General features: G+C 41.9%; 3 protein-coding genes, 1 long non-coding RNA gene and 4 pseudogenes across 16 annotated transcripts; 5 read left to right on the top strand and 3 right to left on the bottom strand.

Annotated features, from left to right (window-relative positions):
- Positions 1-24,123: 24,123 nt before the first annotated feature.
- On the top strand, positions 24,124-26,137 carry LOC127483464 (signal recognition particle subunit SRP72 pseudogene; annotated as a pseudogene).
- A 41,879-nt stretch (positions 26,138-68,016) lies between these two features.
- EDARADD (EDAR associated via death domain) lies at positions 68,017-155,005 on the top strand. Of its 5 annotated transcripts, none has more exons than XM_089311647.1 (6): positions 68,017-68,187; positions 81,276-81,334; positions 86,177-86,216; positions 91,032-91,090; positions 138,943-138,988; positions 143,793-143,964. In XM_089311647.1, exons 1-6 carry the CDS (start codon positions 68,124-68,126, stop codon positions 143,858-143,860), a joined length of 336 nt encoding a protein of 111 aa, XP_089167773.1. In that variant the 5' UTR covers positions 68,017-68,123; the 3' UTR covers positions 143,861-143,964. The 5 variants fall into 5 exon arrangements, with proteins under 5 accessions (XP_089167773.1, XP_017203201.1, XP_051676734.1 ...); XM_017347712.4 differs by lacking the exon at positions 143,793-143,964 and adding an exon at positions 154,304-155,005 and having other exon boundaries at positions 68,021-68,187; XM_051820774.3 differs by lacking the exons at positions 68,017-68,187; positions 143,793-143,964 and adding exons at positions 68,648-68,785; positions 154,304-155,005.
- LOC103350914 (uncharacterized) lies at positions 115,093-186,718 on the bottom strand. Of its 3 annotated transcripts, XR_518760.5 has the most exons (4): positions 186,513-186,643; positions 165,000-165,103; positions 116,094-116,285; positions 115,093-115,228 (listed from the first exon to the last, which is right to left on the bottom strand). It is a non-coding gene; the product is annotated as an uncharacterized LOC103350914 (long non-coding RNA). The 3 variants fall into 3 exon arrangements; XR_518762.5 differs by lacking the exon at positions 165,000-165,103 and having other exon boundaries at positions 186,513-186,718; XR_011381539.2 differs by lacking the exons at positions 165,000-165,103; positions 186,513-186,643 and adding an exon at positions 138,015-138,744.
- On the top strand, positions 169,800-171,041 carry LOC100348008 (prostaglandin E synthase 3 pseudogene; annotated as a pseudogene). Its single transcript, XR_016219034.1, has one exon. The product of XR_016219034.1 is annotated as a prostaglandin E synthase 3 pseudogene (transcript).
- Positions 182,139-182,271, bottom strand: LOC127483657 (U4 spliceosomal RNA; annotated as a pseudogene).
- A 9-nt stretch (positions 186,719-186,727) lies between the features above and the next one.
- On the top strand, positions 186,728-216,505 carry LGALS8 (galectin 8). Of its 4 annotated transcripts, XM_017347710.4 has the most exons (11): positions 186,728-186,866; positions 188,353-188,504; positions 199,341-199,429; positions 200,461-200,671; positions 202,156-202,275; positions 203,187-203,243; positions 204,341-204,367; positions 204,493-204,618; positions 205,131-205,219; positions 205,971-206,136; positions 211,724-216,505. In XM_017347710.4, the coding sequence occupies exons 2-11, from the start codon at positions 188,463-188,465 to the stop codon at positions 211,871-211,873; spliced, it is 1,077 nt and encodes a 358-aa protein (XP_017203199.3). In that variant the 5' UTR covers positions 186,728-186,866; positions 188,353-188,462; the 3' UTR covers positions 211,874-216,505. The 4 variants fall into 4 exon arrangements, with proteins under 4 accessions (XP_017203199.3, XP_017203200.3, XP_069911677.2 ...); XM_017347711.4 differs by lacking the exon at positions 204,493-204,618; XM_070055576.2 differs by lacking the exons at positions 203,187-203,243; positions 204,493-204,618.
- HEATR1 (HEAT repeat containing 1) lies at positions 215,003-272,056 on the bottom strand. 3 transcript variants are annotated; one of them, XM_002717318.6, is made up of 45 exons: positions 271,851-272,056; positions 271,461-271,634; positions 270,778-270,994; positions 267,370-267,511; positions 265,494-265,595; positions 264,966-265,106; positions 264,178-264,389; positions 263,885-264,018; positions 261,554-261,656; positions 259,909-260,019; positions 259,347-259,464; positions 258,244-258,351; positions 254,390-254,485; positions 253,879-253,967; positions 252,515-252,726; positions 252,089-252,210; positions 251,344-251,535; positions 250,409-250,592; positions 250,124-250,260; positions 248,638-248,830; positions 245,937-246,106; positions 244,709-244,867; positions 242,184-242,426; positions 241,789-241,920; positions 235,711-235,814; positions 235,411-235,554; positions 234,707-234,825; positions 234,489-234,610; positions 232,643-232,771; positions 230,508-230,738; positions 229,659-229,785; positions 228,457-228,617; positions 225,930-225,976; positions 223,914-224,037; positions 222,839-222,979; positions 222,060-222,349; positions 221,257-221,407; positions 220,193-220,351; positions 219,899-220,033; positions 219,683-219,787; positions 219,423-219,591; positions 218,712-218,866; positions 217,728-217,886; positions 216,079-216,187; positions 215,003-215,315 (listed from the first exon to the last, which is right to left on the bottom strand). In XM_002717318.6, exons 2-45 carry the CDS (start codon positions 271,600-271,602, stop codon positions 215,227-215,229), a joined length of 6,429 nt encoding a protein of 2,142 aa, XP_002717364.3. In that variant the 5' UTR covers positions 271,603-271,634; positions 271,851-272,056; the 3' UTR covers positions 215,003-215,226. The 3 variants fall into 3 exon arrangements, 1 of the variants encoding a protein (XP_002717364.3); XR_016219033.1 differs by lacking the exons at positions 225,930-225,976; positions 228,457-228,617; XR_016219032.1 differs by lacking the exons at positions 215,003-215,315; positions 216,079-216,187; positions 217,728-217,886; ... (5 more) ...; positions 221,257-221,407; positions 225,930-225,976 and having other exon boundaries at positions 222,150-222,349; positions 223,914-224,987; positions 228,505-228,617.
- A 6,386-nt stretch (positions 272,057-278,442) lies between these two features.
- On the top strand, positions 278,443-278,997 carry LOC100344173 (PRELI domain containing protein 3B pseudogene; annotated as a pseudogene).
- Positions 278,998-288,358: the final 9,361 nt, after the last annotated feature.

Genomic DNA, 288,358 nt, shown 5'->3' with positions numbered 1-288,358 from the left:
GCCTGAAGTGCCGGCATCCCATATGGGCACCACCGGTTCTAGTCCCGGCTGCCCCACTTCTGATCCGGCTCTCTGCTGTGGCCTGGGATAGCAGTAGAGGATGGCCCAAGTCCTTGGGCCCCTGCACCCATGTGGAAGACCTGGAGGAGGCTCCTAGCTCCTGGCTCCTGGCTTTGGATCGGCACAATTCCGGTCATTGCAGCCAATTGGGGAGTGAACCAATGGATGGAAGACCTTTCTCCCTGTCTCTCTGCCTCTCCTCTCTCTGTGTAACTCTAGCTCTCAAGTAAAAAAATAAATAAATCTTAAAAAAAAAAAAAAACTAGGGTAGGTGTTATGGCACAGCAGGCTAACCTACCACTTGGGACACCCACATTTCACATCCAAGTGCTTGGTTCAAGTCCTGGCTACTCCAATCCAGCTTCCCGATAATGCGCCTGTAAGACTGAGGATGAAACCAAGTACTTGTGTTCTTACCATTCATATCGGTGAGCTAGATGGAATTCCTGGCTCCTGTCTTTGGCCTGGCCTGGCCTGGGCTATTGCAGGCATTTGGGGAGTGAAACAGCAAATGGAAAATTTCTTTATCTGTGTGTGTGTGTGTGTGTGTGTGTGTGGTCTTTTTTTCTCTGTCATTCTGCTTTTCAGATAAATAAATCTTAAGAAAAAAAACTGAGACTTAAAAAAAGTCCCTCCCTTCCTCAAAAGATTTTGGTGGGGGTTCTATCTCCACATGCAATGTCATCTCAAACTACTTCCATGTCTAAATGCAAAGCCATTAAATGTCTCTCTCTTCCCATCCTATAATCCACAAAGTAAAGATTTTTATGAAGCTGTCATTCTTTAGTTAAGGGTTCAAGTAGAGAGAAATGATCATTGATTATCCTTGCTTTAAATTAGTCCTACATTCTTAAGGTGAAAAAATTAGTATAGTTATTTAGAGCAATATTATTTATATACTTTTTTAAGATTTATTTTTTTATTTATTGGAACAGAAGAGTTGGAGACAGAAAGAGAGAGACAGACAGGAAGAGAGAGACAGAGAGAGGAAATCTTCCATCCTCTGGTTCACTCCCCAAATGTCCACAATGGCTGGGGCTGGGCCAGGCTAAAGCCAGGAGCCAAGAGCTTCATCTGGGTCTCCCATGTGGGTGCAGAGACCCAAAGACTTGGGCCATCTTCTACTGCTTTCCCAGGCCATAGCAGAGAGCTGGATTGGAAGTGAAGCAGCTGGGTCTCAAACCAGTGCCCATAAGGGATGCCAGCATCACAGGTGGAAGCTTATCCTACTATGCCACAATGCCAGCCCCTTTTACATACTTTTTTTAAGAAAATATCTTATTTATTTTATTTGAGAGTTAGAGTTACAGACAGTGAGAGGGAGAGACAGAAAGAAAGGTCTCCATCTGCTGGTTCACTCCCCAACTGGCCGCAATGGCTGGAGCTGTGCCAATGCAAAGCCAGGAGCCAGGTGCTTCTCCTGGTCTCCCATGTGGGTACAGGGCCCAAACACTTGGGCCATCCTCCACTGCCCTCCCGGGCCACAGCAGAGAGCTGGACTGAAAGAGGAGCAGCCGGGACTAGAACTGGCAGCCCATATGGGATGCTGGCGCTGCAGGCGGAGAATTAACCTACTGCACCATGGCGCTGGTCCATTACATGCTTTTTTAAAATAAAAGTTGAACCATGATTAAAAACTACAGGTGGTATTTGTTTACACTTGGATAAGATTTGTACAGAAAATATAGACAAATGAAATCAGTTTGATATGTTTGCAAGAATGTAGGTATGTTTAAAATTTTACTTACATGTAAAGATAGCTACCTTACCTTTAAAATAAACTTCAATAGTGGCACTAAAGATCTAGCTAGGGAGAAAGATAGGATGGAGGCGAGTATCTACGAGTGTATGACCAAATGATTTCAAACTGAGGTAAACTTTTAAGTATCCGTGTTTTCTTTTCCTATTCTTAAAAGTTTATGATCAACAGTAAGAAAGAGCCTAAGTTCAGACATTCAAAACTTGGGGAGTCTCTCCAAAAGATTTATTGAAGTGGCAATTTGATAAGACAACAGACAAAGGGGGCCTTAAGGAACAGTAATCTTGATGCTTATGTACAATGGGGAAGTGCTAGAGTTTTTCTTTTCAAGCAAAGATGGGTTCTTTGGAGGAAGTGAAAAGAAGACTTTGCTCAATGTGAGAAAATAATGATGATGATGATCACTGGTTACCTGGCTGGCAGGAAATCAAAATTCTTGCCAATTTTCTACTACCAACCAGCTTTTAGTGACCTTGATCACATTTAACTTCTCTTTATAAGTCCTTATTTCTAAAGTGAGAACAATTCTGTATTCCTTGAGTCTTAAAAGGCTGTGCAAAAGTGAAATGAAATAACGGTGGTACTGACTCCTTGCTCTTTCTAAGAACTTTTCCTTTAATTTCAATGGTTATCCAAGTTTCATCAGAGGATCCAACTGCATTGTTAAGATAAGAGCTATAATTGGAACCATACTTTGGGCTATGAATTGCAAAATCAATCAACAAAACCTTAACCTCCATGAAGGCAGACAGAGTGCCTGTATTGATCACAACAAATTGCTTAGCTCCAGGCCAGGAAGCTAATACATAATAGTCAATAGGTATTTGTCAAATAGAAATGAAGCCTTACCTTCTTGATTATCTCTAGAGAAATTAACTCTGAGAAAGTAGCCCATAGGGGCCAGCGTCGTGGCTCACTTGGTTAATCCTCCGCCTGCGGTGCCAGCATCCCATATGGGTGCCGGGTTCTAGTCCTGGTTGCTCCTCTTCCAGTCCAGCTCTCTGCTGTGGCCTGGGAGTGCAGTGGAGGATGGCCCAAGTGCTTGGGCCCCTGCACCAGCATGGGAGACCAGGAAGAAGCACCTGGCTCCTGGCTTCAGATCAGTGCAGTGCCAGTCGTAGCGGCCATTTTGGGGGTGAACCAATGGAAGGAAGACCTTTCTCTCTGTCTCTCTCTCTCTCACTATCTATATCTCTACTTGTCAAATAAATAAATTAAAAAAAAAAAAAAGAAAGTAGCCCATACTTGGGCTTTGAATGCAGCACTCAACATTTCAACTTGATTTGGATGGTAGCCACACAGGAAGGGATTTGGAAAATATATACTAATGCCTCTCTACTTGCTTGTTTAAGTAGTATTGTTTGTTGACTGTGAAGCCTAAATATTGCATACGTGTGGATATGAACAATGTGGATAGAGATTATATGAAATAGAAATATATTACTTGAAGTATTCTAGAGAGTTAAAGAAATCATTGGTCCTTCAAACCTGATAGGTAGCTAGTAGTTTCATGCTGGATGGATTATTGTTCATGGTTTATTCAGTTCTGGTTACACATTCTCATGTCTGGTCTTTCACTGTAATAGGTAATATAGTTCTACAATAAAGGATGGGCTGAATGAATCTCCTTATATTGACTTAGAATTTTTTCATTTCTGGATCATTCTGTAAGATGTCCTCTCTATCTTTCAGGAGCCAGACAAAAATACTTAATTATCAATGAAGTAAACAATTTCTCTACTTGAAAAGAAACAGGGAAAGAGCAAAGAGAAAGATAGTACTTTATAATTTGAACTTGACAATGGTTGTGCTGAGCTGAGCATGGCCAGAAACCCTGAGAACTGTAGTACCTGCCACTGTCTTAAATATTAGCTTGTAGACAACCAGACTTTATTATGATCTGTAACAATTTACCAAAAATTATGGTAATTTAAATAGGAATACTATTTAAAAAGAGAAACCTGTTCATTTGAAACTTTATCTTCATTCACTTTTTTTTTTATTATTTTATTTATTTGAGAGGTAGAGTTACAGACACAGGGAGAAACAGAGAAAGGTCTTCCTTCCACTGGTGCACTCCCCAAATGGCTACAATGACCAGAGAGAGCTGCGCAGATCAAAGCCAGGAGCTGGATGCTTCTTCCCGGTCTCCCACGTTGGTGCAGGGGCCCAAGGACTTGGGCCATCTCCCACTGCTTTCCCAGGCCATAGCAGAGAGCTGGATTGGAAGTGGAGCAGCCAGTACTAGAACCGGCGCCTGTACAGAATGCCAGCACCGCAAGCGGAGGATTGGGCACCAGCCCTTAACTTTTATTTTTAATAAGATGATTTTTGAGGTTTAGAAATTTCATATCTGTCTTTTCTACCTAACCACTACTTGCTAAGAATAAATATTTGACCACAAAGAAGTTCTATGTTAAAAACATTGGTTCAGTTTTTAAGTTATAATTGTTGCCCCTTATCAGAAGCAATATAGTAATTATATTGGACCAGTGTCCTCCATTTGTTTAAGTTGCTGGTGTTAACTTATTTTTACAGCTTTAGAAGATGCATGAATGGGTCATAATTTTACTGTTAAAAGTTGCAATATGAACCTTCAGTCCCTGATACTATAGAACCATTTTATTGCCTTATTTTCTAAATAAATACATCCAAATAATGTCACATCGAAAATGTAATTTAAAATTTTTTTAATTTAAAAATGTTTTTATATAACATTACTAAAAAATCACCCCCTATACATACACACACAAACACACACACACACACACACAGAGAGAGAGAGAGAGAGAGAGAGAGAGAGAGAGAGAGGAATCATAGATACAATGTAGTTTGTTTTTTAAACTTTTAATGACTTGAGAGGCACAGAAAGGCACAGAGCTCCCATCTCTGGTTCATTCCCCAAATGCTGCAATGGTTGGGGTTAGGGTGGAGGAAGACAATTACTGGAGTCATTATCAATGCCTCACAGGTTCTTCATTATGAATAAGCTGGAGTTAGGAGTCAGAACTCAGGATCGAAACCAGGCGCTCTGATTTGGGATGTGGGCATTTTATTCCCTATTTTAACCGCTAGGCTAAATGTGTGCCTATGGAGTCTACTTTTAATTCTGCTACCAGCTTAACTAGGTGAGCTTGTACAAGTCCTTCATTTGTCCAGGCCCTAATTTGCTTATCTGTAAATGATCATTAAGCTGCTTTTAAGCTGAGGTTTTATAAGTACTATTTAAACACCTACTCTTTGGAAGACCTTTGCTGATGGAGAAATGTTGAACTGATTAAAATGTTTGTGAGTGAACTTTTTGCTGTTCATTAATTTTGCCAGACCATTTAGTTCAAGAGAACTCTTGATCTCTAGGCTTTCCTGCCTGATTTACAACTCAACACTGAACTGACTGTACCACATCCCCCCAGTAGCACCAATCTATCAGCTTTTAGTTTTCTCTTCTAAAAGTACAAATTTACAAATTTGGAATCCACTGTCTCTGGAGAGCATTTTTTCCTCCTGTGCCCTCTGGGTTCTAAAACCTATACCTGCTTTGCCTCATTAATCTGTTAGTGTCTTGAACCTGTTTTCCACTGAATGTTAATGCATAGAAGGCTGTTCAGCTAGAATTACCTCTATTGATTCCTGTAATATATTGAAACACAACCAGGATCTGCAGCAAAAACATGGTTATGTACAAGTCACTGAGAAATCAGACAATCCCAATATCATTATGAGAAAACTTGGGGGTTGGATAAGGAAGATACCACCTATAATACCATATTTGGAATTAGACATTCCAGAGATCAGACACTTTGTTTTTTGTGTGTGTGTGTGTCTTTTTGTTTTTAGAAGTGTGGCTTGTGACAAATCGATAAGCTATTTGGGCACTAGTCCTATGGTGTGAATACAGTTTTGTTTCCTCCAACATTCATGCTAAGTTTAATCTCATATTAAGGGGGTGGAAACAACCTGTCTGCAGTGTTCAGAGGTAGGGTCATTGAAAGATGATTAGGATCACATCCTTTCACCATGACAGAGCCCCCATGATTGAATCCTGGCAGTTTTATAAGAAAAGAGCACATACGCACACATGCTCCTCTTTTGCCACATGATGCCCTGAGCCACCTCAGGACGCTGCCAACAAGAAGGCCATTACCAGGTATGGACTCTTGACCTTTTACCTCCAGAACCACTAGCCAGAATAAACCCATGTTTTTTAAGTCAGTCTGTGATATTGTGTTACTATCAATAGAAAATGAAATGACACATGCAGTTCATTTCCAGGACAATATTTTCCCCATAATAGCAAATACATATGGTAGTACACTGTTCTAAGTATTAATTTTACTTAATCAGCACAACAGCTTCCTATGTAGTTATTTTATTATCTCCATTTTACAGATGGGATATGCAACTTGCCTAAGCTTGAATACCTACCAGTAAGTAGTAGAGTCAGAAGAAGGGAGGGAGGGCGGATAGGGTAGGAAGAATTATTATGTTCCTAAATTTGTATTTATGAAATGCATGAAGTTTGTATACCTTATAAAAGGTTAAAAAGGTAAAATGAAAAAAAAGAATTTGAACCACGATGTCTGCTCCAGAGCTCATGGTCTTAACCATAGCAGAACCTTTATTGGCTTAGTAATGTATACAATACCAACTCCTGAGTCCTTGTCCTGACTTTGATGCCCTAAGCTCCCAGTGAGTTGTCATTGAAGAAGCTAAGGGCTGATCAATACATGGGAGGAAAGTGGAGCACAGTATCTGTATTACAACTTTCATGCTCTTAAAGCCCTACAAGAAGCAGCAACCATATCCCCCAAGGTTTTATTCAACTCAAAAGACTGACTTGTGCCTTACAGAACAGAACAGGGCCTCTGCTTGTTCTAAAAATGTTGCAAGTTAAATATTGGTTATGAACTCTGTCTTCAAGTAGGGAGCTGGCATAGCTCATGGAAATATTCCTGTGCAAAGTTTAAATCCTGAGTAGTGCACGAAAATCAGAGGCAAGAACTCCTTGTGCCATTAGCTGTGGGTTCAGCTGAGGAGAAGGTGACTTTTGCCCTCAACATTTTTGAACTCCCTTTCGGAAATACACTATCTTTAGGGTTTCAAATTGGTGGTCTGTGGCCATAGAACTATCCTGTTTGACTTGCAAAGTGGTAACCTACAGATGTTTTTAAAAATTAAATTATTGGCCAGCACCATGGCTCACTAAGCTAATCCTCCGCTTATGGTGCCGGCACCCCGGATTCTAGTCCCGGTTGGGGCACCAGATTCTGTCCTGGCTGCTCCTCTTCCAGTCCAGCTCTCTGCTGTGGCCCAGGAGGGCAGTGGAGGATGGTCCAGGCCCTTGGGCCCTGCACCCACATGGGAGACCAGGAAGAAGCACCTGGCTCCTGGCTTCAGATCAGCACAGCGCACCGGCCACAACGTGCCAGCCGTGGTGGCCACTTTGGGGGTGAACCAACAGAAATAGGAAGACCTTTCTCTCTGTCTCTGTCTCTCTCTCACTGTCTAACTCTTCCTGTCAAAAAATAAAATAAAATAATAAAATAAAAATTAAACTAGTTATCAACATTCAGCAGGATGCACAGTTCACATTTATATACCAGCCACCGCTAAATTATCGGAGATCTCACAACAGTCCCACATGTCAACCATCAGCTGGAGCTTAGCAGATGCTGCTGCCACTGGAATGGCACGTGTGCCGCCTCTGCACAGCCCCTCCCAGCCCACCCCCCAGAAGCCTTTTTCACTAATGTCTGTACCTCCTGCTCCTGATTACAGCCTCTCAGGTCTTTCCCTGATCTCAGCCCTTTTCACGAGACGCCTAGCACTTTTCTGGTTAAAGGCTGTTCACTTCATTTACTTGATTAGGGACTATTGCCAGACCAAAAACAAGCAGAATGCAAAGGGCAAACCTCTCCTTAGAGGCCATTAAGGGAATGGTATGAACAGTGAGGATTTCAGGTAACCAGAAGACCCATTTTATCAAACGGCCTTTTGGCAGGGCTTGCTTCATACTAAATCATCTTCAAAACCTAAGATTTTTAAAGCCATAGTGTTCTTATTTCACAAATGATCCTTTTGAGAATAAGTCACGATACCAGAATTATATAGATAATTATACAGATAATAGATAATATACTCCAAATTTCATGCCTACACTAAGCTAAAAAGATGACCAATTTATTTCTAACTTATTAAGGGATTATTCCTTGAAAACTCCTAAAATTTTAATGTACATAGTGAATGAGAGAGAATCCTTCATAGAAAGAATTTTTTCATGGTAATTCTTCAATAAAAACATTTTCAACCTCCAAACCGAAATATATAGTCGGAGATTTTTTATTTTTCTGTTTTGACACTTTCTAAAGCAATGAATTACTTCTAGATATTCTTCATAACTCATTAAGTCATATTTAACCAAAATCCCTGGAAAATCTAGAGCTAGTCCTCAGATACAGCAGAAGTACATTCAGATTTAAGTGGATATGAACCAAAATAGCAGTGTCATCAAAACCATAATTGAGCATATTGGTTCTTCCATTAAGTAATCAGTAATTACAAACTTATATTTAGCTTCTTTTAGAACATGTACAGTTAGGAAAAGCATCACAATTTCTCAACTAGGAATGAGGAAACATTGCTGACTAACATGTATACCATCCAGAAAGAACAAGAAGTGTATCTCCTGTTTGCACTCCTAGTCCTTGTTGGACTATGTTTATGGCACAACTAAAATTACTTCCCATCTTTAAAATCTTTACATGATACATATTTGTTTAACGAATATGTTGTTTAACAAAATATTTAACAAAAGGAAATCAGTTATCTATTTTACAGGACACCAAGAGCTCTCTGCCACTCAGCATCACTAGGCTTTGACAATCTCTGAACTCACAGCTATTGGTGACACACAGAGCTGCTAACAAAACCTGTATCCTTTATTACTTTAGTGTCATTTCAGTTAATAATACCACATGTTTGCAAGTCTACCTGGATTGCAGTCTCAGTCACATCTAATTTTACATTTTTGTCACCCCATCTTCAAAAATCTCTGGCCTCTTTATTTCTATTTCTCCACCTGCTATATTATTACTATTGCTAGTATTTCCTACCTTAGTTAGGCCAGTAGTTTCCACACTTTTTTTTTTTTTTTTGGTAACAGCTTCATACATATAATACAATTAATCTATTTAAAATGTGCAGCTAAATGACTTCTGGTATACCGTTACCACAGTCAATTTTAGAACATTTCCATCTGTCCAAAAAGAAACTCTATGCCCACTGGCATCCCCTATTTCCCTCTAATTCCCTCAGCCCCTTGCAATCATTAATTTAATTTTGTCTCTGTAGTTTTACCTTTTCTGGATATTTTATGTAAATGGAATCATAACATGCAATCTTTTGAGATGCATTTTTCACACAGCTAATGTTTTCTTTTTTATAAAATAAATTTATTTTTAAATTTCATTTTCCATGAACTTTTTAAAAAAGATTTATTTATTATTTATTTATTTGAAAGACAAATTTACAGAGAGGGAGAGACAGAGAAACAGAGATCTTCTATCCACACATTCACTCTCAAGATGGCTGCAACAGCCAAGGCTGAGCCAGGCCAAAACCAGGATCCAGGAGAATCATCCAGACCTCCCAAGTGGGTGGCAGGGGCCCAAGCACTTGGGCCATCTTCCGCTGCTTTCCCAGGCATATTAGCGGGGAACTGGATTGAAAATGGAGCTTCTGGGACTCATATGGGATCATCAGCTGGTACCCACATGGTAATGCTCTCACTGCAGGCTTTACCTGCTAAGCCACAGCCCAGCCCCTTTATATGGCGTAAAAGTATAAAGTAATGTATAAGAAAGGTAGCCCCTAAATTTAGAGTAACTGTGTGTGGGGAAAAAAGAGTCTGAAATGAGGTTAGGTCCATTGTAATTTTTCTTCTCTTTTAATTTTTGTTTACTTATTTGAGAAGCAGAGTAAGTGGGATCCCATCTGCATAAACATTTGCAGTGGCTAAGGCTGGGCCAGGACCAAAGCCAGGAGCCCGAAACTCAATCCTTCCATATGGGTGGCAGGGGCATAATTACTTGAGTCATCATTACCATCTCCCAAAGTCCATGTAGCTGGAAGCTGGAATCAGGAGCTGGAGCTGGGGATTAAACTCGGGCACTCCATCGTGGAACACATGTCTTAACTGGCATCTTCATTGCAAGGCTAAAAGCTGCCCCAGCAAGTTCTTATTAAGTTGGCTTGCAGTATAAGAAGTCTTCAGCATATTGCTCCTTATACTTTTAATGTGTAAAATATTTTGTAAAACCTTAAAATCTTTATACTTGCTATAAAAGGAAATATAAGAAAAATAATCTAATGTAGCAGTGATAATCACTTATCATCTCACCTCCCTAAGTAACATCTGTTAGCATTTTAGCCTGTTTTTCCAAGGTAAAGTTCAAGTAATTTGTTATAAACAAGTATTCAGAGTAACAATTTGCACACGCTTCAATTTAGTTGCCTTAGTTCTATAAAGTTGTAAAATTGCTCAAGGAGTACAATCTACTGTTATTTATCTCTAAAAGCATTTGTTTTTAAAAATTAACCTTCTCTGCTGACTTCCACTAAGGTTCTTGGAAGTTCAGGAGAAACAGGAAATGACTAAAATTCACAAGCAATAGAAAATATCTAAGGTTTTTTGAAACAAAGGGGTGTATTGATATTGGAATTATACCAAACAATCCATGTATTCACAGAAAGTGCTGAACCCTAAAATCTTGAAATGGAATCAAGAAAGCACTGAGGTACACAGTTGCAAAAACTCCCCTGTAGACTTTACAAGTGTGGCTCTGCCTTTGATATCTCAAATCTCCTGTATGTTTTCCCCTTGGAATTTCAAATGCCAGTGGTATGTTATTGGTCCAATCTACTCTGTTTTCCCTTGTGGTGAGATGGATGGTCCAGCACCCTCCTGCTACTGATTGTGGAGCCAATGGGAATGTGTCTCTCAAATCCCCAACTGCAGGGGGTCTAAATGACTGAGAGCCCTGAGGTTGTGCTCAGAAATCCATCACAGCTCCTTCACAGGCTGTTCCCAGCCAACAACTGAGCTCAGCAGGACATAGGCAAGTCTATTCCTGAGGGAGGCAGACTCCTGAAGGCAGAATAGACTTTTAGAGCTATGCTCCAGTCTAAGATTTTTGCACTCCATCTCCAGTGTCCTCTCTCTTCTTTAATCGATTTATATACAAGTCTGATGCTCTCCTGGTTTCTCCCCACTCCTTCTCCATTTTCTCTATAAGCATTTCCCCACCAGCCAAACTTTCTTGAGTATTTAATCCCATTTTGTGATCTGTCTCTCAAAGTTCTTAGGCTAACACACCAAAAATCATATGAATGTCCAAGGACTGTTTTTCAAATGATGAGCAGGAAAAACTCACCTATAATCCAATACTATCATATTCTAGCACTTTATTTCCCAGCATACACACACATACACAACACAAATCCTTCTCTTTGAGCTTTCCAAAAATATTCCTGTCAAAATTCATACAAAACTGTAAACACTCACATGCCCTTGCCAATGACAGACAACTCAAAGCCATTACAAGGCATGCATCTGTAAGTAAAAACTTGAGGTATGCTTGTGGCACAAGTCACTGCTTGGCCTCATGTCCCATATTGGAGTGCCTTGTTAAGTCCTGGCAACTTCACTTCTGATCCAGCTCCCTGCTGATATGCCCCCTGGAGACAACAGATGATAGTTCAAGTACTTGAGTCCCGGCAACCCACTGAATTCTGAGCTCCCGGATCCTGGCTTTGGCTTGGCCCACTCCTGGCTTATACTGGCATTTGAGGAGAAAACCATCCCCTTAAAAAACCCTGGCCTCAACCAGACTGCGCACTCACCCTCTGCCTCTATGCTGAGCCGCCCGCCTGGCCTGGCCAGGTGTACTCTCTCCACTCAACCATGTAACCCCACTCTCCCCCAGTCTCAGCGACTGGGCACTCTCTCTCAGGTTCTGTCTGGAGAGGCGCCCATCCGTTATTATGGATGTCCCTACCCTAATAAACCTTGCTACTTGCTTTCCACTTACTCTCTGTCTCACTCTTGAATTCTTTCTTGTGCGAAGACAAGGATCCTGCCATTCACTGGTAACACAACCAGAGAAACAGACATTAAGGGAGTTAGGGTTAGAGTATTGACATATTTGCTTGACCCTGAATCTCTATAAGGGAAAGAGTATCGCCCTTCTTGTGGATACTCTTTCATCAGCACCTGTCCCTCCCTGTTCAGCATTGGAACCTTCACTTTCATCAGTTATGTGTTTGTTCCCACAACAGATCATGTGATCTGAGAGGTAATTCCATTCCCAGTCACAGAAGTGAGTCCTCATTCACCTTAGCCAAATATGATGATTCCATTGGCCTTAGAATTATAGAGTTACAAACCCATGACAACCGCTGGAACCTATTATTGGTTCAGGAGAGGGATAAGTGATGGAAGTTGGTCCAGAGGGACTTACGGGATGGGCTTTCATTCTCTGAGTGGAATAGGAGTAAGTGAAGAAGTGTCTCTTGTCCTTTAAGCAGCTGGCAGCCATCTGGTGATCTTGAAAGAAAGTAATCTGTGGGTTTCTCTGCAACATGCTTCAGTATTTAATCAAAGTTATTAGATCCTTATTCCTGTGTCTAACGATTTATTTCTAATTTATTTTAAAATCACATTGCTCAAAGTAGAACTATATTTCTCCAAATTACTAAGAAAAGATATAAATTTATTACATAACATTTTAACTCTTTATCAAACATCTATATAAGAAAGGTAACAGATGTTTTGCAATTTCATATAACTTTACAGGAGTACTTCCAAAAAGTTCATGGAGGGCTTGCATTGTGGTGCAGAGTGTCAAGCATCCCATGTGGCTGCCAGTTCGAGTCCCAGCTGCTTCACTTCAAATCCAGCTCCCTGCAAATGTGCCTGTGAGAGCAGTGAAAAATGACCCAAGTACTTAGGCTCCTGCAGCTACGTGGGAGACATGGATGGAGTTTCAGGTTCCAGACTTCAGCCTGGCCCAGCCCCATCCATTGCAGCAGGGAGTGAATCAGGATATGGAAGATATCTCTGTTTCCGTCTCTAACTCTGCCTTTAAAATAAATAAATAAACCTTTAAAAACAAAAGTTCATAGAAATGCAATAAAAGATAAGTTTATTTTGGTAAAACCCATTTGAAATCCATGCACAGGTTTTTCATAGTACACTTTTTCCAAGAACTTTTAGACATTTCCTCATGGGTTCCTGTATATAATAACCACATTTCAGCTGTTATAAGACAGTTTTTTAAAAAATCAGATTTAACATCCTTTATAATATTTTCATTATTTTTAAAATATTTCACACATGGGGGCTAGGGCCGTGGCATAGTGGGTAAAGTCACCGCCTGCAGTGCTGGTATCCCATATTGGCACCGGTTTGAGACCTGGCTGCTTGTCGCTCCCCGTCTTCGTGGAGGAACGACACAGGACCCTGCGCTGTTCTTTTGTCTGCTCGGCCCTCCCCGGGTTTGCTGCTGGTTCTTCCCGGGTTGGCTACCGACCCTTCCACCTCCGTGGAAGGGCAGTTCCCCCTAGCCACTTTCCCCACTTCCGCAGGAGAGTGGCACACCGCCGGCCAGCTCTCTTGGGGGCTGCACAGGTGTTCCTCTTAGATGTTCCCTTAGATGTTCCTGGTGCATGATGTCTCTCTCCTCCTTTATAGTCCTCTTCCGCCAATCCCAACTCTGCTGCCCACACGCCGAGTACGCTGCTCTCCTCCAATCAGGAGCAAGATCAGCTCCTGCAGCTCAATCAAATTGGCGAGAGGCAGCTGCGTAGAAGCTGCTACTCCCTTCTCAGCGCCATATTGTGGGAGAGCAGATGCATAGAATAAGTCTTAATTCCAGTAACTTAGTCTAGTCTGAATTGCTCCCCACAGCTGCTATGTTTCCAATCCAGCTCTCTGCTATGGCCTGGGAAAGCAGTAGAAGGTGGCCCAGGTCCTTGGGCCCCTGCACCCATGTGGGAGACCCCAAAGAAGCTCCTGGCTCCTGGTTTCAGATCAGCCCAGCTCCAGCTATTGCAGCCATTTGGGGAGTGAACAGTGGATGGAAGACCTCTCTCTCTGTCTCTACCTCTCTCTGTAACTCTGCCTTTCAAATAAATAAATAAATCTTTTTAAAAATATTTCACACATGATTAATTTTTAAAGTTTCAGAATTATTTGGGTCTTACTGTCTCATTGTTGACTATTTGCTGTTAAAAAAGAGAATCCACAGGTAATGATGCTGGCTGGCACAGGCAGGACACAGAAAGAAATCCAAATACAGAATGATCTGTCATGAGGAAAAAGAAATGGCTGTCCTTTCCATAAAGGAAAAAAGACCACAGTCATTGGCATACCTCCAAGTATCTGGCTGGTCACCTAAAAATAGGGTACCAGCTTGGGAGTTCAGTGTGAATTATGGTGGCCAGCAAATTAGGAAAATTAAATACACACACACTGCAATGGATGCTTTGGCAATGGGAAGTCTACATTTCTGTGCTTTCATGTGATGGAAATCCCTGTCACTGTGAATGATGTACTCGTGAGCATACTGAGTTGACAAGGGGAAGGGAGATTAGTGTTTAGATCCCAGGTTGTCTTGCTTCCTGAATTAAAAGACTCACTTTGCAATGGGATATAAATAATCTTCTTGACTTCGTTGGGAATATAATAAAGTTAAGGATGAGAGTAATATGTGAGGGTACTTTAAAAAGGCTGAGAAAAAATAGAATTAAGTGATGAATTTATTTTGGTGCAACAAATTTTCAAGTCCATGCAGTTTATATATATATATATATATATATATATATATATATAATGTGCTTCTGAATGACCTTTTTGAAGACTCTAGAATATATGGCTCAAAGCCAGTATTTCCATCATTCCAAGTCTTGGCATACCTTCTTCTACCTCAGGTCCCTTAAGTTTGGCACTATGACGATTACGGGCTGGATAGTTCTTTGAAGTGGGGAGGAGGTATTCTGCTTATTGAAGGATGTTTAACGGCATCCCTGGCTCCTACCCAGTAGAAACCTCTAGCACCTTTCCAGTTGTGACAGTGAAAAATGTAGACACTGCCCAATTGTTTGAGAACCATTTACTACACCTTTCCAAGGAGTTTCTAATATATTTACATAACATAACATGGGCACATTAGGTTCAAGCTTACAATAGCTAACCTATAAAAATATAACCAAACATTAGGGTTAGCCTACTAAATGTAGACTATGGTTATTATACTGAAAGTAAAATATTTAATTGGATTAAAAATTATGATCCTCTTGGTCATCTTCAAACTTACATTCCCCAAATTTTCCCTAATTTTTTGAGAAATAAAGTAGAGAGTTCTTGCATTTTTCCTTTCCCTACTCTTACCTTGAAATTTTGCACACTCACCGTGATGACTGAGATAGAAACTGGATTACAGGGCAAGTAACTAATACTACTGTTGCTGCTACTTCTGCTGCCAGCACTGCCATATGGTAGGCAGTGTTCTTTTCACATACAAGTATTAATTTATTTAATTCTCTCAGTAATCCCACAGAGTTAGTACTGAAATACCAACAAGTTAAACAAGTTGCCTCCAATTTGGACAGCAAATTAGTGGCAATGCAGGAAGAAGGAGATCATTTCCTTTCTCTAGTAAAGAAGGCAGAGATTTGTTAACTCTCTGGATAATCAAGAAGGGTGAACTATCCTAATCCACACTGAAGAAAAGTCCTGGGCATGAGAGAGGAGGTCATCCTGAAATTTTATCATATAAAATGACTCAGGGTAGGGAAAGTCCTTTTGTATTATGATTTCACTATGGCCATGGCAATTGCTCTATGGCTCTGTATGGGGCTGAGAGAGTCAACACTACTTGTCTCACTCTTTCAAAGGAACATTGTGAAAATATGAACAGATCAATACATTTTTGAAATATATTTCGGACTGGTGCAGTGACATAGCAGGTAAAGCCACTGCCTGCAGTGCTGGCATCCCACATGGGCACTGGTTCAAATCCTGGCGGTTTGACTTCCAATCCAAATCCCTGATAATGCAGCTGGGAAAACAGCAGAGGATGGCCCAAGTGCTTGGGCCTGCACTCATGTGGGAGACCCAGAGGAAGCTCCTGGCTCCTGGCTTTGGATTGGCCCAGTTCTAGCCATTGCTGCCATTTGGGGAGTGAACCAGCAGATGGAAGATTTCTGTCTCTCCCTCTCTGTTACTCTGCCTTTCAAATAAATAATCTTTTAAAATAATGAAATACATTCAAGTCTAATCCAACCTACTAATGCAAACTTCCTTCATTACAGATTCTTTCATTTTGTCCTGAGAATATTTCCCCCATCCTCCTTCAATATGGCTGCCCCCCTCTCCATCCTAGCCCAATCCTTTAACTCCTCCAGTCCCTCAAAGCCCAGCTCAAACGCCACCTTTTCTCTGAGATTCAGCCAACCTCACTACCATAGGCCAAAGCAATCTGCCTTGTTTGAAATCCCATGGCAAATGTAGTCCATCACATTCATTTACCCTTGCCATTAGTTGCCTGTATTATTGTCCTTTATGTGCATATTTGTACCATAGCCCATCCAGACTGTAACATCCTTAAAGAGAGAATCCCTTACTCATATAAGAGCTCCCTATCACAGCACCTATACACAGTTGCCAATAAACCTTTGTTGATTGAACCCTGTATATTTAAATTTTCCATCTGATCTCAAGGGATATCTCAGATGACTTCTAGGACTGGTGCTTTTTATGGAAAGAGGACATTATAAGCCCTAGGTATTTTGCCTTATCTCTTATTAAATTTGAAGACTGCTATGGTTTGAATATGATTTCTCCTTGTAAAAACTCATATTGGAGTTAATTCCCATTATGAAATATTAAGGTGGGGGGACTTAATCCAACTATGGTATTTGGAGGTTGGGCCTTTGGAATGTGATTACAATTAGATTCAGTCATCAGAGTAGAGCACTCGTGATTGAATACTGGTAGCTTTACAAGAAGAGAGAGAAACCAGGGGATACACACGCACACATGCAGGCACTCCCTATCGCCATGTAATATCCTCATGCCTCTGTGGGACTGCCAGCAAGAAAGTAACCATCAGATAAAGCCTGTCATCTGTCAACCTTCAGAACTGAGCTAAAATAAGTCTCTTTCCTTTAGCTAATCATTCTGTGGTATTGCATTAGTAGCAACAGAAAACAAACAAACAAACAAACAAAAGACTAAGACAAAGCCTAAGGCAAAAAAAAAAAAAGAAAACACACAAACACAAACAAGCAAACAAAAAACAGGATAGTATTTCCTTAAGAGAAAATAAAGACCAATGATACAAATACTTTTGAGAAGACCACACAGTACTTTTCATTACTCCTAGACAGAGAAAATGGAGAAGCCTGAGAAATATTTACTTATCTATCAGGGTAATCACACGAAGAAAAGAGAACGTTAGCCAAGTGGTATAGAGGTCTGAACATACTCTGATTCTAGCATCATGAAGCTGAGTTTATGGCTTTATTTTTTTAAATGAAGAGTAAAACATTCTATACTAACCTACTTTTTTTTTTTTTTTTTTTTTTTTTTTTTTACAGGCAGAGTGGATAGTGAGAGAGAGAGACAGAGAGAAAGGTCTTCCTTTTTGCCGTTGGTTCACCCTCCAATGGCCGCTGCGGCCAGCGTGCTGCAGCCAGCACATCCCGCTGATCCGAAGCCAGGAGCCAGGTGCTTCTCCTGGTCTCCCATGCAGGTGCAGGGCCCAAGGACATGGGCCATCCTCCACTGCACTCCCGGGCCATAGCAGAGAGCTGGCCTGGAAGAGGGGCAACCAGGACAGAATCTGGCGCCCCGACCGGGACTAGAACCCGGTGTGCCGGCGCTGCAAGGTGGAGGATTAGCCTATTGAGCCGTGGCGCCGGCCATAACCTACTTTTAAATGTAAAAAATTTTTGCCTATTCCTTACACTGTGGGCCTAAGGATACAAGTTTTTTTGTAGGGGTACTGTATGTGTTACATGTTTATTACAGGGTAATTCAATTTTAAGTTCGCTTACTGTAGAAATCTAACCTACCCTAAGTTTAATGTGTACATCATTATGATGATGGTTCACCATCTGCTCCTACCATTTCACCAGCACATGTGAGGTATAAATTCATTTCTAAGTGGTAAGCACTAAGGTATTTTTCCTTTATTGTCTTTTTCATACTTGTTTCAGAAAAAAGACATTTTTTACCTTAATACTTATTTCTAGGTAAAATATGACTCTTGTTTCTCCAATATCCTGGATATTTCTTTTGGATGGATTAAATATGGCATTTCTGGAAAAGATACCAATATAGAGAGCAGTCTTTCATTAACAAGCAGATTATAACATCTTAGAAAAATGTCATCAGAATAACGCTGAATGCACACGGGATGCAGCAATCTTTACAAGGTGGTCATTTCATTTCCTGGTGTGTGTCCAGATTCCTGGTATGGAAAAATCTAAGTATCCACTGACAGATGAATAAAGAAACCATGGTGCATATATGCAATGAATACTGTCTAGCAATAACAAACTACTAAGATCTTTCCATTTGCCACAACATAGATGAGTTTGGGGGAATTTATTTCACTTAGTGAAATAAGCCTGATACAGAAAGAAAAATACTGCATTATTTCACCTATATGTGGAAATTTTTAAAAAGAAAAAATGTAAAATACAGAGACAGATAATAAAATAGTGATTACCAGGGGCAGGATGGGAGGAGAAAATGGGGAGATGCAGGCCAGAGGATATAAAGTGGCAGATATGCAGGACGAACAGGTCCAGAGATCTAATGGACAACATGAGAATTACAGATAATAAAACTGTATTGTAAGAGGGCATTTAAAAATGTTTATGAAAATGAAGTAAAGGATAAATTTATTTTGGTGCTAAAAACTTTGAAATCCATGCATAGAAGGTGTCTTCAAGAAGTTCATAAAAATGCATATTATAGAAAATTCTGTGCACAGATTTCAAAATATTTTTGTACCAAAACAGCCTTAGTATTGATTTACCTGAGAGGCAGAGAAAGAGAGGGAGCTCCTCCCATCCTATGGTTAACCTCCCAAATACCCACAACAAGCAAAGGGGCTGAAGTCAGGAGCCAGAAATTCATTCAGGTCTCCCATTTGGGTAGCAGAAACCCAACTACTTGAGGTATCACCTCTGCCTCCTGGAGTCTGCGTTAGTAAGAAGCTGGAATCAAGTGCTTAGCCAGAAATCAGCCAGCCACATCAACGTAGGATACAGGTGTTTTAGCCAGTGTCTTAACTGCAAAACCAAATACCCACTCCTAAAGTGAATTATATTTTTCCATAAACTCTTTAAAAGTACCTTCGTATTTCCATAAACTCTTTAAAAGTACCTTCATATTTAGCATTAATAGCAAGTAAATTTTAGCTATTCTTGCCAATATGAGTTGATGGACATGTTCATTTGTTTCACTATAGAGACTTTTTTACTATCTATATGTACCCCAAAACATTATTTTGTATATCTTATTCATACACAATAAAATTTATTTTTAGAGACAGGCACTTGGTGCAGCAGTTAAGACTGATTGAGATCCCTGCATTCACATCAGAGTACCTGGATATGAGTCCTGTTTTGACTTCTGATCCAGCTTCTTGCCTTTACACACCCTCTGAGGCAGAAGTCATTGTTCAAGTACAGGAGTCCCTACCAACCACAAGGGAAACCTGAATTAAGTTCCAAGCTGCTGGCTTTGGCCTAGCCTATCCCCAAATGTTACAGGCATTTGGGAAGTAAACCAGCAGCTGAAAGATATCTCTCTTTCTCTCTCTCTCTGCTTTTCAAGTAAAAAAAAAAATTAAAAATCCTTAAAAATTGGTTTTTAACATTGGTTATCAGACAGTCTCAATGTTTATCGGGCAAATTGGTGCCAATGTATAAGATCCTGTCAGCTTTTCTCTATTACACTATTTTAAATGGCTAATAATACTTGTTATAACAGAAGTTTCGGAGTTGCTTGCTGGATTATTATAGCACTTAAACAGAGTGTGAATTAAATTGCACTGAGTATTTGCATTTCCATGACACTAACAAATGCATTATCATTCTACCATGACAGTGTTTTGGTTGACTTCTTATTTTAATGAATGAGGAAACAGTTGATGAACAGTTCTATTTTAACATTAAACATGCTAGAGTGAAAGTATGATAACACAATTTGCATTTTCAATAGCAAGATGAATTGTATTAATGAATCAGATAGATATTGGTGGCTTCAAATACTGGATTATAAAGGAGAGGCTAGTGATTTATTTCTTTTGGATTTATATCTGTGACTTATATGAGTGAATTTTTACTTAATAACAAGTTTTCTGACATTTCTTGAAGATATTTCTCTTTCTTTTGAAAAATAATAGAGGGTCGGCGCTATAGTGCAGTAGATTAATCCTCCACCTGCGGCAACGGCATCCCATATGGGCGCCAGTTCTAGTCCTGGCTGCTCCTCTTCCAGCTTTTTAGTATATTTACAGTACAGGTTTTTAAAATTTCCAGTTATTTTATAAAAATTGCATAGAAAACAAAACATTATCATAAAATACAGATTATACCCATTAAATATGAATACAATGCTTGGTGACAAACATAGCTTCCTGGAAACTGAGTATAGGATCACAGAGAAGAGAAATTGTCTTCAAGGTATTTCTAACATTGCTGGTTCTGATTAAAATAGTGCTGACCTGGAGTTCTGAGTAATGAATGGAAAGTTCTTACATGTGGATCATCTCTTGTGGGAAGAGAAACAGATATAAATGGCCCCTCATACTCCACTGACTGCAAGTCTGCTAGGAAACCTGCTTATAATATAATCAAACACCCCTTGTACATGACAGGTCACTGTGTAACTGTAATAAAGGCATCTTACCTCCCTTTCTTTTCATATTTTAACTAACAAAAATCAACTACTAATCTCATGAGTTACCTGTGACTATGCTTTCCAATAATAACGTTTGCATAAGAATTTCAGGAGCCTAGTAAAGATGCTTGGAATGAAAGACCTCACACCCAGCTAAGGAGGAAATGCAACCAATCAACTACAGTGAAGTCCCATAATACTGACATCCCAAGGATCATCAGAACAAAGCCTGAAAAATCTGCCCATATCAACTGACTAGACTCATTTTTTGTTTCTAATCTCCCCTTGCGGCTAACCCTTTCCATTTAAAAGTCATTTCTGTTGTTTTGTTGGGTGGAAAGAGCACATTTTGGATCCAGAGATCACTCTGGACTGCTGGCTTCTTGAAATAAACCCTTTCCTCTTATTAACCCTCAGCAGTGGTGAATCGGCTGTTCAAGTGATATTTGTCTAGAACAACTTTACTTTTGGTGCTTTCATTATTCTTTTTTTGTCTTTGCCCTTTTTTTTTTTTTTAAGAGTTATTTAGGAGCTGGTGCTGTGGCTCTGTGGCTCAGCGGGTTAAAGTCCTGGTCTGAAGTGGCAGCATCCCATATGCGCACCGGTTGTAGTCCCGGCTGCTCCACTTCTGATCAAGCTCTCTGCTATAGCCTGAGAAAGCAGTAAAAGATGGCCCAAGCCCTTGGGCCCCTGCACCCACATGGGAGACCCAGAAGAAGCTCCTGGTTCCTGGCTTTGGATGGGCTCAGCTCTGGCTGTTGCAATCAGTTGGGGAGTGAACTAGCAGAAGGAAGACCTCTCTCTCTCTGTCTCTACTTCTCTCTGTAACTCTGCCTTTCAAATAAATAAAAATAAATCTTTAAAAAAATAGAGTTATAATGAAAATCAGAGTTACAGAGAAAGAAGTATAGACAAAGAGAGAGATCTTCCATCTGCTGCTTCACTCCCCAGCTGGTGGCAACCGCCTGGCTGGGCTAAGCCAAAAACATGAGGGAGGAGCTTCTTTCAGGTCTCCCACATGGGTAGCTGGGGCCCAAGCACTTGGGCCATCTTCTCCAGCTTTTCCCAGGCCATTAATAGGGAGCTGGCTCCGAAGTAGAACAACCAGGACATGAACTGGCACCCATATGGGATGCCAGCATCTCAGGCAGCAGCTTTACCTGCTATACCACAACGCCGGCCCCTTGTCTTAGCTTTTTACAGTTTGATTATACTACGTTGCTTTCTTTGCCTTATTACACACTGGTCTTTCTGAGGAAAGCCTTGACTAATTAGCAGGGAAAATCCTGAGCCTTGAAATGAAACTGGGACTACAGATTATACATGGAAATACTCTAAAATCCAAATAAATGCAAATTCGAAGACAATTCTGGTCCCAAGCATTTCAGATAATGGATACTCAGACTGTAGAATTCAGTAACAGGGGTGAGCACTGTAGGGTAGCAGGTAAAGCCAGCATCCTGTATGGACACCCATTCAAGTCCCAGCTGCTCCATTTCCAATCCAGCTACCTGCTAATGTGCCTGGGAAAGCAGCAGAGGGTGGCCCAAGTATTTGGTCCCCTACAACCACCTGGGAAACCTGGATGAAGCTCCTGGCTCCTGGCTTCAGCCTGGCCCTGCACCTTTCCCTGTAGCTCTGCCTTTATTTAAAAAAAAAAAATTATGTTATTTGAAAAGCAGAGATACAGAGAAAGAAAAGGAGAGACAGAGAGATCCATCTGCGGGTTTTCTCTGCAAATGGCTGCAACAGCCAGGACTGAGCCAAGCCAAAGCTAGGAGCCAGGAGCTTTCTCTGGGTCACATCCTCCATTGCCTTCCGAGGCACATTAGCAGGCAGCTGATTGGAAGTGGAACAGCCAGGACTCCAACTGGAGCTGAAATGGGATGCAGGTGCTGTAGGTCAGGGCTTTAACCCACTGAGCCAGAGCACTGGCCCCCAAATAAAATAAATCTCAAAAAAAGAGTGTCTTTAAAAAGATGACAATTCAGATAGATCAAAGTCACACAAAAAGAATGAGAAAGTACCCTTTAATTTATATCACAACATAGAACTTCTCAGGGTACAGTTAGCTCCAAGGGTCTCTTAAGCCCAACATTCTGTAGCATATTTTTACACTTGGCCTTCTGGTAGCCATTTCTTGAATATAGATTAATACACTCTCCTATTCATGTCTAGTCTTACATGTCTTAATTTTTTCAGCTTCTTTTAGGACCTTAGATGTTCTATTGTACTTCTCTAACTATAAACTTTTACCCAGGTATCACAGCCCCTTTGTAGCTTTCACATGTCATGGTGCCCATGAGATCTGATCTATACCACCTTTCCTTATTCAAAAACTGGTATGTCTATTTTTCTGTCAATTTTTGAATATTTTAATTTTAGACAAGGATAGTTCGAAAGTCTGTGAACAGGACAGGAACGTTTGGAAATCCTATGCTATGGGTTAATATTATTAAAATGTTTAAGAAGGGGCAGCATTGTAGCATAAACAGGTTAAGCCACCGCCTGCAATGCTGGCATCCCATATGGGCACCAGTTCGAGTCCTGGCTGCTCCACTTCCAATCCAGCTCCCTACTAATGAGCCTGGGAAAGCAGTGGAAAATGGTCCATGTCTTTGGATCCCTGCACCCACATGGGAAATCTGGATGAAGCCTCTGGCTCCTAGCTTCAGCCTGGCCCAGCCCTGGCCATTGTGGCCATTTGGAGAGTGAAACAGTGGATGGAAGAGCTTTTGCTCTCTCTTCCCCCCCTCCAACTCTACCTTTCAAATAAATAAAATAAATCTTTAAAAAATGTTGAAAGAAAAAAAAACCTTTTTCAATTAAAAATTCTAAACCCAGCAAAACTGTCTTTTAAAAAAGTAAGGGAGTTCATTAGTACTAGACTTGCCCTACAATAAACGCTAAGGTCAATCATTAGAAAAAGAATGGTAAGTAGTAATTTGAAGATATAAATATCTCTGTTAAAGGTAAATAGACAGCCAAATATAAAAACAGTATTACTGTAATACTGGTTTATGATTCTACTTTTTCTTTTCTAAAGTAATTCAAAGCCAAATACATAAAAATAATCATAAATCTATGCAAATGAGTACATAACATGTAAAGACACAGTTTGTAACATCAATATCCGAAAGTGGAGGGAGGACAGAGTTGTAATGGAGTAAAGTTTTGGTATGTGATTGCACTTAAATTGGTATTGAGTCAAAATAGCTTGTTACAATTTAAGGATGTCATCAGTAATGACCATGGTAACCACAAAGGACATATTTAAAACACACAAAAAGGAACGGGAAAAGGAATAAAAACCTTCATCTCCTCCAAGATGGCGAACAGTGGCAGCGGGGGAGTTTCGGTTCCCGCGCTGTGGAGCAAAGTCAACATTTATGGCCAGAACAGCGGCTTCAGGCGCACTCTCAAGACCATCAACCAGATCCTGCAGATCAACAAGGATGATGTAACTGCTCTGCACTGTAAAGTGGTAGGCCTTATCCAGAACGGAAGTTTCAAGGAAGCCTTGAATGTTATCAATACCCACACCAAAGTGTTAGCCAATAACTCACTCTCCTTGGAGAAGGCATACTGTGAGTACAGACTAAACAGAATGGAGAATGCCTTGAAGACAACAGAGAGTGCCAACCAGCAAACAAACTGAAGGAGCTTTAAAGACAAGTGTTAATATCACTTGGAATGCTATGATGAATGCTTTACTGTGTAGAGATCTTGTTTGAAATTCCCAAGATGATTATGATGAGGAGAGGAAAACAAACCTTTCAGCAGTTGTTGCAGCTCAAAGCAATTGGGAAAAAGTGGCTCCAGAGAACGTAGGCCTCCAGGAAGGCACACATGAACTGTGCTACAATGCTGCATGTACATTGATAGGACAGGGCCACCTGAACCAGGCAATGAAAATCTTACAAAAAGCTGAAGATCTGTGCTGCCATTCATTTTCAGAAGACTGTGATGGGACTGAGGAAGACCCACAGGCAGAACTGGCCATCATTCAAGGTCAGATGGCCTATATTCTACAGCTTCAGGGTCGTACAGAGGAGGCATTGCAACTTTACAGTCAGATAATAAAACTAAAGCCAACAGATGTGGGATTACTCACTGTAACTGCAAATAACATCATTACCATTAACAAGAACCAAAATGTCTCTGACTCCAAGAAGGTGAAATTAACCAATGCAGAAGGTGTAGAGTTTAAGCTTTTCAAGAAACAACTGCAAGCTATAATATTTAACAACGCCTTACTTGCTATGTACACAAACCATGCAGAACAGTGCTACAAAATATCTGCCAATTTACAGTCACAAAGCCCTGAGCATCTCCTGCCAGTGTTAATCCAAGCTGCCCCGCTCTGCCATGAAAAGCAGCACGTAAAAGCAACAGGGCTGCTTCAGGAATTCTCAGATCAGCATCCAGAAAATGCAGTTGAAATTAAGTTGATCATGGCACAGTCAAAAATTTCCCAATATTTCCAAAGCATGTCTAATATTGAGAAGCATGGTGAGAAGCATAGAGAAGTTAAAGCATAAACCAGGCAAGGTGTCTGTGTTAGTGACCATGTACAGCCATGAGGAAGATATTAATAGTGCCCTTGAGGTCTTCATCCAAGCTATCCAGTGGTATCAAAACCATCAGCCCAAACAAATCTCCTGTTCATTTGTCCTTTATAAACTGCAAACTTCAACCTCAAATACGGGCAGCAGAAGGAGGCAATCAGGGACCTAGAACAGTTTTGCAAGCAAAGTCCCAAAGATATTCACACCCTGGCACAGCTTATGTCTGCTTACTCGCTTGTAGATCCAGAGAAAGCAAATGTTCTTAGTAAAAACCTGCCATCCTCAGATAGTTATGTCTCTAAAGGTGGATGTGGAGGCTCTTGAAAAATTCTCCTGGTGCTACATACATTCAGAAGAAGGGTGGAAAAGTTACTGGAGACAGCTAGCCAAAGGAGCAAGGACAGAGAGATTTGAAAAAGAAGAAGAAAAAAAAAGAAGGGAAAGCTGCCTAAGAATTATGACCCAGAAGTTACCCCAGATCCAGAAAGGTGGCTGCCAATGTGAGGACGTTTCTACTACCAAGGAAGAAAAAAGGGGAAAAAGAAGGATCAAATTGGAAAGGGGACACAGGGAGCAACCGTGGCAGCTTCGTCTGAACTGGATGCCAGTAAAACCGTGAACAGCCCGCCCACCTCTCCAAGACTTGGCATTGCAGCAGCTGTGTCTGCCTCCACGAGTAACATCATCCTCCCGAGACACCAGAAACCTGCAGGAACTCCAGCAACAAAAAAGAAACATCTACAGAAAAAGAAGAAAGGTAGAAAAGGTGGCTGATGATTAGAACATTGCTGTTGCGGGCTGTTTTTAACTTGTCTCAGTGGCACTAGGAACATAATAAAGGCAGCACAGCAAGAAGCACAGAGCTGCTGCCTCTTCTATCCCCATATTTCCATACAATCATTTTCTTGTGCATCAAATAGCACATCTTCCCCAGACCACCCAGTCAGAACTGGCCCACTGTGCCACCCAGCTTTGCACAAGTGATGACTGAGAATGCCTGGGCATTTCTCCATCTCAATGTATATTGCATCCTTTATCTTTGTATGCTGATTGGCTTTTTTCAGTTTCACAAAAAGGCATGTTATATACAGTTTCCCAGAATTTAGAGAGAAACTGTTTCTGCTGTTTCAGCTCGAGTCAGAAGACAATTGTTCTCACTTTAAATTATGTCTTAGGAGGCCCTAGGAGACTGAAAGTAGAATCTTCTGAGCATTCCAAATGCCTGCTTAGAAATATCATGTGTTCCAAAGGGACCTTATTAAAACACTGATATTCTTTACTTGAGTGGCCACAAGAAATAATTTTAGCCATAAGTTCTGTCGTATGATCTTAGAATACGGGATCCTCTCCATTTATGTATTTGTATACATGCATGACTCCTTTGTGCCCGCTGGGTTTTCAGATGATGTTAACATGCTGATGTAACATCACTGAAGACTTCAAGCAAAATATCTCAATGTGGCAAGAATTTGACTCTTAGACCCAGTGTTCTGAGATGAGATGGCTTTGAACTATCTCTATCAGAAAGGTTAATGACTCCTGTCAAAAACATAAACATTGGCTTCATTACTTAGAGAGAGAGAATCAGTACCAGACAGTATTAAAGTCTAACAGGACTATTTGGCCCAATTAATAGGCTCCCTTTTTTAGTTACGGGTTATGACCGTTCATGACCTTTTTGAAAGCAATGAAGTATTTTATACTGGACTTGTCTAAGTGTTGCCTTGTCTTTCCTTGCTTACAAGCCAGCTTCACATTGAACAGCTGTGAGACAGACACATTGGGATGCCTGCCCTTGTTAGCATTCATTTTATGCTACCCCAAATCATTTATTCTAGACTTATAAGTATTTCCTGTGATCAGATTACCGTGTCCTTGTTAATAAAGTGCTGCTGTGTTTGAAATCTTAAACAAAACAAAACAAAACATGTCACTGCAAAAAAAAAAATCACCTGAAAACGAAGAAAGGCAATAATGGAGGAAATGAGTGACACAAAAGATATACAAAGTACAAAAAAACAAATAACAAAATGTCAAAAGCAATTGCATTAAATATAATGTCAGTGATTGTATTAAATATGTTTGATTGCATTAAAAGTAAATATAAATGAAAAAACCTCCTCAATCAATAGGCACAGAATGGCAGAATGGGTTTGAAACAAACAAGCCAGGATCCAGCTATACACTGTCTACAGGGGACTCACTTTAGATCTAAGGATAAACACAGATTGAAAGTGTGGGGAGCAGGGTCCGTCTCCCGCAACATGGCGGGGCCCCCGGGAGACAAATAAGTACTGAGACTGTGGACTGAAACTAACTCTATGCGTCTGATCTCCCACCATATGGCACTGAGAGGGAGTAAACAAATCTTACACAGCTGCCTCGTTAATTAGCTGACTCCCGATCCAACCTTTGATTGGAAGAAAGCGGCGTGCTCAGCACGCGGGCAGTGGAGCACGGATTGGTGGGAGAGGACTATAAAAGGGGGAGAGAGCCAACATGCGGGGCCCCCTGAGAGAGTGGGTCGGAGAGCTCTTTGGTGCCGCTCCTCCGCGAAAGCAGGGGAGTGGCGGGGGTGCCGCTCCTCGCGGAGGCCCGGGGAAAGAAAACAGCGGTGTCGTTCCTCCGCGAGTGGGGGAGTGACAGAAAGTGAAAGGATAAAAAGATTCCATGCTAATAATAACCAAAAGAGAGCAGAGGTGGTTATGCTGATAAACAAATAAGCTTTAAGTAAAGAACTGTCACCAGAGACATTTAGTACCTTGTGTAATGAAAAAAAGGTCAATTCACTGAGAAGATGTAACAATTATAAATATGCATATGTCAAACATCAGAGCACCTAAGGAGTAAACACTGATAGAATTAAAAGGAGAAATTAACTGCAATACCTCATTTTCAATAATGGATAAAACACCCAGACAGAAGGTCAATAAGGAAACTGAAGATTTGACCATCTTTATAGACCAATTAGACCCAAAGTCAGAATAGACTTTTTTTTTCAAGTACACAAATAATGTTCCCCTGGATAGGCCATATATTAGGTCACAAAAAGTCTTAATATACTTGAAAAAGTTTGAAATAATACAGCTACATAGAAAGCCATGACATGGTGGCAAAAACAACCTAAATGAAAGATCCTGGTGAACAAGACCCCAGCAGAAGGAACAGGCCATCAAGAAGGAAGGCACCTTTCTCTGAAGGGAGGAAGGAGCCTCCACTGTGATACGGCCTTGACTAAACAAGTTCAGAGTTGGTAAACTCAGGGGGCTTCCATAGCCTAGACAGCTCATAGCAAGAGCTTTGGGTGATTGCAGACGTCATAAATAAGAGTGCCAATTGTTAAATCAACAACAGGAGTCACTGGGTACGTGCTCCCCATGTTGGATCTCTGTCCTTAATGTGTTTTACTATGAAACTTAAAGATAACACTACTAGTCGAACAATATCCTATACCTTGTGCAGTTGTGTGAGGGCAGCCTGTTGAAATCCTTGCTTAGTGTATACTAAGTCGATCTTCTTAAGAGTCGGAGAACTCAAAAGGCTTCCATAGCCTTGGAAACTCATGACTGGAGCATAGGGAGATTACTGATGCCATAAACAGGAGTGTCAATTTGTAAAGTCACCAACAGGAGTCACTGTGCACTTACTCCTCATGTAGGATCTCTGTCCTTAATGTGCTGTACATTGAGATTTAATGCTATAACGAGTACTCAAATAGTATATTTCACTTTGTGTTTCTATGTGGGTGCAAACTGTTGAAATTTTTACTTAATGTATACTAAACTGATCTTCTGTATATATATAAAATTGAAAATGAATCTTGATATGAATGGAAGGGGAGAAAGAGCAGGAAAGGGGAGGGTTGCAGGTGGGAGGGAAGTCATGGGGGGGAGGGGGATGCCAATGTAGTCCATAAGCTGTACTTTGGAAATCCATATTCATTAATAAAAGTTAAAAAAAAAGTTGATCTTCTGTATATGAAGGTAATTGAAAGTGAAACTCAATGAAGGGCGGGATGGGAGAGGGAGTGGGAGAGGGGAGGGCTACAGGAGGGAGGAAGGTTGGGGAGGAGGCCAAAACAGTACAAAAGTTGCACTTTGTAAATTCACATTTATTAACTAAAAAAAAAAAAAAAGTACAGCCAGCCACAACATAATTAAATTAGAAATTGATAGAAGAAAAATTGAAAAATTCATACATTTATGAAAATCAAATAACACAATCTTTTTTTTTTTTTTTGACAGGCAGAGTGGACAGTGAGAGAGAGAGACAGAGAGAAAGGTCTTCCTTTGCCGTTGGTTCACCCTCCAATGGCCGCCGCAGCCGGCGCGCTGCGGCCAGCACACCGCGCTGATTTGATGGCAGGAGCCAGGTACTTATCCCGGTCTCCTGTGCGGGTGCAGGGCCCAAGTACTTAGGCCATCCTCCACTGCACTCCCTGGCCACAGCAGAGAGCTGGCCTGGAAGAGGGGCAACCAGGACAGAATCTGGCGCCCCAACTGGAACTAGAACCCGGTGTGCCAGCACCTCAAGGAGGAGGATTAGCCTAGTGAGCCGCAGCACCGACAATCAAATAACACAGTCTTAAACAACCAATGGGTCAAAGAAGAAATCACAAAGAAAATTTTAAAATATTATGAGACAAAAGAAAATGTAAGCATAAAATACCTAAACCTAATGGGATATAGAAAAAGCAATGTTAATACCAGGGGATTCCAATTCAATTCCATAAAGGAGGCATGTACCAATACCATCTCACTAGTCCCAGTGATCAATTTCTTCTCACAATTGATCATAATGATAGGACTAAGAGCCAAAGGGAGCACATAAACAAGACTAGTGTCTGCAAATACTAGCCGATAGAATAAAAAAGGGAGAGAACAATCCAACATGGGAAGCGAGATACACAGCAGACTCATAGAATGGCGGATGTCCTAAACAGCACTCTGGCCTCAGAATCAGCCCTTAAGGCATGCGGATCCGGCTGAAAAGCCCATGACAGTATTTCAGGCATGGAAAGCCAAGACACTCTGGCAAAAAAAAAAAAAAAAAAAAAAAACACCTAAATGAAAGATCTCCGCAAGTGAGATCCCAGTGGAAAGAACAGGTCATCAAAGAAGGAGGTACCTTTCTCTGAAGGGAGGAGAGAACTTCCACTCTGACTACGACCTTGTCTAAATATGATCAGAGTTGGTGAACTCAAAAGGCTTCCATAGCCTTGGCAACTCATGACAAGAGCCTAGGGTGATTACTGATGCCATAAACAAGAGTGTCAATTTGTTAAGTCAACAACAGGAGTCACTGTGCACTTACTCCTCATGTAGGATCTCTGTCCTTAATGTGCTGTACATTGAGATTTAATGCTATAACTAGTACTCAAACAGTATATTTCACTTTGTGTTTCTGTGTGGGTGCAAACTGTTGAAATCTCTACTTAATATATGCTAAACTGATCTTCTATATATAAAGAGAATTGAAAATGAATTTTGATGTGAATGGAAGGGAAGAGGGAGTGGGAAAGGGGAGGGTTGCGAGTGGGAGGGAAGTCATGGGGGGGAGGGGGATGCCAATGTAATCCATAAGCTGTACTTTGGAAATTTACATTCATTAAATAAAAGTTAAAAAAATAAAAAAAGAAGTTGAAAAGAGGAGATACTTTTTTCTTCTCTTTTCTTAAAGATTTATTTATTTGAAAGGCAGAGTTACAGAGAGGCAGAGGCTGAGAGAGATAGAGAAAATCTTCCATCCACTGGTTCACTCCCCAAATGGCTGCAATGGCCAGAGCTGGGTGGATCTGAAGCCAGGAGCCAGGAGCTTCTTCCGAATATTCCACATGGGAGCAGGGGCCTAAGCACTTGACCTATCTTCTGCTGCTTTCCCAGCCCATAAGCAAAGAGATGGATTGGAAGAGGAGCAGCAGGGACAGGAACCAGCACCCATGTGTGATGCCGGCACCACCCAAGGGGGCTTAGCCTAGTACATCACAGCACCAACCCCAGGAAACATTTTTTGAGTAACGAGCATTCTTGTGTGCATGTGTGTGTGTGTGTGCGCACACACCATGTACAATGACATTTACCTGACAAAATTTAGAAAAGTAAAACTCAGAGCACTTTCAAGCAAGTACTATTATTACCATTTCATAAATTATGAAGCAGAGCTGCAGAACAAGAAGAAGCAAAGAGAAGAGCAAGATTTGAATCTAGGCAGTCTGACTTCACAGCCAGGCTTAACCAATAAGACAGCAGGTTGCAGTTTCAGGTCTGCCATAACCTTGTCATATCCTGCAGTAAGCTGCTTATGTCTAAAGTTCAGACTCTCCACCTACACATTAGGAATGTTCTAGGACATAAAATTCCCATACCACTCCAGAGAACTCCATTCTTGTAAATTTAACTGCCTACCTGACTTATCAAGAACTGTGAAGGGGCTGAAATTTCACCCTCCCTGAAGGTAAGAAGTTGGTCTGCTCTGGTTTCATGGATGCTGACAGAAAACACAAAGTACTGAGTTCAGAAACAAAGGACTTTACTCATTACATAGAAGGTCATCAGCTTCAAGTTCACATTTGTTCCCCTCCTTCTCCAAGTAACAGAAGAGCAGTTTAAGTGGAGGCTGCATGTGTAGTAAATTTGCATCATAGCTGAGGAATTCTGAGCACAGAGAGTCCAAATCTTTTACAATGGACAGCAAGCCTGCCTGTCCTTTCCCTAGATGGACACATAACCTTTAATGTACTGGACAGCAAACATACCTGCCCTCTGCCCTGGAAAGGAACATTCCCTATATATATTCCAAGGATGTTCACTATAATAACATCATTGGAAAGATAGCTTTTTCTAGCCTCTGCCCGAAGGATGTACAAAAAATAAATATATAGAGAATTGTTAAATAGCAACTACTCTTTATTTTTATCTTGGAGTCTGGTGAATTTTTTCATAAGTGTATTACCCTGTAAGTCACTCTGTTGACTTTGACTAATAAGTCAAGGGCCAAATCAATTCATTCTTCCTGACACGGTATTTGAAGCTACCATCCACAAGACCCAAGCAGGAGAATGCAGCTCACCTGTAGCATTTACCTTTACCATGCCCCTCAAGGTACTTGACCTAATTAGCTGAGCAAATCCCATAAACCATCATTGTCACTAGGGTTTTGTACTGACCTTTCCATGTGCAGAAGTAACACAGGTGCAGAAAGATGAATTCATGATAGTACAGTCCCTGATTTGGCCCACAAGTAGGAAGTGCTGGGCAATTCTGCCATTCCTAATAACCCTGACCAATGAGTTGAGGTTGGCCTCACTGCCTCTCAATCCAAAATGGTGATCACTTTATCAAAGTAAGGGACAAATTTTACGTCACTTTTTCTCCTGTTGTCTGTAATCTGTATACAAATAATGCATCAGTTTTCCCTCTAGAGAGTTCCCTTGCATCACCAAGAATAGTCTCATTTGGGGGGGGAGATTTCTGCAGTTACCTTAGTGCTACATGACCTTATGGTGGTGTTTCCATAAATACTTTAAGGACTTTTAGTCCCATCCCTAAAGTACAAATCCATGTGTTTTGGGAATGGAAATAAACTTAAGGCCTGGCTTTCACGTAAGAAACAAGTCAACTGGGTGCCTATGGAAAGAAAGTGACAACTGTTGGGATCTCCCAAGTAAGACTCAAATCAGTCAAAAGGCCTGGGTTGAGTGCTTCCAATGAGCGTTCCTGGTAGGCTGGTAAGCTCTAGAGTGCTCAGTTTGCTTTCAGTATTGATTCTAGTCCTTGTTTTGCTGCAAATCCAGCTTGTCCAGTTTTTCCATACTACCATCCAGATGGTATTTGCCCACACCAAAGGATAAGCAACATCTACAGGAATGGGGTGGGAAGATAATCATAGGTGTTGACAGATACTCTCATGGGAAGTGGAGGAGCTGGGGCCCTGCTGTTTCTACTGGTCTTTTAATCAGGCTAGGAAGAATAGCAATCAAATCATGGTCAGAGTTCTCTGGCAGGGGATGGCAACTCAGCAGTCAGCTAAATGAAGGGGCTTGCCAGAGTGCAGGAGCCTGCAACAGGGCATGTTGCTTTATGAGGAAGGTTGGAGCATTTCTGAAAAGCAAGAGTCTGTCACTTCCCCGTATTTCCTGGGGTCAAGGTTTTTGTTTCCCCTAATGCCAAGTGCTCTCCCTCCACACCACATGATAAGCATGCCTAGTCTAGAAGCTGTAACTTCACCTTTTCCAAATTACCCCTATTCACACCCAGATTTTTCATCATGAATGGTAATGTACAAAAGGGCAAAAGGATCTTTTTAAAATTTACAGAAATCGGCCGGCGCCGTGGCTCACTAGGCTAATCCTCCGCCTAGCGGCGCCGGCACACCGGGTTCTAGTCCCGGTCGGGGCGCCGGATTCTGTCCTGGTTGCCCCTCTTCCAGGCCAGCTCTCTGCTGTGGCCCGGGAGTGCAGTGGAGGATGGCCCAAGTCCTTGGGCCCTGCACCCCATGGGAGACCAGGAGAAGCACCTGGCTCCTGGCTCCTGCCATCGGATCAGCGCGGTGTGCCGGCCGCAGCGCGCCGGCCACGGCGGCCATTGGAGGGTGAACCAACGGCAAAGGAAGACCTTTCTCTCTGTCTCTCTCTCTCACTGTCCACTCTGCCTGTCAAAAAATAAAAAAATAAATAAATAAAAAAAAATAAAAAATAATAAAAAAAATAAAAATTTACAGAAATCTATTATGCTTCTCATATTGGTCCACAAAGGCCACTGTAAGAAGACTCTGTCAACAATGTACCCAGCATATCGATGCAGTCATTATCTTCAGAAAGACAGGAACCATGGTAGACCTGGAAATCATATGCTTTCAGAAGACATGCTTTCAGAAGAACCATGCCATCAGAATAACAGAACACCAACCCGTTTTCATCCTTGGTTTAAATGCTCAAGTTTAAATCTCCCAAGAGAATATTAATTTGGTCTTAGTTCAACTCATCTGCTTACTTTGGGCCAGAAAAAAATTAGCTGAGAGTTCTACTAAGGCCACATGCAATTGTAGATATAGTACAACAGAGGAAGAAGAAAAGGATACTGGTCTGGCAAACCCAACAAATGTCCATTACAAGTAGTCATCTTTTATTGTATTTCTCCATTAGCACTCTCTTGACTATTAAAGAAAACTTATTCATGACATCTGTTGAAGATGGTAGGAAAGACTTTATTAAAGAGGAGTTACAGTGGGTTGTGTAGTTTGGGAGAAAGATTGTGCTCAACCCTAAATACAACAAGAATAAATGGAAATGTATAGGCAAGGAGTAGGGTGGGAATCAGTGAGTGGAAATTACCAAGATAAAACACCAGGGATATTAGGGGGATTGTTGCTAAATTGTCTTGACAGGATTATTGTTGAAGACAGGCCAGCGTGGCAAGATATTGAGGGTAAGGGAAAAGGAATTTGATCAGATATCAAAAATAGTCAACAGATTTTCTCTAAAACAGACCCAACAGGGTTCTTGCTAAAACTGGTCTGAGTAAGTACACAGAACCACTGGAGTAGACAGAGCCCAAAGTGCAGTACTAGTCAAAAAGAAACCTCAGAGGAGCCTAATTTTGGTGAAAAGAGGGAGTCTTTGTCATGATGTAGCCTATTTTGCAGCCACATTCTCATTGATTCATTTGCCAAATGTTAAGTGAGGAGCATTGAAAAGAATGACAGCAAAAACAACAACAAATGTAATAATTTGCCTTGTTAGCTTCAGAATATTTTATGATCCTATGATTGAGTTACTACCACCATTTGACTCAATTAATTAAAATTAATTTGTAGCATAACTCAGAACATCTTTTTGAGGGGAAAAATACATGCATTTTCTAGACCTGTGCCATCCAGTACTCTGGCCAGTAGGCATGTGTGGTTGTTGAGTAAATAAGCTGTAGTTAGTCCAAACTGAGATTATGCTCTAAGTGTTAAATACACAATGGCTTTCAAAGACTTAGTGTGATAAAAAGTCACTGTAACTTCAAGATAACTAACATTGCAAGTAATTTTCAACTTATGAGAATGGGATTGAATATGGCAGGGATCAACCTGAAAGTTTATGACATCAGAAAGATTAAGGTTGGGGGGAATAATTACAGTCCTAGAAGAAGGGAGCTGAGCCAGTTAAGACCTCTTTTATGAGTCTATACATGGCCAAAGAGAGTACACTGTGAGCAAGTTCTATGTGCCTCACATTTCCAAAGAAAAATTATCAAAATGTATACAGACCACAGTCACAGATTAATTATGTTTAAAATTAATTCAAATCTACCCCAATTCAGAAAAAATATAGTCTTTTATGGCTTAACCTCTCAATTTTGTTATTTGACTCCTTCCATTCTTGAACTTGCAAAACAAATTTCACCCCTTGCTGAGGATCATGAACTAACTATCCTACCATCAAAGGCCAAAGTGATTCCATTCAAAACTATGGATTTGACTTTGAGTGGCTCCCATGTGCTGTGCAAAGAACAGCAAACAAAATACATGAAGTGCTTGGTCTCATGGAGCTCATGGGCTTGTCTTAGTGTGCTTATTCCTCTAAATTTTTATGTTTTGGTCTTTCTTCCATCTATTGGGTTGTTCTATTTTTGAGTTTTCTTTCCATATGAATGTATATATTAATAATGATATTAAGGAGAAAAATCCTTATCTTATAAATATTAATAGACTTATTCAGATTTTTTTTTAAAATTTAAAAGATGCATTTATTTGAGAGGCAGAGTTACAGAAAGGAGAGTCAGAGAAATAGGTCTTCCATCTGCTGGTTCACTCCCCAACTGGCCACAACAGCTGAAGCTGAGCTGATTGGAAACCAGGAGCCAGGAGCTTCTTCCAGGTCTCCCCCATGGGTATCGGAGCCCAAGCACTTGGGCCATCTTCTAGTGCTTTCCCAGGCCATAGCAGAGAGCTTGATCAGAAGAGATGCAGCCGGGACCCAAACCAGCACGCATATGGGAGGCATGGCAGGCAGAGACTTAACCTATTATGCCACAGTGCTGACTCCCCGAATTTCAGTCTTTTCCTTAGAGGCTGTCTCAGGTGATCACCCTGGAGGAGTTCCCCTGAAAATTCCTTTGGGGACTGGTTCCTTCTTTCTGAGTCAGGGACTTTCCTTGAAGAGGACAGTCATATGAAAGGTGATAACACTGGCATTCTTGAATTAAGAAAAAAGATTGCAATGCCTTAAACAAAAGTATGCTGTTGAGCTGCTAAAAATCCCATGATGGTTCCAGCTAATGCAACCTATCAGCGCATAGGTTATCAGTCAAAAGAGCAATGGGAAATTTCTCCAGTTAATGACTCTCCTTGACAGAGGCTCAACAAGAGCCTTGATTTATTTACTATCATTGTTAAGCAACGATATAAATTAAGAATATTGCACTGGGCACATACATTTCCATGAGACAATACAAAATATTGCTCTTATTAAAATTTTGTGGGCTCTTGATTTAGGAATCAGCTAATGAATCAACTAATTCTATATTAGTGTCAAAGTAATGGAATACAAATGTAACCGACAACTTATTTGTATTTCCAGGATTAAGCTGAATCGTGATTAATGAACCAACTGAGGTCTGGCAACCACTTTTATTTATAAGGCATAATAGAGATATTACAAGGTATGTAAAAGGCTTCTGTGGAGCCTGCTGATTTATGGTCCGAATTACATCTTGACTTAGGCATAAATTGCAATTTGTGGTTCGTGATAAGATTTCTGATATTTACTTTCTCCTTTCTTTGGCAAGTACACAGGATAAAAAGTAACTCGTGTGACTCCATTGTTTCTTCTTAAATATTTATAGAGTTATAAAACTCTCAAGTTTTCTTTATAAGACAGGATGAGATAAATTTAGGATAAAGTTAAGCTGATTTGCATATTTAAAAGAGGATATAAAATGAGAATAGTTAGTTTGAAGGAAGCTCATTTTTATAACCAACATATTGACTAATGTAGAGATTAATGAGTGCTGTGCTCAGGATGAAAAATGTAATTCAATGGTTGGCAAAACTCGTTCCATCATTCTGTTCCTTTGTTCTACAGATTGTCTTCTTTAACACAAGGGCCTTCACAGAATTGCAAAAGCAACAAAAAGTCAGTGAACTGAACTGAGTGCTAGCTTTGCCACTCCACACCTGCCATCCTTCAGTAACTTGACACATTCTTGGAATCTACCTGTCTCCCTAGAGTGAGAGGAACCACTAAGGACTTACTCTTTCCCCACAATCCTCCTTTCTTCTCTCACAGATAACACCTTGGCCTTTGCAGATAATTATACCAGCGTTCAGCAGTCAGAAACACCATCAGTTACAAAAGAGTCAGCAAACAGAAAAAAGGGAAATGCCTTGCCTCTTCTTTCATCATTCAAGCCAGGGCCACCCGTAGGAGGCATTTTACAGAAGTTGACATTTATAAGCCTGTATGCACAGAGCCTCGAGAAGATAAAATGGGAATGGGGATCTGGCATTGTGACATAGTGGGTAAAATAGCTGCCTGAAATGCTGGCATCCCATGTGGCCACCAGTTCGTGTCTGGGCTCCTCTGTTTCTGATCCAGCTTCTTGCTTAATGTGCATCACGGGAGGTAGCAGGTGATAACTCAAATACTTGGGTGACGGGTGACTGCCACTGACATTGGAGAACTATATAGACTTTTGGGTTCCTGGCTTTGGCTTGGCCCAGCCCAGGAAATTTGTGGGCATTTGAGAGTGAACCAGTGGATGAAAGATAGCTCTACATCTTTCTCTCTCTCTCTGTCTCTCACCTCTCTCTCTCTCACACACACACACATACACACACACACACAGACACACATACACACTAAATAAAAAAACAACAAAGCATTTCTCCTAATTGCTCCACAAAGTCATTCTCTATGCCTGTTGTGCTCCATTTCCACATGGCTTCCTATCACACCTGTGACCACCTTCAATGAAGTAGAATGCATGGAGGCACCTTCTTCAGGTCCTTATCAGCACACTCCAGTCCTAAGGGCTCACCACATTTCCCTTACTTCTCTGCCTTCTCTTAGAGCTTATTCACCATGCTCAAGGGGAAATGGAAAGTACATCTACTTCTCACCAATGGTTGTCTGATACCTTACATATTGTGATGGTCAGTTCTCAACAGACTGAGAGCCAAAGGACCTGGTTCTAATCATGGGTAAAACAAACTATGAGACATGCCACCATCATATAGTAGTAGAATTCAGATGATTCAGAAATTGCCAGTGGTCTTACATTTCTGATTGGCCACAGATCAACAAAGAGACTCAAGAGACACAAGTGCTCCCACGACAGCACTTTTGAGTTTATAGTACAGCATCACACTTCTCAGAATCTGGAAGCAGCACTTCTCCTACCCCCAAATTTGTGATTGATTCTATGCAGGGCTTAAGGTTCTGAAGGCTCTGATAGATTCACTTCAGAATCACCATTGGCTGGAAGTAGTGGTTTGGGAAAAACTACAGCAGAAGATTCCTAAACATTTCCCTTTTAGGGTAGTCCCAGTCTCAAACTCAAGACCATGGAAGACAGTAGACTCTCGCTAACCTCTTGAACTCACGTCCTACTTGGACTTCAGAGGTAACTTTTTTATACTACTCATCTTACACTCCTAAAATCACAGCATGACCACTCCAGACAGAATCCACTCCATGGATTTTTCCCCCATAATGGTTGTTATAGATTGAATTATGTCCCCTTCAAACTCATATGTTGAAGAATTATACCCCAATGTGACTGTATTCAGAGATGGGGGTCTATCAGGAGGTAATAAATGTTAAAGGAAATCATAAGAGTTGGGCCCTTATCTAATACAACTGGTATCCTTATAAGAATAGAAACCAGAGGAGAAGCACACAAGTGCTCCCCTTTCCTCGGTGCCCCTCTCTCCAAGCAAGCACAAAGAAGAGGCCACGTAAGGACACAGTAAGAAGGCAGCTGACTACATACCAGGAGGAGAGGCCCCACTGACAATCAACCCTGCCAGCACCTTGATTTTCAACATGTGACCTCTAGAACTGTGAGACAATAAATGTTCTTTGTTTAAGCCACCTAGCCTGTGTTTCTTTGTTCTGGGAGTGTGAGAAGACTAATATACTGATTAATTCTTCTTTCAGGCTTATGAGTATCTTGTAATGTTTGCTACACACTGTGCTCCCTTTTAAGGAGCCTTCTTTCTACAATGGTCCCTTATAGTTTAGTCAGAGAAGTCACAGACATTAGGAATGCCGCAGTAGGATGGATATCAATATATATCATTCATATATATATATATATATATATAGCTGATAGCCTCGCTATTTAGGATGAATAAGAAACTAGGTTCAGAGAGAACACACACACACAAACACAACCACACATGTGATTATTCACTTGGATTATTGATGGTTTGTTGATATCCTCACCCAAATACCAGCTCCCTTTTGATGTAGTCACTTCACCACTTTACTGCAGCCTACCCACTTCAGGGCAGTCTCTGGACACCTTATACCTCAACTCTTGTCCAGGCAGTAACAAAAATTCATGACTCCATTCCTACCTGCCATGCTTTATTCATCACCTCCGAAATCTGGTAATCTCATCCTCATCTTCTTTATAAAAAAAAAAAAATCCACCACTTCTTAGGAATCTTTTAGATATTTCCAACTCCTACAATCTATTGATGCCAATTTGTCGCCTTATCCATGCTGCATTAATACCCTATTCTAGGTGTCTAATAATCAAGACTTTGACTTGTTGCAAAGGCCTCTGGAGGTCCACCTGTAATGGTCTGTAAGTGGCTGGAGGTGGGTTTTAATTAGAGTCTACTGTGCAGATGCACAAAGTCACATGATCAGTGAATGGGCATACATATTTCCAGATGCTTTGACTGCCTAAAGATACATGTTTACTCTGAACAGTCACTCCCTGCTTTCCTGAGGATACAGACGACTCCCTAGTCAGAACGAACAGTAGAAAGTTGTTGCTGGATTGTGCAGGCAGCTTTAAGGTGCCAGGATTCTTGCCCTGACCCAGTGTTAAAAATCCTCCAGTTCTAGGGGCTGGTGCTGTGGCGCAGTGGGTTAACGTCCTGGCCTGAAGTGCCGGCATCCCTCATGGGCTCCGGTTCAAAACCGGCTGGTCCACTTCCAATCCAGCTCTCTGCTGTGGTCTGGGAAAGCAGTAGAAGATGGCTCAAGTCCTTGGGCCCCTGTACCCGCATGGGAGACCCAGAAGAAGCTCCTGGCTCCTGGCTTCGGATCAGCATAGCTCTGGCCGTTGCAACCAACTGGGGAGTAAACCAGCGGATGGAAGACCTCTCTCTCTTTCTGCCTCTCCTCTCTCTGTGTAACTCTTTCAAATAAATAAATAAATGTTTAAAAAAAATCCTCCTGTTCTATACACTAGCTTCCTCTCAAAAGTCTAAATAATATAGGCAATAAGTAATTTTCTACATAACGACAAAATTTTAATGAGGGGGATATATTTTGAAACAAATAGTTTTGAACTCTATTTGCTTTGCTATTTCACTAGGAATATTTTATGAGAGGCATTTAGAAAACACTTCTATCAATTTAAGTTTCAATTTGTCCTACATCAGTTAATTATTCCCCTCCTTCCCACTACTGAATTTTTATTCATATCCCACTTTCACATGATAATGACTAACCTCAAAAGGAATTCCTTGTCCGAATGGGAAATTGGATAGCATCTTCATTTTCCTCTGATGAACAAATTCCTTATAGTCAGTTGAAACAGTATAAATAATTTCAAGGGAATGTTCAAGGGTGAAGCAATGTATTTTGATTTTATTCTGCTCCTAGAATACCAACAAAGCATTTGAAGTAATTAAAAAAAAAGCTGAAGTTATTTTGCAGTTTTCAATTCAAACTACACAATTCAAATACAGACATCCACAGACACATGGAGGCTGGAGAGGAAATAGCAATTACCTCCAAATAAGAATTTAATTTGTCTGCAGTGTGTTACTGGAATTTTACCTTTTTATGAGCTCTGTTAATGTAGACATGAGTATCATCTGTATAATAAAAATGTAATAAAATCTAACAACATTGTCTCTTCTTGGTATTTTTTGAGTTTTGGAGAAGTAGAAGTTCGAGGATGCAAGGAATGTACAGTAGAAAACATGATTTCCCCGTGTTAACATGCCCTGCACTTCAGGCAGAACATAGACCCTTGAAATCAGACCGTCAGTGTCAATTTTATTCAGAACACAGGATATTGGATCACTTCCATGTCCATCATGCAACTGACAAACATTTGTTGAACACTTTCTAAATGCCAGGAATTGGATTAAGTACTCAGGATACATCAGTGATAAAGACCAAGCTCATCCCTACTTTCAGGAAATTACAGGATTGTTTGGGTGGTTTTTTTCATGTTGTGTACTTTCTCTAGTTCTTACATCTCTAAGTGTGGCATTTTTTTTCAGCAAGTGCTATGTGTTGCAAAAACTCTTTGGAAAAACTGTTATCTTTAAAGGAGATGTGAGCAAAAGAGCCTATAGGTCAGTATCACTTATCAGTAATAGTGCTAATAGTTTGTACGTGTGTGTTCTGTATTATTTTACTCTTAAAACAGCCTTACATAGTTTAAAGAGGACTAGTGTTGTTACTCTTGATTATGAGGGAAAGAGAAATTAGGAGATGTATTTGAAGTTACCACAACCTAGATATTATAAATCAGGTCCTGAATTCAGGTTTCTCAACTCAGAATCATCCAGAGAGGATGAGCTGAGTAACATCCCCTCTCCTGGCCTTGTTGATCTGCTGTAGGTCCTCCACCTATTCCTCTCCCAAGGCCCATCCTTGCCTGGGGAGAACTTCCAGCAGGGCATAAAGATCAAGTAATTTTAACCCCTGTGTTCCTTAGGGTCCCACCTAGCCTATGATCTATACTGTTCATTTTATGAAACAGCTTATGAAGGCCTGCATTTAGGACTTCATGCTAGCAATTTGTTAATCCTTTCTCTAGCATGGGAAGAAAGCACAAAATGGTGAGAGATGCCTCATTTTCTACTGTACAAAGCTCAGGGAGTCTTACCTACTGTACATTCCCTGCATCCTAGAACTTCTACTTCAAAAACCTTTATAGTGCTAGAATCATTTAACTACTTTTTTTAACCTAAGACTAAACATAATCCTTACTATTCTTGTGTCCTCTGCTATCTGCCCAAAGAATTCTGAAAATCACACCTCTATCCATGAAGTGCTTATGTACTGAAAACAATAGACCTCCAATCTCTTGACTTAAAAAGTAAGCATCCACATTTTAAATTATGCCCATTATAGCAGGAATTCAGGGTCTAGACAGGAGTTAATCTTACTTTTTTTTTTTAATGCATGGTGGTACCTTAATAGAACTATGAAAGAGTTCTTATACAGAATATGGATGATCAACATGAATTTATAGTGTCTTTTAAATAATTACCTCCAGCTAATTTTTATGTGCATACAATGTTAAAATAAACTTGCCTTTTTACACAAAGAAGGATGTTTTGTCACTTCTGTAACAAAGTTAACTCTAGCAATGATTTTCATCCACCTTTGAGAGTCTTTATAAAGATGTTTGACTCCCTTTTGAGAACTAAAAATAAATAAATAAAAATACTAAAAACATTTTAGGAATGCTCCTTGGTCACTCTTTCCAATCATCCCCTTTATGCACAAGGAAAGAAAATCAAGTATACTTTCATCCCCAAGGATGTTAAAAACCTTAGAAAGATCCCAGGGGAATTTCAGGATAACTGGTGAGATCACCAAAATAAAACCTTACAGGAAGCAGGAAATGGGGGTCTCTTGCCAGCTGTGTGCAGTGAGTATGGGAGCATATGCTGATGAGGAGATCCAGATAGTCACTAGGTTGCAAATCCTCCTCTTTTATTCTCATTTAAAATAAAACAACCTCTGCAGCACCTTCCTCCTTTTACCTCCTCATCTCTGGCTCCTGAGTCTGTGCAAAAAGATTGAAAAATAAATGGGGGAATCTCAGAAATGAGTGAGACATAACCAGCAGCAAACATCCAAGGAAAAACTAAATTATGAAAAGCATAATAGGATCGATGCTCTGGCATAGTGGGTAAAGCCGCCATCTGCAGTGCCGACATCCCATATGGGCGCCAGTTTGAGTCCCAGCTGCTCCACTTCCTATCCAGCTCTCTGCTATGGCCTGGGAAAGCAGTAGAAGATGGCCCAAGTCCTTGGGCCCCTGTATATGCATGGGAAACCCAGGAGAAGCTCCTGGCTCCTGGCTTCGGATTGGCACAGCTTCAGCCTTTGTGGCCAATTAGGGAGTGAACCAGTAGATGGAAAACTTCTTTCTCTGCCTCTTCTTCTCTCTGTGTGTAACTGACTTTCAAGTAAATGAATAAATCTTTTTTTAAAAAAAAGCATAATGTTAATACATATATTCTTCTGTTTCTTTTTTTAAAAGAACTTGAACCTGAAGAAACGGTTAATTTTTTTAACAGAACATGGGGGCAGGCATTTGAATTAGTGGTTAAGGCATGTGGGATGCCTGCACCCCATATTGAAGTGTCTGGGTTTGAGTCCTGGCTCCGCTACCTTCCTGCTATTGGGCATCTTGAGAGGCACCTACTTGGGAGACCCACATTGAGTTCCTGGCTTATGGCTTTGGCCTGGCCCAGTCCCAGTATTTGGGGGGTGGGGAGGAATCAGCAGATGGAAGATCTCTCAATCTCTCTCTCTCTCTCCCCTTTCAAAAAAAAAAAAAAAGTCAGGACATTAAAATCAATACAGTTAAAATTATCTTAGGAATAGGCAAGAACAACACATCATGCAATAAGATCAGGCAATTATGAAAAGAATTAACCAGAGAGCTTGGAAATACAAACAGCTACTGAAATAATAACAAAAAGAAACTTCAAGATGGACTGAAGAGCAGACGTGGCCCTGCTGGACCATCAAGCTGACTTCTCCTAGAAGACAATGCAAGAGATAAGCACATAAAAGCCAGGAAAGGCGGATAAAGAATTACAGAGAACAGATCAAAATGTTTCAGCATAAGTTCAGACATCCCCCTGATTTCACTCTCATCATCTCTTCTCTCTACCGCCAAAATTAAGGCCCCTTAAGTGTCGGGCCTATTTCCAGAGTCACAGCTGGTTTAGAGCACGGCTTCAGTGCTGCTGGCACGGGACCCTAAAACATCGCCTGGGGGCCCCGCCACCTGCACGAAGCCCCAGAAGCAGCTTCAATGCCACCCAGTCCCCAGCCAACACTTCAGCACCCGCTAACCCGGAGCACGGGTCTGAAGAGAGATTCCCCCAACGGAGAGCATTGACTCCTGTGGTCAGTGGTCAGATGAGCCCACATGCACGTCAGGCAGAGAAGGCAGCTCCACAGCTCCCGGAAGCTGAGTACCTGCGCCAGAGTTTTGGGCGTTAAGACTATTTGCATCGTGGCCCCGCCCATTACAGGTCCCGCGTCTTGACCTCGGCCACGCCCCACAAGCGCAGGGTCTTGTGGGAGTCGTGGTACCTAGGAGGTCAAACAACGTGAAGAGGCTGTTCCATCTGTTCCCAGCTTTTTGGGGCCACTTGTGGCCAATGAGAGGGGACCACCGGGGCCTCCAACACACCGCGTGATGTGGACTGGAAAGTGGGGCACCCTGTTCTGTGGCTGTGCCGCACTGCCTTTGGCCCACTTCTCACAGCCTCTAGTACAAGCTCCAAACGCAACATTCCTTCCCTCAGCCTGCAAAGCCCTAACGTTTGGAAAAGAGGCCCTCCTTCGAGTCTTCTTCCTGTAGCCTCATACTTACGGCGCTTTAGAAGTCACCCTGTCGACTCACGGTATCCAGACGTAAACAAGCCCGGCACCCTTCATGTTCCACAGTTGCAAACGCGAGGTTGACGCCTCTTACCAAGTTGCCAACCCACGTGTGCCCAACGAGGCTTATGGAAACCGCACTTGGGCCCAGTCCTGCTAATGAAAGAGCTCCTCAGGGAGAGAGCATTTTGAAAGGTTTTGGGCAAATATTCCAGTCCTCAATGCTGATGGCCCACGATTTGATGCTGAGGTTGGCTGTGAAAGAACGGACCCAGAAGTTTCTTCTGTGTCAGCCTCATGAATCGTGGATTTTCATCAGATATTAAAAAAAGCTGGCAGGCTCCTGTGGGAAAAGGGCACTGAGTAGGTGGTCTGTAAAAATGGTATGAGGAGTGGTGAGTTTCATAGAGGCCGGCCCACCAGTGTGTCATTTGGATTGTCACAGGACTCTTCACAGAAACCTGTGTGGCAGGTTACTAAATGTAACAGCTGAACGTGGACCTGAGGCAGTCTCACTTCACAGCCAGTCTTACTCCCCATCTTTTCTCATCTACCACTTCAGATTGAAGGCGCCTCCACAGACCTGGGATCTGTTTTGGCTTTGCAGACCACGGGCAAGGGTATTATCTCTTGGCATCCCTTAGCTCATCACCATCTGCACACAGCTATGCTAAGTGGTTGTGAGGGCTGTTCCAGAGCTTGTAGGATTACTGAGGACCCACTGTGGGTAAGTTATCTAGTGTTGGACTAAGGTTGCTATTTAAAATGAACCCAATTTTTGGTAAAGTTACTTAATATATTTTAAGTGCATGTTAAATTAAGTGGCATCTTTTCATCACTTGATTTTTTTTCTGTCTTTTCCCAGAGCAGGCACCAGATAATCAGCTTTTGCTGTTGCTTAGTAAAATGACAGGCTCATTAGTTCTCTTGTGGTTGCAGACATTTTTTCACTTCTGCTCTTTGTATTGCAAGGCTTAGAGATCTTAGCACATTAAGTTTTGCCCTTGTAATCCTGTTTTACTAGGCTGTTATTTTCCCCTTTGAAGACTAACACTATCATTTCAATGCTTAAAATCCCGGACACAGCACTATTTATTTTATAATGTGTTGAGCTCAAATACTAAGTAGGCATTGCAGCACCTACCCAGGAAACACACTCTGGATTGTGCACAAATAATTCACAAACTTTAAAGTGTCAGAATAAACCCAGAACTAAAACAAAAACAAAAACAAAAACAAAAACAAAAACAAAAAAAGCATTAGATGGAAGAAAAAGGCCAGACCGTAGGAGGTCAGATACCCTTAGATTCAAATCCCAAGATCCTTATGTTTTGCACAAATTAATTAGTCTCTCTGAACCTCTGTTTCCCTATTCATAAAATGTTAATATCTCACAAAACTATTGGAGGACTGAGAATTGATACAATATGATGTACATTTAGTGTTTCTGAAATGTATGAAGTAGATGGCCCATAATGACTGCTAAGCAGCTGTTATTGTTACTACTGCTGCTATCCCCAACTTGTATATTTTTCAAAGCACTTTCGTTCATTTTGCCAATTTTCTTTTCTTTCTACCACTTTTTTTTTTTTTTTTGACAAGCAGAGTTAGACAGTGAGAGAGAGAGAGAGACAGAGAGAAAGGTCTTCCTTTTTCCATTGGTTCACCCCACAATGGCCGCTGCGGCCAGTGCACTGCGCTGATCTGAAGCCAGGAGCCAGGTGTTCTCCTGGTCTCCCATGCGGGTGCAGGGCACAAGCACTTGGGCCATCCTCCACTGCACTCCCGGGCCACAGCAGAGAGCTGGACTGGAAGAGGAGCAACCAGGACAGAATCCAGTGCCCCAACCAGGACTAGAACCCGGTGTGCCAGCACCTCAGGAGGAGGATTAGCCTAGTGAGCCGCAGTGCCAGCCTCTACCACTTCTTTAGTTGAAATTAAGACATGCTCAAATCATGGCTAACTTCAAAAATGTGTATATTAGACCATTAGCCCTGTCCAATCTCTTAGATATTTTGCCTAGTGTACACCTTACTTTTCCAATTTCCCATTCACTCATCCTTTTTGACCTAATACTCTATTGCTCTTACATTTATCACAGCAAATCTAGTGAAAAGTTCTAAGGTTCCTCTTCTATGGACTTTTGTTAAGCTGAATTCTTACAAACAATGGAGATTGTTGTATGCTGGTCCGACTTCTCGGTGCCTGTAATACCTCATCAGATTCCTGACTTTGGCTTTCAGATCTTCCAACTTTTGAGAAGATCACTTGATAGACCTGCTTAGAAATGATGTGAGGGATGAAAGGATTTAGTAGTTTTTATGGCTTTTGTGGACTCCCCTACCTAATCTCAGAACACCAGGATACCAAAAGTAGCCTCTACCTTGATTCAGAGCCCTGACATGTGAATTCAGGCTTAAGTTGGAGTGTAGGGTGATTGGAGGGGATGAGGTGAGTATTTTTGGAAGCAGTAGAGGTTCTGCAATCACCATGGCCCCCTATTCCTGACCCCAAGAGTTAACTGGTAAGAGCAAGACAGGCTTTATTGCCATTGCCTGGAAAAATTAAGTTTACTAGGCACTCTGATGTAGCCCTGCAAACATTCATGGGGGTTCTCAAACTGTTTTCTCTGGACCACAAGCCGTTCTTCAAGGGACCTCTGAGGTCAAAACTATCTTCACAGTATACCAAGCTATTATTTATAAATTCTCTTTTGAATTGTATTGAAGGTTGCATGGAATGGTTCATAATTTTACTTTATTACCCTTTATATGTCCATAGGATAAATTGCCATATCCCCTCTTTGATTTCTGATACAGGTATTAGTAATTTGTGTCTTTTTTTTTTTTTTCTTGGTTAACCTGGCTAGAACCTAATCAAATATCAAGTTACTGGTCTTTTCAAGGAATCAGCTTTTGGGCCAGCGCCGTGGCTCACTAGAATAATCCTCCGCCTGCGGCGCCAGCACCCCAGGTTCTAGTCCCGGTCAGGGCGCTGGATTCTGTCCCGGTTGCTCCTCTTCCAGTCCAGCTCTCTGCTGTGGCCCAGGAGGACAGTGGAGGATGGCCCAAGTGCCTGGGCCCTGTACCCGCATGGGAGACCAGGAGAAGCACCTGGCTCCTGGCTTCAGATCGGTGAAGCGCGCTGGCCGTAGCGGCCACTTGGGGGGTGAACCAACGGAAAAGGAAGACCTTTCTCTCTGTCTGTCTCTCTACTGTCCACTCTGCCTGTCAAAAAAATTTAAAAAAAAAAAAAAAAGAACCAGCTTTTGAGTTTGTTGATTTTCTTTATTGATTTTATGTTTTAAAATGCATTGTTTCATTTTGGGTTCTAATTTTATTAATTATTTTGTTTTCTTTAGATTTAGCTGGCTCTTCTAGTTTTTTAAGGTGAAAGCTTAGATTATTGATTTTAAATGTTTCTTTTCTAATATACACATTCAATGCTGTAAATTTTTCTTCTGCTACTGTTTTCACACAATCAGAAATTTTGGCAAGTTGTATTTTTATTTTTATTTAGTGAAAAATATCTTTGAAATTTCCCTTGAGATTTCTTTTTTGAACCATATATTCTCCAAGTAATTTTTCCAGGTATCTTTTGTTGATTATTTTTAATTTAATTTCACAGTGACCCAGGAGAAGACTATATGGTTTCTATTCTTTTAAATTTGTTACAGTGTACTTTATTTTATTTTTTAAGATTTATTCTATTTATTTGAAACACAGAGTTTCAGAGAGAGGTGAGACTGAGAGAGCTCTTCCATCTGCTGGTTCACTCCCCAAATGACTGCAACGGCCAGAGCTGAGCTGGAGCCAGGAGCTTCAACTGGGTCTCCAGATGAAGGACTTGGGCCATCTTCTACTGCTTTCCCAGCCCACAGCAGAGAGCTGGATCAGAAGTGGAGCAGAGGAGACTCGAAGGATGTCGCCCACACAGGATGCCAGTGCTGCAGGCTGCGGCCCTAACCAGGTGCCACAGCACCAGCCCCACAGTGTACTTTATGACCCAGAACGTTACCTGTTTTGGTGAATGTTCCATATGAGCTCAAGAAAAAGATATATTCTGCTATTGTTGGATGAAGCAGTCAATAGATGTCGATTGTTCCGATTCGATTGATGCTCTTATTGAGTTCAGTTATGTTCTTAGTCATCTTCTGCCTGCTGGTCTTCCATTTCTGATAGGGGAGTGTTTAAAGTCTTCACTATAACTGTAGATGCATCTGTTTCCCCTTATAGTTCTATCAATTTTTCCTCACCCATTCTTATTCTCTTGATGTTAGAAGCATATATACTGTGAATTGTTATATCTTCTTGGAAAATTGACTCCTTTGTTATTATGTAATGACCCTCTTTGACAACTTTTTTTGAAGTCTGTTCTTTCATGTACAAATATAGTCATTCCCACTTTCTTTTTGATTAGGGTTAGCATAGATATATCTTACCATTTCTTTACATATTAATATAAGTGTTTCTTTGTATTTAAAATGAGTTTCTGATAACAACATATAATAGGATCTTATGTTTTTTTGATCCATTCTGACCAATCTCTGTTTTTCATTGATGTATTTAGACCATTGAGGTTTAAACTGTTTATTGATAATTTCATTTATATATGCCTTATTTGTTACTGTTTATTCATTTTTGTTTATTCTTGTTTTTGTCTTCCAGTATTTTTCTTTTTGTGATTTTAACTGAGTATTTTATGAGTCCATTTTTTCCCCTTTCTAAGTATATGCTTATACTACTTTTTCCTTTACTTTAAAATTTTTTTTTAATTTGAGAAACAGAGACAGAGAGATACATAGACACAACAAGAGAGAGAGCTATTATCTGCTCCCAAATGCAGATATTTCACTCCCAATATGCATACAATGATTGGGGCTGGGCTAGGGCTAAATGTAAGGGCCAGAAATGCAATCCAGGGCTCCCACATGTGTGGCAGGAATCGATTATTTGAATGATCCCGGCTGCTTGTCAGGACCTTCATTATTAGGAATAACATAATCCTAATTCTTCCCTCTTTTTCTATATCATTGTTGTCATTCTTTTGACTGATATTTAAGCATACCTAAATATATGTTTATTTGTATGTCTGAGTATATTGTTGCTATTGTTATTTTGAACAATTGTTATCTGTTACACTAATTAAGGATAAAAAGGGTAGTTTTCCCTTCATTTACTCTTCCAAATGCTTTTATATATATATTATATATATATATAAAGTATACATAGAGAGAAAGAGAGAGTTTATGACCTATGTAATTTTCCATCTCTCTGAAGAACTTGTTTTAATATTTGTTTGAAAAAACACATCTACTGGCAAAAAATTCCCTCAATTTTTGTCTGAGAAAAATCTTTGTTTCTGTATTATTTTTGAAAGGTAATTTCACAAGGTATATAATTGTAGGTTTTGTTTTTCCTTTGAATGCTTAATTTTTTTTAAACTCTTTTATTGCTTACATGGTTCTGAAAGAAGTTGGATATAATTCTTATCTTCATTCCACTCTAGGTAAGATATTTTCCCACACTGTCTTCTTTCAAGATTTTTTCCTACAGAATATGAGATGCTTAAGTAGAATTTTTGGGTGCTTATCATATTTGGGTTTCTCTGAGCTTCTTGGATCTGTGGTTTGGTATGAGATTAATTTGAAGAAATTCTCAGTCCTTATTGCTTCGAGGATTTCTTTCGTTCCTTTTTCTTCTGATATTTTCATTACCCATATCATATAAGTTCATTTTCTACTACTATAACAAAATACCTGCAGGTGGGTACTTAGCAAGAAAAGAGATGTATTCAGCACACAGTTTTGGAGGCTGAAAGTCCAAGACCAGACCATCCTAATGGTTTAGCCTCTGGTGAGGGCCTAATGGTGGATGGCATGGCAGGAACAAGTAAGAGAGGGAGGGTATGACAGGAAACCAGAGACTTGTTCTTTTCTAACAGCCCTCATGTCAGAACTAACCAGGGTCCCACAAAAACTACGTTAATCCCTTCCATGGGCAGCACTCCAGTGGTCTGCTGATCTCTCACTGGGCCCCATTTTTTAAGGATTTCACCACCTCTTTGTATCACCAACACTGGAGATAAAGCCTGATACACATGAATCTTTAGGGGCCACACGTAAGCCATGGTACATAGTTAATCCTTTTGTGGTTGTTGCACAGTTCTTGAATATTTATTTTTATTTTACTTTTCAGCCTTTTTTCACTTTGCTTTTCCATTTTGGAGGTTTCTATTCACATAAACCTCAAGCTCAGAGAATTTTTTTCCTCAGTCATGTCCTGTATTCTAGTGAACCCACAGAAGGCATTCTTTGTTTCTGTTGCTGCATTTTTTAAAATCTCTATCTTTTCTGTTCTTTCATAGAGTTCCCATCCATCCTTTTATATTGCCTATCTGTTCTTTCATGTGGCCTATTTTATCTGTTAGAGGTCTTAGTCTCTGAATAGATTAAGCTTGGGGGCTGGCACTGTGGCATAGTAGACTAAGCCTCCACCTGCGGTGCCAGCATCCCATCAGTTCCTGTCACGCTTGCTTTTCTTCCTATCCAGCTCTCTGCTATGGCCTGAGAAAGCAGTGGCAGATGGCCTCAGTGCTTGGGCCCCTGCACCCATGTTGCGTACCCAAGCTCAGCCTGGCTCATGGCCACTGTGGCCATTTTGGGAGTGAACCAGCAGATGGAGGACCTTTCTCTCTGTCTCTTCCTCTCTCTGTCTATAATTCTATCTTTCGAATAAATACATTTAAAAAAAGATTAAGCTTGGATAAAACTCTAAGAGTTTAGGCTTTGGTAGTTGTTTCGAGGGCTTGTTAAGAATATAAAGCACTGGCATATTTTACAATAGTTCCCTTCCCTCAGTTAGGAGCACAAAATTGATTTTTCTCCAGTATTCACTGTGTGAATCTTGTCAAGCTCCTAGAGGTAAACCTCAGAAAACTGTAGGGTGGCTCCCCTGGAGTTTTTAATCTCTCATACTGGTCCTTAGAGCTTCTGGAAATTCAGCATTCTTCAATTAAAGTTCAGATCTTCTTTTCCCTTAACAAGTTCTCATGGAAGTTTCTGCTGCTGTAAGTTGTAATTCTCTGTGTTCACCTGTCTGTGTTTCCAATTTGAGGGACAGCAGTTTGCCCTGTGACCCCACTCTAACAAATCTAAGAGTTTTTGATTTTTTGATTTGTTGAGCTTTTTACTTGTTATGTCAGAGTGATGACATCCAAGCTTCGTACATACTGCCATTATAAAATGTTAAGTACGTGAGAGCAAAATAACTACTTTATTGTTGTATTTATTGTGTTGATATGGTTTGAGATGCTCATTAATATACCATAATTCGGGGCCAACACTGTGGCTTAGTGGGTAAGGCCACTGCCTGAGGTGCCGGCATCCCATGTGGGCACTGGTTTGGGTCCCAGCTGCTCCACTTCTGATCCAGCTCTTTACTGTGGCCTGGGAAAGCAGTGGAAGATGGCCCAGGTCCTTCAGCCTGGAGGGGGCTCCTGGCTCCTGCCTTCGGATTGGCCCAGCTCCAGTTGTTCCAGCAGTTTGGGGAGAGAAACAACAGAGGACTTCTGTGTGTCTTTCTCTGCCTCTCTGTAACTCTGCCTTTCAAATAAATAACTAAATCCTTAAAAAATACCATAATTCATCCATTCTCCTTCCATTGGACATTTAGGAACTACCACTTTTTTCTTCTTTATTTTTTATTTATACTTCAGTGGACATGATTGTCCTTGTGCACTTAAAATTGTTCTTCTTTAGAATTATTTTTTTCTTATATTCAAATCAGATCCATAATTTTAAATCCCAAATTCTATCCAAAACAAGACTATAATGTTCATAATTGGTTGTATTCCTAAGTAGAGAGTCAAGGGGCAGGAGTTCTTTACAAGGCTACTGGAGATCTTTGCACGGACGGAAATGGAAAATTTCTGAGAAAAATTCAGTATTATTGGTAAAGCCTTAAACAACCAAAATCACAATCCTCTTTGTCTGCAAAATAAATAACCCTGAAACTGAGAGGGCCCCAATTGAAATACTGTTCATGGGCGGTGTGCCGGCTGCAGCGGCCATTGGAGTGCGAACCAACGGCAAAGGAAGACCTTTCTCTCTGTCTCTCTCTCACTGTCCACTCTGCCTGTCAAAAAAGAAAAGAAAGGAAAAGAAAAGAAGAGAAGAGAAGAGAGAAGAGAAGAGAAGAGAAGAGAAGAGAAGAGAAGAGAAGAGAAGAGAAGAGAAGAGAAGAGAAAAGAAAAGAAAAGAAAAGAAAAGAAAAGAAAAGAAAAGAAAAGAAAAGAAAAGAAAAGAAAAGAAAAGAAATACTGCTCATGGGCATTTCTGAAAGAAAAGTCAACTCATTTCTCTTAACCTGTGAGAAATTGTGTTTCACGTTGTGCGACCTAAATTTCTTCTGTTTCGACTGAACTATTTACATGAAAGATGTGCCACATGTCACTTGCTGATTAAAAAATTAAAACATGTCAGTCTCCTTCACTAAAACTCCAGTGTTAGTACAAGTTTGCACCTCGACAGCAGTGTATGTTAGTTTCAGATTATTTATGCGCAAGTCCTCAGAACTATTGGTTGCCTTTGGCGCCCCCTGCCTTTCCTCTTGATGCACTTCGCCCTCCTTGTTCCCCTTGGTAACACTCCCATGTTGCCTAGAGAAAACCTGATTGGATAAAAGTTAATAATAGCTTGAGAAGATTTAAATTTTAAGAGGGATCAAAATAGTGTGACACAAAGGAATGGAATGCTAAGTTTGCAAGAGCCAGTAGAAAAAGTTATATCACTCTAGATATACTAACCACAACTTACTCTGTAAAAGGCAATAGTCTGGAAAATGAGAATAAAGAAAAAAATATTCAGATGATTTAATCTTTACAAACAGATAACTGCATGAAATGTGTGTAGGACTGACAGGACAGTAAAGATTGATTTGGTTAATCAAGCACCTTTGTGAAAATCTTTTCCAAATTTGTTAAAGTTTTAAAATTAAATTAATATTTATTAATTTCTGTAATTAAATTACAGAAAAAGCTGAAGTCCCCTGTAAGCATTATCCTCCCCCATTCTGGTCTTTCCTCCACTGCCTAGAGTTGGCCACTGTTAGTGATCCCTAGGAGTCTATCATGTTTCTATTTGTTTTTTAAAAAACAGTTTTCTTGAAGTATAATTGCCATACAATCACCTGCACATATTTGATACCTAGAAAACTATCACCACAAGCAAGAAAGTGAACAGATCCATTACCCACAAAAATTGACTTATTTCCCATTGTAATCCGTCACTCCCTTCCCACCCCCAGCCCTGGTCATTATTGATTGTGTGCCACTATGGATTAGTTTGTGTTTCAACAGATTTATATAAAAAGTTATAGAGTATACATTCTTTTGGTTTGCTTGCTTATTTGCAACCTTTCTCACCCAGCATAACTATTTTGAGATTTGCTTGTGTTGTCAGTGTGTATACAACAGTAGTTCATTCCTTTTATTGCTGAGTAGTATTCCACTGTAAAGATATACCACTTTTTCTCTTTATTCACCTGTTGGACATTTCAGGCTACCATGAATATGCATATCTGTGTACAAGTATTTGTATATATGCTTTTTAAAACCTTGGGCAAGTATAATAGAAATAGAATAGCAAGATCATATTAGGTGTATATTTAAAATTTTATGAAATTGTCAAATGATTTTTCAAAGTGGTTATATCCTTTAATGTACTAACCATTTGAACATTAGAATTACCATATCTTCCTATGCTTGCCAACACTTGTATGATCAGTCTTTTGAATTTTAGCCAACAAGTGAAATAGTATCTCATTGGTTTGAATTAATTAGAATTTCCCAAAAGTCTAGTGCTATGATCTTATTTGCTATATTCTTTGGTAAAATATCTGTTTCGAGTATTTTGTCTATTTTATATTAAATTAATTGCTTCTTTATAATTAAGTGTCAAAGATTATTTTTCTGTTCTAGATAAAAGTTCCTTGTCAAATATATGCTTTGCAAATATTTTTTCCCACAGCAGCTGGCCTTTCCATTCTGCTGCAGTTTATCTACAAAAGCAAAAGTTTAAAATTTTAAAGAAGTCTAATTTTTCATTTTTTTTCTTTTGGTATCATGGTTTTGTTGTTATATCTAACAACTCTTTGTCTAAACAAAAGCCACAGAATTTTTGCCTATGTTTTCTTCTAGAAGTTTTATAGTTTTAGGTTTTAAATTCATGTACAAAGTTGGGTACAGACATATGCATTAAATGGAATGGTTGAGTCATATGGTAAGTATATATTTCATATTTTAGAAACTGCTAAGCTATATTATTTCTGTTTTCATTTTCTCTCCTTAATTGACTTACTAGCTGTAATTCTTGTTTGTGTTATTTGGTGGTTGTTTTAGAATTTATTATATATATCTTTAACATGTTGCAGTAAATCTATAAGTGCTATTATAACAATTCATGCATAAAAACCTTTGCAAAATACTCCATTTTTCCCCTCCAAGGTTTTTGAGCAATGTTGTCATTAATTTATCTTTCTACTATATTATGAGTGCCAGAGGCATTGTTACTATTTTGCTTTTAAAAATTATTTTTAAAAAAGACTTAAAAAACAAAGTCATTTTCTACTTACTCACATAGTTTTATAATCTCTGGTGCTCCTCATTCCTTTGTGTAGACTCAGATTTTCATCTAGTTTATATTCCATCTCCCTGAGGACTCCTTTAACATCTCCTGCAGTGCAGATCTACTAAAGATGAATACTGTCAACTTTGTGTGTCTAAAAACAGTCATGTGTTTGTTTTTCAAAGATTTTTCTACGAGATGTACGATTCTAGGTTGACAGATTTTTTTTTTCAATTCTTGAAAGATGTTGCTCCACTGTCCACTTCAAAGATGCTCTACTAACTCCTGCCTTGCCTAGTTGCTGATGAGAAATCTGGTATCTTTACTTTTGTCTCCTTTTTTTCTTGTGGTTGACTTATATTTTTATCTTAAAATATTTTTATTTGACAGAGATATTTTTTAATGCAGGTCTGGAAAATAGTTGTTTTAAAAAATATTTATTTATTTGAAAGGCAGAGCAGCAGAGAGAGAGGAGACAGAGACAGAAACAGAGACAGCATGAGTGTTCCATCCCCTGGTTCACTCCCCAAATGGCTGTAGCAGCTGGGACTGGGCCAGGTCGAAGCCAGGAGCCTGAAACTCCATTCCGGTCTTACCTATGGATGACAAGGGTACCAAGTACTTGGGCCATCATCCACTGCCTTCCCAGACACTGTTCCCTCTAACATCATGTGGTTCTTTCCCCAGCCCTGTGCAATTTCTAACATATATGCACCAATCATTAAGTGTTCTTCTGAGTCCTCAAGAAGGATGTTCCATAGATGTCTGGGATGCCCTCTGGGAAGTCTTTACACAACTCTGTCCTGAGACTTCTAGCTGCCTTGGTCTTCTCACACTCTCAGGCTTTTGTACTCAAACCAAGTAGTCTACCAGCCTCTACCCAAGTTCCCTTTCTTTGAACTGTAGCTTAGACATCACTCAAGAAAGTAAGCTGGGGCAATTAGAGGGATCACTTTGTATCCCAGCTCCTCCTGGAGATTACAGTCCTTCTTTACCCAGTATGCTGTGCCTTAAAAGCTATTGTTTCATATATTTTGCCTGTGTCTTTTGTTGTTATTCTTTCAGGCAGAAGGATAGATCTGTTCCTTTTACTCTGTCTTGGTTGCAAGGCAAAGTTGATGCATATCTGTTTTGCAAGATTTTACATGTAGTTATAGAAAACATATTGATTTGTATCTACCTTGTATCATCCTACAACTTATCTTTTCATTTAAATTTTTTGAGCTTATTCCTTATAACTTCTATGAAATATTCTCTTCCATGAATGTATGTCATATCTATCTGTTTTCCTACTGTTGGTTATTTCTAATCTTTACTATAACAAACCATGTTGTGACCAACATTCTTATGTTTGTCTCCTTTACCCATGTGTAAGAATTTGTTTAGGGGATATGCATAGATTTAATTTCTCTATGATGTGACCCATATCAATTTACTTTCTTATAGTGTATTAAGACCTGTCTCTCCACATTCTTACTAATATTTTATTTGAACAAGCTTTAAAATTTTTACCAATTTGCTCAGTCATTATCATTTTAATTTGAATTGCTCTTATTTTTTGTTGAGTTTAAGTGCCTTTTAATATTTATATTGTTCAGTTTTATTCTGGGATTTAAAAAAGATTTATTTTATTTATTTGAAAGGCAGAATGACAGAGAGAGTGGGAGAAATAGAGAAAAAGATCTTCTGTCTGCTGGTTCACTCTCAAAATGCTTACAATGGCTGGGGCTGGGTCAGGTTGAAGCCAGGAGCCCAGAACTCCATCCAGATCTACCATATGGGTGGCAGGGATCCAAGCACTTGGGCTCCTCAGCTGCTTTTCCATATGCATTAGCAGAGAGCTGGATCTGAAGCAGAGCAGCCAGGACACAAACCTGTGCTGCAATATGGAATTCCAGCCTTAACAAGTGACAGCTTAACTCACTGTACCACAGTGCCTGTCCCATTTTCTAGGAATTTTTATATTTAGTGTTTGTCTATCCTTATCATGAATTCTTATTTATTCTATTTTAATTTATTTGAAGAAATATTTAAAATTGTTTCTAAACCTTTGTGGTTTTTTTTTAAAGATTTATTCATTTTTATTTGAAAGGCAGAGTTACAGAGAGGCAGAGGCAGAGATACACAGAGAGGTCTTCTATCCACTGCTTGACTCCCCACATGACCACAATAGCCAGAGATGCACCGATCCAAAGCCAGGAGCCTTCTTCTTGGTCTCCCATGTGGGTATAGGGGCCCAAGGACTTGAGTCATCTTCTACTGCTTTCCCAGTCCATAGAAGAGAGCTGGATTGGAAGCAGAGCAGCCGGTACTTGAACCATTGCCCATATGGGATGCTGGCACTGCAGGCAGTGGCTTTACCTGCTATGACACAACGCTGGCCCCTAAACCTTTGTTTTATACATGTTAGAATTAATTTATCCAAGTTTGTCCTCTGTGTTATAACTTTCTGTTATCTTGTGACACAGAATTTAAATTTTTACCTGATTAGGTTATTAGTTTTCTTTTATGATTTTAAGAAAGCTTTTTTTTTAAGATTTATTTATTTGAAAGCCAGAGTTACACAAAGAGAGGAGAGGCGGAGAGAGAGGGAGAGTCTTCCATCCGCTAGTTCACTCCCCAATTGGCCGCAATGGCTGGAGCAGCACCAATCTGAAGCCAGGAGCCAAGAGCTTCTTCCAGGTCTCCCACATGGGTGCAGAGATCCAAGGACTTGGGCCATCTTCTACTACTTTCCCAGGCCATAGCAGAGAGCTGGATTGGAAGTGGAGCATTCCGGTACTCAAACCAGTGGACATATGGGATGTTGGCACTGCAGGCAGAGGCTTTACCTGCTATGCCACAGCGCTGACCCCAGAAAGCTTTTCCTTTTACTGAAGTTATTGTTATTTTATTTATTTGAAAGTCATCAAACAGAGAGAGGAAGAGACAGAGACAGAGAGATTTTCCATTTACTGATTCACTCCCCAGATGGCTTCACTGGGCAGCACTGGGCCAGGCTCCAGAAACCAGAAGCTTCTTCCAGGTCTCCCACATGGATGGCAGGGGCCCAAACACTTGGGACATCTTCTGCTGCTTTTCCTAGGCCATTATCAGGGAGCTGGATTGGAAGTGGAGCAACCAGGACACAAACCAATGCCCATATGGGATGCTGGCATCGCAGGCAGTGGCTTTACCTGCTACACCAAAATATCTGCCCCTTTCCCAAAGTTATTAAGACATTCTCTAATGTTCTCTTAATAATTTAAAAGTAAGTGCTTTACAGTTAGATTTTTAGTCTCTCCAAAGCTTGCTTTTGTGTAGAAGGTAAGGGAAAGAATTAAACTGCATTGTTCATATAAATCATAAAATATCCCATTGCCACTGGTCAAGCCACTATGGAAGTCAGTCTGGAGATTCCTCAGAAACCTGAATATAGCCCTACCGTTCGACCCAGCCATCCCACTCCTTGGGATTTACCCAAAGAAAATGAAATTGGCAAACAAAAAAGCGGTCTGCACCCTAATGTTTATTGCAGCACAATTCACAATAGCCAAGACCTGGAACCAACCTAAATGCCCATTGTGGGGAGCAGCCCGGACTGGACTGAGTTACTGGAATTAAGACTTATTCTATGCATCTGCTCTCCCACAATATGGCGCTGGGAGAGAAGTAAACAGCTTCCGCACAGCTGCCTCCAGTTCAACCAATAAACTGTAGGACTTGCTCCTGATTGGAGAGCAGCGTACTCGGCGTGTGGGCAGCCGAGTTGGGATTGGCAGAGGAGGACTATAAAGGAGGAGAGAGACGGCATGCACGAGGAACATCTAAGGGGAACATCTATCTGAAGGAACACCTGTGCAGCCCCCGAGAGAGCTGGCCGGCGGTGTGCCGCTCCCCCGCGGAAGTGGGGAATGTGGCAGGGGGAACTGCCCTTCCACGGAGGTGGAAGGGACGGTAGCCAACCAGGGAAGAACCAGCAGCAAACCCGGGGAGGGCCGAGCAGACGAAAGAACAGCGCAGGGTCCTGTGTCGTTCCTCAACGAAGACGGGGAGCGACACCCATCAACGGTAGACTGGATAAAGAAATTATGGGATATGTACTCTTTAGAATACTGTACCACAGTAAGAAACAATGAAATCCAGTCATTTGCAACAAAATGGAGGAATCTGGAACACATCATGCTGAGTGAAATAAGCCAGTCCCAAAGGGACAAATACCATATGTTCTCCCTGATCTGTGACAACTGACTGAACACCAAAAAGGAAACCTGTTGAAGTGAAATGGACACTATGAGAAACGGTGACTTGATCAGCATAGCCCTGACTGTTAATGAACAACTTAATACATTATCCCTCTTAGTAGTTTTTTTTATCTGTTCTACTTAATATGACTGGTTTAATTCTGTAATTAATACACAGTTATTCTTAAGGGTTGAAATTTAACTGAAATGTGATCCCTGTTAAACATAAGAGTGGGAATAAGAGAGGGAAGAGATGTACAATTTGGGACATGCTCAGGCTGACTTGCCCCAAATGGTAGAGTTAGAAACATACCAGGGGACTCCAATTTAATCCCATCAAGGTGGCATGTACCAATGCCATCTCACTAGTCCAGGTGATCAATTTCAGTTCACAATTGATCATAATGAAAGGACTAAGAGTCAAAGGGAGCACATAAACAAGTCTAGTACCTGCTAATAATAACCGATAGAATAAATAAAGGGGAGAGTGATCCAACATGGGAAGCGAGATACTCAGCAGACTCATAGAATGGCGGATGTCCTAAACAGCACTCTGGCCTCAGAATCAGCCCTAAAGGCATTCGGATCTGGCTGAAAAGCCCATGAGAGTATTTCAGGCATGGAAAGCCAACACACTCTGGCAAAAAAAAAAAAAAAAAAAAAAAAAAAAAAAAAAAAAAAACCTAAATGAAAGATCTCTGTGAGTGAGATCCCAGTGGAAAGAACAGGTCTTCAAAGAAGGAGGTACCTTTCTCTGAAGGGAGGAGAGAACCTCCACTTTGACTATGACCTTGTCTAAACAAGATAAGAGTCGGAGAACTCAAGGGGCTTCCATAGCCTTGGAAACTCATGACTGGTGCCTAGGGTGATTACTGATGCTATAAACAGGAGTGTCAATTTGTAAAGTCAACAACAGGAGTCACTGTGCACTTACTCCTCATGTAGGATCTCTGTCCTTAATGTGCTGTACATTGAGACTTAATGCTATAACGAGTACTCACACAGTATATTTCACTTTGTGTTTCTGTGTGGGTGCAAACTGTTGAAATCTTTACTTAATGTATACTAAACTGATCTTCTGTTAAAAAAAAAAAAAAAGAAGAAGAAGAAATTATCAATTCCCAACTTGACTCTCACTGGGATTAAACATGACAATAGGTCTGATCTGATTTCATCATCATTTAAAAAATCATCTATTATTTTTCACTTTATGTTTCTGTGTGGGAGCAAACTGTTGAAATATTTACTTAATGTATGCTAAACTGATCTTCTGTATATAAAGAGAATCGAAAATGGGTCCTCATGTGGGTGGAAGGGGAGAGGGAGTGGGAAAGGGGAGGGTTGCGGGTGGGAGGGACGTTGTGGGGGGGAAGCCATTGTGGTCCATAAGCCGTACTTTGGAAATTTATATTCATTAAATAAAAGTTAAAAAAAAATCCCATTGCCAATTTCTGAACTTTCTGTCTTTTTATCAGTTAAGTATCACTATTGTATATTAAAATTGATGGGCTGGCGCTGTGGCTCAGTTGGTTAATCCTCCGCCTGCGGTGCCAGCATCCCATATGGGTGCTGGGTTCTAGTCCCAGTTGTTCCTCTTCCAGTCCAGCTCTCTGCTGTGGTCTGGGAGGGCAGTGGAGGACGGCGCAAGTGCTTGGGCCCCTGCACCCACATGGGAGACCAGGAAGAAGCACCTGGCTCCTGGTTTCAGATCGGCGCAGTGCTGGCTGTAGCGGCCATTTGGGAAGTGAACCAACAGAAGGAAGCTCTCTGTCTCTCTCTTTCACTGTCTATAGCTCTACCTGTCAAATAAATTTAAAAAAATAAAATTATAATCCTTGCTGTCTTGGTACCAGGTCCATCTGAATATGGATACTGAGCTGACCTTTCACACGGAACTGGTGGTTCCAGGTACTGAAATTAAAAAAAAAAAATTGAAAAATACACGTGGGTCTGTGCCTTGAACTTTTGTTCTGTTCCATTAACCTTTTTTGTTTTTGCTTTTCTTTCACCAATGCTCACCGTTTTGATTACTGTGGTTTTATAATATCTTGCTATCTAATGGGGCAAATCCATTTTCCTATTCTTTTTCAAAAACATCTTGGATTTCCTAATTTCCTCTTCTATACATATTTTTCAGTCAGATTTATGTTCCAAGAAAATGTTGTTAGTCTGGGTTTGCATTGACTCTAGATGTTAATTAGAGAATCAAGACTATCTTTATAATATTAAGGTTTTTTTATCTTTTTAAAAATATTAACCTATTTATTTTTATGTATTTAAGAATCAGAGAGAGACAGACAGACATAAAGAAATCCAGACAGTCTCTTTGGGACCAAAGCTGGGAGCTGGGAACGCAATCCAGTTCTCCCACATGGGTGGCAAGGACCCAGTCAACTGAGCTCTCACCTACCGGCCACATTGGAGGGAGGATCTGTGTCGGAGGGAAGCTAGAAATCGTAGCTGACGTTGAGAATTGCACCCAGGCACTCTGATGTGAGGTTTTAGTGTCCTAACTGGTGTCTCAACTACTGGACCAAAAGCCCACTTCTAGGCTTATCTTTTAAACCCATATATGTTCTCTGTGTAGTCAATTTTTCTTTATGTCTTTCAGAAAAGTTTTGTAGTGTTTACAGTGATGCCATTACATAGTTTTACTGAATTTATTCCTATTTACCCTGTAGTTTCATTTGTTGCTGTGCAATGCACCTTTCCCCCAGCTGGGTATTGTTAGTATATGATAAAGCTGTGGGTGTTTGGTATCTCCTCCACAAACCTTATTCATGTCTTTGTTCTAACAGTGTATCAGCTGATTCACTTAGGTCCACCTTCTTGTCTTAACTCAGAATAGGTTCTAAGTGACAACACATTAAGTGAATTTTCAAAGTGATCCATGATTTCTTAGATTCTTGAGTCAGCAGCCTGAGGCTCTGTCCTACCTTGTGGGGATCGAAAGCAGAGAAGATGGCGCGCTCACTGATTATGCCCACTGATGGCACTGGGTTTTATTTCTACTTATCCTTTTCTGCTAACAGCAGTAACAAAAACAAACACAAAACAAAATCTCCAGCTGGCTTTAGTTAGTTGGATTTTAGGCTTCACTGTATAAAATTCATCTCTTTGAACAAATTTTCACTCTAAATCAAGAAATATGAGGGTATTTCAAAGAGTTCATGGAAAAAATGAATTAAAAGATAAATCCATTTTGGTGCAAAAAATTGAAATCCTTGCAGAGTGTTTTCATAATATGCATCTTCTATTTATTTTTGGAAAACCCTTGTATATTGCTTTGTGTGAAGGCATTCACTTGGGAACTATAAATGTTGCTGAGCCAGAAACACCCAAATTCAAAGCACCAGGAACTCCTTCAAGATGGGGAATGAGGCTCCTGAGACTGCAGGAGGATACTTAATATAAAAGTGCTCCCTCCACAGCCATCAGCCACACCTTTTTTTGCCTCATCTCTTCTCCTTTCTCTCTGTTTCCCACTCCCCACCATTCTAAGTGTGTTTAGCTATATGATTCTGAAAATTACCCATATTTGTCATTCTCTTTGTGGGTAACGAAAGAGGTCATGCTTCTCCTGGGTAAACAATTCAAAGTAAACCATGAGTAGGCAAGAGAGATTACATCTCTCTTGCATTGCTTAAGCAAGGAGAGGAAACTTGAAGAACTATTCATGCTTAAATATATGCAGCAGGATATTGTTCCTTTGACAAACAGTAACCACATCAGCAAAAGTAATATTTTACCTATTTATGTCGTTAATCCCTCTATTAACGTTTTGGAAGCACCTTTCCAGATCATTTTATCTCTGTGTGCAAATCTGCAAGGCGATTGATTTGCCTGTAACATTGAATGAGTAAGAAGGCAACAAAGGAAGGTTTAGAACTTTCTGATACCAGTTTCCTCCACATTTGGGTGATGAAATACATTCACTCTAATAAATTACAGTGTATTGCGAAGATTAAACAATCTCTCGGCCTGCATTCTCTCCTTGCTCTGTTCCATCCTACACACAGCTGCCAGACTAATCCTCCAAAAACACCAATTTTCTCTTGCTACTTTTCAAAAACTAGCTTCCTTGGCTTCCTGCTGTCTAAAAACCAGTTTTAAATGCTTTTTCTTGACATTCAAGGCTCTCTATAATATTGATCTTCCTAAATGTTTCACTCCTCCTAGCTATTTTACCACATCCCATCTGTGTGCTCTTGGGCAAGTTATTCAAAGACCCATCCCCAAAGTCCCAGCAAGATCCTGTGCATCTCTTCCTTGGCTCATTGGCTTACTCTAGCAGTGCTTTGCAAGGCTATTACTGAGTCCTACACCAGCCTCCGGAGCTGCAAATCAGAGGTAATGTTGCTTCTACTTGGTTGCATGGACTGACAGCAGGCAAGGTGATTCTCCAGAAGAAAACTGGGCCCCTCTATAAGAAGTTAGATGGCACCGGCACCGCGGCTCACTAGGCTAATCCTCTGCCTGTGGTGCCGGCACTCAGGATTCTAGTCCTGGTTGGGGCGCTGGTTCTGTCCCGGTTGCTTCTCTTCCAGTCCAGCTCTCTGCTGTGGCCCGGGAAGGCAGTGGAGGATGGCCCAAGTGCTTGGGCCCTGCACCTGCATGGGAGACTAGGGGGAAGCACCTGGCTTCGGATCGCACAGCACACCGGCTGTAGCGGCCATTTTGGGGGTGAACCAATGGAAGGAAGACCTTTCTCTCTCTCTCTCTCTCACTGTGTAATTCTGCCTGTCAAAAGAAGAAGAAGAAGAAGAAGAGGAGGAGGAGGAGGAGGAGGAGGAGGAGGAGGAGGAGGAGGAAGAGGAAGAAGAAGTTAAATGGCAAAACAGAGACCTAGTACAACTACTTTAAAGCACTCTGAACACAATTTAATAAGCATCTGGAAGCCAGTGCTGAGGCATAGTGGGTTAAGCATCTTCCTGTGGCATGCTCTCTCTCTCTCTTACTCTACCTCTCAGATAAATACATGAATCTTTAAAAATAAATATCTATTCCAAAAATGAGGATATCTACAAATTTAGTACCTCATTGGGTCCTTTTCATCACACACAATCCCATAAGAGCATATAAAGCAAATGTATTATGTGTGTAAATATGTATTTTTTTTTTTTGACAGGCAGAGTGGACAGTGAGAGAGAGAGACAGAGAGAAAGGTCTTCCTTTGCCATTGGTTTACCCTCCAATGGCTGGCGCGGCCGGCGTGTTGCAGCCGGCGCACCGCGCTGATCCGATGGCAGGAGCCAGGTACTTATCCTGGTCTCCCACGGGGTGCAGGGCCCAAGCACTTGGGCCATCCTCCACTGCACTCCCTGGCCACAGCAGAGAGCTGGCCTGGAAGAGGGGCAACCAGGACAGAATCCAGCGCCCCGACCGGGACAAGAACCCTGTGTGCCAGCGCAGCAAGGCGGAGGATTAGGCTAGTGAGCCGTGGCGCCGGCCGTAAATATGTATTAATTTAATACATAGAATGCATATCTGAAAGGCAGAGAGATAGAGAAAGCAGACAAAAATCTCCCACTCACTGTTTCACTCCCTGAATGACAATAGCTGGGACCAGGCCAGGCCAAAGCCTGGAGCCTGGAACCCAATCCTGATGCCCCACTTGAGCCTGCTACCTACCAGTGTGCCCATTCACAGAAAGCTGGAAAACTCAGCTGTAGATATTGTCTGTGGGGATAGTGTTAAAAAATTGCATTAAGAATTGCTACCAATCAATCCACTGATCATGCTATGTATAAACACTGTAATTAATATTAGCTCATGGGGCAAGTGCTGTTACATAGCAGGTTAAGCCACTCCCTGTGAGCTGGCATCCCATATGGGCACTGGTTTGAGTCTTGGCTGCTCCACTTCCAATCTAGCTCCCTGTTGATGCACCTGGGAAAGCAACAGAGAATGGCCCAAGTGCTTGGGCCCCTACACTCACATGGGAGATCCAGAATAAGGTCCTAGCTCCTGGCTTTGGTCTGGCCTAGCTCCCGCCATTGTGGCCATCTCAGGGAGTGAACCAGCAGATGGAAGATTCTCTGTCTGTCTCTGTATCTCTCTGTCTCTGTCTCTAACTCTGCCTCTCAAGTAAAATAATTTTTTTAAAAAAATTAGTTCATTTCTTGTAACAAGGGCAATAAAAGCTTCTCTGAATAGATTAACTTCCAAAGAAAGAATGAAGGCAAAAATGTAGCTGCTGTATTTATACCTACTGTGTGACAGGCACTGGTTTAAGTATTTTTAAGTATATATTGTTTCAGCGATTTTCACAATTCTGCAAACCCTTACAGACTCAGAGCTTTTGTTTTTTGCTTAAGGTAGCATAACCTCATGGTGATAGGCTCAGGAGTCAAATCCAGCATGGTTGACACTATGATTACTAAATCTGCTAATATCCATTGATCAGAAAAGGAAGATTGGAGGTCACTAAAAGAGCAGCAAAGCTTGAGTGGGTGTTGTGTTGCATTGAATTAAACTGTTGCTTGGGACTCTCACATCCCATATTGGAGTGCTTGGTTGAGTTGCTGCTATTCTAAAACTTCTGATCCAGCTGCTTATTAATGTGCCTGGGAGGCAATGTGTGATGACCCATGTACTTGGGCTCCTGCCACCCCCATGGGAGATCTGGATGGTGTTCCTGGCTCCTGGCTTCAGCCTGGCTAAACCCCAGCTGTTATGGGTATTTGGGGGGGGGGGGGGGTGAACCAGTAGATGTAAGCTCTTTCTATCTCTCTCTTACTCTCCCTTTCATATCAATAAATAAATAAAAATCTTTTAAAAATCAGGAAGTAGTAGAAATATGAAATTGAACATATCTCTCTGAGATTCTTGAGTACCTGGGTGCTATTAGGAAATATTGAAAATGTCTATTTTCAAAAGTGTGGGGAGCAACTCGGACTAGACTAAGTTACTGGAATTAAGACTTATTCTATGCATCTGCTCTCCCACAATATGGCGCTGAGAAGGGAGAAACAGCTTCTACACAGCTGCCTCCAGTTCAACCAATAAACTGTAGGACCTGCTCCTGATTGGAGGAGAACAGCGTACTCAGCGTGTGGGTAGCAGAGTTGGGATTGGTGGAAGAGGACTATAAAGGAGGAGAGAGACAACATGCACCAGGAACATCTAAGGGGAACATCTGAAGGAACACCTGTGCAGCCCCCGAGAGGGCCGGCCGGCCGTGTGCCGCTCCCCCGCGGAAGTGGGGAATGTGGCAGGGGGAACCGCCCTTCCACGGAGGTGGAAGGGACGGTAGCCAACCCGGGAAGAACCAGCAGCAAACCCGGGGAGGGCCGAGCAGACGAAAGAACAGCGCAGGGTCCTGTGTCGTTCCTCCACGAAGACGGGGAGCGACAAAAAGTGTTTTAAAACATTCTTTGGGCTGCACTAGAAGAAAGTGCTGACAATTTGCTAACAGCAAATTGTGTGAGGACCCTTTGGGAACTCAGTGTCTGAGAATTATTTATGAATTAATTTTTTATAAATTTCAAAATATCATAGCTTCCATTTGCATTATACTTTATATATCACAAAGCACACAGGAAAAAAAGATAATGATGAAGAGATTTTGATTCATAGGGAAGGAGGCACAAAAAATGGAATGAAAGGGAAAAACATGTACCTCATCAGTCTTCTTTCTGAAAAAATTAACCTTAAAATGCATTTCTACCACCCAGCTTCTATTTGATATAGTGAAAGATAGGCATGATAAGAGGATGAATTACAGTTCAGAGTTTTGTAAAGCAAACCCTCATTAGAGTGACACTTGAGGTTGTGCTGCTGAGAAAGAGAGAGCCTAACTTGACTTGTGGTTCCTGACAGCCAACCTCACAAACAATTCCATCTGCATGTAAAGTACAGAAAGAACCACAAACCAAACCTCAAAATGGATTCTATGAGAAAATACCCTTAAAAAAATTCCCTTCCTATCAGAAGGTAGACCAAGAGGAAGTTTATCCTCCCACCCACAAATTTGCAAAAGCTTTTGTCTTCAAGTTTTTGCTGTGGTTCAGCATACAGTGAGCACCCTCTTCTCTTGAACGTATTTCTTCCATGGAAAATTCCAGAGAATAAGACGGCAGTCTTCAATGTGCCATGGGCCTCAGGACGACTAAACAGATGGGGAGAGGCACAAAGCAACCTGCTGGTCACCAAGAGGGTATGTAGACACTTGCCACTCTCCTGAATCTTTCAGGGCTCAGTGTTCAGCTAGAGGTTACTTCCGTACGGTAACTGACTGATAATATTGTACACTAACTACTATTCTTAACTCTTTCAAACCAATTTTTGTGACTGAGTTCTTAGGTATGAAGGTATCAATGATTTAAAACTCTTTAGAGATTCCTAGTAAATTTAAATTGCCTGTAACATTCCAATAATAAATTAAGTTTTAATTAAGTGTTTAGTTAAAATGTAGCAATATTAAATATATTCTTAATAAATTATTGCAATCAATGCTCACTTAAGGAAGTAGTATAAAATCCCATTTGAATTAAACAACTTAAATTTTTAGAGGACCAGTTGAGTATTTCCCAGAGAACCTGAAGCAGTGTTTTCTAGAGAGGCTATGAGTGTGCGCCTCAAGTCTGCTTTGTGTAGCATTCACCCTGGAGGTCATGTAATAACTAATGCCAAAGAACAATCCAAATAGAAAGTATTAGCGTGTGCCATCATGCAGCGGCACAGTCTGTCTAAAGATGAGGAAATTGTTTAAATATCAGATCGCCGGCAGGCATCTCGGCCCAGGCCTGTGTGAGGTGAGTCCCAGCTGGGGAGCGATTAGGGAGCCGGGAAGGCGACCTGCGGCGGCCGTTTCGTCTGTCCCCTGGCTGCAATAGTCTTAGCCCCGCGGTGGGACCCGCACAGGGGAACGTGGGCGCGGGACAGGAAGTGCACCAGGGGCACAGGGGATGCCCTGGACCCCAGCGGGGGCGGGGGGCGGGAGCTCTCTCTGCGCCCCAGCCTGCTGCCTTGGAGCCTCGGCCCCCGCCGCACGCCTCTGGAGGGAGGGACGCGCAGAGAAGGGGCTTTGCTAATTGGCAAAGCAGGAAGTGAGCACGAGGAAGAAGCGGTGGAAACGGAGACGGGGAGAAGGAGGAGGAGGTAGAGGAGGAGGAGGAGGTGGAGGTGGAGCAGGGGCGCGCAGAGCTGCCTAGCTTTGCTGGGAGCGCGTTGGAAGAGCAGGATTTTACTGTGGTCCCGCTCTCCTCCCCAGTCCCGGAGGCCGCCCAGCCCGACTCGGGCGCTCGTCTGCCCCCATCCTGCCCCCATGGCTTCTCCGGACGACCCTCTGCGCGCAGGTAAAGTGACACCGCGCTGCGCACCCACCTGGAGCGGGGACCACTGGCCGGGAGCTCGCGAGGCACCCACGGATGCGGCGGGGTGTCGGGGCAGAGCCTCGGTGACCCCAAGGGGTATCCCGAGGGCCACCTGGGCCCCGAGTGGCTGGGCTGGGTGCAGCGGTGGCACCCCCTACTCTGGCCCCCTGGGCGGCTTTTGGTTGGAGCCGTTGCCCCCAGCACTCTCCATGGCCCCTGCTTCTGATTTCCCTACGCGTGCCTGACGCTGTCCTCTGGCTGTGTGGCGACCCCAGCAGCTTCTGTTCCGGGCCCAGGGTGCCAGGTTGAAACAAGCCCCCAGAAAACTCTAACTGAAAGGAGTGTAACAGTGCTGTCTGTGAATCCTCACTCACATTCCTTCTCATTATCTGCTCTTTCTCCTCGATTCTTTTTTCTTTAAACACTTTTGTAAATAGTGGTCCTTGGAGCTATTTTATAAACTAATATTCACAGAACCTAGGGGCTGGTCCCACAGAAGAATTCTGCTGCTCGTGTGGAGGCCTTGGATTTAGAAAATAGGCTCTAGTTTTACCCTTATTTTAAAATACTGAGTGTTTTGTACCTGAGGCCGGACTTTAGATTTTTCTTTAATCTCTCACTTGAATTGAAATCTTCATACTTCACCTTGCAGGAATTCTCTGTCCCCGGTGGCACATAACCTAGGCCGTGAACTCCACAATTTTATTGAACATAAAAGTGAATGAATTATGTATTCCCCAGATTACACTGGTGCTTTGTCTGCTTTTGCTGAGGTTGGAAATGCTAGAGAGAGCCAGATAAAACTGCTGAGATGAATGTGTTCCCTATTGTGTTTCTTGAGCTTAGGCAGGGGGCAGAGCTTGACCCTTCCTTGGTGCTTTGTGGCTTGAGCAGTTAGGAGAAGATAGAACGTGTCGGAGGTGCTCAGTAGATTAAACCAACAGCCAAACTGGCGCTGTGAACGGTGAACGGCCAGGGGGGTTTCCAGGAGCCATCAAAGAAAAATTGAAATTCATCTTCAAGTGGGAATGATAAACATTTATCAACTGGAGATGGACCATACCTAGACTGGACGTCCTTTCCCTCTCCATACCCCCATCTCCCATTGTTTGGAGAAACACAAGGGCACGGAAAGGAGGAAACCCTCTCCCACTCCCCTATCCTCACTTCCATCCCTGGATCTACCTCCTCTTCTAAGAAAGGAATTGACAAGGAGCCAAGAGGTGTTTTAGGCTAGATTTCACTAATAGTGCTCTCAGATTTCATTAAGTGATGATGAGGGGTGGGATTCACAATGATCTTGAGAGAGAGTCATTGAATGGGGATAAATGTGAAATATGCTTGGGCCCCTGATGGGCTGCGGCAAGCAGGGGGAGGTGGGAGGGAGCTAGGAAACACAGCTAGGCAGTGGCATCGGTATATGAAAAGCCCCAGTGAGTTGATCGTTTGATATGGCCACCAGGTGGGCAAACGTAATCTCAGATGTCAGTAACAGCACTCCAGGGTCTGTGATTCCAGTGATGGTGCTTGTAGTCTGCTTGGCCTGGTCAGCTTGGAACCAGTGCATAACCTGGAATAAAGGGACTTTGAAATCCCAGCAGCATCTGTGGAATGATGAGAGAACAGAAGATTTGATGGTAGGAGAGCGTCCTATATAAAGAATCTAGCTCTTTAAAAGGCAGAATGGAAATCTGTGGGTGAACTCTTTATTTATTTATTTTTTTTTTGACAGAGTTAGAGAGAGAGACAGAGAGAAAGGTCTTCCTTCTGTTGGTTCATCCCCCAAATGGCCGCCATGGCCGGAGCTACACCGATCCGAAGCCAGGAGCCAGGTGCTTCTCCTGGTCTCCCATGCGGGTGCAGGGGCCCAAGCACCTGGGCCATCCTCCATTGCCTTCCCGGGCCACAGCAGAGAGCTGGACTGGAAGAAGAGCAACCAGGACTAGAACCCGGCGCCCATATGGGATGCCGGTGCCGCTGGTGGAGGATTAACCAAGTGAACCACGGCGCCAGCTCTGGGTGAACTCTTTAGACAGAGGTAGATTTGAGTGTCCCACAAAGATGAGGGAGACCTCCCCATCACTTGGCAGATGACGTTGAAGAACATATTCAGGCATCTGAAAGATGATCCTAATGTCCATCCCTGCCCTGGGAGTCTATCAATAAAGTGAGAGTTCCTCCCTTTAAACACACACACATACTCAAACACCTCAATTTCTCCTTTCTGACGTTTTACACAGTGTTTGCAATCCTCTGACATCCACGCTTATCTCTTCCATTTCTGCAATAAAACCACAGATGGTGCAGATATGTGAAACCTGTATGGTGGAATTTCTGTGTCTGTGCCCCAGACCATGTTACCAATACTCTCTCACGTCCCAAACACTCACTCTTCTCCCAACGCATTCTCCAGAAAGTAGCCAGAATGATCTTTTGAACACAAGCCTGATGCTGTTACTTCTCTGCTTAGAACCCTGCCCTGACTTTCCAACCCTTCCTGACAAATCCTCAGTCCTTAAATGATTTCTTGCTTATCCCTTCTACCTCCCCACCTCCTGCCCTGTTTAGCACCCCGCTCTCTACAAAGTAGCCACACTGCCTCCTTTTGTTTCCGTGAAAACCCTTGCACCCAACTGCCTCCTGGCCTTTGCACATGTTGTTCATGATACCTGGAATGCCCTCCTCCCTCATTACCCACTACTTACCCCCCAGATTTAAGCTGAAAGGTGACCCAGATCCAGCCCCATGTTGTATACTCTCAGCACATCTTGTACCGTTCCTTGTTGGCATTTGGCACAGTTTCTAGCTATGATTATTTGGCCAATGTCACTCTCCCCCACTAAACTATACACTCCTTGACAGAGTCTGTGTCTGTTTTGCTTGGCATTTATCTCCATAATGCCTGGCACAGGACCTAGCACATGGTAAGCCCTGGATAAAGACTTAACGCTTGAGTGAGTGAATGAGAGATATAAAATTTAACCACATGTGCTCCAAACTATGAGAAAAAAGAAAAGTTCTTCCCACATTGGCACCTTAGAAACTTAACTCATCAAGTTAGGTGTGTAACTGAGTTTATAGTAGTATTCCCTATGCATGAGGAACTCGTTCTGAGATTCACAGTGAATATCTGAAGTCTAGTATAGTAGTGGACCATGTGTGTGTGTGTAAATCCCATGTGTTTTTCTAGACATACATACCTGTAGTAAAGTTAAATTTATAGGGGCTGACATTGTGGCACAACAAGTTAAGCCACCACTTGTAATGTTGGCATCTCATATAAAAGTGCCAGGTTCAAGTCCCATTTGATCTGCTTCATATCCAGCGCCCTGTTAATGCACATAGGGTAGCAGCCGAAAATGATGGGGTTTCTTGAGCCCTTGGCACCCATGTAGGAGACCCCAGTGGAGTTCCTGGCTCCTTGGCTTAGCCTGGCCCAGCCCTGGTTGTTGCAGACATTTGGGGAGTGAATCAGCAGGCTGACAAACTGTGTATGTGTGTCTTTTTCCCTCTGAAACTGCCTTTCAAATAAATAAATATTTTTAAAAAAAGTTTGTAAACTAGGCATAGAAACAATAATAGCTAATAGCAAAATAGAACAATTACAATAGACTGTAATGAAAGTTATTTGAAACTTATGAATTGTTTATTTCTAGAATTTTCCATTCAGTGTTTTTAGACTACTATTGACTGTGGGTAACAGAAATTACAGAAAGCAAAACTGTGGATAAGGCGGGGACTGCTGTACCTTGAAAAATTTAAAACAAAGATGTATGGATATCCATACACATGCAGTAAAGGTGTCTCACCACTCCCTTATGACAGTTAATTTAAGAAAGAAACTTTTTACACTAAGAAAATTCACAAGATTGTTGTGGTCACATGGACCGAAAACAGTCATGCTGGTTGCAGTGGAGCTATCATTTTCTATCTCTCCCACTGAATGAATAAACAACCTGACACCGAATGAGCCAGAGTGGTTCATTCGTGTTCATACAGATATTAAAGACAGACACAAATAACAAGGCTTTGAAGGTCTGAGTTGAGGAGGTGGTACAATTACTTGTTTTGCTGCAATGAGCTAAGGGCCCATGGCCACAGAGTGCAGCAATGCACGCCTGTCCTTTGTTCTGGAGTCTCGGTTGTACTGCACTGAAGGATTGCTCCCTGGAAGCCCTGGTCCTGGCCAGCAGTTTGGGAGAGCCCCTTTAGTGGCAGAGGTGGCAATCTGCCCTCCTCAGCGGCACTGATAGGTTTGGGGGTAGGGTTCTGAGAACTAAAGGCTGAGCCGCTTCCAAGAGCACCCATGTTTGCAAAGCTCAGCCATCCAGTTCTTTTTCCAAACCCATCTCCCTTGCTTTCTCTGTCCTCCCTCTCCCTGTAGGTTTTTCTTTTTACTTTCTTATAATGCTTCTGCCTTCCCTGTTTCTTTTTATTTTTTAAAATATTTATTTTATTTATTTTAAAGGAAAAGTTAAAGAGAGAGAGAGGGAGAGACAGAAAGAAGGAGAGAAATCTCAATCTGTTGGTTTACACCCCAAATGGCCCCAGTGGCCAGGGCTGGGCCAGACCAAAGCCAGAAACAAGAAGATTGTTCCAGGTCTCCCATGTTGGTGCAGGGACCCAAGCACTTGGGCCATCTTTCGCTGCTTTCCCAGGCACATTAGTTGGGCACTGGACAGGAAATGGAGCAGCTGGGATTGGAACAGGCTCCCATATTGGATGCCAGTGTCGGAGGCAGCCCAGTGCTGGCTCCCTCTATGTTTTTTTTTCTCTAATCTGAATCTCATTTTGTGTCCTTCTGTTTCATCTCTCCCTCATCCCCCACTTCCTCTCCTCAGTTTGATCCCGGTCAGTGGACACACTGAGGCTGTCCTCTAGAGAAGTCACTGTAGGAATGCATTTTCTTGATCCCTGGGCCTATTTCAGCCCCGTGACAGAATGGGGTGCTTCCAAAGACAGAGAGGAAGGTCAGTGAAACTGTGTGTCAACCCCCACCACACAGCATTGCTGCCACTCTAGAGCTTTCCTAATCCTGAACGTGGCTCAGAACCGCAGCGCTGCTTTATAGCCAGTAGTAGAAATAGCTGGGGGACCAAACAAAAACAAAAAAAGAATAAAGAAAAAATAAGAGAAATTAACTCTGAAACCACAGATTCGAAGAACTGCCTTTAATTCTTCATTAGAAAGCACAAAGGACCCCAGTCTTTGGCTCCCTGTGCTTGGGAAAGCCGGAAGCTCTGACATGCTTCCCTCTTTGTTTTCTCTGAAAGGACATTTTAAAAGATGTTTGAATTTCTTTTAAGAAACTGACTCTAGGAACTATTGGGCCCTACCTAATGTGACTAATAAAAGGAGCTGTCAGAATGTGACAGCACAGGCCTTGGGCATCCTGCCAGTGTCTGTTGCAGGCAGGATGCTGGTGATGCCTGGTGCATGGTGTCCTGGTGCTCCTGGCCAGGTTCTGGTTCAGCAGATGATGTGATTGGGTCTTTGAGTTGAGGCAGAGGAGTAGATGAGATTTTGTATCTACAGTTGACTCTGGAATGATTAAGGCTTTGGGGAAGATTGGGATGGGGCAAATATATTCTTTGTGTAGGAAGTACGTGAATTTGGAGGGGAAGAAGCGGACTATTACTGTGGGTTTAATTGTCTCCCTAAACATCCTCCCAAAATGATATGCTGAAATTCTTACTGAACATGACTTACTTGGAAATAGAATCTTTACCAAGCTAATCAGTTTAAAATGAGGTTATTAGAGTGGGCTTGTATGCTTGGATCTTAGGGCCCAGGACAAGCAGGTCCAGATTCTGACAGGTCAGAGAACAACTTGGAGCTGTTTATGATTTTCTGTCTCATTTACCCACAGTGACAGTGAGAAATGCACAAGAAAGAGCCACTTGCCCCAATAGCAATGAGGCCACAGGAGATATCTGCCTTTGTGTCTGTGGCAGCAGTCACACACACACACACAAAGATACCTACAGACATCCATACATTGCCACACACAGCCACACAGCCACACATCCACAAGCAGCCAGATATGTGTTCACATCCATACATAGGCAACTGCACCTAGCTAGGCCCCCCATTCCTTTATATGGGTTTACAGACAAAAGTGGCCCAGAGCCAAACTGTTACATAACACACTTGTGGGCACCTAGCCAAGCACGTGGGCCTGTTGGTTACCATGATAAGTTACCATACCTAAATAGAAATATAGGAGCACAGAGACAAGTGGGCAAGGGCAAAAAGGTATGGGAGCTCAAATCTTCATCTTCCCAAATTTACCTTCTCAACATGGCTCTAACCCAATATGTGTCCTTCTGAAAAAAAAAAAAAAAAAAAAGAGAGAGAGAGAGAGAGAAAATTGGCCGAGTGGGCATTTGACATAGCAGTTAGAACACCAGTTGGGATGCCCACATATCAGAGTGCCTGGATTTGAGTCCCGATTCCATTCCTGATTCTAGCTTCCTGCTAACATGTACCCTGAGAGGCAGCAACTGATAATTCAAGTACTTGGGTCCTTGCCACCTGCTGGATTGAATTCCCCAGCCTGTTGCAGACATTTGGGAATTGAGTCATTAGATGGGAGCTCAGTGCAGACACTAGGGGAAGTGAGAGTTCTGATTGCTATTTAAGGCCGCACTGCTGTGAACATTCAGCCTGAAGATGCTCTTTACCTGTGTGGCTTCCGCTATCACGACTCATGGACTTCTAGAGCTGGGAGGGGATGTAGAGGCTCTCCTTCCATCTCCAATGTTTTAGGTTAGGGAATTGAGGCCCATAGAAACAAGATGAATGCACAGCCTACCCAGCCTGCTCCCACCTGGGGAGCTTAGAGCCAGCCAAGCGCCCTGCCCAGGGTCCCTGCTTCTTTAGCTCACTGGGTTTCTCTCATACCTTTTGAGGAACTCCTCAGAAGATGCTAATAAGTATGAAACACCATTCTTATTGCTATCAGAGAGCTCTGTATCAATCATTTGCCAGCTAATTTGGGGCAATTTGAGCCTTGTTTAGAATAAGTGATCTAGCGGAGTCCAGGTGGCTTCAGGAGAGAAACTGGGCCTGAGACAAAGGAATGACAGCCAGGAGCAGGGGCGTGGTTCCACATGGGGCTCCGGTAGAGCTTTTGGTCTTGCTTCTTTGGGGCCCATATGGTCCCCTTTTCTGTTTCAGGCCCCTCTGTGCACCATGTCTTATGTGTTATCAGAGCTGCTACCTGGGGCTTGTGAAAACAAACATTCCCAACCTTCTATATAAACTATTTGGTGTTGTGTTTAATAGTATTGTAAACATGCAGCCCCAAGGGCTCTTAAGAAAGACTTTAGGACAACTGTGTTTCCCAATCAGTCACAAGTAACCAGGAGCAGCTCTCCTGCAAATAATTTCCTTGGCACAGAACAATCTGGGCCTGTGAGAACAAAAGTCCTTTTGCTTTGACGAAACAGCTTAAAACAGCTGCCAGGAAGAGGGCACAGACTCAGATACAGCACATAGGGCACCCCTGTGGGCTGAGACTGTGAGCACATTTGGCAATACCACCATCCATAAGAATTTAATTCTCAGTCTGATATACAAGAAAGACTGATACAGTTAGAACCACTAGAATAAAATAATAGAGGATCTGAAAATGCCTCCAATACTATTTATAAATGTGATGCTTTCCCCAAGTCTCCTCTCACCTCATTGTCACACTTAAGAAAACTAAAACCCTAAATTTTACCTGTTCTGCCCCTACCACCCTGCCTTTTCTTAAAGAGCTATTTATTTGAAAGGCAGAGTTACAGAGAAAGGAGAGACAGAGAGAGATCTTTCATCTGCTGGTTCATTCCTCAAGGGCTGGGATTGGACCAGACTGAAGCCCAGAGCCTGAACTTCATCCAGGACTGAGTCTCCCATGTTGGTGGTAGGAGCCCAAGCACTTGGGCCATCCTCTGCTGCTTTCCCAGGCATGTAGCACGGAGCTGGATCAGAAGTGGAGCAGCTGGGACTTGAACCTGTGTCCATATGGGATGCCAGCATTACAAACAGCAGCTTAACCTGCTTTGCCACAACACTGATTCCTCTTCCCTTCTTAAATTCCATTTATTCTGAGAGATGTCAGACCAAAGTGAAAGACTTTGTGCTTCCAATCCCTTGCTGTCTTCTGCCTGCATCTTCTTGTTTGCCTTATAACCTTCTGAGACATGGTCAGTTATATCACAGTACTTGGTCAGATTCTAGTGGGAGTAGAAGCTCAGCCACTCTGGTGGTTCCCAAACCTGGCCTGACCAGAATAATGGTTATCAGCTAAGTGCGAGAACCAGATGCTATGGCCTCTCTTGTTGCAGAGGAAAATCCTGAAGCTTAGAAAGCTTCCAAGACTCATCCAAGGTCACAGTGCTAGACCCATGTGAAGGTCATACTGTTGGACTCCTCCAGGGATACATTATGCTGGCCCAGGGTCACAGCACTAGTCTTGTTCAAGGTCAGCCCCTAGCTCTCAGTGTTATGCAAGTGAGGCCCCTGGCCTCTGGACCTGTGACCATTGTTCCTTCCTTTGACCTGTCCTGTTTGCCTACTCACTGCTGCTTTTGGTGTGATTCTCAGCAGTCTCATCTAGTTTCCTCAACCTTTATGTGTTTTTTCATTTTTCTTCCTGTCATGCCAATTTTCTGTAGGAAACAAGACTAATTTGTGGATCCAGTGGCTGCTTATGATCTGCCAGGGTCATCTCCCCACTCCCCATGCCCAATCCTTCACAGACCATTGACCTGAAATTCTATTGTGTTGACACCTGATAAAATTCTACATCCCCCTTAGGATAACATTTTTCATTAATTAGAAAGGCAGAGAGAAGAAAATATATGTTTGATTGCTAATTCATTCCCGAAAGCCCACCACAGCTGGGGCTGGACCAGGTAGAAGCCATAAGCCAAGAACTCCATCTGGGTCTCCCACATGGGTAGCAGGGATCCAACTACTTGGGCCATCACCTGCTGCCTCCCAAGGTGCATGTTAGCAGAAAGTTGGCATTGGAAGTGGAGCCAGGACTTGAACCCAGACAAGATGTAGTACAGGGTTGTAGTACAGGTTGTGATAAGAGGAGGAAAAAAGGGACTTGAGACTACTTGGTTGGTGGCTTCTGCCACTCCCACCCCAGCCAGAAACCATAATCTGCGAAGGACCGATTGTCATGCTCCATTTGATGCTCACCAATGTGTCTAGATCTTTGCCTAGCAAACTTCTCCTTATGTCCAGAATGCTTTCCCTCCCTGGCTCCTCCTCCTGGCTGAGACTTCAGTTGCTCTGCAGGCTGTTCTCTTCCCCTCCTGTTTTTTCCTGAGTGCACACCTGGCTGGTTCTGCACTTCCACTCTAATCACACCATGCTCTTTGTATCAAATTGCAACTTTAGGGAGCAGGAGTTGTGCAAACTCAGGTTGGAGTTAGCCCCTCAAATTGTTTTTCATTTTCTTGACATCACTTTAATTCCTGATCTGAGTCTGTGTTTAACTGGCCTAGCAAGAAATTCGATTTCATCAGATTTGGAGTCCTGCTCCCTCCAAAGTCATAGAGAAACCCAAGATGTCAATGTGGTTCTTGGAAAAACCTTGAATTTTTAGTACATGAGGTAGGCATTGCTGTCCTCATCATTCAAGCCTGAGAAATTCCTTGAGACCATTGGCACTTAGTTTTGTGTGTATCCAGAAGTTAAACAGGCTCAATGTTTTCTCTGATGTGGTCTTGCTATCTTTGTTCTCTGCCAGAGACCAGGACACAGGCTTTTCTCCCAGGAGCTGCAGAAGTCTCTTGCTCCATGGGAGGAGTTGCAGCTTATTCTTCAGGCAGTATTAACACATGTCAAGAAAAAATAAAAAAGGAAGCCCGTATATGGTCTCAGTCAGGAAATATCTAGAGAGAACAAATGCAAATTATTATCTCAGTAAAATTTGGATTCCCCAAAGGCATTCCTAGGACCTTGTGGCTACCCCACCGGATGTGCTTAATGAGGACTTTGGATAAAAGGTGTATGTTTAGTCTTAGCTGGTTCACATTTACCAATTAGGGTTTTTCAGATTGTGCACTGTACAAATCTAAAAGATGCCACTCAAATTGTTTTGATTATTTTATTAAGACAGTTTTCTGGCTGATGCCTTGTGAAGTATCTTGGAGAGGGGGAGCTGTTTTCTAGTTTGTATAAATTCCTGTGATCTAGTAGTGGTCCTGACTGAGATCTGCACATTTTTCTATATTTCCTCATTCAGCTTCTTACATGCAACAATTGGGAAAGCATAAGAAGAATTAAGAATTGAATATAAATTTTTATTTGATAAAAATACTGTGAGGTATTTTTGACTTTGTTAGTTCACGTGAACCATATTGAGAAACTTAATATTTTAAAGTGATAAAAACAGAAAAGTAGGAAAGAAACTAAATTTAGAATGAAATCTTTCCTGCCCCAAATAATATCAAGTCCAGTATGTAATGAGCCATTAATATCATATCTCATAATTTATGGCTGCTTGTAACTAAATATTTGTATTATTTATAAGTAACCTGGTCAAAAATATGGTGGTTTTTGTTTTTTAAAAAGATTTATTTATTCTAAAAGCACAGCTACAGAAATAGAGAGGAAGAGAGACAGAGATCTTCAGTCCTCTGGTTTATTTCCTGAAATGGCCACAACAGTCAGGGCTGGTGGGCTGGGCTGGGCTGAAGCCAGGGGACTGCAACTGCATTTGGGTCTCCCACTAGGGTACAGGAGCCCAAGCACTTGGGCCATCCTCTGCTTTCCCATGTGCATCAGCAGGGAGCTGGATTGGAAGTGGAGCACCAGAGACTTGAACCAGTACTAATATGGGATGCTGGCATTGCAGGCAGTGGCTTAACTTACTGTACCACAATGTCAGCTCCCAGTGTTTTTGTTTTGTTTTCTTTTGTGGTTTTTGCAGACCTTGCTAGAGTTTTAATAATATTGGTATTTAAAAATTTTTTTAATTAATATAAAGAGAACAGACTTCATGTATGAAAATTCTAAGAAGATAATCATACTTCCCTCTCCAGTGTTTTTTTTTTTTTTTAAGATTTATTTTTTATTTCTTTGAGAGATGTCTTCCATCCACCTACTAGCTCACTCCCCAAATGCCACAATGGCTAGGGCTGGGCCAGGCTGAAGCTAGGAGCCTGGAGCTTCTTCCAGATCTCCCATGTGGGTGTAGGAGCCCAAGCACTTGGGCTGAATGCCACTGCTTTCCCAATCAATTAACAGGGAGCGGGAATCTGGAAGTGGAGCAGCTGCGACTTAAACCCATATGGGATGCTGGCTTCACAAGTTTGACCTGCTATGCCGCAGTAACAACCCCCCCCCCCACACACACAACACCTGTGGTTTTTTTTGTTTGTTTGTTTGTTTGTTTGTTTTGACAGGCAGAGTGGACAGTGAGAGAGAGACAGAGAGAAAGGTCTTCCTTTGCCGTTGGTTCACCCTCCAATGGCCGCCGAGGCCGGCGCGCTGCGCTGATCCGGTGGCAGGAGCCAGGAGCCAGGTGCTTCTCCTGGTCTCCCATGGGGTGCAGGGCCCAAGCACTTGGGCCATCCTCCACTGCACTTCCGGGCCACAGCAGAGAGCTGGCCTGGAAGAGGGGCAACTGGGACAGAATCCGGCGCCCCAACCGGGACTAGAACCCCGTGTGCCGGCGCCGCTAGGCGGAGGATTAGCCTAGTGAGCCGCGGTGCCGGCCACCTGTGGTTTTTTTTAAAGTTTATTTTTCTTCATTTCTTTCTCAGTGTGATCTGAACCCACTCTTCCTTCTTTTTCTGTACTATTTATTGGAAGTAACCTTTTCTCTGACCTGATTAAGCTTGTTGTATCTTTATGAAAGTTATCAGAGGACTCATTTGTGTTTTCAAATTAAAGGAAATCCTTTTTTTTTTTTTTTTAACAGATCACATGGCAAAGGAGCCAGTGGAAGATACAGACCCTAGCACTTTATCCTTTAACATGGTAGGTGGTAAATTCTATGCTAATGGCTCTTGGTTTGCTTTTTTTTTTTTGCCTTTGTGATTTCTTTACGTTTCTTATTCTTTAGTATTTACATGAGGTCCAACAAACACACTATAAGATTTTACTAAGGTACACTTCCTTATCATGATATTCTGTGATATAATAAACTGAGGTTTCACCGGGCTCAAAACAGTGTCAGATTCTGTTCTTGTTTTGACCAAACCAGAAATGATCCTTCTGTGATTTTTATGAGGTCTTCGTCTACTTCCCTGTTTTTAATACTATCGGTCCAATTTTCATTACCCCTTCTTCAGAATTGAGAATATCTAATGTGAGGTGGAAGGAAGAAAGTAGGACCAGTTTGTGGAAACTGAGCGCTGCCTGTGTGTTGATAGGAACACATTATCTGGTTTACCTCTGTTATCTGGTTTAATCCCAGCAGCTGGCTTCTGAGCCCCCACCCTACCCCACCTGTCCCCTAGCCACTCTAAGGCATGTTTACTGTTTTAAGGTCTACTAAAGGTTTCACATAAATTGTTTTCTTCCTTAAAATATCTTATAAGATAGTGGAGCAGGCATTTTTATTCCATCTGTAGTGATAAGGAAATATTTCACTGGTTTGTATACAGTCATATAGCTGAAGGCCTGGTTTCCTACACAGTAGTGTCCGGCTGTTGCTTAGGACCACGTCTGTGACCTCTGACAGCATTGCCAGTGTTCCTAAGCATACTGTGTCAGACATATGACTTTCATTCCAGGTGTTTGGAGGACAGGATCTGCTGAGTTGTAAGAAGTTCTTGAGTAGCTAATTTAGTTATAGTGATATAAAATACAGTTAATTAATGAAATGTCTTTCAATCTTGTGCATCTAGAGGACCTAAGATGTTTGTTTTCCTGTCCTTTAGTGATTGCTGCACAGTTCTGTAGATGTGTATGGTGCAGGGGGTCAAGCTTTGACAGATGGTACAAATTAATAAGGAAAAGTTTTCTTTCTCTTATGTAGGACAACCCTGTAGTCAGGTGTCATCTGTTAGTAGAGCCTTTGGTTTCTTTTAAGTGACACGCAGTCTCCCCTCTTTTTTCCCTTCCCACCGCCTACACCTGTGATTATCTGTAACTCCCAGTTTTCCCCGTTACTTCCTGACATGAGGTTCTCTGTCCCTCGGAGCCATTATCCTTATCACTCACTTTGGGTTGTGATGACCTCTGGGCACTCCATGTTGGGAGCAGAGTGATCTTCTCAAAGCTTCCCTGGTATTGATTTCTTAGGGCTATCATAACACAATGTCACAGACTTGGAGCTGAAAGCATCAGAGGTGTATTCTCTTTACAGTTCTGGGAGCCTGAAGTCCAAATCAAGGTTGGCAAGACTGTTCCCTTGAAACCTGTAAGGAAGAATTCTTCCATGCTTCTGCTGGTGGCTTCATGTCATCCTGTGTTAGGTAGGAAGTCAGAAATGAGCTTATGTGTGTGTGACAAAGGCCTAAGGAGTTGACATCTGGGTCCAGCATCCTCATCTCAAAGTCATCCTGATAACCTTCCAGGTGCAGCCCAGTATCTGCACTTCAGACGCCCTGCCCCTTCTACCCAATAACCATCCTTCCTCTAAGGCTCCTCTAAGGTGGGGTGACACCAGCCAGGCTTCCCCCTGTCTGATAACTTCAGGGGAAAACTCAGAAAGGAATTTTTCATATTTACATCCAAAAAGTCCTTTGTTCCAGGAGGAGAAGAGATGGGAAGGCAAGGCCCATCCCCTTAATACCCCCACTTAACCAGACTGTGTGCTTAGCCCTCTGCCTCTCTTCTGAGCCGCCTGCCTGGCCTGGCCAGGTATACTTTCTCCACTCAACCATGTAACCTCGCTCTTCCCCAGTCTGAGTGACTGGGCACTCTCTCAGGTTCTGTCTGGAGAGGTGCCCATCTGTTCTTATGGGATGTCCCTACCCTAATAAACCTTGCTATTTTGCTTTGCACTACTCCATTCACTCAGTTTGTTGACAAGTGACTATTTTCTTCCTGTGGGTCTGTATCCCTCCTCTTGGGTCACCAGTAAGGTGAGCTTATGGGCTCACCCTACTCCAGCATGACCTTATCTTAACTAATTACTTCTGTCAAAACTAAGTTTCCAAATAAAGTCACGTTCTGAGATACTGAGGGGTGGGCCTGCCACATATCTTTTTGGGAGGATAGAATTCAACCCAAAACATTCCCATATGTTTCAGGATTAAGTATATATTCCTTGACATGGCAGAAGACATGGTCTTCCATGAGCGTCTCTCACCACTCACCTCATGAGCCGATCATGTGTAGCTATTTGCCATTCTTTAAATGCTCCACACCCTCTCACTTTCCTAGGATACAGATAGTGCTGTTCCCTTCTGCAAGGAAAATGCTTCATACTTCCTCATCTAATGAACTCCTTCACACTCTCTCATCTCAGTTCCTGTGTTCTCTGATCTGAGAAGCCTTCTTTGCCTTGGGCCTTCAGGTGCTCCCTTCTTTGTAGCCTAATCACTTCTTGTTATCACACTGCATTGTAATTGTTTGCTTGCTTGTTGGACTTCCTGCAAGCCTGTTTTGACTATCCTGCCATAAGCAGAGTTGGCCACAAGGCAGGTAGCAATAGATGAGTGATGAACCAAGCTCCCTGAGAACCTAGGATGGTTCCCCACCTAAATCCCTTTGGCTTAGCTTTCATGGTTCTTCTTGGAAATTGATTCCATCATTTCATATCCAACCCTGTCTTCCTCTGTCCACCTCCAACAGACATCTCTGTTTAGGCTGATAGGTCTTCTGTCCCCACCACTCTTCCACATGCTCTTGCTGTGTCCACCATCTGCAGTGATCTTGCTCCTTGCTCTGGGTTCACCCAAGTCCTGTGCATCCTCTGGGCCTCATTCAAGTGACAGTTTCTCTTGGAGACCTGCTCTTGCTCCAGCATATGTGTTCAACTATGCAGACTTTCAGTAAATGTTTACTTAACACCACTGAAAATATGCAGATGCAAAGACCATACTCCATTCTCTGGAGGAACTCACAATCTGTTTGAGGAAATAGACAAGTACTTTAAAAAACAATGATAGGTGCTGTTGTACCAGTGTATGTGTGTTCCATGCTCTAGGAAGTCTTGAGAATTCAATCTGGAGTAAAACTGTTTGTCTTGTAAGTTTTATGTGATGTATTTATTTTTAAAAGACTTATTTATTTGAAGGGGAGAGTGACAGAAAGAGAGAGGGAGGGGGACAGAGAGAGATCTCCCTTTGCTGGTTCATTCCTGAAATGACTGCAACTGTCAGGGCTGGTCCAGGCTGAAGCCAAGGACCAGGAACTCCATTTGGGTTTCCCACATGGATGCAAGTATTTTGGCCATCCTCTGCTACTTTCACAGGCACATTAGCAGGGAGTTGGATTGGAAGTGGAAGTTGGATTGGAAGTGGAGCAAGCCTGCACCTCGGCTCACTAGGCTAATCTTCTGCCTGCAGCACCAGCACCCTGGGTTCTAGTCCTGGTCGGGGCACTGGATTCTGTCCCGGTTGCTCCTCTTCCAGTCCAGCTCTCTGCTGTGGCCCGGGAAGGCAGTGAAGGATGGCCCAAGTGCTTGGGCCCTGCACCCGCATGGGAGACCAGGAGGAAGCACCTGGCTCCTGGCTTTGGATCGGCGCAGCGTGCTGGCCGTAGCGGCCATCCGTTGGGTGAACCAACGGAAGGAAGACCTTTCTCTCTATCTGTCTCTCTCTCTCTCACTGTCTAACTCTGCCTGTCAAAAAAAAGGAAGTGGAGCAGGTGGGACACAAACTGGCACTCCGACATGGGATGCCAGCATTGCAGAAGCTAGCTTAGCTCACAGCACCACAGCAATGGCCCTTGTAATTGATTGATTAATTAATTCTTATTTAGGCACTTATTTTGCAGGATAGAGAAGTTCTCAACCTTAACTGCCCACCTCCAAAGAATCACCAAGGAAAGGCATTTGAAACAGATGCCTTGTTTCCACTTTTGTTTATTTTCCTTATTTGTCAAAGAAAGACATGGATGAGACCTATAGGAAATTTGGAAGGTGTAACTTTGTTGAGGCTGGAGGGCAGGGTGGAATAGAGAGTGGGAGCTGAGTAGGGCTTGGGGTACAAGAGAGGGCAATTGGGCACATTCTCACTCCTGAAATGGAAGCCTTCAGGGAGTGTCTGCAGTGTTTACTCTGAAATATGTTTTCAGAACATTGGATACCTACATATAAATATGAACAAATTAGCAAATATAGGATTGTAAAAGCTTTTGTTATTTTTAATTTCCTATAATAGTACCATGCTCAACTAACACATTAAGGAATTGTACATTATTACCACCTGATTTTTAGGTCTTTGTGAGTCAGTAGTACACTTATCTTTTGAATCTTGTCCTATACAACCCATGACAGAACTCTGTAGTAGTTGGGTATTGCCCAGAATACACACTCATTGGCCCCAGTGACTTTCCAGAAATAATGAGAAGAAATGTGTCTACCCCCAAAATTCATGAAAAGAAGTGATCCTCAGCTTTAAACCATAGGAGAATAGCATTGCAGCCAAGAGAGGAAGTGTGGTTTAGTGGTCAGAGCTAAGGAAGTCAGGGAGGCTTATTTTTGTTCAGGCTCAACATTAGCTTCTTGTCCACCTTGATTCACTCTTATCAATTGAGAATAGAAACAATCAGTGGGCTAGGCCAGTTGATATGCCCCAGGTTACATATTTCCAACGTTTTAAATTGAATTCATGAACTTTCCTAAGGCAAAGCTTTCTTTTCACTTTGATCTTGTAATTGGCTTTGGCATTAAAATTAACTCTCCTTTTTTGTTGGTTTCCACAGTCAGACAAATATCCTATTCAAGATACGGGACTCCCTAAAGGTATGTAGAGTTAATATAACTACTTGAACTTGTGATTATTTTAATTTTTCAAAGCACTACTCAAAGTAATTTTTCATATGTAAAATTGTGAAAGAAACATACTGATCGTTTAGCTCATGACTTGTCATGGGATTATCTCAGAAATGAATGTTCATATTAAATCTGTAAATTTTTTGTTGTTTCATAGCAAATTATATGTTCTATTCCTATGGTATTTTTAACAGGCATAAAATAAAGGTAGGCAGGGCTCTGGGTTGCAAATGAGAAAAACCTGACACAAATCTGCTTAAAAAGATGGGCATTTAAGGTTTGGAGATCTTGTTTAAAATTCAGATCTGGGCCCCACTGCCCCCAGAATTATGATTTGGTGGATCTGGGACAGAGCCCAGAAATGAGCATTTTAACTCATATCTTTGTGGTTGGCATGCAACCTCAATGTGAGATCCTGCTTCAGAAGCTTCGAGGAGGGACTGGTGCTATGGCGTTGAAGGTTAAGCCACTGCCTGCCATGCCAGCATTCCATATCAGTGCCAGTTTGAGTCCCAGATGCTCCACTTCTGATCTAGCTCCCTGCTAATGCACCTGGGAAAGCAGCAGAGGTTTGCCCAAGTACTTGGGCTCCTGCACCCATGTGGGAGGACCAGAAAGAAACTCCTGGCTCCTGGCTTTGGCCTGGCCCAGCCCCAGCCATTGCGGCCATTTGGGGAGTGAACGAGCAGTTGGAAGATCTCTCTCTCTCTCTTTTTGTCTCTCTCTCTATCTCCATCTCTCTCTATCTCTGCCTTTCAAATAAATAAGTGAATCATTAAAAACAAAGAAGCTTCAAGGAATATAGAAGAGAAAACTAAACTGTAGCCCAACAGCCAAGTGGCCTCAGCAGGTGACTGTAGATCTCAGGTTCTCCATTTCCCATCTGGGCAGTGGGGAGGGCAAAGTTAGCATCCGCCTTTCAGGTGCTAGTGAGAATTCAGCAAAATGAACCTAGGACAATGCCTGGCACACGTGAGCAACCACACAGGTGGACAGAGACTTGGCCAAAGATTGTAAAAAATCAGGGTTAGGGGGGTGTCAAAAGCTTTCAAGTAGAGTGGCAGAAGTTGCAAGGGTCTTAGGAAAGACCACACTGCAATGACCCTGGCAAGTGCAGTCATGGTGCAGTCTCTCAAGGTCTTCCTTTTATCACCCTTAAATGTGATTTCCTGTTTTGAAAGAAAAAAGATTGTTGCTTAGCAACCTGATACTACAGTAACCGTACAATGGGTTTCTCCTAGAATTTGTTCTTTATGAAACTTTAAATGTGCAATGAGTTTATAAACAGCATGACTGTGAAAACCATACCCTAGGTCCCTCCTTTGTCCTTATTCATGGTAGACAGTATTACTAAGTACATAATTTCTTAACTGAAGATTAATACATCATTTTGCTTGTAAATAATCCATGACCAGGAGTTTAAAGACTACTCCAATATTTGCATTCAGTAAATAACAATTTAATGACTGCTAATATTTTTCTTTAGCATCACTAATAGAGCAAATCAAATCATTAGATGTTTATACTCATTTTACCACTTATTAAAGTTGTTTTTAGGGGAAGAAAATCCATATAGATTAATAAGGAAATAATTTGTAGACTCAAAAGTAAATGCAATCTACTTACATTAAATACAAACCAGGAGTCTCTCATTCATATGAGTTTCAGAGGAACCTACTTTATTTTAGAGGAATCACTTGTGGGGTCGGCGCTGTGGCTCACTTGGTTAATCCTCCACCTGCAGTGCTGGCATCCCATATGGGCGCCGGATTCTAGTCCCAGTTGCTCCTCTTCCAGTCCAGCTCTCCGCTGTGGCCTGGGAGGGCAGTGAAGGATGGCCCGAGTGCTTGGGCCCCTGCACCCGCAGGGGAGACCAGGAGGAAGCACCTGGCTCCTGGCTTCGGATTGGCGCAGCGCCGGGCCGTAGCAGCCATCTAGGGGATGAACCAACAGAAGGAAGACCTTTCTATCTGTCTCTCTCACTGTCTGTAACTCTACCTGTCAAATTGGAAAAAAAAAAAAAAAAAGAGGAATCACTTGTGATTGGCTTTAATGATTTCCTTCTGTAAATAGTCTTCAAAATTTATTTTCTTGTAGCTGACTGGTTAAGCTGCTGCCTGCGACACCAGCATCCCACATCAGAATAGCAGTTCAAGTCCCGGCTCATTCACTTCTGATCCAGTGTCTTGCTAATACACTTCCTTGGACCCCTGCTGCCTACAAAGGAGGCCAAGATGGAGTTCCAGGCTTTTGGCTTTCGCTTGGCCCAGCCCTGGCCATTGTGGCCATTTCGGGGGTAAACCAGGGAATGGAATACCTCTGTTTCTCTCTCTTTCTCTGTAAATCTGCCTTGCAAATTAAATAAATATTTTGAAAAATAAATAAATTTTTAACAAATACATTTTTAACAGATTTCTATAATTAATTTGGAAAGGCAGAGTTACAGAGAGAGAGAGGGGAAGATATGCAGGGAGAGATCCTCCATTCACTGATTCACTCTTCAAATGGCTACAATGGCTAGGACTGGGCCAGGCCAAAGCCAGGAATCAGGAGCTTCTTCCAGGTCTCCCACATGTATGAAAGGGGCCCAAACCCTTGGGCTATCTTCTGCTGCTTCTCTCAGATCATTAGCAGGGAGCTGGATTGGAAGGAGAGCAGCTGAGACTTGAACTGACACCCATATGGGATGTCAGCATTTGCAGGCAGCGGCTTTACCTGTTACTCCAGAAAGCCAGCCCCAAAATTTATTTTCTTAATCTTGTTTCACAAAATCTTCATTATATTGCTAGTATATTTCTACTTTACTCATGTACTATATAAAGCTATTCTGTAACTCAGGCCAAACTTCAGTGGGTTTTGAATAATGCAGTTTTTCCATAAATCAGCTGCAGAAATCTAGTGTAATTTTAGTGATCAACATTTGTTTTATTTTTACACCTGCTTTCTTCTTGGATGCAAATGCAAAGCTTCCATCTCTGCCAGCTCCTCCGTGGTTTTAGGGATTCCAGGGGGCTAATTCTGTTGTTGAGCCTCCTTCCTTCCTTCCTTCCTTCCTTCCTTCCTTCCTTCCTTCCTTCCTTCCTCCCTCCCTCTCTCTCTCTCTCTCTCTCTCTCTCTCTCTTTCTTAGGCAGAGATGGAGAGAGTGTCTGGGCTGGTTGGTTAGCCAAAAACAGTGAATTTAATCTGACTAAATGTCCTTGATTGTGGTTAGGCAATCCTCTTCGTTAAGCCAGTTTAAAAAAATCATTTATGGGGCCAGTGCTGTGGCATAATGGGTAAAGCTGCCTCCTGCAGTGCTGGCATCCTATATGGGTGCCGGTTCGAGACCCGGTTGCTCCACTTCCGATCCAGCTCTCTGCTATGGCTTCGGAAAGCAGTGGAAGATGATCTAAGTCCTTGGGCCTCTGTACCCATGTGGGAGACTCGGAAGAAGATCCTGGCTCCTGGCTTCAGATCGGCGCAGCTCTGCCTGTTGTAGCCAATTGAGGAGTGAACCACTGGATGGAAGACTCTCTCTCTCTCTCTCTCTCTCTCTCTCTTTCTCTCTCCTTCTCTCCCTCTCTGTCCCCTCCCTCTCTCCCTCTCTCTGCCTCTCCTTCTAACTGTGTAACTCTGACTTTCAAGTAAATAAATAAATCTTTAAAAAAAATCATTTATGTTATTTATTTGAAAGGCAGAGAGAGAGAGAGAGAGAGAGAGAGATCCTCCTTCTCCTGGTTCATTTCTCAAAATGCCTGCAACAGCTGGGACAGGGCCAGGCTGAATCCAGGAGTCAGGAGCTCAATCTGGGTCTCCCACATGGGTGGCAGGGAGCAAAGTACTGTAGCCATCCTTTGCTGTCTCCCAGGGTACGCATTAACAGGAAGCTGGAATCAGAAGCAGAGCTGGGGCTCAAACCCAGGCACTCCAATATTAAATGTGAGTTTCCCAAGTGATGTCTTAATCCCTATGCCAAACATCTGCTCCTATTATGCTATTTTTAAAAGAATATTTATTTATTTGAGAGGCAGAGAGAGAGAGACAGATAAGTAGAAACAAAGAGAGCTTCCGTATTCTGGTTCACTCCCTAAATACCTGCGGTGGCCAGAAGATTGAATCCATGTGCTGGGAACTCAATCCAGGTCTCCCACAAGTGTCAGGAACCCAACTATTTGAGCTACCTCTCAGCGTCTGCATTATCAGGAAGCTGAATCAGGAGCCAGAGATGAAGATTGAATTCCGGCATTCCAATGTGGTACGCAGGCATCCTAACCTGCATCTTAACCACTAGTCTAAATGCCTCCCCTGACAATTGTTTTTGATATCCTTCTCTTTGCCTGTTGTTGAGGGAGGAATCCCGCCCTAAGGTTATGGTAATGACTGGGCAGATGACATCAATAGCAGCTTGTGCAGCACATACATTCACATCCTAGCGTAGGACAGTGCATGTGATGCAAGCCATAGGTGGTTACATTTGGGAACACAATGAGTAGCTGGGGGCTGTAGGCGGGGTGCCCCTTGATTCCCCAAACAAGTACTGGATATGATTGGTTTGTTTGAATAATTCTACAGAAACTGAAACCTGACACTCAAAAATAAGCAGGACTTGTGCCAATCCATTAACAAGGAGCATTGCTGAGCTAGGACCTTATCTTCCCAGAAGAGTAGTTCAGCAATTCAGGGCCCTCCGGATTTTACTGGATGTCCAGGCAGCACTTGGTAGTGAGCCTTAATTTTAGGTCTGACACCAGAGTGTGCTTTCTTGATCAAACTTTGCATCTTTTTTTTTTTTTTCCATTTTCTAGCTGAGGAGTGTGATACAGTTACTTTGAACTGCCCACCAAATTCTGATGAGCAACATCAGGTAAGGATAATTTCAACTATTTTTTAGCCCTTAGATCCATGATAATCCACCAAAATTTTTTTATGAATAATCTTATACGGTTTAAAGAATAAAGAATTTAGGATTTCTAGATCACAAAATAAATTTGAAAATGATTTGTAAGTATCCCAGTATCCTTCTAATAAGTGTAGTAGCTTTAGTTCATTGTTTGAAGGAAATGTTTCTCTGTAGGCTCGGAATGGAAAATCAGTGCTAGTGAGTTAAAAAGGAGAGTTGCATTCTTTCACGTGTGGTTGATGTGGTATTAGCAGGAATTCGTTTTTTGATGCTAAAACATGGGAGAGGAGACTTTCTGTTTGACATAGCGAAACTTGACAGTCTTACATGCTTCTGTAGTGTTTTGTAAAATCTTGCTTTTTTCAGATACCAGAAATTGAACTTTAACATGTTTTTATTGTGTTATTCCAAAAAGCAAATGCAATTATTGTGTGCTGTTTATAAAAGCTTTATTATTTTAAAGATCAGGTTGTACAAAAAAAAGTACTCCCAGAACCTGTAATTACCCTGTTCATCTTTTGATGTCCAGCCTTCCAGATGCTTCTCTGGATCACTGTATGCTTCACTGACTTCTTGTGTCATCCAATCTACCTCTGTTCACTCACTAAAAGCCCATTAGAAAAACTGCATACTATATTATATCTGTTCAACTGCTTTTTGAGCATTAAATGTCTCAGAAAAGCAAGTATTACCTCAAGTTAGGCTGGTTTGTACCTATTTATTGTACCACACTGAGTTAGTTTTTAACAGGTTTTGTTTAGTCTTATTTTAAAAACATCAGTCTGTACTAAATCTGTAATAGTGGTATTTTTGGAGAGCCAAGTCACCTCTGTAATAAAGCAGAATTACACAGTATTGATGAAATAGCAAGTTAATCATAAAGCACACCTCTCTTGAAAAATGTCAGTGGTGACTACATTTGGGCAGGCGTGGGCACATATTCAGTCATTGACTTGAATATCAGATTCTCTCTCTGTGGCTCTGATGATACTCACCATTATCCTTGAAATTGCAATCTGATGGTTGACTTCTGCAGTGACTAAATTGAAGCTATTTTAATAAACTGAAAACACGTGTTTTTCCTTTCTTGTCATCCTTAATTTTTTTTAACAAAGTTTCCTCTCACATTTTTTGTGACATGAAACAGACTGCCACGAAGATAAACGAATGTTAATTTTTTTGTTTGATTTGGTGTTATGGATTGTCCAGAGCCATTTAAATTGGGCTTAGAATATATGTTAGGGCACTGCTTAGCATTTTTCCCAATTTTGGTGATACAGTGCTGGCTGTTATAAGTAAAAACTGTCCTAAAAGATGGAAGTAGAAATATCAACTACAAAAGGGGGAAAAGCTTACCTGAGATTTTTTTTAAGGGATAAGGTTTATTGGTGGGGAAACTGGACAGACTGGAGGGAAAGGGCAAAGAGGGAGGAGAGCGTAAGAGAGAGATCAAGAGAGAGAGTGAGAACGAGAGAACGAGCAAGGCAGAGCGAGAGATCAAGAAACAGAGAGGGAGAGAGATCAAGAGAGCCACATGTTCAGGAACAGGTCCTCTTAAAGCTTTGCCAGGGGGTGGGCAGGGAAGCAGGAGCATTGAATTCCATTAGGGAGCTGACACTGGTAGTAGGGCCATGAGGTCACCTGGCTTCCAGCCATGGCGGTGGGGGCTAGAGCCTAAAATAGTGACCAGGGCATAGATCATGACTTAGATAAGACTGTGCCATTTTAATAACATTCCCCCTTTTGTTTTTTTTGTAAAGCAAGAGTTGTATGGGATTACATTAGCCCCAAAAGTCCAGGAGGTGTAGAGGGACAATGATCTGTCTTTAGAGCTACTTCCTGCTGACATGGGGCAATGAGGTGCTCTCTGCTGGCATGGGGTGATGTCTGAAGCCACTGTCTCCTGGGTGGGGAGCCAAGTATATTTCTGTAGCAACATTTGATTGACCATCTGATTGGTGAAGGCCTTGGTTCATTCCATTATCAACTCCGGTAAATATTTAAACAGACGCGGTAGTACAGAAGACAGGGTGAGAATAGCAGCCAATGATTCTAAGTGGTATTAACCAAGTAATGAGAGAATTTCATAGAGGAGAGGAAATTGGGGGGGAGGGGCGGGAACGGGGTCTCTGGACCCTTGTGAAGACTGTTTGATGGACGTGATTTAAAGCTGATCCCAACTAAGACCGGGAGAAAAGCCACTCTTAATCTTTTGCAGGTAGAGGGGTTTGTCTAGAAAAATTCTGAACAATCATACTAGATTAAGTGGGAGAGAGGGCCATCAATACACACAGGTTGGGAGTAGAGCCATTGATGTTAGAGTAGATGCTATGATTACAAAGGAATGAGGCCCTAAGTGAGCTAGATAAGGTATAGAACAAAGGGCAGAGTCATTATTGGAGAACCTAAAAAAGCTGCTGTCTAAACATGAATAAGTTTTCCAATTGAGAGGCAAATTGAACCTGACAGAAGGGGCCTGATAATAATCAGGTGGCTTTAAGGCCTTGCCAGTTATGAGGCATCTGTTCACACTGGGTGTGAACCTCCTTAGGGAAGGCACCCTGCTGACTTCCATTACTTAGCTGGCCTGGGAGGAGAGCTGGCCAGGTAAAGGCAGGTGACACTGCGCTGAACTGATGGCAAGAGCCAGGTACTTATCCTGGTCTCCCATGGGGTGCAGGGCCCAAGGACTTGGGCCATCCTCCACTGTACTCTCTGGCCACAGCAGAGAGCTGGCCTGGAAGAGGGGCAACCGGGACAGAATCCGGCGCCCCAACCAGGACTAGAACCCCGTGTGCCGGCGCCGCAAGGTGGAGGATTAGCCTAGTGAGCCGAGGCGCTGGCCCTGAGATTTTTAAAGCTCTATTTTAGAACAAAATGTCTTCTATTTCTAGAAAACATAGGACTGTAAGCTAGCAATTTCAGTTGGCTATTTCTTTGTATAATCTATAGGATTTGTTCTAACTGTAGATACCCAGAATGATTCTTTGAGACTAACTTGGCATTTAGAACAAAGAAAACTCAGTAAGGAAGATCCGTTTAAAAGAGCGAGAAAAAGGGCGTGGGACACTTTATCCATTTTTTACAGTTCAAACATTAAAAGCGAACTGTAAATATATTCTTTGGAATATTATTTGTCTTTTTAGTTATTTTTGTAATTTCTTTTTTTTCCCCCCGACAGGCAGAGTTAGAGAGACAGAGAGAAAGGTCTTCTTTCTGTTGGTTCAATCGCCTAAGTGGCCGCCACAGCCAGCGCTGCGCTGATCCGAAGCCAGGAGCCAGGTGTTTCCTCCTGGTTTCCGATGCGGGTGCAGGGCCGGAGCACCTGGGCCATCCACCACTGCACTCCCGGGCCACAGCAGAGAGCTGGCCTGGAAGAGGGGCAACCGGGACAGAATCCTGCGCCCCAACCAGGACTAGAACCCGGTGTGCTGACGCCTCAGGTGGAGGATTAGCTAGTGAGCCGCGGCGCCTGCCGATTTTTGTAATTTCAAAACTAAATTCCTCTTACACAGCTTAATTTCAGCTGCTGTTCTTTGATGCAGAGGAAAAGTGTTGTATCCTAACATCAAAAATGAAAATGTGACTCAGACAAAATTTTATAAAGAATCCTTTACTAGGCCGGCGCCGCGGCTCACTAGGCTAATCCTCCGCCTAGCGGCGCCGGCACACCGGGTTCTAGTCCCGGTCGGGGCGCCGGATTCTGTCCCGGTTGCCCCTCTTCCAGGCCAGCCCTCTGCTGTGGCCAGGGAGTGCAGTGGAGGATGGCCCAGGTGCTTGGGCCCTGCACCCCATGGGAGACCAGGAAAAGCACCTGGCTCCTGGCTCCTGCCATCGGATCAGCGCGGTGCGCAGGCCGCAGCGCGCCGGCCGCGGCAGCCATTGGAGGGTGAACCAACGGCAAAGGAAGACCTTTCTCTCTGTCTCTCTCTCACTGTCCACTCTGCCTTTCAAAAAAAAAAAAAAAAAAAAAAGGAAAGAAAGAATCCTTTACTTTTAGTCATTTAAAATTAGTACTCGGCCGGCATCACGGCTCATTAGGCTAATCCTCCGCCTGCGGCTCCGGCACACCAGGTTCTAGTCCTGGTTGGGGCGCAGGATTCTGTCCTGGTTGCTCCTCTTCCAGGCCAGCTCTCTGCTGTGGCCAGGGAGTGCAGTGGAGGACGGCCCAGGTGCTCCGGCCCTGCACCTGCATGGGAGACCAGGAGAAGCACCTGGCTCCTGGCTTCGGATCAGCGCGGTGCGCAGGCCTCAGTGTGCAAGCCGCCGCGGCCATTGGGGGGTGAACCAATGGCAAAGGAAGACCTTTCTCTCTGTCTCTCTCTCTCTCACTGTCCACTCTGCCTGTCCAAAAATAAAATAAAGTAAAATAAAATAAAATCAGTACTCCATCTTCTAGAGCTATCTTAGTCTTACAGTTTATTGTAGGTGGTATTTAATGAGCATATGCTATGAAACCAGATCTAGACTGGATATTAGAAATAAAAAAGTTGAGAGGGGATAGGAAGATGAGGCCCCAGGAAGGAGGAAGACTCGTTGGAGAGGCAGTGTACACAAAATTAGATTCTGGCATGTGGGCATGGTTCTTGTGTTTAAACAGTTCCCATGATTCTTGCTTATGTTAAAAAAAAAAAAAGATATTTCCTGTGGCTGTTATCAAACAGTACAGCATTAACTACTTTAATTACATACATAAGCATATGGCAAGTGATGGAAAAACAAAATTTGTTCCATTTCATAGCCAAGAATCTATGCCAAGAAGAGTCTAAAGTAATAATAAAAATAAGGGAAATAGTAAATATTAGGATGCTAATTAGAGTTAGAAATTACAGAAGGGATGAGATTTCCTTCTATGTTGTTTATTTTGTTTTATAAAACTAAGGTTGTTTTTGTTTGTTTCTTTTAACAGTCACATTAATTGATGGCTCATTTAATTGTGACAAAAGCGTCATCCTAATGTAAGATGTTAATAATAAGAGAAACTAAGTGCAGGGTATGCAAGAACTCTTTAAACTCATAAATCTAAAACTATTCTGAAATAAGACATTTATTTAAAACCATACTATATAAAATTTAGAATCTAGACAAACAGAAAAACTCATCCAAATTCCACCACCTTAAAACAATTATTTTTTCACTTTGATGTATTCTCTTAGATCCTTCCTATGCATAATTATAAAAAAACTTTGCAATTAATTTTATATTTTAAATACTATATTTGTAATTTAATATTTCATAAGCTTGTTAGCCATTTTGCTCCTGAATGTAGCCATCATATTTGTTCCTGGTCATGCTACCATCATGGTCAATGGCAGCATAATGCCTCTGGGATGTATGTTTGAGGGCCTCTGCTCTGAGGAAGGGAGTGCGTGACAGTGACAGTGGTCAGAGCTGAAGCTATGAAGGAGATTTTTAGTAGTAAAGCTGAAGGTAAATTGGTGCCAAGACCCCAGGGCTTTGAATGTCAGACAGGGATAGGAAGAAGGTATTGGAGGTTATAGTGGCATTAGTACTCTAGGGCTGCCATGACAAATTACCTCAAATTAGGTGCTTAAGCAACAGGCAAACTGTCTTACAGTTCTGAGGGCTACAAGTCTAAAATGAAAGTGTCAGCATAGTTGGCTTCTTTTAAAAGCCACTTGTCTTTCTATTTAAGGGGGAGGGTGGATGGGACTGAGGAGAGAGAGAGAGAGAATGTACACTAGCACTCCTATCTACTGGCTCACTCCCCAAATGCTTGCAATATCTGGAGCTGGGTCAGGTGGGAGCCAGCAGCTGGAAACTCAGTCCACGTCTGCCATGTAGGTCCATGTTGGTGACAGGAACCCAGTTACTTAGTTGTCACCACTGCATCCTCTCAGGGTCTCCTTTAGTAAAAAGCTGAACTCAGGAGATGGAGCTAGGGGTTGAACCCAGCTACTCCGATGTGGGATATAGGCATCATAACTAGTGTCTTAATCACTAGGCTAAATGCTCACCTAGGGATTGGTTCCTTCTCCTATGAAGGAAGTATGTGTTCCATACCTTTCTTTTTGGCTTGTAGATGGCTGTCTTTTCCCTGAGTTTGTTTACAAAGTCTGTCTCTGTGTCTAGATTTCCCCTTTTCATGAAGACCCCAGTCATGTTGGATTAGTGCCCACCCTAGCAACCCCTTTAGTAGCTTGATTACCTCTGCAAAGACCCTGTTTCCAAAGAGTCACATTCTGAGGTCCTGGGAGTTAGGAATCAGTGTATATCTTAGGGACACTATTCAATCCATAAGAACATTGGAAAACAAAACAAGAACCACACAATAGCAACACATTTTGAGGGAGAGAGGAAAAGGATCTGGTCTAACAGGTCCTGGAAGAGAAGGGGAGGGAAGGACCAACAATCCCAGCTGGTGATGAGACCCATGACAGGGCCATCAAAAATAGGAAAGCAGCTTATCTGGACAGAGAAGCAAACGCATCATCTAGATCAACAGAAACTCAAGCCTCCATGTCTTCCTCCATTCTGAGGATTATCTAGTTGGTATATTATCTTCATGCCAACATTTTTTGATTCCCTGCAGATGACTCATAATCAATTCTCTCTCTCTTAGAATTTAATACACTTCTTTAAAAAAAAGATTTATTTATTTGAAAGGCAAAGTTATAGAGGAGAGACAGAGATCTTCCATCCTCTGGTTCACTCCCCAGATGGCTGCAATGGCCAGGACTAGTCCAGGAGCTTCATCGGGGTCTTCTGCATAGGTGCAGGGGCCCAAGCACTTGGGCTGCCCTCCACTGCTTTCCCAGGAGCATTAGCAGAGAAGTGAAGCAGCCAGGACTCAAATCAGTGCCCATATGGGATGCTGGCTTTGCGGGCAGCGACTTAACCTGCTATGCCACAATGCTCGTCCCTACACTTTATTTTTTTAAAACAATTTTAGGTTCATAGCAAAATTGAGCAGAAACTATAGAAATTTCCCATTTACCTCCTGCCCCCAAACACATCCTTCCCCACCCTCGACATTCCCCATCACAGTGGTACATTTGTTAACAATGAATCCACATTGAACATCACTGTCATAGGAGGTCCATCATATATACATCAGGATTCACTCTTGGTGTTGTGCATTCTGTAGGTTTGGACAAATGTGTAATGCACTGTATGTACTATTTCAGTACTATACAGAGTATTTCACTACCCTAAAAATCCTCTGTGCTCTGCTTATCCATTTCTGCCCACTAACCCCTGGAAACCACTGATCTTTTTACTGTTTCCATAGTTTTGCCTCTTCCAGAATGTCATATAGTTGGACTCATACAATATGCTGCCTTTTCAGATTGGCTTCTTTCACTTAATAATGCACATTTGAGATTCCTCTGTGTCTTTTTATGGCTTGATAGCTCATTTCTTTTTTAGCATAGAATAAGATTCCATGATTTATTTTCCAATTCATCTTATGAAGGACATCTTGGTTGCCCCAAGTTCTGACAATTATGAAGAAATCTGCTATAAACATCTTGGACAGTTTCTTATGTGGATGTAGGTATTCAGCTCCTTTGGGTAAATACTGAAGAGTATAATTGCTGGATCATAGGGTAAGAGTGTGTTTAATTTTGTAAAAAAACAAAAACTGTCTTCCAAAGTAGCTGTACCATTTTGCATTCCCAGCTACAATGAATGAGAGTACCTCTTGTTCCATGCCCTCACCAGAATTTGTTGTTGACAGCATTATATATTTTGGCCATTCTGATAGGTGTGTAGTAGCATTTCATTGTTTTAATTTCTGTTTCCATGATGAAGTATGATGTAGAACAGCTTCTCTTGTGCATATTTGCCATCTGTTTATCTTCTTTAACGGGATGTTTGTTCATATCTTTTACGCATTTTTAACTCAGGTAATTTTTGCTTGTACTGTTGAGTTTTAAAAGTTCTGTGTGTGTTTTGAAATACAAAGTAGTATTTTGTCCTCTCTGTGTAACTCTTTCAAATAAATAAATGAATCTTAAAAAAAAGGTAGTATTTTGGTGATAGCCATTATTGAATATGTCTTTTGCAGGTATTTTCTTCAAGTCTATGGTTTGTCTTCTCATTCTGTTGACTGTATCTTTTGCAGAGTAGAGATTATAAATTCTAGTGAAATATGGTTTATCAATTCTTTCTCTAATGTATTATATCTTTGGTGTTTCATCTAATAAGTCATTACCGTACCTAATGTCTTGTAGATTTTTCCTGTATTACCTTCTAAGAATTTTGTAGTTTTGCATTTCATATTTAGGTCTGTTATCCATTCTAAGTTATTTTTGTGAAGGGTGTATGATCTATATCTAGATTCATTTTTGTGCATTTGGATGTCCAGGGGTTCCAAAAAAAGAAATCTTTGCTCAATTATAGTGCCCTTGCTGAATTTTTTAAAGATCAGTTGACTGTATTTGTGTGTGTCTATTTCTAGGCTTTCTATTTTGTTCCATCGATCTGTTTGTGTATTCTTTGCAAGTACCTCACTGTCTTAATCACAATAGCTTTATACTATGTATTGAAGTTGGACGGTATCAGCCCTCCAATTTTCTTCTCTTTTAATTGACCATTCTAACTCTTTAGCCTCTCCATGGAATCTTTAGAATCAGTTTGTTAATGTACACAAAATAACTTGCTGGGATTTTGATTGAGATTGCACTGAATCTATAGATTAATTTGGGGAACTGAAATCTTGACATATTGAGTTTTCCTTTCCAGGAACATATAATATTTCTTCATTTATTGTCGCTCCCCCTCTTCGTGGAGGAACGACACAGGACCCTGCGCTGTTCTTTCGTCCGCTCGGCCCTCCCCGGGTTTGCTGCTGGTTCTTCCCGGGTTGGCTACTATCCCTTCCACCTCCGTGGAAGGGCAGTTCCCCCTGGCCGCATTCCCCACTTCCGCAGGGGAGCGGCACACCGCCGGCCGGCTCTTCTCGGGGGCTGCACAGGTGTTCCTTCAGCTAGATGTTCCCCATAGATGTTCCTGGTGCATGCCGTCTCTCTCCTCCTTTATAGTCCTCCTCCGCCAATTCCAACTCGGCTGCCCACACGCCGAGTACGCTGCTCTCCAATCAGGAGCAAGTCCTACAGTTAATTGGTTGAACTGGAGGCAGCTGTGCGGAAGCTGTTTACTTCTCTCCCAGCGCCATATTGTGGGAGAGCAGATGCATAGAATAAGTCTTAATTCCAGTAACTTAGTCCAGTCCGGTTGCTCCCCACAGATCCCCCTTTCTTTTTATTTTTTGGCGTTGATACGCGCCTGTCTTTGGTGTCCCGCGGCACACACTCTGCCCTACTTGCTAGAGTTGCCACAGGCTCTTACAAGTCCTATCAATCAGGAAAACCGAATCCGGGTCCTCTCTTCGCCATTGTGAGGAGGTTTTTAGGCGCTGATGCGTGCCTGTGTTCGGTGCCCTGCAGCGCATGCTCTGCTCTGCCCGCAGGGGCTTACAAAACCTATCAGGCAAACCGAATCCAAGCCTTCTCATTGCCTTTTTGTGGGGGAGACTTATTAGTGTTGGTTCGTGCCTATCTTCGGTGACCTGCAGCTCATACTCTGGTCGAGCTGCTTGCTGGCGCTTACCGCCTTAAATCAGGCAGACCGAATCCAAGCTTAATATTGTTGTATTGTGGGGAAGCCTTACTGATGTTAATTCGTGCCTGTCTTCGGTGACCTGCGGCGCATAAGCTGCTAGCTGCCGCAGGTGCTCATCGTGCTCATCGCCTCACTTAATCAGGCAGACCGAATCCAAGCTCTCACAGTGCAGTGTTGTAGGGAGGCCTTTCTATTTCTCTATTTCTCTATCTCCGGGCATTCCTATTTCTCCCATTTTACTTCTATCTTCCAGCATTCCTATTTCTCTCATCTTACTTCTAAACTTCTATTTCTCTTATCCCTGCGGCTTTCCGGCACCTCGCCCCGCCGGCGGGTTCCCGGCTCTGCGCCGCTTCAGCCCGCGCGCCTCTCTCATCTGCGCAGCTTCCCGGCTTTGCGCGGCTCGGCTTCGCGCGCTCCGCGGTCTCCACGCTTAACCCTTTCGCGTCTGAACCACGGCCTACGCCAGCCCCGTTCCCTATCTATTCACGCCCCGTGCTCTCTCTGCACGCGGCGGCTTCCGCGAATGTTTCCACCACCACTGGCATTCAGTCCAAGTTCCCCGGACTAACCTGGCGAATCCTGGCGGCCCACGTCTCTGCCTCTGGTTCCAGATCTTCGCCTCTTGCTCCCCGGGGTGACTTGAAGAATTCCAAGGTGGCTTGGCCTGCACTCGCGGCTTCATCCTCCCTAACATTTTTCTCTACCCGGTATGTTTCCTTAAGTTTTCTTCCAACAATATTCCTCTCATTTCTCCTGGCTTCTCCCCACAGTCCGTATCCGAGTCCAAGCCTCCTCCAGGTTTCACTTTCGCTTTCAGTCTCCTAGCTTCCCCGCCATAGTCCGCATCCGAGTCTATGAAAGCTTTCACTTTCGCTGTCAATCCTAACTTCTTTCCCACAGTCCATATCCGAGTCTATGCCTAGGCTTTCAATAGCTTCTTCCGGCACCTAGGCTCTTTGCTAGTCTCTCTCTCCGGTATTTTCCCATTTCTTCCTGTTTCTTCCCTCCTAAGTTTGCTATCCGTCCTAAGTTTCCTATCCGAGTCACGGCACCATTATGTCGCTCCCCCTCTTCGTGGAGGAACGACACAGGACCCTGCGCTGTTCTTTCGTCCGCTCGGCCCTCCCCGGGTTTGCTGCTGGTTCTTCCCGGGTTGGCTACTATCCCTTCCACCTCCGTGGAAGGGCAGTTCCCCCTGGCCGCATTCCCCACTTCCGCAGGGGAGCGGCACACCGCCGGCCGGCTCTTCTCGGGGGCTGCACAGGTGTTCCTTCAGCTAGATGTTCCCCATAGATGTTCCTGGTGCATGCCGTCTCTCTCCTCCTTTATAGTCCTCCTCCGCCAATTCCAACTCGGCTGCCCACACGCCGAGTACGCTGCTCTCCAATCAGGAGCAAGTCCTACAGTTAATTGGTTGAACTGGAGGCAGCTGTGCGGAAGCTGTTTACTTCTCTCCCAGCGCCATATTGTGGGAGAGCAGATGCATAGAATAAGTCTTAATTCCAGTAACTTAGTCCAGTCCGGTTGCTCCCCACAATTTATTTAGTTCTTTGATTTTTTTTTCAAAGTTTTATAGTTTACTGCATACAGATCTTGTGCATATTTTGTTAGATTTATACCTAAGTATTTCATATTCTGGGTTGTTAATGAAAATGGCATTGTGTTTTAAGTTTTGAATTCCACCTATTCATTGCAGATATAGAGGAAATTATGATTTGTTAAAAAAAATCTTAATCATATCAAAATTCTGCTAAAATTACTTATTAGTTCTAAGAGGCTTTTATGGCCAGTTCTTTGAGATTTTCTATATAGATGATCATATCATGTGAACAAAGATACTTTTATTTCTTACTTCCCAATCAGTATTCTTTTAATTTTTTTTCTTATATAGTTGCACTGTGGTGCTCACTGGGGACTATTTTATTTTTAAAGGTTTATTTATTTATTTGAAAGGCAGATTAACAGAGAGAGAGGGAGAGACAGAAAGTGAGATCTTCAATGTGCTGGTTGATTACCCAAATGGCTGCCAACAGCTGGGCTGGGCCAGGCCGAAGCCAAGAACCTGGAACTCCATCCAGGCCTTGCAGGGAATGTCAGGGGCTCAAGAATTTAGTCCATCTTCCCCTGTTTTCCCAGGCACATTAGCAGAGAGTTGAATCGAAAGTGAAGCAGCCAGGGCTTAAACCAGTGCTTCTATGGGATGCTGGCATTGCAAGCAGTGGCTTAACCTGCTGTACCACAGTGCCTTTTCTTGATTTATATTTATTTCCTTTTCTTGATTTATAACATTAGTTAGGAACATGCATTAGTCAGCTTTGCATTAGCATAACAAAATATGTGGTGCAAGCTAACTTTGTAAATGGTTCTATTTATCTCATAGTTTTGAAGATTCAGAGTCTAAGATTGGGTGATCTCATTGGTTGGGCTTCTGGTGGGGTGGATGGATGATGTCACATCATGACTGGAGTGCCTGTGTAGGAGTAAGCAGTCATATCTCAAACAGAGAAGAAGGAGCCAGACTTGTTCCATTTATTTATTTGAAAGGCAGAGTGACAAAGTGAGGCAGAGACAAAGATATGTTCTGTCTAGTGGTTCACTCCCAAATGGCTACAACAGCTGGGGCTGGGCCAAGCTGAAACCAGGATCCAGGAACTCCTTCCAGGTCTCCTATATAGGTGGCAAGGGCCCAAGTACCTAAGCTACTTTCCACTGCTTTCCCAGGTTCATTGGCAGAGAACTGGATCAGAAACAGAGCAGCTAGGAATTGAACTGGTGCTGTGATATGGGGTGCTGGTAATGCCAGCATCGCAAGTGGTAGCTTTATCTACTGCACTACAGTGCTTGCCCCCAGACTTGCTCCTTTTATGACAACCCTCTCTTGAGAATTACCAAGAGCTCACATGAGAACTGCCTTCGTCCCTTTTGAGGGTATGTCCGCAGTGACCCAAGGGCCGCCCAATAAACCTCACCTCTGAAAGGTTTCACAACATCTCTTCATACCTACATCGTGGAGACCAAGCCTTCAATTATATGGATGCTTGGGAAGTGCCCAAGCTATATCCAAACCATAGCAGACTTCAGTCAATTCTGTGTTGACTTTCTTCTGTCTCTGAGGATGAGATAGGCAGCAAGGCAGGAAAAAAACGTAGAAGTGATCATTTGACATTGGTAGAAGGAAGAGGAGGTAGAGGAAGAAGAAATTTAAACTCGTGATTAATTAGCTTTTTTACTATATTCAGAATTTTCATTGCAGCCTTCATAGCTGTATAGGCTCATATTTGATGCCTCCAGTAATCTTGTGAGGTAAAGTGTTTTCTCCATGTTATAGATGAAGAAATGCAAAAGAGTCAAACTATCTGTGCGTGTTCCAGAACTTGGATGGGAGCCCAAGTTCTTAGTCTCAGGCTGCCTGATCTGCAACCTCCGTGCTTTTCCCTCTTCTCAGCAGTTCCACCCCATGTTAGAATGGATCATTGGGAGCCCCAAGTTACCACAATATGAGGAATATCTGAAGAGCGCTTTCAGGATTGGCAAGTCTAAGTACTGGAATGTGAACTGCCAGAGAGAGAGAAATCAAAATGTTTGCAGGGTGTAACACTTAACATTTTGAAAGAAATCTAAAAGCTTCATATGAAAGTTGAATTTTTAAAAAGGATATTTATTTGAGAAGCAGAGTTAGAGAGATGGAAAGACAAAGATCTTGCTTCACTCCCCAAATGGTTGCAATAGCCAGGGAAGGAATGGGGAGTGCCTTTTTTATTTTTTATTTTTATTTATTTTTTTGACAGGCAGAGTGGACAGTGAGAGAGAGAGACAGAGAGGAAGGTCTTCCTTTGCCGTTGGTTCACCCTCCAATGGCCGCCGCGGCCGGTGCGCATGGCAGGAGCCAGGTACTTCTCCTGGTCTCCTATGTGGGTGCAGGGCCCAAGGACTTGGGCCATCCTCCACTGCACTTCCGGGCCACAGCAGAGAGCTGGCCTGGAAGAGGGGCAACCGGGACAGAATCCAGCGCCCCGACTGGGACTAGAACCTGGTGTGCCGGCGCCGCAAGGCGGAGGATTAGCCTAGTGAGCCGCAGCGCCGGCTAGGGAGTGCCTTTTTTAGACAGAATTAGAAGCAAACTGTGCAGGGTTCCAGATAACAGGGCACATGATTTGTTTTTATAAAGTATTAAAGAAAGTGGTAAAAGCTGATGTGGATCATCTCCAGAAATCACAAAGCTGTGCTAACTCAAGTTCAAACAGCCTTGCCTTTCTCACTGCACTTGTGGTGGTGTGAGCACAGTGGTTTGCAGAAGATGCCCAAGGCCAGCTTCCTCCCTCCAGAAACCCACAGGGGAGCTCAGCTGGCCAGATACACACATTGAGAACAAAGGGCTCAAACCATTGACTCTGGGGGCTTATACCATGCATGCACCCCCAAGCTGATACACTGAGGTTTTCCAGGACTCTCTTCCTCAGTGGGTTAGTCCTGTTAGTGGGGAAGATGGGAAAAGGATAGGCATTAGCTGGACCTGCCAGCTGTCATGGAGAATTGGTGGCAGTTGAAGTGAAAGGAAGGAAGTAGGGCCAGGTGGCAGGAACTCTGTGGCTGCAGGACGTAGCAAGCGCAGGTCAGCTCAGCCTACTCCTCTCTTCCCCCTCCTCTGCTGTCCCAGCCCCAGCTAATGCTCTGACGGACAGACTAGTCTATAAAGGCCTCATAGTTGATTCTGATATACCTCACCCCCTTCCCAAAAGTAGGATCACTGAATGTGAGAGGTGAATGTCTGGCCGTGGATTAAATTCACCCATTCCCCAGCAAGTTGGATATGTGACTAATTTCACTTTATGGTAACATAAACTTTCAGTCAATGTGATTGCAAATGAGTCACAAATGTGCCTTTTACCCATCATTTTCTCTATTTTCTTGCCACCCTCCTTTTTGGGGCCATTTATAGGAAATCCATGAGCTTGGCCCATCATTTTGCACATTGCAAGTGCTTCAAACATTGGCCCAGTTGGTGGGAGGCCTAGCCTGCTCCATGTGAGTACCATATACTATAGATCAATTGACAGTAATGACAATCCTTCAGGACAGAATTCAAAAAACATGTGAAGCAACTGTCAGTGGCTGAGAGAAAACAGATATAAGTTTTATTACTAAAGGTATCAATATCCATTTATGCTCTGCTTAGACCAGTGGTTCTGGACCCTGATTGTTAGAATCGCCAGGAGAATTTTTAATAAAATTCCAGTGCCTGAGCCTCATGCCTCAGAGGTTCTAGTTTAATGATCAGACAATGGCTTAAAGTGTTGATGTTTCTTAAATGTCCCAGAGCTTTTATGGTGCTGTCAGAGTGAGGGAGGCTGGGTTAGACCAAGTGTCTACAAGATAGAGGAATGCAGACATGTTCACAGCATTAACTCTTTGTTCAACATGTACGGGTATGTGAGCTGCCCCTACCTGCCATCAGGTGTGGCCCACGGAATTGAAGGAAAAGCAGGCAGCCTGGGTGGGCTAATCTTGGAGCCAGCCCCACCTCTGCAGTCAGAGCAGGCACTGCAGCACAGCTCCAGCTGCTGGGGGAGAGGGAATGGAGGAGATTCCTTTCTCTCTCTCTCTCTCTCCCTCTCCCTCTCTCTCTCTCTCTCTCTCTCTCTCACACACACACACACACACACACACACACACACGATGCCAAACCCTTTTCTACCTCTCTTAGGCATAATCAAGGAACACAAAATGGGAAATGCAGGTATGATATATTTCCTGTATAAAGGTTTGGGTTATTTTAGATTTGTTCTTTGCCTGTCTGTCGGGTGCTTCTGATACAGAGATTGTATAGACTTACAGGACATTAGAGGCAGAAGGAGCTGTGTCACTTGGTCTGATTTGCTCACTTTGGAGATCCAAAAACAGAGGCTCAGAGAGGTATTTTCTCTTTCAGAAGCAATTAGCGTTATTACATGTGTCTTAGTAGGCTTAGGTGATCATAACTGGGGGGTTCAAACAGGCAGTTACCCTCTCACAGGACCAGAGGCTGGAAGTCTGAGATCAAGGTATGGACAAGGTTGGTTCCTACTGTGGGCTGTGAGGGAGAAGCTGTCCCATGTTCCTCCCCTAGCTGCTGGCAGTTTGCTGACTGTCATTGGCGTTCCTTGGCTTGTAGAAGTATCACCTCGGTCTCTGTCTCTGTCTTTACATGACGTTTTCTGTGTGTGCACAAGTGTCTCCATATCTCCCCTTTTTATACCTTATAATGGTCATAATGGTTAAGATTCCTTACCTCATTTTAACTTGATTACCTTTATAAAGACTTTATTTCCTGGGGCAGGCATTTGGTGCAATAGTTAAGTTCCCTCTTGGGATGCCCATATTCCATATCAGAGTGCCTGGTTCAAGTCATGGCAACTCCACTCTCTATCCAACTTCCTGCTAAGGCACACTGTGAGAGGCAGCAGATGGTGGTTCCAGAAATGGGGGTCCCTGCCCACCCATGTGGGAGATCAGAATGGAGTTCCAGGCTCCTGGCTTCATCTTGGTGCAACCATTGCTGTTGCAGGAATTTAGGGAGTGAACTATTAATTTGTCATTGTCTGTTTGTCTCTCTGCCTTTAAAAAAATGAAAATTAACACATAACTTGTTTTTTAAATGGTTTGTTTATTTCCAGATAAGCCCACCTTCTGACCTTCTGAGGTACTGGGACTTAGGACTCTAACATAGGGATTTAGGGGAACACAATTCAAGCTACAACAGCTGCAGTACCTTGGAGTTGATGGTGTTGCAGCAGTGATTTTACAATCTGGTCTCTTGTAGGTATTTCATCCATGGAATGATGGATGAATCATAGCTCCTACCTTCCAGGGTATTGTGTGTGCTGGCAGTTAATATGAATCTGAAAACAACACACTTTACTTGTTTACATTCTTCTTTGAATGGAGTACTGGAGTTTTCCCAAGTAACTTATCCCTCATGAATCACTTTGCTTTCTTTGTCATTCATTCTGACCGTGAGGTCATGCTTGTGTCTTTTCCTTTGCCTTCTCTTTGGTTCTACTCCCCATCTGGATGAGATTGCCTGTGTTTACCCATCCTTTGCCAAATCACAGTGCTCTTGACATGAAAGACCCTCATTATTTGTTTAAAAATGTTGAATATAACAGAAAGCTAGGGATATAAAATTCTTTCTGTGAAATGATGACTTTTCCATAATTAAAGTGATATGCTTATTAAAAGAGGAGGAGGCAACACAGGCTGTTGGCAGCCATTGGGAACTAAACCAGCAGATGGAAGATCTCTCTTTCAGTCACTCTGCCTTTCAGATAAATAAATGATGTAAATAAATAGATAAGAGTGGAGAAATATTTCTTCTTTTTTTCTTTTACATGGATAAAACTTTTTTGTATAGCTATAATCCCACTGTACAATGTAACATTTTCTTTTTTTTTTCTTAGAAACCTTTTATTTAAGGTATACAAACTTCATGCATTTCATAAATACAACTTTAGAAACATAGTGATAGTGATTCTTCCCATTGTATCCATCCTCCCACTTCCTCTCCCTCCCTTCTTCCTCCTCCCTCTCCTATTCTCATTTTTATTTTTACCAAGATCTTTTTTCAATTAACTTTATACACAGAAGATTAACTCTATACCAAGAATTCAACAAATGATATAAAAAAACCTGTTCCCCAACAGTTTTGATTTCTCTTTTAATTTCTTCTATGACCCACTGTTCATTCAGGAGCATGTTGTTCAGTCTTCATGTGTTTGCATATGTTGTAGAGATTCTTGAGTTGTTGATTTACAGCCTCATTCCTATGTTGTCAGAGAAGATGCACGGCAATTTTGATTTTTGTTTTAATTTGATGAGACTTGCTTTGTGGCCTGGCTTGTTGTCTATCCTAGAGAAAGTTCCATGCACTGGTGAGAAGAATGTATATTCTGCAACTGTAGGATGGACATTTCTGTAGATACCCATTAGGTCCATTTGGTCTACTGTGTCGACAGCTGTTGTTTCCTTGCTGATTTTCTGTTTGGTTGATCTGTCCATATCTTTATTGGTGAGATGTATTTCTTGTAGGCAGCAAATAGTTGTTTTTTTTTTTTTTATTTTTTTTTTATTCAGGCAGTCTGTGTATTTTAACTCTAGAGTTGAGGCCATTTACAGTCAACATCACTATTGATAAGAAACAATGTGGCCCTGCCATTGTTCCATAAATATTCCTATTATTTACTTTGGATTTCCTTTGTACCTTTATTAGAAGATCTTCTGCCTTCACCTTTTTTCATAGTGAAGCACATCCTTAAGTGTCTTTCATAAGGCTGGACAGATGGTGACAGACTCTTTCAATTTCTGTTTGTTATGGAAGATCTTTTTTGAATTTTCATTCATAAATGAGAGCTTTACAGGGTGCGGTATTCTGGGTTAACAGTTTTTTTCTCTTAAAACTTGGAGTATATCTTGCCATTCTCTCCTAGTCTGTAGGGTTTCTGATGAGAAGTCAGCTATGAGTCTAATTGGAGATCCTCTGAATGTAATCTGGCATTTCTCTCATGCACATTTAGAATCTTTTCTTTAGGTTTTTCTGTGGAGTTTGACTACAATGCGTCGTGGTGAAGAGCTCTTCTGGTTAAGTCTACTAGGAGTTCTGTGTGCAAATTAGGGACATTTTCTGTTATTATTTTACTAAAAAGGCCTTCTAATCTTTTTCTCTTTCCATGTCTTCAGAAACTCCTAAGACCTGTATTTTGGGTCATATGATAGTATCTCATAGATCTCCAACAGTGTTTTTTAGTTGTCTAATTTCTTCTTCTTATTTGGGGGGGAGGGGAGGTCTGATTGTAAAACTTCTAGAGATTCATCTTCTAACTTGGATATTCTTTCTTTTGCTTCATCAGTTCTGTTGTTAAAGCTTTCCACCACATTTTTTACTTTTCTATTGAATACTTCATTTCCAATGTTTCCTTTTAATTTCTTTCTAAAAATCTCAATTTCATGAGAAGAATTTTCTTTCATGTCATGAAAGGGCCAGAGCCTTGTCTGTTGGCCTTATCTCCTAAACTCAGTCATAACCAGTTCTAACCAGAGTGATAGGTTGGCTTGGCTTGTCCTGGGCATTTGGAAAGGGGCCTAGGACCCAGATTTTTGCTTAACAACATGGCATATTTAGACCTTGCTGTGGTTTGAATATGTCCTCCAGAATTCATCAGTTGGAAAATTTGTCCCCATTGTGGTAGTACTGAGAAGTAGAGGGACCTTAAAAGGAGAGTAACGGGTGGGTGTTGTGGTACAGTGAGTGCTGCCTCTTAGAACACTCACATCCAGTTTCAGAGTGCTGGGTCAAGTCCTGGCTGTTCCACTTCCCATATAGGTTCCTGCTAACATACCTAGGAAGACAATGGATGGTGGCCCAAGGCAGTGGATGGTGGGTCCTTGTCACCCACAGGGAGACCCAGATAAAGCTCCTGACTCCCAGCTTCAGCCCTGGCTGTTGCAGACATTTGGGGAGTGAACCAGTGAATGGAAGCATGGTGCACTCTCTCTCTCCCTGTCACTCTTTTAAATAAATAAATTCATTTAAAAAAAGAGGTGATTAAGTCATGGTGCTTTGTCTTCATGAGTGGGGTAATGCTGTTCTCACTGGAATGGGTTAGTTATGGGGAGAGCAGGGTGTTACAAAGCGAATCTGCCCTGTGCTTTCTCTGGCACACACTTGCTTCCTCTTCTGCTCTTCCACCATGTTATGGCACAGCAGGAGGCCCTCACTGGTTGTGGCCCCTCTGTCTTTGCCCTCCTAGTGTCTAGAATCATGAGCTAAATGCACTTCTTTTCTTTATAAATTACCCAGCTTATGGCGTTGTTATAGCAGCAGAAGATAGACTAAGCAGAAGGGGACCTCAGAAGTCACGCTCTTGAACCCTGTGCTTTATTGATAAGGCAGCCTGAGACAGCTCATGAGTGGCAGGGCTGGGACCTGGGACCTGGGACCTGGGACCTGGCCCAGCCCACACACTGTCCCACTCCCAGATGCCCAGTATTTCTGAGTTTGCAGCAGTTGCTGTCACTAGTTGCTCTTGGGCCTTTTACCTCATTAAATATAAGGATATTTTGGCTTTTCCATAGTTCTTAGTGGTATCAGTCTGACAGAACAGCCTAGGGTAAATGCTACAGGGATCCAGTTGATAAATAGAAGGAGGTGTTTCTTTCTTTCCAGAGACAATGGGCAGAATCCCATCCAGTAGTCTCATTGCTTTGGCAAAGCAACTGGCTCAGCAGACTATCTGCAAATCCAAAGCAATTAAGTGCATTATAATAACAGGGAATGGACCTGACCAGCACTCTCTGTAGATGATATCTGACGTGAGTCAGCCCGGCAGGCCCCTGCCTGCTCCTCTTGATATGCAACAATCCTTTCAAGCTCCAACAAGAGCTATTTAATGGATCTGTGAATCCTTTAGTTTTTTTTTTTTTTTCTCTCTCTCTAAGGAAAATTCAGTTGTGCTTTACTTGGTAGTTCCTTACTACACCCTGATACAAAATTTATAGAATGAGGAACCAGTGCTACCAGGTAAAGCTATAAAATTTTCCCTGAAGATTATACTCGGTATCTTTAACTCTGATGGGAGGGCCTCACTTCAGACTTTCAGTTCTTGGCTACCTAGCCACACATAACTATGCTTTCTTGAACCAGGCTATGAAAGGGTCCTTGACAGCTGTCTGGAGAGCAGGAGAGGGTCAGTCTGACTGGAATGGAAATCACCTGTTCTATTCTGTGACTTAGGCACACTAGCCTCTCCTGCACACTCTGTTCTTGTTGACATACTTCCACAAGAGTCCATAGAGCTGGCCAGGTCACCTCTGGGAAGGAATCAAGGGTACCACACTAGAATAGCTATACTAAGCACTAGAGTAAAACCAGATGAACTTGTGTAGTGGCCTTAAAAGCCATAGTAATTCTCTTTCCATTTTTTTTATAACCCTGGACATTTTTGCCCCAAACAGATTATGATCTGGCCCTACCTCCCATTGGTCATCTTACTTTTTCTAGACTACATGTATCCCCAGTCCAGGGGATACATACAGTCTTCTTCCTCCTTTGTGCTTATGTAATCAATGGGAGTGAGCAGTCTGGGATCACATGATCATTGAAACAAGCCCTGGGCCTAGAACTCTGAAGATCCCCACTCTGACCCACCCTTGCCTCTTTTCCTTCTTCCCCTTCACTCTCCCTCTGCAGGCATGTTTAGCTTTCAACACTGCCCACTCATCCCTCTATTTATTCTTGCAGCCTGTGAAGGGATACTAATGTAGTTGTTGACCTTCAGTTCCAAGCCTCTGGCTTCTCTCTGGGCTCCTGCTGACCCAGTCTGATTCCCTGGTCAAGCATGTTGTTGATGCTCTTACTGGCTTTCTGTGAAACCTGCTTTGCCAAGCCCTTGGCTTGGATAAACCAGGGCCACCTGTATTCTCTGTTTTATATTGCTAGAGGAAACAATGAAATGTAATCTGTTGTTCCCATTTCAAATTCATGCTACCCAACCTCAGTCAACAGTGTATGAATGTACAAGCTAATATAACTCTTTAGCAAATTATTTGGCAGTATCTGTTACTCATTGTTCTAGTAATCTCACCTTAAGGACTCAGTCCTGTAGAAACAGAGTGCAAGATACACTTTGTAGCATTTCAGGTAGAGAAGAGTTGGCAGATAACACTCATGCCCATTGGTAGAAACAGGTTATATAAACTGATACATGGACACTATACAATATTTTTTTACAGATTTATTTATGTATTTGAATGGCTGAGTGAAGGGGAGGGAGAGAAAAAGAGAAATCTTCTGTCCACTAATTGACTCCAAATGCCCACAACAGTCAGGGCTGGGCTGAAGCTAGGAGCTCTACCCAGGTCTCCCACATGGGTGGCAGGAACCCAAGCACTTGGATGGTCATCTGCTGCCTTCCCAGGTGCATTAACAGGAAGCTGGATTAGAAGCAGAACGGCTGGAAGTCAAACCAGCACTCTGATATGGGATGCAGATATTACAAGCTGCACCACAATGCCCACCCCAACACTGTGTAATATTAAACAAAAAAGAAGAGACCACTGGCCTTAAAAAATGTCCATGATATATTGTTAAACATAAAGCGAGTTGTAGGCCAGTACAGTTTGGGTCGAAAAATCTCTCTTTCATGGTTGTCAGTATGGCTGTGATTAAGAAATCAGGAAGGATGTGCCTAGAGCAAACCCAGGGACCTCTGGGAAATGAGAGGATTGGGAGATGGGGTGAGAGATAGAGAGCAAAGATTTTCACACCCTTTCTGCTTTTTTATAAAACAGCATGATTTTGAGTAATTTCTGACTTTTTGTATGTTTTGGGTGTTTCTTCAAATAAATTAAAAGTATTGGAATCAGTCATTCAAAAATTTAAAGGGTATTTTGACTCAGTACACTTGTGATATTTGAATACTTGAAACCAAGTGAAGCCAACTGTTCTCTCTGCAGTTAGTACATAGTTATGTACTGCAGGAAAATTCTAGACTGAACTGAGGAGTTTGTTCATGCACTTCCTCCTCATGCAGAATTCAGTTAGTCTGTGCTCTGCATCACTTGTATAGTGCAGCCTGGGTTTGTGAATGAAGTAAATACAAGCAAAATCTCCCTTTCATTAACATCCATATCTACACGGCCTACTTGTATTTGCATGTACAGACCATAATCTCCTGTAAAATACTTTGTGTTAGTTCTGAACAATAATCAACTATACCTTATACACAAAGGGAAAACCCGTTTATCTTTCATCTTTGAAACCATAGCAGAGGTATGAAATTACACTCGAACATGCCCGGCGTCAAAGTTGCAGGAAAGTCTTTGACCCCCATTTCAACTCCAGAAGTCATAGGTCTTCCTTGTAATTGGAGAGAAAATTCACTGAAGAGCTAAATGTATACCACACACCCACAGATTTGCTCTGATTCTCGCAAAGCACCAAAGCGTTTACTCCAAATTGTCATTGTTCTGTAGTTAGCTCTTTCATTCTCAATGAAACGCACCCTATTCCCTGAGGTCTCACTTGAATTCTTGCCTTCCTTTGTGCCACCTTCCTTCCATCTATGCCTTTGTAACACAGTATTCCTTGTGATATCAATATTATGTTTATGTCTTTGTTACACTACTAGATTAGAATCTTGAGGCAGCAGATTTTTTTATGTCCATATCCCAGGGCCTAGAATGGTTTCTTACACCACTAAATGTTCAATAAATGTATCCTGAATTAGATACATCCCAGAAAGCCAGTTGCTGGATATACTTTCAAATCAGTGGATATATGTGTGTTATATGTATACTTCAAGAAAAAGTAAAATTCAATGCTGTAATAAAATAGCCACTGATTTGCTGAAGAACTGAATATAAACTGACTTTTTAGAGAAACTCAACAGGAGATTTACAGTCTAGTACTAATGTTCAGAGGTGGATAATCAATAAATACATTCAGAGCAGTTACCCAGATCCTGGGTCTGTCTTGGGAATTCTTACCACTGAAAGAGTTTCATTGGCCATCTGATGTAAGAAAGTTTTTGAACAACCTAAATCCATGCTAAACATGAAGCACTGTTACAAGGGCATCCTCAGGCATTTTTTTTTTTTTAATTTGAAATTTACTTGAATGGCAGGGAAACAGAGAAACAGAGAACGTCCTTGATTCACTGGTTCATTCCCCAAATGGTCAGTCTGCAACAGCTAGGGCTGGGCCAAGACAACACCAGGAGCCCTCAATTCAATCTGGGTCTCCCATGTGTGTGGCAGGGACCCAAGTACTTGAGCTGTCACCTGCTGCCCCAGGGTACACGTTAGCGGGAGGCCGGAGTCGGCAGCAGAGCTGGAACTTGAACTGAGGCACTCCAGTATGGAATGTGGGCATCCAAGTAGCATCTTAACTGTCTTCCAAATACTTGCCTCACCCACAGGCATTTTAAAATCATAGTTTCAAGGCCATTTACTAGAATATTTTTCTTAAATCTGAAAGCAAACTTTAACATTGGTTATTCTCCCAAAGAAGCTAATTAAGTAATTTAACTGGTACTGCAAGTGTATAAGACATCAACACGTGGGGCATTTCTTCTCAGGGTCTTGACCTGCAATTTAGATTACTACCATCAGATGCACAGTGACAGTTACTTTTGGTCTTCATGGTAGTTTCCAACCAGAGTTAGGTTATATTAGGTTAATCATGCAGTCATCTTCCCCTTAGTTTGCAAAATAATGAATATAAGCTGTTTATTACTTAGTGAAGCATAAATACTTAAAGTTCAAACCAAATAGTGTCTGTTTCACAGACAATTGGTCCCTGGGTACTAGAGGGGACTGTCAAAGAACAAAATTTCAAACAGATTGCATTTTAAAGTTCGAATTGGCTTTTATTAGCAGCTCACAAACCAGGCAGTATCTAGTCTACAAAATGGGAGAAGCTCCTCTGGTCAGGGCAGAACAGTCAGTCTTTGTAAGGCTTAGCTGGAAGAAGGAAACAGCATCCTGTAAAAAAAAGAAAAAGTTCATTGATTAGCAACGGATTACTGCACGATACTTTCTTTGCATGGGTTAAAGCAGAAGGTACTTCTTTATCACACCAGCCCAGACTGGCCCCTTTAGATTGATGTCGTAAATCTCCTAGTTTTAAACTCCTCCAGAAAACTGGCACATTTGGAGATGAGATTATCTTCTTCCTCTTGAGTTTCTCAGATGTTCAGATTGCACCAGTAGACACCTTAGGTTCCAGTTCGGTGCCATGGAACCTTAGCTTGAATGACTGCATTTTGGGTTGGTCTTTTGGGACCTAGTCCAGGAGTTCAATCTACACCAGTGGCCCTGCCTGGATTATATCTAACAGGACCTTCCCATCAGTCTGTCAGTGTCTGTAGTCATGTTAATCCATCCCCACATGAACTACACGTCCAGCTGCGGGTTGAGAGTAGGTCCCTGTTGTGAGCTCTCAGGTGTAAATCTTTAACTGTTCTTGGGCATCCAGAGCTTTCAGCTCCCTAAGCAGAAATGAGACCTGGCACTCACTTTATAAACCAACGAAAGTGCAAAATTCTGTCACTTAGCCAGCTGTCTCTTTGCTCAAAAAATTCTTGGCAGCACTTAACACATTTTGCCTAAACATAAGGTAATTCCCTCCTGTTCACAATGAGGTTTTACAAATGGAGTTTTTCTTTAGCCTACTTGAAGACAGAAAATATTCAACCCTGCAATGCCTGAAAATTTCTGAAGGTGATTTTGCAAAGCAACCCATGTCCAGACCTCACACCACATCAATTAAATGAGAATCCCTCTAGCCAGCATTGATGAAAATTAACATTGAGCTTTAGGGAGGGAGACAATTTATCTAAGTGCATACCTGTATGATTTATGAATTTCCTCCCATAGTTAATGCCATAGCTTGTTTTACTTTGGAGGTGCAACCTTCCCCACATCTTTCCCATCGGAAAATGTTGTTCACACAGTGTTTCTGCTTGGTTCCATGTCTGTGTCCTCTCACCCAGGCTACACTGCTTTGTAGAGTTCATCATCTTCCTGATGCCCATGTCATCTGTAAGAAAGCATGTGTTTGGTCTTATTACTATTATGACAAAATAAACACACCACAAAGTTTACCATCTTAACAGTTTTGAAGTACACAGTCCAGGGGCATTCAATACATTCGTATCGTTGTGCAACTATCATCACTGTCCATTCATGGAGCTTTCTCGTCTTCCCAAACTGAAACTCTGTCCCCATTGAACAACTCCCCATATCCCCTCCACCAGTCTCCTTTCTGTCTCTATGAATTTGGCTCCTCTGGATACCTCATTTGAGTGATCATACAGTATTTGTCCTTCTGTGACTGGTTTATTTCACTTAACCTAATGTCCTCAGGGTTCATCCAGGTGGTAGCATGTGTCAGAATTTCTTCTTCTTAAGGCTGAATAATACTCCATTGTATACCACCATATACAACATTTTTAAACCCATACGACCATTGATGGGCACTTGTGTTGCTTCTGCCTTGCCATTTTTGTGAATCATGTTGCTGTGAAACATGGGTGTACAAATATGTTTTCAAGACCTGGCTTGTAATTCTCTTGGGTGTATACACAAAAGTGGAATTGATGTGTTGTGTGGCAATTCTATTTTTAATTTTTTGGGTAACCTGTATCTGTTTTCCCAGCAACTGCACCACTTAACATTCCCACCAGCAGTGTACACAGATTCTGATATCTCTACTTTGTCACCAAGACTGTTGGGTTTTTTTGTTTTATTTTTGTGTTTTGCTTTTTGATAGCTGGTATTGTAATGCATAGGAGGTAGCCAAAGCACTTTTTTTTTTTTGGCCAGGAAGACTTAGACAGTGAGAGGGAGAGACAGAGAGAGAGTTATAGACAGTGAGAGAGAGAGACAGAGAGAAAGGTCTTCCTTCCGTTGGTTCACCCCCAAAATGGCTGCTACGGCCAGTACTGCGCCAATCCGAAGCCAGGAGCCAGGTGCATCCTCGTGGTCTCCCATGCTGGTGCAGGGCCCAAGCACTTGGGCCATCCTCCACTGCCTTTCCGGGCCACAGCAGAAAGCTGGACTGGAAGAGGGGCAACCGGGACTAGAACCCAAGGTGCCGGTGCTGCAGGCAGAGGATTAGGCTAGTGAGCCGCGGCGCCGGCCATGAGAGCACTTTTGAGCTGTCTGCAAACATGGTTTCCCATCTATTTACATAGCATTAGGGCAGGGTTTTACTTTGTTTTTGTTTTAAAAGATTATCCTGTGATGGTGTCTTTGCAGTTTCCACAGTGTATTACTATTTTGAAATCATACTCCCAGGAAAAATCACTATATCTGGGTTAAATTGTCTTGCCTCCTCTTTCTCTCCAGGTTAGTGAAGCCACACATGTGTTTTCCATAAACACTAATTTCACTGTTCAAAGTAATGTCTCACAGAGTACCCTATAAAGCCAGAGTACTTATGGAAACTTGGATTTAAGGAAATTCCTGCTGTCTTTAAGGATAATTTAAACACTTTGTTAACGTTACATTCAAGTATATGTGGTAATTGGAGTAGATGTTTAAAAAGAAGGGAAAGGATGGCCAAATAGCAACTGGATGCTACCATTTGGCTTAAAAATGCCATAACTCCCTGCTGCACCACAACACTCACCCCAAAACTGAAATTTTCATTTCTTTAGCAGTCACTGTTTTTATAAACTGAGTCCTTTCATACACCATTGTCTTTCATATACACAGTCAGCCTCACTCAGAAACCATTCTCTTCTATAAAACCAGCACTTTATATAGTTGAACTTCGCTCAGAATGAAGGCAATGTGTTTAGATAGAAATTTTCAGTGTTTGTTACTTGTGCAGTGGTGGCTCTGTGCTCCTAGGTGTTTGGATGTCAGGAACTGACCCAATAAAGGGTTACTTGCGTGGCACATGGGGTGCACCCCAGCTGTGATCAGGTAAGATGAGTGGATCTGGTTTGCAGCTGCTTTACCCCAGAAACACACAGCAACTTATGGTCAATCAGGTAGAGTCAAATTCATGTAAAGTTAGGGATTGGCAAGCACTCAGGTGCTTGGAGGTGACTAAGTGAACAGAAAGACAGGTGAGACCTGAAGGGGACTTTGGAGGATGAGGACAAGAACTGGTGACCAAGAGGACAAGGCTAAAGAGCATGATGAGGGGATGAGGGAAGGGTAAGGAGAGCATCACAGAGAACTGCAGCCCATGCCCTGCTCTAGAAAACATGGGCTCCCTTCAGTATTCCTGTCCTCTTTCCTCTTCCCTCTCACCATCCTTCCTGCCACAGTCTTGGCATTACCCCCGTATCAGAGACAAGCCTATCGCCACAGTGCAGATTGGACAAGTCCCTGTTGCCTCATGATCTGTAGTGCAGTGCAGGAGACTCCAAACCCAGCAGAACAATCTGCTCATGGGTGACAACGTACAGGATGCTGTGGCACACACAGGGCACAGAACCCACACTAGGGGTTTGGAGAAGGTGCCCTAGAGGAAGTGATGTCTGAGCTGGGGCCTTGCAGATATGGGGAGGTTCAGCAGATTGAAGGGCTGGGCAACCCTGGGCAGTGGTTCCAGGCAGACAGAACTGCATATGTGTCATCTGGCCACCTCCATGTCCTCACCACCCACCAGGGACAAGCTGGTGCTCACTTCTACCACCCCGCTAGAACCATTGTCAGAATCTCTACTCGACTCCTCCTCACCAAGTCTTAGGTCACTCAGTCCTCAGAACCATGACCTTCCTGTGCCTCATGCTTTGCTTCTCTTCTCTCTGGCATTCTCTTTCCTTTCTAATTGCTTCCCCTGCCACCAAAATGCAGGCACTGCCAGTCTCTTCTTCTGTAGTCCCTTCAAGGTCCATATTTTCATCTCCTTCCTTGGACTCTCTCTCTGGGCCCAGGACCATGTTTTCAGCCCCCATAGGAATCACAAACTTGTCATGTGAGCCTGACCTGATCATCTTCTCCATCATCTCTTCAGAACTTGCTCTCCATTTCAGCTCCTTTGACTGTGTGTCTGCAGTAGCTCTTGCTTCGTCCCCTCCTCTTCAGATGGGTGCTTTGGGGTCTCATTAATCCTTGCCTGTGAATCAGCCTCCCCTACCACCTGGCCTCCAAACTGTCCCCAACCCCCACATGTCCTGCAATCTGCAGCCAGGCAGGTATTCCCTGCACTGATCCTGGATAGCTCTGAGGATGCCCTACTTCCAGGGAGAGCCCTTGAGTGATGCCCATTGTCTGTGAGAGGAAGTCCAGCTCTTTGGACAGACTCCCTCTCATCTCCCTCTTGCCCCACACATTGCCTTTGCTAAAGACAAAATGCCTCACAGGGGCCCTGTTCTTTTCCATGTCCTTGTCAACTCCTGAGTGCTGCTGGCTAAATGCCCCTCCCTCCTAAGGACTTCAGCAGGCCCCTCAAATCTTGCAGTCTGGAAGAAACTGCCTCTGATTTTTTTTTTTTTTTTCATCAACAGAAAGCTCTCCTCTCTGACTTTATCTGTACCTTCCTGTTGAGATGCACCATCCTCTGGCTCACACTTTATTTATTTGTGTGGTCTCTATTCCCCTGGCAGACCTGGGAGCAGGCCTTGAGGGCAAGGGTTCAGGTTCCAACACGGGGTCTTGTGCATATTAACTGCTCAATAAATAGGTGTTAAGTATAGGCAGAAGTGTGGTTTCAGTTAGACCATAAAAACCACAAAAATAAGTCTTTTCTAGTTTCACTCTTCAAAAAAAAAAAAAAACTAAGCTAAAAAGTATTATAATCTAGTAATCAGAGCCAGGAACAAAAAAAAACATAGATAGTAATCTAAATTCTGTCTTCATCAACCTTTACAAGTAAATCTGAGTCATGTTCCCTGTCTACATCATGGAGATGATTTTTGCCAGACATTGACTTTGGTAACATTTTCTCCAGCTTATAAGGAATCAAGTCAAATGTGCCATGTAGCATCGTTTTTATTTATAGAAAAGTTCATGTTTGAACAGAGACCTCAAATACCACAAAAATCTGTCAAGTTCGAACATTTGTGTCTCTCATCATGACCTGAAGTTCCTGTTTCCAGTTCAGTGAGCAGAACCGTGACTGTGTTGATAAAAGGGCATACACACCTGCCCAATCCTGCTGGAGCTCTGCAGATGTGCAAAGGCAGGTCCTCACACGACCTGTGGAGCAGTGAGCAGTGGCCCAACACTGTGGCTCTGAGCTTACCCTTGGAAAGTTGCACAGAGGGCAATTGCTCTTCCTTCAGACTTCCTGTAACTCTTATATACACACTGTCTTCCTTTCCTTCTATATCTCCCTCTCTGTGTGTCTCTCACACATACAAACATACACACAACACACCTATAACTGAGTAAGGGGAATGTGGGAAGAAAAACATGATTTATGGTAAGCAGGTTGATTTTTTTTTTCACTGAAGATAGTGATAAGGAAAGGAACTCAAACATAAGCAAGAAAATCTAGCAGATAAGATATAGAATGCTGTTGTGTGGGAAAAAAATGGACTTGTGATTGGACAGCAGTTGTCTCCACACTGCTAAGGCGTGAAGGGAAATGTTTCTTAGAGGATCCAGAGAGAAAGACTGGCTGAAATTCTTAAAACACGCTGACCCCGGGAGTTAACCCATCTTTAAGAGTGGAACTCTCTCAGACCTGAGGATGCAGAGAGACCTGAGCTGCACCTGAGCTGAGTGAATCCAACAGCCACCTGAGGACGCAGGTGGGGAATCTGAGAGCAGCATTAGTAGTGATGGGCCTGTCTCAACCTAGTGCTTCCTCTGTGGTGCCATGGATGGAGGGGGGACATTAGCTAGTTGAGAGACGTTAGTTACATAAAGGCAGATATTAACACCAACAAAGGTATGCTGGATCTAGACTCCTCTCCTGGCTTCATGGAAAATATACACACATGCACGCGCACTCACATGCACACACACAACACACACACACACACTCACTCACCTCCAAAGAAGATCAGAGTGTATCCCTTATGCTGTGTATGCTGTAGTATGGCCTCAGTTGTGAAAATAGAACTTCAGTTGGATGGGTAGAGATATGATTACCCCTCAAAAGATTTGGACACTGCTTTTTCACAGTTTGAATTGCTTTGCAATTTTACACAAATAAGTGAATTTAATAATAAGGGAGGAGGGATTAAGATGGCAGAGTATGGAGGGAACTTGCTGCTCTAGACTAGGAGAAGATAGTTTTAAAAAAGTGGAAAGAGTGCAGTCTCAAGGAAGACCTAGGGAGAAAACAGCAGAGGAAACTCTACGCCAATTAGAGGGACACAATGAACCTACATGGAGGGCAAAGACACGCACAATTCAGGACCCCAGCAGCCAAGAGCTCCTGCACTGTTGTTGGAGAGTGAGGTGAGACCAGACTGAAGCAGCCCAAGCCAATGGCAAAAAAGGTGCAGGAACACCCTAGAGGGAATCCAGCTTGCAGCCCTGTGAGGGATAGTGTACCTGCCAGACTAGCAGAGAAACAAAGCAGGGGCCATGTTTTCTCTCTCCCCAATCACCCTGCAACTGCATCCTGTAACAAGCTGATAGAGAGCAGGTGCCATTTTGGACATATGTAATAGCTACGCCAGCTCATGTTTGCACACAGCAACCAGCCAAGCAGAGACTCCTGAGTCTAGTAGAGAGAACAGACAGGGGGCTGGGTGCTTGTGACTATGGGAGGATTATATGCTAGGACTGTGAAAACACTGAGGCTGTGTGAGAGGACTCAGGGTGTGACTGGGACTTTGGGCAGTCACTGTGGGAGGCTCTACACGATCAGGGCTTCCTATTTACCTAGCAGGGAACATTGCTGGGGAATCTGAGCTCACTTACATTGTGGACTGCACAGATCCTTTTTTGTGGTCCTTGTGGAAGAGTGGACGAATAATATACCCACTGGGGCTAGTGCCCAGGCATTGGTCTGCTTTGAGGAGAGGAGCTTGGCTGAGTCTACACCAACAGGCAAGAACAAACCTCCCCTCTGGTAAAAAAAAAAAATAGGAAATTTACCTTGCCAAACCTGGGTGTGTCACTTCAGACATGCCCTTCACCCTGGAGCACTGAACAGAGATACTTGGCCACACCTACCACATGCCTCTAGGAAGTCCCTGAAGGCAGACACTCCGCTTATCCACAGAGGCATAGTACAAAGATAAAATCCACCACAGTGAAAAAAAAAAAAAAAAAAGAAGAAACCAACAAGTATCTCCACAAATGCTGAATAACAAACACACCAATTCAAGAAGCAAGAATAAGAAAAAAAAAAAAAAAAAAAACATGATGCCCCCAGAGGAACCCAACATTTCAATACTAGATTGTAAAGATGATGAGATTGAAGAAATGCCAGAAATGGAATTCAGAAAATTGATCATAGGATTACTCAGAAGTAATTAGAAGCAAATGAACAAACTACTGAAATCCATACATGACATGAAAGACAATTTCTCCCATGAAACTGAGATCTTAAAGAGAAATCAAAATGAAATCTTGGAAATGAAGAATTCAGTAGAACAAATAAAAAAACACAGTGGGAAGCCTTTACAACAGAATCAGTGAAACAGAAGAAAGAATATCTGACACAGAAGACAAAGCACAGAAATTATACAGTCAGACCAAACACAAGAAGAAGAATTTAGAAAACTAGAAATACTGTTGTAATCTACAGGACACTATCAAATGACCCAACATATGGGTTCTAAGAGTTCCTGAAGGCATGGAAAGAGAGAAAGGACTAGAAGGCCTTTTTAGTGAAATAAAACAGAAAATGTCCCTAATTTGGAAAAAGAAAGGGATGTCCAAGTATGGGAAGCACATAGAACTCCTAATAGATTTAACCAGAAAAGATCTTCACCACGACACATTATAGTCAAACTCTCCACAGGAAAACCTAAAGAAAAGATTCTAAAATGTGCACAAGAGAAACACCAGATTACTTTCAGAGGATCTCCAATTACACTCACAGTTGACTTCTCATTAGAAGGCCTACAGGGTAGGAGAGAATGGTGAGATATATTCCAAGTCTTAAGAGAAAAGAACTGTTAACCCAGAATACTGTGCCCTGCAAAGCTCTCATTTATGAATGAAGGTGGAATAAAGACCTTCCAAAACAAACAGAAATTAAAAGAATTTATCACCACCCGTTCTAGCCCTGCAGAAAATGCTTAAGGATGTGCTACACACAGAAACACAGAAACATGGTCATCACTATGAAAGAAGGTAAAGGAAGGAAATATCCCAGTAAAAGTACAAAGGAAATCCAAAGTAAACAATAGGAATATTTATGGAATAATGGCAGAGCAATAATGTTACTTATCAGTAGTCACCTTGAATGTAAATGCCCTCAACTCTCCAGTTAAAAGACACAGACTGGATGAATGGATTAAAAAAGAAAACCCACCTATTTGCTGCCTACAAAAAAAAAATCTCACCAACAAAGATGGATGCAGACAGAAAGTGAAAGGATGGAAAAAGATATTCCATGCTAACAGAAACTTAAAAAGAGCCGGTGTGGGCATCCTAATTTCAGACAAAATAGACTTAACACAAAAACTGATGAGATAAAGAAGGGCACTATGCAATAACTAAAGGATTGATTCAACAGGAAGATATAACTATTATAAATGCATATGCAACTAATTACAAGGCACTTGGATATTTAAAAGAAATGTTAAGGGATCTAAAGGGAGACATAGACTCAAAACAATAGTAATGGGGGACTTCAACACCCCATTTTCAGCAATGGATAGATCAACCAGACAGAAAATCAGCAAGGAAATAGCAGTTAATTGACCAAATGGACCTAACAGATATCTACAGAAATTTGCATCCTACAGTTGAAGAATACACATTCTTCTCAGTGGTACATGGAATTTTGTTTAGGATTGACCACATGCTAAGCCATAAAGCAAGTCTCAACAAATTCAAAAAATCAAAATTATACCATACATCTTCTCAGACCACAATGGAATAAAACTAGAAATCAGCAACTCAGGAATCTCTAGAACATTTGCAAACAGTTGGAGACTGAATAATATGCTCCTGAATGATCAGTGGGTTGGGGCCGGCACTGTGGCACAGCAAGTTAAAACCCCAGCCTGTAGTGCCAGCATCCCATATGGGTGCCGGTTTGAGTCCCAGCTGCTCCACTTCCTATCCAGCTCTCTGCTGTGGCCTAAGAAGTCAGTAGAAGATGGCCCAAGTCCTTGGGTCCCTGCAGCTGTGTGGCAGACCAGGACGAAGCTCCTGGATCCTGGCTTTGGATCAGCTCAGCTCTGGCCCTGTGGTCATTTGGGAAGTGTACCAGCAGAATGGAAGACCTCTCTCTCTGGCTCTTGTTCTCTCTGTAACTTTGTCTTTCAAATAAATAAAATAATTCTTAAAAAAAAAAAAACACAGTGGGTCATGAAAGAAATAAAAACATTTCTAGAAACAAATGAAGATGACAATACAACATATAAAAACTTATGGAGGGGGTGCTGGTGCTGTGGTGTAGTGTGGGTAAATCTGCTGCCTGCAGTGCCAGCATCCCATGTGGGTGCCAGTTAGTGTCCCAGCTGCTACATGTCCAATCCAGATATCTACTTTGGCCAGGGAAGGCAGTAGAAGATGGCCCATATCCTTGGTTCCCTGAACCCACATAGGGGACCCAGCTCTACCCATTGCGGCCATCTGGGGAGTGAAACAGTGGGTGGAAGACCTCTCTCTCTTTTCTGCCTCTGCCTCTCTGTAACTCCATCTTTCAAATAAATAAAACAAATCTTAAAAAAAATTATATGGGAGGGGCCAGCGCTGTGGTATAGCAGCGCTGCCTGCAGTGCTGGCATTCCATGTGGGGACCGGTTCAAGTCTCAGCTGCTCCAATTCTGATCCAGATCTCTGCTATGGCCTGGGAAAGCAGTAGAAGATGGCCCAAGTGCTTGGGCCCTTGTACTACATGGGAGACCCAAAAAAAGCTTGGGTCCCTGGCTTTGGATCGACACAATTAGTTGCAGCCACCTAGGGAGTGAACTGCTGGATGGAAGACCCCCCCCCACCTCTGCCTCTCTGTAACTCTTTCAAATAAATAAATAAATCTTAAAAAAAAAACTTATGGGGTACAGCAAAAACAGTGTTAAGAGTAAAGTTTATAGCAATTGGTGCCTACATCAAGAAATTGGAAAGGCATCAAATAAAAGACCTATCATTGCATCTCAGGGATCTAGAAAAATAACAGAAAACCAAACCCAAAACTAGTAGGAGAAAAAGAAATAATTAAAATTAGAGAAGAAATCAACAAAGTTGAAACCAAAAGAACAATACAAAACATCAGCAAAATGAAGATCTGTTTTTTGAAAAAATAAATGGAATTGACTCACTAATTCGCCCAACTAACCAAAAAAAGGAGGAAGATGACCCAAATCAGTGAAAGTAGAGATGAAAAAGGAAATTAAACAACAGATACCAGTCATCAGAAAGTACTACAAAGAGCTGTATGCCAACAAACTGGGAAACAGAAGAGATGGGTAGATTCCTGGACACATAAAACCTACCTAAATCGAGTCATGAAGACATAGAAAACCTAAACACACCCATTACTGAGATGGAAATTGAATCAGTAATAAAGACCCTCCCAGAGTTAGTGGAGCAAGATGGCGGAATAGGAAGGGAGCACACTGATAGTCTGGGGAGAGACAGTTTAATAACAGTGGAGATACTGCAGGTTCAAGGAAGAGTAGGGGAGGAAACAGCAGAAGAAACTCTTCTGGAACACGTGATTCACAGTGGACCTGCGTGGAGAGCGTGGGAGCCCACAGTTCGGGACACCAACGGCAGACTCAACACACCAGCGCTGGAATGCGAGGTGAGCCGAACCTCAATAGCCCGAGACACCGGCAGGCAAGCGGAGAGAGGAGACTAGAGGGAACGACCCCCGGGGGGGGGGGGGAGTTCACCAGGCTAACTAGAAGAGAGAGAGAGAGAAAAAAAAAAAGGTGACTGGTACGGACACGGGTTTCTCTCTCTCCGCTCACCTCTCAAGGGTGAGCAAGACAAAGAGCAGGCGCCATCTTGGACATACGTCATAAGCAGAGCGACCTCAGGTCTGCACCGGCCCTGAGCCTAGCAGAAAAACCTGACTCCGGGTGGGGCGAATTAACAGGAGATTAGGACCTAGTAAATTTGTGGTGCTACTGAACTGAGACTGTGAAAAAAGAGACGGTGGGGGAGAGAACTCAAGAATTCAAATGAGTACTCTCCAGAGACACTACAATTCCGTAACTTTGGCAACCCAGTGGGAGACTGAAGGAGAATTTGAGCCCACTCCTAGGGCAGAACAGATTCCCTGTGTGGTCCTTGGGAAAGAGCTTCCGATCTCTGGCTCCTGTGGGTATATCATTTGCCTGCTAACTACCTCCAACTTCGTTCAGCTGTGCGGAATTACTTCCCTTTTGGATCAAAAAAAGAAAGAAAGAGAGAGAGAGAAATCTATCACGCCTAACCTGGGAGTGTCACCTTTGGCACACCAAACAGAGCTCTCAGGCCACACCCATCTCAGGCCTCTAAGGCTCCATCAAAAACAGACAGTCCACTTAATCTAGAATCATAGTATAACAAGAAAAAGCTCCACAGTGAAGAAACCAACTATCTCCAATATGCCAAATAACAAACGCAAAAACCGAGATAATAGAAACAAGGAAGTCACCATGACGTCCCCAAATGAAAAAGACACCCCAATTCAAGATTATGAAGATGAGGAGATAGAATAAATGCAAGAAGCAGATCTCAAAAAATTGATAAGAACATTAAGAAGTTCTCAAAAACAAATTCTTGAACTACAGAAATCCTTAATGGACAAGATAGAAAATCTCTCTCGTGAAAATGAAATATTAAGGAGGAATCAAAATGAAACAAAACAACTAGTACAACAGGAAACTGTGATAGTGACGAGAAATCATAATGAAGTGAAGAATTCAATAGATCAAATGAAAAACACAATAGAGAGCCTTACAAACAGAATGGGTGAAGCAGAAGAGAGAATATCGGACTTAGAAGACAGAGAACAGGAAAGGATACAGTCAGACCAAAGAAAAGAAGAGGAAATTAGAAATCTAAAACATATTGTCAGGAATCTTCAGGATACTATTAAAAACCCCAACATTCGGGTTCTAGGAGTTCCTGAAGGCATGGAGAGGGAGAAGGGATTAGAAGGCCTTTTTAGTGAGATATTAGCAGAAAATTTCCCAGGTTTGGAGAAGGACAGAGAAATCCTAGTACAGGAAGCACACAGAACCCCTAATAAACACGACCAAAAGAGATCCTCACCACGACACGTTGTAATTAAACTCTCCACAGTGAAACATAAAGAAAAGATCCTAAAATGTGCAAGAGAGAAACGTCAGATTACTCTCAGAGGATCTCCAATCAGACTCACAGCTGACTTCTCATGAGAAACCCTACAAGCTAGGAGGGAATGGCGAGATATAGCCCAGGTACTAAGAGAGAACAACTGCCAGCCCAGAATATTATATCCTGCAAAGCTATCATTTGTGAATGAAGGTGAAATAAAGACTTTTCATAGCAAACAGAAATTGAAAGACTTTGCCGCCACTCGTCCGGCCCTGCAAAAGATGCTTAAAGATGTGTTACACACAGAAACACAGGAACACGGTCATCAATATGAAAGAAGGTAAAGGAAGGAAACCTCACAGCAAAAGATCACAGAAAGTTCAAAACATATATTAGAAGATATCTTTGGGAAATGGCAGGGCAAAGTTACCACTTATCATTAGTCACATTGAATGTTAATGGCCTGAACTGTCCAGTTAAAAGACACCGATTGGCTGATTGGATTAAGGAACAAAACCCATCTATTTGCTGATTAGAAGAAATGCATCTTTCCAACAAAGATCCATACAGACTGAAAGTGAAAGGCTGGAAAAAGATATACCATGCCAACAGAAATGAAAAAAGAGCGGGCGTAGCCATCTTAATATCAGACAACATAAACTTTACCACAAAAACTGTGAAGAGTGACAAAGAGGGACACTATATAATGATTAAGGGATCAATACAACAAGAAGATATAACAATTATCAATGTATATGCACCTAACTACAGGGCACCGGTTTATCTAAAAGATTTGTTAACGGACTTAAAGGGAGACTTAGACCCCAATACAATAGTACTGGGGGACTTCAATACTCCACTCTCAGAAATAGACAGATCAACAGGACAGAAGATCAACAAGGATACAGTAGATTTAAACGACACTATAGCCCAAATGGATCTAACAGATATATACAGAACTTTCAATCCTACAGCTAAAGATTTTACATTCTTCTCAGCAGTACATGGAACCTTCTCTAGGATTGACCACATACTAGGCCATAAAGCAAGTCTCAGCAAATTCAAAAGAATTAGAATCATACCATGCAGCTTCTCAGACCATAAAGGAATGAAGTTGGAAATTAGCAACTCAGGAATCCCTAGAGCATACACAAACACATGGAGATTGAACAACATGCTCCTGAATGAACAATGGGTCATAGAAGAAATTAAAAGAGAAATCAAAAATTTTCTGGAAGTAAATGAGGATAACAGCACAACATACCAAAACTTATGGGACGCAGCAAAAGCAGTGTTAAGAGGAAAGTTTATATCAATAGGGGCCTACATCAAGAAATTGGAAAGGCACCAAATAGATGAGCTTTCAATTCACCTCAAGGATCTAGAAAACCTACAGCAAACCAGACCCAAATCTAGTAGGAGAAGAGAAATAATTAAAATCAGAGAAGAAATCAACAGGATTGAATCCAAAAAAAAACATTACAAAAAATCAGCCAAACGAGGAGCTGGTTTTTTGAAAAAAAATAAACAAAATTGACACCCTATTGACCCAACTAACTAAAAAAAGAAGAGAAAAGACCCAAATCAATAAAATCAGAGATGAAAAAGGAAACATAACAACAGACACCACAGAAATAAAATGAATCATCAGAAATTACTACAAGGACTTGTATGCCAGCAAACAGGGAAACCTATCAGAAATGGATAGATTCCTGGACACATGCAACCTACCTAAATTGAACCAGGAAGACATCGAAAACCTAAACAGACCCATAACTGAGACAGAAATTGAAACAGTAATAAAGGCCCTCCCAACAAAGAAAAGCCCAGGACCAGATGGATTCACTGCTGAATTCTACCAGACATTTAAAGAAGAACTGACTCCAATTCTTCTCAAACTATTCAGAACAATCGAAAAAGAGGGAGTCCTCCCAAATTCTTTCTATGAAGCCAGCATCACCTTAATTCCTAAGCCAGAAAAAGATGCAGCATTGAAAGAGAATTACAGACCAATATCCCTGATGAACATAGATGCAAAAATCCTCAATAAAATTCTCACCAATAGAATGCAACAACACATCAGAAAGATCATCCACCCAGACCAAGTGGGATTTATCCCTGGTATGCAGGGATGGTTCAATGTGCGCAAAACAATCAATGTGATACACCACATTAACAGACTGCAGAAGAAAAACCATATGATTATCTCAATAGATGCAGAGAAAGCATTTGATAAAATATAACACCCTTTCATGATGAAAACTCTAAGCAAACTGGGAATGGAAGGAACATTCCTCAATACAATCAAAGCAATCTATGAAAAACCCACAGCCAACCTCCTATTGAATGGGGAAAAGTTGGAAGCATTTCCACTGAGATCTGGTACCAGACAGGGACGCCCACTCTCACCACTGCTATTCAATATAGTTCTGGAGGTTCTAGCCAGAGCTATTAGGCAAGAAAAAGAAATTAAAGGGATACAAATTGGGAAGGAAGAACTCAAACTATCTCTCTTTGCAGATGATATGATTCTTTATTTAGGGGACCCAAAGAACTCTACTAAGAGACTATTGGAACTCATAGAAGAGTTTGGCAAAGTAGCAGGGTATAAAATCAATGCACAAAAATCAACAGCCTTTGTATACACAGACAATGCCATGGCTGAGGAAGAAATTCTAAGATCAATCCCATTCACCATAGCTACAAAAACGATCAAATACCTTGGAATAAACATAACCAAGGACGTTAAAGATCTCTACGATGAAAATTACAAAACCTTAAAGAAAGAAATAGAAGAGGATACCAAGAAATGGAAAAATCTTCCATGCTCATGGATTGGAAGAATCAATATCATCAAAATGTCCATTCTCCCAAAAGCCATTTATAGATTCAATGCAATACCAATCAAGATACCGAAGACCTTCTTCTCAGATCTGGAAAAAATGGTGCTGAAATTTATATGGAGGCAAAAGAGACCTCGAATAGCTAAAGCAATCTTGTACAACAAACACAAAGCCGGAGGCATCACAATACCAGATTTCAGGACATACTACAGGGCAGTTGTAATCAAAACAGCATGGTACTGGTACAGAAACAGATGGATAGACCAATGGAACAGAATTGAAACACCAGAAATCAACCCAAACATCTACAGCCAACTTATATTTTATCAAGGATCTAAAACCAATTCCTGGAGCAAGGACAGTCTATTCAATAAATGGTGCTGGGAAAACTGGATTTCCACGTGCAGAAGCATGAAGCAAGACCTCTACCTTTCACCTTACACAAAAATCCACTCAACATAGGTTAAAGACCTAAATCTACGACCTGACACCATCAAGTTATTAGAGAACATTGGAGAAACCCTTCAAGATATTGGCACAGGCAAAGAATTTCTGGAAAAGACCCGGGAGGCACAGGCAGTCAAAGCCAAAATCAACTATTGGGATTGCATCAAATTGAGAAGTTTCTGTACTGCAAAAGAAACAGTCAGGAGAGTGAAGAGACAACCGACAGAATGGGAAAAAATATTTGCAAACCATGCAACAGATAAAGGGTTAATAACCAGAATCTACAAAGAAATCAAGAAACTCCACAAAAACAAAACCAACAAGAGCAAAGTTCAAGGTTTAACACTTTCTGACTTCAAATTATGTTACAAAGCAAGTAATTAAAATAGTATGCAACTGGCACACAGAAGCAGGCACATAAACCCAAGGATAGGAACAGAGTATAGAATTAAGTGCCTCATCAACCAACAGAATGGGAGACGTTATTCGCAAACTACACAACAGACAAAGGATTAACAACTAGAATCTATAAAATGATCAAAAAACACCACAAAATCAAAACAAACAACCCACTTAAGAGATGGGCCAAGGACCTCAATAGACATTTTTCAAAAGAGGAAATCCAAATGGCCAACAGGCACATGAAAAAATGTTCAAGGTAACTAGCAATCAGGGAAATGCAAATCAAAACCACAATGAGGTTTCACCTCACCCCAGTTAGAATGGCTCACATGCAGAAATCCACCAACAACAGATGCTGGCGAGGATGTGGGGGAAAAGGGACACTAACCCACTGTTGGTGGGAATGCAAACTGGTCAAGCCACTATGGAAGTCAGTCTGGAGATTCCTCAGAAACCTGAATATAACCCTACCGTTCGACCCAGCCATCCCACTCCTTGGAATTTACCCAAAGGAAATGAAATTGGCAAACAAAAAAGCGGTCTGCACCCTAATGTTTATTGCAGCACAATTCACAATAGCCAAGACCTGGAACCAACCTAAATGCCCATCAACGGTAGACTGGATAAAGAAATTATGGGATATGTACTCTTTAGAATACTATACCGCAGTAAGAAACAACGAAATCTAGTCATTTGCAACAAAATGGAGGAATCTGGAACACATCATGCTGAGTGAAATAAGCCAGTACCAAAGGGACAAATACCATATGTTCACCCTGATCGGTGACAACTGACTGAACACCAAAAAGGAAACCTGTTGAAGTGAAATGGACACTATGAGAAACGGTGACTTGATCAGCATAGCCCTGACTGTTAATGAACAACTTAATACATTATCCCTCTTAGTAGTTTTTTTTGTCTGTTCTACTTAATATGACTGGTTTAATTCTGTAATTAATACACAGTTATTCTTAAGTGTTGAAATTTAACTGAAATGTGATCCCTGTTAAACATAAGAGTGGGGATAAGAGAGGGAAGAGATGTACAATTTGGGACATGCTCAAGCTGACTTGCCCCAAATGGTAGAGTTAGAAACATACCAGGGGACTCCAATTTAATCCCATCAAGGTGGCATGTACCAGTGCCATCTCACTAGTCCAAGTGATCAATTTCAGTTCACAATTGATCATAATGAAAGGACTAAGAGTCAAAGGGAGCACATAAACAAGTCTGGTACCTGCTAATACTAATCGATAGAATAAATATAGGGGAGAGTGATCCAACATGGGAAGCGAGATACTCAGCAGACTCATAGAATGGCGGATGTCCTAAACAGCACTCTGGCCTCAGAATCAGCCCTAAAGGCATTCGGATCTGGCTGAAAAGCCCATGAGAGTATTTCAGGCATGGAAAGCCAAGACACTCTGGCAAAAGATCTCTGTGAGTGAGATCCCAGTGGAAAGAACAGGTCTTCAAAGAAGGAGGTACCTTTCTCTGAAGGGAGGAGAGAACCTCCACTTTGACTATGACCTTGTCTAAACAAGATAAGAGTCAGAGAACTCAAGGGGCTTCCATAGCCTTGGAAACTCATGAGTGGTGCATAGGGAGATTACTGATGCCATAAACAGGAGTGTCAATTTGTAAAGTCACCAACAGGAGTCATTGTGCACTTACTCCTCATGTAGGATCTCTGTCCTTAATGTGCTGTACATTGAGGCTTAATGCTATAACGAGTACTCAAACAGTATATTTCACTTTGTGTTTCTATGGGGGTGCAAACTGTTGAAATCTTTACTTAATGTATACTAAACTGACCTTCTGTTAAAAAAAAATAAAGAAGAAATTAGCAATTCCCAACTTGACTCTCGCTGGGATTAAACATGACAATAGGTCTGATCTGATTTCATCATCATTTAAAAAATCATCTATTATTTTTCACTTTATGTTTCTGTGTGGGAGCAAACTGTTGAAATCTTTACTTAATGTATGCTAAACTGATCTTCTGTATATAGAGAGAATTGAAAATGAATCCTCATGTGAATGGAAGGGGAGAGGGAATGGGAAAGGGGAGGGTTGCGGGTGGGAGAGACGTTATGGGGGGGAAGCCATTGTAATCCATAAGCCGTACTTTGGAAATTTATATTCATTAAATAAAAGTTAAAAAAAAAACCTCCCAAGAAAGAAAAGCCCAAGACAAGATGGCTTCACTGCTTAATTCTACCAGACATTTAAAGAAGAATTAACTCTAATACTTCTCAAGTTATTCAAAACAATTGAAAGGGAGGGAATCCTTCCAAATTCTTTCTATTAAGCCAGCATCATTTGAATTCCTAAAGCCGAAAAAGATACAACAGAGAAAGAAAACTAGAGACAAATTTTCCTGATGAACATAGACACAAAAATCCTTAACAAAATTCTAACCAATTGAATCCAACAACACATCAGAAAAATCATTCACCCAGACCAAGTGGGATTTATCCCTAGTATGCAGGGATGGTTCAACATTTGCAAATAAATTAATTTGATTTATCACCTTAACAAACTGAAGAACAAAAACCATGTGATTATCTCAGTAGATGCAGAGAAAGCATTTGATAAAATACAACACCGTTTCATGATGAAAGCTCTAAACAAATTGAGTATAGAAGGAACATTCCTCAACACAATCAAGGCAGTTTGTGACAAACCCACTGCCAGCATCCTATTGAATAGGGAAAAGTTGGAAGCATTTCCACTGAGATCTGGAACCAGATAAGGATGCCCCCTCTCACCACTTCTATTCAATGTAGTCCTGGAAGTTTTAACCAGAGCCATAGGCAAGAAAAGGAAATAAAGGGATGCAAATTGGGAAAGAAGAAGTCAAACTATTTCTCTTTGCAGATGACATGATTCTCTATGTAAAGGACCCAAAAGACTCCACCAAGAGTGTATTGGAATTCATAGAAGAGTTTGGTAAAGTAGCAGGATGTGGAATCAGTACACAGAAATCAACAGCCTTTGTATGGACAGAAAATTCCATGGCTGAGAAAGAGCTTCTAAGATCAATCCCTCACAATATTTAGAAAAAAATCAAGTATCTTGGAATAAATTTAACCAAGGATGTCAAAGGAGAATTACAAAACATTAAAGAAAGAAATAGAAAAAAGATACAAAAAAATGGAAAAATCCTCCATGTTCATGGATTGGAAGAATCAATATCATCAAAATGTCCATTCTTCCAAAAGCAATTTACAGATTCAATGCAATACCAACCAAAATACCAAAGGCAGTTCCCATATCTAGAAAATATGATGTTCAAATTCATATAGAAATATAGAAGACCTTGAATAGCTAAAGCAATCTTATACAACAAAAACAAAGCTGGAGGCATAACATTACCAGATTTCAAGACATACTATAAGGCAGTCATAATCAAAACAGCCTGGTACTGGTACAAAAACTGATGGATAGTCAAATGGAACAGAATAAAAACTCCAGAAATCAATTCAAGCACCTACAACCAACTTACATTTGATCAAAGAGCTAAAACCATTCCCTGGAACAAGGATAGTCCCTTCAACAAATGGTGCTGAGAAAACTGGATTTCCATATTTAGAAGTATGAAGCAGGACCCTGACCTTACACCTTACACAAAAATCCATTCAAAATGGATCAAAGACCTAAATCTATGACCTGATACCATCAAATTATTACAGAACATTGTTGAAACCTTGCAAGATATTGGCATAGGCAGAGAGTTCTTAGAAAAGACCCCAAAGGAACAGACAATCAATAGCCAAAATTAACAGATGTCATTACTTCAAATTGAGAACCTTCTGTACTGCAAAAGAAACAGGAAAGTGAAGAGGCAACTGACAGAATGGAAGAAATTATTTGCAAACTATACAACTGATAAAAGATTAATAACCAGAATATATAAAGAGGTCAAGAAACTCTACAACAAGACAAACAATGCAGGGAAGAAATGGGCAAAGGATTTAAACAGACATTTTTCAAAAGAGGAAATCCAAATGGCCAACAGACACATGAAAAAATGTTCAGGATCACTAGCTGTCAGGGAAATGCAAATCAAAACCACAATGAGGTTCCACCTCACCCCAGTAAGGATGGCTTTCATACAGAAATCAAGAAACAACAATTGCTAGTGAGGATGTGGAGAAAAAGGTACCATAATCCACTGTTGATGGGAACATAAACTGGTAAAACCACTATGGAAGACAGTTTGGAGATACCTCAGAATATAGACCTACCATATGACCCAGGCATCGTATTCCTGGGAATTTACCTAAAGGAAATGAAATCAGCAAATAAAGGAGTTATCTATACCCCCAATTCACATTAGCTAAGACATTGAATCAACCTAAATGCCTGTCAACTGAAGACTGGATAAAAAAAGTATTGGATGTGTACTCTTTGGAATACTACATGGTGGTTAAAAAATTAAACCTGGTCTTTTGCAACAAAATGGTTGAATATGGAAAACATCATACTTAGTGAAATACACCAGTTCCAAAGGGACAAATACCATTTGTTCTCCCTGATCTGTGATAACTAATGGGTCACCTAAAAGGAAATTTGTAGAAGTGAAATTGACATTTTGAGAAGCAATGACTTAAACAGCCCTTGTCTGGACTGTCAAGGAACATTTTTTTTCCTTTCTCTTCATACTATTTGTTGAACTCTACTTAACATAGAGTTAATCATAAGTAAATAAAATCAATTGAAAATAGATCTCAGTAAAACATAAAAGTGGAATAAGAGAGGGAGGAAGAAGTTTGTAACTGTAAAGCTGTATAGTTCTGCATACGGACTTCTAAGGGCACAGTTTAAAAACTTGCATGGGGGTGCTGGCACTATGGTGCAGCAGGTTAACATCCTGGCTTGAAGCGCTAGCATCCCATATGGGCGTCGGTTTAAGACCCGGCTGCTCCACTTCCCATCCAGCTCTCTGCTGTGGTCTGGGAAAATAGTAGAAGATGGCCCAAGTCCTTGGGCCCCTGCACCCATGTGGGAGACCTGGAAGAAGCTCCTGGCTCCTGGCTTTGGGTCAGCACAGCTCCGGCCATTGCGACCAGTTGGGGAGTGAACCATCAGATGGAAGACCTCTCTCTCCCTCTGCCTCTGCCTCTGCCTCTGCCTCTGCCTCTGCCTCTGCCTCTGTCTCTCCCTCTCCCTCTCCCTCTCCCTCTTCCTCCCTCTCCTCTCTCTGTGTAACTCTGACTTTCAAATAAATAAATAAATCTTTTAAAAAAAAGCTTTCATGGGTGGTAAAAATGCCATCTTAAGAGTTAAAGTAGCCATATTAAGTGTCAAAGTGATCTAATACATAGGATTAAGTGTCAAAGTGGTCATATAAGTAGGATTAAGTGTTTGGTAATAATAACAGATAGAATTAAAAAGGAGTGAATGCTACAACACGGGAAGCAGTCCATACAACAGACTCATAGAATGAAAATCATTTTAAGTAGCACTTTGATCTCAGAATCAGCCCTTAAGGCATTCTGGTCTGGCTGCAAAGCCCATAAGAACGTTTCAGGCATGGGAAGCCAAGACACTGTGGCAAAAAAAAAAAAAAAAAATCCTACATGAAGGGTCTCTGTGAGAGAGACCCCAGTGGAAAGAAGTGGCTGTCAAAAAAGGATGTACTTTTCTCTGAAGGAAGGAGAGAACTTCCACTCTGCTTATGGCCTTGTCTAAATACTGATGGAAAGCCGGCGCCGTGGCTCAATAGGCTAATCCTCCACCTTGCGGCGCCGGCACACCGGGTTCTAGTCCCGGTTGGGGCGCCGGATTCTGTCCCGGTTGCCCCTCTTCCAGGCCAGCTCTCTGCTATGGCCAGGGAGTGCAGTGGAGGATGGCCCAGGTGCTTGGGCCCTGCACCCCATGGGAGACCAGGAAAAGCACCTGGCTCCTGGCTCCTGCCAGGATCAGCGCGGTGCGCCGGCTGCAGCGGCGGCCATTGGAGGGTGAACCAGCGGCAAAAGGAAGACCTTTCTCTCTCTGTCTCTCTCTCTCACTGTCCACTCTGCCTGTCAAAAAAAAAAAAAATAAATACTGATGGAGACTGGATTCAGAAGGCTTCTGAGCCTTGGTAGCTCATGTCAAGAGCCTCGGGTGATCACTGACATTATACATGTATTAATTGTTAAATTAACAACAGGAGTTATCACACACTTACTCCCCATGTAGGACCTCTGTCCTCTATGAGAATTAACTGTAAAACTGATTCTCAGGTGTTTTTTTTTTTTGTGCATGTGTGTGCAAATTTTTGAAATCTTTACTTAGTATAGAGTTGTTCTTCTGTGTATAAAGTTAATTGAAAATGAATCTGAATGGAGAATGGGAATGGGAGAGGGAGGCAGGGTTGGGAGTGTGGTTGGGAGGGCAGGTATGATGAGAAGAATCACTGTATTCCTAAAGTTGTACATATGAAATTTGTACTCATTAAATAAAAGATTTCTTTGGGAAAAAATAGGTAAAGGAAATAACATTTAATAGGTAAGGGAAACAACAAGCCTAACAAAAAGTAGATTGGAAATAAAATGACCCATAATCTCAAATAAAACAGAACTTTATCACATGCATTGACACTCTTTAAAAAATAGGGACACTATTAGATTTAATGACACATACTGAGTGTCTGCTGTGTCACAGGCACTGTACTGTGTCTTGGGGCACAGTATAGGGAGAACATAAACAAAAGCCCCTGCTCTCATGTAGCTTACATTCAGAGGGAGACTTTGGCTTACCCCCATTAAAAGGTCGTTCTTGGTGTGGGGCCGGCACTGTGGAGTAGTAAGCTAAGCCTCTGCCTGTGGTGCTGATACCCCATATAGGCACCAGTTCAAGTTCCAGCTGGTCCACTTCAATCCAGCTTTCTGCTAATGCACCTGTGAAAGCAGCAAAAGATGGCACCTGTACCCATGTGGGAGACCCAGAAAAAGTTCCAGACTCCTGACTTTGGCCTAGTCCAAGCCCTGGCCATTGCAGCCATTTGGAGAGTGAATCAGCGATGAAAGACCTCTCTCTTTCTCTCTCTCTCTCTCTCTTCCTCTCCCTGTGTAACTTTGATTTTCAAATAAATGAATAAATCTTGTTAAAAAATAAAACAGGGCATTCTTAAGATCCAACCCAGGCCAGCGCCGTGGCTCACTAGGCTAATCCTCCACCTAGCGGCACCGGCACACCGGGTTCTAGTCCTGGTCGGGGAGCCAGATTCTTTCCCGGTTGCCCCTCTTCCAGGCCAGCTCTCTGCTGTGGCCAGGGAGTGCAGTGGAGGATGGCCCAAGTGCTTGGGCCCTGCACCCCATGGGAGACCAGGAGAAGCACCTGGCTCCTGCCATCGGATCAGCGCGATGCGCCGCCACTGCGCGCCAGCCGCGGCGGCCATTGGAGGGTGAACCAACGGCAAAAGGAGGACCTTTCTCTCTGTCTCTCTCTCTCACTATCCACTCTGCCTGTCAAAAAAAAAAAAAAAAATCCAACCCAAAGGTTTTGATGGAAATTTAATTGGATTGGATAATTGATACTGTGTGTCCATTCATATGAAAATGACTTTTTAATGCTTTTAAACGTTTAATTAGTTTTTAACAGATTCAATATAGTCTCTAGATACAATTCTAAGAATATAATGAAATATATATATGATTTTAATGAAAGCTGCTTTTTGGTTTTTAGGGAGAAGAAAATGGCTTTCCAGACAGTACTGGAGATCCCCTTTCAGGTAAGTGATTGGCTCTAAAGATATCTGGGCTGCAGCAGTAGCTGACATGGCAAATTAAAGACAACCTGTTTAGCATTAACTTTTAAAGTCTGTGTGACAGGATAGAGCCACTTTCTGCACTGTGTGATGCCACAGCAAAGTGTAAGGAAAGCTGTCTCACAAAATTTCACAAACACCTTCAGACAGTATTTCCTCTGGGCGTCTTTGCCTGTGAGGGGCACAGCATGGTGCTGAGTTGGACAGATCTAGGACTGGGCCATGGTCAGAACCTAGCAGACCCTCTCTTGGTTCTGAGAGCCCCAGTGTTGACAGAGTGTGTTGCTGTTGGCAGTGGAGAAGAGTGGCTGCCCTGCACCCTAGGCAGATGGGGTCAGTGTGGGAAAGGCCAGGAAGTTCACGGCTGCCTCTACTCCCTGTCTGTCCTCAGCACTTAAGAAGCCTAGGGGGCCCTCCTGATGTTAAAACATATGATTCCCCACTCTTTTTCTGCTGTTGATGTGTTTAACCAAAGAATCATTAAAGTTTACTACCCCCCTCCTTTTTTAATCATAAGACAAAAACTTTAGATTTCTTATTAATTGATCACAAGGAAGATACAGAATGAAGAGTAAAATAAGCTACCAAAGTGAATTTTTAAATCATTGTTACTTACTTAGAAAGACAATGAGAAAGATAGAGAGATAGACAGAGACCTTCCATTGGCTGATACATTCCCCAAATGCCTAAAACAGCCAGGGCTGGGCCAGACCAAAGCCAGAAGTCTACAGCTTAATCTGGGCCTCCCATGTGGGTGGCAGAGACCCAACTACTTGAGCCATCCTCTGCTGCCTCCCATGGTGTGCATTAGCAGGAAGATGAAATCAGAAGCAGAACTAGAACTCAAACTCCACAGGCACTCTGATGTGAGATACAGACATCCCAAGCAGTGTCTTAAACCTTGGTGGCAAATGTCCACCCCTAATAATTTTTTGAAAACCCAAAAAGCCCAGCAAAATTTATTTTATTTTTTTTAAGATTTACTTAATTATTTATTTGAAAGGCAGAGTTAGAGGAGAGACAGAGATCTTCCATCTGCTGGTTTACTAATGGCCACAACGGCCAGAACTGGTCCAGGCCAAAGCCAGGAGCCAGGAGCTTTAACTGGTGTCCCACGTGGGTGGCAGGGACCCAAATACTAGGGCTGTCTTCCGCCGCTTTTCCCAGGCCATTAGCAGGGAGCTGGATCCGAAGTGGACCAACTGGGACATGAACCAGCACCCATATAGGACACCAGTGTTGCAGATGGCAACGTAACCCACAGTGCCACAATGCTGGATCCACTTTTTACACCTTTTAAAACACCCAGGGCAGGCATTTGGCACAATGGTTAAGTCACCCACATCCCACATTGAAGTCCTGGTTCAAGTCCTGACTGCTCCATTTCCAGTCCACTTTCCTATTGGTGTTCACCCTAGGAGGCAGCAAATGACAGCTTAAGTAGATGAGGTTCCTGCTATGCATATGGGAGACCTGGAAGGAGTTTCAGGCTTTTGGCTTCCACTTGGTTCAGCCTTGCTGTTGTTAGCATTTGGGGAATGAACCAGTGGGTGGAAGATCTTTATCTCCCTCTCATTCTCTCTCCATCTTTCTCTCTGTCTCTTCCAAATAAAATGAGAACAAATACGTTAAATTTTTTTAAATGATAAAGCACCAGCATTTATTATATCTTTGGCCTGACTAGTCAGAATTCTGTTTCTTTATTAAGAGCATTGAAAGACCTATAAAACCCTCAGTTGTAATCATCTCAAGTGACCAACCTGAAAAATTAGAAAATACAGTATGTAGACCAAAATAATACATGTTTGAAGCAGCAGTTATCTCTTGGTGGTGAGCTTCTAGGTGAATTTTTTTTAATTAAACAGATTTTCATCAAAGGCCCACTGTGTGCCAGATCATCTAATGAGGCCATGTGCAAAATCATAGCTGTGGGAGAACGAAGTTGGGGGTCTGGTTCCAGTGTGACCACTGTATCATTGGGATAAGAAAAAATTAAGGAGGAAATTAGGCCAGATGACCTTCAGGTAGAGCCTTCCCACTGAGTTTTACAAGACAAACCCAATAACCAAGGTCCCATCCAATACCTCTTACAAACTTGCCTTCCTTGGACCAGAAGCCTGGTCACTGGCTAACATGAATCCCTCTTCTTCAAACATTGGACAGGCTCAAATCAGAAGCACCTTGCTGGATGTGGTGGGCGAGTAGAATACATCTTTGCATTCAGGCAGAGGAAGCATCTAACATGAGGCAATATCTGAACCCCCACTCTCCAATCTGTGTATACAAATGCATATATAACAAACGATTGGGTACAGGCAAATACACACAATGTATGGTAAAATAACCCAGGAAATCTCTGAAAGGTTAACTCTCATTGGCCTGGGTTGTAGCAGCATGAAGTTTTTTTTCCATATGTTAATCTGAATTTGTAGATTTTTTATGACAAACACATATTTTTTCTAATTAAAAAAAATCAGCATTTGAATTAAGGGCTCATTCCTGTCACACTAATGTGACATGTTAGCAAAATAAAAACAAATAAAGAATTTTTGTAGGAATATATGTAAATCATCTTAGGAGTCCCTAAATCTATTCATCACTAATGAATAGAATAACTTTAATCAAACTTTTAGTTGTCTTCAAAAATTTTTACCTGTGTCAAAATGAAATGGCAGATTTTCAAAGAAAAGAAACTCCACTACAGTAGCAGGTCATATGATGGGACATTGTGGAGTCTCGCTTAAGGTAGTTCTTGAGAAAAGAAATTGTGTGGTTGGAGTCAATATCTTAGCACCTCTCATGGTGCTTGGCACCCAGGAACATTCAGATGTTTTGATTTGCTTTCCATAAACAAATGAAGGAGAGACATTTACTTAATGGCTTCACTCTCAGATAAACAACTGGCAAAAACAAATCAAATTATTTCGCCATTAAATGAGAGTAGTGACTTAAGTATGATTTATTTTATTCTGTTGTGCCTACAAACACCAACTTGGCACATGCCATGTGCCAGCACTCTGCTACAGACTTTACAAACAATAATGCTTTCTCATGACAGTCCTGTTCTTTTACTTCACCACACAGATGAGGTGACTGAGGCATCCCTTGGGCACACAGCAGTAGTAGGCTTCAAGGCCTGGACCTGGCCTGCAGCCACTCCCAACACCACACCAGCTGCCTTTCCCACCTGCTGTAAACATATCCCTGTGTAACACAAGCATTTAATGTTAAGTATACTATAGGATGGCCAAGTTCAGACCTCCCAATCAGATAGGGTCTTAAGTTGGGTCAGAGTCAAAGTCCATTCCCACTGCCTCAGAAATTCATCTCTGAGCCACTGAAACCCCTTCCACAAAAGCCTACTCTTTTCCATGGGTGAAATCCTGGGGCCTTAACTCATAACTTGGATTTTATTTAACTTTTGTGCTTTGAAACCCTTAGCTTTCTGCAATCCAATTCACAGGATTGATTAAAATAAGCCACGTGGGGAAAGTGGAGGGCACTGGGATGGAGTAGAATCTGTACAGGAGCAGGGAGGAAAGAGAAAGTACCTTTTGGAATCAGCTACTGCTGGACAAACAAGCATGCTTTGCAGAACTTTGGCATCCAGAAGCAAACCCTCCACATCTCTGGGGTGGAGCCCACAACATTCGTCCTGATGCCCTGGGTTCATACAGCAACAAGATTAGGTTCAGCTGAACCCAGTAAAGGAGCCATTGAAGTTTTACAATGTCTTTATACAAATTTTCAACAGGAAAACATTTGAGCATTAAAGGAAGAAGGCTCAGTCATATATTTATTTCAAAATTCTCCAAGTTGGAAGAACTCAGCACAGTGTGCCCAGTTTTTTTTGAAGCATCGCCCCTATATTTAAAAATTGAATGGCGGCTGGCATTGTGGCACAGCTGAGTAAGTCACTACCAATGATGCTGCAACCCATGTGAGCGCTGGATCAAGTCCTGGCAGTTCTGCTTCCAGTTCCCTACTACTGAAACTGGAAAAGCAGTAGAAGATGGCCCAAGAACTTGGACCTTTGCCACCCACTTGGGAGACCCAGATGGAGTTCTGGTCTCCTGGCTTCTGTGTGACCCAGACCTGGCTGTTGTAGCTATTTGGGGGATGAAGCAGCAGATAGAAGATTTCTCTCTGTGTGTGTAATTCTGCCTTTCAAATAAATAAATCTTGGGGCTGGCACTGTGGTGTAGTAAGTTAAGCATCTGCTTGTGGCACCAGCATCCCATAAGGGCATGAGTTCAAGTCCCAGCTGCTCCACTTCAGATCCGGCTGCCTGTGGTGGCCTGGGAAAGCAGTAAAAGATGGTCCAAGTGCTTGGGCCCCTGCACGTATGTGGGAGACCCAGAAGAAGCACCTGGCTCCTGGCTCCTGGCTCCTGGCTTGGGATTGGCCCAGCTCTGGATGTTCCAGTCATTTGGGGAGCAAACCAGCAGATGGAAGACCTCTCTCTCTCTGTCTCTCCCTCTCCCTGTCTGTAACTCTGCCTGTCAAGTAAATAAATAAATCTTTACAAATAAATAAATTAAAAAAAATTTTAAATAAAAATTGGGCAAATAATTGAAGAAAAGCCTGGCTCTGGCACTGCCTTCTCATGGTAGTGATACTACATGACTGCTCGCACTTGTCAGTTTTTCAAGGATGACCTGACAACACAGCTTTTGCATGATCTAAAACTAACTTCCCTATGGAAATGAATGTAAATAGGATTTTTGTATCTGCCAATTTGGTACATAAAGTGATACTCGGTTAACAGGTCTGTGTCGTCATTTTGAGCCACATGATTCAAATTCATGTCAAATAACTATGCTGGTTCGTTCATAGGTAAGAATTTCTTTTTCTTTTTTCATGTAAGTTTTGTTTGAGGGTAAAATTGAGGCCCAGCATAACTTACTTGCCTGGATTCACCCAATTTGTCAGTTAGACTCCCCAGTGAGGCCGCCAATGTGGTGTGTCCTTAAAAGGTGTTTGAGAGAGAGAAAATGAAATCATGTTGTTTTTCTCTGGTTAGAAGATCAAACACCCACCAAAAGCCCTTGGGTCAGTTTCGTAGGAGATAAAAGTAATTCTTCATTACTTTCTAGCTCATGGCATATAACTAACTGTGATAAATAATGTGGGTTGGGTGTATCATAACACTCCATGATTTATCAAAGTCAGAACCTAGCATTTTAAATATTTATTTCCAGCCACGTGGGAAACCACACAAAGAAAATAGCATGAATTTACACTCTTAATAAACATGACTGTATGTGACTCTGCTTTGACACATGTTGGTATTTTGCTGGCTCCAAATCTAAAAATTTATAGACACCTGGGTTAGGGTTTCTTTATTTCAGAACCACAATATGTTCCTATTTAAAGCTGCCAATATAAAATATTTACTGTTTGGCTGGCACCGTGGCTCACTAGGCTAATCCTCCACCTGCGGCGCCAGCACCCCAGGTTCTAGTCCTGGTTGGAGCGCCGGGTTCTGTCCCAGTTGCTCCTCTTCCAGCCCAGCTCTCTGCTGTGCCCCAGGAGTGCAGTGGAGGATGGCCCAAGTACTTGGGCCCTACACCTGCATGGGAGACCAGGAGGAAGCACCTGGCTCCTGGCTTCAGATCGGTAGATCCTGGCCCCATTGCTTGGCCAGCAAGTGAATTACATGATCTATATTTAAATATATATATATATATATTTACTGCTTAATTGACTTTGAATGAAGTCAAGGGCTAGTTATCCTGGGGAGTATCATTACAAAGGAGCTGGGAGCTAGAGTGGTCCTGGAGCTCATGGGAGGGAAACACCCACGTGGTAATGTGCAAGATAAAAGGGCACCTCCCCTGCAGGGAGAGACATTAATTCAATCTGTGATCCACTGCCAACATCCTGACTGGAGCCTTTTCTAGGCTCAACTAATCATGACCTTTGTGAATTCTGGATCTTGTTCCAATTCACAATTAACTGTTAATTGACGAGTATTTTATAACCTGCCAGCCCGAAGCATAAGAGTTGGAAATGGCACCATTGGATGTTAGCTGTCTCTTAACAGCGAATGTGCTTGCTTCCTGAACCCATCTCCAAAGTATAATGTAAGATGTGCAAGAAAGGATGAAGGGGAGGAGCTGCATAGGAAAGTTCATTCATCTGCTTTTGAGTCTGGGGAAACATCGTGTGTCTGAGGCTTCCTAATCACCCAACAGACATGGCATCTCTCAAAGAGAAGTGGCTCTGATTCCAAATCTGATTTTGGCAGGCCCTCCTAAGTACTTGCTCTCCTGGAGATGTCTTGAAGGCAGTGGTTTTCAACCCTGGCTGCACATTAGAAATTCCAGAGGGGCTTAAAAAAGTCCTGTGTTCCGCTTGCACCCCAGACTAAATTAAGGATCTTGATGGGTGGGACCCGACTTCTAGATTTTGTAAATTTCCCTTGCGGAGAGGGTGTTCCTTCCTGTGGTCCAAGTGAGAACCAACTGTGTTTCAAAGGGCTGTGGGCTATTATCCATCACCCACGGCTATTCATTGCCACGTGCTCCCCATATGCTAAGACAGGGCTTTAGCGGATTATCTCCTGTAATCCTCACAACCACCAAGTGAGATGGGTGTCATTATCCCTGTTCAGCGCTCCAGCAAGACGCGGGCTTAGCAGGCTCAGTAACCAGTTCTAGTCGCACATCTGCATGGCATTAACCATCTTAAGGGTCATTCTGTTTCTCCCTAGCAACTAGTAATCTTTCTTCTGCTATGGATATGCTCAGCAGTAAAAAAAAAAAAAAAAAAAAAAAAAAAAAAAGTGGCAATTGGCTTGAAAATTTCTAGATAGCTTTTCATGGCAGCTCAGTTTTCTGAATTGACTAATTTTTTTTTACTATATTTGACTTTTTGACAATTTTGACTATGCCACACTCTTTGTTCATTTGATTTATTCCCTAGATATCTACTGAGCACTTGCTTTGTGCTTGGCACGTGGTCATGACATTAAGCATCAAAATACTTTTCTTCCTGGACCTCCTATTCTAGTTGAGAGACAGCTTACACAAAATGTATCGATAATTTCTTGGGGGTGGGGGGGACGGAGTCCTTGAGGAAAGTAAACAAGAGTGCTGGAATTATGTCTGGCAAAGGGAGGGCACTAACTTAGCTTAGAAGAGGCATCAGCCCTGAACAGTGCAAAAGAGCCAGGTACTTGGAGATCTGAGGGAGGAGGCTCCCGAAAGAGGAACTCGGGAAGTCAGGCTCTGAGGCAGGACCACGCCTAGTGTTCTGGGGACAGGTATAGGCACTTGGAGCCGTAGAGGAGGTAAGCTGGAAGACTAGGATAGCCTCTTTTCTCCCAGGTCCTCAAAAAAAATTTATTGTTTCAAATAATATTTGCATAAAACTTGACTAAAAATGCTTTCTCATCATTTATCTCATTTAATCACAAGACACGGGAATTATGACCGTCACTGTTTTACAGATAAGGAATCCCAAGGGTATAGATGTTAAAGGCCCTGAGAAATCAAGTCTCGAGGAAGTTGGAGCACTGATGTTGGTGAATCCAATACAGATCCAGCCTCAGGATGATACAGGATTATGCCTGTCAAGGACTCTGCAGGGCTGTCAAAATAAATTAGGCAGTGCATAAACCACAGTGACTATGAGATGAGAAGCCCAGCCCTTCCTCTCTTGACAAATGCTTCCTTAGTTTGAGCCAATCCTCAGGCAAGACTTAGAGAAAACACATCTTTCAGAGTTTTGGCCTCTAAAATTAGAAGTCTCCCTAAATTAACAATGTGTTTCATCCTTGCTTTCTATCAGTGAACAGCATGGGACAAAAACCAAATTTGACTAATGATCACCCTAATTAATGGATAATCTATGTGACTTAAAAAAAATTTTTTTTAATTTATTTATTTGAAAGACAGAGTTAACAGAGTGAGGAGAGACAAGAGAGTTCTTCCATTTTCTGGTTCACTCCCCAAATGGCTGCAATGGCTGGAGCTGGGCCTATCCAAAGTCAGGAGCCAGGAGCTTCTTCCAAGTCTCCCACATGGGTACAGGGGCCCAAGGACTTGGCCCATCTTTTACTCCTTTCCCAGGTGCATTATCAGGGAGCTGGATCAGGTGTGGAGCAGCCGGGACTTGAAATGGTGCTCATATGGAATTCTGGCACTGCAAGATTGCAGCTTAACTCACTGCACCACAGTGCTGGCCCCTCTATATGACTTTTTATAGAGCATTAACCTTTTCTTAGTAACCCTCTCGTTTCCTCCCCCAACCTACTATTGACCCCTGTTTTGTATTTTAAGATCAGTTCTGTACAGTTTTCTACCAATACTTATTTACTGCCACTTGATACAAGCTATATTCTTTTACTTTTACTATAAATTCTTTCTATAGTTTCTGAAATTTATTAAATAACCAACAATAGCAAATCTATCTCGTAGATACAGGAGAAAGAACTGTTCTTATTCATTTGTTCATTTAGAAAATAATTTTAAGGATTTTTACTACACAGCATTTGAGAGACATCAAATAAGAGTTTTATTTCCCCTGTTTCTGATGAAGACTTCTTTGGTCCTAAGTCTGTCTCTTCCTTCCCCAAGGCATCATCCAGTCTATCCTTTCATGTACACTATTACATGATAGGTGTTTAAAGTGTGGTGGGGCAAAATGTATTTGACGGGGGGTGGGGAGGGACTTATTTCCCCTGTTCAGGCCCTACAGGGAGCTAATTATAGTTTATGATTTTAAAAGGCAGTTTCAGATTCACTGCGTTGGCAGTTCATGTAGATTCCAATTCAGTAAATGCTTTGTCATTGGTGTAATTGAAAACACCAAAAAGAAAACATCAGTACATAGGTTAGCACCTCATTTATTTTAAAATAAGCTGATAATGGTCAGTGTAAGTGTTCAAAGAAGTAAGAGCTTCTCACATTCTAGGTTTAAAGGAACTTTATTAATGTTTTTATTATTCTTTTTGAGATTAAATGAAAATGGATTTTCAAAGGTCAAACTAGAAAGAGACCTTCAAGACACCATTACATATAATTCTCGACTTAGAGGTTTAAATCCTACTTTGTTTTTCTATGGCATTTAATGTATATATTTAACATTATTATTATTATTATTTAGAGAGAGAGCTCCCATTTGTTGATTCACTCCTCGAGTGCCCACAACAGCCGGGCCAAGCCAGGCTGAAACCAGGAGCTAGGAACACAATCCAGGCCTCCCAAAGACAGACGGTCATCTGCTGCCTCTCAGGGTGTGCATTTGCAGGAATCTGGGTCAGAACTGGAGGCAGGACTTGAACCCAGGCACTTGATATAGGATGCAGGTGATTGTCGCTCCCCCTCTTCGTGGAGGAGCAACACTGAACCCTGCGCTGTTCTTTTCGTCTGCTCGGCCCTCCCCGGGTTTGCTGCTGGTTCTTCCCGGGTTGGCTACTATCCCTTCCACCTCCGTGGAAGGGCAGTTCCCCCTGGCCGCATTCCCCACTTCCGCAGGGGAGCGGCACACCGCCGGCCGGCTTTCTCGGGGGCTGCACGGGTTCCCTTAGATGTTCCCCATAGATGTTCCTGGTGCATGCCGTCTCTCTCCTCCTTTATAGTCCTCCTCCGCCAATCCCAACTCGGCTGCCCACACGCCGAGTACGCTGCTCTCCTCCAATCAGGAGCAAGTCCTACAGTTTATCAGTTGAACTGGAGGCAGCTGTGCGGAAGCTGTTTACTTCTCTCCCAACGCCACATTGTGGGAGAGCAGATGCATAAAATAAGTCTTAATTCGAGTAACTTAGTCTAGTCCGGATTGCTCCCCACAGTGATGACATTGGTGATGTGAACTGGCCCAGCCTCTATTTCTGAAAAGTGATCATCAGTAGCCTCAGACTTTTGGCCTAATCATCCTATAGCAAGTGAGATGATGAAAGATACAGTCAAAAATCCCATTGCAAGGCCTGCATTGCATCATCACCCTGATAGTTTATCCAAAATCCATAATTATATATATTTGCCAGATTTGCTATCCTGAGATTAGTTAGTGTTTCCTAAATTTAATTCCTCTTTTTTGAAAAGAAAATTTGGGGAATTGAGAGGTTCAGTTTGGCTGGAGCTCAGGTTATATTCAAGGAAGTAATGGGAAATAAGACAGAAGAAGAGCAAAGAGAACTTAGAGTAGAATGTGAGGTGTGAACTGGACAGATCCAGTGAAAAAGCCTTTAAGGACTCCAGGGAACTATATTTGTAAATAGGGGAGTCCAGGTATTTTTGGTGCATAGGGGAAGACATTTTAAATACTGTATTGATTAATTGAGTTGGATATATCATTGGGACATAAAGAGGAGCTTCCAGGGTAGCTGTTTGGCCTCGCCAGTTAAGAGGTCAGTGTCCCATATCAGAGTGCCTGCGTTCAGTCCCCACCTCTGGCTCCTAATTACAGTTTCCTACTGATGCAGAGCCAGAGAGGAAGCAGTAATGGTTCAGGTAATTGTGTTCCTGCCTCCCACAGGGAAGCTCTTGATTGAGTTTCTGGCTCCCATTGATCCAGCCCAGCAGCAACTATTGTGGGCATTTAGAGAGTGAACAGTGATTGGGAACTATATCTGTATGTCTAATTCTTTCTCCCTCTATCTCTCTGCATATATGTCTCTCTGCCTCAACTGGATTAATTAAATCTTTTAAAAAGAGGGGCTCCCAATAGTTATGGAGCCCAGAAGAGCTGATGGGCTAATGATTTATTTATTCACTCATGCATTCATTTATTCATTCAGTAAACATTGATAAAGCATTTACTGTGTGACAAGGGCTGTGCCAAGTCCTGCACAGGCAAAAAGAAAGGCCCCTGCATTCTAAGTGGAAGAACCATATAGAGAGTTGTTGGAGTGAAGGAGATCACCAAATGGAGAAAATGTGGAAGGGGAAACCTGAAGGCCAAGAACAGAACTACAGCACTCCCTTTCATTCCCAAGGACGTGGCTATGAGACAGGGCTGGGATCTCAGCACACCAAGCAGACAAGGGCATGGACGTGGCCAAGACCTGAAAGTGCTTGGCTATTAGAAGAAACCCTCAGGGAGGACGTAGCTTGCAGTGTAGTATTCAGTATCCAAAGGGGCAGAGAAGTCTTGGACTGGCTCCAGAGGCAGCCAGATCCTGGGGTAATATTAGCAGCAACAGGAGTCCAGGTGGTCTGCTAAGGCAGGTGGGGATCTGCTTCCCTGTTGTGGATTTTTCTGCTCAGTCATAACTGGACTCAGGCAAGTATTTGGGGTATAGGGAACCAGGTCCAGTCTCCATGAGGTTTGGTGGGAACTAGGCAGGGTCAGATGTTGCTCAAAGGCAAAGAAGATGCTGAAGAAGAATGTGCTGGAGCATTGGAGGCAGCAGGTTTTGAATTCTCATTCTAGAAGTTTAATAGTGAATAAAAGAGGCCGGCGCCACGGCTCACTAGGCTAATCCTCCGCCTGCGGCACCGGCACACCGGGTTCTAGTCCCGGTTGGGGTACTGGATTCTGTCCCGGACACTCCTCTTCCTGTCCAGCTCTCTGCTGTGGCCCGGGAGTGCAGTGGAGGATGGCCCAAGTCCTTGGGTCCTACAGGAGAAGCACCTGGCTCCTGGCTTTGAATCAGCGCGGTGCGCCGGCCACAGCAGCCATTGGGGGGTGAACCAACAGAAAAGGAAGACCTTTCTCTCTGTCTCTCTCTCTCACTGTCCACTCTGCCTGTCAAAAAAATAAAATAAAAATTTTAAAAATGAAAAAAAATTTAAAAAATAGTGAATAAAAGAAGAAAAAGATAAAATGGCTTCTGAATGTTATTAAACTACAAGAAGGTAGTTTACAGTTGTTCTTATGTTTTAGGATAGAGGACAGGTGTACATATTGGCAGACAAAGGGGAGAGAATCAGTAAAGATGGGTAGCTGAGATGAGAAGAAAGAAAGAAGATTATTTAGTGATGCAAATCATAGGGGGAGGCAGGGAGACTCTCAAAGGTGTGACCATAGCTTGGCACAGAGATTGACTGCTCCACTGAAAAGTCTTCTCTATGCTAAGCTAAACAAGACATTTGTAATGTAATCTGTTTTAATTGTCACAGAAACGTAACACTAGAAGAGAAAGTTTGGAAAATAGAAACATAATCATACTATATTAACACAAAAGTTATTATTTTTGCACATTTCATTCCATGGTAAAATCAACCTGAGTTTTCACATAGTTCTAACCACAGAATACATATAATCTTTATATCTTATATTTTTCACATATAGCCATTTTCTAGGCTGCTCTGTAGTCTAATATTTCATGAACTAATATACTAATTTATTTTACTAGTCTCCTTATTCTAGACATCTAATTTTTTAAAGATTTATTTATTTATTTGAAAGGCAGAGTTAGAGGCAGAGGTAGAGAGAGAGAGGTCTTCCATCCACTGGTTCACTCCCCAAGTGGCCTCAAAGGCCCATGCTGGCCCGATCTGAAGCCAGGATCCAAGAGCTTCTTCTGAGTCTCCTGTGCAGGTGCAGGGGCCCAGTGACTTGGGCCATCCTCTACTGCTTTCCCAGGCCATAGCAGAGAGCTGAATCAGAAGTGGAGCAGCTGGGACTCAAACCGGTGCCCATATAGGATGCCAGCACTGTAGGCAGTGGTGGCTTTACCCGCTATGCCACAGCGCCAGCCCCAACATCTGATTTTTAAAATGATAATATAAATAATGCTGCACTAAAAGTGGTCACATAGATATATATTCTGGGTTACCTCTTTAGGTTAGACTCCCATAAGTCACATTTATAAGTCAAAGAGGATGAACACAATTTTTACAGCTCTTACTTTGTTACCATTTCATTTATCCAAGCCTCAGAATTGCTGGTTCGCAAATTTAGCATAACCAAAGTGACTCCCTCTGGTCAAATTCTTGTTTTTTAAGATTTATGTATTTATTTATTTGAAATGCAAAGTTAACAGAGAGAGAGCGAGAGACAGAGAAAGAGAGATCTTCCATCTGCTGGTTCAAACCCCCAAATAGCTGCAGTGGCCAGGCCTGGGCCAGGCCAAAGCAAAGAGCCTGGAACTCTATCTGGGTCTCTCATGTAGGTGGCAAGGTTCCAGGTACTTGGGGCATCCTCTGCTGCTATCCCAAGTACATTATCCAGGAGCTGGATTGGAAATGGAGCAGCCTGGACTCTAACCAGTGCTCATACTGGATGCTGGCATCACAAGCAGCAGCTTAACCCATTGTGCTGGCCTCTGGCCAAATTCTTTATTTTCCTTAACTGAAAAGGCCATGACTCAATGTAATGTCATCTATAATGAAGGTCATCATAACTTTCCCTGGAATTTTCCAAGCCAGTGATCTCTTTGGCTGTTAAAATCCAAAATCAAGGGGAGGCATTTGGCCTAGTGATTAAGCTACTGGTTGGAAAGTTCACATCCCATATCAGAGTGCCTTGGCTCAAGGCCCCATTCCATTCCTGATTCCAGCTTCCTACAAATGCACACCCTGGGAGGCATCAGGTGATGGATAATTTACTTGGTCCTCTCCCTCATGTGGGAAACCTGGACTGAGTTCTCTGCTCCTTGATTTGGCCTGGCTCAGCCCTAACTGTAGTGGGCATTTGGAAAGTGAACTAGTATATGGGAGATCTCTCCCTCCCCCACCTTCTCTCTTTCTCTCTCTCTTTCTCTTTCCCCCTTCTTCTCTCCTCCCCTCCTTCTTTCCCTCTCTTCCTCTCTGCTTTTCAAATAAATAATATTTTTTAAAATCCAAATTTAGAAGATACATGAGATTCAGCATGGTTGCAGAATTTGAACTGCTTAATTTACCATGTTGTATAGATGCTGCATAATACTGTATTTTAAATGACTTGCCAGCACCTCTTACCTACTAACTTCATCCTTCTACTAACATACCTCCAAGTAGTAAAATGAGGCTAAAGATGACTGGGTGTCAGAGACTGCCCTCCCTCCCGGGAAGGAGTGTGCTCACCCTGGTGAGGCACAGCTCAGAAGCCTGCTGCTGTCCTCTAACTGTTTCATCTCACTGCACATACCCCAGGCTGTTGGCTCCACTTCAAAGGGAGCCCAAGGGTGAAGAAAACACAGATAAAGGCATAGGGATGATAACATGGCCATAAATTTTAAAAGTAAGTCTTCTGGCACTATCAATTATCACTCCTTTTCAAATATGCATATGGCATGGATATTCCAGTTTTGGGTTTTTTTTTTTTAAGGACCTTTTAAAGAATTGTACAATCCTTTACACCCTAACACATTGTGTCTGGTATTAAAAAGCTGTCAGGAGGTAAGTGTTGTGATGCAGTAAGTTAAGCCCCTGCTTGGGATGCCTGTGTCACATAGCAGAGTGCCGTTTTGAGTCCTGGCTTCGCTGCTTCCTGCTAATGTGCCAGGAAAGCAGAAGATGATGGCCCAAGTTCTTAGGTTCTTGCCTTTCATATGGAAGACCCAGGTGGAGTTCCTGGCTCCTGGGTTTGGCCTGGCCCAGCTCTGGCTGTTGCAAGCATTCGGGGAGTGAGCCAGTGCATGGAAGATAACTGTCTGTTTCTATGTGTGTGTGTATTTGTGAATGTTGCTCTGCCTTTCTAGTAAAAATAAATAAACAACATAAAAGCTATCAGAGCTGACTGGTAACTTGGAAGGGGCAAGGGTTGAGGATGCCTTTGTGAGCTATTTGTGGGCTCTACAGAGTCTGGCCCCATCTAGAGCACATCTGGTGATCTGCTCACAGAGACGGCTCCCTTCCTTGGAGGCCCTGTTAGAGCTCTATTGCTCAAAGCCCTCATTCTAGCCATTGCATGCTGTAAGACACAGTTGGCCAGCGCCACCGCTCACTAGGCTAATCCTCCACCTGCGGCGCCGGCACACCAGGTTCTAGTCTGGGTCAGGGCGCTGGATTCTGTCCCGGTTGCTCCTCTTCCAGGCCAGCTCTCTGCTGTGGCCCGGGAGTGCAGTGGAGGATGGCCCAGGTGCTCCGGCCCTGCACCCGCATGGGAGACCAGGAGAAGCACCTGGCTCCTGCCTTCGGATCAGCGCGGTGCGCCGGCCGCAGCGGCCACTGAAGGGTGAACCAACAGAAAAAAGAAGAACTGGCCTTAAAAAATCCTATTACAAAGCAACTCATTTTGAGCTATGAAGAATAACACATTATATGTCTGTTCTGAGTGATTCCTCTACAAGGTTATGCTGTTAGACTCATATTACTGACAATTTGGCTGGAAAATCAAGGGCATCAGAAATGAATGCATTTATTAGGCCTCTTGTTGACATGTGGGCTGTATTGTTTCTTCCTGCAGATGTCAGCAAGGACAAGCCCTGTCATGAAAACTGTACTTGTTCCTCCTGCTCACTTCGGGCTCCCACCATAAGTGACTTGCTCAATGATCAGGACTTACTAGATGTGATCAGGATAAAGCTGGATCCATGTCACCCAACAGTAAAAAACTGGAGGAATTTTGCAAGCAAATGGGGCATGCCCTATGATGAATTGTGTTTCCTGGAACAGAGGCCACAGAGCCCCACCTTGGAGTTCTTGCTCCGGAATAGTCAGAGGACGGTGGGCCAGCTGATGGAGCTCTGCAGGCTCTACCACAGGGCCGACGTGGAGAAGGTTCTGCGCAGGTGGGTAGAAGAGGAATGGCCCAAGCGGGAGCGTGGAGACTACTCCAGGCACTTCTAGATCCCTCTTCTTCCTTCATTGGCCTCTCTGGACTTTGAAACAACCACAGGTCAAAGAGGAATGTGAATCTGTCCTTTTTGGAGTGTAGAATAATGATATGAAACTGTGGACATTAGTTTTCCCCAAAGCTGGTGATTTTGTGGAGGGGTAGATTTTGTTTTGGTGGTGGATATTTGTTTCTTGGTTTTTGCACATCTGTTTTAATTTAATATTTGAATCTGGAGTTGGGAAAGAAGTTTTTAAGTTCCTGTAGCAGCCAAAGCCTACAGTCAAAATGGATTCATATGATGATGAAAATAAAAGTATTATCTCCCTTAAATACTGCTGAAGATTTCATCAGGAACTGAGATTGTTGATGGCTCCAAACATATATTCATCATCACACATAAGGTCCATAGTGATCAATGGCTTTCCCACTGAAGAAAACAAAGAAAAGTTACCTATTTTGTTGGCCTGTTACTTTTTTGTTGTAAAGTATTTAGGTAAATTCAACAGGATGCTGGCGTTATGTGGCATTACCATACAGAATGGTATGTACCACTTTTTTTATCCCAAAAAAACTCTTATAATCTATGAAGCAGCAACAATATCATTTGCTCAAATACCTTTAAAAGAAATACAAAAGGCAATGGTTTCTTAGAGGACAGATTCAGGAGTTAGTAGGTCAGTAAGGGCCATGGGAATGGTATTTGACAGAGTACCTGAAATGCCCTTTTGTTACTCATCCTTTTTATATTTAATTGTTAACTTTAAGTATTTCAACCCTGAAACCCAGTTAACCAATAAATAAAAATCACCTGGCCCACTGCTTCTAGCACATACTATCCCAGATACTACAGGACTCTATAGCAACACCCAGCAGCCTTGCCAAGATTGGGATAGGGGTGTCTTAATGTTGATACTGGGAGGGAAGGTATTCATTGAAATACAAATTTTAAAGGATTTTAAACCAAAAGAAAAATTTGTTCAGAGAATATCTAATATTCTTATCTGATAGTTTTCTGGGGAGAGAGAATGTGGGGATAGGAGAGTTTGTTATTATGTTGTGCCTGAGCGAGTGCTGACAGAGGAGTGCCACACACTGATAAACTTTGGAGTCCTTCATTGCGGCAATGGAGAGCATGCTCACGCCGTAAAGAACTCTCGACCCCAAAACTCAAAGCAACAGGGTTTATAAAGGCAAAAACACAAGGGGAAGGGGAATACATGGTTACTAGGGTCAAGCTGACCTAAGGCCTATGCGAACTAATATCAATTACATTCTTGACAATAAACAAATTACAATCTTAACATTAATGCAGGTGCAGCCTATCCGTTTTAAGTTTCAGCAATCATGCTAGGGAGTTTCTATGTTCTGCCAGGTGGGATGCAATGTACTGTTACTGTCTCAAGTTTTAGACCATAGTCTCATGGTGGGGGACGCTTTCTCAAGATGGAGTTTCGGTGCTCTAAAATAGAGTCCCTACTGTCAAGGTGTTACTTCAATTAGAGAGACAAAATTTTCTAGGTTCTTTTAGGAAAAGGGAAGAGAGAAGCAAAGCCTTGATTTGGCTGATAATTCCATAAAATACTATTTGACTTTAGCTGTTAGAAAATTAAGGCAGTTGGAGATTCTGTATAAGGCCTTGATTAAAATAAGGAGAAATGATGACTCACACTGATTGCAACAGAACAATGAGAATTAGCTCAAAAGAAAGTTATTTTCTAAACTATAATTGTTTGCTAATACATGAAGCCAACTTTACCACCAAATGTAAACTCTAAACTACCAAAATCTACTATAGAGGTTTACACATCACTTCTGGTTCGGCATTAATCACACCCAGTTCAACTTCCTTGGGTGATGTGTCAATAAAGGTGCAGTTTATTGCCAGATGTATTGAAAGCAACAGCCAAATTAAAATGTAGATTTTAAAGAGTAGATTCTTAAGCAAATTGATGTTCATGGTGGCAACTGTTAAACATGCACCGTCAGTCAGGTTCCAGGCACTGTGCAGAACTTGTCAGGGGGAGTTCTCGTCTTCTAGGAACTTAATTGGACAGATCACACTCTCACTAAGCTACAACCTGCCCTCACTTGTCCTTGAATTTATTGTAGGAAAATGTTAGAAGGCGTTTGACGTTTGAGGGAAATGTAGCAATGCAAATTGTGACTATTTGGCCAGTTGTGTGATGCCAGACCCCTGCAGGCCAGTGGCCAGCATCCTTTTTCCCCTGCCACCCCTGGGATGTAAGGAGTGGGAACCAGACTGACAGAAGTCTTACTGACTGCTGTCTGGCCAGGTGCCTTCAGAAGTTCCCTTCCTTCCCCCATCTCCACCCAGGCAGACTTGTGACCTCAGCACAACACAGGGCAGCACCATCTGTGACCACCATGGAGGCGATGACGAAGAGAGGGAGGAAGGAGGGAGGGAAAACCCCGTTTTGTTCCCTTTCCTCCACCTGCTCCTTCTTCCTCCTACCTCTGGGTCTCTGACCTCCCCAAACTGAAAAGAAGGAAGAGCAGGTGGGGGGACCACCCTCTTTCCCTGCAGCCATCATTCCCGTGGAGGGAGGAGGGCAAGGTTGGCCACATTCCTAGACTCTCCCCACCTCAGGCTGACAAATGGAAAAGGAGCTGCAGGAAGAAAGGGCGTCCTGAGGAAGGGTGGACTGAGGCAGCACCCATCCCCTCCCCCACCAGCTGCCCACAGCCACTTCTGCTCTTCGCCCAGGTCCCAGCTCTGCAGAAGCCTTGCTCTGTTCAAAACCGCAAGGCCACACTGAGTGGTTTTGAACAGCAGCCAAGGAGGTGGCCTTCAAGATCCCTTGTATGGGACTACAGCAGCAACATTTAAATTTTTGAAATATTCCTGATTATTGCTAAGTATTCCCAAATATTCAAAGTCTGGAACATGAGATGAAAAATTCCTTGGGGAAGCACTATAATGTGTGGTGGTTGGGTTTGGTGAACCTAAGTTCAATTTCACACATTTCTGAAGTAAAAGCCTTTGGTGATCTGGCTCTGGTGGAATGTGGTTCCTCTTTGGACTGCTTCTGTGGGGGCCTATTTCGAAAATTCCAACCTCAAACTTCCAGACTCAAAATAGACTTTAAACTGAATATACCATCATACACATCTTGAACATAGCTATTATTCCTAAGTGTTGGTGGAACTTACCTCTCAAGTTTGACCAAAAATGTCAAGCAAAGAAGCACTTACTCTATTTTAAAGAATGAAGCGTTGCCCAATGCTAGAATAAAAAATAAAACCAATTGTGCTGGGATTGTGGCATAGTGGGTAAAGCCACTGCCCGCAACACCCACATCCCATATAGGCACGGGTTCGTGTCCCACCTGCTCCACTTCTGATCCAGCTCCCCACTAATGGCCTGGGAAAAGCAGTGAAGAATAGCCCAAGTGCTTGAGCTCCTGCCAACTTGAATGAAGCTCCTGGCCCCTCACTTCTGCTTGGTCCAACTCTGGTCGTTGCAGCTAGCTGGAGAGTAAGCCAGTGGATGGAAGATTCTCTTTGTGGGTCACCTTCTCCTTAACTCTCTGACTTTCAAATAAATAAATAAATATATTCTTTAAAAGAACCAATTAAGGGAGTTGGCGAACTCAAGAGGCTTCCATAGCCTTGGCAGCTCATGACAAGAGCCTCAGGTGATTACTGACGTCATAAATAAGAGTGTCAATTGTTAAATCAACAACAGGAGTCACTGTGCACTTACTGCCCATGTAGGATCTCTATACTTTATACTATACTTTATACTTTGTGTTTCTGTGTGGGTGCAAACTGTTGAAATCTTTACTTAGTATATACTAAATTGATCTTCTGTATATAAAGATAATTGAATATCTTGATGAAGAATGGGATGGGAGAGGGAGTGGGAGGTGGGATGGTTGCAGGTGGGAGGGTGGTTATGGGGGGGAAGCCACTGTAATACAAAAGTTGTACTTTAAAAATTTATATTTATTAAATAAAAGTTAAAAAAAAAAAGAACCGGGCTGGCGCCATGGCTCACTTGGCTAATCCTCCGCCTGTGGCGCTGGCATCCCATATGGGCACCGGGTTCTGCTCCTCTTCCAGTCCAGCTCTCTGCTGTGGCCCGGGAGACCAGGAGGAAGCACCTGGCTCCTGGCTTTGGATTGGCGTAGCTCTGGCCATGGCGGCCATTTAGGGGGTGAACCAACGGAGGGAAGACCTTTCTCTCTGTCTCTCTTTCTCAGTATCTAACTCTGTCAAAAAAAAAAAAAAATTGATGCTGGCAGCACTCAGCCTGCGCTCTGTGGATGGATCTGGCTGGGCTCTGATAGCTGCAAAGAGAAAAAAAAAAAAAATAAAGAAAAAAAAGAACCAATTAAGAGCTTTAAAGTTAAAGTGTCAAATAAGACACCACTTTCAAACAAATCAGAATGGCAGAGTTTAATGGGCTCCTTGGTCTTTTAACTCAGGAATAGCAGTAAAACCATGAGACTGACCATGGTAACCAACCACTCCTCTCCATGGGCAGCATTCGCAGAGTTCTGATTGCTAATCACCTGCACCACCTTATTTAACACCACTATCACTTTTTCTTTCTTCTTTTTCTTTTTTTAAAGATTTTACTTATTTATTTGACAGGTAGAGTTACAGAGAGAGAGGGAGAGAGAGAGAGGGAGAGAGAGAGGGAGAGAGAAAGGTCTTCCTTCCATTGGTTCACTCCCTAAATGGCCGCAACAGCCAGAGCTGTGCCAATCTGAAGCCAGGAGAACCTGGTCTCCCATGCGGGTGCAGGGCCCAAGCACTTGGGCCATCCTCCACTGCACTCCCGGGCCACAGCAGAGAGCTGGACTGGAAGAGGAGCAACTGGGACTAGAACTGGTGCCCATATGGGATGCTCACGCCACAGGCAGAGGATTAACCTAGTGCACCACAGCGCCAGCACTTGCTATCACTTTTTCTTTCCTGTTATATTTGCATGGGGAAGTACCAGGACAGAAAAGGATTTTTTATTTTTTAAATAGGAGAGTTGATATAAACTTGCCATATTAATCTGACTACACAGTTATTTACATATATGGACATCTGTATTGATTGGCATTTACCTTATGAGAATTTTTCATTCTTTTGAGTATATAAACAGAGAGAAATTTAACCAAATGATCTTTAAAATTAAAGTTCAGTCAGACTCTAGACTTTGACTAAATGTCAGATGACTTTTATCTGTGTCACATACAGAAATATCAAACAGTAATTCTCAACTGAAATACAGATACGTCAGTTCTATCATAAACCAAAATAATTTTACTTAAATTATAGTAAATAAGTACTGTAATAGTTTAAACATGTTGATACTTTACCAAAGTGAAAGTGGGATAGAAGGAAATTATTTAAAATTAATCGATCAAAGAGTTGTTAAAAGTTAAGTTAGGTAACACCAAGGAGCTTTCCTCATAATTCTGTATGAAAGGGTCCATGCTAAGTTGGTCATACTGTAAAACTAAACTGCTTATGATAAAGTCTCTTTGCTATTAGGAAATAAAACCTCATTAGTTAAGTTTCCGGATATACTCTCTTAAACAAAACTCCCGTCTATAACGTTTCCTGATGAAGCTGTATGTGATGTGCATTCTGTGTGGTTCTAGTAGCAGAGTGTCACACAAAAGGGAAGGAGAAACAGAGCTGCATTCACACACACACAGGTACAGGAAGATGGAAATAAAGCACACCATATTTAAAAGTATACATTTCTGGGGCCAGCGCCATGACTCACTTGGTTAATCCTCCACTCGCGGTGCCGGCATCCCATATGGGCACCGGGTTCTAGTTCTGGCTGATCCTCTTCCAGTCCAGCTCTCTGCTGTGGCCCGGGAGGGCAGTGGAGGATGGCCCAAGTGCTTGGAGCCCAGCACTCACATGGGAGACCAGGAAGAAGCACCTGGCTCCTGGCTTCGGATCAGCGCAGTGCTGGCCGTAGCGGCCATTTGGGGGGTGAACCAATGGAAGGAAGACCCTTCTCTCTCCCTCTCTCTCTCTCTCTCTCACTAACTTTATCTGAAAAAAAAGGAAAAAAAAAAAAAAAAGGAAGGAAGGAAGAGGAAGGAAGATTAAAAGTATACGTTTCAGGCCGGCGCCGCGGCTCAATAGGCTAATCCTCCACCTAGCGGCGCTGGCACACCGGGTTCTAGTCCCGGTCGGGGCGCTGGATTCTGTCCCGGTTGCCCCTCTTCCAGGCCAGCTCTCTGCTGTGGCCAGGGAGTGCAGTGGAGGATGTCCCAAGTGCTTGGGCCCTGCACCCCATGGGAGACCAGGAGAAGCACCTGGCTTCTGCCTTCGGGTCAGCGCGGTGCACCGGCCGCAGCATGCCAGCTGTGGTGGCCATTGGAGGGTGAACCAACGGCAAAAAGGAAGACCTTTCTCTCTGTCTGTCTCTCTCTCACTATCCACTCTGCCTGTCAAAAAAAAGTATACATTTCTAAATTGTTAAGTCTTAAATTGCACTAACAATTCCCACCAATACTCAAAAGATAAGCGATATGAACACCTGTTTTGTGCACTAAATATCAATAACAAAAAATATGTGGCAATAGACAACAGACATTGCTTACCTTTTTCTCCCTTTTTTAGTAATTTATATGTGGCACTGCCCTCTGCTGGAGAATAAGGTCTGTCCACATCCTTTCTGGTTTGGTTGCTGGCTAAACCAACAAGTGGTTGCATGCTGTAGACCTCACATGTAGCCTGCTAAGACACAGGAAGAGTGCAGCTGTTCTACCAACTGGTGAGTAAGAGCAGAATGAGGCTGGCATAATTGAGAATAGGGTTCTGATCCCCTGGGTTTTCCCATCTCTACATTGCCCTGTCATTCAGACCAAGTGTGTGAACCGTCAGGTCACATAACAGTTCCATAACTTGGAAATTATTTTTAAACATTCAGATTTTGCCACCATAGAGTGTTAGGGCTAATGGTTTGTGGATACTTGGTCTCCTGATTTAGCATCTGATCTCCCTTAGTCATGGCAAACACTGAGCTGAAGCACTGGCCTTACACCTTCCTCGGTAATATCTAATACACACATCTGGTCTTTTTTTTTTTTTTTTTTTTTTTTTTTTTGACAGGCAGAGTGGACAGTGAGAGAGAGAGACAGAGAGAAAGGTCTTCCTTTGCCATTGGTTCACCCTCCAATGGCTGCCGCGGCCGGCGCGCTGCGGCCGGCGCACCGTGCTGATCCAATGGTAGGAGCCAGGAGCCAGGTGCTTTTGCTGGTCTCCCATGGGGTGCAGGGCCCAAGCACCTGGGCCATCGTCCACTGCACTCCCTGGCCACAGCAGAGGGCTGGCCTGGAAGAGGGGCAACTGGGACAGAATCTGGCGCCCCGACCGGGACTAGAACCCGGTGTGCCGGCGCCGCAAGGCGGAGGATTAGCCTAGTGAGCCGCAGCGCCGGCCCACATCTGGTCTTTTAAGTACAATATCAACAAGTAAAATCTAGCATATTTCCTCTTTCTATTCCATTTTAGATGTTTCATTTAGTTTTGAGCCAAGACAACCCTCCTTATGATATTTTTTCTACTTCTGTCCTGCTTGTTTTATCATTCCCCTGTCCTTTGGGTCCATGTGTTGCTTTGTGTTGCTTGTTTTAGAGTCACTTGTTTCTCAAACCAGATTTCCTGTCTGTGCTCACAGCCTTCCCCTCCACACCACAGGCTCTCATCTGCTTCCTTTTTTTTTTTTTTTCTTTTTTCCTTACACACGCAGAAGCAGTTTTGTGAAATGTCTTTCATCTTTAATGACACATTGGGCCTAATAATGTGAAAACTATTCTCTCCTTGTAACTGAAACACATCTATCTAAACTCGTGCCAAAGCAGTGGCTGAGAAAGGTCTGTCTCATTTGGCCTCTGATTTCCTATTTGGGAATTCAGACCCCAAGTGAACCCTGTGCACTTGGGTGTAAGCAGATGGGAGCAAGTGAGTCTTGTTTCCCCTGAGTTTAAAGGTGATCATGGACAAGATGGCTTGGCCTACTGGAGCCTCAGAGCTGGAAGACGCAGCACCTAAGGGTGCTCACCACCTCAACTGGAAGAAGAGCCTGTTCTTTTCCTTCTCATGGCTACAGGGGCGCCAGATCTGGGGACAGTGCTTAGCTCCGGATGCCTCCTGGAAATCAGCTCTGCAGTTGAAGCGATCAAAGCAGTTGAGTGTGCAAAGCGAAATGATTGAGTTGATCAAACTTTTGAGAAATAGAAGTGGTAGCTTTTCATGATTCTTGAGCTGAACCATGCTCTCCAGCTTCACGTGACAGCCCAGTGACTGTTTTCCTCTAAGGCGTGTCTTCAGAAGCTTCCTGGAAGCTTTAGCCAGTGAGGGCAGTGCTTCTGAACCACTGAGTCTCTGTGACACTCTACGAGTCTTTATCTTTGTGCTATACTTTGTAAGTTGTGTTTGCTTTGATTTCCTATAAAATTGTATGTTTTTCTTATAAATAAGGAAAGATTTTTAACTTTAATAATGGGTTCTACAAAATTAAAGATTGATGTCAACTGCTATTTCTAGCTGGTGCAGTTAGGTAGATTCCAACACAGTTCTTAACTTCCATGTTCTATTCATCAGTCACCAGTTACCGGAGGACCTAGGTTTCGTTTCTTTTCTTTTTCTTTTTTTTTTTTTTTTTTTTTTTTGACAGGCAGAGTTAGTGATAGAGAGACAGAGAGAAAGGTCTTCCTTCCATTGGTTCACCCCCCAAATGGCTGCTATGGCCAGCACTGCACTGATCCAAAGCCAGGAGCCAGGTGCTTCTTCCTCGTCTCCCATGTGGGTGCAGGGCCAAAGCACTTGGGCCATCCTCCACTGGCCCCCCGGGCCACAGCAGAGAGCTGGACTGGAAGAAGAGAAACTGGGACTAGAACCCGGTACCCATATGGGATGCCAGCACCACAGGCAGAGGATTAACCAAGTGACCCATGGTGCCCCCCCCCCCCCCCCCGCCTAGTGGGTTTCTAAAATGTGTCCTGGACCTGAGGACACAAAACAAGACATCCTGCCCTCAAGGAGCCTATAGACCTGGGGGAGTTGATGTAGACAAGGAGAGACAGGACTGCAGAGAGTGAGGTACACAAGTCCTGGAAGGACAAAGTTGAGAATCATTGAGCCAGGGGGAATGACAGGCAATCAACAGTCTGGTCAAGCATATCAATTGCTGTGATATCTCTGTGTGCAGGTCAATTTCATGGTTACTCTCCATCTCTCCTACCTTTATATATCTGACCCAGGCTTATCCTCTGAGCTGTCAGACATCCTTATGTAACTGTTGACCTGATGTACCAACTTGGATGTTTCACAGGTACCTCCAACCCAACTTGTTCCAAGCTGAACCTATGATCTTTTGTTCCAAACTTGTTTCTCCCCAGAGTATCCTATCTCAACTACCCATCTGGTTGCTCATGCCATCCTTAGGATGTCCCTCTCCCTCCCTGTCTATTCCACCTCCAAAATGTCATAAATTCCTTTCCTCTCCAAACTCAAAACCACCATCCAAACCCAAGTAGCCACCCTTTTTCACCTTGTAATGGCCTGCAAACTGGTCTCTGCACAGTTGGTGGATCCTGTCATCCTCAGCATTAACCCTTTCAGTGGATTTCTATTGTGAAGACAAAGTCCCAAATATTGGAACTTGTGTTTACTCTATGGCTAAGATACCCCTGTCCCAAACAGGATTACCTGGGTTTGATTCCTGGATCCAGCTCTTGACTCCAGCTTCATGCTAATGCATACCCTTCGAGATAATGGTTCAAATAAATGGCTTCTGGCACCCACATAGGAGATTCAGATTGAGTTCCCAGCTGTTGGCTTTGACCTAGCTTAGTCCAAAACACTGCAAGCTTCTGGGAAATGAACCAGCAGATGGGAACACATACAGATACACACACACACACACACACCACTCTTTATTTCTATCTATCTATCTAGCTATCTATCTACTTCTCCTTCTCTCTGCCTCTTAAAGTTTTTTTTTAAGTCTCAAATCACCAGCACTGCCTACAAAGCTCTGTGTAACTTGTCTCCTGCCTCCTCCACCTGCTGCTGTGTTACTCCACTCTTCCACAGCTCCTGAGGCTTCAGCCACTCTGGACTGTGGATCCCCACAGCCATCATTGTCTTTCCACTGAAGTCTTTACCACGTGCTGCTCTCTCTACCCTCTGGACACTCATGTGGCCCTCTCACCCTAGCTTTATTCACACATAGCTACACTTCCCTAGCTAATCCCTCTCAGCCCCCAAACTCACTTTCAATACTATTTTCTCAGAGAAATTGCACTTGACCCACGACTTCATTGTATTTCTCTTACCTCTGCAATAGTAACTAATTAGTAGTTGTTGCTGCAGATCCCCATGGATAGTGCTTTGCTCGCTTATTCATCACTGTAGCATCAGCAGTAATTGAGGACCTGGCCTAAAAGAGATGGTGAACATGCTGAATGAATGAAGTTGAATTAATAAATAAATAAATGAAACTCTCCATGAAGCAAAACTTGTCTTTTATAGCCTTGTTGCCCTTAGGAGGAAAAAAATGTTGTAAATAGGAAGTACAAAGTGAGGATACTGCTTACCAGAGTGTGTGGTATAGTGGGAGTTTTCACTTACTTTGATGAGGTCCCTCCCCTTCCATTCATCTTCAGGGCTTATGAGATTAAATAGTGGCAGTGGCTGCACACTTGTGAATACGGTAAAAGCTAATGGACTGTGCAGACTTAAAATGATTAAAATGGGGACAAGCACTGGGGTGTAGCAAGTTAAGCCATCACTTGGGATGCCCACATTCCATTTTGGAGTGTCTGGTTAGAGCTTTGGCTACTCTGCTTTTGATCCAGCTTCTGGCTAATGAGCTTGGGAGGCAGCAAGTGATGGCTCAACTACTTGAGTCCCTGCCACCCCCATGGGAGACCTGAACTGAGTTCCAGATGGCTAGCTTCAGCCTAATCTAGGCCTGACTATTATGGGCATCTGGGGAGTGAATCAGCACATGGAAGATCTCACTCTCTACAGGGCCACACAGACATAATGGAATATGAATTTAAACAAATTTAAATTGTGATAATTGTTGCCTTCTACTCCATTTCCTCCTGTCTTTAAAAATGAAAGGCTCAAAGGCATTTAGCCTAGTGGTAAAGACATTGGTTAACACCTGCATCCCATTATCAGAGTGACTAGGTTTGAGTTCTCGCTCCACTTCTGCTTCCTGCTTCCTGCTAATGCACACCCTGAAAGGCAGCAGGTACTGGCTCAAGCATTTGGACTCCTGCCACCATAGTGGAAGACCTGGGTTGAGTTTCCAGCTCCCAGCATTGGCCTGGCCCAGCCTCAGCTTACATAGGCATTTGGGGAATGAGCCAGTGGATGGGAGTTTTCTCTCCCTCTCTCTCTCTAAAAAAATAATAATAATAAATTTTTAACAATAAAAACAAAAACAACGCATCACTCCCTGGACATCTGAGATTCTGTTCTCTCCTGGTTCTTCACTGCCTCTCTGATTTCTCTTTCTGGACTCCTTTGTAGGCCTGTCTTCCTCACCTGTCTCATTAAATTGTGATGGTCCTCATCTTGCATATTTCCTTGCCTGCCCTTCTCATGTTACTCAGTTCCTCTGGCCACTGTTACTTTATTTTGCACCCTTGACCCTCTTTTATGTTGCCTATGTACATATGCAAGTATCCATTGAACAGAAGACCCAAGCACTTCAGCCATCTCAAAGAGTGGCATCATTTCTTCCCTGATACTTGCTTTCCCCCTAAATTACCTATTCAGTGAAGAGCACGCATTTCAGTAAGAAACTGGGAACTTGGGCTTGCTTTTGCCCTCCTCTTTGTGACCATATCCATGGACTGACAATCTTGTGGACCCCCCTCAGCCCCTGCCACTCTCACCAGCCCCAGGGCCTCATATTCTCTTGCCTGCACTATTGCCACTAAGGTAATTGGTCTCTGTCCCCAGTTCTGCGTACTCCCCACCATAGTTCATCTTTCATGCATCTGCCAGCATGATCCAAAATTAAAATCACATCATTTCTACCACACTTTAATACCTTGATTTGCTTCCCCTGAACTCTCCTACCCCCATCCAAATGAAACAACTGTCCTTGTGAGTGAAGGAGATCTTTCCAACCCTTTCCAGAGACATATAAATGCTTGCCCTGAAACATACGTGTATCATAGCTTTCCTCAAGCCATAGTGTCACTAGACCCTAATTACTATTTAAAATTCAATTTGAAACAATTTAAAAATTCAGTCCCAGTTAAACACACTCTGGGTAACCAGGAGCAAAATTATGTGCAGGTTCTTGATTTATGAAAAGAAAACGTCCTTTTCCACACCACTCAACGGAAAAATACCTCGTGGACGTTGTTTCACCTGTTCTTGGTAAAGATAACTTAGCTCTTAACCAGAGGCTAACTATGGAGAGGATGTTTCACTACGGGTTAGCACTTAAATAATCTGTTAAAAAGGTTTCAGTTGGGGGAGAATGCCCAGATTCGCTGGAGAGTTTTCCAAAACTTCATTCATTCAACAAATAGTGCTAGGGAGCAAGCATGGTGCCAGCCTCGGGGGGGAACTAGTCCAATGTGACCCTATCTTCCAATCAGCGTACCCAACTTCAGAGAACAGTATGGCCTCCTTCCAGGGTAGCCCAACCCAGTGTTGTGAGTCTTTTTAGTCCCATCTCCCCATGTAAGAGCTGGATCAAGCAGCTAACAAAGAGGCAAGGTTCAAGATGCATGTCAACTTATTTGAACCCAGAATACTTTTAGGAAATACTAAACTTATAATACATTTTTTAAAAATTATTAAGGCCTTTGATCAAAGAGTCACTGAAGGAATCCTCAAAGCTAATCCTACAAATGCAGTGAAGATGCTTTGATCAGAAAGGAAGGACTTCAGGTGGAATGAAGGCAGGACTACTTTTCTGAGCTCTGCACAAGTCAGGAAATCTGAAAGACAGCCATGTGTCAATAACGCCATAGAGAGTGCATTAATGATAAAATGGTCAGATAATAAACTAATTCCAAAACACACTCATGAAGTGTGTGTTTGCATTCTCTGTATTACAAAATAGAGCAACTGGCACAGGGATGAAGAAACACTTTTGCAGAATATCTAGAATGGTTCAATGTCAGGAGTACCTAAGACTTCTTTTTACTTGGGGAGTCTCTTATCTGTTGCTAGAGCTGTCTTAACCCCCATTTTGAGTTTGAGTCAAAAGCCATGTTCTTGCTTCCTCCACCCCAGAAGGTATTGCTCTCTTATTTTATTTCGCAAGGAAAGACTTAGATAATGTTAATTGAGAGTGTAATTAATTTGACTTTCTGTTATCATAGTAGATACTCGGGAGTACTTCTAAGACCTAAGCACTTAAATATTTCCTATCTATTATTCCATATGATTCTTCAGGACTAAGTCATGTCCAAACCAAAAGGGCTGTAGAATTCTGGAATTTAAAAAGTAATAAAAGCTAGTGTTCTTTGACAGCATTTACTGTATGTGTTTACATAAGTTCCATGTGTTAACTCATTTAGTCCTCACGGCCTTATGAAGTAAATGTGGTTCACTCCACAAATGCCCACAATGGCCTGGATTGGGCTGGGCTGAGCAAGGATCGGAGAACTCAATCCAGGTCTTGCAGATAGGTGGCAGGAACCCAATTACTTGAGCCATCACCACTGCCTCCCAGGGCCTGCATTAGAGGAAGCTAGAGTCAGGAGCTCAGGTACCCAGGTACTCCAATATAGGATGTAGGTGTCAACCACAAGGCTAAACAGCTAAACACGTGCCCTGTTGACTTGGCATTTTTTGGACTAGTTAATTAGCTGTGCACACACACACATTCACTGATGGTCATGTCAGTGTGTCTATGTAACCAGAAAGAAGTGACGAATGTGAGCACAGCAGGAACACACAATGCACTAGCTTGGGATGAAACCCATTTATGGAGAGAGGATGAATTCCTCGACTCGTTTTATGAGCTGTTCAGCTTTCTTTTCTGGCAGAAACAGACATTAGGAAATCTTTACAAATCCCAAGTTATACTTTTCACCTAAATACCTTTAAACACGAATCATTTCCATAGGGGTAAGACCTCAAACGTATGTGTCTTACCTTTAAAGCTGTGTGTTCCCAAATGAAATTGGGATGACATTTCTTGTATTTGAGCATTGAAAGTAGATACTAGGGGGTGAGCATTTGATCCAGTGGTTAAGATGCTAGTTCAGACACCCACATCCTATATCCCTGGCTCTGCTCCTGGCTCTGCTCCTGGCTCTGCTTCCTGCCAATGTAAACCCTGGGAGGGGTAGTGATGGCTCAAGTGGTTGAGTTCCTGCCACCCATGTGGGAGGCCGGGATGGCATTCCTGGATTCTGGTTGCAGCCGGGATGTTGTGAGCATCTGGGGAGTGAACCAGTGGATGGGAGCTCACTTTCTCTCTCTCCCTGTCTCTCTGCCACTCAAGGAAAAAAAAAAAAAAACAAAAAAAAAACTGCCAATGAGAATACTAACACATTATCTAATACATTATCTGCCTAAATTTAAATTCAACTTACAACTTCACCCCAAATCCTCCACAAATAAATGGCTCTGTTACCAGAAACAGCTTGGCTTCCTGATTCCCTATGGCCAGGGCCTCTTCTCCATGAAGGTCTTGTGTTGGGGCAGAGTCGGGAATTTTTTAACCAGGTAGGGCAGCTCTCAGGACCAAACCACGGCAGGCCGAGTTTTGACAATATCCGCAAGTTGAATAGCTCCAGTTTGGGGTGATGATTACATTTCTCAGTGTACTTCTGACTAAAAAATGGCTGCATTAATAAATGTTGTGACCACCCCTCGCTCGCACGCACGCACGCACGTTCCTCCTCCGTCCTCGCGCCCCTTTTCCTACACTTTCCTCTTCTCCCCGACCGGAGGAGCCGCTCGCGCCGCGCGGTGCATTCTGGGGACCCAGGTCGAGCCCGCCGCCGCCGCCGTCGCCGCCGCCGCCTGAGAGCAGCAAGGAGAGGCCGCGACCGGGCAGAAAACGCCGGAGTCGCCGCCGGAGGAAAGTCGACTCCCCAGCCACCGCCGCCGCCAGCGAGGCCCGCCCACCCCCTGCCCCGTTCACAATGCAGCCTGCTTCTGCAAAGTGGTATGATCGAAGGGACTATGTCTTCATTGAATTCTGTGTTGAAGACAGTAAAGATGTGAATGTAAATTTTGAAAAATCCAAACTTACATTCAGTTGTCTTGGAGGACGTGATCATTTTAAGCATTTAAATGAAATTGACCTTTTTCATTGTATTGATCCAAATGATTCCAAGCACAAAAGAACGGACAGATCAATTTTATGTTGTTTACGAAAAGGAGAATCTGGCCAGTCATGGCCAAGGTTAACAAAACAAAGGGCAAAGCTCAATTGGCTTAGTGTGGACTTCAGTAATTGGAAAGACTGGGAAGATGATTCAGATGAAGACATGTCTAATTTTGATCGTTTCTCTGAGATGATGAACAACATGGGTGGTGATGAGGATGTAGATTTGCCAGAAGTAGATGGAGCAGATGATGATTCACAAGACAGTGATGATGAAAAAATGCCATATCTGGAATAAGGAGTATTGTCATCACCTGGATTTTGAGAAAGTGATTTCTCTGCAAAATTTCATAATTGAGAGAATTCCTGAGTTGATAGCTCTAAAGGTGGATGCTGTATTTGCCACCTTTAACCCATTTTTCAACCTATTTGTTTTTTTAAAAGGCTTCACTAAGGGTTGATATGTATCATTGTAAGGGGCAGTTTTAAGTCAGCTAAGGCAATAACCTTATGCGTGAACATTTCCCAGACTTCATGAAGCTGTTGAGGTCCTAGATAACTGATACAGCAGTTGTGATAAATAAAAACATTTCACTTAAGTCTCCTTTACTTCTTCATAACATAGATACTGACATGATAGGAAGTGCTCAGCTTAGGGAAAGATAAGTAAATTTTAGAGTTTAGAACATGGACTCAAACATGGCTGAAACAAATTGGCTGACACCTTAAACTGATAACCGGCTATTCCTCTGGTGTATCCTTCAGGAGTGTTCCACTAAAGTTTATTTTTCAAAAAATTCACTTCACATTATTCTATGTAAGTGATCACTTGTCAGTGTTCCAGATGTATGTTAGCTAAAACTAGTGAATGCCCTAACTTAGATGGTTTTTGAAGCCTATACATTTGGTATTGTTTGGCCCTTAAGCTTTTACATCTCAGCATAGAGGATGAAGAAAGCTATACATTGTTGCTTGAGAGTCTATACATTTAGACCAGATTTGTATTTGCACTGTCAGTATGGCAAATGAGTGAAATAAATAAATAAATAAATAAATATTGTGTCTTCTATGATAGATAAGGCAGAATAAGAAGTGGGGAGAACTGGTGGTCTCAATTCCAAGCCCCTATACTAAATTACCTGATTTTTTAAAAATGTTTTTAAAATTTATTTGACAGAGTTATAGACAGTGAGAGAGAGAGAGACAGAGAGAAAGGTCTTCCTTCCGTTGGTTCACTCCCCAAATGGCCGCCAAGGCCGTTGCTGCGCCAATCCGAAGCCAGGAGCCAGGTGCTTCTCCTGGTCTCCCATGCGGGTGCAGGGACCGAAGCACTTGGGCCATCCTCCACTGTCTGGCGCCCATATGGGATGCCAGCACTGCAGGCGGAGGATTAACCAAGTGAGCCACAGCGCTGGCCCCTAAGTTACCTGATTGATTTCCCCATGCAATTCATTCTCCTTAAAGCCCCATCCTCAAGGGTCCCACAAAACTTTTCCCAACAGATAGATCACCATCTGCCTTGGGCCACACCTAACTTTCTGTAACTTTATTTACAGTTTTTTTTTTTTTAATTTTTTGACAAATTTGTTCCATAGATTAAAAGGTGATGATCTACAGATCACATGTGGGTCACAAGGTCCCTGAGTGTTTATGGTTGTCTTCTTGCCTAATCATGTAGATTTACAAGTTCATTTCTGCTACCAGGAAGTTCTTGCCCAACTCAGAGAACAGTGTCCTTTCAGTCTTTCTCTGTCATGCATACAGTTCTTCAGGATCTGTCACGTTAGTTAAAGTGCCTGTGAAATGGAGGCTAAAGTGAAACCTCCTCTCTCAGACTTTTTTGTGTTTACAAGTAGGAAACAGTGAGGAAAAAATTAGAAAAAGATCGAAAATAAATTAGGCTGAATGTAACAGAAACAAACTGTAATGAGGTAGGCATTTTAACCAACTGAAAAGCGGCTAAAATTATAGCTAAATTATAGAGGGGGAGATGGGTATAATTGTTAAAATGGAAGAAGAGTTTGATGATTCCTGCACAGCTATGGTTAGGCCAAATGTACCTGCGTGCAAATTAGGAAAAGATGGTTCTCACCCCACCCCATGTTGTAGCATGTGTCAGCACTTCCTTCCTTTGTAAGGCTGAATGATATTCTATTGTGTGGCTATATTACATTTTACTTCTCCATTCATCTAATAGGCATTTAGGTTGCCTCCTCCACTGGGCTTTTGTGAATACTACTTCTATGGATGTGAATGTGTAATTGTCTTTGAGACCTTGCTTTCAGGTCCTTTCGGTATATATTCCTAGAAGTGGGATTGTTGGATCACATGATGGCTCTATTTTTAATTGCTTTGAGGAACTGCTATACTGCTTTCTATAGTGGTTGTACTATTTTGCATTCCTTTCGATAGTGCACAAGGGTTTCAGTTTCTCAACATCTTCACCAACACTGGCTATTTTCTTAATTTTATTTTTTTTTATTTAAGTCATCCTTGTGTGTGGTGTGTGAGGTGGCAGCTCACCGTGACTTTGAATTGCATTTCTCTTATGATTAGTGATATTGAGCATTTTTCATATACTTCTTGGTCCTTTGTACATCATCTTCCAAGAAACATCTATTCAACTCCTTTGCTCATTTGAAAAAAATCTGGTTATTGGTGTTTTTGTTGTGTTGAGTTATACAAGTTCTTTATATATTCTGGTTATTTATGCTTTGTCAGAAACTTGATTTATAAATGTTTCTTCCCATTTCATGGTTTGTGTATTCAATCTGTTATGTGATTGTGTACTTTGGCGTATAGAATTTTAAAGTTTGAAGCAATCCCATGTGTCTGTGTTCACGTTTGTTATTTGTTTTGAATGCCATACCCAATAAATCATTAATGGGCGCTGGTGTTGTGGCACAGTGGGTTAACCCGCTACCTGTGACACTGGCATCTATATGAGTGCTGGTTCGAGTCCCAGCTGCTCCACTCCTAATCCAGCTCCCTGCTAATGGTCTGAGAAAGCAACGGAGGATGGCCCAAGTGCTTGGGTCCCCTTCACGCATGAAGGAGACCTGGAAAATGCTCCTGCTTTGGCCTGATCCAGGCCTGACTCGTTGAGGCCATTTGGGGAGTGAATCAGTGGATGGACGATCTCTCTCTCTCTGTTCCTCTCTCTCTCTCTCTCTCTAAAACTCTGCCTTTCAAATAAATAAGCACATTTTTTAAAAAGAAATCATTACTGAAATCCAATGTCTTTAATCTTTTCCTCTATATTTTATCCTAGGAGTTTTATAATTTTAGGCTTTACATTTGGGTCTTTGATCCATTCTGAGTTCATTTTCCCGTTCATTCTTTTGCGTGTAGATATCCAATTTTTCTGACACCATTTGTTGAACAGACTATTGTTTTCCCATTGAGTGGTCTTGGCACCCTTTTCAAAGATCATTTTGACCAAATACACGAGGCACTTAATTCTTTTTATTTTATTTTATTTTATTTTATTTTATGAATATAAATTTCCAAAGTACAGCTTATGGATTACAATAGCTTCCCCCCCCATAACTTCCCTCCCACCCACAACACTCCCCTCTCCCACTCCCTCTCCCCTTCCATTCACATCAAGATTAATTTTCAATTATCTTTATATACAGAAGATCAATTCAGCATATATTAAGTAAAGATTTCAACAGTTTGCACCCACACAGAAACACAAAGTGTAAAATACTATTTGAGTACTGGTTATAGCATTAATTAAACACCTAAGAGTAATTGTGTATTAATTACAGAGTTCAACCAATAGTTTTAAGTAGAACATAAAAAATACTAAAAGGGTAAAGTATTAAGTTCTTTTTTCTTTCTTTTTTTGTTTGTTATATAGTTATTTTTTTATTTAATAAATGTGAATTTACAAAGTGCAACTTTTATATTGTTGTGGCTTCCCCCCCTCCAACCTCCCTCCCTCCCGTAGCCCTCCCCTCTCCCACTCCCTGTCCCATCCCACCCTTCATCAAGTTTCATTTTCAATTACCTTCATATACAGAAGATCAACTTAGTATACACTAAGCAAGGATTTCAACAGGCTGTACTCACACAACTGCACAAGGTATAGGGTATTGTTAGACTAGTAGTATTGTTTTTAAGTTTCATAGTAAAACACATTAAGGACAGAGATCCTACGTGGGGAGCATGTACCCAGTGACTCCCATTGTTGATTTAACAATTGGCACTCTTGTTTATGATGTGAGCAATCGCCTGAGACTCTTGCTATGAGCTGTCTAGGCTATGGAAGCCCCTTGAGTTCGACTCTGAACTTGTTTAGTCAAGGCCGTATCACAGTGGAGGTTCCTTCCTCCCTTCAGAGAAAGGCGCCTCTCTCCTTGATGGCCTGTTCCTTCTGCTGGGGTCTTGTTCACCAGGATCTTTCATTTAGATTGTTTTTTTGCCACCGTGTCATGGCTTTCCATGCCTGTGAGACTCTCTTGGACCTTTTAGCCAGATCTGAATGTCCCAAGGGTTAATTCTGAGGCAGGAGTGCTGCCATTCTATGAGTCTGCTGCGTGTCCTGTTTCCCCCGCAGGATCATTCTCTTCCTTTTAATTCTATCCTTCATTATTTGCTTACACTGGTCTTATTTGTGAAATCTCATCGACACATACCCTATCTTTTTGATCGGTTGTGTATTTATACTTATCACTTTACCAAGTGCGCTGGCATCGGTACCTGCCTCCTTGGTAAGATTGAGTTGAAATCCCCTGGCACATTTCTAGTTCCACCATTGGAGGTAAGTCCGAGTGAGTATGTGCCGTCCTATATATCTCTTCCCTCTCTTATTCCCACTCCTATGTTTCACAGAGATCACTTTTCTGTTAATTTTAAACGCGTAAGAATGATTGTGCATTGATTACAGAGTTCAACCAGTGGTCTTATGTAGAACAAACAGAGCAACAACAACAACAAAAATACTAAAAGGAATAAAATAGCAAGTTGTTCCTCAACAGTCTAGACAAGGGCTGCTCACGTCATTGTCTCTCACAGTGTCCATTTCAGTTCAATGGGTATCATTTTAGGTGCTCATTTAGTTGCCATCGATCAGGGAGAACATATGATATTTGTCCCTTTTGGACTGGCTTATTTCACTCAGCATGATGTTTTCCAGCTTCCTCTATTTTGTTGTAAATGCCCGGATTTCATTGTTTTTTACTGCTGTATAGTGTTCCATAGAGTACATATCCCATAGTTTCTTTATCCAGTCATCCGTTGATGGACATTTAGGTTGATTCCATGTCTTAGCTATTGTGAATTGAGCTGCAACAAATATTGAGGTGCAAATGGCTCTTTTTTTCTCCCCTTTAATTCCATTTGGGTAAATTCCAAGGAGTGGGATGGCTGGGTCCTGTGGTAGTGCTATATTCAGGTTTCTGAGGACTCTCCAAACTGTCTTCCATAGTGGCTTTACCAGTTTGCATTCCCACCAACAGTGGCTTAGTGTCCCTTTTTCCCCACATCCTCGCCAGCATCTGTTGTTGGTTGATTTCTGTATGTAAGCCAATCTAACTGGAGTGAGGTGAAACCTCATTGTGGTTTTGATCTGCATTTCCCTGATGGCTAGGGATCCTGAGCATTTTTTCATGTGTCTGTTGGCCATTTGGATTTCCTCTTTTGAAAAATGTCGATTGAGGTCCTTGGCCCATCTCTTAAGTGGGTTGTTTGTTTTGATTTTGTGGTGTTTTTTGATCATTTTATAGATTCTAGTTGTTAATCCTTTGTCTGTTGTGTAGTTTGCGAATAACGTCTCCCATTCTGTTGGTTGACGAGGCACTTAATTCTATACTCTGTTCCTATCCTTGGGTTTATGTGCCTGCTTCTGTGTGCCAGTTGCATACTATTTTAATTACTTGCTTTGTAACATAATTTGAAGTCAGAAAGTGTTAAACCTCGAACTTTGCTCTTTTTTTTTTTTTAAATATTTATTTATTTGAAAGAATTACACAGAAGGAGGAGAGGCAGAGAGAGAGAGAGAGAGAGGTCTTCCATCCGATGGTTCACTCCCCAGATGGCCACAATGGCCGGAGATGCGCCAATCCGAAGCCAGGAGCCAGGAGCTTCCTCCAGGTTTCCCATGCGGGTGCAGGGACCCAAGCACTTGGGCCTTCTTCTACTGCTATCCCAGGCCATAGCAGAGAGCTGGATGGGAAGAGGAGCAGCCGGGGCTAGAACCGGCGCCCATATAGGATTCTGGCACTTCAGGTCAGGGCTTTAACCCGCTGCGCCACAGTGCCGGCCCCTCTTTTTTTTTTTTCAAGATCTTTTTGGCTATATTGAAATAACTATAGGGACTGGCGCTGTGGTGCAGCGGGTTAACGCCCTGGCCTGAAGCGCCAGCATCCCATGTGGGCACTGGTTCAAGACGTGCCTGCTCCACTTTCTATCCAGCTCTCTGCTATGGCCTGGGAAAGCAGTGGAAGAAGGCCGAAGTCCTTGGGCCCTTGCACCCACGTGGAAGACCCAGAAGAGGCTCCTAGCTCCTGGCTCCGGAGCGGCGCAGCTCTGCCATTGCAGCCAATTGGGGAATGAACCAGCAGATGGAAGACCTCTCTCTCTCTCTCTCTCCCTCTCTCTGCCTCTTCTCTCTCTGTGTAACTCTGACTTTTAAATAAATAAATAAATAAATATTTTTAAAAATTATATGGATTCAAGGATTTTTTTCTATTTTTGCAAAAAAAAAAAAAAAACCATTGGTGTTTTGTGTTTTGAGAGAGATTGCATTGAATCTATAGGTTGCTTTGGGTAGTCAAGTCACTTTAAAACTGTCAAATTACTTTACAGTATACAAATTTGATTATGTATCTGTCATAAGATATAGACCAAGGACAGGAAATACTACAAATAGTTTATTGTGTCATATTGTTATGATAATATTTAAATTGTTGAGGATGGCGATGTGGAGTAGCAGGTAAAGCCGCTGCCTGCAGTGCCTGCATAACATATGGGCACTGGTTCAAGACCCGGCTGTTCCACTTCTGATCCAGCTCTCTGCTATGGCCTGGGAAAGCAGTAGAAGATGGCCCAAGTCCTTGGGTCTCTGCACCCCTGTGGGAGATCTGGAAGAAGTTCCTGACTCCTGGATTCAGATCGACCCAGCTCTGGCCATTGTGGCCATTTGGTGAGTAAACCAGCAGATGAAAGATCTCTCTGCCTCTGGCTCTGTCTCTCTTTAGCTTTGCCTTTCAAATAAATAAATAAAAATGCTTAAATTGTTATCTTAAACTGTTATATATAATAGAATAAAGAAAATAAATTATTAATGATAGAAACCAAGATTTTCATGAGAAAAATGATGCATAAAACAAAAAAGCAAAATGAAAACACTGCAATCCTACATCACATGAAATCATCATAAACTCAGATATAGTCACTTAAAAAACATTTGTCCTTGTTCCAACCACAGAGAAACTGTAGAAATCAATCTGGGTGTCATGTGTAGCCTTACACAAAATCACAGTCTCTAAATACCACTTCCCACCCAAATTTCCTGGGACAGATTGTTAAGTCCAGATTTGGTAAGAAATGAAAATAGCATCTTGTAGACTAGTCAACTTATTATTCCTACAACAAAGTACCTAAGACAAGCCACCACAAAGTAAAGAGAGGCTTGTTTCACTCAGAGTTTTTGAAGTTCAAATCCAAATGGCATGAAATAGTCTGGTTCTGGGGAAAGGCCCATTGTGGGTGGTGGAGCAGACACAGAAGAAGGCTCACGTGGGGAGCGGGGAAGCAGAGACAGGGAGGGGTCCCAGCCAGCCTTCTCCAACTGCCTTCCCATGAGAACTACTTTCTGAGTGCATGCCGCAAAGGACCTAAGGACCTCCCACTAAGTCCCATACCCTAAAGTTCCACCACCTCCCAACAGTGCCACTATGGGGACTAAACCTTTAACCCATGGGCTTTCAGAGGTATCTTATGCTATGTGAGAAGTAAAGACATTTGGTTCATTTTCAAAGTAAGGCGTTCAGCAGAAAATTACCAATGGCTAGTTAGCCTAACAGCTTGCAGAAGTGTGAAAATTTGGGGCCAGCGCCATGGCTCACTTGGTTAATCCTCTGCCTGCAGCGCTGGCATCCCATATGGGCGCCGAGTTCTGTCCTGGTTGCCCCTCTTCCAGTCCAGCTCTCTGCTTTGGCCCGGGAAGGCAGTGGAGGATGGCCCAGGTACCTGGGCCCCTGCACCCATATGGGAGACCAGGAGGAAGCACCTGGCTCCTGGCTTCAGATCAGCGCAGTGCCGGCCGTAGTGGCCACTTGGGGGGCGGGAGTGAACCAACGGAAGACCTTTCTCTCTGTCTCTCTCTCTCTCTCACTGTCTAACTCTGCCTGTAAAAAAAAAAAAAAAAAAAAAAAAAAAAAAAAAAAAAAGGAAGAAGTGTGAAAATTCACTTGTAGCTTGCTGGTATAACAGCTAGGTACAACTTGCAAAGTACATGCACCTGCAAAGTCCCAACACAAACAGGGTGTTGGTCAAACAGAACATCAGGGGTGATTAACTCAGAGAAACTAAAATAGATGGAGATAATAGGCAACATCTGGGAAGATTTTAATTCTGTGATACTCAGCCAATGAGGAACTGGGGGAGGGGCCTGCATGTTAGGGAATAAATAGCTTTCTGTAAACAGCCCTGGGTGTCTTAGATGCCTGATCTTGCATGGCCGTTAATAAAGTCTTGCTTTTGCTGTACTTCCCAGGTCCACCCTTTCACTGGACAAATAAGAATACTTCCCACATCCTACTAGAAAGCAAGGATGCTAAGATTACGGGGTTATGTCAAAAAGAATTCAGAAGCTAAATTGAAGAGAACCCTTCTGGTTAAAAGTGGGAGAAGTTAAGTATCAGAAAAAAATATAGAGGGGGCTGGCGCTGTGGCACAGTGGGTTAAAGCTTTGGCCTGAAGCGCCAGCATCCCATATGGGCGCCAGTTCTAGTCCCAGCTGCTCCTCTTCCAATCCAGCTTTCTATTGTGGCCTGGGAAAGCAGTGGAAGATGGCCCAAGTCCTTGGGCCCCTGCACCCATGTGGGAGACCCGGAAGAGGCTCCTGGCTTTGGATCGGCGCAGCTCCGACTGCTGCGGCTATCTGGGGAATGAACCAGCGGATGAAAGACCTCTCTCTCTCTCTCTCTCTCTCTGTCTTTCGGATAAATAAAATAAATCTTTAAAAAAAATAGAAACACTTCAAATATATTAATTTATGAATTTATAATTACATTAGAAAATAATTCATTGGTTTCCTTTGAAGGCTGGAGGAACCAAGTTATTTTGCTGAAAACCTGTAAGTAAAGGTAAATAGGATCAAGTGCTCACTCTGTTTTTCTTTTATAAACTTGAGGATGAGGTCACCAAATAGGTGACGAAGGCAACAATATTTCCTTACAAGGTTCCTACTGTTAAACACAACTGAAACATTACTGTTTTTTTTTTATTTTTTTTTTAAGATTTATTTATTTGAAAGGCAGAGTTACAGAGAGGGAGAGAGAGATATCTCTCATGGCTGGAGCTGTGCTGATCCAAAGCCAGGAGCTTCTTCCGGGTCTCCCATGTGGGTTCAGGGGCCCAAAGACTTCTGCTGCTCTCCCAGGTCGCATTATCAGGGAGCTGGATCGGAAGTGGAGCAGGCAGGACTCCAGCTGGCACCCATTTGGAATGCGGGCACTGCAGGTGGCAACTTTACCCCTACGCCCCATTTTTCAACTGTTAATGACATAATGGTTCCAGGCAATGTCCCTGAATAGCTAGATGCTAAATTCAGCTTATCAGAAACTGATGGGAATTTTGTCATAGATGGATGAGGTTAACAGTGTCTGCTAAAACTCATTTTGATATCATAAAAAGAAAAGCAACTACTTTGTATCTTCTGATGAGTTGCAACTGGAATAATATATCACCTGGGTAGTCTCCTAAACCAAAAACTGAAACTAGCTGGGTCTTATTAAACCTTCAAGTGTAACAACCAGTTTTGAAGTTTTTACAATGAAACCTGAGATTTGCTTCAAAATGAACCAGTGGTGGGGAGGAAGTGGGTGAGGTATAAATGAAATAAGACTAGCCATGTTGATCGTTGCTGGAGCTGGACCAGGAGAGTCTGCAAGGCGGCTGATGCTATGGCTTAGCTGGTTAAGCTGCCACCTACAGCACCAGCATTCCATGTAAGCATCAGTTTGGTCTCTGGTTGCTCCACTTCTGATCCAGCTCCCTGCTAATGTGCCTGGGAAAGCAGTGGAAGATAGCCCATGTACTTGGGTCCCTGAACCTATGTGGGAGACCTGGAAAAAGATCCTAACTCCTGGCTTCAGGTTCACCCAGCTCCTGCCATTATGGCCATTTGAGGAGTGAACTAGCAGAAGGAAAATCTCTGTCTCTCCCTCTCTCTCTGCCTTTCAAATAAAATAATCTTTAAAAGTATGGTAGTCCATCACATCTGTTAGTAGGAGTTTTTTAATTCCCAAATGAAAGTTTTTTTAAAAAAATATTGGGACTCATAACATTTTTCTACTTGAAAAGTCACCTTCATTTCTTGCCTAACTTGGCTTTCTTGCTTAACTTGGCACAGTAATTCTTTGGTTGAGGTTTCACTTGTCGTTTTATGTTACAATGAGCTGTGTAAACACAAATTGGAAGAGCATCAGCTGTGTGCTAAGAAGAGCTGGTTAATATTGAGATTGGGTTGCTCAGAGTTAAGGAATCTCAGCAACTTTGTAGCAACAAAGGAGACAATGAACAGTCACAGCTAATAGCATTCTTCTGTGCTTTGTTAAATATATATATATGTATAAGTACGCAATGACCGACTCCTGCCAGATTTTAAACTCCAAGATAGCTATATTTCTTACCCACTGTATCTTAGTGGCCAACATCTTGCCTAGTACACTGATAGTTTCAAAAAAATTATCTCCTGGATTTATATAGAATATACATATGAATACTATTATAGAATATTTTTGTATTTCATTTTATATACTTGTATACTATTTACACATTCTGTGTTCAATGTTTTTTAAGATTTATTTATCTGAGTTACACAGAGAGAAAGAGGTAAAGAGAGAGAGGTCTTCTATTTGCTGGTTCATTCCCCAAATGGCCGCAACAGTCAGAGCTGCACCGATCCAGAGACAGGAGCTTCTTCCAGGTCTCCCACATGGGTGTAGGGGCCCAAAGACTTGGGCCATCTTCTATTGCTTTCCCAGACAATAGGAGAGAGCTGGATCAGAAGTGGAGCAGCCGGGACTTGAATTGGCACTCATATGGGATGCCAGCACTGCAGGCAGCAGCTTAACCTGTTACACCATAGCGCTGGTCCCCCATTTTGTTTTACCTTTTTTTATTTTTTAATTTGACAGATAGTTAGAGAGAGAGAGAGACAGAGAGAAAGGTCTTCCTTCCGTTGGTTCACCCCCCAAGTGGCCGCTATGGCCGGAGCTACGCTGATCCGAAGCCAGGAGCCCGGTACTTCTTCCTGGTCTCCCATGAGGGTGCAGGCACGCAAGCACTTGGGCCATCCTCCACTGCCTTCTCAGGCCACAGCAGAGAGCTGGACTGGAAGAGGAGCAACCAGGACTAGAACCCGGCGCCCATATGGGATGCCAGCGCTGCAGGCGGATTAACCAAGTGAGCCATGACGCCAGCCCGTTTTGCCTTTAAAATTAGATAAATTCAGGTTTATTTTTCTCATGTCAAATAACCCAGCATTCTCTAGTACTAAGACACTATAGCCTGTAAGCCATTCGAGAAATATTTAAAAAATAGGACAGCATCTTATCCTTTGAGACACTGAATTAATTTTATATTCCTCTTAAGATCCCTCCCATCCTGAAGATTCTTTTTATTTTATGACAATACCATAGTTCTAGAAGCTTGCTTCTCACACCTGAAAAGAGTGAATTTGGGACACGATCTTGTAGAACATAAAAGGTAAGCATAGTGAATCTGTGCACGGTGAGTCTGCAGATGAAAACGTGTATTGAGTGTTTGTGGATAGTGCTTGTGGGGTGTGGTAGGGCTTAGGTCAAAGGATTCAAAGAAGAAATGAGCCCATTTAGCATAGGGAGGATAATCGGAAGAGATAAATGATAAGTTGTGAAATTTCTCAAGGGAGTCTATATGTGTGTAAGGAATTTAAGAGTTTTGTAATTTAAAACTTACATAATTTGATAATTTTCTCAAGAGAATAAATGGAAGCAGGGTTTATTTTCAATTAGCAATAATCGCGCCTCGGATAAACCTCATTGGCTACGATACTGCCACTGCGCAAAGCTAAAGCAGCAGGGTTTATTTTCAACACTCATAGATCTTGAACGATTGTGGCACATTTTTGCTTTAGTGATGCTTTGTATTTGTCACAGATTCTGGAGTTCTGGCTTCTAAATTCGGTGTGAATTAAGGCTGTTGTGCAGCCGTTTACAGTGTTTGATCATATCTAACTTGTGTCTCAAATTAATGGCCCTGGAGCATATTTTCCCACTATTTAATGAATGCTTCTAAGGTCAAAACGTACTTTTTAAAGATTTATTTATTTATCTGAAAGGCAGAGTTAACAGACAGAGAAGGAGAAACAGAGATAGATCTTCTATCCACTGGTTTACTTACCAAATGGCTGCAATGACCTGGGCTGAGTTAGGCTGTAGCCAGGAGCTTAGCTGGGTCTCCCTTATGGGTACAGAGGCCTAAGCACTCAGGTCATCTTCCATTGCTATCCCAGGCACATTAGCAGGGAACTGGGTTGGAAGTGGAGCAGCCGGGACTTGACTGGGTGCTCATATGGGACACTGGCATTGTAGGCAGCAGCTAAACCTGCTGTATCACAATGCTGTCCCCAGAGCGTCAAAACATTTACAGAAATTATGGAACAACAAAATACAGCAAAATAATAATAATCAAAATCACTGCCTGAATGTTTGTTAGTTTAAAACAATATGGTTCATGTCACTGGCAAAATATAGAAAGTATTTTTCTTTGCTCAAATAATCCTGGTAACAGCGAGGGCATAGCTTATTCATCATGTGATTTTTGGTAGCTTTTGAAAATATCTGGGCAATCTATAGCATTTCATATTTTTGCTTATAAGACATTTTTATATCATTATTTCTAAACTTGTGGCCCCATTTTATTATATAAATGTGGCCTCTCCGTAAGTGAAGAGATGGATAGATTAAAAAGAACTGATCTAACCAGACAGGAACCTTTTGTTTTGGGGACACTAAGGTAATTATGTGACATAATGTGCAACATTTATGATGTCTTGAACCGGTATTCACAACTTTTATTTTTTCCCCCCACTGGGAAAAATTATCTCAAGATTGCTCCTGTAACCATCCCTTCTGTCCCGTACCGTCAGTCTCTCCTCTGCACTGGCTTGCTCACCTAAGTACAATCAGTGTGTTGCTGAATATTTCAACATCTGGCTTTTGGGGGCAGGGTGGGGTGGAGACCAAGGTTGTAGCAGTTGTCTATTTGCATTGTGTAAATAACCTCATCCTGGCCTATTTTAAGAGATCAATATGGAAGAGGTGTACAAAACTGTCTTTGAACCCAGCATAACCTAACTCCAACCATATCACCGGAAGTATTTTCAAACTTTGGGTCATATTCATTAGTGAATCTTGGAAGTATTTTAGTGGATTATATTTTTTTTTAAGATTTATTTATTTGAAAGTCAGAGGTGCAGAGAGAGAGAGGTCTTCTGTCCGATGGTTCACTCCCCAGATGGCCGCAACGGCCGGAGCTGTGCTGATCTGAAGCCAGGAGCCAGAAGCTTTTTCTGAGTCTTCCACGTGGGTGCAGGGGCCCAAGGACTTGGGCCATCTTCTACTGCTTTCCCAGGCCACAGCAGAGAGCTGGATTGGAAGAGGAGCAGCCGGGACTAGAACTGGTGCCTATATGGGATGCCAGCACTTCAGGCCAGGGCGTTAACCCAGCGTGCCACAGCGCCGGCCCCAGTGGATTATATTTAAAGTGAAAAACATGGCTTCACACACAGCAAGAGTATTGTTTTGTGAAATTTTTGTTTGAGTTTATGTATGTGAAAAGTCACATTGTAAATGTAGTTCTTACTGTGGGTCATTTGAAACAAGTCTAAAGGCCACCACTGTAGTACCTTCTCTGTTTTAAATACAAGATCTCCCCTTTACCCCACCGTTTGCTCGGCTACAATAGTTTCTCTCTCTCTTCACATTAAAAACTTGGAAATCCTTAGCCACTATACCCACCACTTCTTCGCTTACATTTCTCCACCCACTTCAGCATCAGTCACTGATAATCTCCAGGTTGCTGAACTGATTGCTCACTTCTACCTTCCTGGATGTCTCAGTGCATCTGGCACAACTGCATGATGCTCTTTCCTGAGCTTCTGATACCACTTCAGGCAGACTTCCAGGGCTCGCCCCTCTTGGATTATTTTGTTGACTTTCTTATCTCCCCAGAGCTCTGTCCTAGGTCATCTTCTCCATTTAGCTACACTTCTAAGTGATCTCATCCACTTCGATGATTTCACATCCTCCCATCTATTACGCTTTTTTTTTTAAAGACTTATTTATTCGAAAGGCAGAGTTACAGAGAAAGAGGGAGAGGCTGAGAGATCTTCTTTGTACTGACTGACTCCCCAGATGGCTGCAACAGCCAGGGCTGGGCCAGGTGGAAACTAGAAGCTTCTTTGAGGTCATGAGTGCAGGGCCCAAACACTTGAGCCATCTTTCACCGCTTTTCCCAGGTCGTTAGCAGGGAGTTAGATTGGAAGTGGAGCAGCTAAGACTCAAACCAGCACCCATATGAGGTGCTGGCATCGTAGGCAGCTTTATCTACTATGCCACAATGCCAGCCCCTCAGTTAAGCTTTAACCATGCTGGTGGCCCTTGGTTCCTGATCATGCACTCTCATCCTCAAGAGCCATAGGGACTTGGTATGAGCTGTTCCTTTAGGCTGTAATGCTCTCTCCAGTAACATTCATATGGGTGCTGCTTTCCCTTCACTCCCCAGCAGCTTAAACTCGACCTCCTGTAAGACGCTTTCCTTGGTACCCAACCAAAGGAGCCACCCAGGCACTGCCAATTACATCATCAAATTTTAATTTTCTCCAATACATCTCTATCTGTGTCCCCAACTAGAATTTAGTAATACTGCTCCATTGAAGCAAGAACAATCAGTCTTTGCCCTGGAAGAGTCTGATAAGTGAAGTCAAATACAATAAAAATATAAATTAAAAAGCATATTAGAAAATGGTACATATGATAAAAATAAACAAGTGATAGGGATTATGTGTATGTGTTGGGGTGTTTACAATTTTAAGTACCGTGAGATCAGAAAGGGTCTCTGAGAATGACGTTTGAGTAGATTTAAGAGAACCAAAGGAAGCGTGGAGCACCGAGGTTCTGAGGTGGGAGTGTGACAAGCATGCTGTGGGGATAGCTGTGGGGCAGTGTGGTTGCTTCAGAGTGAAGAGGAAGCAGAAAAGGAAGTTGCGGTATGTGGGGATGAAGGGTGTATTGTGAAGTGCTCCTGTAAAGACTCACCTTTACTCAAAGGATGAGCATAAGTTAGTAGAAAGTCCTAGGAGAGGGTTAACATTGTCTGAACTACATTTTGTGGTGATCATCCTCTCTGTAGCCATTGTATTCAGAGTAGATTTCAGCAGAGCAAGTACAAAACCAGGAAGATCAATTAGGAAACTATTTTGGTAATCTAGTAAGATGTGGAGCTTTCCATCTAGAAAGTCCCGGGATGTCTTTATGTATTCCTTATCACCGTGCCTTGTCAGCACATTCAATATGTGCTTGTGTGTCTTAAATGAAAACACACTAGGCTCACTGCACAAAGTGACAAATGAGGAAGGTATTTCTAGGAATAGGTTCTTAGCATTTATGTGTGATTAAAACCAGAAATACTTTGCTAATACTGGGTTTCTGGCACTTTGACTCAGTCCCATTTATACCTAAACACCACTTAGCTTAATAAAGAAACAGCAATGATTTGTATTTAACTTATTTTGACCTTGCAAAGAAGTACTAGACAAACCCAGGCAAAATTGTCAGGACACTCAATTGCTCCTCACTTACCAATTACCTAACATTTCAACCTAATTTTTTGGTGTACATTTCAAATAAAGCATCACACAGGGCACTGGAGAATGTATAAGACAAGCTTCTTTGCTCAATGTACAATCAAGTTGGATGGATAAAACTCACACCTCACAGGTAGCAAATCTGAGGTAATGCAATGCATATCTAGAGTTAAACTATTTAAGTTGGATCTTGAGGAATGAATCAGAAGTGGAAAATGGATAGGAAGTAAGAAAACACTGGTGAACCAGAATATGAGTTGCTGCTCTGGGACTTGCAATGAATTCTTCACCTTAAATTTAAAAATATTAACAACAAAAGGAGGAAGCTCATTGTAACACTATGTCTTTGAAAACACAGGTGGTTAGAAGCCAAGAAGAGACTAAATATAGAGATCCCTTATATAAAACACTAAGCAGTCAGCCATTCAAAAGTAGCCCTCCTACCTTCCCACTTCCCTCCCAGAGGAAGCCAGATGCACTCAGGAAGTTGCTAAAGACAAATCCTTCTTCCTAGTTCCTTTCTGCTCCTTCCACAGCAAGCCTGTCACCATTCAAGTTCCCAGAAGCTGTGCAGGAGGCCGAGCTCCCAGCCAGAAGTCCTCAGAGTTGGGGAGGACACCCGGGACCCGGACACTGGGCTGACAACAGGGATCAAGGAAGGCGAAACGAGAAATGTATGTGGATTGACTCCTCTCACTGCCCGTAGCCCTGGGCCTCCGGGAGCTGGGAATCCCGACGGCACCCTGCGGCGGACAAACTGTCGGCTACGTGGAGCGCCTACACCACCACCAGTCCTGGGTAAGTCGGGAGTCCGTCCGCCTCTGGGGGGTGACAGTCGCCAGGGGGTGTGGCTGCCGCGGTGGTCGCTTCAGCCGAGGAGGAATTCGTCGCTGTCCCTAAAGCAGTCTGATAAGCGGGACAGGGTCCGGTCCACCCTGTCGCCGGATCCTCACCGCGGCGGAGCCGGGGCTGGCTGGCGGGGAGCGAGCGAGGGGGTTATAGGGAGCCCCGGTTCTTCCTGGCAGCCCTGGCTGGGAGCGGGCTGTGTGCATCGGCTGTCGCCTGCCTCAAACCTGCTGTACCTAGGCTGCTGTCTCACCTGCTCCCTGCCAGCCCCAGGCCGAGCGCCACCTCCGAGAGAAGGAAGCCGGGGAGCTTCCTTCCCCGTGTTCTGGATGACCGGTCCTTGAACAGTTTGGAGTCAGACCCGCGTTGCTCCCCGCGGCCCCCTCGGCTCCGTGAATTCGGTCGGTCTTTTAAGATGCCGAGTCACTGGACCGCCGTGGTGAACGGTCAACCCGCGAGTCCTCTGCCTCTGATCGTCTGTGGCTTGTCGTGAAGCAGAGGAATTGTGTGTGATAGCAGGATCTGTGGCCTTGTGATTATTTCGGGAGGAACGACGGGTCTAATGCAAGCCTGCGGCTTAAATTTTGCCACTCTCTGATTATGTGAATTATGTATGTGGCTCTGGTGACTGTATCCATCCTTTCTGCTCTCCGTGCTTCCTGAGTTTCACGGAGCTGAATGAAAGTTTTCGGGGTTTTGACTATCGTGCGTGGGTAAACCCAGACAGATGCAGATTAAAAAAAAAAAAAAAAAGGTTTGGGCAATGGGTATTGTCCTGTTACTGTATCGCAATAATGACAATAGCTGCAAGTGAGAGCTAGGAAGTTAGTTTCGTTTCTCCTTTCGTTCTGTTTATAACCATCTACTCTTCCGTGAAGATAATGAATGTAGTGCTAATGAGCACAGTTGTCTTTAAAGATATGGCAAATGTCCCCACACACTTTTTTCACAACAGAAAAAAACTGGATCTTCTTTGTATTCAAAGGGTTGTTCTTTTTTATCCCTCCTTATGACTTGTTTAGTTTGGAGTAGAAAGAATGTTCCTTCTACTCATAGTAATAACTCACACACAGCACATGCTGTTCTGCGGTTTTGTTAACTCATTTCATCTTCAGTATGAATATTATTCCCATTTTATGGACAAGAAAAAAAAATGAGTACCTCTGATGGTTGTATTTACCATTATATTGTTTGCAGAATTTTTAATAATAAATTCCATGTTAAAAGTTTTCTACTGATATTTACCAAAATTTTTTTGTGCTTATACTCAAATTATTTAGTATTTAAGTGTACTAGTAAGAATGGGTTCAGTTCTTTGAATGTAATAACATCTTACTCTTTGGCAAATATCAGTAAAATAACATTACATTTATAAATAGTTACGATATGAAAAAATACATGCTTATTTTTATTTCCCTGCATTTTTATTTTTACATAGGGCAAGTGCCTCAGTTTCAGTCTGGGTGACCTTTAAGTGAAATTTGCTTGCCATCTTAGTTCATACACAGAAGACTGCAATCAACAAAATCAACAGGTCGAAGAAGAACGATGTTGTCCTTAAACAACCTACAGAATGTCATCTATAACCCGGTAACTGATTTCTGTAAACTCACTCTTTACTGCTGGGACGATTGATAGCAAATCCAACTGAACAGTAATGTCAGTATTCAGTGGCGAGGAGAAGGAGAAGGAGAAGTAAGGGTCTTGTCCAGTCCATGCTGGTCCAACAGCCCCTGAATGACTGTAGTTGCTGAAAATTTGTAATGAACATCTGGGCAATAAAAAGCTTGCTATAGTGCCAGGTGGTGGTGAGAGTCTTCAGCAGTATCTAGTCTCCACTTACCTGCAGCTGAATCATGAATTTGGACACTTGCTTTCTCAACAACCCCCCTAGGAAGTCATTGGCCAATATACAGGGTGAGAGGCCTCAAAGCAAGCGCCGATTAAAGTGCATGGACTCAGGCTTTTGTTGTTTATTTTGTAGCTGCAGTTGTTTTCCCCCTAAGTATGAACGTCATTGTGCAAGAATAAAGTGCAAAAACTGGATCAAGCAAAAGCTCGGTTTCAGAAGACCCTTCAGCAGTAGTAGGTTGAAAAAGGAAGTGTCACAGAATCTGAAGCCAGTGAAACACTTAAAATGCTTTTGTGGGGGTAGTTGTGGACTGACTTCCTGCAAAGATCGGAAAACAAAACCAAAAACAGGCTGATGCTAAGAGGGGCTGAGGTGTGTACTTGGCTCAAGCTGGATGGGTTATGGGTTATGCGTTCGCTTTTGCCCTTCACACACACAAGATGCTTTATTTCAATGTTATTTAAGAATAATCTTATAGATTAAAATCCCTGTATATATTATTTTAAAAAAGATTTATTTATTTGAAAGGCAGAGTTACAGAGAGGTGGAGGCGGGGTGGGGAGTAAGGGTGGACATTTTTTCCATCCACTGGTTCATTCTCCAGATGGCCCCAATGGCTGGAACTGGGCCGATCAGAAGCCAGGGGCTTCTTCGAGATCTCCCACGGGGGTGCAGGGGCCCACGGACTTGGGCCATCTTAGATCACTTTCCCAGGCCACAGCAGGGAGCTGGATCGGAAGTGGAGCAGCTGGGAATCAAACCAGCGCCCATAAGGGATGCCGGCACTGCAGGCAGTGGCTTTATCTGCTGCACCATAGCACCAGCCCCCAAATCCCTGTATATCTTGATTCTGGCATACTGATAGGCTTTCTGTAATTCCTGGGATCAGCTATATCAACCATAGAGTTGGAACAAAAAGAGAAACTTTTCTCCAGGAAGGGGTCCAGAGATGAGTACTGCCTGAGAGCCTCTAGTGTGGCCTGACTGCTGTTGTGGGGATAGTTCAGGATAATGTCTTCCAAGAGAAATGTTCTTGGAAATTATTTATGAGTGATTCATTTATTTTTTTGACAGGCAGAGTTAGACAGTGAGAGAGAGACAGAGAGAAAGGTCTTCCTTTTTTCATTGATTCACCACCCCCAAGTGGCCACTACGGCTGGCGTGCTGCACCAATTTGAAGCCAGGAGCCAGGTGCTTCTCCTGGTCTCCCATGCAGGTGCAGGGCCCAAGCACTTGGGCCATCCTCCACTGCACTCCTGGGCCACAGCAGAGAGCTGGACTGGAAGAGGGGCAACTGGGACAGAACCGGCACCCCAACCGGGACTAGAACCCAGGGTGCTGGTGCTGCAGGCAGAGGATTAGCCTAGTGAGCCGTGGCGCCAGCCAATGAATTATTTATTTTTGAGTTTCTCTGTTTTACAGTCAGTTCTCACAAAAGGGTACAAAAGGATAGAAGTAGAAAGGCTGAACTGAACAGTAAAAAAAAATCACTGTTTTTAAATTTCACTGTTATTAAAACTTTAATGAATCAGTTGGGAAATTTTTCAGACTACTAAAACTCTTTTTCTTGCATAATGGCTATTTTTATTTTCTTAACAATCAGTTCAGTCAACCAAAAAGTGCTTATTGAGTGTCTGCTGTATTTTTCATTAGGTGATATGAAGATGGAACTGTATCATCTTTTAATATTGCTTCTAAAATTTTGATTGACTCAAATTGGTTACAGACAATGTTGCCCATATTAACTCTTCTTGGAAAAGATAAATGTTGTAACTAGGCCTTTTTTTTTTTTCTTATTTGGTATTTCTTTTGACTAGTTCAATTGATAGAATTTCAAGACATAAGAAAATTGGGCTCATGTTTGCTTTCCTTACAAATTCAATGAATGATTTGGAAGACAGTATCTTTACTATCCTACAAGAAGTGCTGTCAGAGGAATGTATTTGCAATTCCTTATCTGCCTAGGTATTTATTGTTTATAGCATTCTTAAGATGTGATTCAATACTAAGTGGTTAAAAAGTTACTTGGAAATTAAACACTGCTTGTTTCTCTAAGTTAATCAACATTAACCTCACCTGGTACTGAGAAGCTGCTCATTCTGGTTTCCTTCAGAGACCTCCTTCCACCTTTCTCCTTTTTTTTTTTTTAATATTTATTTGTTTTATTTGAAAGCCAGAGTTACACAGAGAGAGGAGAGGCAGAGAGAGAGAGAGAGAGGTCTTCCATCCGATGGTTTACTCCCCAGTTGGCTGCAACGGCTGGAGCTGCGCCGATCTGAAGCCAGGAGCCAGGAGCTTCCTCCGGTCGCCCACATGGGAATAGGGGTCCAGGGAGTTGGACCATCTTCTACTGCTTTCCCAGGCCACAGCAGAGAGCTGGATTGGAAGTGGAGCAGCAGGTCTCAAACCGGTGCCCATACGGGATGCTTCAGGGTGTTAACCCACTCCTGCCGGGCCCCTCTCCTTTCTTCTTAGTCTACTGAGTACCTCTTTCTACCTTACAGCTTAATCTTCTTTTTTTTTTTCTTTTTTTTTTTTTTTTTTGACAGGCAGAGTTAGATAGAGAGAAAGGTCTTTCTTCTGTTGGTTCACCCCCAAAATGGCTTCTATGGCTGGCGCGCTGCGCCAATCTGAAGCCAGGAGCCAGGTGCTCCCTCCTGGTCTCCCATGCGGGTGCAGGGCCCAAGGACTTGGGCCATCCTCCCCTGCACTCCCAGGCCACAGCAGAGAGCTGGACTGGAAGAGGAGCAAATGGGACAGAATCTGGTGCCCCAACCAGGACTGGAACCCAGAGTGCTGGCGCTGCAGGTGGAGGATTAGCCTAATGAGCCGCGGCGCCGGCCCCTTACAGCTTAATCTTAAGACACAAACCAAGAGAGTCCCTTTTGGAACCCCTGGGGTCCCTTCCCGCCTTTGGTTCTCCTCCTGTTGCTGACAGCCTTGCTGAGGCAGAGTTCATTTCTGCTGTCTACCATTTCTTCATCTGCCCTCCAATTCTTGGCTCTCTTAATTTCTTGCCGTTTGCTAGAAAACTCTAACTTCTTTTCTGATGTCTTTGCTGTCGTTACGGATCCCTTTTAGATCTTTTCACCATGTTCTGCCCTTCACCTGCTGTGGGTCCCCAGCCCTCTCCATGCCTTGCCAGTCCCTCCAGACTGGGAGTGCAGAGCTGACACGGCATCTCACTTCCCGAAGCATCTTCCCAATTTTGTGGTTGTCCATTGCTGTCTCGAGCCAAATAGCTTTTACCACCTCCCGCGTTACCACGCACCCAATAGTTTGAAGATGATCTGTCTTCACAACTTAAAACCATAGTTATGTCAAGACCTACTTTTTCTTTTTTTAACTCTTATTTTAAAAAAATCTAAAGATAATGTGTCAATCACTTTTTGGACTGGAAACAATATTTAAAGGTTTCAGTGAAACTTAAATTTTCCTTCTATTCCAGTGCTCGATTCTCCCCGCCAGAGGCAATGGTGTTTTACCAGGTTTTTGTATATTTCCTGAGATACATTGTGACTATCCCAAAGTGTGTGTGTTGCACATATCCTTTATATATCCTGTTCTTTCCCTGCATGTATCATTCTTCCCATTTATACTGTTTTGTGCCAGCTTCTAACATATTTTGGAGATGTCAGTTCATTTAGAACTTCCTCACTGATTTTATGTTTGAAAACATGTATGTTTATTTGAGAGGCAGAGAAAAACAGAAAGGGAGAGAAAGAGAGATAATGCAGGGTCCCATCTGCTGGTCTACTCTCCCCAAATGCCTGCGACAGTCCTGATTCCATGTTTGGGCTGGGCCAGAGCGCTAACACTGGGAGTCTGAAACTCAGTTCAGGAGCCCAATTTACTTGAGTCCTTGCCATTGCTTCCCAAAGCCACTCTGATAGGGGTCATGGGCATCTCGACCAGTGTCTAACTCCTGGACCAAATGCCCACCCCCTCATGTTAATAGCTACATAATTAGTCCATTGTGTAAGTATGTAAGTAAGTACTGTAAGTATTTAACCAATCCTCTGTTACAGGCCTATTTGTTGATGTATCCAGTGCTGTGTACTGGTGGTTGGCATCTTTGTATAAACACATTAGTGCACATGTGCTAGTAATTTGTAGGATAAATCTATAAAAGTGGAATCACTGGGTCATATCTCATGATTTTTATTTCTTTGATTCTTCCTTAGCTTTTTCCATGTTAAAGATATTCTCAGATGTCCTCTTACTGGAATTTAGTCATCCGTTGACTTCCATGACCTCACTTCCCTGTCCTGACTGATCCTTTTCTTTCCTTTCTCCTCCCACCCCGTGTTGAGGTTGCCAAGACCACACGCAATCTTGATGATTAACCAGTACAGTTAGCTTGTTAATATGGTTTATTGCGGTAAAAGGATGTGGAGCAAAGCTGCAAAGGGAAAAGGCCTATGGAGTATGGTTCAGGGTCGTTTCCCTGTGGAGTCTCACAGAATGTGCTTAGATCACTTGCAGTGAGTTGTCACAATATACAGGTGGCATGTTGTCTGTCAGGGAAACTCATCAGAGACTCTGTGATTTTATAGGGGACCTGGTCACATAGGCACCCTCAGTCTAGCACATACTAACTTCCAGACTCCTAGAAGGGAAGAAGGTGACTAGCATCACCATATTCTTTACATAAACAGTTTACCTAAAGGAAACCATGTTTATCAGTTAGGGTAGTGGGTATCCTCCTGCAGCCCAAGTTCCTAGGCACCAGGCAGAGACTAGCCTTTTTTTTTTTTTTTTTTTTTTTTTTTTGACAGGCAGAGTTAGTGAGAGAGAGAGAAAGGTCTTCCCTCCGTTGGTTCACTCCCCAAATGGCCGCTACAGTCGGTGCTGTGCCGATCCGAAGCCAGGTGCCTGGTGCCTCCTCCTGGTCTCCCATGCGGGCGCAGGGCCCAAGCACCTGGGTCATCCTCCACTGCCCTCACGGGCCACAGCAGAGAGCTGGACTGGAAGAGGAGCAACTGGGACAGAACCTGGCGCCCCAACCGGGACTAGAACCCGGGGTACCGGCACCGCAGGTGGATTAGCCTAGTGAGCCACGGCGCCAGAGACTAGCCTTTTAATGCAGCAGTCAGGCATGATATGATTACTCTTTTATGCATGCCTCCTAATTTCAGAAACCACAGAGACTTTGACTTCTGACTTTCTCTCAATTGCTTTATCTATTTCATTCCTATTCTTTATCTATAACATTCCTATTCTCACTTAAAAAATTTGTTGGGGCCAGTGCTGTGGTGTAGCATGCTAAGCCTCCACCTGTGGCGCCAGCATCCCATATCATCTCTTATGGGCGCGGTTTGTGTCTCAGCTCCTCTTCTTCCCTTCCAGCTCTCTGCTACGGCCTGGGAAAGCAGCAGAAGATGGCCCAAGTGCTTGGGCACCTGCAGCCACGTGGGAGACCTAGAAGATGCTCCTGGCTTCTGGCTTTGGATTGGTCCAGAGGCCATTTGGGGAGTGAACCAGCAGATGGAAGACTTTCCTCACTGTCTCTCCTTCTGTCTATAACTCTGCCTTTCAAATAAATTTTTTTTAAAAATTTTTATTTTTACTTGAGAGGCTGGGAAATGGAGAAAGAAAGAGAGCTGTAATCTGTAGGTCTACCCCTTCAGTGCCCACTAAATGGTTGGGACAGCCCTGGGCTAGGCTGAACCTGGGACTCTAGGACTCAATCCAGGTCTCTCACGTAGGTGGCAGGAGCCCAATTACTTGAGCTCTCACCACTGTCTCTTAAGGTTTGTATTAGTGGAAGTTGGAAATAGGAGCCAGAGCTGGGAATTGAGCTGAGAGGCACTCCTATATGGGATACAGGTGTCCTGGTTGGTGTATTAACTGCTAGTCCAAATGCCTGCCTTCCTGCTCTGACTTTAAAATATAAGTTCTGGCCATTCACTTCCTCGATGGTCCTGATGAGGTCATTCACCTCATTGATGGTGAATCTCCGACTCTTCATGGATTTGCTGTTGGGATGTCCTGCCAAGCCACGACCCTAGAAGTTCAAAACCAAACTCATCATCTTCCTTCTGAAACCTGTTTCTTTCCAAATTTTATCATTTATTTGATGGCCCCATGTAGATAATTCCTTTGAAACATCTCCTGTGTCTGTTCCTCTCCTCCCCACCCCCATCCGCTGCCATCTGTCCAAATCTTGTCCTTACAGCCTCCCCCGCCCCCGGGCTTGCTAGAAGGGTCAGTCTCCCAGATGGCCCCTGACCTCCATTTCCCCTCACTGTCCTGTTCCCAGACACTTCCACGTGCCGTTCTACAACCTGATCCTGAGGCTGCCTCCCTTCAGCATTTCCCTACAACTTCCTGTTGCTCATGTAGTTGTTACTTTTCCTGCCTCTCTGCCTTGGTAAGCTGCCAGTTCAGCCTGAAGTGGCTTTGCCTTCTGCATGCCTGGCTAGGTTATATACAACTCAGATCACACCTCCTTCATGAACTTTCTTTGGCTACCCCAGTCAGAATTCTTTATCACCTTTTCCCAAAGCGTTTGTTTGATTCTAACTTACTGCATCTTGTTTTAGATGTTGAGCTGCTCTGGGTTCATAGTTGGAGGCAGTGGAAGCCAGTCTCCAGTTGAAGCAGATAAGGACTTTGTTAGATGATACTGAGTAGTTCTCAGCATCTCTGGCAGGATGGAAGAACCAGGCTTGGGGACTACAAGGCCACAAACACGATCCAAAACCATGCTATGGGTGGTGCAGCCCATACCACACTGCCACTGCTGCCTCTGACTTTGGATGTAGCTGCTGCCAGCTTGCCAGAGGGACTACTGCATCATTGTGGCATCTTGTCACTAGTCTAACTTGAGGTCTGAGCTGGTTCTGACTGACATACTTCATCATACTCCGTACCCTTGTTGTAGTCCTGATGAGGCCTGATGTTCTTGAGGTAGGGGGTTTTCCAGATGTGGAAGAGGATCCTCATTTTCAACAGCCAGACAGGGCATTTTCACTGCGATTTGCTTTTCCTGAGTGACCTCTCCCCAACTGTATTATAAGCTCCTCACAGACAGGTCTCTTATTTTTTTCCAATAATTTGTAAATCTTAATTGAAAGGTAGCAAGAGAACTCCTTTCTGCTGGTTCACTTTCCAAATGTCTGCACTGGCCTGGGCTGAGCCATTCAGCAGCAGGGAGCCAGTAACTCAATCCAGGTCTCCATATGGTGGCAGAGACCCAACTACTGTAGCCATTGCCTGCTGCTCCTTGATTATACATTAGCTGGAAGCTGGAATTGGGAGTGTAGCTGGGTCTTGACACAGGTACTCTGATAAGGAATGCATGTTTCCCAACCGGCAGCTTAACTTGTAGTCCAAATGTCTGTCCCAGGAGTTTCATATTCCTTCCAGCTGTGGTCTGCCTAATCGAAAGCCTTGTATGCAACAAGCTTTTAATAAGTAATCATTAAAAAGGCAAAGCAGTGTGAATCAGCCAAGATGTATCGGCAAGTGACATCAAACCTAACTGGCTTAACCTTACGATGTTGTCTCTAATGTGATCATACTTCTATTTTATTTCAATTTTTTATGTAAGTTAATTATCTGTGGAGGATCAAAGCATCTAGCTTGGAGTTGCCTAGAAAAGAATGCCTCTCTTCTTCTTCAGTACAGGGACAGATAGTCCTGAATTAAATGATTGGCTTGTAGAGCAGCTTGTCTCACTAACAATTGATCCAAACAAGTTGAATATTCCTAATAGAATTTAGACTCTTTTCCAAACAGCAAAACAACAATGGCCAAAATTCTCAGCCTATTTGTTTCTCCAGCTGTAACAACTTGATAGTTGTGAGCAAAGTGTCAGTGGTGGTAAAAGATTGGTCTCTAAAAGCTCTTTTCAACCCTAAAATTAAATGTACAATTACAAATATTTTTTGATTATAAAGAAGATAAATGCTTATTATACATTTCTGGAAACTATAAAAATCTTTGAAGAAGAAAATTATAACTCCATCTTTCATACAAACTATTGCAAGATTTTTGGTTTGTTTCTTTACAGTATTCTCTTTTTTAATGGTTGTATTTATTGTTTTATTAACTTGGCTGAGATCATATTGATCTTACATATACTTTTATAGGTTACTGTCTCACTAATATTTTTATCATTAACATCTGAGTTTTAAAAAACAATTAAAAATATTATATAAAATTTGAAGTTAAAGAAAGTCATCTTTTATTAAGAAATTTATACTGTGAAAAATGCTTCTGCATATTCTTGGAAGTAGCTGTGGCCCAAAATACCAGTTTAGGGGTGGGCATTTGGTACAGTGGTTAAGTAGCTGCTTGGGATGCCTGCGTCCCCTGTTGGAGTGCATGGTTCAAGTCCTGGCTACTCCAGTTCTTGTCTAACTTCCTGCTAATGCATACCTGGGAGGTAGCAGATGATGACTCAGTTGCTTTAGCCCCTGCCATCCATAAGGGGGATCCAAACAGAGTTCTGTACTCCTGGCTTTGGCCTGGTCGAGCCATAGCTATTGTAGACATTTGGGGAAAGAACCAGCAGGTGGAAGATCTGTCTCTCTGCCTTTCAAAAACTAGCCACTGTGATGTTTAGCTGCAGTCAGTGTGTATAATCTTTTGTAATTTTTGTTTTCTGGTCTGATGGGCTCATAGCAGTTGCCACAACATCAAGTAGATAAATGGTTTCCATTTCTCCTGGGATTGCATAAGAGCACCAGGGTGCTATTGAGAAGCTGTCTGGTTGTCTCTGCAGGTGTGAGGCCTGCCAGTGTCCAATTCCCAAGCTGGTGAGGGTTTATTCTTTCATATTGTAGTGTAGACCGTGTAGGGATGGTCTCTTGACCTCTGCCCTGAGGAGGTAAAGGTAATGACCCAGTTCTGCCCTATGCAGTTTGCACTCTAGGCAGAGCAGTGTGCAAACAAACAGAATCCAAACTGCAGTGATAGCCCCACTGAGAAGCTGACTAATCAGCCAGTTTGAAAAGTGCTGCATGGAGGAGACTGTGTTTGAGCTAAGCTTTTCAGCTTATGAGCTTCCAACTTAAAACAATCTTCTCCTGTGGCGCTGGCATCCTATATGGGCACTGGTTCTAGTCCTGGCTGCTCCTTTTCCAATCCAGCTCTCTGCTAATGCCTGGGAAAGCAGTAGAAGGTGGCCCAAGTGCTTGGACCCCTGCACCCAAATGGGAAACCCAGAAGAAGCTCCTGGCTTTTAATCGGCACAGTTCCAGCCATTGTGGCCATTTGTGGTATCCAGCAGATGGAAGACTCTCTCTCTCTCCCTCTCACTGGCTGTGATTTTACTTCTCGAATAAGTAAAATCTTGAAAACCCAGAAAAATGACATCAAAAGATAATTTAACAATCTTATCTGGCCTCTCCTTTTTTATTTATTGTCATCAGAACTGCCTAGGATAGTTTCTGCCATTTGTGTCATAATTTGGATGAGCTGGGCAGAGGCATGATGAGATCTGGCCTGCATGTCCTGGTCAGAGGCTCCAGAGTGGGTGGAGGTTGCTGTGATGCAGGAAATTCAGCCACAAAGCATAGGTCCCTAGCCCTTGAGTCAGTAGGGCAGTGGAGTTATCTCTGGGGTAGGGAAATGACAAAAGCCGACAGTATCTCAGGTCCCAGACAAGAAGGTTGAGGCTTAAGTACTGGCCAGAACCTGTTGCTGGAGCCAGCATTGCTGAGTGGTCTCTTGAGAGACCCACAGGGACCCAGGGTGGGTCCTTGCCATCACGCAGTTCCTCGCTTTCTCACAGTGCAGGCTGGGTGTGGTCTGGAACCCAGTGGGGAAGATCAGGCTCCTGAGCCTTAATGTGGGGGAATGGCTTCATTCAGAGCCACCTGCAGAGGCAGTGAGTGCTTGGCATTGTCGCCATCAGCACTGTCTTAAGTAGAAAGGTAGGAGAAAGGATGGGGTAGCATGACATTTCAGTTGGTCGGTTTTCTACTCTCAGAGTTACCATATTAAGTGGAAGTTTTATTTCAGAAAACCCTCAGTCAGATAAAAGATACTGTAAATAGTATTTTTCTTGTGTCTTTATAAAAAAATCTGAGTTTAATATCTTTAAGATTTTATTTTTTTGAGAGGTAGTTACAGAGGGAACGATGGAAAGGTCTTCCATCCGCTGGTTCACTCCCCACATGGCCTCAATAGCTGGAGCTGGGTCATTCCAAAGCCAGGAGCCAGAAGCTTCTTCCAGGTCTCCCATGTCAGTGCAGGTGCCCAAACACTTGGACCATCTTCAATTGCTTTCCCAGGCCATAGCAGAGAGCTGGATCAGAAGAGGAGCAGCCAGAACACAAAATGGTGCCCATGTGGGATTTTGGCGCCGCCAAGTGGAGGCTTAGCCTACTACGCCATAGTGCCAACCCCTGAGTTTGATAACTGATATCTGCAAATATTCTAGCGATGTTGTTCACTGGTAGCTGTTTGAATATGGAAAATGGCTTGGAAAATGCTGGATTCTGAGCAGGTTTTCATACAGCCTTTTAAGATGTAGTTGTTTTTGATTGATGACTGAGTTTTGATTATAATTGCTTAGAATTTTGGTTATGGCAATGCAAATTTGTTTAAACTTTCTTCCCTAGATGATCCCCTATGTTGGCACCATTCCTGAGCAGTTGGAGCCTGGAACGTTGATTGTGATACGTGGACATGTTCCTTTTGATGTGGACAGGTAAAACCATTGGTAGATGGTTTGTGAATGCACTGTTTGTGATTGTGGAACAGCAACAACAAAATAATGTGGAGGAGGCCACTGGGACTCTTGGAGGCCCGTGCTTTCATCAGCAGCTCTGTTCAGGGTGCTGAGGACAAGGGAATGAATGACTGTAGAAAGGTTATAGGGATCCTTTATTGAGTTGTTTTCTATATCTGAATTGTGGTCAGCTAATAGGGATGGTCTAATACAGTCTAACATTCTCCACAGTATCTCTGAAGATTTATTTTAGAGGCCAGCATTATGGCATAGCAGGTAAAATTGTCACTTGTGGTGCCAGCATCCCATACAGGCACCAGTTTGAGTCCCAGCTACTCCACTTCTGATCTAGCTCCCTGCTAATGGCCTGAAAAAGCAGCAGAAGATAGCTCAAGTCCTTGGGCCCCTGCACCTGTGTGGGAGACCTGGAAGAAGCTCCTGACTTTGGCCTGGCCTGGCCCGGCCCAGCCCTGGCCGTTGCAGCCATTTGGGCAATGAGCCAGTGTACGCTTGTTAAATGAAATATGACGATCAAGTCTCAAGGAGGTGGCCCAGATCTTTTCTGTCAACTCCATCACATTACTGGAGGAGTGGGCTTCCTCCAGCTCTCCACTGCTCTCCCCAGGGTCGAGGGCCGCCATCTCACAATCCTCAGCAACTAGGACACCTGCCCTTAGTGCTGTGTTCTGGTAGCGGGATGGCTGCATGTGGTGGTGGGGGAGAAGCCAGAGTAGACATAAGGCAGGTGTGTACTGATTTTTAAGGCAATATGCATCTATTGGGAGCACTTTGACTATAAAGGCAGCCCTACCTGCAAAAAAACGGTGGAAAAAGTGGGTTCTTGTTCTGGTGGAGATTTGGACCCACTTGAGACGCAGAAGAAGGGAAGATGAGACAGCTAGGCCTTTAGTGAAAGAATAGAGGAGGGAGCCTTGTAAGTCACTGGGCGTGGAGTGCAGTGCTTGGTGGGCCTCCTTTCTGAGTGCTTGCATGTGTCTTTCCCCACATAGATTCCAAGTGGATTTACAGTGTGGCAGCAGCGTGAAACCTCGAGCCGATGTGGCCTTTCATTTCAATCCTCGTTTCAAAAGGACCAGCTGCATCGTATGCAATACTCTGATGAATGAAAAATGGGGATGGGAAGAGATCACCTACGACATGCCTTTCAATAGAGAAAAATCTTTTGAAATTGTGATCATGGTGCTGAAGGAAAAATTCCAGGTAGGTTTTGGGGAAGGACAAGTTGAATCCACGCTGGTGAGAATGAGCACGCAGGTGGGCTTTTCACTTTTGTTTATTACATTTGAGAAATAGTTTGGCTTTGTCATTTTTCTCTGTAGTAGGACTGGGCCTAACCATGAGGTAGGACGTAACTGCTCTGTCCAGCCAGCCGTTGCCATGTAGTAAAACAGGCCCGGTGTGGCTAGATCTTTTCATTGGATCATACGTCTGCTGGCAGGGCTGAATTCTGAATTGACAAAGGAATATGTTAATTGTGGGCAAGTAAATTATGATCACCACCACTCGAAGTGTGGAGGATCTGGAACTGACAGACGGGGAACCCCAGTGTAGAAACCAGAAGGGATTGGTAAAGTTAAGTTCTGACCCACATAGTTCTATGACATCACGACAGCTTAGATCCATAGGGGATCTTAGAAGTCCTTCATGTAGAAAGTTCTATCACTAGCTCTGTGGAATGTTTTACGCACCTGGGGTGTATAGGTGAGGCAGAATTTGTCCTAGAGGCTCTCACACCTGCTGGCCCTCAAGCCCAGCTTTCCCAGGCTGGAGATTCACACTGATTCCAGCCAGGACTCACGTGTCTGGTGAGGATTCCTTTGTCCTGAAGGACACTGTTTGCATTGGAAAATGTCCCTTAAGTCTCGTCAGCTCCATTCACCCGTCCTGTCTGTGGGCTTTTGAGCAATTGTGCCTGTATCATTCTTTTTAACAGTTTACTGTTAAACACTGTTTAACAGTGTACTGGTGTTATTGTGTTTGTGGTTTGCTGATGGGATTTTAAGCTCCTTGAGTCAGACACCTTTTGTTTGTTGCTGTGCTTTCTGCACAAAACTTAACATGGCACCGGGTACTGGGGAGGAAGAGAAGAGGAGCCGGGCATACTGACCAAAAACTTGCAGAAGCTACTTGGTCATCTCCTTGTAATCGTTGCCCTTGAGGTAGAGACTGTTCCTGTCTACAGATGATAAAACCAACCCTCAAATAGGTTGGGTAACTTGCCCATGTTGATCCATCTAGTAAATCCAATGAATATTCATGGGGTGCCTACCATGTAGGTGACTATCTCAGAGTGTGGTCCTCTAGGAAACTGGAGAACAGGCAGGGTGGATCTTTAACCTGAGCTCACAAAGGCCTCAGGGCACCTGTGCAGGGACTGATGGGGGATCTTTGAACCCGGATGTCTCAGGTATACTTGTGGGTGCACACATGGATATGTACATATATTCAGAAATGCTTAGTCTGTCTGGGGAAGAGTGGTCTATGACCTCTACTCAGATCAAGAGCCCAGAAGTTAAGAAATAGTGTTGTGGTTGCTTTCAAACACAGTTTGGTCAGATGTGTATTTAGAATCATGGAAGGAAGGTATAAAGCTAAACTCAAGAGAACATTTACTTTTGGATAAGAATTTATTAACTTACTTTTTTTTTTTTTTTTGGTGGGGGGTGTCTTCTATGCGCATCTAGGTGGCTGTAAATGGAAAACACATTCTCCTCTATGCCCACAGGATAAGTCTGGAGAAAATAGACACTCTGGGCATTTATGGCAAAGTGAATATTCACTCAATTGGTTTTAGCTTCAGCTCGGTGAGTGCCCTTCCATAATTTGGGGTATATGCTTTTAATTTGAGAGGTAGAGAGACAGAGAGATAAAGAAAGTGAGCTCTACTCTGCTGTTTGACTCTCCAAATGCCTATCATGGCTAGGTCTGGGACAAAGCCTAGATCCAGGAATTCAACCCAAGTCTCCCACATGGCAGCAGGAACCCAATCACTTGAGCCGTCACCGCTACCTCCCAGGGTCTTTATTTGCAGGAAGCTGGAGTCAGGAGCAGAGCTGAGTATTGCACTCAGGTACCCTGATATGGGACATAGGTGTCTTAACTGTTAGGCCAAATGCCTATCCCTAGGGTGTTTTTTTTTTTTTTTTTTTTGGGTGGGTGGGTGGGGTGATAGTTTCTGACAAACTGGGAGAAATTAAATTAACATCTACTGAGATAAGAATAATATAAATACTTCCTTTATTAGAGTAGTAGTTTCTTGGAGGTGATTTTTTGCGAGTAGTAGAATGTTACTATTGACCAGGGCTTTATGATTTCAGATCTACTATGGTTCTAGCAAAACAAGCACTCTTTTTAGTTAGCTGGGGCATTTCCTTTACATGAAGTATTTTTTGTAAGATCCCTTATTGGAAGTGAAATATCTGAGTCAAAGGATATTTACATTGTAAGTTTTGATAGATATTTTTGCCTTACCTTCCAAAAAGATGAAAAGAATTGGCATTCTCAACACCTGTGCCTGTCTGCACACATTCTTGTTGACATCAGATAGTACTCTCTTTAATGTTCACCCAATTGACAGGCGTGTTAAGAGCATTTTTGGAGCACAATTTTCAAGCATGTTTTCATATTTACTACCTTTAATAATTTTTTGATATGTTGAACAGGTCATATTTAGAAAAGATGTTCTGATGGATGTTAAAAATGATCTTTTCTTCAGGTTTTACAAAGTACCCAAGCATCCACTGTGGAGCTGACAGCGATAAGTAGAGAAAATGTAAATATTAAATCTTTTAACCACCTGTATGGAAGTGTTCTTTTAGTTGCAATGTAAATCAGGTGGCAGAAAGGCTGTTTTTTTTAATATTATGATTTCATTTTACTTAAAATTTTAAAAAACTTACTTACTTGAAAGGCAGAGAGATAGAGAACTCCCATCTGCTGGTCCATTCCCCAAATGTCCACAACAGCCAGGGATGGGCCAGACTAAAGTCAGGAACTAGGAACTCAATCCAGGTCTCACATGTGGGTGTCAGGGTCCCAGCTACTTGAGCTGTCATTTGCTGCTCCTTTGGGCACTTTAGCAGGAAGACAGAATCAAGAGCACAGCCAAGACTCCAGTCCTGGAACTCTGATATGGTATATGGGCATCCCAAGCGACACCTTAACTGCTAGGCCAGCTGCCCCCTAAAATTAGGATTTTAGTACGAAGCTAGGATGGAAGTAATTGAGAATTGTAGTATATACTTCTTATTTGGGTAGGCACTCAAGTGTTGGCTGATGCTTAGCCTCTCAGTTTGTGTGACAGTTACCCACCGTTCCTATGGAACATGAAGTGTGTCTGACTCTAAACCATCAAGTAGGGCAGTCATGAGATATTTACAAATATCATACACCAGCCAAGTGCATTAGAAAATAAACTTCCATATGCATCTTCTCTCCCTTTGGGAACAAGTGCAGTTCAAAAATTGCATCTGTGCTACTATTAATGGAGAAGTAAGGTCTTCCAATCTCAGCATATTCATACCTCACCAACAAAGAGTATAATCTCAGCATTTTGGGGGTACTTGGAAAGAACAAGTTAAATGTGTTTGAAGCTCACATGCAGTCCTGTGAAAAATTACTCACTCATAGTGGAGGATAAAGGACTCAGATCAATAGGGCTCTTAGAGTTCATTCCCAGCCTGAGTTGCCCTTTCCACCTCCATAGCACAGTCAGGAATCACTGTGTGTCACACCAGCAGAGAGTGGGCCTGAATGGCCCAGACCCTGGCCAGGCTCAGCTCATCACAACCAACAAGATCAGACTGCTCACATTATAAAATGTATGTCTTGTCTTTCCAGTGTTCTCATTTCTTGATTCTCCTCCCATAGGTGCAGAAGTCTGGCACGCCACAGTTTGTAAGTAGTTTTCTCTGAGTTCTTACCTGGGAACATTTTATAAAATTGCCTAGAAAATGAATAGTTGAACCTTGAAAGACAGCTTCATTCACTGCATTCCTTATTGTAGAACTGTTTCCCTACAGCCTAGTAATAGAGAAGGAGACATTTCTAAAGTCGTACCCAGAACTGCCTACACCAAGAGCAAAGATTCGACTGTCAATCACACTTTGACTTGCACCAAAATACTACCTACCAGCTATTTGTCAAAGGTTTGAAGAGCCACAGATTTTCTTAATTCTTCAGAAAAACTAAGTTTTAGGTAGCTGTTAAGTATAAACCCTACCCCCAAGTAGAAGCCCAAAGCAGCCACGCTGCATTTGTATGCTGTCCCTGGACAGACATGAGGGTCACTGGGTATATGTCTCTGGGCCATGGGCCTGTAGCTCCTCCACTCCTCCCAGCGTGGCTGCCCCCTACCCCTTCAGACCCCTTCAGGAACATGGAGCACTGCATCAGAGCCCAAGTGCAGGTGGCTCTCCCAGAATGAGTGTCACTTGGACAGAGTACATCAGGTCGCACTGTGTGTCCGTTCGTTTCCTCATTGAGAGCTTGCACTGACAGGCACAGCACTACCACAAGGGATCCACCTGGGACCAAAGCAAGTTTGGTCTGTCCCCTCACGGGGTTCCAGGCTCCTAAACGTTCCCTGGTGCCCTCTGGACAGTTTGCCCGTGAGATTTTCCCTGCAGCCTTCCTTGTTCTGACTGCGACTTCTTTTTAGAGCCTGCCATTTGTTGCGAGGTTGAATTCTTCCATGGGCCCCGGGCGAACTGTCGTCATCAAAGGAGAAGTGAACACAGGTGCCAAAGGGTTGGTATCATCAACGTTACCGGTAGCAGTGCCAGTGCTTTCCACGTGTGCCTGTTACCGCCTGATAGCCCCTAACCTCCTGTGAGATAGAAGTCTAGCGTCAGATCCTCATTAGAAAGGCGAGACTGTTAAAGCAGGAAGACGTTCAACTGCTAACAACTACGTGGTGCAGAACCCGGGACTAAAGTCCCGGGTTCTGACCTGCGCCTTTTCTAGCCACGCATGAGGATAGCATGTTTGTCCACAAGGCCCGCCCTTGCCTTGTGAGCTCTGGGGCAGCCTCATAAATCAGGCAGCTTTTCAGGGCAGCTCTTTTCATGTGACTTACAACATTTCTGCTTTAAGAACCTTTGCCAGAGATGTCCGGGCTTCTGAAAGCTTGACTTCAGAGCTGTTTCCCAGAAAGCTGCGTGCTTTCAAGAAGAGAGCACCTGGAAATGATTAAAAGAGAGTACCTGCCAGAAAGGGTCCAATTCCTGCAGTCCGAAATAACCATTTAGTTTGGTAGCACAAAAACCTTCGATTTCTGCCCAAGCAGATCTCTGCCTCAACACTGATTTGAAGGTTGTTTTGTATTTTTATTTTCCAAGTAACATGGAATGCTGTCTCAGGAGTTGAGAATCTCACCTATATCCATATGCGTATGTGTTTCATATGTTTGTAACAGTAGCTCAAGTCTGATGATGAAAATTGCAGGAACAGACTATTCACACATTTGTGGTTAAAATTTGTTTTCCCTCCCTCTTAAAAGCTTTAATGTTGACCTGATAGCAGGAAAATCGAAGGATATTGCTCTACACTTGAACCCACGCCTGAATATGAAAGCATTTGTAAGAAATTCTTTTCTTCAAGAGTCCTGGGGAGAAGAAGAGAGAAATATTACTTGTTTCCCATTTAGTCCTGGGATGTACTTTGAGGTAAGATGATATTTTTTGGAAATGGGCCAGGAAAAAGAATCTTGGGAGCAGAGATAGGATAAATGGCCCATTTAAATCAAATCCCAACTCAGGCGGATACTGTGGGCTGCTGTTGCTTTTGTTTCTTTCCTTGGAGGCTGTAATTTGAATGCTCACTTTTATAACATAGGCTGTTGGTATCAATGGCAAAATCAGTAGAGTATCACATTATTTGCATTGGAATTATTTGACATTTGATATATTGAAAATGAGTTATCCCTATATTAAGAATCTGTTTTTATTTTTATTTTTTGAGAGACAGGGTCAGACAGAGCTCTCATCACTGTCTATTGGTTTATTCCCCAAATGCTGGAATGGACCAGAACTGGCTGGGGCTGGACCAGAAACTCAGTCTGGGTCTCCCATGTGGGTGGCAGGGACCCAAGCACTTGAGCCATCACCATCTGCTTCCCAGAGTGTGCACTAGCAGGAAGCTAGAATTAGGAGCGGAATTGGTTCTCAAACCCAGGCACTACTGTGCAGTAAGCATTCCAACTGGCAGCCGACCTCTGGGGGGACTCCTGTCCCAGTGTAATAGGAATCTTGACAGGAACTTTCTCGGGACTGGAGTAACGTGTGTAATCACATGTGGACATGAGGACGTGGGGACCCTAGAAGTGCTTGCTTGTACTATCATCTCCCATCTTGGCTGGCTACAGTTCAGAAGTCAATCCTGTTAAAAACCAGGTACTTCACAAAATTCATGGAAAATAGAATGAAACGTTTAGTTTGATGCTGAAAAATTTTGAAATCCATCTATATGAGGGATCCTCAAAAAGTTCATGGAAAATGCATAGTATGGAAAAACTATTCATGAATTTCAAAAATTTTTGCACCAAAATAAAACTCAAAAATAATTTAATTTTTCCATGAACTTTTTGGAGTGCCCTTGTGTTGATTCAAGGAAAAGTACATTAGACTCCTGGAACTAAAAGGCCTGTAGTCCAGAGACCCTAGTTACGTGCATGTTCTAACGCCTGCCTTGCCCCTTGTGTGTTTCTGGGTCTTTGAACAGAGAAGAGTCTCCTTGATTTGTGGGTGGGGGTGGGTGGCTAGGCCCTTCACTAGCTTTGGTGACACACTGCTGCCCATGCTCACTCAGGCCACTCATTCGGTTCATGCTTGTTCGTTTCACATGCCCTGGACTGCTGAAGTTCTGAAGGACTCACCGGAGTTATTAAAAGCATGAACACAAAGGCTGACAAGAAGATCGCGATTTGACGGCAATATTTCCTAATAACTTTGGGCTTAATGCAGTGCCCCGGCAAATGAAGTGTAGATAGATGTGGGCCAGTCATGGAAGGTTCCCTGTATCTGGTAGATAATGGTTTGGAGTTCAGAAGGCTGAGAAGGATGTGGAAGGCTAATGGTAAAATTGGGTTTTCCAGACTTAGGGCATGAGCTGAAGAAGTCACTGGAGGTAGGAAGTCAGGGCAGGAGTCAGGACAAAACGGGTAACTAACTTGGAGTTCCCTTAGGGAGATAGAGGTAAGTCCTCAAGAAGGATGTTGAGCCTTGGAGGACCCCGTGGCATAGTGGGTTAAGCTGCCACTGTAATGCCAGCATTGCATGTGGGTGGTGGGTTCGTGTCCTGGCTGCTCCACTTGTGATCCAGCTCCCTGCTAATGGCCTGGGAAAGCAGCAGAGGATGGCCTGTGTACTGGGCCCCTGCCACCCATGCAGGAGACTGAAGAAGCTTCTGGCTTCTGCCTAGCCCAGCACTGGCTGTTGCAGCCATCTGGGGAGTGAACCAGTGGATGGAAGACCTCTCTCTGTCCCTCTCTCTCTAACTTCAACTTCCTTTTTTAAAATTTTTTATTTTTATTTTTGACAGAGTGGACAGTGAGAGAGAGAGACAGAGAGAAAGGTCTTCCTTTTTGCCGTTGGTTCACCCTCCAATGGCCGGCGGCTGGCGTGCTGTGGCCAGCACATTGTGCTGATCCGAAGCCAGGAGCCAGGTGCTTCTCCTGGTTTCCCGTGCGGGTGCAGGGCCCAAGCACTTGGGCCATCCTCCACTGCACTCCCGGGCCATAACAGAGGGCTGGCCTGGAAGAGGGGCAACCAGAACAGAATCCGGCGCCCCCACCAGGACTAGAACCCGGTGTGCCGGTGCCGCAAGGCGGAGGATTAGCCTAGTGAGCCGCAGCGCCGGGAGGTAACTTCAACTTTCAAAATAAATAATTAAATCTTAAAAAAGGTCTTAAAACAAGTTATATAACTTAGCTGGGCTCCAAGTTGGGATCTACTATATTAAATTAAAAAAAAATAATAAATTCAGGTAGTGCTGAAAAATATTAAGATAAAAATTAAAATATTTCTCATGTTATAATTCAAATAATGCCATTAAAATTATTTGAATAGGTGAGCCACATTCCATTTTTGTGTGGCTATAGAATTAAAAGGATGTCTGGCTAAAGGGACAAATAGATGGATAGATGAATCTTTCATAGGTACATATCTCAGACTCACAGCCATCTTCATTTGTTCATTTCCTACCTCAGGAACAGTGATTCTCATGTCAGTCACTGTTTAATAGTGATAGTCTCCTAACTGCTTCATAATTTATTTTAATTTACTTAATTTATTATTATTATTTTTTTACTTATTAGAGAGAGAGTATACCATCAGAGCTTCTATCTGCTGGTGTATTCCCCTAATGACCGCAATGCCCAGGGCAGGAGCCAGTAGCTCAATGCAGGTCTCCTATGTGTGTGGTAGGAGCCCAGTTACTTGAACCTTTACCACTTCCTCCAACGAACCACATTAGCAGGAGGCCAGAGCTGGAATCAAACCTAGGTACTCTGATGTGGAACACAGGCATCTTAACCATTAAGTGAAATTCCTATTTCTGCATATTTGTTAATGTGCTTCATTAGGACTACCTCGGGGTGGGTGCTGTGGTGAAGTAGGTTAAGCCACCACTTGGGATGTCTGTATCCCATACTAGAGTGCTGTTTTAAGTCCTAGCTCTGCTGCTTCTGACCCAGCTTCTTCCTAGTGCTTCCAGGGGAGGCAGCAAATGACCGCTAAAGTGCTTGGGCCCCTAATACCCACAAAGGAGACCTGGATGGAGTTCCTGACTCCTGGCTTCAGCCTGGCCCAGCCCTGGCTGTTGCAGGTATTTGGGGAGTGAACCAGTGGATGGCAGATAATCTCTTTCTTTCAAGTGGTTGAATGAAAAACGATTTAAAAAATCCCCACTATGCAAAAATTTCATTTAAAAAAAATTTTATTTACTTTAAGACAGTTACAGAGAGAAGTAGAGTCAGAGAGAGAGGTCTTCCATCTGCTGGTTCACTCCCTAAATGACCACAGTGGCCAGAACTGAGCTGATTTGAAGCCAGGAGCCAGGAGCTTCTTCCTGGTCTCCCATGCGGGTGCAGGGGCCCAAGAACTTGGGCCATTTTCTACTGCTTTCCCAGGCCATAGCAGAGAGCTGGATTGGAAGAGGAGCAGCTAGGACTCAAACCAGTGTCCATATGGTTGCCGGCGCTGCAGGTTGGGGCTTCAACCTGCTGTACCACACTGCCAGCCCCCAATAATTTCATTTTAAACAATCTTCTTGCTGTTTCAAATTCACTTACTAGTTCCATCTATAGTGTTTTTGTTTGTTTGTTTTAAAGATTTATTTATTTACTTGAAAGTCAGAGTTACACAGATAGAGAAGGAGAGGGGGAGACAGAGGTCCTCCATCCACTGGTCCACTCCCCAGGTGGCCACAATGGCCAGAGCTGAGCTGATCCGAAGCCAGGAGCCAGGAGCTTCTTCCAGGTCTCCCACGCAGGTGCAGGGGCCCAAGGACTTGGGCCATCTTCTGCTGCTTTCCCAGGTGCACTAACAGGGAGCTGGATTGGAAGTGGAGCAGCTGGGACTCGAACTGGTGCCCATATGGGATGCCGGCACTGCAGGCAGCAGCTTTACCCACTACGCCACAGCGCTGGCCCCTCTATAGTGTTTTTTTTTTTTAAAGTCATTCAGTATTTTAATGTCTTCTGTGACCTCTTTTTTATTAAAATCAAATTTACATTCTTACCATCTGTTTTGTAACATTAGAGGGGAGTGAGGGATTCTGTTGCTTTTTCTCTTATGCTGGGAGTCTTTTGCATGTGCCCTTTTTTATATTTTTTATTTGAGAGGGAGAGCGTGAAACAGAGGGGGAGGAAGGTAAGCAGAGGCAGGGCAGAGAGAGAAGAGGAGGGAGAGAAAATACTTCCATCTGCTGGTTCACTCCTCCAATGCCCTCCATGGCTAGGGCTGGGCTGGGGCCAAAGTTGAGCACGGGGAACTCAATCTGCTGGCTCCCAGGTCTTCATTAACAGGAAGCTGGAGCAGCCCCCCCCCCCCCCCCCCCGGGTCGTAGCTCTGCTGCTTCTGATGCTGCAGCGCACTCCTACTCCCTGATTTCCTCCAGCTTTCTCCACTTGTTTGGAATTCACCTTGTGCACTGGCTTGACACACTATAGTAACTACTTGATGGCCACTCCATCTGTTGGGTGCGTTTTTCTTCTGAGCTGTGTAGCATGAGGCTGTGTATCTTGTGTCGAGGTTTCCCGTTCCTCCTGATTTCCCCTGGCAGCCATTTCCAGTATTCCTATCAAAAGAATGGACTCCGTTTGCTTCTATACAGATCCGTGCCCCTTTCTGGCTGCTGGGCATGGGGCTGGGTTTGCGGCAATGCTGGGCTGCTCCTCCCTGCTCGCTCTGAAGCCTTCTTGGGGGGCAAGGAGCACGTGGAAGCACATGGTACAGGGCCACCAAACTGGTCTTTTCAGTGTGGATTGAAAGTAATGGTAGTCAGGGAGCAGGCTGGTGTTGGGAGCAGAAATAAGAAGTGTGAAGAGGATGGCAAAGAGTAGTTAGTAGGCTTCACGTTTTTTCATTGTTTTGAGTTTTTGGCACATAACTAGACAGCTAACACTGAAGATGAGTGTGAACCAAGTTGCCAGAAGGCTAATTACTCCAGGAACTGATCGCACACGTGGCTTTGAAGAGTTGTGAACAAAGTCTGAGGCTGGAATCTGCTGATCTGGGATGGAATAGGGATTAACAAGCAGCTATACAGTCCCTAGGCAAGAGCCTTAAGCTTCTGGAATTTCTTAATTGTCTGCTTGGTCCAGGGTCCTTCTCTGAGGCAGGAAACAGGATCCACGTCTCTTGGATCTTGACCTGCTAGTTGGAATCAGCAACTCTGTGAGCAAGAGCCAGTTGATGAGCAGTTTTCCTATTTTATATTAGAGTTCCCTAGCACAAGTGACAAGGGGCAAGTGTACATTTCCCTGGGAGTAGGGGACAGGATGAGGCTGGGGAAGGCAGCAAGGGCGTCAGCCTGGTGCACCGTGCAAGGTTTCCAGCAGGCAGAAGGTGCCACTAGCAGGTAGCCTCTAATGAGATGAGGCTCTTGGTCATCACAGAAGGGGGGTTCCACAGCAAAGCTAAGAGAATTCTACATATAAAGCACACCAAATGGTTTACTTCTTGGCACTGTGCAATTAACAACAAACATTTTAAAGTAAGGGAAGCCACTAATGGTATGTTTCCTTTCTTTCAGATGATAATTTATTGTGATGTTAGAGAATTCAAGGTTGCAATAAATGGGGTACACAGCCTGGAATACAAACACAGATTTAAGGAGCTTAGCAGTATCGACACGCTGGAAATTGATGGAGACATCCACTTACTGGAAGTAAGGAGCTGGTAGCCAACTTGACTGTTTTAAAAAAAAAAACCAAAATACAAAATGGCTTATGTGATAATGGCCTTATCAAAGCGCATCTCACTGTCACTATATGGTTTATATTGTTAAACTGAGCTTGCACAGTATTAAGTCTTAGGTGTTCTCAGTCCTTGCCAAGCAGTGTGGCTGCGTCTAGCACTGAATGAAAAATTTGGGGCAACAGAACTTAAAGCTAGGAGGCCACTTATCCCCCATCTGCCTCAGCACCTTCTTTTAAAAAATGCATTCAGCAAATATTTATTAAGTGCCTAGAATTAATATAGTAGCTAGCATGTACTGAATACCTACTTGTTTCTATCAGCACTGTGCCAGGGACTGGGATCCATACATAGTGCACAAAACCAGTGTATTCCCTGGTCTCAAGCTTTACTCAGCCGTCTGTCACTGTGCACTGTTGCTGCAGGCGATGCATAATCACACTGGGTCCTTCGGGGCTGTTATATAGCTAGTAAGTTAAATAAATTCACTAGTGTATACAGAAGATCAGTCCTTCCCCCATGACCACCTTCATACCCAGTGTTCTACCACAGTCCACAACTGAGAGGCTTGATGTTCACTTACCAATGGCAAATAATTTTCGTTCAGCATAATAAACATCTCTAGCTCTAGCTGTAAGCTTTCCCAGATCTGAACTCAGCACAAAAACCAAGGCAAACACACACACACACAAACCAAAAAAGCAACTGGTACTGACAATAACTTGATGTCAAGCTCAATGCAGCAGATTTCTGTATGCTGAACTCTGAGTGTAAGGCCTGCATGTACTCCTATAGGAAGTTTAAGGCTTACGTCAGATGAATTCAATTTGTAGAGTATTTTTGGTAATGAAGAAATGTTGATTAAACTTATGAATTTATAAAATAGGCACTATCAGAAAGTACAATAGACCAACTGAGAGAACAGTAAAGTAGAACATAAAAATCTGTTTAGCCTGTGTGCAAACCAATACATGCCTCTGCTCTTCTACAGATTAGTCCAGCATCATTAGTAACCGAGATCAAAACATTGTTCTGCTTTAAGTGATTGAACTCAAACCTGTAACAGCAAGTTAAAGTGTAGCATTTCTGTAATTTCTCTATTATTTGAAGTGAGCTGGCACGAGTTCTATGTAAAATCCTTACAGGTCAGATCTTGTTTGAGATTTTGAAGTGAGGGGGGAAAAGGAGCTAAATCAGTCTTTAGTTTTATATAAAACTGCTGGGAAGAATTCTGCCAGGATTAGGAATATTTTTGTAACAAATTTTGGGTAAATGTTTTTTATAACCATATCTTGAAAAGAATACAATCAGTATAATTATTATTTTTTAAAAGGACTCAGTGTAGAAATGTCTAGCCCTCACTCCTTTTCCCAGTTTTACATGTTAATTCTCATTACGTAGGGTCTTTCCAACCTCAAAAAGACACTGGGTAGAGGGCATGCAGGGTACCGTGCAGGAGGCCCTACAATCCCCTGGGGTTATTTTTTTTCATAAAGAACATCAGAATGCATGACCGAGATGCTGAAGATTATAAGGGAACTTCAAAGAGTTCATAGAAAATGGAATTAAAAGATAAACTTATTTTGGTGAAAACATTTTTTAAGTCTACGCATGTGAGGCACTTAAGAGAAAATAAAACCCTACTATTTACTTGAAAGGCAGAGTAATAGAAAAAGAAGAGGAGACAGAGAAAGAAATATTCCATCCACTGGGTCACCCTTCAAATGGGTGCAATAGCTGAGACTCAGCCAGGCCAGAGCCAGGAGCTTAGAACTCCATCCAGGTCTCCCAGGTACCTGGGCATCCTCTGGGTCAGGGCTCCAGGTACTTGAGCTATCTTCTGCTGCTTTCCCAGGTGGATTAGCAGGGAGCTTCCTAGATTGGAAGCAGAGCAGCGTGGACTTGAACTGGAGGTCCGATATGAGATGCTAGCATCACGGGTAGAAGCTGAATCTGTGTCACAGTTGGCCCCTCCTGCAAGTCTTACAAAGTTTGTTTTCATCTTTGTTTTAAATAAAGTTACAAGACTGATTCTTTGATAGATTAAATGTTAAAGGTTTTTCTTAAAAAACTCTTTGTTAATATTTATTAATGTTATTGAGATATTTCTTAAGGAGAAACAGGCATTTCTAGCAAGCTCTATCTCTAAACTTCAATTCTGCATTAGATTTCTATGTTATATTAGATCAAAGGCTCTCCAAACTCAGTGTGAACATTCTGTAGGTTAGTTCTTACATGCCTTAAAAAAATCAAGGCAGATAAAATTTTTTGAAGATTTATTTATTTGAAAGAGTTAGAGAAGGAGAGGCAGAGAGCACTTCCGTCCTCTGGTTCACACCCCACTTGGCTGTGATGGCCAGAGCTGTGCTGATCTGAAGCCAGGACCAGGGGCTTCTTCCAGGTCTCCCACAAGGGTGCAGGGACCTAAGAGTTTGGGCCATCTTCCACTGCTTTCCCAGGCTACAGCAGAGCTGGATCAGAAGTGGAGCAGCGTGGCAGGTCTTGAACCAGTGCTCATATGGGATGCTGGCACTGCATGTGGCGGCTTTACCCACTACGCCACAGCACCCAACCTGCAGACTGAATTTTGAGCCCTCCCTTTCCAGCTTTTCCATGACATAGTAGTAGACAATAGAGATCTTCAAAGCATTAGGAAAAAAAGCTACTGAAACCACCTCAAACAATTAACCACCTATGGAAACATGAACCCTCTAAATCCTGGAGGGGCACCCTCATGCCACCTAGTGTTTTGGGGCCCTTTCTGTTTGACCACCAAGTATGGGTTCCTTCATTAGCAGTCATATTAACCCCCTCCCCCAAGATGAAAGGATAAAGGAGGCAAACATAACCCTGAGTAAAAATGCATCCCAGAACTCTCTCTGTGGCACACATACAAATTAAGGCCTAAAGTGTCACTTTCCTTAGATGAAGAGTAAAACTTGAAGCCGAGAGTTAATCTGAATGAAATCTCTGACATGGACCCCGTGTACATATGACACTGCTATAAAGAAGAGTTACAGTTTTATACTCAAAGTGTCAGCTTGGGGCACTAAATCAAACATATTAATTACATCAGTCAGGAAAGACTAATAAAAGTTGAGACACACAAAGCAAGTTGTATGAAAATATTATGTTATTTACTCTTTAACTCCATACCCCTGGCATGGAGGTTCTGTGGAACACGAATCAGGTGGGAATTTTGTAAAGAAGTCATTAAATATTTATTAAGTAGTCCAGGCAGGTGTTAAGGCACCAAAAGTAACATGGCACCAAACACCCCAAAATAAAAATATGAAAAATAAGTCCAAACTCCAAACAGAGTGAGAAATATCAAAACTTTTAGAAGTAGCTCTGGAGTGGCTCTCCCAGAATGACTTCGAGCTGCTGAATAGTCTTTTGGCACTGATGTTCTACTTCTTCACATTCATCTAAAACAAACAAAAAATAATCAAAATTAAAATCTGCATCAGGCAGTCACCCTGCCTCAGTTGCCACTCGCCTCTCCGTGTCTTCCGTTCTCTGCTCAGTCAGTCAGGAGGTGAATGGAAGCGCAGCGCCATGAGATGCCGCCTCTGCCTTCCAGCTTCCTTCCTCCACTCCCTCCTTGTAGCAGGCTGACACTTGGAAGCCAAGTAAGATAGAGCTCCCCAAACGGGAGACAAACCAAATTCAAAAGCCCTCCCATGCTGCCTCCTGAGTAGTTCACACAAGCTCCTCTCTAGCTAGAGCAGTGTATCATTAGTGACAAAGTGCTGATCTACCTGCCCCCACAATTTTAGGGCCATGTGGTATAATGCTGAACATGTGAAGATGAAACGATAGATGTAAAGCACTGAGTACTGAATAAAGAGTGGATATCCTATCGCCTCCTAGTGGCCCTAGGCATTTTGATGAACATATCTGGGCACTAAACTATTCAATCACATAAACATGAAGCTTTAAAGACAGCAGTCTGCATGATCATTCAAACAAATATAAAGAAAGTGAAGATCATACCATGAACAGTCATAAATTATCACAGGGTCATCTCCTGTTTGATCTACCACACTCAAAACAGGAAGGAGCCTGCTCCCAGGTGAGACTAAGAAGGGCAGGCGACTACCCCTGACGTGCTCATCACATGATCCAAAAGGACATTATCACTGGGCACATTTCACGGAACTGATTATTGTCTAATAGCTTGGGAATTACCTTCCATCAATTCTGCTAAGAAAGGAATGGATTCAGGCAGCAGGACAATATAATTTTCCTTTAGTTTTTCAGCCAGTGCTAACACAGTAATCAAAGCTGCAAATCGAACCTGAAAGGGAAATAAAATAGTAAAGAATACAAAAGTAGTTCTATGTACTTACTGCTATAATTATGATCTTAAGACCTCTACTGACTTGAGATGTTCTTTTTATACTAAATGCTATTTCATGTATGTTTATTTTGCTCCATTATGTCCATTCAACTTTCACCTCAGAATACCAGTTCGTGGAACCATTGGGGATCTTTTGTAACATGTGCAGCCTTAAAAATCTGTTTTTCAAACTGTTCCAGGACTTGATCATTTTAATATGTATGTCTTTCTATATTTCCTTTAAGAAAACAATAAAAAGCTACATGCAAACTCAAATGTGTCATCAATTTAACTGCCCTGGCTGTATCTGCCAGGACTCCACTTACAGTTGCTGAGTTACCACGGGAGTCGTGTGAATGGTCAGGGAACCCTCTTTGGTTAGGCCCTCATCTCAGCACTCAATGAAAACCCTGTATGTCATGATGTGTTATGTATTGGAATTTGAGGTGCTGTTGACAATTCACTTTGAAATAGAAGCCCTATTACCTCTCTACTTTTGCATAGATTAAAATTAAATACATAGATACTGTAAAGTGAGATGTTAAAAAATCATCTGTAACCACTAATATTCAAATGGGATTTTCTTCATTTTGTACAACCAAAATATTAATTTGATGCTGCAAATTTTATGGAAACCCATGGCTAAATAAGTATGTGAGGAGGTTGGGCACCAAAATAGCCTCATTGCTTCCACTTTCTAATACTCTGAATTTGAACCAATAAATCCTATTAATAAAATTCTGCTTTGGTGTTTTATCCATTGAGGTTACAATATAATAATTAGTTTCAGAAACGACAGTCCTCAAACATCTTGACACTTACCTGCTCTTACTTATAGAAGAGAACCATAAACCTGCTAAAAACATAATATGAGTTGTTGCTCTCACTCAAGCCTGTTCTGTGGGCAAGCTGAAAGCATTCATCTTAGGAGCACAATGACACTTTGAAAACACAACTCAAGTTTATGCTATTCAATTCTTTTTTTTTTTTTTTTTTTTTTTTAATTAAAGACAAGAGTTCCCATCTGCTCATTCACTTTCCAGATGCTGCCTAAGCTGAGAGTCAGGAACCCAATCCAGGTTTCCCACATGGGTGGCAAGGACCCAACTACTTGAGCCATTGCCTGCTGCCTTCCAGGGTGTGCATTAGCAGGAAACCAGAATTGGGAGCAGAGCTGGAACTTCAACCTGGGCACTCCGATATGGGATGTAGGCATCCTAACTGGTGGTTTAACTACTATAACAAACACCCACCCAGGAAGTATTTCAGTACTTGTGTCTAATACTCTACTGGGTGAGGAGAAGAGGGAAATGCAATTAATTATAAATAGTCCATAAGCAAAACCCCAATATTCCTTAGGCTCAAATTTCTGCCTGATAGCAGACCTGACCTTTCATACCAGTATTCTTTCCTGCTAGTTTCCCAAGGGCCTACATCCATGACCGCTTACAGGCTGCTAGGACAACACTGAGCTTGTCACCTCTATACAGTTCCTGACCTTGGCTGAGGAGTCTCTTGTCTTTAGCAGAATTTGGTAGTTGAGCGGTTTCCAGAGAGAGTCATCTGCCATGGCCACTGAAAACTGCGCAATGCATGGTATCAGGTGCTTTGTTACCCGTTCCTGGAACTTCTCATCTCCTCCAAGCCTGTTTCCCAGCTATGAAAAGGAAGACAAGGTATTAAAGCAACGAGTCTTAGTTTTGCTTCTGTCTGAAAAAATACCCAACATATCCATAACAGTTTACCACCCTTCATGATAGGCAGGCTAAGAAACTAGGTCCTATTCTAGTATTTTCTTGAGCACATAAGTATTGCCTTCTGGAACTTAGAATCTCAGAGCCCTGGGCATCAGCCCTTGCCCTTCCACAGACATTCTCAATGAAGCCCAGTTGAAAAAACACAGGTACATTTTAAAAATTAAAAATGAACCATGAGACTTTATACAATGTCTTCTTAAAAAATTCAAAAGTAAAACTCAAAAAATGCTACAATGAAGTTATATCCATGGAAACTCAATTTTGAAATCCATCCTCCTTCTTGGCCGGCGCCGTGGCTCAAAAGGCTAATCCTCTGCCTGCGGCGCCAGCACACCGGGTTCTGTCCCGGTGGCCCTTCTTCCTGTCCAGCTCTCTGCTGTGGCCTGGGAGTACAGTGGAGGATGGCCCAGGTGCTTGGGCCCTGCACCCAATGGGAGACCAGAAGCACCTGCCTCCTGCCTTCGGATCAGCGCGGTGCACTGGCCGTGGCGCGCCGGCTATGGCGGCCATTGGAGGGTGAACCAATGGCAAAAGGAAGACCTTTCTCTCACTGTCCGCTCTGCCTGTCAGAAAAAAATTTTTAATTAAAAAATAAAAGAAAAAAGATATCCATCCTCCTTCCCAAAACAGCAAGCCACGCAAGGTGTCATTTCCACAGATGTATAGCTTGCAGAGATGTGGCAACGTTGGCTTCCTTATAACAAAAAACCTTTCTGCGTGGTTACCTGATCCACCAGGGGCATCATCAAGGCTTCTGCTCTCTCCTTGCTTATAAAATGCTGAGTATCAAAGAGGAAGATTTTATATAAACAGTTCAAAATGAACTGCAGTAGCAAGCAGCACTTTTCTGGATCATTTTCAGAATCAAAAAATGCTTCATCTGTAGATAAGAGTAAAAAGAGGAAAAAAATAAGGCCCCGAATTTCACAATTTATTCTCCAGTGTTTAAATTAGAATCATTGTTGACATAACTACAATCAGAAGGGTATTTCTAAAGTGACCTGGAGATCATAATTGGGAGGCAAGCGGAACACAAAACAGACAGTCTTTCAGAAAAGATTCCTTTTTCTAGAGCTGTTAAGATTCAAATCCTCAGTTTGTCAAGTTAAATCACCTCCACTGTCATGTAAATCACTTATTATCATTAGAGAATAAACCGACTTTAATGTTTTAAAATTACTTCCAATAACTGCCAGTAATGCACATTGACTTTATTCTTTCTCCCAAGTGAGTCAACTTACTAAGAACATTTTTCCAATGTGCCAACAAGCAGTTCAAAGTCCAATGACAGTAAAGTAAAATTTATGCTCCTTAGCCTAGAACTCAAGATCCTACAAAATCTTGTCTCTCAGCGTGAGGCTGTGCCTTTATGTTTACTGTACCCTATGTAATGCACACAGAGAAAAGGGGTCAGCTGGAATGAACAAGCTACCAACCTGTTTTGGAGATGTTCACCTGGTTCAATGTGTCTGCAAAAGGCTTCACTAAGTGGCCAGCAAACAGAGTAAAAAGTCCTTTTAGTTTATCAGCAATGCAATCTGCCAAGTTGTAAAATGTCAACAGTCTGTCCTTAGGGGCATCTTCTGTTTTAGCCCAATCAAAGAGCTGGAAGGGTAACACCGTATTAGTTTCTTCTACACATCTTGTCACTTACAGCCGAGCACAGAGGAATTAGCGCAGAAGTTTAAAGCCTCACCTTGAAGAACAGAGGTCTGAAAGTGACCTCAGAAAGTTTTACGACCATGGCGACTAGACAGGCAACAATACAATTTTCTGTTTTTCCAACTTCCTCCAGATCATTCTGAAAGTGGCAGAGTTCATTTATTAGTCTTGAGGTCTGTTATTTTGGCAAGTACCAATGTTAAGCAGCTGGATTCTTCTTTGGCTCTTAAATAGGTGGATAGCAACTTACCTCAGAGTGCTGTGCCCGGAAGTCCAGAGCCTCCAAGAAAAACGAGGTTAGCTGAGACTGATGGGAGGTGAGCTCTTCCTTCTTCATCACCCCAATATGCTCTTGCAAGATGCTCATAAATGGACCCATGTGATTCTAACAATAACACAGTCAAGAGAGGTGCCATTTTTTAATTATTCCTGGAGTTCAGCAATGCATTGTCAAAGGAATTAAATAACCACATTCTTCAAATAAAATTTAAAAATTTCAACCATCTCTCCCTTTTCCAAAGTCTAATACCCAATATGATCTAACCTTCCAGTTCTTCTCAATCTGCTTGTAAGTTCTGTTGATGGCTGGCAGCAGGACTCGTGGTGAGAGTGTGGTTGCCAGTGTCTTTTTAAGAGACGTGAGTCGGATATTGGCCTGGGAGGTAGGACCCATCTCACTAGTGATTTTCTCCAGATGAATCACCTTTGTGAATATAAAAACCAGTCATTATAGATCCTGACAAGCACACACAGAATGGCTTAGTCAATTCAAATGCTAGTGTTTGGGAAATACTGAGTGCAATTTAGCCACACATATTTCCTTGAAAAGCCAATCCTGAATATTTGCAGATGACACCAGGCAGAAGCCTCTTTCCTAATTGGGAGCCAGGGAGGAGGGTAACTGGCAGATACAGAAGCCCACAGAGTACGCAGACAGATGGTATTTATCAGAGGACAGGAATCCAGGGACCGAAGAGTCGCGTTCTTGGTGCTAAAAGTAGTTGAGGACTGTCCTGAGCACAGGGCCCTTTCTGTGAGGCAGCTGCCTTTAAGCCCTGGATATGGAGTTTGTGAATCTGTTAAACTTACTTGCATCTTGGTAGTCAGGCTTCTAATATCTTTAATGGCAAATGATCAACACAACAGAACAGTGATAACAAGAGGAACAGGGACCAATATTCTTGGGCATTTTCAATCAAACGCCACTTGCCCCAGTGTGTGAACAGGCGATCAGTGACATGCAGTACAGAAATTCCACTATGCAAGCTGTTTTAGGATTAACAAACTTTTCACTTTGAAACAAACATGGTAAACCAGTTCCCACAAGCAGGAAGACAGCTCTCCCAGCCCAATTCCAAAGATCTCACAGAGGAAAAAAAAAATGAAGCAATGAAACATCTTCCACACAGTTAACAAGTGACCCCCATATCAATGTCAGGATTACATGGAAGGAAAGACAGAAGAGAAAAAGAGGCACACTGAGCAAAAACCAGCATGTTTTCAGCAGCTAAGAATCTTTTCTGTCAAACAAATTACAGCTTAAAGAAATGAAACCAGTCAATTTGTCATCACACCCTTTTCCCATACCCCACCATTTTCAGGACTTACCTGGGACAGAATGCCTTCTAGGTAGGGGCTGATGAAGTGTGGCAGGGTCTCAACAACCTTCTGTAGGGCGGCCAAGGCACTGAGCAGGTAGACCTCACTGGAGACAAGCTCGCTGGTGTTTTTCATTGTTGTCAGCAATGATGGCACCAAACTAGAAATACGGAAAAAGAGTTTCAGAGGAACTGTAAGCAAAAACAGCCTGGAGAATGAAGAAGTCTTTATCTCACTGTATGCATGTTGTCTCACACTGTCTACAGATTTTATGTGACCAAGTGCAAGAAATCTCCCCGTCCCAATAGTACCTATACACTAGCAATTTTTAAAAAGAGCAATATCTTTCAACTGAATACCTGTTATGTTAGGCACTGTGCAAAAAAGCCTCACAAACACTGCCCTACAGAAATCCAACCAGATGGGTAATGTTTCCGTTTTATAGGTGGCAAAGCTCTAACAAGTGACGTGACCTGCCCACAGCTAGTAACTCTCAGGGTCATGAGGGTCTAAACTCCCAAGGGAACAGCATAGGACAGCCTGCCCAAAAGGATGGGCCCCTCTATCAAGGCGCTGCACTCACTGTCTTCTAATAGCAAAGTCAAAGGGGATGAGACCTGGGGGACGATGAACACCACAGAGCTGTGCAGATGAAGACAGTGAGACAGCTGGGCTTTTCAGGCCGGAAAGGAGCCATTCTCTAACAGATCTCATCTGAAGTAACATCTACTTAAAGGGCAAAAACAAAGTCACTGGGCTGTGCTCTCCTGCCTGCACTGGACTGTACAGGTTCCTGTTCTCAAGCAGCATACCTGGGAAGCTGAGGGATGGCCAGTGCTTCCAGGGTGGAGGCCACCTCTGCTATGCACAGCAGGGCACTCCCCAAGACGTTCTTCTCTTCCTTTCGTTCTGGGGCAATCAATTTCACAGCAGTGTTCAACACTGGGACAAAAGTCTCCGGGTTTTCTGCACCAAAATTCTTGCATAAAAGCTTTAGGGTATACAAAGCCGTCTGTCTGTTGATTGCTTGTTCTTCTTCTGCCTCCTTTTTCTTACGCACAATGGCCAAAAGGACTGGAACCAGTTTTAGGAAACGGTAAACCTAAAGAGGACAGTGAAAATCCCCAAATAATTAAGAGATGCAGAAAACTGCTAGTCTATTTTCCCAGCTTGAGACCATCTAGTGGGAATCAGACTGAAGGGTTCCAGGCCACACAATTAAACATAAGCAATTGTTTCTCCACCTGCTGTATTTACTGCTAAGGAAATGTGTGAGCTTCCTGGCCAATTTCTGATTTATAAAAAGCACCCTACTAGTTTGGAGAGGAATTAGACTTATGCTCAAGTTAGTATTTGGTCCATTTTAACAAGAATTCCAATAAACTAAAATTCCAAAGAGCTCATACAACACACATCTACACTCCTATTAGACTCAGTATCACATTTTTTAAAACACACACGCCACAGTATTATATTCAGATAACAATAAACTTCAACTTTAGATGGTACCATTGGAGAAACTTAAGGGATTAAATGCAGCTCTTTGCTAAGGTAAAGGTTGGTAAGGGGTCTGCTGTATGGTCTTACTCACTATTTTTGTCTTCCAGGACATATTCTGTTGTAGCTTGTTATTCAAAAGATCCAGAGCTTTCCGACGAACGGATGGTAGGGGATTGCCCAGCAGCCCTCTAATCACAGGAATGAATGTTTCTGTGGGCAGCAATGCATTGACCTACAGAGAAGTTTTAAATTTAATGCAAAAAGGAAAAGAAAAAAGAGTAAGATCAACTCTGATTAGGATAGATTTTTATTCAGTGCATAATTTACAAGTGCCAGGCATTTTCATACACGTTTCCTTTCCTTTCTATATTTTTTTTATTTGAGAGGTATATATAGAGAGAGACAGAGATGGAGAGACAAAGACAGAGCTCCCAAATCCATTAGTTTGCTCCCCAAATGCCCACAAAGGCTAGGGCTGAGAAAAACTGGAGCCTGGAGCTGGAAACTCAATCCAGGTCTCCCACATCGGGGGCAGGGACCCAACCACTTGAGCCATCACCTTCTGACTTCCAGGTTGTCCGTTAGCAGGAAGCAGGAAGCAGGAAGCAGGAAGCAGGAAGCAGGAGCAGAGCTGGGAACCCAGGCACTCCAATATGGGATGTGTGTGTCCTATTCAGTAGCTTAACTGCTAGGCCAAATGCCTACCCCATACACATTTCCTTATTTAATTCTTACAATAACTTTTCATGTAGCCATTATAAACTATAATTTATTAAATAAAACAAACTCTAATGCTAAGAATAATAAATTGTTCAAGGCCATGTAAATAAGATTTTTTGCCAGATTTTGAAGAGTGATCCTAATTTTAAGGTCAGGGCACCCTTAACATACTTAATTAATATTTTAATTTTATTCCAGTTTGAATAAAGTGGAACATTATACAGTATATTACATGACTGAACAGGAAAGACTCAGATTTACAGGGTGCATGTTCTTATGGTGGGGAGGGGAGTCATCAAGAGATTAAGAAAAATCTATGCTGCATTGTATTAAGAGAAGGCACTGCTAAGTTTATTCTTAAAGTAAATGTTTAAGGTAAATAATTTTAGCATGACATAAACGTGAGCAACAAAACACGGTACTAATGGAGAGAGATGAAGACCTACCTTATCTAACATGTCGTAAGCTTTGCTAAGCAGTGCCCTCCAAAACTTCACAGTTATTGTGTCTGCATTTTTTTCCAGAGACTGTGCCACGGCATTAATATATCCAAGAACTGTTTCTAGCAACCTAAAACACAGGAGACTCTTTTGCAAACAGTGGCTAAAGACATTTTTAAAACCTTTATCTGAGATAGTGGCATTAAAAAAAAAAAAAGTTTATTTGAGAGAGAGCAAGAGACACATCTTCCACCTGCTGGTTCACTCTCCAAATGGCTGCAACAGATGAGGGTGGGCCCTGCTGAGGCCAGAAGCCCAGTTTGCAACCAGGTCTTCCATGTGCGTGCCAAGGACCCACTTGTACTTGTACTGCTGTCTTCTGCTGCATACCCAGGAACATCAGCAGGGAGCTGGATTGGAAGCAGAGCAGCTGAGATTCGATCCCGCACTGATATGGGATGCTAGTGTCATAAGCGACCACTTAACCTGTTGTGCTACAATAATGGACCCAGCTGAAGGCATCTAAAGAATTCACATCTACCTCAGATATAAAAGCAATGAAATGATTTTGTAGTGATTTATTTCAAAAACTACATGGAGGCCGGCACCATGGCTCAATAGGCTAATCCTCCACCTGTGGCGCCGGCACACCGGGTTCTAGTCCCGGTTGGGGTGCCAGATTCTGTCCCGGTTGCTCCTCTTCCAGTCCAGCTCTCTGCTGTGGCCCAGGAGTACAGTGGAGGATGGCCCAGGTGCTTGGGCCCTGCACCCGCATGGGAGACCAGGAGGAAGCACCCAGCTCCTGGCTTTGGATCAGCGTGGTGTGCTGGCTGCAGCGGCCACTGAGGGGCGAACCAACGGAAAAGGAAGACCTTTCTCTCTGTCTCTCTCTCACTGACCACTCTGCCTGTCAAAAAAAAAAAAAAAAAAAAAAAGTACATGGAAAGAAGGAAAAGGAAGGATTATCAAAAAGGAATTATCACTGAGAAGTGAATGCATGTCTGTGTCCAGAAGCACAGTCCTTCTTCAGGCTCAGCGAGGCACTGAATCAGCCAACAGTGTTGCCCATGTCACAGGATTCTGAGAGTTAAGGCCCTAGGTTTATGCAGCTGCCCGTACCCCATCCCAATACACCATTCAGATCAAAGAGGAATGTACACAAATACACATAACTCGTCTTTGACATCACAAGGAGACAGAAAGGACTACAAACTTTATAAATAACCTGTGATAAGAAAAGTATACACCAGATTCCAGTACAACAGCACTGGCTGAGAGGGGAGACAGAATGCAACACTGCACAGCACAAGACACTGACCCACCACCTCCTACATTAGAAAGCACTACACAGTCCTAAGAGCCCTGTTACAGGGCTGGGACTCGACAACTCTCATTACCTGCTATTGGACAGGCACTTTCAATGGGAGGGACAGGATGGCAGCAGTGGGAAGCCACTGTTTCTGGGAGGGAGGTACACAGCAGGGCAAGAGGTGCCCCCTGATTACCAAGGGAAGAATTTCTGCATCCAAATATGTAATGATGGTAGATGGGTATTATTAATCTGAATAAAGAATTTATAAACCCACACAGAACTGGGCCTTATCAAGACATTAAATATGAAAACTATATATAATCTATAATTCAGGAAAGGACCATGACCCAGAAGCAAAAGGGGTATAAAGGACACTGTTGGGGTAATCAGGGAAATGGAACAGGAAGTGTGGATTAGGTGACAGTATTCTACCAGCAATAGAACATTTTAATTTGATAACTGTAATGCAGTTTTAAAGAATATCTATTCTTAGGAGATGTTCAATGAAGTATTCAGGGGTAGAGAGGCATGTTTATAACTTTCAAATGGCTCAGAGAAAATGTTCATAGAAAGAATGATGAAGCAAATGGGGCAAAAATGTTAACAATTGGTTGTAAAGAGGATGAAGGAGTTTTGTGGATTATTTTTCCAGTTTCACTATCAGTTCTAAAATACTTCCAAATAAAATATTAAAAAATAAACAAACATACCTCTGTTCAAGGCCTTTTAAAATCTGAGGACCACCACTGTCAACTACCTAATTTTAAAGAAGGCATCATTAGAACAGTAGGGAAGCTGATAAGTCAATTGAAGTAGGTTCAATGAACCTCATCTTAGTCACTCAAACCTTCCACAGTAACTGTTTTGACATTACAGTTTAATCAGATTCAGATAATCTTCATTATTTTGTAGCAACTCTTTCTCTCAAATTAATTACATTCAATTTGTAGTATCTGTAAAATACTACAAAGATTCAGAAAAATATAACTGATAGCACTCATTGACCTACTATGTAACTTGATGAAATGCTGATCTTGTCAGCTCAAAGAATTAAACATTACAGATAAAGCTATATTCCCCTATGTACTATTCCCTAGTCCCATCCTCTTGTGATCCCAGGACTCCAAAAGACAACCACCATCCTGAATCTAATAAATATTTTCAAATAATACATTTCATTTGACAATGTGCTTTTCTGGTAACATTAGATTTTTGAAGATCTTGGTATGAGGATTTACATTGCTCCAGTTCATTTATTTTAACTGCATGCAGTATTCCACGCCAGACACCAGGACGTATTTATCCATTTTAGTCGGATGGTAGACATTTAGCTTACACCCATTTTCCTCCTCCTTTTACTAATGCTACTACCCAAGAATATTTTCATAACTTTCTTGAGCATCTAAGCAAGTCATGCAGACTGCAGGCCTGAGGGGAACCCCCAGAACACAGGAATCATTAGTATCTTCAATCTCATGAGATCCTGCCAAGCGCTTTGCGAAGTGCTTGGATCAACTCACACTACCCTCAAATGTGCATTCCGCATCTGTCACTTCCTTTGATGTTTCTGTTAATTTGATGGGCATGATAGTGTTACCTGTTTAATCTGCAGTTCATACGTACCAGGGACGGTGAACTCAGTAATTTGCCCATGTGTGACTCCTGCACTTCAGTGAATTGCTATTCTTTGTCAGTTGTTCTAATGACAACTGTTGTTTTTTTGGTTTATGCAGAGCAACAATCTTTTCTTAGTCTGTGACTTTCTTTTCACTTTGTTTAGGTGGCTTCTTGCTGAGTTAAATTTCTAAATAAATAATTAACTATCCTGTGGTCACAATATTGTTCTCTTTGATTTTCTTCCAAAAGTTCCAAGTATTGCTTTTCATATTAAAGTTATCACTCTACCTACAAGTGTATTTTATTATTTGGTCACAATGTTTTGATTACTCTTTGCAATACCATGTCCTTGGTCCTGTTAATGTTGTCATCTACCTGTCAAAGTCATTTAAAAAATGACTTAAATAAGGAAGTGCATTGGATTTCTCTGACCTCTTTACATAGTGAGTCTTCCTGTGGTTGAACTGTGTCTCTTCCCATCTCTTCAAACTTTCTTTTGTATCCTTTAATATCTTGAAAATTCCTCCATAATGCCTGGCACATGTGTTTGTTAGGCTTATTCTTAGTACCATATAAATTTGTTTTTATCGTATATGAAATATTTTTTCTACCCCATTTTCTATTAAGACAAATACAATGGTGTGTAGGACTAATTCATTCTGCTAACTTGATTGATCCTGATTATTTCTGATACTGATCTCTACCGAAGCAAGCATTCTGAAATAATTACTTCTAAGAGTTCACTGACTTTTTTTCTTGATTCTTAAAATTCATTTTTTTTTCTGAATAAAATGACACCTTTGTTCCCAACTCTAGAAGGGACACCAGCATGGTATAAATCACAGGCTTATGACAGATAACGTTTGTCAGCACCAAATAATTCCTATCTATCTTGTATTGCTAAGATGATTTCTTTTTTCTTAAATCATGACTGATCATGAATTTTCTGAATTATTTCTCCATAAAGATAATGATTGTATGGCTTCTCCTCTTGATCCATTAACATGCTATAGTACTTTACTAGATGTTCTAATGTTAATAGTTGTATATTCCTGGTTATATTTCTTTCTCTCTCATTGTTTAAACTCAAGTTTGATACATTCACAGAAAAGTGCACACATCGTACATTCAGAGCTTGTTATGTCCTGGTGAAGAACAGGGCCAACGGCCCTGTTCCATTACTATCCTTTCCCTCCTCCCTAAGGGTACACATTATCATGACTCTGAAAACTATAAACCTATCTGTCTGGTTTTCAACTTTGTATAACTGGAATTGCAGTATGTACATTTTTGTATGGCTTCTTTCAATATTGAGACTCATCAGCGATGGCTGTTGCCATGGAGGTTCACCCATGCTCATTTAGGGCCACAGACAATTTATCCACTCTCAGACAGTTTGGTTGTTGCCAATTTGGGGTCACCAAGAATAATGCTATTACAAACATTTTTATGAATTTTTAGAACATATCAACAGTTTTTTACGGTGACAAAGACATTTTTCTTTTATCTTGTCTCATATTTCCATGAGACACTTGTCAAACTAGTTTCACTAGTTTAAATTCAATTCCTTTTGAAAAAACAAAATCATTATATCATAAACACATTTAAAGGACACATCACCTTTTTGAGAAAATTATTGGAAGCCAGGAGCTGAGACATGAAGGATACTGATAAAAATTTAAAATGCCGCAGTTGCTTGCTAGTATGAGTGTCTACATTAAAAATCTGTAGCATTTCTTCTTGTGACTCATTCTTTTTAGATACTACTTTGGAAAGGGTTTCTGAAAAATAACAACAAGACAAGTGACCTTATTCATCTTCAACCTGACTCTTCACTATAGATACAGAATGAGCTTTATGGTTCAACATGGTTAACGGGATATAATTTTCAGACAGAAGTTTGTTAGTCTATTATACCCAAGTTTTCCTCTTCTAAATTAGCAAAAAATCTGAATGAGTGCATTTACCAAGAAAGCACCCAACCGCCCTGAGGGAAGGGTGTGTGCGACAAAAAAAAAAAAAAAAAAAAACAAGGCCAACTCAATCAAATGGAAGACAAAGATATCACAGAAGTCTTTAAAAAATATCAGCTCTACTGAATTCCTTATTCAAATATATCTAATATACATGGAGATGGGGGTCCATGGTGGGCCACTTAAAAACCACTAATCTAGAAAATGACCCAATGTAAATACTCTTCCTTAATCACATCACCATGTAAAGCTCTCTAGGCACCCTCCTGGTCTGTCATTGCCAAAAGGGAGCTGACTGCAGGATGACAAGTTACTCTGTGGCCACCCTAGGGTGACAGGGCCAGTGGCTGGCCACACAGGAAACAGTCCCTATGGAGTTCTCAGTACTTTATAATACACCTTGCTGTTCTGCTCCAAAAATCAGAGAACCAAGAATGTTCAACACTATAAACCTTTTCTTAAGCTAGCCTCATTGGTGTTGCAATTAATGGACTTTTCTTCAGGACTCTGCTATAAGGTAAGATTCTAACATTTAGTTACCACTACTGTAGTACTGTCTTTTTGTCTTGGACATGTCTTCACAAAAATTTTTTAATGGGAGTTCTTGCTAACTGTCATCTGAACATAATTTATCCTGGACAGTATAACAAATTCCCCAGCTAAGACAGCACATGGAACACAAGTAAAAAAAGACAACATGTGACAAACAACAAGAATTCCTACTAATTATGCGAGAAAGTACACAATCATAGGCTCAAATCAAAAATGGATTCTAAAGATGGCCTGCATCCTCCTCTGCTTCTCTTTAGCTCTCCAATGAACAATACATCACACCTGACTTAGGCTTACCCTCTTTCTCCTCCGGCAGCTCTGTCAAATACTCAAGGATATTCATCAAGCTTTGTATCTGATGCTGGACATTAAATTCACAACAGACTGAAATCCAGAATTCAGTGTCTGCTTCTAAAATAGCATCCTATAGAGAGAAGAAAAAAGGTAACAAAACTGTACCTACCAATGGCAATAAATAAACATGAATTTATGATTAAAAAATACTCCTTAGCATGCATATTTTTGCCCAATGGTCACTACAGAAGAATGCTAGTGAGTTCCTTCTATCAAAAAGCTCATTAGTGAGAAGTGTGGAGGTATAATGCTAGGACAATTTACATTAAGATTTCTAGCAGAACTGCATATACTCTTACTCAGAATAGGTCTAGATCTACTCCCAGATCCCACATCCAAGAAGTCATTTAAAAGCTTTCAGTCCTGCCCTTATCTGTCCAAATCAGGCTTTTCCAGGCAATTAGCTGGGTCTTTCTTAAGAGATTCCAGGGATGCGGAAGCTCCTTCCTTTCCCCACAAAATGCCTCCAAAATCATTGTCAAGAGATCACTTTCATTATTTAAACCCTACTGCTGTGTTTAAAACAGAACCAGCAGCATGGCACCAGGCTTGTTTTCAGAAGTCAAACTGCCCTCAGAGATGCTTAACTGTTACAGAGGAGACTGTGAGAGCTGCAGGCTCTGAAAGCAATTTTAAAGGATGCCAAAAATTCTTTTTACAAAAGGTTATCAACCAGCGTTGTCCAATAATCACATTAAGCACCTCCAGTCCTATGTTTAAACTGGACAACATCACAGAATCTGTGTGGCACATCACCAATTTCCTTAATACCACCCCATCCTATATTCTGACCTTTTCTCCATTGGCAGCCACCAGCACTGTTTTGGTGACGTACTGTTCAAAGAGCAAGATGAGAAGAACCCAGAGGAATTTTTCTGCACCTAGTGTATCAATAAGCTGAACAAGGATGGGCAGGCGCCGGTGCTCTGGAACATGTGGCAGTGCATCCACAAATACACTAATGATTTTGACCACAATTTCTTTCACATTTCTTGTAACTTCCATAGAGTCTCCATTATCAGACTGCAGAAAGGTAGGGACAATGAGAAGGTAAATAATCCTACACACAATAAGCTTTAAGTGGATAAGGTCTTCAGATGTGCCACTAGAACAATATCTAAATACTGACAAAGTTCTATCCGTAAGTATTCAGTAAGTATCTTTCATATCCCACATACTATTTGACTCTCAGAGAAATACAAAATGTAAGATGTGAGCCCAAAAGGCGATTGATCAATCGTATAAAACAAGATGCACATGGGAAAAAAAAACAGCAGGAAGCAGCAAATGCCCGATGTGACCTGGGAAAGCTGCACAAATTATGCGGGATTTCTGTTATACTTTGACAAAAACGGGTATATCCAGGTAAGCAGAGGACAGATTTCAGTAACTCTCCACTGCTTTCAGAATAAAATTCAAACCATGATAGTCTGACATTGGTGACCAAAATACAGTTTTGGGGGAGCTGGCACTGTGGCGCAACAGATCGTTAATCCTCTGGCTGTGGTGCCGGCATCTCATATGGACACTGGTTCCTGTCCTCACTACTTCGCTTCCGATCCAGCTCTCTTGCTATCGCCTGGGAAAGCAGTAGATGATGGCCCAAATAGCAGTGGAAGCTGGCCCAGGTCCTTGGGCCCCTGCAACTGTGTAGGAGACCCAGAAGAAGCTCCTGTCTCCTGGCTTTGGATTGGTACAGCTCTGGCTGTTGTGGCCATCTGGGGAGTGAACCAGCAGATGGAAGACCTCTCTCTCTGTCTCTACCTCTCTCTGTAACTCTTTCAAATAAATAAAATAAACATTTTAAAAAAAAAGATGGGCCAAATGCTTGGGTCCCTGCACCCATGTGGGAGACCCAGAAGAAGCTCCTGGCTTTGGATAGGCTTGGCTCTAACTGTTGCAGCCATTTGGGAAGTGAACCAGCAGATGGAAGACCTTTCTCTCTGTCTCTCCTTCTCACTGTCTGTAACTCTACTTCTTAAATAAATAAATAAAATCTCAAAAAAGAGTGTGTGTGTGTTGCAGCCATTTGGGAAGTGGGGAAGTGAACCAGCAGATGGAAGACCTTTCTCTCTGTCTCTCCCTCTCACTGTCTGTAATTCTACTTCTTAAATAAATAAATAAAATCTCAAAAAAGTGTGTGTGTGTGTGTATATATATATATGTATATATATATATAGCTGTTGAATGAGTGACTTAAGGAATGAATAAATAACACTTGAAAGAATAAACCAATCCTCTCTACTTCAACCTGAGTTAATCATCTGCTTTCTATAAAGTTAGTTTTCTTTTTAGGTGTATGCCCTCTACTCATCAAGGTGTTGGACACAGAAAGTAAGGGTACTGAACATAGTCATCCTTGGCACGGCCAGCAGCATGAGGAAAGATATTAACAAGTTGGAGTACACAGAGAACTCTAGTAACAACCAAGCTCTTTCATTACTAAGACTATTTTTCACTTTCCAATTGTTCATTTCTTACTGGCAATTAGTGGACGTTTCTGCAGGACTCTGCTGTACGGTAACATTTTTAACATCTCACTTCCCCCTGAGTACTTAGCTCATGGAGAATTCTTGGCAAACGTTTAACTATATGCTAACAAATTTGCATAAGTAAAAAAGTACCCATCTTCATCACCAATGAGGACATTAGCAAACTGATGCAATGTCCTGAAGTAGACAGGTGTAACTTTGCTGTCACAAAGATGTTAAGTCACTTTAGTTACATCTTCATCGTGCAGCAGAACCAGCTACAACATGCATTTCATATCCTTGGAAAAGAGATTACTTCCAAGACTGCCTGTTGGTTTCACCATTTAAAATTCAAAAGGCATAAGCAATCTAATATTTCAGAAATGTTTTAATGTTATCTATATGCAAAATGTTAAAGAAAAAGAAAATATTAATGATAGTATAAAAACAGCTTACTTGAATAAGTGCTGGAATAACCATTTTCACCGTCTTGCTAATAACTTGAAAACTGTAAGTATCATCTAGGCGCATGACATTGGCTCCCATAAACGTAAAAATAGACATGATATTGTGGAGAACTTTATCCTGAAAGGAAACACAACTATCAACATATTCTATTTCAATCACATCAAACATCAGTGATTCACTGTACTCACTAATAAAACAGAAACAACTTGATTTTTAAATGGGCAAAGGCTTTGAAGACATTCCTCCAAAGAAAATACAAATTGTCAAAGCACATGAAAAACGTATATGAAAAGATGCTCACCAGCTTTACTCATTAGAGAATTACAAAATAAAAACTACAACATAGGGGCCAGTGCTGTGGTGCAGTAGGCTGAGCCTCTACTTGTGGTGCTCACACCCCATATGGGCCCCAGTTCGTGTCTTGGCTGCTCCTCTTCTGATGCAGTTCTCTCTATGGCCTGGGAAAGCAGTGGAGGATGGCTCAAGTGCTTGGGCCCCTGCACCCATGTGAGAGACCCAGAAGAAGCTCCTGGCTCCCAGCTTCAGATGAGCTCAGCTCTGGCCATGGTGGCCATTTGGGGAGTGAACCAGCAGATGTAAGACCTTTCTCTCTGTCTCTCCCTCTCTCTGCAACTTTACCTCTCAAATAAATTAAAAAAAAAAAAAAAAAAAAAAAAACAACAAGATACCACTTCATACCTACTAGGATGACTACATTAAAAAAAAATAAGATGATATTAAGTACTGACAAGAATGTGGAGAAACTGGAACCCTCATACAATGGCAGTAGGGACAAAAACAGTACATTTAGGAATAGTCTGGCAGTTCCTAAGAAAGCTGAACAGAGTTACCATATGACCCAGCAATTCTACTCATTGGTATATGCCCCCAAAGAACTAAAAACCTGTCTACGTAAAACCCTGTTTATGAATGCTCACAGCAATTAAATTCGTGATAGCTAAAAAGTATAGAAACATTTCAATGTACATCAACTGATGGACAGATAAACACAATGTGTTATTTGCATACATGGAAAGGAATGCTTACTCAAGCTTTAACATAGATGCATCTCAAAAATACTATACTAAGTTGAAAGAAGGCAGAAACAAAAGGCCACATATAGAATGACTCCACTTATATGAAATGTCCAGAAAAGGCAAATTCAGAGTCAAAAGTAAATTACTGGTTGGCACTGACAGGGTGTGGTGACGAGGGTGTCTGTAACTGCTAATGGGTATGGAATTTATATTGAGAGCTGATTTTTAAAATGTTCTGAATGTAGAAAGTTGGTGATGGTATCACAATTTTATGAACTACTAAAACCACTAGTTGTTCATGGTAAATATGTGAATTTTATAACATAAACTTTAAATAAAAACAAAGAAAAAACCAATGATTTTTAGTTATTTCTGAATTATCACTCCCTTTGAGAGCTACAGATTTTCTTCCAAGGAAAAAAAACACCACACACATAAATCTTGCACATATTTTCAACAAATTAAAACCCCCTAAACTTCATGGAAAATGCTAGATTAAGACCTCTCGCCTAAATCCCTATGAAAATCCTTGCAGTCTTTTCAAAAAATCTTCAGCTGATGTATTTTACTTAACAATGTGATCAGCAATCTTATGAAGACTACTACTATTTGCATTTAGAAAAAAAAAAAAAAAAAGAGAAAGTTTGGCAAGATCAAGTGGCTCACCCACTTCAGCAATTAAGAGGCAGGGCTGAGAGTCCCAACAGCACTGGAAAAACCTCAAAGCCTAATTAATTTAAATCAATAAGACCCAGTGCATTTCCGAGGAAGGAAAACACTGGAATATTAACACTTACCGGAAAAATTCCAGCAATGGTACCCAAAAGTAAAAGGGCATGGTGATGGGTTTGAGGCATCTCTGAAAGGCGGATGCACTGAACTATTAGTTCCACGTTGAACTTCTCCTCATCTACAACATCTACAGTGGGGAGAAATTTTTAAAAAATCCAAGTCATAGGTATGTTCACTCTCAAAACAGGTAGTTTTCCCACCCCTCCTTCTGGCATGTACATACCTTTAGGTATTTTGCCACCATCTGGAGAAAGCTTTTGGCAGATGTTGAGCAGACAACTAAGAATTAATTGTTTGGTGTATTCCATATTTCCCTGCTCCAGTGGCAAAGGTTCTAAACACCTTTAGGATATTCAAAAGGAAAGGAAAGGTTAACAGTTATACAATGGATTGTCATATTAACGACCATTGCCAAGATCTCATATTAAATAAGGAACTAAAAAACTACCATTAAACATAAAGTCTATAAACACAATGTAAGATTTCTAATGCTAATTTTTTTTTCTCATATAGACAGGTACTTATGTTAAATTATTGCCACAAACTCCTGCACTTGTCATTAATCTATTTGGGATCTTACAGGATAATCTTGAGTTACTTTGTTTTTTACATGAAAGTATACCTCACAACTCAATGACATATTCTATCACATACAATATCTTTACATACAAGTAACAAAGTCCTGGGCATGGCATGGAAAGTTAAGAAGAAATATTGGCTAGAAGGTGACTAGTCACTAATTGCATGCCATAGAAAAAGGTCAGTCTGGGGCACTGGCAATGTGCACCTACAATGATTCTTTCACTTTTAAGTAGCAATAAAACAGTAACTTGCTTTATTTTACATACTACTGGAAAGAAGGGATTGTCAAAAGGAGAATGTTAAATAAATGAAATAGGCAAGAATTAGAATCCCATGTGTCATTACCTTGACAGCAAGTTAAAGAGAGTTGGTATCAATATCTGAGGACTTTTGAGCTTCTTCTTGTGTTGTAGTAACTCTAAGATGAGGGTTACTCTTTGCCAGTAAGAACCTTCAACTTCTTGAACAGATTCTAGATCTTGTGATTTTCTGAGAAACACAGAAGACAAAAAGTTGGAAAAATAAAGCAGTGTAATTGCTGGGTAAAAACTATTATACTCAATTACACCAAACTGACATCAAAATTTCACAATGATTTCAGCTTGGGGAACAACATTATGTTCAAAATGCATTCAAAGCTCTTACTTCTGTTGCATTTTTTGTCTTCTTGTTTGTTGAACTGTGCCTAAAGGTTTAGCTTTATCTGGTGGCTCCAGTTCTATTCTGACTTGTTCCGCATTAATGGAAATCTAGAAGGAAGAATGGTTAAAGACATATTTCACTAGGATAAAACTGAACAATAAACAGTGATTAAAAGAGATATAGTGAAAAGGGTCATCTCCATATCACTCTTGATCCTAGCTCAATGCCCAAAGACAAATATCACTGATAATTCCTTATTGTGACCTTTGGAATTTTTTTTTTGCTTTCAAACTTTTATTTAATGAATATTAATTTCCAAAGTACTGCTTATGGATTACAATGGCTTCCCCCCCCCCCATAACGTCCCTCCAACCCGCAACCCTCCCCTTTCCCACTCCCTCTCCCCTTCCATTCACATCATGATTCATTTTCAAATCTCTTTATATACAGAAGATCAGTTTAGCATACATTAAGTAAAGATTTCAACAGTTTGCTCCCACACAGAAACATACAGTGAAAAATACTGTTTGAGTACTAGTTATAGCATTAAATCTCAATGTACAGCACACTAAGGACAAAGATCCTACATGAGGAGTAAGTGCACAGTGACTCCTGTTGCTGACTTAACAAATTGACACTCTTGTTTATGGCCTCAGTAATCACCCTAGGCTCTTGTCATGAGCTGCCAAGGCTATGGAAGCCCCCTGAGTTCACTGACTCTGATCATATTTAGACAAGGCCATGGTCAAAGTGGAAGTTCTCTCCTCCCTTCAGAGAAAGGTACCTCCTTCTTTGATGACCCATTCTTTCCACTGGGATCTCACTCACAGAGATCTTTCATTTAGGTCCCCCCCCCCCCCCCGAGTGTCTTGGCTTTCCATGCCTGAAATAGTCTCATGGGCTTTTCAGCCGGATCCACATGCCTTAAGGGTTGATTCTGAGGCCAGAGTGCTGTTTAAGACATCTGCCATTCTATGGGTCTGATGTGTGTCTCACTTCCCATGTTGGATCATTCTCTCCCTTTTTTATTTTATCAGCTAGTATTTGCAGACACTATTTTTGTTTATGTGATCCCTTTGGTTCTTAGTCCTATCATTATGATCAATTGTGAACAGAAATTGATCACTGGGACTAGTGAGATGGCATTGGTACATGCCACCTTGATGGGATTGAATTGGAATCCCCTGGTATGTTTCTAACTCTACTGTTTGAGGTAAGTCAGCTTGAGCATGTCCCGAATTGCACATCTCTTCCCTCTCTTATTCCCACTCTTACATTTAACAGCGATCACTTTTCAGTTAAGTTTCAGCACTTAAGAAGAATTGTGTATTGATTACAGTATTCAACCAAAGGTATTAAGTAGAACAAACAAAAAAAATACTAAGAGGGATAACATATCAAGTTGCTCATCAACAGTCAGGGTGAGGGCTGATCAAGTCACCGTTTCTCATAGTGTTCATTTCACTTTAACAGGTTTCCTTTTTGGTGCTCAGTTAGTTGTCACCTACAAGTGGTATTTGTCCCTTTGGGATTGGCTTATTACACTCAGCATAATGTTTTCCAAATTCCTAACAGGGATCACTTTTCAGTTAAAATTTAAACACCTAAGAATAATTGTGTGTTAATTACAGAGTTCAACCAATGGTACTAGAACAAAAAAAAATACTAATATCAATGGCTGTATTAAGATTTAAAATAAAACAAATAGGATCTTGACTTGTTTTGCTTTGTATAATCGGAAGACAACCTATATCAGCATTTATCATATATATCATATATATCATATATATAAATATATATCATATATATTTATTATCACAAGTACAAGAAAAAATATATATATATATATTTTTGACAGGCAGAGTGGACAGTGAGAGAGAGAGAGACAGAGAGGAAGGTCTTCCTTTTTGCCGTTGGTTCACCCTCCAATGGCCGCTGCGGCCGGCGCACCATGCTGATCCGATGGCAGGAGCCAGGTGCTTCTCCTGGTCTCCCATGGGGTGCAGGGCCCAAGGACTTGGGCCATCTTCCACTGCACTCCCTGGCCACAGCAGAGAGCTGGCCTGGAAGAGGGGCAACCGGGACAGAATCTGGTGCCCTGACCGGGACTAGCACCTGGTGTGCCGGCGCCGCAAGGTGGAGGATTAGCCTAGTGAGCCACGGCGCCGGATTACAAGAAAATATTTCATGTAAAAGTACACTTTGTAAAAATACACTTCTACAATGAAAACTAACAGTTGCAAGTTCAATTTTACCTCTAGCTGATATGGCAAGTCTAGCAATCTTACATGTTCTCTGGCAGGCTGTCCACTAGACAGAAGATGAAAGAATTGTTTTTTTAAAGATTTATTTATTTATTTGAAAGAGTCAGAGAAAGAGGGAGAGACAGAGTGTTTTTTTGTTTTTGTTTTTTTTTGGACAGGCAGAGTGGACAGTGAGAGAGAGAGACAGAGAGAAAGGTCTTCCTTTGCCGTTGGTTCACCCTCCAATGGCCGCCGCGGCTGGCGCGCTGTGGCTGGTGCACTGTGCTGATCCGATGGCAGGAGCCAGGTACTTATCCTGGTCTCCCATGGGGTGCAAGGCCCAAGCACTTGGGCCATCCTCCACTGCACTCCCTGGCCACAGCAGAGAGCTGGCCTGGAAGAGGGGCAACCGGGACAGAATCCGACGCCCCGACCGGGACTAGAACCCGGTGTGCCGGCGCCGCAAGGTGGAGGATTAGCCTAGTGAGCCGCGGCACCGGCCAGAGACAGAGATCTTACATCTGCTTGTTCACTCCCCAGACGGCCACAATGGCCAGAGCTGGGCCAGGCCAAAGCCAGGAGCTTCGCCCGGGTCTCCGATAAAGGTGGCAAGGACCAAAGTACTCGGATCATATTCCACTGCTTTCCCAGGCCATCAGCAGGGAGTTGGATCGGAAGAAGAGCAGCCAGGACATGAACCAGCACCCATTTTGGATGATGGTATCACAGGCCATGGCTTTACTCACTACACCATATGCAAGCCCCAATAGAGGAATTTGAATTAATGCTTTCCTTTTAATAATCCTGTAAAATGGTTTAAGATAATCCCTTTTGAATTTTTTTAAAAACATTTATTTATTTGAAAGGCAGAGTTACAGAGACAGGGAGAGACAGAGAGAGATCTTCCATCCTCTGGTACACTCCCCAAATGGTTGCAACAGCCAGGGCTGAGCTGGGCTGAGGTGGGCTGAATCAGGCTAAAGCCAGGAGCCAGGAATTTCTTTTGGGTCTCCCACATGGGTAGCAGGGGCCCAAACATTTTGGCTATTTTCTGATACTGTTCTCAGACCATTAGCAGGAAGCTAGACTGGAAAGGGAGCAGCTGGGACACAAACTGGCACCCATATGGGATGCTGGCATTGACTAAGGTAGCATCTAAACCTTCTGTGCCACAACACTGGACCCCTAAACTAAATCTTTTAAAAAATTTTATTTATTTCAAAGAAAGCAAGAGAAATCATGAGAACATAAACTGCCATCTGCAGGTCCACTCCCAAATTCTTGCAATAGCCAGGGCTAGCCTGGGGCCAAAGCTGAGAGCTAAGGAACCCAATCCAGATCTCTCGTGTGGGCAGAACTCAATATAATCCACAGTTTTAAAAACTACTAAGAATAAAATCAAACACTTTTCCATATGAAGGATTTACTCAGCTAAGGAGAAAGAATGACTTCTGGGATATCTGCCCTACCCTCTTGTCATTTGATGCTACTACCTCATTACAGACTGCTTATAAAATCTGAATGAGGAGAAAATGTAAACCAAAAGCAAGGGAACACTAACCCATGTGAATCCAACTTCAGATTTGTGTTTAACTATGCTCTCATCCTACCATGCTCTTCCATCTGCATGGTTTGTCCAAGTCTCAAGTTATAGCCCTGTGTTTGCCCTTTGTTATAAGATACCACTTCTCCAGAGTGTCACTCAATTCTACATTCTTCCCTCAGAGTTACAAACTAGTAAGTAATATAGAATAATCCACAGTTTCAAAGTTGTAAATCAGATTTTTCCTAACCAACAAGGAATAAAATGCATACATAACAGAAGCCACACTCAGCTGCATGCCCAGAAATTCTTGGGAAAGATTCTGACATCACAACTAATGAAGACTGGATTCTGAGTCAAAGAAAACAACTGTAAAAAGTATCTTTGAGACAATCCTGGGAATGTAACTATGGACTGGATATTACAGGAAACCAAAGAACTGATCATTTTTTTCAGGTGTGATAATGACATTGATATCATATTAGAAAATGTTCACTTTTTTTAAAGATTTATTTTTTATTTGAAAGGCAGAGTCAGAGGGGTGGAGAGGGAGAGTGATAGGGGGAGAGGGGGAGAGGGGGAAAAGGGGAGAGGGGGAGAGAGAGAGAGAGATTGATCGATCTTCCTTCTGTTGGCTCACTCCCCAATTGGCTGCAATGATCAGGGCTGGGCCAGGCCAAAACCAAGACCTAGGAGCTTCATCCAGGTCTCCTATGCAGATACAGGGGACCAAACACTTAAGCCATCTTCTGCTGCTTTCCCAGGCACATTAGCAGGGTACTGAACCAGAAGTAGAGCAGCCAGGACTTGAACCTGTGTCCATATGAGATGCCAGCATTGCAGGAGGCAGTCTAACCAGTTATGCCACAATGCTGGCCCCAAAAATGTTTATTTTTTAAAAGATGCATACTGAAGTACGTAAGGATAAGAAGTACAAGATGTTTCTAGATTTAATCTAAAATACTCAAAGAAACAGGAAAAAATGTTAAGTAAATATATCAAGATTCTGGGGCTGGTGCTGTGGCGCAGCGGGTTAAAGTCCCAGCCTGCAGCACTGGCACCCAGTAATGGGTGCCGGTTCGATTCCCAGCTATTCCTCTTCCTATCCAGCTCTCTGCTATAACCTTGGAAAGCAGCAGAAGATGGCCCAATTCCTTGGGCCCCTGCACTCATGTGGGAGACCTGGAAGAAGATCCTGGCTTCTGGCTTCAGATCAGCTCAACTCTGGCCATTGCAGCCATTTGGGGAGTGAACCAGCAGAATGGAAGACTCTCTCTCTCTCTGATTCTATCTCTCTCTGTAACTCTTTCAAATAAATAAAATAAATTAAAAAAAAAATCAAGATTCTGAGAACCACAGAAACTGTACACTAGGACTTCAAAATATTATTCCACAGTTTTGTAAACGTGTCTTCCTAAAATCACAACAAAACAAATGCCAGAATATCCAGGCAGATTCTGACAGTTTTCAACATACAACGACATTCATTTCAAGAAGTCTGAGGAAAATGAAGTTAAAAGGTAAATTTTTTGGTGTAAAATATTTTGGAATCCATGCATATGTGGGATCTACAGAAAATTCATAGAAAAATGCACATTATAAAAAAACTATGTGTGGATTTTAAAATATTTTGTACCAAAATAAACTTATCTTTTAAGTCCATTTTTTTCTTAATTAAAAAAAAATTATTTGAGAGGCAGAGAGAGAAAAGAAATGTCCATAAAAATTAGCAGGCCCAAGTCAGAAGTCAGGAACTCAATCACTTGAGCCACCAGTGATGCCTCCCAGGGACTGTATTAGCAGAAGCTAGAATCAGGAGCTACAGCTGGGAGTGGAACCCAGGCACTCTGATGTGGGACACAAATATTCAACCTGTGTCTTAACTACCAGGCCAAACACACATCCCCTACAAACATTTTAAGACACCCTATACACATAAAACCAATGAGTAGATTCTTAATTCCACAATATATGCTATTAAACAAATGTTTAAATTAGGATAATCTGTCACCCAGCTCAACATCAAGCCATTCATTCCTATTCCTTTCATGACAGGTAGATTTCATTTAATCTAAGATCCAAATACACACACTCACACACAAATACAACGTATCCTACCTGATAAAAACTAGAAATATTTCATGCAATAAAAATACTGAAGACATATAATTTTGATTTTGTTATTTACTATGACTTTTCCATGATTCTTTTTATACATTGGACCTCTTAGAAGCACTGCAAAATGCAGGATACTTAAACACAGTAACACACAAATTTCAGTTGTATGTAACTTACCCCTTTAAAAACACTGCTAACAGTCTGAGCACAATGTGAGTTTTTACAGTTCACCAGTAAATCAAACAACATCTGCAAAAGTTTCTGCTGAACTTTCTCATCTGATATAGTGGCAAAAAATGGTTTTGTAATCTAGAAAGGGTAGAAAAAAGGCAACTGAGTTCAATGAACAAATCTGTATTCCAACAAACTACTGTAAATCATTTACACAATACAAAATCTTTTCCCATTTTGCCAGTGAAAATGTAATTCTTCTCAGTGAACCATGTACAACATTCAGAGGGTTAAGTATACCACATTCCTTTGTAACATGTCCAGTCTACTACCAGTAGCTTTCTCTACTCCAAATAAAATATTACAGAATTTTACAAGCTTTAATATGCCTATTCACTAACCTTTTCAAGTGCTGTGATCTGAACAGTTGGCATTCCTGTGTAAAGTTCTTTAGTTGTATGCACAGCTTTTATAAATATATCTAGACTCTTCGGGTCTTTATGTAATAGAAGAGCTGAATCTTCATTATATTTTCCCAGAGCAAGATGCAAAATAATGAGCTCATCTTTCAGGACAGATGTGGGTTCTTTTTGGATCTTTTCCAGTAGTTGTTCAACCATAGGCAATAGTTGAGAAAGCACCATCTAAAGATCAGAAAACTTATCAATAAACAGTTACCTATACCAACATGTTTTGACTTGTTCTGAATGACATCCAAATATACCTGAGCAGGACTGGGAATTTAGCCTGGAGAAAAAAAATCCAATGATGAGCTCTCAGCCAAGATCCCTCATTAAAGCATTAAGTCCTCTCTTATGGTCACCTATACTGCTCAAAAGCTTTAAATTCTTCTGAGATGAGCAGAGAAATCATCTGTGAGTGTTCCTCAAGCCCATTTGAGAACATAAAATACAAACTATAATTTTAGAGCACAAAAAAAATTTGTAATATTCTCTTAAGCACTGTGCACTTCCCTCAATGTTTTAACTTAGTATAATTAAAAGAAGTATTAATTCAAGTTATACAAGAAGTCTTTAGCAATTAAACCAAGGGCAAGCAAATAATGGCTTGCAGGTCAAATTCTCTGGATCACTTTTTTTTTTTTTTTTAGGATTTATTTTATTTATTTGAAAGACAGAGTTACACAGAGAGGTAGAGCTAAAGAGAGAGAGAGGTCTGCCATTCTGCTGGTTCACTCCCCAAATGACTGTAATGGCCAGAGCTGAGCTGATCCGAAGCCAGGAGCCAGGATCTTCTTCTAGGTCTCCCACATGAGTGCAGGGGCCCAAGGAGTTGGGCCATCTTCTGCTGCTTTCCCAGGCTATAGCAGAGAGCTGGATCGGAAGAGGAGCAGCCAGGACTGAAACCAGCGCCTATATGGGATGCTGGCACTGCAGGCTGGGGCTTTAACTCACTGCACCACAGTCCCAGACCCTCTGCATCACTTTTTTGGGGACATTTTGTTAACTGAAACATGACCATTGGTTACAAACTGGTTTGTGGTTGCTTTTCCGACACACCGAGAGAGATACGTAGTCATAACACAGATTGTAGGGGCCAGAGAGTTTAAAATATAGTTGTGGGGTGGAGGTGGCAGAGTAGTGTTACAGCACTGCATGCTGAGTTGCTGCTTGTCATGCCAGCATCTCATATTGGAGTGTGCTTGCACTGCCTGCTAATGTGCCTGGGAAAGCAGCAGAAGATGGTCCACTACTTGCACCCCATACACCTGGGAGACCCATATGAAGTTTTAGGCTCCTGGCTTCAGTATAGATCAGCCCCAGCCATTGTGGGCATTTCGGGGAGTGAACCACCAGATGGAGATCTCTGGGTGTCACTCTACCTATGAAGTACATTAGTAAATCTTAAAAAAAAAAAAGTACAGTCAGGGGACTGTTTCTAGAACCCACTCTGAGGATATCAAAATCCACAGATGCTCAAGTCCCAACATAAAATGACCACAGTTTTGGCATATAACCTACACATACCCTTAAATTTACTTTAAATCACCTCTACATTTCTTTTACCTAATACAATGTAAGTGCTATATAAATAGCTATTAGACTATATTGTTTAGGGAATAATGAGAGAAAAATCTTATGTCCAGTAGTGAAAATTTCTCCACTGCTGCCCCCACCCTAAATATTTCTGATCTGTGATTGGCTGAATCTAGAGATGCAGAACCCACAGATATGGAGGGACGACAGGATTTACTATCTGGTCCTAAGCACAGAGAGTCTGTCCACTCTAGTCTACTATACCAGAGGAACTCAGAGCTGCTAAGTATGATCTGTGTGCTGTCACCAGGAAAAGCAATCAAATGGTCTTCACTCCATTTTACTCATTTTAGTTCTGCAGCCAGGCCAAGACTAGTTAAACACACATGTATTTTTTGGAACATAAAGATGAAGGACTTTTCTCCGCTGATCAGCACATACCAAACATAAACAATACACAGGGTCTCATAACCTCTTTTTCTTTAACCACAGGCTTCCTTGAGAACATATGAAAGTTATAGATTTTCCCCTCACCCTGTAAAATGCACAAATATATTTAATAAAAGCAAACAATATTGACTTTTCACACTTGTATATCTTAATATATTCTCCTGAATGAATTTTTACTCAAAAAAATAGACACAAACCACAGTTCTTTAACAGCAGTATATCCCTATGAGATTTTAAAATGAAGTTGATAAGGCAGGGATAACATATTTAATTTTTAAAATGGGAAGAAAATTACCAGTGTGTGCCTTTTGTATCCCATATATTTTTCTCCACCTCAACCCTGCTCTCCCAAATTAACAGGAAAATAAGCACTATTGAGTGCACACATAAACCTCTTGGCAACACCCTCCACATGAGCAGTTACAGTAATCCTTTAGGAAGAGCACACGGAATATACAATCCATTTAAATTATACCTACCTCACTGTTGACTTTCTGAAGTACTTTCATCAAATCTTTTGCAACGTAAGATGGGCAACTATATACACAATGTAGTATGTTTTTCAAAGTTTCAGACAACTTCTGCTGAGACTTTAGTTTCTTTTCTTTCTGTAATTCCTCAAATAAAGTAGCTAAATCCTAGGATACCAAAACATTGAACAAATAGGGTTAAGGAACTACAAAGGCTAAATTCCTAATAATGGAAGATTGTTTCTCAAATGATGACAGTTCTTAGAACTTTTCATTTCCCTTGACAACCTTAATAGGAAACCTTATTAATACCCCAACATTCAGTCCACAGTGTGCTAACTAAAGTTACTTTGTCTAATTTGCAAAACAAACAAAATCCCAAAGTCAGCTTACTATGAAAAATCAAATACTGGTCCAACTAAAGGATAAGGAGAGCAGAACTGAAATATGTCTTGTTGTGGCTGGCATTGGTGGCATAGCAGGCCTGCAGCACTGGCATCCCCCTATGAGAGCCGGTTCCTGTCCCGGCTGCTTCTCTTCTAATCCAACTCTCTGTCTATTATTGACTGGGAAAGCAGCAGAAGATGGTCCAAGTGTTTGGGTCCCTGCACCTGCGTGGAAGACCTGGAAGAAATTCTTGGCTCCTGGCTTCGGACTGCCTCAGCTCCTGCCACTGTGTGAACTAGCTAATGGAAGACCTTTCTCTCTGGCTCTCTTCTCTCTAATAAATAAATAAAATGTTTTTTTTTTTTTTTAAAAAATGTTTTGTTATCTTTAAGAAATAGGGGAGGGGCTGGCGCTGTGGCACAGTAGGCTAGGTCTCTGCCTGCAGCATTGGCATCCCATGTGATGCCAGTTTGTGCCCCAGCTGCTCCTTTTTCAATCTGGCTCTCTGCTATGGCCTGGGAAAGTAACAGAAGATGGTCCCACCTGCATGGGAGACCTGGAAGAGGTTCCTGGCTCCTGGCTTTGGATTGGCCCAGTTCTGGCCATTGTGGCCATTTGGAGAGTGAACCAGTGGATGGAAGACCTTTCTGTCTCTCCCTCTATATTCAAATAAAAAAATAATAAAAAAAATTCTTAAAAAAAATAGGGGAAGAAAAATAAGCTGGTATCAATATATCAGTTTCTGTATTCAATAACTTAGTCTACCAAAATCCCTATAAAGTAAATATGTCAAGAATGAAGACCTGTACAAATGGGCATGTACACACGCAATGTTCTTTGCTGAGTTTACCTGAACAACGTAGGTGGCATCTGAGGTGATCTCCTCTGCTTTAGGAACCAAATGATTGATCACAAGATGAAACTGGGACGCCACTCCACTGAAGGCCTGGAGACACTGAATAGCAGCCCTACGTACTTCTTTTATGGGACTTCCCAAATTAGTGAGTAGAGATGGCACCACTAAAACCAAAGGGGAAAAAAAATGTTAAGCAGTAGTTTCTAAAATGGTGAAGGACAAAAATTTTAATAGCACCAAAGATCAAGAATCAAAAGTTTCCCTTCCAATACAAACTTTCTCTCTGAAGACTATCCACTGTTTAATTATTTGTTTACTATTCTGGAAAAATGCTATGCTCCCAACTATATTCTTTTGAAAATATACACAAGAGTATAGTATAGACCCTGTTCGGTACCAATTGCTATCACATCTCAATACACATTGGAAGTTTTCCATGTAAGTACGTATATATCTAAATCAAAACATCCCTTTTACTTGAAAAAAACTCCACTGTATTCTTTGCATGTTTAAAGCTAATATTTAACTGGTAAAGCTTCCAGTCTCCTGGCATCAAAACAACATTGCAAAAAATGTCCCAGTACATACATCCTTACATAAGCGTGTGCAGGAAATTAACTTGTATCAGATATTTTGAAACTATGCTGTCCCAGAATGATATTCTGAAATTATTCTGGTGTAGAAATTTTACAGTCAAATTTTCTTTTTTTTTTTTTTTCCTGTTGCTCAGAAAAGCCCTCCCCATTCTAAATGAATTTTTGAAAGAGTTATTTCATTGAAAGGAGGAGCAACAAAGAGAGAAGCAGAGACAGAAAGAGTATCTTCCATTTGCTGGTTCACTCTTCAAATGGCTACAACAGCTAAAGTAGGGCCAGGCTGAAGCCAAGTAACAGATTTTCACTGTAGTATGCCCCATGGGTGGCAGGGTCCAAGTCCTCAGCCCATCACCTGCCACCTTTCTAGGGGCATTAGCAGGAAGCTAGATCAGCGGCACAGCAGCCAGGACTTGAACTGGCATTCTGACATGGGATTCCAGCACAGCAAGTAGAGGCGTATAAGTAGATGCTTAACTGCTATGACAACACCAGCCCCTCCAAATGAATTTTATTTAAAAATTTACAGACACAGATACCACATGTACTCCACATTTTCTTCTAACACCAGAAATAAGTTTTTAAATGGTCAATCTTTAGATCACATGGAATTTTTTGTATAAAGAATGAGGTTGGTAGCGAGCTTTCTCATGTTTGCAGTGAAAATGCCAGCTTTTGATCTGAAGTATACTTTACTCTTATTCTGCTGTTACTTAATTAGTAGTAACTATTGATTTTTATCTGATGCTTTTTCGGACCTTTGGAATAATTATGAGTTTTATTCTAGAACATTGATATGGTCAGTTACATCACAAAGTTTCCTTTTATTGAGCCAATTTCATATTCTTGACACATGTTCTATCTGGGCAAAGGATTATTTTTATAAATGTAATACCAGATCTTATTTGCCAGTATTTTGTTCAGAATTTTTGTATACTATCCAAGCAACCATGGCCTATAGTTTCATTTTTGTCTGTAAGCTTTATCAATTTTCAGTGGTATGTATGCTATTTTAGGCAAAGAATGTGGGAGTGGGGCCAGTGTTGTGGAACAGTGAGTAAAACTGCCGCCTGTGACATTGGCAGTTCATATGGGTGCCAGTTCATATCCCAGCTGCTCCACTTCTGATTCAGCTCCTTGCTAATGGCTTGAGAAAAGCAGAGAAAAGACAATCCAAGTATTTGGGCCCCTGTCACTCATATGGAAGACCCAGATGAAGCTCCTGGCTCAGCCTGGCTCAACCCTGGCTGTTGCAGTCATTTGGGGAGTGAACCAGCAGATGAGTTCTCTTACTGTCTTTCCCTCTCTCTCTGTATTCTTTCAAAGTAAATAAATCTTAAATCAAAAACATCTATTTGCTAACATTTCCTGTAAAGTGGAATAGGGCATCTAAAAACATCTAAATTCAAAGTACTAACTACTAAGCTTACTATGTTCAAGTAAGACTGGCATCCAACATAAATCAAAACTTTGAGGCTGGCACTGTGGTGTAGCAAGTAAAGCTGCTGCCTGCAGTGCTAGCATCCCATATGGGTGCCAGTTCGAGTCCTGGCTGCTCCACTTCTGATCCAGCTCTCTGCTATGGCCTGTTTGATGCTGGTCTAATTAGGTGAGATACCCTCATTCATCAATACCTATATATCAATCTACTTTCCAATATGACATTCAGTTTCATGAATTCTGTATCTTCTGCAAAATACGCAACTCTACTTTATTAAAAACTAAACCTTTCTTTTGGAAATATTGAACATGAAAATGACATTTGCCTGATAAAAGAAATAAATACAGGAAGATTTTTAGAAAAACAGTAAGTAGTCAGCTGATTACTGAATTGTATCACAATCATTTGGCTTCAATATATATATAAAACCCTGTAATGCTGGAGCTCAGAAAATGAATTAGGAACTTAAGTATAATCACTTGCTATTTCTATTATTAAACTTTAGTGAGATTTCACAAGGGCTGTAACTGAAAAGCTGTAACCACAGACAGCATATATAGCCATTACAAAAAACATAAAGTTATAATTTTCCAAACTATATAAAGCACATTTAAAGAGAGCATTGGTTGGTTATGAGACAAAACAATGCTACTTTCAATACCTGGAGAAGACATGGATGCCAGCTGGTGTTTACACTGTGTCTTCTGAGACGAGAGCACTGCACAGCCCACATAAAGAGCTTGAGTGTGCAGCACTGCTTTCAAGCTGCAGTTAAGTGGATTTGAAAGGCTAGAACCGTAAGTCCATAAAACAGAGAAGAACTTGAATAATCGAAAAACATCGTCTAGATGTACCTAATTAAAAAAAAGGTAAAGATTAATTCTTACTCAAACAAGTTGGCTCCAAATTTGCTTTATGCTACAGTAAAATTATAAAACACAACAATTTTAATGCAAATGTTTTTGCTTTGTCTAATCAATTGAAATTATTCTAGGAGCTGGCACTGGTAGAGAAGGTTAAGCCACCACCTACAGTGCTAGCATCCCATAAGGGCACTGGTTGAAGTTCTGGTTGTTACACTTCCAATCCAGATCCATGCTAATACACCTGGGAAAGCAGGGAAAGCTAGTCCAAGTCACTGGGTCTCTGCCAACCATGTGGGAGAACTGGAAGAAAGAAGGTCCTGGCTCCTGGCTGGCCCAGTCCCAGAGGTTGTGGCCATTTGCGGAGTGAACCAGCAGATACAAAATCCCTTCCTCTCCCCTTCTCTATATATCTGTGCCTTTCAAATAAATAAATAAAAGGGATGGTGCTGTGATGTGGCAGGCTGAGCCACAGCCTGCAGTGTTAGCATCCCATATGGGTGCCAGTTGGAATCCTGGCTGCTCTACTTCCAATCCAGCTCCCTGCTGGTGCACCCGGGAAATCAGTGGAGGACGGCCCAAGTGCTTGAGGCTCCTGGGTTTGGTGTGGCCCAGCCCTAGCTGTTGCAGTCATTTGGGGAGTGAGCAAGCAGATGGAAGACTTCTCTTGCTTCTCTCCCTCTCTGTAACTCCGCCTTTCAAATAAATAAATAAATCTTTAAAAAAAAATTATTCTATACTTGATACTTTAACCATCTGGGAAGGCTGTCAACAAAACATGATATTTAGAAGGCTCATTCCAATTTGGCACTTGAAAATACCTAAAAACAAGGACATTAAGTAGAAAATCAAGATAAGAATAGCATCTAGGAAGCCTCATTAAAAAAATACTTCCAAGAGGGAATGAGTGATATCAAATGACTCTGCAGAGAGACCAAGTCAGACAAGAATAAGAACTGGCAACATGGAACTCACTAGTGCGTGGGATGAAATCTCTATGTATTTGCTTAATAACCTCTGTGAACATCAGCTTTGTCACTTGTAAACAGTACTAATTAATCAGACTGGGCTTGGTGATTCTTGAATACAGTAACAGGCCTAAGTGGTTTTCAATCAACCTAGTGATTAGCGTCATGATTATGGCACTGCATTCTAGGGCCTGTGTTTGCCATCATATACTCTGTTTAAGTCTACTTTCATTCCCACTATAAACTATTCTAACTAAAATAATCTATAATATCTTCTCAAATGAAAGATTATGCCTGAAACATAAGAGCCAAGTACCTTTATGAAAAGTTTCATCAGAACTCTGAAATGTAAAGCATCAGAACCCTCAAGGATCATCTCAAAAAGCCCAATAAGCAAGTGCAGATAATCTCTGCTGTCTTCTTCCAGCTGTTCAGGGTTCCACCACGTATCATCTACAGAGACATGGAAAAAGAGAAATGACACACAAACTTATGTGAACACCCAGCTACAAACTTTTCACTCAAGACAAAAGAAAACTGCAGATCCAAGAATTCATTTGGCAGAATATCACATTTAAAAGATGCACACCCTGTATCTTACCTTTAGGAAAAGATTTAGGAGCCTTCAGTGCATAAATAAAAATTTTTAGGGAAAATACAAGTAAAACTGAATCCTCCACTGCAACCCTCTGGCCACTGTGGAGCTGCTCTATGTAATGTGCCCATAGGTCCACTGGTATCCCTCTGTCTATCATCAGTTCATAGTGCCATTCTGAGGGGATTTCCTGAAAGGTTAAAGGAAACAAAACATTAGTACAGACTTTAAGAAGTTCCGAACAAGTAATGGGTGGACTGTAAAACAATGTCTTTAGTGAGCGATTAGATGACATGAGTTCAGACAACAATGGCTAAGGCTACAACTTATAAAATCTCAAGCACATGTAAATGTGAAAAAGATGTAATTCATTTGGCAAGCTCTGTAATGAAGAGCCCTCTGAATCTGAGGGAAAGTAAAAAATAATATTACTACAGACAGAAGATTTTAAAAGAAATAATCTTGTTATCTCAAAAATATGGTAAAAATATAAACAGGAGAACATGTCCCTTAGTAATACTACCAAAACCATAGTAGGTTAGAGAGATACAAATCTAATATTACAATTTAAAAAACAGAAAAGTTCTGTTCTAAGCAAATAATAGAATGAGATGTTTTGTTCAAGTGCTAATACACAAACTGAATTCTTCACCACTAGAGGCAGTTAAATGTTGCTTGGAAAATTACTAGATAAAGAAAATAAAGGGGAAAATCAACAATCAGATATAAAACACTGAAACCTTTAATTTCTGTAATTCTATTAAATTGTCCACAAAAAGTACCAGACTCCCGAATTCACTCCCTACTGCTCCCTAAGGCTGCTTCACATGTCATTCAGCTGGTTTCCACACACAAAACATCTGAGCCTCTGATTTCCAATTCTGCTGTGATTAACAGGACAGGGTAGGCTGTTTCTTAATTTTCAACTTTGCACTCCTTACCAACGCAGTAATGACACTCTGAAGCTTCTTTATTTTTTTTTGCAACAAATTGAAGACCTTTATGGCAATTGGGAAATGGGTTCCTTTTAAAGATGAACAGCAAGAGACAAGTACAGACATAATCACATGAAATGCCACTTTCTGCTTCAGGTTAAAGGCCTCCTTCTCACCAACATTTATTAAATCCTCCACCTTGAAAAAGAAACATACTCCATTACTAGCAGCTCTCGATTTTCATAAAACAACTTTTTCTCTCCAGGCCTACCTTAGGTTATTTATTTTTCAATTAGAGTGAGATGACAAATACAAAGCCTACAAAAAGTAGCAAGCACTTATTTCTAAGTAATTACATCAATAAATTATAGTGCTCTTGACAACTGGTTAATGTATTTAAGTCACATATTAATACTTATACAAAGGTCTATTTATCAATGCAAAAGTAAATTTCTCTTCTTCCAGATCATTTTCTTTTTAACACCAACAAAAGACTATTTTAAGAGAATCAGAGAAAGAAAGGTAAAAAAGCACACATTTTTAATGGTCTAATACAGAATCACATTGAAAAAAGGATATAAAATACTTAATATTCTGCAGAATACATTACATAAAATTGTACTTATTTAAAGTAAACAATAAAAGTATTCAAAAATACAGAGAGACACTAGTAAAGCAAAAGCTAAGAAACTAGTAAGAATATGAAAAGGAAATTGTAGAGAAAGGGCGGGGGCTTAGCCAGCACACCTACCATCCTTAATGCTGAAGAAAGATCTCCTGAATTTATATTGTCAGCCAATAGCTGAATCATCTTCTGATTTGCTATACCAACTAATCTTCCTGACTTTGTGCTTTTAATCACATTTTCAAGAGCTGTAAAAAATATTGAACACAGAGAGCCCTCATGTCACCAATATTCACGTACAGAGTCACAGAAAGTAAGGAATCCATGACAAACTTTGACTATTTCTTTACAAAGGTTTGCTTTTCACTTTTCCTTTTATACAATTCTGAATTTGTGAGTCAGCTTCTTTTTCATTATATATTTTTTATCTTAGCAAAAATCTTTAAAACTCTTACTGGCATATAATAAACACAATTTCAAAAAATGAATATAGCCAGTTTTTCATTGTGCTGTGTTATCCATTTACTCTGTCTAAAAAACTCAATTTCCTACCTTCTTTCCAGCCTCTTAATAAAGGATGTAGAGAGCAAATTCCCGACTTTGATAAATACATAGCAATCTTCATTTCAGCAGATTCCATATTATCATTGGTGATGACCATAAAAGGCAGCAAATTCACAACCACCTGACTTGACAACTGATCATTCTCACTCAATACCTCTTCTTTAATTAGTATGTCTGCTGATTTCTCAAGTATCTTGCACCTGAAAGAAATGTAAGCACAGGTGGCTGAGACATGCTGTGTCAGATTTCAGAAGAAATTTATCATTTTGGCTCAACTGACAATATCCTGGCAGCCTCAACAAAAATATTTTTCAGAGAAACCATGACATCACTTAAAATCCATGACAATAAGGGAGTTATTTAGGATGATAACTTTTTTTTTTGACAGGCAGAGTGGACAGTGGGAGAGACAGAGAGAAAGGTCTTCCTTTTTTTTCCGTTGGTTCACCCCTCAATGACTGCTGTGGCCGGCGCACCGCACTGATCCGAAGCCAGGAGCCAGGTGCTTCTCCTGGTCTCCCATGCGGGTGCAGGGCCCAAGGACCTGGGCCATCCTCCACTGCCTTCCCGGGCCACAGCAGAGAACTGGACAGGAAGAGGAGCGACCGGGACAGAATCCGGCACCCTAACCGGGACTAGAACTCGGTGTGCCAGCGCCGCAGGCGGAGGATAGCCTATTGAGCCATGGCGCCAGACTAGGATGATAACTTTAAACCACCACCCCATCAAATCCGTCCCCCCTTTTTGAGACCTCTCTATGTTAACTTAACATGAAACAAACATATTGCACCATGTCTCAACTCTACCAGAAATCAGATTCACTCATGCACTAAAAATTAACTGAGCACATCCTACATGAGAGCTACCCATGAAACAGATTCAACAACAGACATGCTCTCATCCACTAAGAAAGGTACTTCTTGTAAAATTTAGGCATCAAAAATAAAACAACCAGAGCTTATCAACTACTTTTGAAGACACCATGTACTTGTTTTGAACTTACCTTCTTGTTCAGTATTTTTGCGCTTATGTTTAACAATAAAGTAATTATTATATAGAATTATATAAAGTTGAAAATTAGAGAACTCTTCCCAACCTATTTCCCAAAATTCAGTATTATCTACACCCCCTTGCATTTTATTAAGAAAAATCTCCAACCCAGAGAATAATGAGGATATACAAACACAAATTAGTTCATTCTATAATGCAAGAAAGTATTACATGAAGGTCTATTCAACATCATGACCAAAAAGTAACTTAACTACATTAAGGGTAATGAGAAAAAAAGGTCATCGTGACCTTGATACAATGACTGTATTCAAATTACAGTATGTACAGAAATGAATACATACCATTCCCTATTCTTTGAAAGTTCTGCTCTTCGAAAGAGACTCAGAAGATGTGAAACAGTCTCTTCTGAACTAAAGTGTTGCTTGAAAATCTAGGGGGAAAAATATAGACATGTAAGTTTTTACTTGCTTCAAGTATGTATGATGCTTTTAAGATAAACTTTAGAAAATAATGAATTATAAAGACTTTCTCCCAAAATTCCTAGTGTAACTTAAAAGTTTTGAGAGCAACTTCTCCAAAGTGGCATCCATGAGATAATTTTCCATGGTCCCAAATATATTAAAAGGAACATAATAATTCATAAAGTACTTCTCCTTCCATATGTAACATATTGCACAATTGAATTACTCCTTTGAGCATCTCATAACTAGATTTAAGTGTGTGAACTCAAGAGAACAAACTTCCAATGGAGTTTTTCAAATATATTCCTGCCTAAAGCAGAGAATCATCTGAGAAAGCAAAAAATTATTTATAAACAAAATACACATCTCAACAAACTACAAATTCACTCACCTCAAAAGCACTTATAGCTGACGAAACAACGTCTACATTATCATCCTCTAATCGGGCTAAAACAGCTTCTTTTATGAAAGACTCATCAATACCCTCCTGAGCAACAGAAAAAAAAGTTTAGTTGTTGCTAAAAGACTTTTTGCTAGAGAGAAAGCACAATTTTATGAGAAGCACCCCAGAATACTAGAAAAGAAACACAAGAAACACAACACTGCTCTGCATGATCATTCAAATGCTCTGGAACTAGCTCATTTCTAAAGGGTCTTTTGAGAACGGTAATTTGGTTCACATTTTTCTTTTCATTTCCACTGAAAATATGAAATATAATTTTTGTATTAAGTGAGTTCACCTTTATAAAATGAGTGCATGGGGGCTAAGTTGTGGCACAGCAAGTTAAGCCCCACTTGGGAAGCCCAAACCTTATGTATCAGGGTGCCAGTTCAAGCCTAGCTTTGGCCTGGTCCAGAACTGGTTATTTCGGCCATCTGGGGAAGGGATCAATGGATGAGACCTCTTTCTCTGCTTTTCAAATAAATAAATCTTAAAACAAACAAAAGCCCAGTTACTGACAGTGTATAAACTAATGGGGTTTAAATCCTCACTCTACCACTTACTAGTTGTCTGGTCATAGGCAGGATGCTCATTAACCTTTCTTGGGCTCACTGTTCTCATCTGCAAACAGGGCTGCTAATAATATGAGTAACGCCTACCCTAAAGGGTTTTAAGAGCATAGAAATCTTGGGGCTGGCTCTGTGGCATAGCGAGTAAAGGCGATATCTGCAGTGCTAGCATTCCATACGCGCGCCGGTTTGAGTCCTGGCTGCTCTACTTCCAATTCAGCTTTCTGCTATGGCTTGGGAAAGCGGAAGAAGATGGCCCAAGTCCTCGGGCCCCTGCACTCGTGTGGGAGACCTGGAAGAGGCTCCTGGCTCCCAGCTTCAGACTGGCGCAGCTCCGGCCATTGTGGACAACTGGGGAGTGAACCAGCAGGTGGAAGACCTCTCTCTCTGCCTCTCCTTCTCTCTGTTTAACTCTTTCAAGTAAATAAATAAATCTTAAAAAAAAAAAAAGAGGATAGAAAACTCAGCACTTACACATAATGAACACTGTTATAAGTTGGCTACAACTACTACCAAGAGTTTCACAAAGATAAGGACATTGTACTGCAAAGCTAACATACGAGAAATTGAGATTTTTAAATTAGAAATGAAACAAACGAAAACTAACCATATACCTATTTACAGCTGCTAATCAACCTGAATATCTCCCCATCTGCACATGGCAGAAAAAACGTAACAACTACATAATCTTAGCAAAAATATGGGTCACTCTATTGGAAGAAAAACTAAAATCCTAGGATTTATAAGAATTAAATCATAGTTTCATATTTCAAATGTTACCAAAAGGTCCTAAAGAGCTAAGAAATGTTATATATCTATCTCAATATCGAATTCCAAAATAGAACTTACATTCTATCTTTGATGGAGACAGGAAAATGAAAATCTAACACACAAATTTATCAACTATAATATTCAAGCTTGTAATTGATTGTATGAGTATACACTGGCCTTATTGAAAAAGTAACCAAATCCAGAGAAAAGGGAGGAAGAGAATAAAAGGATGAGTAAGGACTTCAGGAATCCTCTTTATTTTAGATATTCAAAAAAAAATTCAGTGTGTTTAATCATTTAACAAATCAGTAAGATAAACCTACCAACAATTTGTGAAAGCAACATAATTCATGACAGGTCACAATGAAATACAGCAACAGTTCTGAAAATATTACATCAACCACCTTTTAGTATCTGTTCACGAGGCAGACAGATGAGTGAGTGAGTGAGTGACAGAGAGAATGAAACAGCTTGCATCTGCTGGTTCATTCCCCAAATGCTTGCAATGGTCAAGACTGGTACAGGCTAAAGTTGGCAGCAGAGAACTCAATCCAGTTCTCCTACATGTGTGGCAAAATTTGAAACATGACCAGCTGCTTCCCCGGGTCTGCAATGGCAGGAAGCTGGAATTGGGAGCCAGAGCTGGGCATGGAACCCAGGTACTCCAATATGGGACAGTGTCTTAAATGCCAGACCAAATGCCTACCCCACATCAACCACTTTTAAAAAAACATCAAGATAGGCCGGCGCCGCGGCTCACTAGGCTAATCCTCCGCCTTGAGGCGCCGGCACACCGGGTTCTAGTCCCGGTCAGGGCGCCAGATTCTGTCCCGGTTGCCCCTCTTCCAGGCCAGCTCTCTGCTGTGGCCAGGGAGTGCAGTGGAGGATGGCCCAAGTACTTGGGCCCTGCACCCCATGGGAGACCAGGAAAAGCACCTGGCTCCTGGCTCCTGCCATCGGATCAGCGCGGTGCGCCGGCCGCAGCGCGACAGCCGCGGTGGCCATTGGAGGGTGAACCAACGGCAAAAGGAAGACCTTTCTCTCTGTCTCTCTCTCTCACTGTCCACTCTGCCTGTCAAAAAAAAAATCAAGATAGATCCTAATGTTGCCTTATATATCAATTTTTTAAAAGCAAGCTTAATTCCTTAAAATATAGAAGATATAAAACAAAAATAAAAACAGAAAAACAAATTATAAAAAATTTACTATTTACAAAGCATATATTTTAAAAATTTTATAAAAGCAATAAAATCAAAATTAAGACAAAGTTAATGTGATGACTTTTGATTAGCTTAAACTGAGTTCTACTTACACCATGAATCTGGTTCTAAGTGCTATGACATAAGTTGTGCAGTTCAGCAAGCTTATACTAGGTGCAATGGTACAACTCAACTCTGCTACCACTTTTCTCTAGGCCAGGAATTTTCCAAATAGGCAAATCATGATGCATGATTTTAGACACTGCATGTATGGACCACCCCTAATTATAACTACTATAGCAAAATTGTATGAATTAGCATTTCATATTCATGACTTAAAAGGCCAAATTAAAGAAATCATGAATTCACTTAAAGTAAAAGAAAAATTTGAAGAAAATAGTATCAGTGAAAACTGTGCAACAATGACTAAAGGATTTATTTAAGTGAAAGTCAGAGTGAGAGTGAGTGAGAGAGAGAGAGAGAGAGAGAGAGAGAGATCTTTCATCTGCTGGTTCATTCCCCAAATGGCTGCAAAGCTAGTGATGTGTTAGGTCGAAGCCTGGAGCCTAACTCCATCCAATCTCCCTCATGGGTGGCAGGGACCCAAGTACTTAGGCCATCCTTTGTGCCTTCCGAGGCACATTAGCAGAGGGTTGAATCAGAAGCAGAGCAGCCAGAACATGAACCAGTGCTTATATGAGATGCAGCATTGTAGGCTGCAGCTTACCTGCTACACCACAACCCTGGCCCCAAACACTGTTCTTTTTAAATAGAACTGCAGCTTCTGTTATCAGTGGCATTCTTCACAAATTAGGTCAGCTTTCATACTTCTTATTTTAAGCCATTAAAATTTTAAACACAAATGCAACTGAAGGCACAGAAACCACGGAACAGTGTTTAAAGGTTATCCTTCAGTCACAAAATATGCCTTACTATGAAGTGGAGACAAACAAAAGAAAATTTCAAAACTCAAAAATCCTCAGATAATTTGTGACCCATTGTGAATTGGTCTATACATTTCAGTTTGAAAATCAATGAACTAAAGCTAAGCTAATAATCCGCAACATGGAAACATGAAAACAGTTGTTAATAGGTTGTTATTAATATGATGGCTATTGACATATATAGTCCTAAATCTTGGCCCAAAGTACTCTCATCTGCCTTATTCAGTTTATCTAGAATTATACAACATCAATTCTATGAGTTGAACAGCTCATCATAAAGGAAAAATAAAGGTCACAAAATAAAGTTATTCGACACAAACCTTTGATGATTTCATGACATTTTTCAGATGATTAACAGCCAAAAGTCTTACAGGAGCAAGTGGGTGATTCAGACTGAGCATCAAAGAGGTGTCTGAATCTGCTAAAAACTATAAGGCCCAAAAGAATCATCAAATGATTTCAGTTAATCTGAGCAGTCTATGAACAGAAACAAAAACCAGAGAAAACCACCCCTAGCTACCCCACATACTAGTAATAATCAAAAACCAAATTAGCAGAAACCAAAAAGAAAAGCAAAAATCTTTTTGTCTCTAGAACATGAGTTACCAACAATTTTGAAAAAAATCTGTAATGTTAACACCACGATATTCTTTATTACTTGTTGTGTAGGTTCAATTCAGTCAAATAATTCTATGAAGTAATTTTCTATTCTTTACATCTTTTTCCCAAGTGAAAAGCACCTATATTAACAGGGTACTAAACATAGAATACAGCTTATTCAAACTATGACAGTGACGCTCTAACTTGTGACAACTTAGATTCCTTTTATCAATCACAAATAAACTATCAAAGATTTGAAAATGCAGTATATCATTAAAGATGAAGGTCTAATTATGAAGGGAAAAATTAAAACCACCACATTTTTCTTCATAGTATCTGTTTTCAAAACTATAAGAATTCTTATGTAAATACTTAATTTCTAGTATAGATTTAGGGTTTAATTAGCAGAAAAATTTTAACACGATCATAAAAATAGAACCCACCTTCCTTTTTCTAACCAATAATTTAAATGGCGTATTTGCCTAGTGGGTACTATACTGGATAGTACAGACTAAGAGAGAGCTAAGGAACATTGGAAATCTGAAAGAGGCTATCTTTGGTGACTAATAATGAACAGTATCTATAAGATTCCCAAACAATAATTTTCCTAACGTAATTACCACATTCATAGTAATGTGAAAATTACTGTATTCCTCAGTTATTTAGTCTCAGCCTCAGAATTTTACTTCAGATGACAAGGTCAATCGAATAAAGTCTCACCTCACTGTGAAATTTTCCAAAGATGGGAGGAAAACTTTTGTAATACTTCAACTAACCACAAAATGTAACCTAACTGTCACAATTCTTCTGGAGAGCAACATACCTGATACTTTCCTCCACTGGTAGACAGAGAAATAAATTGGTGAAAAAGCTCTTGTTTCTTTGGATTTGTTATTTCCTTTAGGTGTTCCTCTAATACAACATCTAATGTTCTGGGATATCTGGAAAGAATAAAATTATTAGCCACATACACTATACACGTATAAAAGAGTAAAAATTTAAAAACTACTGAAATTGAGACTTACATTTTAACAAACAGTATACATAAACCCAAATGATATTGATCAAGTTACTGTAACTATTCCAATAACAAAAATACTCTAAAAAATTATGTTCTCCACAATGGCCATGGCAACAGCTATTTCCTCTTACATTTCAAGTATATTTCATGCCTATACTTGTCCCTTCCCAGAAAGGAAAAATAAGAATCATTACTGTATATATATTATTGTGTGTATATATATATATCCGCATATACATATATATGTATATATATATCCGCAAGTCAATCTAAAGTCAATTATATTGACTTGTGGATCATATCGGTATAGAATAGGAGGTAAATATTAAAGAAGAGCATACACACAAACACACACAAAACATACTTGCTTTCTAAAAGTCTGATGAGTGGAAGAAATTGCTCATTAAGCAGAGATACTTTATTAGGATCGATTTCTTCCTGTGAACTGTATGAAATATACTCTTCAAAAAGAAGGCTGCAAAAGAAAATATTAATATATATGAGAGTTATTATTTATAGTGTATCTTGTATTACTAGGTGCTTAAATTTTTTTTTTTTTTAAGTCAGAGCCACACAGAGAGAGGAGAGGCAGAGAGAGAGTCTTCCATCTGCTGGTCCACTCCCCAGTTGGCTGCGATGGCTGGAGCTGCGCTGATCTGAAACCAGGAGCTTCCTCCAGGTCACCCATGTGGGTGTAGGGGCCCAAGGAGTTGGGCCATCTTCCACTGCTTTCCCAGGCCATAGCAGAGAGCTGAATTGATAGTGGAGCAGCTGGGTCTCAAACTGGCACCCATATAGGATGCCGGCACCTTGGGCCAGGGCTTTAACCCACTGCGCCACAGCCCTGGCCCCAGGTGATTAATCTTCTAATGTTAGATCCCTACATGTACAGATTACAATATTTATTTTGTAAATAAGGGAACTGGGGTTTAAGAAGTCTTCTGATTTGTCTGAAGTCAAAAGAGAACAAAACCAAAACTGAGTATTTAGTGAGTCTTTTTATGCCCAAAAAATAGAGTAAGGTTTTAAACTTTAAATCTGAGACCAATGTTGTGGCATAGCAGGCTAAGCTGCCACCTGCAACACCGGCAACCTGTATGGGCACCAGTTCCAGACCCAGCTGCTCCACTTCTGATCCAGCAACCTGCTAATGGCCTGGGAAAGCAGCGGAAAATGACCCAAGTGCTTGGGCCTCTTTATCTTTGTGGGAGACACAGAAGAAGTTCCTGGCTCTCGCATGTCACAGCCCTGGCTTCTATCCACTGACAGAATCAGTGCATAGAAGACTTCTCTCTGCCTCTCACTCTAACTCTGCCTTTCAAATAAATAAAAAATAAATCTTAAGAAAAAAAAATCTCTAAATCCCTGTATGATTCCTGAGCCTAAGGTAGGATTTCACATGTATATTCTTGATTGACAAATTAACCTTGTGAACAAGGAGCATAAATGAATGATGAATACTAGTAGAAGTACCTGGCAAATCTTAGACCAAGACAAAACCACATCCAGGAAGCTTTATTTCTAGAACTTCAAACTTACATCTGATTGCAAGACCTAAATTCTTTTCACTGTATCAAGCTGCCTTTTTAATTAAGAAAAAGAAGAATGAACAATCTCTACAAAAAAGGACAGAATAACCTACTCTATGCCTCTCCTCAATAATCAGTTTGTAATTGATATTTCTGAACATTAACTATCATGTATTATTTCAGGCATCATGGTCTACTTATTAATAGAAAACTTTAAATAGTCAAAAACTGCATTGAGTTAAAACCCAACATTAGCTTAGCCACTAACTTTCCATTTTACCTATTAGCACTAAAGAGAAGCAAGAAAAATTACTTTTGATTTTTAAGCTGCCATATTTATTGGATTAAGTACCTATAATTAATGAAAGGATATAGAAAAAGATAGTCATTAAAGAGGAATACTAGGAAACTGATAACCAGTTACCAAGTTTATTGAGCCACAAAATTATAAATAAAACTACATCAAAAACAATGGCTTACCTGGCCAACAAATGGTCTAAGTTGTTGTTCAGTGATATTTTTGTCAGTATAGCTTCTAAATGTCTCTTATAGATTTGACCATCTGTCTCTTCAGTTTCTTCCCCTTAATTTACAATAAATTAAAATTGAGTTGAAAAAATTTCTTTTTTGCATACTCACACTATTAAATTTACTTACAGTAGAAAAATCTTTCTAGAATAATTTTAGAACATTTACACTGATATCCAGGTTTTTCTCTATTTTCAAAAGTGTATTCCACCAATTTAGTTGCCTATATTTTCTTTTCTTTTCTTTTTTCTTTCTTTTTTTTTTTTTTTGACAGGCAGAGTGCATAGTGAGAGAGAGAGACAGAGAGGAAGGTCTTCCTTTTACCGTTGGTTCACCCTGCAATGGCCACCACAGCTGGCGCGCTGCAGCCAGCACATCACGCTGATCCAAAGCCAGAGCCAGGTGCTTCTCCCAGTCTCCCATACGGGTACAGGGCCCAAGTACTTGGGCCATCCTCCACTGCACTCCTGGGCCACAGCAGAGAGCTGGCCTGGAAAAGGAGCAACCGGGACAGAATCTGGAGCCCCGACCGGGACTAGAACCCGGTGTGCTGGCGCCGCAAGGCGGAGGATTAGCCTAGTGAGCCGCGGCACCGGCTAGTTGCCTATATTTTCCAAAACTTTTCTGTAATACATTCACTTATCCTTTGCCTGAAATTTTCTGTGTTTTTAACAAGTATTATCATGTTTGTATTAGTAAAAAGCTCAGTCTTTCTCCAGGTCACATTACAGGTTGATAGAGAGGTTGGGCTGCAAACCTACATTCCAGTAAGCTATCTCTGAAAACAGGCTAAACTTCCATCTCATCACTGCCTTATGGAACCAAGAGTTGTTAACTTCCAGTCTAGATTTACTATAAATGTATGGCTCTGATATCAGATTTTATCTTCAAATACTGGGACCACATCACTGATCACAAAATTAGAATACATTTTCATTAATTTTAGTAATTTATATGAAATATATGCTTTGGTTATCCAATGTTAAATTATAATAAACTGGGACTGGTGCTGTGGTGCAGCAAGTTAAAGCCCTGGCCTGCAGTGCCAGCACCCCATATGGGCACCGGTTGGAGTCCCAGCTGCTCCACTTTTGATCCAGTTCCCTGCTAATGTGCCTAGGAAAGTAATGGAGGATGGCCCAAGTCCTTAAGCCCCTGCACCCACGTGGGAGACGTGGAAGAAGTTCCTGGCTCCTGGTTTCATATCAGCTCAGCTCCGGCTGCTACAGCCATTTGGGGGAGTGAACCAGTAGAAGACTTCCTTCTCTCTGTGTCGCTCCCTCTCTAATTCTTTCAAATAAATATTTTTAAAAAGTTATAATACATTGACATAATTCTAAAGATGTCTTTCTTGGTATTCTCCAAGTACACCAGGAACAAGAATTTATTCTCTTTCTGTAATTACTGAAGGGTGAAAACCAATAATGCAAACAACAGTTTTTTAATTAATTTTTGGTTTTACTTTGTAATTTGGATTTTTTATTTGACAGATAGAGTTAGACAGTGAGAAAGAGAGAGAGAGAGAGAGAGAGACAGAGAGAAAGGTCTTCCTTCTGTTGGTTTACCCCCTAAATGGCGTAATTTGGATTTTTATGTGTGAGATTTTCTTGGTCTTACTTTTTATCACTGTAAGAAAAAATTTTTGGCAGTTGGGTATTTATTGTTAAGTGAATCTCTAAAGTTCATTAAATACCTAAGTGAGAAAGAAAAGGTTTACTCAGTGATATATTTAAAAACAACTAAAGGGGCCATCATTATGGTGTAACACGATGCCAGCATCCCATATGGGTGTGAGAGTCCTGGTTGCTCCAGCTCCCCGGAAATGTGCCCGAGAAAGCAGTGGAAGATGGCCCAAGTGCTTGGGCCCCTACCACCCACACAGAAGACCTGGAAGAAGTTCCTGGCTTCAGCCTGACCCAGCCCCAGCTATAGCAGTCATTTGAGGGGTAAACCAGCAGATGGAAGATCTTTCTCTCTGTCTCTGCCTCTCTCTCTGTTAACTCTTTCAAGTAAATAAAATAAAGCCTTAAAAAAATTCAGTCTTATTTTATGTATAGACTGTTTAAAAACAGATTCAAAAAAAAAATCTAATTCTGAGACATCACTTAATCAACAGAATCTTTCAACTGTTTCCCTACCTCAAATGCTTCTCACTAAAGATAGACAAGTTAAATAAACAATTTGACAGAAGAAATTTAAAATATTTGAAGCTGGATATGATGCCTATTTTAAGTATATTAAATCTTAGAAATTTTCTAAATATAAAAATGTAAAACCACATACCTGTAACATGATGAATGATGGAAACAACCAGATGCGGAAGCATGTAACGCAGAAGAGAATTGACATCGTAGGTTTCAGAAATCTCATGAAGTATTGTAATGAGATTGGGAACATTACACAAGTGAGGAAATGGCCTTTGAAGAAGCAAGTACAGATGGCATTGACTTTACTAGTTAGTCAACAAATGGCAATATAACTAAAAATAGTACCATCACTTATCCTACAAAAAAAATTACTCCAAATAATTTCATTCGCCTCTAACTAGCATCATTTCTCAATTCAATTGTACATACTTTTTCCCAAGGCTCTCTGGCTTCTGTCTTTGTAGGAGCACTATCAAGCAACCTAATCCATCCTTGATCAAAGAAGGAATCTTGGTCAATGTCTTGATGATCTGTGACGCCAATGAATTAACAAAGGTATCTTCCATTGTCACTTTCACACAAATCTGACATATTATCATGTATGTTGCAGCTCTGTAATCTGGCAAAGATGATTTCAATCCCTGAATATTTTTTAAAATACAAGGAAGAATGATAAAGTATATGTTTTTATTTTACTCTCCTTAAACATTACTTTAACCTGACAAATCAGAATGTTGGAAATTAAGATACTGATTCAGTGTTAACCCCTTTTCCTGAGTGTACCTAGAGATGAGACATGTCTTTTAAATGACAGAGAGAGGGATCTCAGAAAGCCTCCCAACTCAAATATCCAGTACACACGCTAGCAAGAACCAGTAAGCTCTTCTTGTATGTGCAATGGAAAATTCAATCAGATTACTACACTAACAGAAGTAAAAATGGCAAGAGATTTGTTATGCCTTTAAAGAGATTGTTTACTCTGTTCTCTTTCCAGTGAAGTAAAGTGACTGCCAAGAAAATAGATCTGGGAAATAGTGGCATTACCAAATAACCAATATTTATCCTTAGAATACTTATTAAGGTCTCACTCTGATTTTAAAAAAAAAATTCCATTTTTTTTATCCAGAGATTAAATTCCATTAGCCATCTGAAATAAACTGTCAGTTTAAAAGTATCTATATCTAAATGAAAATTTTTCACACATTAGCAGGGCCAACCTTTTGGATATAAGGAAAAAGTTTGGCGACTATGTTGTCTGATACATCCTCAGCAGTCACTAGAGCAGATACAATAGTAGAAGCATAAAAAGCCAGGAGCACCCTCAACTGAGCTGAGCTTCCCGGAAGTTCAGCAAAAACCTGGAACAAGAAACACAAACAAAACACATTTAAGAGTGAAAGATCCGTTGGAGGAAAGTACAAAAATATTTATAGCTCACCTGATCTATTTCAGGTTTTGACTATTTTTTACTCCATGCAACACTGAATAAGCAAACACTGTGACAAGAATGAACTACCTAACAATCTTCCTGATGTTTTCAGATGGTCTCTGTTTAAATAGTCAATGTAACTAGAATTTAGCAAAGAATAGACTCATTTATTTTTGTAGAAAAACACCTTTGGTAAGACTGATTCACAAATGCACATATCCCCACCCAAACAGTAGATCATTTAACAGAGAAACTTCATTCAGACAAGGCAATATTCTCATGGAATTATACATTTATGAAACAAAGGACTTCTCACCTTCACAGATTTTGTCACGAGACTACAAATAAAATCCATGAATCCAAGATCTTTATAGCAGTGGGTAATCAAAGTTCCTTTAGCTAAAGGCACTCCAGATTGCTGTTGACAGAACAAACTATTAAGGATAGTCACCAGCTGGTCATTATTTTAGAGCATCTATCCTAGTAGCGTCTTTATGCTGCTGCAGTTCATAAATATCATCTCTTCTTATAACTGGTGGTGGTACCGAGATTAACACATAAAATTATGCAGCCTTTACAAAGTCAAAACACAGGCCCGTGGCACGGCTCACTTGGCTAATCCTCCACCTGCGGCACCGGCACCCCGGGTTCCAGTCCCGGTTGGGGCACCAGATTCTGTCCCGGTTGCTCCTCTTCCAGTCCAGCTCTCTGCTTTGGCCCGGGAGGGCAGTGGAGGATGGCCCAAGTGCTTGGGCCCTGCACCCATATGGGAGACCAGGAGGAAGCACCTGGCTCCTGGCTTTGGATCGGTGTAACGCACCAGCCACAGCGGCCATTTGGGGGGTGAACCAACAGAAAAGGAAGACCTTTCTCTCTCTCTCTCACTGTCTAACTCTGCCTGTCAAAAAAAAAAAAAGACGGACTCAGCAATGAGAAGTACTCAGTGAAAAATACCATGTGTTCCATTTTGATTTGTATCTAAGTTTGGTAATCCTTCTGGGTGGATTTGGTTTTTCAGCCAACATGTTATGAGCCTTATTAATGTTTCACAATAATGCCAATAACAGAAACAGACTAGGAATGTGATCAATTTATGCTGCTATTCTCAGCACGTAACACTGTACACAGTATGTATTAGGAACTTAAAAAAACTGAATAGATCAATGACAGAAAAATTTTAATAGGTAAGGGGCATTTGGATACCCAGAATACTGTAAGTGTCTGAAGAGCAGAAAGATGTACATGTAGTCCAGGTGAAAAATGATCTTCACACTATAAGCAGAGTGAGTGTTGGGAAGAGCAGTTTAGTTGGCAGCTTTATGATCGGTTGGTTTTCTCGAATATTCTTTAGTTCAAGGGCTTTATATCCAGATTTTTCAATTCTCTTTCCAATTCAAAATACCCCATTCTTTTTCTCTTACTCATTCTGGTCATTGACTTCACTACCATCATCACTTATCAAGCTAACTCTTTGAACAGTCTCATGAGTTGCTAGTCTATTTTTGTCACCTTCTACCCTCCTCCCAGTTTATATTACCATGCTCAGCATGCAGGAATGTTCTAGTCTACAACATACATCTACCATACTGTCTGTTGCATAGTGCTAACAGGAAGTCACTTCATTTTACTTTAATAGTGCATTATCCAATTTTATCCAGTCCTTTCCTTTTAGGCAATCAGCCTTTTATTTCTTGTAAATTAATTCCTATCATCTTCTTTACATCTTTAATAATTTCTGGAAGACCTTCAAGTCATCCTTATCCTTTAAATTTCTTAAGAATTTTCTGCCTTTCATCACGACCATTTTTTTTATCCAAAATTTAAAATGCCAAACAGCATGGCATCATGGGAAATCACAGGCTTTAGCATCAGACCAGGATTCAAATTCCAACTCGGCCACTTATCGTTACATTAACTTCAGCAAGGAACTTCAGTTTCTAAGCCTGTGCTCATCTGTAAAAATGACATTTTATGAGAATCCAAGATAATATACTATAAATCCCCTAGTCTGATACCAAGCACTAAATAAGAGTAAATATTATTCATATTAGTTTTGCTTGAAAGTTAAGAAATAAAAATGATGGAGATAATAGTTGGACTAGCCCCAGGAACACTATAACTTTATTTTTTCCAAATTATATCTCCTAATCGAGATTTGTAACGATCACAGAAATGTCATTCAATAATCATACCTTAACTGGCAGCAACCAGAACCATTTGTGTTTTGGATTATTAATTTTCAGAAGCTGTATAACTCGAACAAATATTCTTGTCTCATGATATGGCAAAACACAAGCAATGAGGCTATCTTGATTATAAAGATGGACATGGAACCTAGGAAAAAAGCAAACAATTCAAACTGACATGAAGCTTATGTAAGCATGTATTTCCTTTCATGTCCAAATTGTGTAACAATGAGCATAAACTACCTAAAATAATTATCAAAGAAGTAACCACGTAACTACTAGCAACATAATGAGTACTTAAATAAGCCTCCTATTTTGTATTTAAATTCCCCTCAATATTGTTCTGCCAAATTTTATATAGTATTTTGGAATATTCAATATCAAAATATCCCATTCACTGTCTCCATCTCTTTTCTTAACCATTCTATTTCACATTAAAGTAAGTATGGGACCATTGCAGTCAAACCAACTGAAAAGCAATTGTTCAACAGGGCAGCAAAGCCTCTCTCCAGGTTTCAAATCACGTTCCACAACTTTCCTAATTACCATTCTTCTGAAATTCAAAAGACCAATTAAAAAGAAAATCTTATTAATATCTTTCAATAAAAAATTATCAAATTATAACTATATATAATTTGTCCATGAAAATCACAAAATCTTCTTTCATTTCCTCCACCCTAATGATGTGAATAAATTAACTCCATCAGACACAATAATCCTTCCCAGTCTTCAAGATTTTTCTCAAATGCCTCATTTTCCAAGATGCTTTTCTTCATTCTCCCAGGCAAGTAATCCCTCTTCCATATGAAGTCTCTGAATCCTTTATATGTACTTTTCTTAGTGTTCCATATCACTCTGCCTATTAGTCTCACACATGACTTTGGTACTAGCCAAGACATTACTTTTTTTTTAAGATTTATTTTGTGTATTTGAAAGGCAGAGTTATGGAGAGGGAGGTAGAGAGAGAGAGAGAGAGACAGACATACAGAAACACACACACAACACAGAGGAGTAAGGTCTTCCACCCACTGGTTCACTCCCAAGATGGCCTCAACAGCCAGGGCTGGACCAGGCCAAAGTCAAGAGCCAGGAGACAGGATCTTCTTTCTTCCAGGTCTCCCACACGGACGACAGGAGTCCAAGCATTTGGGCCATCCTCAACTGCTTTCTCGGGCTCATTAGCAGGGAGTTTGCATTGGAAGTGGAACAGCTGGGACTTGAACCAGTATCCAAATAGGATACTGGCACCGCAGGAGGTGGCTTAACCAGCTAGTCCACAGCATCTGCCCCAACATCACATTTTTTATAATGCTTTCAACAACTCCACAAAAAGCCACACCCCCAAATTTTGTATAAACCTTTATTACAGTATTTGTTTCAAAACAATAACCAAGGACAAACTACTTAGCTATATAGAGAATTTAAAGTTTGCTTAATAAACAAGTCACACAAACAAATATGTGAAAAATAAAATGCAATTACAGTAATGATCTAGAAATATCTAGGGGAAATTAAATGCTAAGATAGAGGGAAACTTTATAAGCCTTTGAAAACTCTCCTCTGATGAGTCTAATGTGATAATCAGAAGACGCAAGTAAAATGTTTTCTCAGTGACTCCCTTGTTTCCTGAAAGGAAGTCACTATATTCCCATGTTTCCAATGAATGAAATGGAACTCCTTCTATCTTTAAAGCATATATATTGGGAGAATAAACAAAAATACATAAGCTGTGACATGATGTCAACAAGTGAGAAAATAAGCTGAGTAAACTCACCGAGACTATTTCCAAAGCAGATCAAAGATTAGATCCTAGAAACAAACTTCAGTTGTATCCAAGCTCTGCCACTTACTAGCTGCATCTCAGGAAACCTAATCTCTCAAAACCAAATCACAGGGCTGGCATTGTGGCATAGCGGGTAAAGCTGCCACCTGCAGTGCCAACATCCCCTATGGATGCCAGTTTGAGTGCCAGCACAATTCCAATCCAGCTCCCTACTAATGTGGCTGGGAAAGCAGCAGAAGATGGCCCAAGTCTTTGGGTCCCTGTAGCCACATGGGAGACTATGAAGAAGCTCCTGGTTCCTGGCTTTGGATTGGCCCAGCTCCTGCCACTGAGGCCTTTTGGGGAGTGACTCAGTGGATAGAAGATCTCTCTCTCCCTCTCCCTCTATCTCTCTCACCTCTCTCCCTGCCTCAGCCTCTCTGTAACTCTGCCTTTCAAATAAAGAAATCTTAAAAAAAAAAAAAAACAACAACAACACCAAATTGCTCAAATTGTTTTTGATTTCTCTATGCAAATGTGAGGATCAAGTGAAGTAATGCTTGGAAAGGGCTTGCCACAAGGCTTGGCATATAAATGTCCAATACACATCAGCTCTATCTGGCTTTCTTAAGTTACAGATTTCAGAGCATACAGTCATCCTCTTCCCAAACTATTGCTGTTACTCTGACAACTACAAAGTTTACTATCCTTTGCCCCAGGTGTACAAGGCTAACCTGTAGTGGCAAAGTGACATGGGCCCTCTAGAACTATGAGGTTACACTATTCACTCCAAGTTTTCAGCAGTTTTGCTTTCCACTGTTAAGAACAATATGTTTAACAGTAGAAAAGCATGCCTTTTCACACAATAGACATTGCATTCATCTCTTAATACATCTAACTTCTTAACTTTATATTTTATTTTAATTATTTGATAGGTAGAGTTACAGACAGTGAGAGGGAGAGACGGAGAAAAAGATCTTCCATCCGCTGGTTCACTCCCCAAACGGTGGTGATGGCTGGAGCTGCACTGATCCGAAGCCAAGAGCCAGGAGCTTCCTCCAGGTTTCCCACGCAGGTGCAGGGGTTCAGGAACTTGGGCCATCTTCTACTGCTTTTCCAGGCCACAGCAGAGAGCTAGATCAGAAGGGGAGCAGCCGGGACTAGAACCAGCGACCATATGGGATGCCGGCGCTGCAGGCAGAGGATTAACCTCCTGTGCCACAGCGCCGGCCCCATAATTCCTTAAGTTTAAATGTGTTCTCAATGATTTAACCTTTTAAAAAATGCAAAGTAGTTAGCCAGGGCTGGCGCTGTGGCACAGCAGGTAAAGTCGCAGCCTGCAGCACTGGCATCCCATATGGGTGCTGGTTCAAGTGCCAGGCTGCTTCACTTCTGATCCAGCTCTCTGCTATGGCCAGGGAAAGCAAGAGAAGATGGCCCAAGTGCTTGGGCCCCTGCACCCACTTGGGAGACCCAGAAGAAGCTCCTGGCTTCAGATTGGCCCAGCTCTGGCCATTGTGGCCATCTGGGGACTGACCCATTGGATGGAAGACCTCTCTCTCTCTCTCTGCCTCTGTCTCTCAAATAAGTAAATAAATCTTTAAAAAACAAAGTAGTTAGTCAACCATTATTTTTTAAATCTCATTAGTTACCTGTGAATCAACCACTCCAGACACTTCTGTGCTGGCTTAAGCAGGAAGTAAGGAGACAAATGAATAAGGAATGATGAAATGTTTTCGTCCAGCTGTCTGTTCACGGCTTTGGTCTGAACGCTGCGCTCCAAGGTTTTTGCTAGCTGGCTGAATAATGGTGCTTCAAACTGCTCAAAGGAAGGATCAATGCCAAGCAGCTCTTCTAGGCCAGTGCACCCTAGGGAAAGGGCAGTTGTTTAACAAGCAAATTCATTACACTAAGCCTCTGAACTTTCTAGCATGCATTATGTGCAATACGGTGCCAAACACAGACTTCTAGGTTTCAACATAAAGAACAGAAAGTTTTTCAGGGCAGGAGCCATTCCTTTCATTACCATTACTACCTGATATCCCCTACAACAGGAGGCCAGCCTCTTGAGGAGTCTGCGCAACTCCAGCCACTATCACGACCCCCTTTAAGCTGTTCTTCCGGTTTGCTATTAACTGACCTGCCTACCCATATTTCTTTGAAATTAAGATACCACTTCCTACCTATCTCTAGCACTTGATTGGTATTCTCTTTTCCCTTACAACAAAAATGAATCTTAAAAAAAACCTGCTAAAAATGAGGACAGGGTTGAAAGAGAAAACACGAAAACACAACATCCAGAGAACGGCGTTTCAGAGTTCTTCTAAAAGCTCACCAAGGGCAAAGGCGGTGTCTCTGTCGATGGTGGCCGCTTCCCTGGGGTCAAACAACAAGGAGGCAACTTCATCTCTAGATAAAAGACTGGGATCGCTTTGAGGAAGGGCGAGCCGTTGGAGCTGCTGGGCTAAGGACGTCATCTTTCAAGCCGGCAGATTTCTGAAAACACAAACTAAGAAACACAACGACGGTAAGAGGCGGCCACCGGAGTATAAGGCGGCTGAACTGCAACCAATAAACGCTCCCTTTGCATTCGGCGGGGTGGCAGACACAAGCCGCGGGGCCCCGGGAAGCAAACCACCACCCCAACAGCCTGGACAACTATTAACCGTGCCCGCGGCAGCAACTCCGACTCCGCAGATACCCAGAAAACTGGCGGACGACCTACCTTCTCGCGGCTTAACGCACTGGCCAGGACTCACACTAAGTAGCTCTTCGCTCCTCCTTAGCCGGAGTTCGGAATTTGGGCAGCACTTGGACGTCAGCAACTCTTCACAGTACCTTCCACATGGTACACCAGCACCCAGCCCTTCCCCGGAAACCTAAGTACATGCCGCAGAGGAGCTTCCGGTCTCAGGCACTACGGCAAGAGAAGAGGTACAAACTTGCTGGAAACGCGACAAGCTAGCCCCGCCTCCCCGAGGTGAAGCCCGCCCCGAGACGGGTGGAGCACTGGGCTGTCCCTCTGGTCTGGGCGTTCGCGCGCCAGCTCGCGTGTGAAAATCTCAGTTTACGGATGGTCGTTTTTTGAGTTTTAAGCCAGAGTCAACCGTCTAATATACAAGTCGCCAGCCTTTTCTGTCTATCAGCAGCGTTATGTGGTGGTTACAATTAGGGTTATTGAAGTCTGTTGTCTGGGCTTAAGGCCTGGCGCTGGCGCCTCAGCTGCGTGTACTACACTGACAGGAAGCTAAACAGGTATTTGGTTCACCATCTTCCATGCCAGTGCCACGCTAAATTTTACCTTCTAAGTTAACTAGGAAAACAAACCAGAAGTTCACACATATATACTTTAAAGCACTCATTTGGAAAATAGTTATATATACTGATCATGACTTACATATGTTTCCTCTATATTAAAAGAATTCTTTGGATTTGTTCCTAACTGTTTTGGATTATCACCGCTCCAGCTTTTGTGGTTATATGCCTGTCTCACAGATAATTCAAGTGAAGACATGTGCAAACTTCCTTTCTCAATTGTCTTTGAATTTAAAATGCCAGTTTTAGATCATATGTAGCTTTGCAATTTTAATGTGCATTTTATATTCATTACATCCATCCTTTTATTTTTTTATTTTTTATTTTTTTGACAGGCAGAGTGGACAGTGAGAGAGAGAGACAGAGAGAAAGGTCTTCCTTTGCCACTGGTTCACCCTCCAATGGCCGCCACGGCTGGCGCGCTGCAGCCGGCGCACCACGCTGATCCGAAGGCAGGAGCCAGGTACTTCTCCTGGTCTCCCATGGGGTGCAGGGCCCAAGTACTTGGGCCATCCTCCACTGCACTCCCTGGCCACAGCAGAGAGCTGGCCTGGAAGAGGGGCAACCGGGACAGAATCTGGCGCCCTGACCGGGACTAGAACCCGGTGTGCCGGCGCCTCAAGGCGGAGGATTAGCCTAGTGAGCCGCGGTGCCGGCCCTTTTAGTTATAATTGATGCATTTTTAAAAAAAGATTTATTTATTTGAAAGACAGAATTACAGAGAGAGGTAGACCTAGAGAGAGAGCGAGGTCTTCCATCTGCTGGTTCACTCCCCAAATGACCCCAATGGCCAAGCTGAGCTGATCCGAAGCCAGGAGTCTGGAGTTCTTCTGGGTTTCCAAAGTGGATACAGAGGCCCAAAGACTTGGGCCAACTCCTACTGCTTTCCCAGGCCATAGCAAAGAGCTGGATCGGAAGTGGAGTAGGCGAGACTGGAACCATTACCCCTATGAGATGCCAGCACTGTAGGCAGGAGCTTTAATCCACTGTGCCACAGTGCTGTCCCCATGCATTTTTTTTTTTTTTGATACAAGAAGAAAACATTGCCAGAGACAATATTTTAACAATATATTCTTTCATCTTATTGGGAGGGATGTTACCTATGGTAGAGTGATGAATTCTACTCATTTCAATTGTTGCTAATATTAAGGAACCTAAACCCTCCCACTCCCATAAAAACAAGTCTGTAAGAATAATTTGAATACATGAGTTATTTTAGATTATTCTCTCTCCCCTGATGCACCCTGTGTAACCCAGAGAATAAACAGTTTGATTCATACATGTATTCTTTATGCCAGGCTGAGGATTTGTGCTGAACAGGAGACAGGTCTTATTGAACTCCCATTACAGCAGGAAGAGACAAGTAATATGCAAGCAGATAAAGCAGAAAACCATCAGATAATGTGATAAGAGCTGAGATTACAGTAATACAAATATATACGATTGGTGTGATTAGAGGGTGTCATTAGTTTGAGTCATGGGAGAAGGACTCTGAGGAGTGGGTATTTAAAGCTAGAACCTAAATAAGAATTATTGAAAAAAAATGGAGGTCTGGGCCGGTGCCATGGCTCCCTTGGTTAATCCTCCACCTGCGGTGCCGGCATCCCATATGGGCGCCTGGTTCTAGTCCATGTTGCTCCTCTTCCAGTACAGCTCTCTGCTGTGGCCCAGGAAGGCAGTGGAGGATGGCCCAAGTACTTGGGCCCTGCACCCATATGGGAGACCAGGAGGAAGCACCTGGCTCCTGGATTCAGATTGGCGCAGCACTGGCCGTAGTGGCCATTTGGGGAGTAAATGGCCGTAGCGGCAATTTGGGGAGTAAACCAACGGAAGGAAGACCTTTCTCTCTGTCTCTCTCTCACTGTCTATAACTCTACCTGTCAAATAAATTAATTTAAAAAAAAGAAAAAAATGTTGTCATCCCAGGCCATCACATATGCCAATCTGGTATTTTCTTCATAGCATTTATCATGGCCTGAAGTGATCTGATTTGTTTATTGTTTCCTTCATTAGATTTATGTCTTCAGCAAGTAGGCATGAAATACTCTTCTAAGATTTATGGAGCGTGGACAAGAGTAAGTCTAAATATTTAAACATTGTAAGTCACCTTCATACACTGCTAACTAGGATGTGCTGTTAACTTCCAGCATTGACTAATAAAGATTTTTGACTAACGTAAAAATATTTCTATATGATTGAGCAAAATCTAAAAGATGATTCATTTTTTACTGATTGGCTAATGTTTTTGTCCTGTTAATTGGCTAAGGACTTTGGGTGAGTTAATACATTTCTTATATCTTGCCCATAAAATTTTGCCTACATTTCAGGAAAATCACCAATTATGCTGTTTAATCAACACATTTTCTTTTTTTTTTTAAAGATTTATTTTCTTTATTTAAAAGACAGAGTTACAGAGAGGGGTAGAAAGAGAGAGGTAGGTCTTCCATCCACTGGTTCACTCCCCAGATGGCCGCAACGGCCGGAGCTGCGTTGATTCGAAGCCAGGAGCCAGAAGCTTCTTCTGGGTCTCCCACGTGGGTGCAGGGGCCCAAGGACTTGGGCCATCCTCCACTGCTTTCCCAGGCCCTAGCAGAGAGCTGGATCGGAAGGGGAACAGCCGGGACTAGAACCAGCACCCACATGGGATTCCGGTGCTTCAGGCCAGGGCTTCAACCTGCTGCGCCACAGTGCTGGCCCCCTAATCAACACATTTTCATACAAATACAAATTTAAAAATCATATGAAGTTTATTTTTTACTTGTTTGCCACAGTGCTGGCCCCCTAATCAACACATTTTCATACAAATACAAATTTAAAAATCATATGAAGTTTATTTTTTACTTGTTTGCAGAAGAGCTTTCTCTTAAGAAGTCAATATAAGTCAGAATTAATGACAAAATTTTAAATAAAATTATTTAAATAAATCTAAAATTCTATTTATTGTTTTCACAAATATTACCTTATGAAATAGAAGGTATAGTACTCACAAGTTTTTTATTCAGTGTCCATTAGATGCTAGTGTGAAGAATTGGCATCATCTTCCTTTCACACTACAACTCTGTGCACCTCATATTGATGAGAGTCATATGAATTATTTAGTATCATAAAAGTTCCCCATCAGTTACTGAGAATACTATACTAGTTCCTGAGTACATCCAGAACCATTAGTAGGAAACCAAAAGAAAATAAGAGAATACATGTTTGGAACTACTTAGAAATAATGCTTCTTTAGGCAAAAATCTCCTATGTTCATGTAGTTGGAAAGGAAGAGTGTGACAGGTTAATTAAATTGTCTTTTCTCTTACCTACACACCTCTGTATTTCAACCCTTCTGCACTCTGAAGTGGTATCCAAGACACAAGACAAGCCGCAAACCTTCAGAGTATGCCCACAGGGCTATCTTTTTATGTTGAGGCCTGTGATAAAAGTGTGTCCCAGTAGCTTAAATGCATAAATCAGGAAACTGACTGTTTAGGCTTATGGCTGTGGTTTATGGTTTAGCAGGTCTAAATGGCATATTTGAAGGACAGGCACCCACATTTTAGACAAATTCATTTTTTGTATATTTGTAATATGCAAAGAACAGGATCTTAACCCTGATTCAAGGATGGTGTTAAAGATAAGGGCTTTCTCATGTTTCACCACTGAGTCCCACTACCAAATAAAATACCTTAGACATGGATATCAATATGCATTAGCTGTATATCCTTCCTGTTCAAGAAGTGAGTATCAGAATTCAGGTGAATGAAAGTAGCATTATTATAGGTGTGGGCAGCCACAGGTAGTCACTCCCTTTGTTTACACTTAAACATATGGAGACTTCCCAGCACAGACAATTGGGCTAGGGAGATTCCGGGAAGAGGCAGGAAGAACCTAAACCTTTCACAAGAGATGATACAGATAATCAGTCACACCTGTAACCTGCATTTATCACCTAAGTGTTTTATTGTACCCTTGTAATCAATAATTAAGAACCTTATTGGGAACTCTTCGTAACCTTAAGAGCCTTTTTGATATGTAAATCTTTTGTGCTCCTTCTTGTAAACAACTGGTCATGTTTAAATACTACTGCATTTATTCAATAAACGAGCCTTGATCAGGACTTGTCTTGGCTCTATTCTTTGCATCCTTGTCCCCGCATTCCCACTCTCTGTTTCAGGAAGACCCAGTTCATTGTGCCGCAGGCCAGCACAATAGGAATAACTTAAATTATTCTAACTATAACAACTAATTTATTCAGAAACTTTAGAATTTAATATTAAACTTTTTATATCATAAATCTGAAGTTAAGATACCATCAACTGAAAATATATCTATTAATGAGAAAAATAAGATCAATGAGGGCCGGCGCCATGGCTCACTTGGTTAATCTTCTGCCTGCAGTGCTGGCATCCCATATGGGCGCCGGCTTCTAGTCCCAGTTGCTCCTCTTCCAGTCCAGCTTTCTGCTGTGGCCCGGGAAGGCAGTGGAGGATGGCCCAAGTGCTTGGGCCCTTGCACTCACATAGGAGACCAGGAGGAAGCACCTGGCTCCTGGCTTTGGATCAGTGCGGTGCGCCGGCCATAGCGGCCATTTGCGGGGTGAATCTCTCTCTCTCTCTCTCTGTCTATAACTCTACCTGTCAAATAAATAAAAAATAAATTAAAAAAAAGAATCTCTTTAAAAATAAGAAAAATAATGTAATTAGTGATGTAAATCAACATATAAAACTTAACATTTTAGCTAAGTGCCACAGAATACTTATTAATCACTGTTGGGCATTTGTTTCTTTATATTGTGTTCCAAATTTACTTATGAATTTGAATTTGAGCTTTTGTGGTCTTGTCATCAAAATTCTCTTTCTGGTTATTTTGAAATGTGCTGGTAGGAAACTGAAAGTTTTTTGAAAAATTATTTGGGTCATATACATTAAAATTTTCTGTAGTCTATTAAGCTACCACAAATCAGAGAAAACTTGTAGTATTTGTCTTTTTGGGTCTGGCTTATTTTGCTAAACATAATGTTCTCCAGTGCATCCATTTTGTTGCAAATGACAAGATTTCATTCTTTTTTATGGCTGAGTTCATTGTGTTTATATACCACATTTTCTTTATCTAGTCATATGTTGATGGACATCTATGTTTATTCCATATCTTAGTTACTGTGAATTGAGCCGCTATAAAGATGGGGTTACAGGTAACTCTTTCATATGCTGATTTCATTTCCTTTGGCTGAATTCCCAGGACTGAGATGGCTGGGTCATATGGTAGATCTATTTTCAAATTTCTGAGGAACCTCCATAATGGTTGTATCAGTTTACATTCCCTCCAACAGTGCATTAGGGTACCTTTTTCTCCACATCCTCACCAGCATTGATTTTTGGATGATAGCCGTTCTAACTGGAGTAAGGTGATACCTCATTTTGCGTTTCCCTGATGGCTAGTGATACTGATTATTTTTTATGTATCTTTTGGTCATTTGTACTTCAGCCTTTGAAAAATGCCTGCTCATTCCTTTGCCCATTTCTTGACTGGGTTGTTTGTTTTGTAGCTTTGGAGCTTCTTCAGCTCCTTATATATTTCTGGATATTAACCCTTTACCAGATGCATAGTTTGTAAATATTTTCTCCCATTCTTTTGGTGAGAAGTATCCTTATAGTCTTAGAATTATGTCTATGAGCTACATGAAATCTGTTCTGTTTATATTTAAAAAAATTTCAAATGATTTGGAAATCAACAGGAGCAAGTGCCTGGTATATCAGTAGACGCCAGCAGGTGGCACCAAAGCATTTTCTCACTCCAGAGGGTAGTTGGGGTATTTCCAGGGATTTTATGAAAAGCACCAATTAAATTTGAAAATTATTTACGATTTTAGAAGTTATTTCATTAAATCCTCAAAATATTTTAAATGCAATAAAATAATTATTTCAAACATTATTTAGAGGCTGCGTACGGGGCAGGTGTAGCCTCTTTGCCTCCTTGTCACCTAGCACCACCTGGACATAGCTCAGGCAGCTGGCACCATGAAGTTCGGGATCTTAGAACATGTCTTTGATCACTCTTTGAAACCATTACAATAGCTGCAATGCAAAAATACCCAAATCCGATGAACCCAAGGGGGGTTGGAGTGGATGTGCTGGATAGACACTTAAACTCCTCTGGAAAGCTGTGTAGCCACAGACTTATCAGCACCGGGTGGGGACTGCCTTCCTTTGGTGCAGCAAGAACCAAAACATATGTGCAAGAACATTCTGTCCTTGAATCTGCAAAAAGAACAATGAACTCAGATCTACTAATATTTCATTTACAAATATGGTTTCAGTAAATGAGAGATTTATATAAAAACCACATCCTCAGAACCCAGAACAAAATGATTCTAAGAAGTCAAAAACACTGTGAAAGGAGTCAACCTCAGCAGTTACCGTGAAGGACTGATAGCAAGTACATTATCTTCAAGTGTTAACAAAGGCCGAGAAACAGTGGAGTGGGTAATACATAAATTAAACGCTGAGACTGAAGGACTGGCAGCATGGGTAAGAGGAAGCGTAAGGCACCAGTGGTGGCAGCAACATTTGTAAAGGAATGATAATGACAGTCTGTATTCTTCGTTAGGCCCCCAGCTCTCCAGGCTGATGTAGTTATTTGTTATTTAAAAAGTTCAACTATATTTTAGGTAGAATTTTTTTAATAAGCTCGAGTAAGACTATGTGACTTTTGATCAAAATAAAAAGATGCAGGGCTTCTAAATCAGAAGGATCATCTGAAATTAGTATCTTAACTCTCCTGAGGTAGAATTGAAAGCCTTTCACACATTGAAACTCTACCTGGAATGATTGTCATTAACCAAGAATATCTAAACATTTTAGATTCAGGTCTCTAATTTTTTTTTCTGGGTAATGACTTTATTTCCTCAGCGAACACACCCAGCCCACTACAAAGAACATTAAAGTGCATATCGGAGGAAGGGAATACCCTTATAAGTTGAAGAACTTTGGCAAATCAAAACAGTGTTCTTTAATGTAACAAAAACATATTTTTGTTGGAGTCATATGTTCTAGTAGTGCTAAATGTTCACTCCAAAAATACCATTATTTTTTTAATTTGACAAAATGCTTCCAAAGTAATATAAAAGAATGACTGTACAATGGTATATTTTTTAAATTCTCAGAGGGACACTCATTAAAAAATATAGTTTAGATTAGCATTATCAGATATTAAAAATATATGGCCAACAGCTACAAGGAAAAAAAATAAAGTTCTGGGGAAAAACACCCATTACCAAATACCTAATACAGAAATAGACTCCAGTATATGTAACTAATAAAGTACAAGGGAAATATCAAAAGCAATCAGGAAAGAAAATATTCACTATTTAACATTGGGTTAAATAATTCTGGTAGAAGACAAAAATATTGTTATTTATCTCAGTCCATACAGAAAAATGGATTCTAGAGTCCCTAAAAAATGGTTCCAAACAGGATGGAGTAACAGAGACCATATTTATTCTCCTACTGGAAGCAAACAAAAATAGATAAATTATATGAAAGAACGGTTTTCAAGACACTACACATCAGGCATCTAAGTCACCAGTGATCCCAGAGAGACGGGAAATAAATGAGGTGAGCCCTGCGGGTGCTCCAGTTACTACCTTGAGGGAGTTTCCAGGCTGCAGGAAGGGAAACCCAGGCAGAGCACAATGGACTCTGAATCGAAATGGAGCTGACTCTGGTAGAACAAGGCAACGAGTTTGCTGTGTCAGAGACTGCTTCAGTCAGGGTTCTGGAGACTCGTGGGAGGTCCCTGCTCAGCAGAGTGCTGCTCAGCTCTTCCTTGAGGGGAAACTATGGAAAGTGCAGGAAAAATTATCTGAAAGGATTAGAGGCAGCAATACCTGAATCCACACAGGGCTGGACCGAGAGCTTCTTCCTATTAGTAAGAACACAAATCTGGGGCCGACACCGTGGCTCACTTGGTTAATCCTCCACCTGCGGTGCGGCATCCCTTATGGGCTCTGGGTTCTAGTCCCGGCTGCTCCTATTCCAGTCCAGCTCTCTGCTGTGGCCTGGGATAGCAGTGGAGGATGGCCCAAGTGCTTGGGCCCCTGTACCTGCATGGGAGACCAAGAGGAAGTGAAGAGTTAAAATTGTATATGTGCGGGTGTAAAAAGTTAAGCTTAAGCTTACAGGTTTAAACCTTCCTAGTGCAGCTGTAAAAATAAAACAGTGAAGTAGCACCTTGACAGTAGGGACTCCATTTTGGAGCACTTGAGACTGCATTCTGGGAAAGCAACCCCCCACCGTGAGACTCTGGTCTGAAACTATGATCTCAAATAGTCGGACAATAGCAGTGCACTACATCACCCTTGGCAATGCACAAAAACCCCCTAGCATGATTGCTCAAGCTTAAAAGTAGAAAGGTTGCACCTGGGTTACCTGGGCTAATAATGAAGATGTGATTTGTCTGTGTCTTACATTAATGTCAAGTCCTAATTGCTAATTGTAATATTGTAACTGGTATTGTCAAGATTATGATAAATATTAATTTCACTTAGGTTTTAGGTTATGTTGACCCCAGTAACCATATACTCTCTCTTTTTTTTTTTTTTTGACAGGCAGAGTGGACAGTGAGAGAGAGAGAGACAGAGAGAAAGGTCTTCCTTTGCCATTGGTTCACCCTCCAATGGCCGCCGCGGCCAGCGCACCGCGCTGATCCGATGGCAGGAGCCAGGTACTTCTCCTGGTCTCCCATGGGGTGCAGGGCCCAAGTACTTGGGCCATCCTCCACTGCACTCCCTGGCCACAGCAGAGAGCTGGCCTGGAAGAGGGGCAACCGGGACAGAATCCGGCGCCCCGACCGGGACTAGAACCCGGTGTGCCGGCGCCTCAAGGCGGAGGATTAGCCTTGTGAGCCGCGGCGCCGGCACCATATACTCTCTTTTGATTTTATGTACTCTCTTTTGATTTTAGCAACTGTGTATAGCAACCGTGCATAGCAACCATGTATTCTCCCCCTTCCCGGTTTTGCGGTTTTTGCCTTTATAAACCCTAACCTTTGGTTATTCGGGGCTGCTCTGTTCATGTATGATCAGACAGCCCCAGTATGCTGGATAATCAATAAAACTTCCCCGTGCTGTTTGCATAAGAGACGTGTCTCTTGGTGACGTTTTTCGGGTGGTCGACTCTCACAGAAGCACCTGGCTTCTGGCCTTCAGATAGGTGCTGTTCGAGCCATAGTGGCCACTTGGGTTGTGAACCCACAGAAGGAAGAAAGACCTTTCTCTCTGTCTTTCTCTCTCTCGTTGTCTATAACTCTACCTGTCCAAAAAAAAAAAAAAAAGAACACAAATCTTAGAATGCAAATCTTAGGATTCAGTGTTGGGCAGACTTTACAGAAGGGTCTTGTCTTGGAAGTGAGGAGTAATTAGCCCTGAACTGAGTATGTTGGGAGCTTCTTCTGTGTCTCCCACATGGGTGCAGGGGTCCAAGCACTGCAGCCGTCTTCTGCTTCTTCCCCAGGTGCATTAATGGAGCTGGATCAGTAGAGGAACAAGCTGAGACTCAAACCGGTGCCCATATGGGATGCCGACCAGTGCTGCAGACAGTGGCTTAACCCACTACACCACAGTGCCAGCCCCCAGCCAAAATAACTTAACCGAATGATTCACACACAAAAAGTCCAACTTTTAAATTTGCAGAGGAAAGTTCAACTTTGTTAGAGCGAATAATGTAAAGAATAATCTGTAGAAGAGAACAATGTACCCTATACCTACTAAATCAGCAAATTTTTAAATGTAATATGTTTTGTGAAGTGATCTTTTAATAATAATCATTTCATACTTAGTAATATTTCTGGCAAAGGTATATTTTAATTCAATTTTTATGGTGTGATACCATAGTCACGTTATCCTTTCAAGGAACAGTTTGAAAATATCAGGATAAATAACATCAGGAACTTAAAACATGTTCAAACTCTCCAACTTACTAATTTCATTTCTTGGATGCTCTACCATCCAATATTCCACAGCCAAAAAGAGGCTGTTTTCACCTTATTGTGTGAGGTGGTAGATTCTTAAAAATATAGTTATATATAGGTAAGTGTAATTGCAGTGGATATAAGCAAATACACTTAAATGTAAACTTAAAAATAAATTTCATAACTTTAAACAATAATAATCAAAACCTTTTCTAATTCATTAATGTATACTATACCAACAATTTTCCATTTTATCATTTTCCATTTTAAATCAGACTCCGATATTTAAATCTTAATAAAAATAGTTAATTTTTTACCCATAACTCCTTATAAATAACTTACTATGGATGATATATTAACAACTATTTAAATACCAATGCACAACTGGGGTTTTGCTATTTTAAAGACATTTCCTGACTGGGAACAAAGGGCATACTTTGAAGAAGACATTCAGTTTTAAGAGTCAGGTTTCTAAACAAGAAGGAGTAATGGAATAAATGTACTCCTTTTTAAAATTTTTTTAAGATTTTTTATTTATTTATTTGACAGGTAGAGTTACAGTGAGAGAGAGAGAGAAACAGAAAGGTCTTCCTTCCATTGGTTCACTCTCCAAACGGCCGCAATGGCTAGAGCTACACTGAGCAGAAACCAGGAGCCAGGAGTTTCTTCCTGGTCTCCCATGTGGGTGCAGGGGCCCAAGCACTTGGGCCATCCTCCACAGCCCAAGTTCTCTGCTATTGCAGGCCACAGCAGATAGCTGGACTGGAAGAAGAGCAGCCGGGACTAGAACCCGGTGCCCATATGGGATGCGGGGGCCGCAGAAGATTAACCTACTGCACCATGGCGCCAGTGGTTTAAATTCTTAAAAATACATTAGGATATTTTTCATTATGTGTATCAAAGTTATTGTACGTATAAAATTTATAAGCTACAAGTGTAATAGCAAAGAGTTTAAGGCCTTCAGTTAAAAGGCAGAATATTTATATATAAGGCAGTTAAATACTTTGTACTGTCAGATGGTAAAGGGGAAATCTACTCCATTAAAAACAACAAAACTGGAAAAGTCAAAATCATTTGGACATTTCGAAGGTTGGCAAGATGGTGGTAGGTCTTTAAGAAATTAATTGGATGTGTCCTAGCAAAGTGAGTCTTATTATATATCCCTTACACAAGTTGTTAGTCTTTTGTTTTCACTGAATGTGCTTCTAAACAACTCAAGGGATTTCAGGAATTTTAGAGAACCATGGCTGCTGTACAAGGATATTAAAGAAGACTATAAAGATAACAATGAAATTGTTCTCATATCATCCTTCTTCCAATAGTGGGAAGTTTGGGGTCCTTGTACCAATTGACATTTTCCCTGAAACATGATATGATATGTTAGTAGTTTGCTTAGTTTTTACATTTATGTTTTTTTTTAAAGCAGAGATAGAAAGAGGTTTTTTTTAAAGATTTATTTTATTTATTTGAAAGACAGAGATACAGAGAGAGATAGAGACAGAGAGAGAGGTTTTCCATCTGCTGGTTCATTCCCCTAGATGGTTGTAACAGCCGAAGCTGAGCTGATTCAAAGTCAGGAGCCAGGAGCTTCTTCCGTGTCTCCCACATGGGTGCAGGGGCCCAAGGACTTGGGCCATCTTCTACTACTATCCCAGGGCATAGCAAGAGCTGGATTGAAAGTGGAGCAGCCAGGACAGAAACTGGCACCCTTACGGGATGCAGGCGATATAGGCCAGGGCTTTAACCTGCTGTGCCACAGTGCTGGCCCCAGTTTTCTTAGTTTTTTAGTGTAGCTTATGTGACAAAGCAACACATTGTAAGGACTTTTGTCAACATTAATAATAAAATGTGTCTCCAAGTAATTTCAGATTCACTATGTCATGCTAATTGGATTCAATTAACATTAACTACACCTCTACCATATGCCTGGCAGTTTGATGAATGATAGAAAGATGACCAATATACAATACCTTGTGGTTAGCCAGAAAGAAGCCTTAGCAGAGTCTAATACAGAAAACGCAGCCATGTAAAATACCCCAGGCTAATCAGTGCAGTCTTCACAGTGATAGAGATTGACGGCACAAGGAAGGTACTCCTTCCCTGAGGAGTTCATCTTCCTTGAAAAGGTGACATTTGAGTTGTATCTTGAAAGGCTGACTAGAAACAAACAAGGGGATGACATGCTGGGGCCGAGTCATTCCAGGCATTTGGGTGAGTGGGGAACTCTCAGGCTGATTAGACTAGGACATGAGATGTGCTAGAAGGAAAAGCAAGGAAGAATTTGGAGCAAGAGAAGGAAGTCAGGTATGGAAGACATTCTAAGTTGGCAGTGGCTGGTTCTGGCCAAGGACTGGAGGTAAAATTCAAAGGGTGAAGGCTGGCAGCAGGTAGACGAGTAAGACTGTCAGTACTGGAGTTACGATAAACTTATAATATGTTTCCTTACAGATGCCACTTAGAAATGGTTTCTTCTGCTCTTATAATACAATTTATTACAATTTTCTTTTTTTTTAGAGTCAGTCTTTTTTTATTATTATTTATTTGACAGGTAGAGTTATAGACAGTGAGAGAGAGACAGAGAGAAAGGTCTTCCTTCCATTGGTTCACTCCCCAAATGGCCACTACGGCTGGCACTGTGCCGATCCGAATCCAGGAGCCAGGTGCTTCCTCCTGGTCTCCTATGTGGGTGCAAGGGCCCAAGCACTTGGGCCATCCTCCACTGCCTTCCCGGGCCACAGCAGAGAGCTGGACTGGAAGAGAAGCAACCGGACTAGAACCCAGCACCCATATGGGATGCCAGTGCCACAGGCAGAGAATTAACCAAGTGAGCCATGGCACCGACCCCTACAATTTTCTTAAAACAAAATCTTTAAAAGTTTACAAGGATTTTATAAAATAAGAGAAGTTATCAGAAAAGAAGACATTGAACAAAAATTAATAGTAAGAATTTAACCTTTTCTGAACTTAGGGATAGCTCACAATTCCCTTAAATCTAAGACTTCCCCTTCCATAACAAACAGAAATTGAAAGAATTTGTCACCACTTGTCCAGCCTTACAAAAGATGCTTAAGGATGTGCTACACACAGAAGCACAGGCATCACTCTGAAAGCAGGTGAAGGCAGAAAATTTCTCAATAAAAGTAAAAAGGAAATCCAAATTAAACAATAGAAATACTTCCAGAAAAATGGCAGAGCCAAGTCATTACTTATTAATAGTCACCTTGAAAGTAAATGACCTCAGCTTTCCAGTTAAAAGATACAGACTGGCTGAATGGAAAAACAAAAACAATCGATTTGCTGCCCACAATAAGCACATCTCACTCACAAAGATAAACACAGACTGAAAGTGAAAGGATGGAAAATTATATTCCATGGTAAAAGAAACCAAAAATGAGCTGGCATAGCCAACCTAATATCAGATAAAATAGACTTTAACAAAAAACTGTTCAAAGAGACAAAGCAGGGAACTATGCAATGATTACAGGATCAATTCAACAGGAAGATGTTACTATAATAAATTTATATGCGGGGCCAGTGCGGTGGCTTAGTAGGTTAAGCCTCCACCTATGGTGCCAGCATCCCCTATGGGCACTGATTCTAGTCCTGGCTGCTCTTCTTCTGACCTAGTTCTCTGCTATAGCCTGGGAAAGCAGTAGAAGATGACCCAAGTCCTTGGGCCCCTGCACCCATGTGGGAGAGCCAGAAGAAGCTCCTGGCTTGGGATCGGTGCAGCTCTGGCCACTGTGGCCTTCTGGGGAGTGAACCAGCAGATGGAAGACCTTTCTCTCTCTCTCTACCTCTCTCTGTAACTCTGTCTTTCAAATAAAATCTTTTTTTAAAAAATAAAAGAAATGGTAATGGATCTAAAAGGAAACACTCCCATACAATAATAATGGGGGACGTCAATACTCCATTTTCAGCAATGCACAGATCAACCAGACAGAAGATCAGCAACGAAACAACAGTTAGTCGGCAATATAGAACAAATGGACCTAACCGATATCTACAGAACATCTCATTCTACAGTTGCAGAATAAACATTTTTCTCACCAGTGTATGGAACTTTTTCTAGGGAGACCACAGGCCAGGCCATAAAGCAAAGCAGTCTCAGCAAATAAAAAAAAAAAATTGAAACCATACCATACATCTTCTCTGACCACAATGGAATGAAGCTAGAAATCAACAACTCAAGTGTCTCTAGAACACATGCAAATATAAGGAGACTGAACAACATAGAAGGGTTATAGAAGAAATCAAAAGAGGAATCATACTGTTGAGGTACAGGTTTTTTCCAATAGTATTTGTTGAACTCTTTACTCAGCATACAGTTAATCTTTTGTGTATAAAGTTAATTGAAAATAGATCTTAGTGAAAAGTAAGAATGGGAATAGGAGAGAGAGGAGGATGAAGGGTAAGAATCAGGGTGGGAGAGTGGGCAAGATGGGAAGAATCACTATCACTATGTTCCTGAAGTTGTATTTATGAAATGCATGAAATTTGTATACCTTAAATAAAAGGTTTCTGGGAAAAAAAAGCCAACATAGTGTCTAATTTTCAAAAAGCAGAGTACTCAAAGGACTCAGAACCAGGGAGCAGTTATCTGTGTTCTTCAACTATTTTTATGTTTTCTTTTCTTTTTTTTAGAAATATTTTATTTAATTTATACAAATTTCATAGGTACAGCTTTAGGAATATAGCAGTTCTTCTCCCCATACCTGTCCTCCCATCCTCATTCCCATCCCACCTGCTACTCCCTCTCCCATCCCATTCTTCATTAAGACTCATTTTTAATTAACTTTATATACAGAAGACCAACCCTATACTAAGTAAAGATTTCCACAATTTGCACCCACACAGATACATAATTCTCATAGTACAAGTCATTAAGGACAGAGGTCCTACATGGGGAGTAAGTACACAGTGACTCCTGTTGTTGATTTAATAATTGGCAAGCCTATTTATGACATCAGTGATCACTCGAGGCTCTTGACATGAACTGCCAAGGCTATGGAAGCCTTTTGAGTTCACAAACTCTGTCAGTATTTTGACAGGGCCATAAGCAAAGTCGAAGTTCTCTCCTCCCTTCAGAGAAAAGTACATCCTTCTTTGATGACCCCTTCTTTCCACTGGAGTCTCACTCACAGAGATCTTTCATGTAGGTCATTTTTGGCCACAGTATCTTGGCTTTCCATTCCTGAAATGCACTCATGGGCTTTTTAAAAAAGATTTATTTATTTATTTGAAAGTTGGAGTTACACAGAAAGAGGAGAGGCAGAGAGAAAGAGGTCTTCCATCCTCTGGTTCACTATCCAATTGACCGCAACGGCCAGAGCTGAGCCTATCCGAAGCCAGGAGCCAGGAGTTTCTTCTGGGTCTCCCACACAGGTGCAGGTTCCCAAGTTCTTGGGCCATCTTATACTGCTTTCCCAGGCCATAGCAGAGAGCTGGATCAGAAGTAAAGCAGCTGGGACTTGAACCAGCACTCATATGGGATGCTGGCACTGCAGGTGGAGACTTTACCTGCTATGCCACAGTGCTGGCCCCTCTCAGGGACTTTTCAGCCAGATCCAAATGCCTTAAGGGCTGATTTTGAGATCAGAGTGCTGTTTCAGGCATTTGTCATTCTGTGAGTCTGTTTGTGGACTGCTTCTCATGTTGGAACATTCTCTCCTTTTTAATTCTATCGTTATTATCAGATACTTGGTCTTATTATATGATCCATTTGACACTTAATCCTATCTATATGATCAATTACACACTTAATATGATCACTTTAACACATAAGATGGCATTAGTACCACCCAGCTTAATGGGTTTTGGAGTCCCATGCAAGTTTTTAGCTTTATCCTTAGGGGTAAGTCTGGGAATATGTGCCAAACAGTACAGTTCCTCCCTCTATTATTCCCACTCTTATTTTTTACTGGGATCTATTTTCAATTGGATTTATACACCTATGAATAATTCTAT

This window comes from Oryctolagus cuniculus, chromosome 13, assembly GCF_051225735.1.
Source record: "Oryctolagus cuniculus isolate XC-2025 breed Fujian yellow rabbit chromosome 13, ASM5122573v1, whole genome shotgun sequence".
NCBI lineage: Eukaryota > Metazoa > Chordata > Mammalia > Lagomorpha > Leporidae > Oryctolagus > Oryctolagus cuniculus.
Note: the sequence above shows the minus strand (reverse complement) of the source record. Positions and strands in the feature narration are given on the sequence as shown.

Coding starts and splice junctions, on each gene's coding strand:
- LGALS8 (XM_017347710.4), top strand. CDS start 188,463: ATGTTGTCCTTAAACAACCTACAGAATGTCATCTATAACCCG. Junction 200,672..202,155: donor TGCTGAAGGAAAAATTCCAG/GTAGGTTTTGGG, acceptor ATGCGCATCTAG/GTGGCTGTAAATGGAAAACA. Junction 203,244..204,340: donor CAGCGATAAGTAGAGAAAAT/GTAAATATTAAA, acceptor CTCCTCCCATAG/GTGCAGAAGTCTGGCACGCC.
- HEATR1 (XM_002717318.6), bottom strand. CDS start 271,602: ATGACGTCCTTAGCCCAGCAGCTCCAACGGCTCGCCCTTCCTCAAAGC. Junction 250,593..251,343: donor AGAGTGTCATTACTGCGTTG/GTAAGGAGTGCA, acceptor TTAACCTTTCAG/GAAATCCCCTCAGAATGGCA. Junction 216,188..217,727: donor CAAGAGACTCCTCAGCCAAG/GTCAGGAACTGT, acceptor TTTCCCTTTCAG/GTTCGATTTGCAGCTTTGAT.
- EDARADD (XM_089311645.1), top strand. CDS start 125,829: ATGGAAATTGAATCAGTAATAAAGACCCTCCCAGAGTTAGTGGAGCAA. Junction 126,090..138,942: donor CACCAGCGCTGGAATGCGAG/GTGAGCCGAACC, acceptor TTTGGTTTTTAG/GGAGAAGAAAATGGCTTTCC. Junction 138,989..154,303: donor TACTGGAGATCCCCTTTCAG/GTAAGTGATTGG, acceptor TTCTTCCTGCAG/ATGTCAGCAAGGACAAGCCC.